The 249,061-nt window shown below is 41.6% G+C and overlaps 1 protein-coding gene and 2 long non-coding RNA genes across 20 annotated transcripts; 1 reads left to right on the top strand and 2 right to left on the bottom strand.

Moving 5' to 3' along the window:
- Positions 1-16,204: 16,204 nt before the first annotated feature.
- On the bottom strand, positions 16,205-25,818 carry LOC138746928 (uncharacterized). 2 transcript variants are annotated; one of them, XR_011347191.1, is made up of 5 exons: positions 25,580-25,818; positions 24,078-24,262; positions 18,280-18,386; positions 17,330-17,462; positions 16,205-16,577 (listed from the first exon to the last, which is right to left on the bottom strand). It is a non-coding gene; the product is annotated as an uncharacterized lncRNA (long non-coding RNA). The 2 variants fall into 2 exon arrangements; XR_011347190.1 differs by lacking the exon at positions 16,205-16,577 and having other exon boundaries at positions 16,606-17,462.
- An 82,311-nt stretch (positions 25,819-108,129) lies between these two features.
- Positions 108,130-228,574, top strand: pemt (phosphatidylethanolamine N-methyltransferase). Of its 17 annotated transcripts, none has more exons than XR_011347453.1 (10): positions 126,450-126,530; positions 150,112-150,266; positions 151,077-151,192; positions 157,686-157,729; positions 182,325-182,470; positions 208,594-208,705; positions 218,747-218,821; positions 223,202-223,254; positions 224,934-225,179; positions 227,531-227,613. XR_011347453.1 is itself a non-coding variant. In XM_069906531.1 (8 exons), the coding sequence occupies exons 2-8, from the start codon at positions 126,438-126,440 to the stop codon at positions 227,581-227,583; spliced, it is 648 nt and encodes a 215-aa protein (XP_069762632.1). In that variant the 5' UTR covers positions 108,131-108,238; positions 126,423-126,437; the 3' UTR covers positions 227,584-228,573. The 17 variants fall into 17 exon arrangements, 9 of the variants coding, with proteins under 9 accessions (XP_069762632.1, XP_069762633.1, XP_069762638.1 ...); XR_011347455.1 differs by lacking the exon at positions 126,450-126,530 and adding an exon at positions 145,367-145,997; XR_011347451.1 differs by lacking the exons at positions 150,112-150,266; positions 157,686-157,729 and adding an exon at positions 108,130-108,238 and having other exon boundaries at positions 126,423-126,530.
- Positions 196,386-215,883, bottom strand: LOC138747380 (uncharacterized). Its single transcript, XR_011347459.1, has 4 exons — positions 215,690-215,883; positions 205,123-205,292; positions 204,368-204,466; positions 196,386-196,671 (listed from the first exon to the last, which is right to left on the bottom strand). It is a non-coding gene; the product is annotated as an uncharacterized lncRNA (long non-coding RNA).
- Positions 228,575-249,061: the final 20,487 nt, after the last annotated feature.

The following is a 249,061-nucleotide window of genomic DNA, read 5'->3' on the forward strand; positions in this document are numbered from 1 at the left end:
CCCCCACCATTCAAAACAAGGCAGCAGCTGTAGGTTAATAGGGTATAATTGAGCTGCAAGGGCTCATAGGCCAAAAGGGCCTGTTACTGTGTCGTATGTAGGTCTAAATTTAAATACGTCTTCTGCCAACACAAAAGATATTTTAAAAGAAATGGTTGCTCAAATAATGTGAAATAGTTTCGGGAAATTATTGCTGAACTTTCAAAGCTTTAGGCTTTTGACAAATTGAGCCCATTGACTGGTGGATAAGGTTAATGGACATCTGTGGAGGACAGGGGGGGAGGGGGGAAGATTACCAACATCAGCACCTAAATCCATTTTCATCCCAGCAACTCCAATTGCTGCAGCAGTGGTTAACACCAGTAGCTCCATTTTCATATTGTTGAAAAATTATAGTGAAAATCTTCAAAACCAAGTAAGGGATTAAGGAAATTTATCATTAGAAAGGCAGAGCTTTCAAAGCAAGAGAAGTGCTCTAGATGTGAGCACTCAACCAACAAATTGCAACCTATATCCAAGTGAGAAAAATGTGTTTTGTGCTCAGGAGAATTGACACAAGCAGCTACATTCAGCTACATAGCCAGCCTGTGAACTACATAAGTAGTAAGTGAAGCATTTATTCCAGTATACGAATAATTTATTTGAAATATTGTTCATCTCAATCTCAGGATTCCATAAGAGAGGGAAGTACATGTCCAAGTCCTTACAACTAAACAGGTAGAGATGGACGTTTTTGTGATGGGAGACCGTGTTGGTGGTCATGTGATAGGAATTATTTGATCGATGAAGACCTGAAGCAGAACAGTGTTACGGGAAATGGAAAAACAGTTTTAAGGACAGGTGGAAGCTCCATTTAGGGTGAAGTTGTCCAGCTCAACCTCAGACAGTTTCCAGAGGAGAAGACTCGAGGTAGTAGCTGCAGAATGAAATGTATGCCATAAACCAATGGTTTTCCACTCACATAACACCTTAAGTAATCTGTATGGCATAGGTGATATATGAGTGGGAAAAGAAAAGGTTGAGAACCACTGCTCCAAACCCAATTGTTACAGAACTATTTTGCTTGAGAAAAATTGTCATTAGTCCATTTCCTTTTGATTTATGAAACCGTGCACATAACGAGTCAATTAGGTACGATTAAAACAATGGTTTTCAAACTTTTTCTTTACACTCACATTCCGCCTTAAGTAATCCCTATGCCATTAGTGCTCTCTGATTAGTAAGGGATTGCTTAAGGTGGGATGTGAGTGGGAAGGAAAAGTTTGAAAACCACTGCCAGAAACCATCAGCCAGGCGAAACTCAGTACGTTAAGCAATGTTACTTTTGTTGATGTTTCGGGTCAGAAGCTTTTCGTTAAGACTGGGAACGAAGACCAAAATAATTCATTTTAGTCTTTGTGAAATTTAATTGGGGGCACTTTCTGCTCTTCCAGTACTGAATGTAGGACAAAAAGTCTGAACAGTGAGAGAGTGAATAGATGAGACTGGATATATAATAGTGAGATAAAAGCTAGGATCATCCTTCTACAGGTGGTTTTAGATGCAGTTTCTAAAGGAGAGAATGTGGACTAGAAATTGTCTTGAAGTACTGGTAGGGAGCAAAAGCTGTGGTAGAATAGTGAGCTCAGAGAGTAGAGCTACCAGTCTCACAGATCCAGTGACCCAGGCTCAATCTGGACCATTGGCTGTGATTGTGTGAGAGTGTGCATGTTCTCACGGAACCTAGAATAAAACAGCCCAGGCACAAGCTCTTTGGTCCATCATGTCTGCACTGAATATGAAGCCCAAATTAAACTACAGTTCTGCTGCTTGCTTGTGATATATTGTCCGTCCTTCTATTCCCTGTAAAATGAGGTGTCTATCTGAAAGTCACTTACTATCTGCTTCCACTTCTTTTTTTGGCAGCCGGTTCTGTGTAAAAAAAAAAGCTCTTTTGAACTTCCCCTGCTTCCCACTGCTCACTTTTAAACATTTCCTCTAGTACATAATATTATCTGGCAAAGACATTCCATCTGTCCCATCAATAACTCTCAAAAAGATATAAACTTTGATCAGTGATTCCTTCATCCCAACACTAATGAGAAACCAAGCCCAAATTTGTCCAACATCTCCCCATAGTTCATACCCTCTCATTCAGCCAGCATCCTGACAAATCTCTTCTGTATCCTTTCCTGAGCCTTCACATCCTTCCACTAATGGGGCAACCAGAATTGCACATAATACTCTGCCCAGCCTAACAAAAGTTTTATAGCTACAGAAACTTCCTCACTCTTAATCTCAAATCCCCGACCAATGAAGTCCTCATCGTGCCTTCTTTACCATATTCTCTACTTGCCTGGCCACCTTTGAGGAGCAGATACTTCTGAGTGAAACACTAAAGTCTGCATGACAGTGTGGCCGGCTGCATCAGAGAGCGGTACGGTTGCTGCAGAGAAATGGATCTGAGATCAACCTACAGGACCATAAGAGTGGCAGAGAGGGTCACTGAAGCCTCCCTCCCCCCCCAACCTCAAACCACCAACCCCCGCTCCAACCCCATCACATGATCCACCAGGATCATTGTCTGAAGAGGGCACACAATATCACTTTGAGGATTCCTTCTACGGTGCATGCAGGATCTTTCAGCTGCTCCCTTTGTGGAAAAGATGCAGGAGTATCAGAGCCTGCATTACCAGGCTGAGGAACAGTTTCTTCTTCCCACGGCCAGTGAGAATGCTGGACAACCTAAGGAACTGCTCACATTAACCACCTGAGGCTCTCATACTCACGAAACAATATTTATTTATTTGTATAGATGAATCCTAGTCCTGCATGTATATTGTTTGTCTGTACGTATGCTATGTCTGGTTGTGTGTCTGCATAAGGACCAGAGAACACTGTTTCGTCAGGATGTACTTGTGAAATCAGATGATAATAAACTTGACTTGACTTAAACTACCCTTCAAAATTCTCTTACCTTGCCATCCCTTTCCTTCTTTCTTTATTGGGACATAAAGCTTTTGGACTCTAATTAGCTGGCCCTTAACATGGCAGTTGACGATGTGCTTCAGGCCCTGATTGCACAGATCTCCTCTGTGGTCTCCCGCTTTCTCTCACATCCCATGCAAGTGCATGTTGCTACATTAATTGGCCACAGTAAATAGTCTCGAATGTGGTAGAATTATTATCTGACAATACATAGACAACCTGACAAAACAGCATCATGGGGACATTGGTAGGAATGTGGGGAGAATGTTTGGGAAGGATGAGTGTAAAACTGGGTGCTTGAGAGTCAGGTGGGTGGGCCAGGAGGTTAGTTTCAATGCTCTGTTTCTCCAAGTGCCTATGCGATTCCATTCCAAGGGAACTAAGACTCGACACATAAGAATAGAACCCTGGAAGAAACATCCCAGCAGCGCAGCAGTGACGAGCTGCTAGAGCAAGAAGTCTCACTGTTTGGATTCAGACTTGGAATTCAATGAGCGATGCATCAGGATTATTCTTCTTCAGGAGTTTGTGGAGGTTTGATATGACACCAGAAATCCTGGCCAAGCGGTTGCATCAGGACCTGGCAAGGGGACACCAATAAAGCCTTCCAAAAGGTACAGGACACAGCCTCAGACATCAAAGGCAAAACCCTCCCCTCTATTGAGAACATCTATGCGGAACACTGCAGTCGGAGAGCAGCAGCAATCATCAAGGATCCACACCACCCAGCACACGCTCTGTTCTCGCTGCTGCCATCAGGAAAGAGGCATCGGTGCCACAAGACACTCACACCACCAGGTTCAGGGAACAGCTGCTACCCCTTCACTATCAGACTCTTCAACGACAAACTCAATCACAGACTCCTTTAAGAACACCTACTTGTGCACTTTGTTGATTTTTAAAATTCTTTGTTTTGCAGTCAGCTTGATCTATATTTGTTTACATGTATACTTTGCACTACCAATAAGTGGTAATTCAGTGAAAAAATTTCAGGGTTGTATGTGATGTCATATACGTACTCTGACAATAAATCTGAAATCTGATTATTGTTATGGGTCTGGACTATTTCTGTAAATTTGGATTTATTTACTATTTTTGTTGCTTTTCTCTCACAGTTTATTTCTTGTAATTTTTTTTAATGATCAGCTTTAAAAATAGAAGGCAATTTGACATGTAGAGAGACAACAGATTCCAAATCTCTGCACAATACCTCTTGGAGCTGACAGTCCACCTCACCAGGAGGACTGTCAATCATAACTATTAGTAAATCTTGAATTATATATATAGCAAAACTAATTGTCAGTCATCAGAAATGATAAGCAAGTCACTGCCTCTAACAAGTGGACCCATTTTGCATGATATTTTATGCGCACACGATGTATCAGGGTTGTTTTACCCAGGTTAGATCACACCAGCAATCTTTTCTTGGTGGAATCATGTCTATGCAAAACTGGCCTGAGATCATATGGACATTATGACACCAAGACACCTGATGATGTCCCAGGTCACACAGTGCTCCATTGCTCAAACCTCCATTGCTGTCACATTTTGCAGGTTTCGGCAGCAATGTTTGACCTTTGTTGATCACACACAGGAACATGAGGAGAAAAATGTCACGCGGGGAATAGGAATTAAAGCTCCTGTGTTGTGACACAGCAACAGGAATGTCAGTCTCCAATTGTCAGGAATGTAGAAAATAAATCAGTGCTTCTCCCTTCTGTGACCCCACCTTCTTGGTGCAAATCAGTTTTGTCCTGCATCACTGGTCCCCTCAATCAACCCATGCCTTGCAGTCATGTCAAATTCCTTAAGGCACAGGAAACACTGAAGGGCGTATATGTTGGTGGTGAGGTATATAAAAAGTTTGGATTTCAGATTTATTGTCAGAGCATCATGTGCAACCCTGAGACTGTTTTTCCTTTCAGGCGAAGCAGAATTACCAGTTATTGCCAGTGTAAAAAAAATCTGTATTCGATGTACACACAAAGAAATATAAACAAACTGACTGTTGTAATGGGATGGTCTTGTGAGCTCTCCTGCGAGCCTGCGATCACAAGTTACCTCACCTGCCAATCAAGGGTTAGATCTGCCCACCTGTGTCCTGCTTTGATTCTCTTCGAACTCATCGAAACTACGCTGAACATAACAACTGTGTGATTGCCCCTTGTCATTGGTCCTCCAGGTGTCAATCAACCTGCCATCAGGTGAGGCTGATGCACGATTGGATCTCCCAGGTCACAACGTTGACGGGCCCTGCGCTGAAAAAAAAAGCAGCACATGGAGCTTTTCTCTCCTTTTTTCGATGTTGCCTGAAGATGCTTGCTGAACTCCAGGCTTATCTGTAGAAGTTTGCCAAGGTTTCCAATGTCATACTGAATTTCCGCAAACCCCTGAGTTTAATAAAGTGACTAATTAGTAGTGGCATAGCTAGGGCTAGGTGACTGCTTCCCCTGAGTACATTCTTTCAAAAGTAGTGCCTTTTTGAACTGTGAGCTTACTGCTCAGTCTCCTGTGATGCCCTGGTAGTAAAAAAAAAGCAAAAATGTTAAATGTAGCAGTAAACCAAGGACAAACTGTTGAATTTGACCCCAAAGGAAACTCTTCTTTATTCTATGACTTCTGCCCCGCATGGCTTTCTTTATTTATGTGCGCAGACCAGCAGAAGCCCTAAAAGGTTAATCCTGCTCGACGGAATCCTTGGTGCCAGTCAACAGGAGATGAAGCACGGCAGGTCCTAAAGTCTATGAATTGTGCACAGGCGCAGTCCCAGCTCCCCGAACAAGGTTCACATTGGCTGCATTGACAACACTGTTACTGCCTAGGCTCACCCGTGTCCATGCTAATTTTCAAATAAAAGGTAAAACCAAGTAGAGTCACGAGAATCAACAGCTCCTATCATCCATTGCAGAACTTGTGGTGACATATAATTACACCACTAGGTCACCAGGGGTCATCCCAGTTACCTTGTAGATAAAACAGTCCGCCTTAAAAAAAATTGTTATTCCCCTCCACCCCCGTCCTCCTTCCCTTGCTTGTAAGTTCATGTCCAAAATTTTTTTGTGGCTTCCGTTGCCTTCTGGAGCTCCTCGGTAGTGATATAGGGGTGGGGAGTGTGGTCTGCCTTTCGGCCTTTCTTGGTGGAAGTGTGGGAGTGGGATGTACTAGATGGCCATGTGGGCTGGGGATCCTCTTGTATGGGATTAGGTCCTGCCATCAAGTCTAGGGTGGTGATATTTTGTGGAGTGGGCGTACCCAGGGTCCTGATTTCCGGGGTGGGTGGTCTCTGGGGTGACTCGATGGACGACTGTTCTAGTGACTGCTACTGCGCTCCTTGTTGATCTGTAGACATCTGTTTTTTCTCCGCATTGTTCACACATCCGGCCGGCGTGAGATCCCTGGTGGCTCCGAGTCTTCTCTTTCATCTGGGAATGTAACGAAGGTGTACTGAGGATTTGGGTGCCTCAACTCCACTTGATCTACCAGCGGGTCCGCTTTGTGGGATCTGCAGTGCTTCCGGAGAACAGGTCCCGGTGTCATCATCCATTAAGGCAGCACTGTACCCGTCGTGGCTTTTCTTGTGAAAAAGATACGGTCATGTGGGGTCATGTTAGAGGCAGTACACAACAAAGAACGTATAGTGTAGGGCTTCTGGCAACACTTCTTGCCATCTAGTAACAGACAGGTCTTTTGCTTTTAAGGTCAAGAGGACCGTTTTCCAGATAGTGGCATTTTCCTTTTCGACTTATCCATTCCTCCCTGGGATTGTAACTTGTAGTGCGGCTGGTAGCAATCCCTCTCTCATGCAGTTACTGCTGTACTTCTGTGCTTATGAATGCCGCTCCCCTGTCTGTGTATATGTAGTTCGGGTACCCAAATATGTTGAAGATGGTTTGGAGACATTTTATAACAGTGGCTGCTGATACATCAGAACACGGGATTGCGAAGGGGAAACGGGAATATTCATCTATTACATTTAGAAAATAGACATTTCTATTATTGGCCTTTAAAATCGAGGCTGAGATGCTCAAAAGGTTTGGTAGCTTTTATCAGGATGGCTTAGTCTGGCTGGTAAAATTGCGGTTTGCATTCTGCACAGATGGGGCAGCTCTTGTTCACTGACCTCACTTCCTCTACCGAAAATGGGAAGTTTTGGGTTTTAATGAAGTGAAACAGTCTAGCGACTCCCGGGTGGCCCAGCTCAGCTCATTGTGCAAGCTCTGCAACTGAGACGTGTGGTTAAGGATGGCACAACTGCCTCTGGAAAGAGCGCCCGAGGGCTTGTTAAGTCTCCCGGGGCGGTGCAGAATGTCGTAGTTAAATGTAAACAATTCTATCCGCCAGCGCGGGATTTTGTCGTTCTTTTTTTAATAATTTTTTTTATTTTTCACACTGTGAACCATATCAATCAAAATACATACAAACATTTCCCTCTTAAATATACACAGTGGTATTTTCTCCCCTTTTCTCCCCCCTATCTTCCCTCCCCCTTCCCACCCCTCTCCAAAACCAATAAATATTCAAGATGTACAATACAATAAAACCATTAAACAATGTCATCACACAATGAAAAATAAACAAGAAAATTGTGTCATCCACTTTTACAAACTGGATCCGGTCATTTTGTCTTCTCATCATTTTAGGGGGTGGAGGTCCGAGGCAAGCCCTTTCTGTTATGTTCCATGTACGGTTCCCAAATTTGTTCAAATAATGTGACTTTATTTTTTTTTATTATATGTTATTTTTTCTAATGGAATACATTTATTCATTTCCATGTACCATTTCTGTACTCTCAGGCTTTCTTCTGATTTCCAAGTTGATATTATACATTTTTTTGCTTCTGCTAAGGCTATCATAATAAATCATTTTTGCGCTTCACCCAGTTTGAGGCCTAATTCTTTACTTCTTATATTACTTTGAAGAAAGATTTTTTGTTATGTTATTTTTGTGATTTTATTTAATACCTGATTTAGATCTTCCCAAAACTTTTTCACTTTCTCACATGCCCAAATTGCATGTACTGCAATTTGGGCATGTACTGTTGTTCCCATTTCCTTCTTACAGTGAAAACATCTATCTAATAATGTTGGATCCCATTTTTTAAACTTTTTAAACCTGTGGAACCAATTATACTGTGTCATGCATAACCTTGTGTTTATTACATTCTTCCAGAACATAATTTTTTATCTTTATGTTTAAATCTTTTTCCCACTTTTGTTTGTGTTTATAGCTTATTTCATCATTTTCCTTCTCTTGCAGCTTGATGTACATGTTTGTTATAAATCTTTTAATTATCATTGTGTCTGTAATCACATATTCAAAGCTGCTTCCTTCTGGTAATCTCAGTCTGTTTCCCAATTTTTCCTTTAAGTAGGCTTTCAGTTGGTGGTATGCAAACATTGTACCATGAGTTATTCCATATTTGTACTTCATTTGTTCAAATGTTAATAAATTATTTTCCAAAAGATAATTTTCTATTCTTTTAATTCCTTTTCTCTCCCATTCTCTGAAGGAAAGGTTATCTATTGTAAAAGGGATTAGCTGATTTTGCGTCAATAAGTTGGTATTTGGTAATTTGTTTTTTTCCTTTCTAAGTGAATCTTCTTCCATATATTGAGTAAATGATGCAGTACTGGTGAGTTTTTATATCGTACCAGCTTTTCATCCCACTTATAAAGTATATGTTCCGGTACCTTCTCCCCTATTTTATCTAGCTCTATCTTAGTCCAATCTGGTTTTTCCCTTGTCTGATAAAAATCTGATAACTACCTTAATTGTGCTGCTCTATAATAATTTTTAAAGTTTGGTAACTGCAAACCACCTTGGTTGTACCTCTCTGTTAATTTATCTAATGCTCTCCTCGGTTTCCCCCCTTCCCGTAAAAATTTCCTTATTATTCTCTTTAGTTCATTAAAGAATTTCTCTGTTAAGGGAATTGGTAACGATTGAAATGTATTGTATCCTTGGGAAGACAATGCATTTTAATGCAATTTACCCTCCCTATCAACGTTAGTGGTAATTCTTTCCAATGTTCTAAGTCTGGATTTTGCCGTTCTTAATTCTCCCCCTGTTCTGGTTATCGAACATAAAAGCCTCGTCTGTGACGAGGTTGAAGCGTTTGCGTGCCAGATAATGTCGCCAGTGCCTTACTACTTTCACAATGGCTAGGGCCTCCTTCTCTACTGCTGAGTGTTTTACCTCTGACCCCTGTAGGGTTCGTGAGAAAAAGGCCACCAGTTATCCATCTTGGTTTAGGGTGGCTGCCAGAGCCACATCAGATGCATCCATTTCTACTTGAAACAGGATCGGCTCATCTATGGACCGCATGGTAGCTTTAGCGATATAGTCCCTAATGTCCCTGAATTCTCTGGTGGCTGCTGGGCACAGTGGGAAAACTGAGGCTTTTATAAATGGGCGGGCCCTATCGGCATAGTTGGGGACCCATTGGCCGTAGTAAGCGAACAGTCCCAAACACCTTTTTAGTGCTTTCAGTGTGTGTGGCACTGGGAGGTCTAGGAGAGGGCGCATACGGGCTGGGTCTGGGCTGATTTCCCCGTTCTGCACTATGTAGCCCAGGATTGGCAACTTCCTGGTGCTAAAGACGCATTTGTCCCTGTTGTATGTTAGGTTCCTTTCCTCGGCTGCCTGGAAGAAGCGTTTTAAATTCATCTCATGATCCTCCTGCGTGTAGCCACAGATCGTCACGTTGTCTAAGTAGGGGAACACCGCTTTCAGTTGGAACTCATCTACTATTCTGTTCATTTCTCTCTGAAACAGGGACACTCCATTGGTGACACCGAAGGGAAGTCACAGAAATTGATACAGCCTGCCGTCTGCTTCAAATGCTGTGTAAATGCAATCACTGTTTCTAATGGGCAGTTGGTGGTATGCTGCCTTCAGGTCTATGGTGGAGAACACCTTATACTGCGCAATGTTGTTGACCATGTCTGCTATGTGTGGCAGGGGGTAGGCATCTAATTGTGTAAATTTGTTGATTGTCTGGCTGTAATCCACTACCATGCGCAGTTTTTCTCCTGATTTTACTACAACCACTTGGGCTCTCCAGGGGCTGGTGCTCTGCTCGATTATGCCCTCCTGTAGTAGCCTGCAGACCTCTATCCTAATGAAGACTCTGTCCCTCAGGCTGTACCTCCTGCTCTTTGTGGCTATTGGTGTGCATTCTGGGGTCAGGTGTGTGAACAGCGGAGGGGGTTCTATGTTCAGGACAGACAGGCTGCAGTGTTGTTTCTTCGTAAGGAGTAGTGGGGGGGTGAGGCCCGTTGTGCACTATTGTACTGCTTTCTAACTGGCACTGAACATCTAATCCCAATAGTACCAGGACACAGAGGTGAGGGAGTACTAGTAATTTGAACCCTTCGTATTTTGTGCCTTGGATTTCTAGAGTAACCCTGCAAAACTCTCTTACCTCAGCTGCAAGGCTACTGGCTGCTAACAGGATCTGGCTCACTCGGGCATGTGGGGAGGGCAAGGCGGTTGACTAACCCCTGGTCAATAAAACTTTCAGTGCTTCCATTATCTATTAAGCAATTTACCCTCACATCATTAATTTTGATGCACACAGTGGCATCAGATAAATTGTGTGGACTCGCCTGATTCATGCGTAGGGAAGCAAGTCTGGCGTGTCCTTCGTGTCCTTCCATTCGATAGTATTCGGCATCATATTCATCTCCTGAAGACTGTGTCCTCTGCTTTGTAGCATTTGTCCAAGATGGCCGACTGCACATGGCATTCTTCTTCTCCTGTTTGTCTGTGGAGAAAGAAGAGCTTTCCCGCCTCTCATTAGCATGAGGATGGGCCTTGGCTGTGGCCTTGGGGCTTCTGCAGACTTTTGCATAATATCCACGTTTTCCACAGTTGGAACAGACATTTTCTCTGGCAGGGCAGAGGGCTCTGGGGTGCTTTCTTTGTCCACAGAAAAAGCACTTGGGACCCTCAAGGTGCTGCCGCTGCTGTGAATTCCTGTGAGGCAGCATACTTTTCTTTTCGTGGGGCTAGAGAGTCCAGCAATGTGACATTTGTCCCAGCCCCAGGGTCCTGTGAATACTCCTCCAATTCTTTCCTAGTGTTTTCTAAAGCTTCTGTAATAGTCTCTGTCTCATCTAGCCCCACCATTCCTTTCTCCAGCAATCGATGTCTCGACTCAGTGGACCGTATGCCCGCAACAATTCTGTCCCTAATAAGATCCTCCGCATACTCCTGGGCTGATACTGCTTTAAAGTTGCAGCCTCTCGCCAGGTCTTTCAGAGAGAGTATAAAGTCTCTGGCAGACTCCCCTACTTGTTGTGACCTGGTCATGAGTCTGTACCGGGAGTGGAGTTCACTATGCTCCTCACTCCTCTGTAAAATGCTCATTGCCTCTTGGTAGGACCTGGCATCCTGTATAAGGGAGTAAAGATGGTCTCCCAGATGCGCTAACAGTAGCATTAATAGCTCTTTATCCGATGCCTCAGCACCTCCACGTAATTCAGAAAGCATCTCTGCCAGCGGCCAAAGTGCGTGCCAGCTCCGGGATTTCTGGGGTTGAGCTCCAGGCTGTCTGGTCACAGCACATGGCTAAGCTGCAGTCTCTGGTCCCTTAGGTGTAGCAAGGGTGGACCCTAGGGTACTGGGAGAGCCTCTGTGGGCCTTGTGTCTGCTGGAGGAGTAACCTGCGTGCTTGGGGCTGTTGGCTGAGTCTCTGGCTTTGGGACATTTGCAACGGGCTTATGGGGGATCCCAGCGGTAGCGTCAGGTCTCCGTGGTACTGGGGAAACTGCTGCTGGGGGAATGACGGTAGCGGTGTCTGTTTTCCCTGGCTCTGGAGTGGTCAGGAATTCTGCACATACGTGGCGATCAGGAGCACGACGTGGAGATCCTTCCACACAGGCTTGTAGTGGCCCCTTTCTGATCGGACCAGGGTTTAGGGTTAGTGGCGCCTGTACCGGTGAACCCAAGGGCAGGCAGGGCTCTTGGCCATTTCTTACCTGCCTTATCATACTTCTGTGGTCTTCCCTGCAATCCACCACAATTCCAGTACAGTGGTCCCTCACCGTCTCTGTCTTTTGATGCACGTGCGTGCTAGTCATCCCCGGATTCCATTCCTCAGGAAGCATCTCCAGGTGGTCGGGAATGCACATTGGAGCAGAAGCAGCTTCCATTACCCTTCTGTCTTTTCCCTCACTTTCATTCTTTAAGATTTGACACTCTTTCCATTCATTTTGCTTTTCATGATCTTGTTTAAACAAATGATTCTTGTACAAAAATGCCTAGTCCTGTTTTATAAGACCAGAAGCCATAGGAGAAGAAATAGGCTTATCAGCCCCACCCTTTAACCATGAGGTGATCCATTTTCCCATTCAGCCCCACTACCCAGCCTTCTCCTCATAACCTTTGATGCCCTGGATATTCAAGAACCTATCAATCTCTGCCTTAAACACACCCAATGACCTGGCCTCTACAACCACCTGCGGCAGAAAATTGCACAGATTTACCGCCCTCCATGTCTCTGTTCTATGCGGATGCCCTTCAATCCTGAAGTTGGACCCTCTTGTCCTAGTCTCTCTCACAATGGGAAACAACCTTTCTACATTTACTCTGTCCATGCTTTTCAACATTTGAAATGTTTCAATGAGATCCCCTTCATTCCCCAAAATTCCAATGAGTACAGGCCAAGAACTGTCAACGCTTCTCATATGATTTACCTTTCATTCCCAGAATCATCGTTGCGAACATCCTCTGCACCCTCTCCAACATCAGCACATCCTTTCTTAAATGAGCTCAGAACTGCTCACAATGCTGCAAGGGAAGTCTCACCAATGCCTTATAAAGCCTCAACATCAAATCCCTGCTCTTATGTTCTACTCTTGAAATTAATGTCCTTTTATCCACGTTCAGATTATTCAAGAATCCAATTGGATGTCAATGGAATATGTTTATATGTAATATATTTGCAGTATGGTAGTCTTCAACTGATCCCAGAGGGTTTCAGTGGACGGGTCCGTGAGGCGGGTTGCATCGTCAAGCTTTGCTTTGAGGTTTAACCCGCCTCACGGACCCGTCCCCTGACACCCTCTGGGATCAGTTGAAGACTACCATACTGCAATCCACTGAAGAGATACTGGGCTTCTCCTCCAGGAAAAACAAGGACTGGTTTGATGAAAACAGCCAGGAAATCCAGGAGCTGCTGGCAAAGAAGCGAGCTGCCCACCAGGCTCACCTTACAAAGCCGTCCTGTCCAGAGAAGAAACAAGCCTTCCGTCGCGCATGCAGCCATCTTCAGCGCAAACTCCGGGAGATCCAAAATGAGTGGTGGACTAGCCTCGCCAAACGAACCCAGCTCAGCGCGGACTTTGGCGACTTCAGAGGGTTTCTACGAGGCTCTAAAGGCTGTGTACGGCCCCTCACCCCAAGTCCAAAGCCCGCTGCGCAGCTCAGACGGCAAAGTCCTCCTCAGCGACAAGATCTCCATCCTCAACCGATGGTCAGAACACTTCCAATCTCTTTTCAGTGCCAACCGCTCAGTCCAAGATTCCGCCCTGCTCCAGCTCCCTCAACAGCCCCTAAGGCTAGAGCTGGATGAGGTTCCCACCCTGGATGAGACATATAAGGCAATCGAACAACTGAAAAGTGGCAAAGCAGCAGGTATGGATGGAATCCCCCCAGAAGTCTGGAAGGCTGGCGGCAAAACTCTGCATGCCAAACTGCATGAGTTTTTCAAGCTTTGTTGGGACCAAGGTAAACTGCCTCAGGATCTTCGTGATGCCACCATCATCACCCTGTACAAAAACAAAGGCGAGAAATCAGACTGCTCAAACTACAGGGGAATCACGTTGCTCTCCATTGCAGGCAAAATCTTCGCTAGGATTCTACTAAATAGAATAATACCTAGTGTCGCCGAGAATATTCTCCCAGAATCAAAGTGCGGCTTTCGCGCAAACAGAGGAACTATTGACATGGTCTTTGCCCTCAGACAGCTCCAAGAAAAATGCAGAGAACAAAACAAAGGACTCTACATCACCTTTGTTGACCTCACCAAAGCCTTCGACACCGTGAGCAGGAAAGGGCTTTGGCAAATACTAGAGCGCATCGGATGTCCCCCAAAGTTCCTCAACATGATTATCCAACTGCACGAAAACCAACAAGGTCGGGTCAGATACAGCAATGAGCTCTCTGAACCCTTCTCCATTAACAATGGCGTGAAGCAAGGCTGTGTTCTCGCACCAACCCTCTTTTCAATCTTCTTCAGCATGATGCTGAACCAAGCCATGAAAGACCCCAACAATGAAGACGCTGTTTACATCCGGTACCGCACGGATGGCAGTCTCTTCAATCTGAGGCGCCTGCAAGCTCACACCAAGATACAAGAGAAACTTGTCCGTGAACTACTCTTTGCAGACGATGCCGCTTTAGTTGCCCATTCAGAGCCAGCTCTTCAGCGCTTGACGTCCTGCTTTGCGGAAACTGCCAAAATGTTTGGCCTGGAAGTCAGCCTGAAGAAAACTGAGGTCCTCCATCAGCCAGCTCCCCACCATGATTACCAGCCCCCCCACATCTCCATCGGGCACACAAAACTCAAAACGGTCAACCAGTTTACCTATCTCGGCTGCACCATTTCATCAGATGCAAGGATCGACAATGAGATAGACAACAGACTCGCCAAGGCAAATAGCGCCTTTGGAAGACTACACAAAAGAGTCTGGAAAAACAACCAACTGAAAAACCTCACAAAGATAAGCGTATACAGAGCCGTTGTCATACCCACACTCCTGTTCGGCTCCGAATCATGGGTCCTCTACCGGCACCACCTACGGCTCCTAGAACGCTTCCACCAGCGTTGTCTCCACTCCATCCTCATCATCCATTGGAGCGCTTACATCCCTAACGTCGAAGTACTCGAGATGGCAGAGGTCGACAGCATCGAGTCCACGCTGCTGAAGATCCAGCTGTGCTGGATGGGTCACGTCTCCAGAATGGAGGACCATCGCCTTCCCAAGATCGTGTTATATGGCGAGCTCTCCACTGGCCACCGTGACAGAGGTGCACTAAAGAAAAGGTACAAGGACTGCCTAAAGAAATCTCTTGGTGCCTGCCACATTGACCACCGCCAGTGGGCTGATAACGCCTCAAACCGTGCATATTGGCGCCTCACAGTTTGGCGGGCAGCAACCTCCTTTGAAGAAGACCGCAGAGCCCACCTCACTGACAAAAGGCAAAGGAGGAAAAACCCAACACCCAACCCCAACCAACCAATTTTCCCCTGCAACCGCTGCAATCGTGTCTGCCTGTCCCGCATCGGACTTGTCAGCCACAAACGAGCCTGCAGCTGACGTGGACTTTTTACCCCCTCCATAAATCTTCGAAGCCAAGCCAAAGAAAATATTTAGTGTGGCCATTCCAAAGGAGGACATGGTCATTGTTTACGATATATACAGTGTGTTTACATTCGTTGTTTTTGCAATAAAATTAAATAGTCTGTGTGTGTGGTAATATGGTAACCTATGACCATGTCCTCCTTTGGAATAGCCACCCTAACAAACAAATGAAGATGAATTATATCCTCGAGGCATTACTAAAGATGGGATGGTTGGTGTAGCAATTAGTGCAACACTATTACGGCACTAGTTACCTCGATTTGAATCCAGTACTGAGTGAAAATAGCTTCTATGTTCTCCTCATGACCACATGGGCTTCCCCTGAGTACTCTGGTTTCCAAATTCATTCAGGGTTAGTGGGTTAATTGGTCACATGGGTGTAATCGCGTGGGGCATGTTCAAGGGCCTGAAGAGCCTGTTGGCATGCAGTAATCTCGAGATTAAATTAAATCAAAGAACAGCAAGCTTCTTTTAATGCTTTCCAGATGTCTGCCAATAAATGTATTTTGGCTTTAAAAGCATTCTTACAAGTTCCTTGTGTTTAATCAGCAAAAAGCCAAATGCTGTGTTCTTGTCAGGTTGCAAACAGAGCTTCTTATTTGTACACTAGAGATCATAACATGATTTCCTCACATGATAGGGTTGAAAGTAATGATAAATACATTCCTCTTCCTTGAATAAAGAAGCCTTGTCTTCAAGATTCTGATGACCTGACTGCAGAATTTAAGTGCAAAATGCAAATTGTATTAGTCATAGCTTTGAAATGACCTTTTATAGTTGATCACTGGGAGTTACTTTCAACACTCATAAGGCCACATCTGTTTGTCTATCAGCAGAATGTGTCTGTTCAAATAAAATGATGACGAACATTTTGAGATTATGCAGCAATATTTACCAAACAGTAGAAAGAAGGTTCCAGCTCATTAATGTTTAGAAGAATGACCTTCAAGATTTCAATGAAGATTTTTTCTTTCACCACAAATTCAGCACAATTTCTATAGAGTGGCTTCTTGCAATAGAGTTGATTTTAGGTTGATTCTATTACCTAATATCATTCTTATTTAACAGGAACGTTTGCTCAAAAATCCCTGGAATTTCCAGTACAGTCAAGCTGGAGAATGTTGATGAGATGTTAAAGAAGTTCTGTGAAGTAAGTGTAAACATTTCCATGACATGAACAAAAATAGTAGAGAACTCTGCGGTGCTTGTATTCAATTTAAATTGCCCATGCAACTCTTCATCCTAAAGTTATTTAAAACAAAAGGTCAGCATTTCACCAGAACCAATCGGAGCTCATCAAGCATCAATTTTGATATTTTTTGGGGTATGGAGAAGACTGGCAGGGAGGTATCAATTGTCCTTTGAGGAATGCCTTGGGGGGAATCAGGGTGTAAATCTGCAGCCATATAAAGTATAGGCCCAGTGTGATTGAACATGTATTAACAAATCAACTGGGTTTCTTAGCAATGAAGATATCCTAAAAGAATGCTTTAAATCACCAGCTTTATGACATTCAGTTGCAAAATGAGCAATTATTAAATCTGAATACTTGAACTGTGAACCTAGGACCAAACTGATACGAGCCTGATTTTATTTTAGGCCTTGCAGCACCATGAATGGAGATGCAGTATTGCTATGGCATCAATCCTCTCCCTGACTTTTCCACTAAAGCGAAGCTTTATGCAGTTCCAGGCATTTATATTTCCCAGGTCCAGCAGCAAGAGATGATAAATAAATCCCAAACATTATTCCCAGTGGCTGTCATTGGCATGGTGGTTCAAATTGAAGGCATTAACTCTCAACAAAAGGCAGGGTCAATATTGTTGAACATTGATCAATTACAGGTGGTAAAATGAACTCATCGACTTCAGGAAAATTAACAGCTGGGGATGAAACCACATCAAACTGATGATGGTACCATATATGCCGTTGTATTGGATGGTCCAATCTTAAAATTTTCACAAAATTGAGGTCGCCCTGAACAAAATTCTTACTTTGACAACGAAGTTGCAACATCATCGCCATCTTCCCTCCGGCTCCCATGCAATCTTGCGCATGCCCCATTGGTAATTTGCAAAGTCTCAGCGCTCCTCCCATGGGATCCACCCAGTTCGATTGCTGTTTGCTCTGTACGGGTTTAAATCAGTCTGTTACATGAGGCCAATAGTGGTTCATTTTAAAATATCTAAATTGAAACCTTTAAATGATCGTTTCTTATTAAAATATTGTGATTTGGTTTCAACAGCATCCACCGGTTAAAGGCAAGTGCCAAACTTGGGGTGTTACTCAAAGGCCTGCTGCTCAAAACCAACACTTAGAAATTCCAGAGTTGTCCTATATAACGGCATATACAGTATGTTCATCATTAGCTGAGGATCCACCATAGATAAAAAAAATATATAATTACAGAGCAGCAGGGTGAGGAAATTAATTAATTCATACTACACATTAACAAACTAATAAACAATTAGGATAGTGGGAGCAGTTGCAATGGGAGGAATCAATGAACTGGCTTTCTCCTGCTGTGGACACTGAACAAGTACGCACAGTCTAGGATGGAGGCTGGGTGCCGTGGGTGCTCATTTCAGATTTAAGACAGACTGAGGTCTCACTTCAAGTAATCTCCTTTGCCCTTGAGGTTTTACTCCATGTGACCTCCTTCATTTTCCCCCCGCCCCACCACCATGCTTCAAGACTATAAAGAATTATTGAAGCATCGTCGTCCCTGGACTGTCCAGTTGGTTTAATGTACCCTATGCCTCACAGCTCAAAGAGAGCATGCAGGAGGAGTGATGCAATCTAACACACGACAAGGGTAGCAATCTCAATTGGCTTCATTTCAGGGACATCCCCATCCCCACAAGGAATCGTAATATGTAATTACATAATACTGAAAAGAAATCAGTGGTAGGTGATCAAGGTTGGCTGAAAGAAGGCAGCTTACCTGAATAGGTATTCAACTGATGCTCCGCAACATAACTTCTGTTCACAAGGTGGGACCAGCTTCACCGTGGACTGAGAGAATTTAGGAAGAAATTTTCTTTCTAAAGACTGATAAAAAGAAAACGTGACTTGAGATAAGGTTAGCACAAACGATAAACTTTTTAAATGCATTAAATTGATGGATAATTATGTATGTAATAGATATCAATTTAAGAAAATGGAAAAGTTGGAGGACAGAGGTAATATGATCAAGTGCGCGACTTTTGTAAACCAGCATAATACAAAACTAGAGGCAGGTTAAGTCCAACAAACTGAGTCGATTTCCCACCAACAATGAGTCATGCTACCTCTTGAACTTTAATTTCATAAAATTTCAAGGAGGCTCTTCCCCAACGCAGGAAAGCAATTAAGCCATATCAGAAAAGGCCCAATTAACTAATTTTCCTCTGACTAGATTAGATAAAGAAATTATTTCATTTGGCATTAGCTAGCATTTAAAGGTCTGGCTCATCAAGTGGTCACAGTTCAAAATCTATGATTGCAAATTTCCTGCACAATTATTCTTGGTATTAAATTACCAAGGATCATTTAGTATTAACCAAGTTGACCCAGAAACTTCTGCCATTTCCTAAAGTATGAACAGCATCTGCCAACAAGCTCATTTATTTCACACCATTAATGTTAGGTTAGTATTTTAACGCTTCAGCTTCTGACGGGCAGAGCCCAAAAAGGTGCTCTGACACAATTCTTTGATAGGGTTAATATTTTGAAGTTACAGTCAGATCAAATATTCAATTAAATGTAGAAGCCTTACTGCTGCTTCTAATTCTGGTATTAATGTGCCTTTCTGTACTCTGCTCATTAAGTTAAACAAAATCATAAATATTTTTGGCAGTAACTACTAAAGTGGACTGATATTCATTATAGAACCAGCCTGATCTTTATTTCCATTGGGAAGTGGATAAGTTCAAAATGAGAGCACAATTTAGCCTGTCAATTTACCACCCAAGAATTGAAAGCTAAAATCATAGCCAAAGTGGTGTTAGTATAAAGGAAATAGTTATTTATTCTCATTATTCATGGCATGCAATCCAACCTTGGAATGCCATCTTGTACTCAGAATCCCTTCCTCACTCCTCCCATTTTTCAAACAAAGTTTGGAAGACTTTAGGGGTGCATGTGATTTCAGATGATTTGCCAAACCTTCAGACATCTATTCACCTGGGACAAATAAACCTTAATGGGTATTAAATTTTAACTTTAGACATATAGCACGGTAACAGGCCATTTCGGCCCACAAGTCCCAATGAACCTGTAACCCTAGTGCATTTTGAATGGTGAGAGGAAACCTGAGCCCCCGGAGAAAACCCTTGCAGACACAGGGAGAACATACAAACTCCTTACAGATAGTGCAGGATTCAAACCCCACTGCTCTAACCACTACACTAACCGTTCCACCCCTATAATGTGATAATGCTTTGGGCAATTTTTGACCCTAACATTTGGAACTGATATTTCTGTAGATGACTGACAATGTAAGTATTTGTCAGTCTTGTTTCAATAACTGAAACAATATTTTGAGAGGTGTGGCATGGACCCCAGGAGAGTGCCAAAGTTCAATATCCCATGGTACCCTTCAGGAAATTTGAAACTCATTTCCCAATTGAACAATGGTGATATTTCTATCTGGCCTGAATGAGTGAGGCTACTAATTTAGTGCCCATTTGGGACAGTTAAATTCCCAAGATGAGGATCGGGAATTCCTCCTTGCACTAAAAGGACACATTAAAAATAGTGCTATTCTGATAAAGAATGTTCATGGATCTCAGATAGATTTTCCCCCTTTTAAATGCATTGGGAGTTCATTGGCAAAAACAAGCTGTGAGAGAAATTGTTTTCAAACATCAAAGAATCATAGCATAATTAATTCAACCCACAGCATTGCAATATTTTGAAAGAAAGCCAACTTTCATCTTGGTTTGTCTAAATGGCAGCAAGATGGTAATAAACTCAAAATATCTTAATAAATAAGATCTGGAAATGATAGAACTGTGTGTTCCCTTTTGACTGATGATCTTTGATGTTGGTGGCATGATGCATAAGAACATAAGGTCCTGTAAATTTAAGTTCTTATTTTTCAAGTTGTATGTTGTAACTAACAATCTGTCTGAACTTACATCAGAACACAATAATAACAACGAGAAAAAGAAAAGTGAAATTCATTTTCTTTGGGAAGCCTTCAGACCATGCAAAGGCATCAACAATTTCAATTTGTGGTCGGAATGAGCAAATGAATCTTCATCTTAAAAATGTTTGCAGTGACTCAAATTTACGGCACATCAACACTGCGGGCTCGGACTTTCAAGCTTCCTTCATGTCATCCCACGCACACTCACTGGATCTCACTCCAACACATTTAATTCTCAGTTAACTCACTCCTTTCCACCACGTCTCTTCCCTCTGTCCAGCTCTCTCACCTCTTCACTTCCCTCTGGCATCCATCTCTTCCCTTCATTCTTATGAAGCAATGCAAGAAAACTAGTTGGAACAAGGGAAAGGGGGTGGGACTATTGGATGCTGAGGAGATGTATTTAAGTTTACTGATATAACTTAGCAATGATTGGATTATGATGGAAGCAGCCTGTACAGCTAGATTTTCAGAATCAGAATCTATTGTCATGAACAAGTCATGAAATTCGCTGCTTGCAGCAGCGTCATGATGCAAACATTTATATTATGACCATCTTACAGCACTAATACTTAAAAAAAAATAGTACATGAAAAGTAAGGCAGTGTCTTTGGTTCATTGACAATTCAGGAATCTGATGGCAGTGGGGAAGAAGCTGTCCCTGTGTCACTGAGTGCTCGTCTTTTGGCTCCTGTACCTCCTTCCCGATGGTAGCAGAGTGAAGAGGGTATGTCCTGGGTGGTGGGGCGGGGGGGTCCTTTGCGGATAGAGGCTGCCTTTTTAAGACACTGCCTCATGAAGATGTCCTCAATGGAGCGGTCTGGTGCCTGTGATGTCACAGGCCAAATTAACAACCCTCTGGAGTTTTTTTCTTGTCCAGAGAGTTGGCACCTCCATACCAGGCAATGATGCAATCAGCCAGAATGCTCTCCACAGTACACCTGTAGAAGTTTTCAAGAGTATTCGGTGACGTACCGAATCTCTTCAATCACCTCACAAAGTATAGCCACTAGCAATCCTTCTTTGTGATTGCATCAACATGGAGGCTCCAGGACAGATCCTCGGAGATGTTGACATCCAGAAATTAGAAATTCTTGACACTGTCCACAACTGAGCTCCCGATGACACTGGGTCATGTTCCCCTGACTCCCATAATCATCTCCTTGGTTTTGTTAATGTTGAGCGCAAGATTGTTGATGTGACACCATTTAACGAGCTGATCTATCTCCATTCTGTTCGCTTCCTCATTGCCGTTTGTGAATCTGCTGATATCTGTGGTGTAATTGGCAAACTTGTAGATGACATTGGAATTGTGCCTGGCCACACAGTCATGGGTGGCTAAGCACCCATCCTTTGGGTCCCCCTGAGTTGATAATCAGTGAGGAGGAGATGCTGCTCCAAATTTGGTCTTCTAATGAGAAACTCAAGGATCCAATTGCAGAAAGGTGGGGGGGTGGGGGGGTAAAGAGGCCAAGTGTTTGTAACTTCTTGACAAACACAGAGGAAATAATGGTATTGAAGGCCGAGCTGTAGTCAATGAAGAGCAGCCGTAAGTATGAGTTGCCTTTTTTCAGGTGTTCCAGAGCTGAGTGGAGAGCCAGTGATATTGCATTTGCCGTGGAGCGATTGTAACTATAGGCAAATTGCAGTGGGTCTACATCTTTGTTAGGTACATGTTAATTCTGGCCATGACCAGCCTCTCAAAGCACTTCAGCATAATAGAAGCAAGAGCTACTGGGCAATAGTCGTTGAGGCAGGCCTTCTTGGGCACCGGGATGGTTGATGCCCTTTTGAAGCAGGTGGGAATCTCTGACTGCAGCAATGAGAGGTTGAAAATGTCATGAACACTCCAGCTAGTTGGTTGGCGCAAATTTTCAGTACCTTGCCAGATTACGCTGTCAGGGCCTGACACTTTGCGAGAGCTCGCCCTCGTGAATAATTCTAACATCGTTCTCAAAGAGACAGGTATCTCAGGGACCTCAGCTTTTTCAGGGATTCGAGTAAGCACTGTTTGGTTCTTCTTCTCAAAGCGGGCATTGAAGGTATTCAGCTCATCCAGTAATGAAGCATCACTGTCCTCTCTGGTGTTTGCCCTCACTTTGTAGGTTGTAATGTCCTGCACTCCCTGCCATACATGAATTTTTTCCTTAACTGGTCAGTTATCAGGTCAAGTTGTCCCTTCCTGTACCTACTTTGTTGGTGTCGGTGCTGTGCAATGGCTCAGCAAAAGGAGGTGTAAAGTGCTCCTTCTGTCCGATAGCCTACAGAGCACCCTTGGGCAAGGTGTAGGTCCTGTTTATCCTCCCAGTCAGGGTCATGTGAAGCTGTGGAATTGGAATTTATGGTTGTAAAACTAAAAACACTGGGCAGCTGAATCTGCTGATCAGTGCCAAGGTTACCCATCTAGGAAGGACACAGCAGTATTTTTCTCTTGTATAATCATGAACTCAACATCGACTACGGTCTCAGCTCAAGGACGGAGCCTTCACCGAAGGAGGTGAGGCAACAACTACAATTTGAAGGGTCAGAGATCGTGACGGATGGAGAGATATGATGGCATATCATATCTCGCACGATGGCAAGGCACCTGAATGAATGAATAAATACCTACTTTAACCTTGCAGTTTGCATGATCAATCCTTGATGCCCAACTGTCTGGTCTCCAATGACTGGTCACTTGATCACGGCAAGTCTCCTCAGTCTGTCACATCTACCTTAGTTTGACTATAATTTCCACTAACCAGGGAGTCTGTCATGTGGCCTCATCACAATTTTACACGAGAAGAAGACACAAGCTTCAGGTGAACAAAGAGATGTTAGAGGGACCCGGCACCTCAGGCACATCTATGGATAAAAATGGTTTCTCTCGAATAGGCGCCCTGACCTAAAATATTGACTAATCACAAGATATAAGAGGAGAAGTAGGCCAATCAATCCATCGGGTCTGCTCTTCCATTTAATCATGAAATGATCCTTATCACTCAGTCCCACTCCTTGGACTTCTACCCACGACCCTGGATGCCCTGACTAATCAAATACCTGTCTGTTTCTGTCTTAAATACAACCAACGATCTCACTTCCACTGCTGCCTGTGGCAAAAAGTTCCACAGACTCACGACCCTCTGGCTAAAGAAATTTCTCTGCATTTCTGTTTTAAATTGATACCGTTATCCTGAAATTGGGCCCTCTTGTCCTAGACTCCCCTGTCATGGGAAACAACTTTCTCACATCTACTCTATCCAGGTCTTTCAGCATTCAAAATGTCTCTATGAGGTCACACCCCCCCTTTCCTTCTATTCAGTCCAAGAGCCGACAAATGGTTCCTCGTATGCTAACCCTTTCATTCCTGGTAACATACTAGTAAATCTTCTTTGAATCATCTCCAATGCCAGAACATCTTTTCTCAAATAAAGGTACCCAAAACTACACTGTATGCACTTGAGGTCTCGCCACCGCCCTAAAGAATCTCATTATTACATCCCTGATACAGTGAACTGCAGGCTTAAGTATGCAAGGCCACCAGCAATCCAGAAAGAGACACTGCATCTATCTAAAAGCCCTCGGTCACCTTGGCAACCAGGGGAAATGTGGTATATGCAATGAGGATGTACCTGTGGTTACAGCAGTTGTGGTTCTCAGTCAGACACATCCTAGTCATTCCCAAATATTGCTTTTCATTTTGTCCAAGTTGTCCCTCGAAGACTCTTTTCAGTCACGGTTTTCAGTTTCTTTCTCCTACAAGGTCACTCAATCTCCCAGGCATAGCCAACTCTGAGTGAGGGGTCTGCTCCTCTACCTGTACAGAAGTAACTTGCCTTTATTCTCAAAAACACCATGCAGATCATTCCCATCAGAATATTCAAACATTCCATGAACAGATGACTGGACAGGAAAAAATATATAGCTAATCAACATAAAAATATTTGTGTTACTTGTAAAACAAAAAAAGACCTGATATTTCAGTTAGTGTATGTTCAGCTCTGCAAGCTGAAGATCTGGTGTAGAATGGAGTATGGATTTCCAAAGTGCCAAAGGCTGAGAGAAGTTAATACTACATATGGATCAGTGTGGTGGTCTGTTTGTTTCACCCGTGGAGACAATTGTCCTCACAAGTAAAATGTTTGATCACATGGGTGTATTTGGGTGGTATGGGCTCATGGGTCAGAAGTTCTGAATCAGAACTGCATGTTACTGTGCTGTATCTCTAAAGTTTAAAAAAATAAGATATTTGACCAATTTGAAAGATTGCAGGCACAAATCAACCTCACTGTGATAGCACAGATTCTAACACCAATGTGTATATGGACATATCTACAGATGGTAGTGTAGGATGACTGTGATTGGCTGTGAGTGTAGCCACACCTACTGGCAGGTCTTAAAGGATTGCTCCTAGCCAGACCAGGTCTTTCTGGACTGGTCGACCTACTTGTGATATGCTCCAGTCTTTTAGTTAATAACAGCCTTGGTTTGGATCAGCAAGTCTTTGGTTCTTTCGACGCGCACTACACTCACATTTATACGTTAGAAAACTGCTTGATGCTAAAAGAGCAGGGATTTTCATCATGGCACCTTGCATTTAGTAACTCAATGGGATGGAAGGATTGGGTATAAAAGTTGCAGGCTTGATTTTCTAGGTTCTCCCCTGTGACCCTCGATGATTTCTCCTGATGCAATGATTTCCTCCCACATTTCATAGAAGGGCTTCAGGTTATTTGGCTCCTCTAAATGGTCCAGAGTGTAGGTGAGTAACAGGTAAATCAGGGGCATGTGAGAGGACATAGGGGAAAAAGCGGAGGAATGGATGCTCTTGGACCTGGCAAAGACTCATGGGGGCTGAATGCTTTCAATACCATAAGGTAATATGAACAAAATAAATTAAACGACCCAGCAGGAATCTGTTGTTAATGTTTACCGTATATTTCGGCATATGTCAAGTCTGAAACCCTAAAAAAATTCTCAAAAAGTGGGTGAGGCAAATTTATGGGCCAGATATACTTTTGAGACCTTAAATTCACCAAAAAAAAATGCAGATTGACAATAATTCAGCATACGCTGAAAGTTCCGTGGGCCATCTCCACTGCTACCCAGTAGGCCAAGATTTTGTTTTCCTTACTTAATTTACAGCTTTGTTACTTGTGATTGGGGTGTTTAAAATTTTTTTGGGTTGTTCCTGTGAGGCCCAGACAGCTCGAAAAATGAAGGTCAACTTGTACACCAGATATACCATAAAACTCTTAAAATTAGGCTGAAAAATGGGGGGATGACTTGTACGCCAAAATATACAGAATATTCTACAATGATTTCTTGTTGGGGTGTTCCATTATGTTCAGAGTTGTTAGTAGACTTCTGTGATATCTTGGTGACGTACCAGTCCATTGTTCTCAAAGTGTGGGATGTCAGTTGCTATGGTAACACTGCAAGGATAATGACTGCAATTGAAAAAACTAAACCTTTGTCCTTGATTTAATTGTTAAAGTGATATCAATTGAGGCACAAAGTAAATGCTCCTACTCTTCTCTGGACAATACTTCAGGATCTTACAGATATCAGACAGGTCAGACCTAGTTTTACGTTACATCTGACATTACAGCAATCCCTTGGTTTGGATTATGGAATGAAATCTGGTCTCCCAACCTTTCAGCGCAAATAGGCTCCTTCTCTGAGTCAAAGCTGTATTGGTACTGGAAGGCTAAATGAAAGAAATGATAAATAATTGAAACATTAAGATGGCAGTACACAATGGTTCCCAGCCCGCTTTTGTGTTTTGACAGAGTTTGGTGTTGTGCAAGAGTTAATTTATTTTAAATTCCAGAGCACGTCCTGTAAACCTAATTCACCCACTATGACGTATCCACCGATTGCCCTTACACCATCTCACATAGGAATAGCCAGTACCCAAATTCCCACCATCCATCCTTCTCCATCCCTCCCTCAGTGCTGCCTCAACATCTGAAACATAGCGTGGATGCAAGGGTCCAATTGTTCCATAATTCCCATTCCAGAGTCAGATGTTTAGACTTCAACCAGCACACTGCCTGAACTCCACCCTGGGATAACCCTAATGGACAGGATGGCAACTCGAGCTGGAAAAGTTGCCTCCTGTCAAAATACAAGAGGCTGTGTGAGATTTTATGGGGTATCTGACATGCAGCGAGGAGCTGATGCCTAATCTCTCCAATGACCTTGGTTCAATCCTGATCTCTGTGATATCTGTTTAGAGTTTGCATATTCTCCCTCTGCCTATGTGTATGTTTTTTAAAAATTCAAATGCAGACATATAGCACAGAAACAGGCCATTTTGACCCATGAGCCCATGCCATCCAATTACACCTAAATGACCTACAACTCCCAGTTCATTTTGAACAGTGGGAGGAAACCGGAGCTCCCGGGAAAAGCCCACATAGGCACTAGGGGAGCATACAAACTCCTTATAGACAGTGCAGAATTCGAACTCCAGTCCCAATTGCTGGCACTGTAATGGCATTGCGCTAACCACTACCCTAACCATGGTGCCCTGAAGTGCTCCAGATTCTTTCTGATCTTTAAGTAATGCCGGTTCAAGAACCAAGATTTAAGATTCCTTTATTGTCGTGTTTCTTTGGCTTGGCTTCGCGGACGAAGATTTATGGAGGGGGTAAAAAGTCCACGTCAGCTGCAGGCTCGTTGTGGCTGACAAGTCCGATGCGGGACAGGCAGACACGATTGCAGCGGTTGCAAGGGAAAATTGGTTGGTTGGGGTTGGGTGTTGGGTTTTTCCTCCTTTGCCTTTTGTCAGTGAGGTGGGCTCTGCGGTCTTCTTCAAAGGAGGTTGCTGCCCGCCAAACTGTGAGGCGCCAAGATGCACGGTTTGAGGCGTTATCAGCCCACTGGCGGTGGTCAATGTGGCAGGCACCAAGAGATTTCTTTAGGCAGTCCTTGTACCTTTTCTTTGGTGCACCTCTGTCACGGTGGCCAGTGGAGAGCTCGCCATATAACACGATCTTGGGAAGGCGATGGTCCTCCATTCTGGAGACGTGACCCATCCAGCGCAGCTGGATCTTCAGCAGCGTGGACTCGATGCTGTCGACCTCTGCCATCTCGAGTACTTCGACGTTAGGGGTGTAAGCGCTCCAATGGATGTTGAGGATGGAGCGGAGACAACGCTGGTGGAAACGTTCTAGGAGCCGTAGGTGGTGCCGGTAGAGGACCCATGATTCGGAGCCGAACAGGTGTGTGGGTATGACAACGGCTCTGTATACGCTTATCTTTGTGAGGTTTTTCAGTTGGTTGTTTTTCCAGACTCTTTTGTGTAGTCTTCCAAAGGCGCTATTTGCCTTGGCGAGTCTGTTGTCTATCTCATTGTTGATCCTTGCATCTGATGCATTATTGTCGTGTAATAATACAGGAAATGTAATATTACACAAAATTTCCCTTTTCTGTGAGGCAGACAAAGAACTGCCATTAGTATTGCCTGGTACCCCTTGGAGTAGCAAAAGGCAGACCCTTCATTGTGGGTGGATTTGCCTCCAACATTCCCATAGGTGACTTTTTTGCAAAGTTAATTAGCCACTCTAAGTTGCCCTAATTAGCAGGTGAATTGTAAAATCTGGTGGGGGGTGGGGGGGAGGGGAGGAAAGCAGACTTGTTGAGGGAACACAATGAACCGAAGGATCTGTTTCTGAACTGTATCACTTTATAAGGTGATGGTTAATGTAGCAGTTAGCACAATGTCTTTACAGCGCCAGCAATTGGGACCAGGGTTCGAATCCTGCACTGTCTATAAGGAGTTTGTATGCTCCCCCACCCCCATGCCTATGTGGGGGGAAGGGGGAGGGGGAAGGGTGTTGCAGATTGCTCATCATTGTCATTCCCCAGCGCCTCATTCAATTCGCATGGGGGGTCATGTTCATCAAACAAAGGTTCAGTGTAGACCCTGATCACTGAGGCCCAGAGCTCCCCTCAAAGCAAGTGATTGATCGATTGCTCCCCGTGATGATGGGCCCTTCCCCTTGCCCTGGTGACCACCTTCTCTCCCTCCCACCCTCAGGTCTAGTGCACAGAGGGGGGGTGGGGGTGGGGGAAGCAGACTGAGCCTCAGCGTATGGTGGGCATGAGGGGCTGCTGCTGTTGGTCATGTGCAAGGAGGCTTCGGCGTCTCAGCCATGCAATGCTGGAGGGTTTTCATAAAGGTGAGTGAAGGCACACAGACAGACAGACAGACAGACAGACAGACAGACAGACACACACACACACACACACACACACACACACACACACACACACACACACACACACACACATACACACACACACACACACACACACACACACACACACTATCTACAAGGGGCCTTGCTGGAGGAACCCATTCGCCAATTTACCAGATACCCATAAATACACTAGAACAAAATTTTCCTAAATTTTCATGCTAAAAGTGGGGGAGGGTGTTATATGCACGTGAGTCCTATATGACATCACATATGGTAATTGTAAGTTAATTGGTTACTGTATGTGGTGCGCTGTAGCCAGAATCAGACACACACAAGGTAAAGACTACAACAGACTTTAATTCACAAAGATTTCCACAGAGCCAGGCTGGCTGTAGCTGCAGTAACTCTGAGTGAGACTTCGGGAGCCGGCGCAGGCTTATATCCCGGAGGGTGGTTGACACCCGACCGGGTGGGGCTTGATCTATTCAGGCCAACTGATTGACAGCCGGCCCGGTGTTGTCCTCCTGCAGGTACAGAGGTTTCCTCCTGCAGTAGGCCGGTGGTGTAACACCACACTGTAGTGTGGGTCAGAAGCAGGAGAGTTAGGGGTTGGGGGATGGGCTAGGCAGAAGGGGATGGTGGGGCAAAGGTGGTGGAGTTGACGTCAGTCAATGGGCTTGTGAGAGAGAGTAGGTGGAGGGACATAAATGAAATGTACTGAGATCCAGCACTGATTCAGTAGGTTGACTGTCCTATATGAGGAAAATATAGAAATACAAGAAAAGAACATTTCTACTTCCACAGCTTTTTTTCTAATTGTGCACACCGGTTGACCTGCCACCTTCGCTTAAATGGTCAGGTTAGATTGAAATGGCACAATATTCTTCTCTTTCTTCTCTTTGGCTTGGCTTCGCAGACGAAGATTTATGGAGGGGGTAAAAGTCCACGTCAGCTGCAGGCTCGTTTGTGGCTGACAAGTCCAATGCGGGACAGGCAGACACGGTTGCAGCGGCTGCAGGGGAAAATTGGTTGTTTGGGGTTGGGTGTTGGGTTTTTCCTCCTTTGCCTTTTGTCAGTGAAAATGTACATGAGCAAACTTACTTCAGTTCCTTCACTTTGTGGAACCTTTGCCAGAGTTAAGGTGGAGACATGACCTCGCATGCTGATATTATCTCATTGCAGTCATCAGTTCAGGTTTGATCCACTCTCCCTCAAGTGGTTGAGGTCAGGAAAACATCAATAACCCCTTGCACAAAGCTCCATGTGTTGAAGTGAATCATGAATATTTCTATTGCTCACTGATTTGCTGTATGACGCAATGATGTTATGCTAAAGATTGTATGTAAATGGAAGAATTTAACCAGAAAATTCTATTAGGACCTCTTATTACAGTATTCAATATCCGTCTCAGAAAACCTCGGCGCTCTGTGAAAATCCAAGAGTTTGATATGGGTTTAAATGCACTTCATAGATCTTCATGACACTTTCCAAAGTAATCTAAACATTGAAGTGGAAACTGTTCCCCTTCTGTAAAAGAGCCTTCATTTAAAACAGAACCATTAACAGCCTAGATTTCTGAAAACACCTCTGAGAATGAAGTGTTTCCGAGTTTGTGATCAGTATATGTCTCGAAAGCAGTGGAATTTTCTCATAATTGCTCTGGTATTATGGGTAATCACAGAGCTGCACAGGGACATTGAAAGAGATTAGGATGGGGATTAGCATTATGATGAGCTAAGGTGAAAGGGTGGAAAGAATGATGAATAATTCTAAAATAATTGAAACAGTAGGGAATAGAGTTCTGTTCAGAAATTTATGACAATCTGTGCAAAAACAAAAGATTAATGAATGATGCAGGGTCAGTGATTTTTTTTGTTTCAATGGGTCACTACATGAGAGTCACGGTCCTTTCTTGTTCCGTGCCTCTCGTTAAATGATTTTTACACTGCAAATGACCCAAAACATCACCCTTATGGAACAAGCCTGAGGTCAGAGGATGGTGGACCACGAGAAAGAGTCATCAGAGAACCAAAAGACGTCAGGGAAAAGGGGTTGCAGAGGTGATCAGGCAGTAGCAGTGGGTTAAGATTTTACAGATGATGAGAAGCCCCAGCAAGTCTTCAAAGACATTGGCAGTAATGATCTGTAAATTCTCACTGAATGTTTTGAAAATAACGGTAAGAAGCTGAAGAGGAGATTGTCAATGGTAGATATTCAGACGGAGTTTCTGTTGGCAATTGATGAAGTCTATAATAAGAGGTTGTTGGCTAAAGCCCAATTTTATATAGTACTAATAAGCTGGTTAGAAAACAGCGGGGGCAGATGATGGAGAGGAATAGTTATGGACAAGCTTGGAGTAATAACTTCCTAATAGTTGCTCCATTGTGCCCTAGTGTTTTTCACTATCTCGGTGCATGTGGTATTAAATAATTAATTTCTATTATATTGCGCTTTCCATGAATATGAATTTTTGACGTGGTCAACTCCTGTGTGGTCAACTGTAAGGATTTGACCACCTGTGTCAAATGGGTAGCAAATTTTCTTGAAGCTTTTCTCAGTGTACACAGTGGATTGGGCATGGGGAAGAGACCATAGGGGGTCGTGGGAGTAAAGGAAGAGTGGAGTGTCCGAAAGAGAGGGGAAAATATGAGAAGGAAAGAAGGAGAAAGAAGGGGCATCGTATAGAACATAGAATAGTACAGCCCTTTGGCCCTCGATGTTGTGCCAACCCATATATTCCTTCCTAAAAAAAAAGTACTAACCCCCTCCCTACCCCGTAACCCTTTATTTTTCCTTCACCCATGTGCCTGTCTAAGAGCCTCTCAAATACCCCCTATGTTTCAGCCTCAGCTAAGGCATTCCAGGCACCCACAACTCTCTGTGTAAAAAAAAACTTAGCCCTGATGTCTCTCCTAAACTTCCCTCCCTTCACTTTGTACATATGACCTCTGGTGTTTGCTGGTCCTGACCTGGGAAAAAGGCATTGGCTGTCCACCTCATCTGTGTCCTCATCCTGATAGAAAGCTTGATGTGGACACTGTCAGAACCAGCACACAGTGATACAAGCACAGGATCTCATTGTGGTGCAACCACTGTATGTACTGTATGAGCTGGCCCACCCCCTGCACCTGTGACTCCTCCCTCCCGGAAATCCCAATAAAGGCTGTTACGCCTGAACTCCTCTCTCCGAACCTGCCTTGGAACCAGGCCAGCAACATGTGAGATGTGTTGATCCTTTAAGGTGATAAAAGCCTATTAATCACAACTCCCAATCTAATGTGGTTGATCGACAGCGCAACACCATAGATTCTCAAAGTGGAGCATACGCCAGTGGGGCGTGAGAATATTTTGGGAAATAATTAAAAAGTGGGTTTGAAACAAATAAACTCATTATGTCGGTGTGAAAGATGTGACTTGCCAACACTGTCAGACCAACACAGTTGTGGTAACTTCCAAGTAAAATCACTTTGTTCTTTTTATTTTCATTCTGTTGTTTCTCTTATTTTAACTCTTGTTATCCTTGGTTAACTTTATAATTATACTTTTTCTGACTGGTCTTATGATCACCCATTCCAAATTATCTCATTGGCGACAAGGATTCCAAATTATCTCAGCAATCATGTCTCTGTCCAGACCCCTTTACTTTTGCAGTTCAGTGGTGAATGAGACCTGTCTATGCACTAGCGTACTGATGGGGAAGCGGAGGCGGGGTCCGCCCCAGCACCAGCCTGAGGGAGACGCAAAATCAGAAAATAATAGAGACCCCAGAAAGTAAAACACGAGGCTAACGCAGTTTTGATGCTCTCTCTAGGAGAGAAAAAAATGCCAGAAACTGCGCTAGTGTTTTTTTTTCCTTTTTTTAAGGTCAGTATTCTTCTTTTGATTTGATCATTACTTTTTATTACAGGGAGCTCGCTCTGTTGTATTTTCAAAATGAGCAGACCGGGCAAGCAAAAGGTTCGTCAATATCCAGTGGAGTTCTTGAAGTTTGGGTTTATACCTGCTGTACATGATGAACATGCACCTTTTTGCCTATTATGCCAACAGACTTTGACAAGTGAATCAATGAAAGCAGGCTGTCTTGAAGCTCATTTGAGGATAAAGCATCCTAACCATGTCAATTCAAAATTGGAATATTTTAAATCACTGAAAGAGAAGTTTGAAAATAGATACAAAAAAATAGATGCATTATTTGCTTCGCAAACTATAGCCCTGAATTGGGCCCTTGAAATTTTTATGCTGATAGCAAAACATGGGAAGAATCATACGATTAGGGAGGAACTGATTAAACTCATAATATCATTGTTTCTCAAAACAGTTCGGCAAAAGGATGACAAAGAGGTCCGAGCAATGCCACTGAGTAATAGTACTGTCTGCAACAGAATAGATGAGGTGGGTCAAGATGTTGAAAAACAGCTTCTTGAGAAGTTGAAATCACAAAAGTTCTCAATACAACTGTATGGGACAGTGAGGCTCTGTTATTGGACTACATGAGATATATTGATCAGGAAGAGTTTCAAGAAGAGATGTTGTTTTGTGAATCATTGGAAACAATCACTTCTGCAGTTGATATGCTTTTGGAAGATAAATTGGGGCAGATTTTTTAGCGTAAGTCACATAAAAACACTTCAAAACAGATCTCATTTACAATACTGAAGCTCTACTCAAGCCAGACAGACCAGCTCAAAGAGGCTTTGGAGAGTGCCCAAGGGACTTCACTAATGGATTGTTGTTTTGAAAAGCAATAGATGAAAGAACTCGGAGGAGTAGGTTGAGAGCTGAAGGCTGTCTGGAACTGCAGCTTTCTGTTCTAAGAGGATCATGTGGTTTTTTGCAAGCAGACAGGGAGTTAAACAAGCTTTTCTCTGAGAGAGAGAGATCAGTTCTGCAGTTTTACAGTCAACAGCAACAGCTGGGACTGGAACAGGACAAGCTGGAAAGCTTGTGGAAAAACCCCATTTGGAAGACGGGTTGTGATTGCTTAGTTCAGCCTGATCAAAGCCCGAGTGGTTTATAACAAGAGGAGAGGACTAGCTGCCTAATGTTTCACTTGAAATAAGGGAAACAAAAAGGAACTCTGTGGTGACCCAAAAGAAAGAGGTTATCATCTGGAAAACCCTGATGGGGAAGTTTTTTTGGCAAGACACTGAAGTGGCTGGTTACAAGGAATCAGTTGTGGGTGTCCAGCAAACAACAAATCTCTCTCTGAAAACTGACAAGAACCTTCCTGAGTGGTAACCATTTCTTTTTTCTTTGGCTTGGCTTCGCGGACGAAGATTTATGGAGGGGGTAAAAGTCCACGTCAGCTGCAGGCTCGTTTGTGGCTGACAAGTCCGATGCGGGACAGGCAGACACGGTTGCGGCGGCTGCAGGGGAAAATTGGTTGGTTGGGGTTGGGTGTTGGGTTTTTCCTCCTTTGCCTTTTGTCAGTGAGGTGCGCTCTGCGGTCTTCTTCAAAGGAGGTTGCTGCCCGCCAAACTGTGAGGCGCCAAGATGCACGGTTTGAGGCGTTATCAGCCCACTGGCGGTGGTCAATGTGGCAGGCACCAAGAGATTTCTTTAGGCAGTCCTTGTACCTTTTCTTTGGTGCACCTCTGTCACGGTGGCCAGTGGAGAGCTCGCCATATAATACGATCTTGGGAAGGCGATGGTCCTCCATTCTGGAGACGTGGCCCATCCAGCGCAGCTGGATCTTCAGCAGCGTGGACTCGATGCTGTCGACCTCTGCCATCTCGAGTACTTCGACGTTAGGGATGAAAGCGCTCCAATGGATGTTGAGGATGGAGCGGAGACAACGCTGGTGGAAGCGTTCTAGGAGCCATGATTCGGAGCCGAACAGGAGTGTGGGCATGACAACGGCTCTGTATACGCTTATCTTTGTGAGGTTTTTCAGTTGGTTGTTTTTCCAGACTCTTTTGTGTAGTCTTCCAAAGGCGCTATTTGCCTTGGCAAGTCTGTTGTCTATCTCATTGTCGATCCTGGCATCTGATGAAATGGTGCAGCCGAGATAGGTAAACTGGTTGACCGTTTTGAGTTTTGTGTGCCCGATGGAGATGTGGGGGGGCTGGTAGTCATGGTGGGGAGCTGGCTGATGGAGGACCTCCGTTTTCTTCAGGCTGACTTCCAGGCCAAACATTTTGGCAGTTTCCGCAAAGCAGGACGTCAAGCGCTGAAGAGCTGGCTCTGAATGGGCAACTAAAGCGGCATCGTCTGCAAAGAGTAGTTCACGGACAAGTTTCTCTTGTGTCTTGGTGTGAGCTTGCAGGCGCCTCAGATTGAAGAGACTACCATCCGTGCGGTACCGGATGTAAACAGCGTCTTCATTGTTGGGGTCTTTCATGGCTTGGTTCAGCATCATGCTGAAGAAGATTGAAAAGAGGGTTGGTGCGAGAACACAGCCTTGCTTCACGCCATTGTTAATGGAGAAGGGTTCAGAGAGCTCATTGCTGTATCTGACCCGACCTTGTTGGTTTTCGTGTAGTTGGATAATCATGTTGAGGAACTTTGGGGGACATCCGATGCACTCTAGTATTTGCCAAAGCCCTTTCCTGCTCACGGTGTCGAAGGCTTTGGTGAGGTCAACAAAGGAGTCCTTTGTTTTGTTCTCTGCACTTTTCTTGGAGCTGTCTGAGGGCAAAGACCATGTCAGTAGTTCCTCTGTTTGCGCGAAAGCCGCACTGTGATTCTGGGAGAATATTCTCGGCGACACTAGGTATTATTCTATTTAGTAGAATCCTAGCGAAGATTTTGCCTGCAATGGAGAGCAACGTGATTCCCCTGTAGTTTGAGCAGTCTGATTTCTCGCCTTTGTTTTTGTACAGGGTGATGATGGTGGCATCACGAAGATCCTGAGGCAGTTTTCCTTGGTCCCAACAAAGCTTGAAATACTCATGCAGTTTGGCATGCAGATTTTTTCCGCCAGCCTTCCAGACCTCTGGGGGGATTCCATCCATACCTGCTGCTTTGCCACTTTTCAGTTGTTCGATTGCCTTTTATGTCTCATCCAGGGTGAGGATCTCATCCAGCTCTAGCCTTAGGGGCTGTTGAGGGAGCTGGGGCAGGGCGGAATCTTGGACTGAGCGGTTGGCACTGAAAAGAGATTGGAAGTGTTCTGACCATCGGTTGAGGATGGAGATCTTGTCGCTGAGGAGGACTTTGCCGTCTGAGCTGCGCAGCGGGCTTTGGACTTAGGGTGAGGGGCCGTACACAGCCTTTAGAGCCTCGTAGAAACCCCTGAAGTCGCCAATGTCCGCGCTGAGCTGGGTTCGTTTGGCGAGGCTAGTCCACCACTCATTTTGGATCTCCCGGAGTTTGCGCTGAAGATGGCTGCATGCGCGACGGAAGGCTTGTTTCTTCTCTGGACAGGACGGCTTTGTAAGGTGAGCCTGGTGGGCAGCTCGCTTCTTTGCCAGCAGCTCCTGGATTTCCTGGCTGTTTTCGTCAAACCAGTCCTTGTTTTTCCTGGAGGAGAAGCCCAGTACCTCTTCAGTGGATTGCAGTATGGTAGTCTTCAACTGATCCCAGAGGGTTTCCAGCCCGGGTAAGAAACCTGCATAGGAGAAGGCCACTCCGATATAAAACTACGACCCAAGGACCTCGCTGCCACGTCCCAGCTTGCTTGGCCACGGCACACGAACAATGGGTGTAAAGGGTGGGGCCAGTACTGCGCACACTGCACTCCACCTAAAAGCTCCTTTGCGCAGGCCCGAGGACAGGTCCACGTCCTCCCCCTCCACGTCCTCCCCCTCAAAAGATGCTCACAAACTCAAGCTAGCATGCTGGTGGTAACCATTTATTTACCTTTCAAACACCAAAACCTGGTGAACTTCATAAATGTCAAATTTTGTGCACAGTATAAGAATTACCTGCAAGCGGTGAATTTGGAGGAATGAAAAGAGAGATTGGACTGTGAATCAAATAACTTTTCTGAACTTACACACATATTGCATACATGTGTGCTTAGAATTAGAAGGGGGTTAAGTTAGGTTAGTTAAGTTAATAGTTATAAGTTAAAGTACAATTCAGTTTTCATGTTTAAAGATAATTAAAAACAACTTTTGTTTAAGTAACCATTTGTCTTGGTGAATTTCTATTACTGTTGGGTTTTGGGGTCCCCTGGGCTTGTAACAAGATCTACAGCAAGCTCAAAAATTATTTGGATGAAAATGAAATACCAAAAGGAAGAATGCAGATGGTGCACCTGCTATGATGGGTAAAAAAAACCAGGATGTTTATAATTAATGAAGGATGAAACTCCAAACATGTTGGTTGTGCATTGTGTTATCCACCGAGAAAAAAATAGTTGCCAAAAAGGTTTCCCCTGTTCTATACAAGATACTGCATACTGTGATCAACTGTATCAATGCCATCAAAGCTCATGCGAAATATTTAAGCAGTTTTGAGTCAATAAAAATGCAAAACATGTGAGATTATTGCTTCACACTGAAGTAAGGTGGTTGCAAAGGGAAACCGCTTCAAAAGGTCTATGGAATAGTTGAATGTCAATGAGTTTTTGAAGGACAAACCTGAAATGGAGCAAATGTTATGTGATTTACTTGATGGACATTTTTAAAATAAGTACATTGAACAGGCAACTCCAAGTAGCAAATATGATGCTCGTTGATCAAAGATATTTGGATTCACGACACTTCTAGAATTATGCCAAAGGAATATTTCTGCAAGAAAAGTCAATTAATTCTATTGGTTGAATAAGTGTGAGGTAACTAATGCTGCTACAAACGTCATTGTTGACCATTTGAAAATGTTGGTTACTGACTTCAATGATAGATTTTATGATTTAAAGGCAATGGATTTTCCCTCTTGGTTAACTCAGCCATTGCTGGTGGACTTATCTGAAGTTCCAGTGCAAAGCCAAGAGGAGTTATCTGAGTTGCAACATGATGAATCTGTGAAAACTCTGTTCAGAGTGAAAGGAACCATGATGTGGCCATCTAACGAGATTGAAAAGAAGACCCCATACTCAACTACTTTAGCAAGGGAACAAGGGATACATTTTCCATCATCTTATTTAGTAGAATGGTGCTTCAATGCTGTTAGTGATTTGCTACGAGCCAAGAGAAAATGCCCAGAAATTACAAAACAGGGAGATAGAAGGTTGAAACTAACAAAATTAGTCCCTCAAATCAAAACAAATCTACAGCCAGAATCAGGAACAAGGTTCCCACTGAAGTGATGGCAAGTGATGAATGTGTGTTTGAGATGGTTGACATAATGAAGTAGCAGTTGAATGTCAAATATGTGTTCCAGTGTATTCCTGACCTTAATTGCATAGAAAAATACTTGCAGTAAAGGATTTAACTAAAACGTCTTTTGAATATATAACTTTTTTCCGCTAATGGTGGAGCGTACATTTTTTGGAAAAATTAAAGTGGGGCCTTGGGCAAACAATGTTGAGAACCACTACGCTACACTCATGCCAACACTACCTGTCCACTGGTAGCTGTTGGATGATGTCAATATCTAAGGGATATTGCCATCAGGAGACTGTCTCTGTTGGCCTGACCATTCTCTCTGGTTATCTCCATCAGCCTGGCCCCAAAGCAACAGTAACAATAGTAATCCTATTCTTACCATCGAGCATGATTCTCTTTCATAAGTCCATTCACACAACTTGTGTGCACCCTTTCTTCCTCTGCCATCTGCATCCACAATGGTTGAGCTAACAGAAGGAATGTTTTGCATGCATTCACGTGTATGGGCCACATGCACTGTGGAAGTTGGTTGACAGGGACCTTGCAGGGACCTTCCGGTAATTATTTTGAAACACAAAGAGTTTCTGGAAAACTGACCTGTCATCATTTCATTGAACCAGAAATTTTCTGTTGATAGTTTATCTCTGGTGATAGAAAGATCGAGAAAGGTTAAGTGTGTTGTCAGAGATTCTCTCCAGTAACTAAGATAAGTTTCTGACCATAACCATTGCCAATTTCTTCAGAATTATTCCTTACCTTTACTATGCCTTTCATCTGAATTCTCCTGCTGCCATAGAAAAATCAACATCGAAGGTCTCAAGGGTCCCTCAACACTTCTTGGACAGAGTACCTCAAAGACAACTCTGACCCCACAATGTCCACAGTTTCCGGACTGCTCAGATGTCCACCATTATAGATAGTGGTGGAGGGCATGACATTAGGATTAGGTCAGCCACATTCAATGGACAAAACAGAAAAATAATGTCCTTTTCAAATGATGACGTTTGAGAGGTATTAGAAATTGAAGGAAACTGAGGGCTATACTCAAATCACTCAGAATTTGTGTGCAGGTATAGCAAGAATGAGAGTAAGTGGTATATTAGGCTTTATTTTTTAAAAAAAGGACTTGAATAAAGGGGAGGACAGTTTAAAGCAATTATTTTGGGCCCTGGAATGCATCTCAACTATCATGCACAGGTCCACCTACTTAAGACATGCTTGTGTCAAGTGTAACAATTGTTCTACCAAATGAATTCCCTGGGATGTTGACTTTGGCAAAGGAGAAGTGATTAAGCAGACAGGACATATGCTCTCTAGACTAGAAGAATGAGATGTGATCTCATTAAAACATACAAAATTCTTACTGCCTCTGTCGGGGTAAATACGGTGGCGAACTTCCACTGGTTGGGACATCAAGACTAAAGAATACAGTCTCAAAGTGAAGGGTCATCACTCAGAAAGTAGCCAATCTTTGGACTTCTCTATCCAAGAGAGCTGCAGAAGCTTGGCTGCTGAGTGTATTTAAGACATAAATAGATTTTTAGAAATATAGAAAAGCAAGGGATATAATAGTAACAAGAAATTGATGCTCAAATAAACTTAGTGTGACTGAATTGTGAAGAATTTGATGACATTTTTCATCATTTTAAATCCACCAGCATAACTTTGATCAACTGAGGGGGGAAAAATGAGATTGAATATCAAACTCTGGACCAAGTGCACAGTTTATTGTGCAGAAGGGAGTCCTGGTTTCCCATGCACTTCAGCTGCATGGATTACCTACAATGGATAGTTCAAAGCACCAGAGAGACAAAATCTCTGATGTGCTATGAGTCCAGAGGACCCCAAATCCGAGCAGCAATGGATATGCACCTCAACAAGGGGTTACTTGAACAAAAGTTGCTTTTAATTATCTTTGAACATGAAAATAGAATAAAACTTTAACTTATCTCTATTAACTTACTTAACCCCCTTCTAATTCTAAGCACGCATGTGTGTAATGTGTGTGTAAGTTCAGCAAAGTTCTTTGGTTCACAGTCCAATCTCACTGGTTGCAGGCAATGCTTATACTGTGCACAGAAGTTAACATTAATAAAGTTCACCAGGCTTTGGTGCTTAACAGGTAAATGGTTACCACTCAGAGAGAGCTTTTCTTGTTCTAGGACATCCATAACTGATTCCTTTTTTATCAGCCAGTCCAGTGTCTTGCTGATGAAACTTGCCTGCCCCCTTCAGCGTTCTCCAGATGATAACTTCAGGTCACGACAGAGTTCCTTTCTGTTTCTCCTATTCCAAGGGAAACACCGGACAGCCAGTCCTCTCCTTTAACCAGGCCTTCTTCCAAAGCTTGCCAGCTTGTCCCTCTGGAACCGATATCTGTCTCTCTCTCTCTCTCTCTCTCTCTCTCTCTCTCTCTCTCTCTCTCTCTCTCTCTCACCCCCTCCTTTTTTCTGCTCTCTGCCTATAAAGATCACATGACCTTCCAGACAGTATGTTCTGTTTTCCAGACAAAGCTACCACTGCCTGTTGTTACATTTGTTGCCTTTTGCAAATGACAGTCCATGGCTCAGCCATGGCTGAGCCAAATTACAATCTGAGCCTCTTGCAAAAGCTCCTGTAAAAAATCTGTGTTTTAAAGTGTTTGTGTGTGACCTGCTCTAACAAACCTTTCCTAATTTATATCCCAAACACCTCTATATACTCTGTTACAGGTGTCTCTGCACCATTCTCAAATCCACTAGCAGGAACCATGTTCTCACCTGGGTCAACATTCTCTTTCAAACTGCAATTGCACTCCGACAGCTCCAGTTTGTGCATGGCCTGACACTTGTGGAACAGGCCAAGCTCTGTCATTACAGGAAACCTCCGGGGTGCCAGAGGAAATGTTTCATGGACATCCTCAAGCATTTTATGAAATATGCAATGTCCCCATTAACTTGTGTGAATTCATGATCCAGGACCACACACAATAATGTACCTGTGATGAAGACATGTACCTGCGATGGCCTTGAGTTACTTCAGCTGGGGCATGTCAAAGCCTATCGTAAAGGCACAAGGAAAGCACCATATCATAAGCTATCCTCCAATCAGCTTCACTAAATAATTCCTGTCCTGCTTGTAGAAGGATCCAATCCAGCCTCCTCAGAATTGGATTGGAACCAAATCATCCTCAATTCCAAGGGACTGCCTTTTAAGAAAGCAATTATTTTGGGCCCTGGATGCCCTGGCTGCGGATGGTATTAAAACAGAGATATTTTTGAGCAAGGTGGATGAAATATCAAATTGTTAAAATATATTAATTAATTAAGTGAATAAACTGAAACCAATGGCCATCGTGGGGAAGGCTGCATTTTCTAAATGGCTGAAATCTGGAAGTAGTGCATGTCCAAAAACCCAAGGTTTTTGTTCAACTATTGATACCGTGAACTTCTAAAAATGAAGTCACAAAGGCCAACAGAACACTGGCCTTCATGTCTAGATAGCCGACATGTAAAGCATTCAAAATGAAACCAAGCTCAGACCACACCTGTTCCGGGTGTGCTCCAAGGCACGATAAATTAGCATTGGGTGCATGCAACATAGATTATCAGGAGATTACATAGAATCTAAAAATTATTTTCAATGAGACTTACAAGGGCAAGTCAACTGAATTTTCGATCCATAAAGTAAACTAATAAGATAGTTAAAGATAGTACATTTCCATTAGCTGGAAGTCCACAGAGCAAGGATAAAATTTAGAACCAATCCATTCTTAAGTTGGGAAATACTTCTATTCATAGAGGTTGATGGAAAGAGGAACTCTTGAGAGTCATGTAGCATGGAAATAGATGTTTCATCTCATCCAGTCCCCATCAATCAGCCACCCATTTGCAGTAATCTCATTTTATTCTGCCCACATTCCCATCCCATCCTACCACTCACTTGCTCACCACAACGCAAGAAAACAGGAGAAGCATAGGCCATTTGGCCACTCAATCCTGCCCCTCCATTCAATGTGTTAATATCTGATCTACTCGTATGTGTCACCTCCCATAACACTCCATTCCTCGATCTTGATCTCATCTTAAATCTATGAGCGGCATGGTTGGCTTAGTGGTTAGCCCAATACTTTTACAGCCCCAGCAATCAGGACCGGCATTCAAATCCCATGTTATTTTTAAGGAGTTTGTACGTCCTCCCCGTGTCTGCGTGGGTTTTACCCAGGGTCTCTAGTTTCCTCCCACCCTTCAAAACATACTGGAGATTGTAGGTTAATGGGGTGTAAATTGGGCAGCATGGGTTTGTAGGGCCGAATTGGCCTGCTACGATGCTATATTGATTTGGCTTTCACCACTCTATGGGCAGAGGATTCCAGAAATTTACTCCCCTCTAAGAGAAGAAATTTCAGTGCACTACAGTTTGAAATGACTGGCTCTGAGTGATATGTCTTCATATCACTCCTCTTAGGAACTTGTATATTTGAATACATTCACCCCTCATTCTTCTAAATTCCAATAAATATAAATGTAAACTGTCTAACCTTTCTTGACAGGACAACCATCTCATCCCAGAAATTAGCCTGGTAAATATTCTTTTGGCTCCCCTCAACTACTTCTACTACATCCTTTTTCAGGTCAGGAGACCAAAACTGTATGAAAGTGTGCTTAATGGTTGCATCATGGTCTGGTATAGGGGCACCAATAACCCTGAGTGTAAACTCTTCAAAACGTAGTGAATGCACCCCAGGACATCACAGGAAAAATCCTCCCCACCATTGAGAACATATATAGGGAATGCTGGTGTCAGAGAGCAGGAATAATCATTAAGGATGCCTTGAATCGGTGGACTGGAATATATTCAATAACTCATCCAGAGACTTGAATGAATATGCAATAGGTGTTACCGACTTCATCAAGGCCTGCGTGGATGAGTGTGTGTCCACATGCACAAACCAGGTGTTCCCCAACCAGAAGCCCTGGAAGAATCAGAGGATTTGCAATCAGCTGAGGGTGAGAAGAAGGGCATTTAAAGCCAGGGGTCTAGATTTCTACAAGAAGACCAGGTACAACCTGCGGAAGGCCCTCTCTGAGACAAAGTGGCAATTCCGGAGAAAGCTAGAGACAGAGACAGATACACGCCAGCAATGGCAGGGAGTGCACGAAATTACAGCCTACAAAGTGAGGGCGAACACCATTGTTGGCTGTGATGGCTGAATACCTTCTAAGCCTGCTTGAGAGGAAGAACATCATTCAAGAGGGTGAACCCTCACAAAGCATCAGGCCCTGATAGTGTACCTGGCAGGGTACTGAAAATCTGTGCCAACCAACTAGCTGGAGTGTTCACAGACATTTTCACCCTCTCATGAGTCAAAGGTTCCCACCTGCTTCAAAAGGGCCAAAATCATCCCAGTGGCTGAAGAGTGTGGGAGCTGCCTCAACAACTATCGCTCCGTAGCACTAACTTCAACCATGATGAAATACTTTTAGAGGCTGGTCATGGCCAGAATGAACACGTACCTAAGCAAAGATCTGGACCCCCTGCAATTCACCTATCACTACAATCACTCTACAGCAGATGCAATATCGCTGCCTTTCCAATCAGCTCGGATCACCTTGAAAACAGCAATTCATATATACAGCTACTCTTCATCGACTACAGCTCAGCCTTCAATACCATTATTCCTCCAGTGCTGATCAAGAAGCTCCAAACTCTAGGCCTCTGTACCCCCCTCTGCAACTGGATCCTTGACTTTCTCATTGGAAGACCTCAATGAGTGGTCCTCCTCACTGATTATCAACACAGGGGCACCCCAAGGATGCGTGCTTAGCCCACTGCTCTACCCATGACTGTATGGCCAGGCACAATTCCAATGCTATCTACAAGTTTGCCGATTAACATGTGCCAGCACGATCACAAATGGCAATGAGGAAGCGTACAGGAGGGAGATAGATCAGCTCGTTGAGTGGTGTCACATCAACAACCTTACACCCAACATCAGCAAAACCAAGGAGATGATTGTGAACTTCAGGAGGGAGTCAGAGGAACCCGGCCCAGTCCTCATTGAGGGCTCAGTACTGGACAGGGTCAAGAACTTGAAATTCCTGGGTGTCAACATCTCTGAGGATCTGCCTTGGAGTCTCCATGTTGGTACAATCTTTTGAAGTACATGAAGAGATTCAGTATGTCATTGAAGACTCTCACAGGTGAACTGTGGAAAGCTTTCTGGCTGGTTGCATCACTGTTCTGGATTATCCTCTGTATTTGGATCCTTGTGTGCAACTTGCTTCCTTCTTTCATCTCAACTGACATCTTGTGAAAGCGTACGGATTCTATGTCCAGTATCTGGGTGTCGGAGTCCTCATTGTTGATTCCTTCTTCTTGTCTTTTTTCTTCACTGGTTTCCTTCATACCAGACTTGCACATCTTTGCCCAGTGGTTTGTTTTACCACAGGCTCTACATTTAGAACCATCTGCAGGCCATTTGTTTCAGTCATCGAAGGAGTGTTGTCTGCCGCACTTCCTGCAGGTGTTGGAGATTTGCACTTTTCTAATTGTGTTCTTTATAGCATCAACCTTTCCTTCTCTTTGCTGTGGGTGGGTCTGCATAGATAGGGATTTCATTTGCATTTGTGGCTTTGAAGGCTCTGGCTGTGTCTCTACCTTCGGACGACTTAAAGCTATCCTTTCCTATAAGAGACTTTTGCACTTCGGGATGGGCACTCCACCATATTAGTTGATCAACTAATCTGTATCCTTAAATCTCCATTTTGCAGCAACAATTTTTAGTCTAGTGAGGATGTTATCAACAGTTTCATCAGTTTCTTGCATTAAGCCTTGAAATTCATAGTGTTTAATTCTATGATTAGACCTGGGTTCGAGGTGAGAAGCAAACTTTGGAAATATCTGCTCTGGACCATTTTTCTGTAAGCTCCCAGCTATTAAATAAATCAAGACCTCACTCCCCTGTCCAGAGAAAATATATAACTGACCTTCTCCTCTGCTGTTGCATTTTAAAAATAGCTTTTGAATGCAAAATTGCACCAGCTGAAGCTTCTTAAATTATTCAACAATATTTTCAGCGTCTCTCTATCCCTGGGTGAACTACTGTTTTCTGCTTCCCCTTCTATTTCAGTGACCTACAATTAATGGCATGGCTTTTTTCTTGTTCTCTTATACCACTGCCACCACGTTATGGTTCTTGAGTTACTTGGGAGGCTTCTTAAATAACTTAGAGATGCAAGATTTATTTAACAGAAAAGACTTACTAATGTCTTCCACCATCAAAGAAAACTGTCTGCACACTCTCAAATACATGCGCCCCACTACAGTTACTACAGTGAGAAGGCTGTATCCTTATGCATGACAAACCGTATCACAGATGGCATCTCCTTACATGTTGCATCTCCTGCCCATCCTCTAAACGTTCCTATCTCCATCCTTCTGTTGTTCAGCTTCCCTTCTCCTGAAAACCATCATCAGAACCCACTCCTTTTGTAACGTAGTTTTTCTTTCTAGTATTTGCTTTGGTTGTTCACCTCCCAAATCTTTTCCTAAATGTTCCTTATTTGAAGTACCTTGTAATCTTTCCCTACACTATGTCAAAGGAAATGGCTGGGGAGTGAAAACAATCAGAATTTTTTTTCTTCATTGTTCTCCTGAGACTATTGCTGCAAAGTGGTCGTGATGTTCAACACCTGAAAGATCTATCTCAGTTTCCCAGCTCCCACTGCTGTGATTCCAGCAGGAAGCTTCTCATTGGAGGATCACAGCAAGATGGCTATTGTTTTAAATTTTTAATTTATGCATGCAGCAGACCCTTTTGGTCCACGAGCCTGTGCTGCCCCATCACACCCAATTGACCTACAACCCCCCGATACTTTTAGAATGGTGGAGGAAACCAGAGCCCCTGGGGAAAACCCATGCAGACATGGGGAGAATATACAAACTCTTCAAAGACAGGTGGGATTCCAACCCCAGACCCAGTCACTGGTGCAGTAACTGCTACAATAAACATATTAGTCACTAAGCCAACAGTAGAGCTACCTACGCTAACTGTGCTGCCCTCTACCCTAACCATGATCCCCCTACGCTAACCGTGCTGCCCGCTACACTAACCATGACCCCCCTACGCTAACCATGCTGCCCTCTACACCAACCATGACCCCCCTACACTAACCGTGTGGCCTCTACAATAACCATTCTGCTCGCTACACTAACCATGACCCCCTACGCTAACCGTGCTGCCTTCTACACTAACCATGATCCCCCTATGCTAATCGTGCCCCCTACACTAATCGTACCTCTCTACACTAACCGTGCCCCCTACAGTAACCATGCCCCCTACACTAACCGTGCCCCACAACACTAACCGTGTCCCCTATATTAACCATGCTGTCGCCTACTCTAACCATGCCTCCCTATACTAACAGTGCCCTCCCTATACTAACCGTGTCCCCTACAGTAACCATGCCCCCTACATTAACCTTGCCCCCCTACACTAATCATGTCACTCCTAACACTAATTTTGTCTCACCTTCATTCTTTCATTTGATTTCCCTTGGAGTTCTGCCTTGCCTGTCTTGTCTGTAGTCTTTTTGATCGGATTGACACGAAGAATGAGTACTCACAGGAGAGTAATACCTTGAGGAAGGGCTCAGGCCTACAACATCAGTTACGTATCTTTACCTTTAATGGAGACCTGCTGACTTCTCAAGCCTTTCTGTGCTTTTACTCACAGCGGTTACCAGCGAGCAGCCAGACGACATCATCAATTCTGGGAGAGGAAAGGGATATGAGAAAATAGGAGAAACGTAGCTTTTTTTTTCTGGAAGGAAATTTATTGCAACATATTTATCCGTAAGTTGTTATCGTGAATAATGTTTTCCATTTTACGGATACAAAACACCAGCTGTTAATGCATTAGAATAAGCCACATTTGAGTCTTTCCATGTGTAACCATATTTATTTGTGAAGATTCATGTTGGGGAAGAGTTTACCACACCCACACAGGCAGCTGCACTACACAGGGAGCAAGATACATGGTATGAAAACTTGATATTTTTTAATCAAAGTCGTACAAGGAGTTAATGACCATACGCCAACAGAATTCTGCTTTTTAAGACTAGTGTCCTCAGAGACCTGTGGCTAATTTCCTTTTTATCTGAAGGAAAGAATGGTATTAACTATACTGAACATTTCATTTAGAAGAAAGTAAAAGATCAAGAGGATATTAAAACAAACAGGGTTTTACCTGAAATGACATGGCCTGTTTGTTCTGGGTTAAACCAAGGTTTTAAGAGGAAGGATTTTGAAAGCTGGCTTTACCTTGATTCCCTCCAAACAATCTCCTTGTTGAAACTACGAATGTTTATGTTGTTGAAACCCTTTTGCAGCAGGGTGACTTTTAAGAATTTTGGTCACAGAGCATTTATGCGTCAGTGAATGAAAGTCAAAAATTAAGAAGGACTATATGAAAGAATTAGATCAATTGGAAAAAGAATGTTCATAGAGGAACCTCTGAGGAAAAACCTCAAAGAGTTATAAATGAGAAACTTTGGTATAATACATTATAAAAATTTAGAACAGAGAAAGCAATAATGAGAACTAAGCAGAGATATTATGTTGGGGAAATGGGCTCATAAAGACCTTTCTTGGAAGTTGAAAACAGAACGTTTCAAGAATGATTAATGCAATTAAATTAGAGTCAAGTGCGACTACCTATAAACCTCAAGAAATCAATGAATCTTTTAAGCAATTTTATTATAAGTTATATGAATTGGAGTCACAGAGAGACAATAATAAAATAATTTTTAAAAAAATTTTTGGTCACAAATAAGGTTATCTTTACAAGAACAAGCAGAGCTGGATGCCCGTTTCACTCGAATGGAAGTGAGGGAAGCATTAAGTTCACTACAAAGTAATAAATCTCTAAGAGAAGATGGATTCCCACCTGAATTTTATGAAGAATTTAAAGATTTGCTGATCTCTCATTTTATGGAAGTATTAGATCAGACAGCAGTAATGCACACTCTCCTGGAATCTTTTCTTCTGCGATAATTATGGTAAATACCAAAAAAAGACAGAGACCCATCATCTTACACACTTATTTCACTGTTAAATGTAGATTACAAGATTATTGCAAACTTTTAGCAAATAGATTGTAGATAATTTTTCCAAAGTTGATAAATACGTATCAGATAGGGTTTGTAAAAAAGATAAAATCTGCAGATAATGTAACTAGATTACTTTGTATAATATATCTAGCACAAAAAAGGAAAGATTGAAATGTGGCAGCAGCTTTGGATGCAGAAAACGCATTTGATGGATTCGAGTGGGACTTTTTGTTTAAGGTGTTTGAAAGATTTGGGATGGGACAGGTATAATGAACCTAAGGCTAAAGTTGTTACAAATGGTCAGGTTTCAGCACCATTTCCATTAACTATTTCTAATAGACATGGATGCCCATTATTTTAGCAATGGAACCATTTGCAGAATTGATCTGATGTCCACTCTCTCTGGCCTCTTCGTATTGACCATAGAAACTCTGGCAGAAATAATTCGATGGGATCCAGACATTAAGGGATTCAGAACTGTGCAAGATCAACATAAGATTAATCTTTTTGCAGATTATGTATCTTAACTTATCTGTCAGAGCCTGAAACTTCTCTACAAAGGTTGCTCTTACAACTTGTACCATTGGCCAATCAATGATCTCCTTTTATCAAAACCCGCACCCCACTGTCCAACAACCAACCAATCAGGCGCATGCCCACCCATAAGCCCGAGCACACACTGTCATTGGTTGGCCCTGGTAATTGGTCCTTGCTCTGCAGAGCAGGAAATTCAGGGACCATCATTAGAGTGGGACATATTTGAGTCTGAGCAGGTTCTTTCTCTCCCTCTTTTTTCCTTCACATGGTGATGCTCCTGCTCCCTGCCTGGATCGTGGTCGCTATGGTGGACACCATCCACGAGGACCACAAGTAACGGCGCATTGTGTTCCCCAAGGCTAGCCAGGGTATCCCAGTACACAGAGATACTGGAGCAGAACCACAGTCCTCTGTATTCTCTAGGGTGGGAGGCTGTGAAATCCCCGTGGAAGCCCTGACATAAGGGCACATTTTCCCTTGGGGTCTAACACACAGGGAATCATCCATTCTTGCCTCCCTTCCTTACCCAACAGGTCCCACAGTTGGGTACGATTCAGCGCGAGTGTGTGTATGCATGAATGGGAGAGCCATTGCACTGTTTTGTTGTTCAACAGGTTATTTAATAAAGTTCATTGGTGATTGTGATTCGAGTCTTAGAGGTTGCTTTCTGTTGCCCCCCCCCCACCCCACCCCATGAACCCTTCCATACAATACAGATTATGGGAAGGTTTCTGGCTACAAAATAAACTGGGGAAAGAATGAGATCGTATCACTAGCTGATGGGGATTATACAAACGCCAAAAGAATACATAATTTAGATGGCCTAAGAACAGGATCAAGTATTTGGCAATCAAAACAGATAATGATTTAAAGAATTTGTATAAGATGAACTACCTTCCCTTGCTTAAAAAAACTGGAAGCTTTAAATAAATGGGTGACTCTTCCAATAACATTGATCGGAAAGTGAATTGATTTAAAATGGATATATTCCCACGTATACAGTATGTCTTTCAGACTCTTCCAATACCATTACCATAGAAATTCTTTCAAAATCTGAATGTTAATTAGAAAGTTAGCCAGAATCTCCATGGAAAAATTAACTTGGAAATATTATTTGGGAGAGCTACAACTCCCAAATTTTAAACAATACTATTGGGTGGCCCAGATGAAATTTGTCACTTCCCTCTTTGACAGAAGAGACAAGCCTTCATGGGTGGAAATTGAACTGCACAAAGTCGGAGAGAGTAGCAGAAGTTTTTATATATAAATGGAACACTAAATTTATTTCTGATGGGAAGGAAGCATCATTAACAAAGCATATTTTGAATATTTGGCACAAATTGAACAATTAAATTAAATCAAAAAGGAAAATAACTCCAAAAATGCCTTTAATTCAAAATAGATTAATTCCTTTAACAACAGATAATAAAATTCTACGTGCATGGACCCATAAAGGGATCAGGTATGTGAAGATTGTTATGTTCAAGGACAACTAATGTCATTTGAACAGTTAAAACTTAAATACAACATTCATAATAATACAATTTTCTACTTTCAACTACGGGCTTTTTTTTGGAGATGAATTAGGATCAATCATGGTCCTGGTGAAATGCCGATTTTGATTCTAAAGGGGAACACAAAGAAGTTTACCTCAGTAATGTACTTTTTAACTTCAATTGAGTACTCCTAAGCAGCAGTTATATAAATCAAAACAAAGATGGGAATCATACTTGAATATTAGTATTGATAATAAAAATTGGTCTGAATGACCAGCACAATTAATATAAGATACAGACTGGTGGAATATGTTTTGCATTAGCTATATCTTACCCCACAGAAGTCACATAAATTAAATTCTAATATATCTGATATGAGGAAGAAACAGGTATGTTTTTACATTCTACCTGGTCATGCACTAAAGTGAAACCTTATTTTGGAAAATTTTAAAATTTTAAGTTTATTGGGAAACAATTGCCACAAAGTCCAGAATTGTTTCTCCTAGGAAGTATTGTGGACATAAGACTTAAAATGGGGCTGTCCAAGTACAAATTAGAATTTTTTTTAAGTTTCATTAGCTGGTGGCCAAGAAAAGTATTGTAGTTACTTGGAAGTCAGATTCCCCTTTGGAATGCGGAAATGCATTGATGTGTTCCTCTGGAGAAAATTCCTTACAATTTAAGAAAGAAATATAATATATTTTTTAAGGTACGGCAGCCTTATTTGCAGAACGCAGGGTTGAATAATTAAGATACCTATTCTGTTTTTGAGATTTTTTTTTAATGTCCCTGTTCTTTCCCATATTCAAGATCCAGGCAAGAAAAAGACAAGACTTTCTGGAGTGGATTCCAGATCCCGACATTTCCTCCTCTTGTTTTTTAAAAATTTCCTTTATTTCTTTTTCTTCATCCACTTTCTCTTCTATTTACCATTTTCCTTCCATCATGGGGTTTTATTTGGGTGGAGGAGGGATGGGGTTATTTAGAATCAAGGACAATCAGTATCAATATTTTTTTCACTTTATGTATCTGCAATGATTCATTCTTGATACTTGTTTGACCACAAAATTAAAACAAGATATTAAATAAAAAAGAATTGATCCAATTTGATCCTGATATTAAAGGATTTAAAGTTAATCAGGAGGAATATAACATTAATTTATTTGCTGATAATGTTTTGATCTATTTGAGAGAACCAATATGTTCACAACAAAAATTATATTTAAGGCTGGAGGAATATATCAGGTTATAAAATAAATTGGGACAAAAGTGAAATTATGCCCTTTACTATAGGGGATTACACTCAGTGTCAACAAGATACCAAATTCAAATGGCCGACGAATGGAATAAAATATTTATGGATACATGTAGATAATACTAGAAATGTATATAAATTGGAAAAGATTTGAACAAGTGGAAGATACTGCCAATAAAATGATTGGATAGAGTAATTATGAATATATTTCTGAGAGTACAATACTTATTTCGAACATTGCCAATAATAATGATACCACCTAAAATTTTTCAAGAATTGAATAAATATATAAGAAATTTTCTTTGGAAGGGCAAAATGTTAAGAGTTTTTTTTTAGACAAACGGACATGGAAGTTTGAGTTAGGAGGTTGACAGTTAACAAATTTTAAAAGCTACTATAAGGTTTCTGGCTTTATTTTTTTGATGAGGGAGAAAAGCTAGCATGGATTAAATAGAAACTGATAAAATAGGAGAGAAAATATTGGATGATTTTATATATAAATGGGAATCAAAATTATTATCTAGGGAGAGGAAAGCACCTTTGTTGAAACATTTAATTAATATTTGGAATAAGGGAAACAATGAGCAGGGTTGTTCTGCCTCAAATACAGAATCGACTTATTCCATTTTCAATAGATAATCAACTTTTAAACATTTGGTCTCGGAAAGGAATTAGATATAAAGAAGATTCTTATGAAGTAGGAAATGTAATGTCATTTGAACAATTAATAAATAAATATGGGATATAGACTAAAACACTTTTGTTGTTATTATGAATTAAGGGGTTATTTAAGAGATAAATTGGGTCCAACAATATCATTACCAAAATGTGATTCACAATAGACATATATAAAGAAATTTATTTTCATTTATGTGCACTTTATTGCAGATGGGAACTCCAAAATAGAAGATACATCGGTCCAAACAGCGATGGGAGACAGATTTAAATATTAATATTGATGAACAAAATTGGTCAGAGTTATGTCAAGATAGTATGACAATAAATGTTAGGTATAGATTAGTTCAATATAATTTTTACATCAGTTATATCTCATGCCACAGAAGTTAAATAGATTGAAATCAGATTGATCAGATCAGTGTTTTAGATGAGGACAGGAGATAGGTACCCTTTCTTTCACACTCCACTTAGTCCTATCCTAAAATTAGTCCCTTTTGGATAAATTTGGCAATCTTTTTAGAACAGGCTACAGGAATTAAATTTCCTCAAAACCCAATATTAATTTTGCTAAATAATATTGAAGGGAAAAGACCAAAATTGAAATTATTTATATATCAAAAAGAATTGCTACCAGTATCAAGAAAATGTATAGCAGTAACATGGAAATCGGATACCCACCTAGGTATGGAGCAATGAAATTTAGAAATGCATAGCAGCGTTCCTCTGGAGAAGATTACTCCTACTCTGAGAAAAAAACATGATGTATTTTTGAAAGTTTGGTGCCCGTATTTACAGATTGAGGGAATTAATTTATAGAAGTTTTCCCTCAGCTTCAAACCTCATTAACCTCCTTCGAAGAATAAAAAGATACAAATGGTCAGAGCCGTTTGGTGAGGGATGTTCTCTGGCAACCAAGTTTCTATTCTTGTTTTTCTTTCTTTTCCTTTTCTATGCTTTTGTTCTTATTTCTATTTATTTTTTTATTTTCTTGGGGTTTTGTTTGGGGGAGGGTTTGCATACCATCATGTATAATGGATTTGATACTAATATTTGACTACTGTATTTTGCATTTGGCTCTGATTATATGTATGGAAACTTTTTAATAAAATTTTCAAAAAAACGTGATTGAAAATCTGGAAACATAATTTCCTCGCTTTTAATTTGGATCAGTGCAAGGTGTGGCATTGTGTTAAGACAAATCAAGGCAAAACCACACAGTACAGGTACGCAATCCTTTATCCAGACACCTAAAATCTGGAAAGCTCCAAAATCCGGCAAGTGGGATGGCAGCGCAAGTCGGGCGGGCGAGGGGGAGAGACCGGCAGCACGAGTCGGGAGTGGGGGGAGATGGCAGTGTGATTGGAAGGGGGTGGGGTTGGATACAGCAGCACAATTTGGGTGGGTTTAAATCTGGCTTTCTGAAATCTGAAAAAATCCAAAATTCGGAGCACACTGTGTCCCAAGGGTTCTGGATAAAGGATTGTGTACCTATAAAGGGTAGAGCCGCAGAAGTGGCTTGGGTTAACTGTATATTGCTCTCTTCAAGTGGCAATGCAGGTGGATAAGATGGTAAAGGAGACATTTGGCATGCCTGCCTTTGGGGTATTGAATAGAGTTTGAGACCTCATGTTACAGCTGTGTAAGGACACACTTGAAATACTACGTACAGTTTAGTCACCTTGAGGAAGGATACCAGTTAACTGGAAAGGATGCAAAAAGGTTCACGAGGAGGTCACACAAGCTAAAGGGTTTGAATCATGAGGTAGGCCGGATATGCAAGGATGATTTTCCCTGGACGGCATGAGGTGCCAGTGACCTTAGAGATAGAAAATCATCAGGAGCAGAGATAAGTCACAGTCTTTTCCCCTGAGTAGGTTTCAAGTGAGGGGGGGTGGGGGTGTTTAAAAAGGGAACATGATGTGATCGTGGAAGGAGCTGACAGAGGAAATGGTAGAAGTGGGATCAATTACATATTCAAAAGACATTTTGATAGTTGCATGGATAGGAAAGGTTTAGAGAGATATGGGCCAAATGCAGGCAAATAGGATTAACTAAGGTAGGCAGGATGGATGTTGGGCAGCTCAATGACTCTGAGCTGGGCATGTGTTCCATAAGTCTGGGGGAGGACTGTGTGTAGTATTCCAAATGTTTGGATCTTTAAAAATTCAACAACACACGATGATATAAAAATGCAAAATAGTGAAGCTGCAAAAAATCTCAAAAGAAAACCAAAAAGAATGCTGAAAATATATTAGCTCCTTAAGGGAAAGAAACCAGGGTTAACACCTTAGATTGATGATGCAGCATCAGACCTGGGGATAAAAGATGTGGAAAGTGGTGAACAGAATAAAGGGGCAAGGCTGTGAATGTGTGAAAGGCAGGAAGGATCCAACAGCCCAAGTTGTGGAATATGAAGGAACATTGAACAAGTGTCCCTTCTAAACACTGGACTATCTTTACTTGGAAATCTGTCTCTATTCTTTCCTGCCAGTTGTTTAAAATCCTAGTACAATTTACTGAAATGCATTGAAGGAATAATGTCACCTGATGGGACATTTTGGTTCAAAGAGTCACCACCTTCTCCAGAATAAAGGATGGGCAAGTAGAAGTGGTCTTGCAGGTGATGTTCACCATCCTGTGCAATAAATCTGTAGAATAATTGTCTGAGGTCATCAGAAGGAAGTAAAGTGCATGCTGGAAATTTGATGCAAAATGCCTTGAATGCGGCTGGCACGGTTAGTGCAATGCTATTAAAGTGCCAGCCATCCAGTTTCCAATCCCACGCTGTCTGTAAGGAGTTTGCACGTTCTCCCCATGTCTGCATGAGTTTCCTCTTGGTGCTCTGGTTTCCACCTTCCCTTCAAAATGTGCGGGGATATATGTATTTAGGCTCATGGACCAGAAGGGCCTTTTACTGTGTTGTGTATCTGAACTTTAAAAAATCAAAAATTTAAAGCTGAAATGGTGGAAATTGCTGAGCTGATTATGATCACATTATGCCTTGTTCACAGGCCTCTTTCTGAACAGCACTTAAGAATCAGTTTCTGAGACTTCCATCAGACCTGCTTAAGAATACCATATGCACATTGTATGTATGTGTGTGATTTACCTTTACGTTTTGACAGTGCCATCAGATATGGCCTTTAATTCATTTCTGGATTAGATATTACTGTTAATTGAGAGTTAATGCCTCCACTAAAGGATGTTCTGTTTCCAGCTCTCTGTTTATTTGCTTATGCAAAGCACCAACACAAAGGAGCTCTCAGATACTCTGGTATTGAATCTGCAAATCTGTCCTGTGAGGGTGCAGCAGGACAATGAGATAATAAGGATTCTGTACGCCACAGTGTAATGATGGTGACTGGCAATGAATATGTCAGTTACATGGGTGAAATCAAGAGTACAATAGACAAAGACAACCAACATTTTGAGCTGCTGTGATGGGGTCAGTGAACAGGGAAACAAGGCTGCATATAAGAAAAGGAAGGCAATATTGTTGCTAGTAATCGAAGAGGAGGTAGATGAAGCATTAATAGATACATTAGCTCTATGGGCAACAAATGGGTTTTCATTCAAGGACCTAGTATAAATATGAAAGGAATTTTTAATCCAATACCATTGCAGATTTTGAGAACTATAATTAAAAAGTTTAAAATGCTGAAAACTCTCAACATGTCTGGCAGAATTTGTGGAGAGATAATAAACCCTGACATAGAACAGGGAAAAAGAAAAACAGTTAGCTTCAAGTTATAGAAAGGTTGGGGGTGAGATGGACTGGGCAAAGGGAATAACTCTGATGGGATAAGGTAGGGTTGGTGTTCTGATAAAGCATTGAAATTATGTGGTTGATAACACATGTCAGAGAGAGAAAGAGAGAGAGGAGGGAGGGAGAGAGAGAGAGAGAGAGAGAGAGAGAGTGAGAGAGAGAGAGAGAGAGAGAGAGAGAGAGAGATTAAACAACAGGGTTTGTAAAAACTATGACATACAGGCCAGAGCTGCAGGAAATGCCCAGTAATCAGGCAATGTCAGTGGAGAGACAAAAACTGAGCAAATACTATAGATGACTGAACTACAATCGAACTGACCAGTTCTGATACAAGCAGTAAAAGCAAGTTACCTGAAATTACTGAATTCAGTATGGAGTCTGCAACGTGCCACATGGAAAATGAAGTGCGACTCCTCCAGTTCACATTGATCTCCATTGGAATAATGTCCGAGTGGGAGAGTGAATTAATGTTTGAGGGCTGCAAGTCTGGTTCATGCAAAGGGCTAGCGGATATGTGGCTGGGCTCAAAGGCACTGGCAAGGTGGTACAATTTCCTGATCTCTTTAGGTGGATGCTGGCAAATCAAACAATTCAGACAAGTCTATCTACTACAGGGGCAGACTTAATGTTCTAGGGAGAGAGCAGCATGGAAACAATGCCTCAAAAACATGATGCTGTTTCATTTGGATGGTAGTTCCAAAATACAAGTATCAAACAGCATAAAGGAAGATAACAGTGGCATTTCTCTTTGTCCATAGGATCAGGTCATATGGTTGTAATTAATACACAAAATTGCTGTGGAGAAACTCAGTACGTCCCACAGCATCCATAGGAGGAAAAGATATATAACCAACATTTCTGGTATGAGCTTCGCTAAGTATGAGCAAACGGCAGGCCGGTGCCTGAATAAAATGGGGGGCGGAGAGGGAGAGGGAAGAGCACAGGCCAACAGCCAAGATGCCATAGGTGGATATGGGCCGGAGAGTAAACTGAGCATTGAAGTGATTACTGACACCAATTTAGGTGAGAAAATGGAGAATCACAAAAGAAGGAATTGATAGCTTGGCCCTAGTGGAAAGTGGCCACAGAAAATCTATCCACATATTGGGGGGTGCAGTTAATGCCAAGAATTAATCTCGTAGCTTGTGACAATTTTTGAATGTAACTCAGCTAACATGATCGGTAAACAGGACATGCTGAAAGTTGGTAAATGGATGGCAGAGTTTTGGTCAACTCAAGTTTACCAAGGTGGTCCATAGAGCATTGGAACAGTTCAACCTTGACAAACAGCACAGGAATGAAATTTCACAAATTAAGACTGGCCTGAGTTTTACCAAATTGGAATTGATGAATAGGATACATGGCTAGAAGCTCAACTCATGGTCAAACTGAGCACCATAGTTATCAGTCTGGTTCAACTTCAACAGCTGGTATGTCCCAGCTGTTGAGAGATTTAGTGGCAATATAGAAACATGTGACCTGGCAGATTCCCCACTCAACCATCACTACCAGGTCAGTGAACTAAACCCAATTGGGATAAGGCATTTTTTTATTGAATGCTGGAGCAAGTTCAAGGAAACACAAGCCCCACTTCCCTATTCTTTGTTCCACGAGGAAGGGTGTGTTGGTAGCAGTACAAGGTGTTCCTATAATTGAATGTGCCAACCAGGGAAGATGCAACCAAAGACGATGTACCAAATCTGGTTATGATTGATGATGGACAAAAAAACAATTATCAGGAGAAGGATGAAGGTTGAATGGTACTCCTTTATCAACCATAGTGAAAACAAGCAGGTAGATACCAAACACAGTCTGAAATGTTTTCAACCACCTTTGGATAGAAGTGCGCAGGGCATTAGATCTGTCCGCATTGGATATCCTGAGATCTTGGTGGAGGATATTTCAATTCCCAACATATTCCCTGCCCATTCCCATATGATCTGCCCATTCTTAACCTTCTCCACAGTCAGAATGAGGCCCAATGTAAACTAATAAAAATGGCACCTCATATTTTGCCTAGTTAAGTAATTCACAGTTCAAAGTATGAACATTGAATGTTCTAATTTCAGGTAACAAACCCATCTGAGCTACAACCTTTCTGCTCCTTTTCCCCACCCCTTTTTTGACCCCTTTCCCACTCATCCCCATCCAGCCCACACCCATTCTGAATCCCTTCCCTCTCTGCCACCTACTATTTCCCCCACATGATTCTTCTCTCTCTCACCATCCCTCTGCCTCCCTCCAGGTCCATCTTGCCCAGTTAGGATGGTCATACCAAAGGAGGACATGCTCATACTTTAGCCTATATTGAGTAAAGGTAAAAGGTAAAGGTTCCATTATTGTCACATTTAGAAGGTAACATACATGAAAGTCAGCATATCACCAGCTCCTTATCCGCCTAGAGGACTGCCAGTACACTGGGTTCGAGGCAGATGGCTGTCTCTACCATTTTTTGTGGGTCCCCTTTGGTGTTATGAACTGCGTCTCGGTCTTCCAATGGAAGATGGACCGCAAGGTGAACCACTACAAGTTGCAGGCCATTTTCCCATACCTTGACAACGTCACCATCTGTGGCCACGACCAGCAGGACCATGATGCTAACCTCCAGAAATTTCTCCAAACTGCCAAGTTCCTCAACTTCACATGTAATGCCAAGTGCATATTTCACACAATCTGCCTTCACCCAGATACTGACCGCAGGTGGCAGCTCCTGGAACTTCCACTCCCCCACAGCCTTAAGTCCCTGAAAAGTTGTCTTGGATTCTTATTATGCCCAATGGGCCCCTAATTATGGGTACGAGGCCTGCCCCCTCGTCAAAACTACATTCTTCCCTCTGACAGCAGAGGCTCATGCAGCCTTCAACCGCATCAAGGCAGACATTGCCAAGTCCACAATGCACACTGTGGATGAATCTGTCCCATTCCAAGTGGAAGGTGATGCATCAGACTTTGCCCTGGATGCCACCCTTAACTAGTTGCTTTCTTTTCACATACCCTACAGGGCCCAGAAATTCGACACTCCTTGGTCGAGAAAGAGGCCCAAGCCATTGTTGAAGAGTGCAGCATTGGTGCCGTTACCTATTTACCCTGCTAACTGACCTCTTTTCCCAATCAGGAGACTACGACTGTTTTAGAGGATATACTATATTCAAAATTCCCTCCAAAAGGTGTGATATCTAAATTATATAATATAATTACAAAAATAAATTCTGGGACTTTTGAAAAGTTTAAAAATGATTGGGAAAGAGAACTCAACCTTCATATTTCCAATGAAAATTGGAATAAAATTCTGCGACTGGTAAACTCTTCTTCTTTATGTGCAAAACATTCACTAATACAGTTTAAAGTTGTTCATAGAGCTCATATGTCTAAAGATAAACTCCATCGCTTTTATTCTCATATCGATCCTATATGTGATAAATGTCAATTGGAAATAGCTTCCCTTACACATATGTTTTGGTCCTGTCCCTCTTTACAGAATTATTGGAAGGAATTTTTTTCCATTATATCTTCTGTTTTGAATATTGATTTACAACCACATCCCATTACTGCAATTTTTGGATTACCTATGATAGATTTGACTTATTTATCTCTTCCTGCGGATCGTATGATTGCTTTTCTTACACTAATGGCTAGAAGATCTATACTATTGAATTGGAAAGAGGTTAATCCTCCCACTGTTTTCCAATGGTTTACCCAAACTATACTATGTTTAAATTTAGAGAAAATTAGAAACTCTGTCTATGAATCCCCTTCTAAGTTTGAGTTAACCTGGCGACCATTTATTCAATATTTTCATTTGTGGTGAGTTGATCTGGCTCTGTTTTCTTTCTATGATTATGTATGATAATTGGGCTGTAAGATGAGATCGGAGTGATCGGCGTGGTTTAGCTATATCTGTAGGGTTTTTTTAAAGTTTTTTTAATTCAGATTTGTTTTTTCTTCTTTTTTGGGGTTTTGTTTTTCTCTTTTTTCATATATTGTTATTAATTATATCTTTTTTTTTAGAGATAGTTCACACCCTAAACTGATCTAAAATTTTTTTTTATGATATATTTTTATTCTGTAATATTATCTCTGTATTAATTCATTACTTACTATGTATTTTTTATATCTCTTTGAACTGTATGTGTTTATAAATTATAATAATAATAAAAAGATTGAAAAAGAAAGAAAAAAGACAAGATACTAAGGTGGAGAATTGGACTGTCCACCTACAATTGTGATATCTTGTACCGGCCGGGGAAACTTAATGAGCCACCGGATGCCCTATCCCGTGAGGCCTGTGCCAATGTGCAGATTGACTGCTTACAATACCTCCATAATGTTCTTTGCAACCCCCGAGTTACCAGGTTCTCCCACTTCATCAAAGCCCTGAACCTGCCATACTCCATCAAAGAGATTAGATCCATGACCAAGAACTGCCAGGTCTGGGTGCAGTTGATAAAAGCCACCCGCTCTTTCGAGTGTCTCAGTGCTGACTTTAAAGGACCCCTCCCCTCCTCATATTGTAATGTGTATTTCCTCAATGTCATTGACGAATACTCCTGTTTCCTGTTTGCCATCCCCTGCTCCGATATGACCACTGCCATAATCATCAAGGTCCTGCGCAGTGTCTTCACTCTATTTGGCATCTCCAGCAACCAGAGGTCCTCTCTTATGAGTGACAAGCTGTGCCAGTACCTGTTGGCCAGGGGCAATGCCACAAGCAGGACCATTAGCTACAACCCTTGGGGAAATGGGTGAGTGGAAAGGGAGAACGCCATGGTCTGGAAGTCCATCCTCCTGGCCTTGTGATCTAGGGGCCTTCCAGTCTCCCACTGGCAAGAGGTCCTCTCGGAGACACTCCATTCCATCAGGTCCCTTCTCTGTACCGCCACAAATGCCACACCGCATAAGCGTGTGTTTTCCTTTCCCAGAAAATCTGCGACAGGGACTAAGCTGCTGGCATGGCTGACCTCTCCAGGGCCGGTCCTACTCCTGAAGCATGTGAGGAGCCATAAATCTGACCCGCTGGTCAAAAGTGTCTGTCTCCTCCATTCCAAACCCCAATATGCCTACGTGGCATCTCCTGATAGACATTAGGGATTTGGCTCCTCCAGGGGCCTTGGAGATCTTCACTGATCACCCCACACCCCCTCATCCTTAACTACACATGATGCATCTGAACCATGATACCCTGCCTCTTCCTCAACAGAGGATAAACCAGACTCATCTGCGCTTACCCACCAACACAGCACTGATGAGCACATACAGCTGCCCGAGACCATCCAAGACCTTGTCACTGCACCACAGTCACAACCAGTACTATGACGGCCCCAGAAAATGACCAGACCACCTGAAGGACTTAATTTGTGACCTTGTAAGCACCACTTCACCCCGCTGGACTCTTTCAAAAATGAGCGGTGAATGCGGTAAACCACTGTTGAATGTATTTGTCTAGTTGGGAACATCCATTGGGCAGCTGTACCTGTAGCCCCTCCCTGTATAAAGGTGACTGTTCCACAGCCCCCTCCTCAGTGCAGGACTGTCGAGCAGTATGGATGCGCCTTTGTTCTCTAGTGAATAAAAGCCTCTTGGTTTATCAACCTCGGTCTTTGAGTAATTGATGGTGCATCATCCTCATTTATATCCATCCTTTGCAACGTTAAAAATGCGGATTTTGATGATTCTTGCACAATGTTCAATTTCAGTTGCAAATGCTTCAAAAATAAGACAGCCCACACCTGCATTCAGATAGCATTCAGACATGGGACAAGTAACATTTTTGGCCAGACAAATGACCATCTTCAACGAACTAAAGCAAGCAGGTAAACTTTGACCACTTACACCCAACATTCGATATCATTGATATCATTTCGTAAATGTCTCTCCTTCCCCAGGGCTCATTATCATTATTAAGATTTTTTAAAGTAGGTTTTGTTTTTGCTCAGTCATGCTCACCTCCATCTAGCAGTTCCACAGGAAACACCAGCTTTTAATTGTTCCATCTACAATACGTTATGGATTTCTACTTAAGTGCATTGATAGTGTCCGGGTTGATCTTCAAGCTTTCATTATATATTTACTTCTCTATCTTTTCACTTTAAGAAGACTATGTTCCATAAACATGTTGACCTCCACCACTTTTACCTATTTCTATGGAATAAGTCTTTCTTCGGTATTATTTTACTCAGATAAATCTCCTTGACCTTTTAATCATAGAGAGCACATGATGTTATTCTTGTATTTCAGGTGCAGCTCAAACTTCATATTTAACACCATCAAATAGTATAATTCTACCTGTAAAATAGCAGTGACTAAAGCCAAGAATAAAGTTTCACAGCTCATTTCACAGCTGCTTTCATCAATTATATTCTTTCAAACTGGTCTCGACTGGCTTTCACCAGTTCTGGAAAGCCACGCTTCATTATTCCAGCATCAGTATTGAACCACTAGTCAATTACTGTTGGAAGTGATGTGCTATAACAAGACTATAAAAGCCAAGATAATTACTGCAAAGTAAATTGATGCGGATTTAGAGTGAGTGGGATGCTAAATTAAGCACTTGATTAATTGTCACATCGGCCCTTGCATCTTCTGATTGATCCTGAGGTGTTGCATTACTTTGTGAGAAAATAGTCCAACTCTTTAAAATGCAGTTTTTATTATTGATTATCGTAGCTTGGTTTAATAGCTTGTTGTCTGGTCAGCCTGTAAGATATTTGTTCTATTTTAATTGTGCTTGCCTAATTCCTTGAGATGATACATTTGTTGTAAGTGGAATTTACACCAAATTTCGCTGTTGTGCAGAGTGAGTTAATTCCATCCATCAGTTGTGGCAGTTATTTCCATCTTCTACTCTTAAACGTAACACTTACCATAGAGGCAATCAAATACTTACTGGAATGTGTAAGAATGAATATAGGTCCATTATTCAAAATTTCAAAGGCACATTTGTATCTGCGAGTTTAATTTTCTTTGGGATCATTTATTTCCTATACAAACCCCCAGCATGTTTAAATGCTGAATCAGACTCAAGTTCATTGTTGGACTTTCATTGCCTCACTCGCACTACTGGGTGGGAGCAATAATCAAGGACAGCTCCACCATGCACTCCTTCCTCCATGTTTCAACAATTGAATCAAATGTCTGTTAACAGTCAGGGTGCCAGCAAAGAGATAATGCGTACAATGAAGAAAAAAAGTTGCTAAAAGACATTTTCAACATGATACAAATGAGCATTGATTTGTCTTTGTTCAAGGCTTTCAAGAGGATGATGATGTATGATACCTGCAACATAAAAATTGAATTAAATGATGAGATTTATATTCAGGCAGTATTTTATCTTCTGTTTTGAAATTTGAACACATTACAGTATTAAAGAGAAATGGAGCATGTTACATTACAGATATCACTTTGGACAAGGCAAACATTAACTCCAAACTGCTGACTGCATAATATGTTCATCTGTCACCTTCAGCACCTGGCAATGAACACAATTTTCCCATTGCAACCCTTGAAATGAATTTTAACAATTAAAGAAACCCACTTTGAGTTGACACGTGATACAAGATCAACCATTCTTAACTTTTTTTTGGCTATGGCCCCTTCCCTGTGAAGCAGTCAAGTTTTGGTCTCTTCCATACTTCTCTCCCTCAATGACTACATAAAAAAAAACTATTCAAAATATTTATGTTAGGTGAAGTGAAAAGAAAACAATGCTTTTACTTAAATGTGTTGTGTTGTGGCCTCTGGGGGTGGGGTGGGATAGGAGGGCATGTTGAGAATGGCTGCACTGGATTATGGGAGATTCTTGCTTGATGTCAGTGTCATCAACAACAGGGTAATCAGTCAGAAGAAAAGGATGGATATGATAAAAGTATTGTCGAAATTATTTTGAATGATAAAAACAAGGAAAAGAATGAATTAATATTTATTGTTATCTAAGTGCTAGGGAATGATCTCCTGGAAGAGGTCATGTAGGGTCAACAGTTCTGGCAAATCTATACACAGCTGAAAAGGAATAACAGTGCCACCTCCTTGATGCACAGAGGGGAAAAAACCTTTAATCATTTCATCCATCATAAATGGTAATCAGGAATCAGGTAAGTGTCCTCTGAGGACGATCTTTTCTATCTCTGTTAATCTTTCTCTTTGGCAGATCTCTTGCCTGCCTCCATTTCCCTCTCTGTCTTCTGCTGAATTCAGCATATCACATAAAAAGCTGTCAGGAACTTGAATGAGGCAGGTGCAAATGCAACAGTTTTTTTTTACACTAATGGATTAGTCAATGGTCCTTTTGTAAATGAAAATTTGATCTGGTTCAGTTCATTGATGCCAGACAGCTCACAGAAATAATGGCGTTCATAATGAAGGCTGCTTTAATGCTTGGGAGATATTAAAATTGAAATGCTATTTATGATGAAGAAACAAATACCATTAATTGCAATCCATCAGAAATTGCTGGGAGATTTACAACATTTCGTCTACAGCGGGGGTCTCAAGCTTGCGGCCCGCGGGCCAACTGCGGCTCTCAAGACGATAGTTTGTGGCCCCGCTTTAATATGAAAGTTTAATGGTAGTGCGGCCCGCGAGTTTGATATGATTGGCATTTTTCAGTGTTGTGTGCGGGGCTGAACGAACCTACCAATCACGGTGGGGTATATTGCTCTCGGGGGCGGGACATCGGCTGGGCTTATTGCGAATATAAGCATATTTGTGTGCATTTTCTATTTGTCATTATATGCACGCGGCACATATGCAATTCCCGCTTCACGCGCTTCGGCGTCCAGTCTGAACCCGGAAGTTGTGGCTTGGCTATGCGAGAGGAAGCGCTGATCTCTAGCAGTAAGAAGTAGGCAGAAGAAGACATGTTCATAACAGTTTATGTTCAATGTTCCATTCATGTTCAGAAAGTTAAAGGTTAAAGAACTGTTAATACAGACATTTGAATCTAAATAATAATAATTACATTTCTCCAGTCAGCAACTATATGTGGTTTCTTCAGTCTTCTATATTTGTTGTATTATTATTATTTTCATTATTATTATTTTCATTTTATTTATTTATAACGGATTGATTTTATTTTTTTTCTTATGGATTGTTAATTTATTTATTTTTTCATCTTATTTTGTGTTAAAAAATAAAAATAAAGCCATTTGATAACATTGGAATGTTTTTGTAAGAGCTTTTCTTGTGGAAAATCTGATGCAGCCCAGCCTCACCCAGACTCTACGTCCAGCGGCCCCCGGATAAATTGAGTTTGAGACCCTTGGTCTACAGGCTTGAAATTGTCAAAGTTTGAATGAATCTTGTTGGAGGCACTGAGGTTTACCAATTTTTCTTTTATTTTAAATTTAGACATACAGCATGGTAACAGGCCCTTCCAGCGCATGAGCTTGTGCCACCCAAATACCCCATTTAACTGACAACCCCCTTATGTTTTGAAGGGTGGGAGGAAGCCAGAGCACCAGGAGAAAACCAACGTCGATCTGGGAGAACATACGAAATCCTCACAGGCAGCTGCGATTCAAACCTGGGTTGCTGGCGCTGTAACAGCATGGCACTAAACACTAAGCTAACCATGCTGCCCAGACAAACATGATTCTGACAGAAAACGTAGCCTCGGAGACTCAGACTGCATACAACTAAAACCTCACATCTGAACCTACAGATTCAAGGACTGTATCCTGCTCTTATCAGACTCTTAAATGGATCTCTCGGTAGCAAAAGATGATCCCCTGCATTGCCTTTTTAACTGTACTTTCCTCTCTACCTTGCACTGTGCTTTTGTACTTTTCTCTGCATCGTTCACTATTTGACATATTGTAACCCCACTGTCAATGTCTTATGAGATTGTTTATGCATTTGTTTATGTGCTATTATGTGCTATACTGAACGTCTGGAAAAAAAAAAATCAGGGGAGGTGGCGTTTGGGTCATCATCAATTCATCGTGGTGCACAGATGTGTCGGTCATGTCTGAGTCCTGCTTCCCCGACCTGGCGATCAAGTGTCACACATTGTACCTGCTGAAGGAGCTCCTGGCTGTTGTCTCTGTGTTACTTGGGAGGCTTCTTAAGTAATTTAGAGACACAAGATTCAAATAACAAAAGAGACTTCACTTATTGATGTCTTCCGCCACACACTCATTTATATGACCCTGCCATTTGCATCCACTACAGTTACAACAGTGAGAAGGATGTATTCTTAAGCGGTTACAAAATAGTTCACATTAGCCTGACTATATAACATCCCCCTTTCTCTAGATAAAGAAATATTTACTGTTCTTTATCATTTTCTTTCCAGTGCAACTTAAGTAACTGAATTTGTACACTAGTTCATTTACACGATTATTTTTAAATAGTCCTTATCAATATCGCACTGGCAGCTGTATGTTCCTTCGCCATCTTGTAGATTTGGCTGTGACCTTTGGGCTCTGTGTTGCTAGTCCACATGTAGATGATGTAGCTTGTTGTGCTTCACCTGACAACGGTTGTGTTGATGTTTCAGTATGAGTGGTTGTGGCCTCTTCACTTGATACCTCACTTGCTGTTGGTGCTGCAGGCTTTGCTGGTATTAAAGCTTTTTGCTTCATCACATCTTGTGTCGGCTGGATGTGAATTCTGTTTGTGGTGCACACAATAATCACATCGACTTGATGAAGTGATTAAATGACTTTAATTACCAAAACCCTGAGCATTATTGATACACAACTTGGCCAGGTTACAGATACAGGACAAGAGGGGGGAAAGTCCAGGCATGCCAGCTTTTATTGGGAAATTCAGGGAGGAGCCAAGGGAGGGGTTAGGGAAGGTCAGTGAAGTTCATGTAGGTTTGGACTGGCCAGTCCATATATCTATGCAAATGCCTTTTTCCACATTGTTCCTCCTCATCTGATTGCCAGAGTCTGTCTTGACAATGTATGATCTTGGTGTCTCAGCTTCTCTGACGACCTTTGCTGGGCTCCATGTTTTCAACATTAGCTCTTGAATATGACCATGCTGCCCTCTGAAGAGTTCTGGCAATGTTTATTATAATGCTGGCATCCTTCTTGCGAGTCAGCCAGTCTTCTTCTGGTTTCCTCCTGGTCTTCTGGAGGCTGTATTTTGCTTGGCAAAGTTGTTATATATCTCCTGCCATTTAGAAGTTCTGTCAGGGACTTCATGTCAGCCCTTAAAGGTGTTGCTTGTAATGATAGAGAAGAGCTAGGTCTGGGTCTTCTTTTGTTTCGAAACATTTAACTAGTGTGCGTTTCACAGTTTGCACTTGTCCTTCAATGAACCCATGACTTTTGGGGTAGAATGGGGATGATTTAGTGATAACAAACTCATACTCTGCTGCCAGCTTTCTGAATTCTTGTGACTTGAACTGTGTTCCATTGTCACATATTTCTTGCTCGGGTATTCCTTATTCAGCAAGGAGCGCTCTCATTTCAGAGGTGATAGTTGATGCTCTCAGGTCTTTCACCCTTTTGATGAATAGTAACAGGCCACTATTAAATTTCACTCTTAATTCTTGATGAACAAGTCCGCTCCCACTGTATGCCATGACCTGGCAGGTACTTCTGTGGAAATAATTTCCTCTTTTTGTAGTGTATTTCTGTACTTTTGGCATATTTTCTTCATCTGGATCTCATAAATGACTGAGATAAATTGCAACACCCGACACCTATCCAGACCTAGAATAGAACGTACAGAGGCAGCCATTGATCTTACCAGTGAATCCCAGTTCACTGCATTCACCCTTTTAGGGTCTGTGAATGAAGACAAGAACATGGGTTCAGAGAAGAAATAAAGTCAAAAAATATAGTTAATTACAAATTTACAGATTTAAACAATCTGGGGGTCTGGAGATCCTGGTGGAGCACCGGGGGGACCTTGGACTCCTTGGGTCTCCAGGTCCCCTTGTGAGGGACCCTTGTTGGATCTCTGGCTCTACAGTGAAGGGGGATGCACTTTCCTCCTGAACTGGATCCTGAACTTGAGGCAATTGACCCTCCTTTCTGGCAGGTGCCAGGTCCCTGATGGAGACGGTGTCCTCCCTGCCATTTGGGTACTCCACATAGGCACACATAGGATTAGCATGGAGCAGTTTCACCCTTTCCACCAGGGGGTCAGTCTTGTTTCTCCTCATGGGCTTCCAGAGAAGGACTGAACCAGGAGTGGTGAGCCAGGTTGGGAGTGTAGTTCCCGATGCTGATCTTCTTTTGGAATTGAATAGGAGCTCGTGAGGAGTAGTGTTGGTCACAATACATAGTAGCGACCAGATGGAATGGGTGCTATGGGGAGTACTTCCTGCCAGTGTGAGCCTGGAAGGCCTTTTGACTTCAAGGCCACTTTGACAGTCTTCCAGACCATGGCATTCTCCTTTTCAACCTGCCCATTCCCACGGGGGTTGTAGCTCATAGTCCTGCTGGATGCGATGACCCTTGCCAGCAGGTACTGATGTAGTTCATCACATAATATAGCTGGGATACCTGAACAGAGTGAAAATGGAGACTAGGTCCTTTATGACTGATGAAGTGGCGTGTCTGGACGTGGAATGGCGAACAGGAAACTGGAGTACTCATCAATGATAGAGAGGAAGAAACTGTTCCCGTTCGTGGAGGGGAGAGGCCCCTTAAAATCGACACTGAGTCATTCAAAGGGCCTTGGATGACTTGATCAGATGCACCTTTGCTGGGCAGTGAAGTGCAGCTTGCAGTCTGCGCAGACCTGGCAAGACATGGTTATTGCTCGATGTCTTCCATGGAGTAGGGCAGATTGCGCACCTTGACAAAATGAGCCATGCGGGTAACCCCTGGATGGCAGAACTCATTATGCAGAGACCAGATTTGGCCGGTGTGTGCAGGGCACAGCTTCCTCTGGATAAGGCATCTGGAGGGTCATTAAGGGCTCCTGGCCGATAGGTGATGTCATAATTGTAGGTGGAGAACTCGATCCTCCACCTAGCAATTTTGTCATTTTTGACTTTTCCTCTCTTGACATTATTGAACATGAATGCAACTGAGCACTGGTCAGTGAGGAGAATAAATTTCCTACCAGCCAGGTAGTGTCTCCAGTGCCTCACAGCTTCTACAATGGCTTGAGCCTCCTGTTCCCTAGAGCGGTTTCGGAGCTCGTGGCCTTTCAATGTCCAAGAGAAGAATACACTCGGCCTGCCCACTTGGTTGAGGGTAGCAGCCAAGGCTACGTCTGAAGCATCGCTTTCCACTTGGAAAGTTACTTTCTCATCCACCACATGCATAGCGGCTTTCGCAATGCAATTTCAGAGGTAGTTAAAAGCCATTTGTGGTTCAGCCAAGAGGGGGGATCTAGTGGCTTTGAAGAGAGGACAAATCTTATCAGTGTATTGAGGGATCCACTGGCATAATATGAGGAAAAACCCAGGCATCTCCTCAAAGCCTTCATGGTTCTAGGAATGGGGAGCTCTAACTGGGAGTGTATCCTATGGTGTTCAGGGCCAATGATGTCATTCTCCACCACGTAGCCCAGGACAGCAAGACCTTCAGTCCTAAACGTGCACTTGCTAGATTTATAAGTGAGCTTCAGGACTTACGCCACATGGAGAAAACTCTGGAGGTTGGCGTCATGATCTTCCAAGGTGTGGCCACAAATGGTGATGTTATCGAGGTTAGGGAAGGTAGCCTTCAACCCATACTCATCCACCATTCTGTCCATCTTCCTCTGGAAGATAGAAACCCCCATTAGTTTTTTTTTTGAAACTTTATTAATTACTTTTAACATATGAAGAAAGTAAATAATTCACATACAGAAAAAATACAAAATAAAGTAATACAAGTACAAAGTAACATAGTTAATACAATACCAATCTCGGCATCTCTCCTAACTACTAAAAACTAAGACTAAGAAAAACCTATTTTTAACCCCTAAACCCCCCCCCCACCCCCACGATAAAGAGTGAAGAATTAATACTATTAGTATAATTTAAAAAAATTAAAAATATATATCTTAAAAAAAAGATCGATATATATATATAAAACAAAAAAAATATTAATTAAGTATTAATTATTAATCCAAAAAATTTTTATTATATAAGAATATATATGAAGAAACAAAAACAAAAAGAACTTAAACAAAATAAAACAGCTAATAATAAAAAAACTTTAAAAAAAGAAAAAAAAAACATATATGTAGAAAAAATATATAATAAAAAAAGTTTTTTTAAAGAAAAAAAAATGATTGATTCAAACTTATTTAAATTGTATATAATCAATAAATGGGATCCTCTTTAACTCATAAAAAGACATCTTATCTTGTATAGAAAAAGATATTCTTTCCATAACCAAACAAAACTTCATCTCTGAATACCACCTATCTAAAGACAATACATTTCTATTCTTCCAAGTAATCGCTATACATTTCTTGGCCACTGCCAGCGCTAAGTAAATAAAAGAGATCTGGTAATTATCTAATTCTAAATCAATCAACGGTTGCATATTCCCTAATAAAAATATATCAGGGTCTAATACAATATGAAGATTATATAGATTATTAAATACAGATTGAATACCTTTCCAAAATTGTTGTAACCGATCACACAACCAAACAGCATGTAAAAAAGTACCGAAACCTGATCACAATGTATGTGTCCAGGAGTATGTATAGATTAATAGATTGGCTATTGTTAATTACTAGCCTGGACTTGTTTTCCCCCTCTACCATTACCACTTGCGCTCTCCAAGTCTGGTGCTAGGTTCAATAATACCTTCGTCAAGCAGACATTGTGTCTCAGACTTTATGAAATCTCGGCCTTCTGCACTGTACCTCCTGCTCTTAGTAGCAATGGGCTTGCAGTCTAGGGAGAGATTCAGGAAGAGAGGAGGGGGTTGATATTCAGTGTGGAGAGCCTGCATGTGGGTTTTGATTTTAGGGGCCCTCTGTTCTGAACCATTATGGGGGGAGAGGACCAGAATACTCCAAGGTCCTGCTTTTAAGGTGACACAGGAAGTCCAGACCAAACAACACCGGAGCATACAGTTCATCAAGAATATACAAGCAAAATTTACAGAATTCCCTCCTTCAAGCGGCAGATGTACTATACAATGTTTTTGAACACATGTAGAATGAGAATGAGCAAGAAATATGCAGTAATTAGAAGGATACATTTTTAGGTTGTATTTTTGCACAGTCCGTGTGTCTATGAAGCTTTCAGTAGACCCCGTGTCGATTAGGCGTTTAGTAGAATGTCCATTTACCTTCATAGTCACTATAGAGCTGGTGAGCTGGTGAGGTCTGTACTGATCTAGGACCATCGAGGCTAGGACCCCGGAGACTCCATGCTTCTCACTCGAGTGGCCCCCACCATCCTAGGTTGCACGGCATGGGTAACATGCCATCGACCTTGTAGTGTGGCAAGATGGCCGCCTTCCTTCTTCCTCCAACGATGATGGCACCGAGTCTGAATTTGGGTCACGGCAAGATGGCCACCGAGCCTTTTCATGCTGTTTCCTCACCGCCACACTCCATCGGAGTATCACGAGCAAGTGGATTCAGGTGAATTCAGGGCAGACGGCTTGGGGCTGGAATCCAATCCAGGAATGGTGCAGGCCGCAGACTTCCCCGGGCTTCCCCTTGGGTGGCAAACCCTCACCCAATGCAGCTGGAACACACTGAATCTTTAGCCGGGCAACGAGATTGGGGATGCTGGCTTTTGCCGCAGAAAAAACATTCCTTAACATAGGAGAGCTCTCTAGCACAGAAAGTGGCAGCCATTAGGGCAGGGGTAGCGGGAGCAGCCAGTCCTTGGAAGGGCTCACCTGGTTGGGCGAGCTCGCTGGCTTCGAGATTGTCATTCTCAAGCTTGGCCTATTCTAGCGATTTGACCAGCTTAATGTATCTAGACAGGTCCTTCTTTCCCGACACAAGTAGTCACCTAGGAGTGACTTTTCTGTGAGCACTTTGCAGAAAGGATGCTTGTAGTCAGCCTTACTCCAGCAAGACAATGGTCAAGCATTTTATGAGCCATTTCCATTGGCATCAACTTGTGAAATGTGCATAACATTTTCCAGAGATCCTGCAATGTGAATTCTTCAGTATTTCAAATAAGATCGGTTTTAAAATGTATGTATGTAACCTACTCTAAATCTTACAAATTCTCCAAAATATTACCAAATTCTCCCAAATTATTTATACTATTACAGTTTACATTCATTATCTGTTTCCAGTTCTTTATTTGTTTACATGTACAGTATATGCTGTGTACAGTTTTTTTTTACACTACCAATAAGTGGCAATGCTGCCTCGTCCGCAGGAAAGGAATCGCATGTGATGTCTTGTATGTATTCTGAGAATAAATCTGAAATCTGGTAGGGAGGTAGGTGAGGACATGGGGAATCATGTGTTTGTTGAGTCTGGGGGCAGATGAGCAAGAAATGGAGGAGATGTGGGTACGGGCTATGTTGATGGTGGTGAGGGGAAGCCACACTTGTGGAAGATCTGGACTGAAAGACCTCATCTTGGGAACAGATGTGACAGAGATGGAGAAATTGTGAGAAGGAAAGAGAATCCTTGCAGTGGACAGGGTGTGAAGAAGTGTAGTCGAGTCTAAAACATTGGTTATGTATCTTTGAATTTGATACATAAAGGACTCTGACCTGATGAGTTTCTCCAGCATCAGATTTTTACTTCAACCATGGAGTCTGCATATTTTTGTGTTTTACATCTTACTTAGTAGTGGTGATCTATGCCCTACTATGAACATGGATAACAGACAACAGGCATCTCAAGGAACTGGAAAAATATAACCAACTGAAAAACCCTTCAAGAATAAGCAAGCAAATGTCAGTTTTCTTTCCAGGCTAACATATCTAGCAGTAGAGCCAATGAGTTTCTCCCACAGATGCTATAGGGAAGCCATCTAATTGCCAATTATAGCAAAATTCCTAAAATTTGAGCTGCCTGGGGATTGGTTCAGTCTGAATTTTCAGATTTTCCAGATTCTCAGGCCTTACAGTTAAAAATCAAATTTAAGGAGAATAAAGAAGAGAAGAACAGGTTCATTTTGATTGCTTATTAACTAAACATTTTTTCATATAAAATATAAAGCACAAAAAAAAATTATTTGTTCATTTCCATGACTTCTGTGGCACTTACACACACACAGACACACACACAAGCCGGCTAAATTTAAAAGTTGGAGAGTTTTCAAGAAGTCCGGATTCTCGGGTGGTCTGAAATTTTTGGACTTTTACTGTAGAATATTGGAAGGGTACACTGGTGAAAATAAGGCCATTCGCCCTCTGAGTCTTACCAACATTCATTTACACTAATCCTTTTTAAATCTCCCTAAGACCCCATCAACGCCACCCAGATCCTGCCACTAATCTACACACCAGGTGCAATTTCGTTGCCCTATGCAACTCTTAGGATATGGGAGGAAACCCACTCGGCCAGAAGGAGAGTATGTAAGCTCCACACAAGCAAAACCATAGGTCAGGACTTGGGTTTCTGGACCTGTAATGCGGCAACTCTTCTAGGTATGCCACTGTGTCACCCTTCCCTAATTCAATATTTTTATTTTTTTACTGCTAAAACCCATCATGGACTACGTCTAGTAAAATCCCCATCATCTGGAATTCAAGCAACCAGCAGCCTCAATCAACTGGTAAAAAAAAATTTGCAGAAAATATATAGGTAAAAAATATGAAAGTTTGAAATTGGCACTCCCATTGGTCAGTTCCCCAATCCATAAAACGCGTGATCTCAAGTAATTGGCTTGTGTGGAGCTTGTGGCTGAGTGTGTTTACTCCCACATTCCCTTACCCGGCATCTACCAATCCCCATAAGTGCCAGATACCAGGCGTTTTAACTGTACATTTTTTTTAAATTATTTTGAATATTTTCTATGTATTATTAGTCTAGAATCCAAATGCTTCTGATTAAAATATGGGAGATAGTCCATGTCAGATATGTATATTGATAATACAACATATAAATTTTGTGGAAGATTTGTGGGTTTTCATATGCTCTTGGTCAGTTGAACATGAAATAAAACTTAAAATTCAACCATAGACATTTGAAGACCATCATATCCATTGCACTATGGAATTATTCACATGGGTCAAAAAATGTTACGGGAAATAAAACAATCTGATTCAAGAATAGCTTCAAACATTCTTCTCAAATCTTCTGACTTGCTCTGACTTACCACAAATTGGAAATAATTTTCCTGAAAATGTATTAGGTATTCGCAGAACCAGTCAGCCACTGTCATTAACATCAAAGGAAGAGTACACTGGAAGGTGGTCTTGACCCGCAAAGTCCCTCCATATATTCTGTTTATTTTTCCAGATTCCAGTAACTGCTATCACTTATCTTTATACTCTCATAAGCATTCTAATATCTCCATTTTAAAACTTATGAAGTGTAATCTATGGGGTGAAATGATTGTCTGCTGTAACTTGAACCTGAAATTATATGCTTTATTCATATCCTTATATAGGCCTTTCTAATCACTTTGAAAGTGAACCAAAAAATCATTTGGCAAGATGAAATCAGTTACAAATCATGTACAACAAATCAGTGCAGAAATGTTCTGTTTAGTTCCTAATTAATTCAGTTAGCATGAATCATCTGTGTAACAATATGAAATATTACTCACATCAGTAAAGTAGTTTAGTACAAATTTTATCTTTCCGAGTTTAATGGGAGCTTTCCTCCACAGCTTTCAGTTTCAAAAAAATCTCACAACAGATACTTCCTTGTTTTCATTGGGTAGAGGAGAGGGTCGTCATATCAGATGCATTTCCTTAAGATGAGCTTGTTTCTCACTTTTCCAGTCCTGATAAACGATCGTAGGCCTGAAAGATTAATTACGTTTGTCACTCCACAGATGCTACCTGACCTGCTGGCTTTTTCTGACATTTTCTTTTAATTAATACAGATTCAGTACACCATATGCCATCATTTTGGGTTTTATCAATCATTAAATGGGCAATTCATATTTCGTTTCTTTGCTTATATCAGGACCTCCAGGCATGTCAATCATTATTCACAATTCCTGCATTATTCAAATATGAGAGCTAGCAATGATTTGCACTGTATTACGTGACTTTTTATGGATATCGGTGGGAAGTGATCTAAAACTTTGATTCTAATGATCCCGAATAGTAATTTCAAATTATTTTGTCCAGCAAATTGAGGACTGTAGTAGCATTTCCACAAAACTGAATGTAGATCTCAGGCAGATTCATAATTCCCTGTTTGGTGTGGGTAAATTTGTGTCCCAATATATGTTTGGAACAAAGAACAGGACAGCGCAGGAATTGGCCCTTCGGCCCATGATGTCTGCACTGAACTAAATTAAACTAAATCTCTCCTGCTTATGGAACATTACAGCACAGGAACACAATTAAATTGAAATGAGGGAGTGAATGAACCCTCAATGAAGACACACAATGTGAACAGAGGCATTTAAGGATTAAAAGCAGGAAAAGGTCATGGGACTCATCTGCCATCCAACGTGACCATGGTTAATCTTTGACATGAGTGCTGTTTTCCTGTACCATATTTTTAAAATTTTCTTAATAACTTAAAATCTAGCAATCTGTTCTCTCAATCTATTCTGTTCTCACCTTCCACTTGGATAGAGACTCCCAAACTTTTGCTAAGTAAAAATATTTGATCCAATATTGGTCCTGATTGGCTGCCCCGTATCCTTAGTTTTAGGGATGCAGCCAAGAGGTTAAAAAAAATCATTCTTCGAAAGAGAGCCAAGACCTAGGCTGCTTAATCTCTCTCCACAGGTTGCACACTCTCCCATATAAGAAATTAACAGGAAAATTAAAGCACATTTTGAATAATGTACTGATGAAGTTAGAGTACTGGTTAGCAGTCAGGAAACAAATAGCAGGAAAGATGAAATCCTTTTCTGAAGGGCGGGTATCACAGTGGTTTTTTCCAGGTTATGACTTGACTTATCGAAATCGGACTTTACGCAAGTTCTCTCTCTATATTTTTTATAAGATTAAATCTTTAATTTATTATTTTGTCAGGGCTATTTCCATTTGCCTACTTCATAGAAAATTGGATACTTACCTTTCAGAAAGCTGCCCATTCATATCCAGAGGCGCCTCGTAGCGCCCTCCGGATCTGATGGAGGTGGGGCGATGGTGCCATAGCGCCACTTGTCATCAATACGCGGCAGAGCAATGGTTGTCTTCCCTACCCATAATCCCCCATGCAGCTGAAACCCATCTGTGTTTCCCAAAATAGTTCCAGCTGTGTGGGGGATTATGGGTAGGGAAGACAGCCATTGCTCTGATGTGTTTTGAGCTGCAGAAAGTGGCACTGAAGGCTGAAGCCACCTGGTGACAGCCCCCACTGCCCCACCAGTCCCAGTTGCCCTGCTGGTCCCTGCAGACAGGTCCCGCTGCCCCGAGATCTCCCCACTGCCCCTGACTTGGAGGGAGAGGGGTAAGTGGGGAGATGGGTCGCGGGCTGACAGTATCATCAGGCCACCTCTAAACAGCCACTTAGCGCAGCTGTACATGCAGATTGATCAGCAGAGGGCTGCGCTGTGGAGATTATCCCTCTCGGAGAGGGGTTGGAATATGTGGCTCGGAGACCACCTCCACACATTCAGAAAGGTAGGTGATTATGCATGTTGGCGGAGTTTCTCTGCCTTTACATCGCAACCTTTGGGCTATCTGACATGGCCTAAAAGCTCATTTTCCTGAAGTCCCAGCTTTGCCACTTGGCTAGTCGACCATTTATTTCCAGTTGTTCCATTAATTCAATCATCGACTAATGAATGTAGCATGGATTTAGATGAAAGAAGTCCAGTTTTGTCTTTCACCACTTTTTTTTTGTTCTAACTGAAGGCTCTTATGTTTATATGTTCCACAGCTTCCCGATAAATTATGGATGTCATTCATCATTTTGTTCCTTCTTGTGTTTCTTCATCTTCATCCTATTGCCCGTTCAAGTTGCTGTTCTTGGCATTCTGAAAGAAGAAATAAACAGGGATATATCTGCAGTGAGGCAAAAGAGATTTCGCAGTCCTTCAGTGGTCAGACTCCCAGTCAGAGAAACACCCCTTCACCCTGTGGCCATGCCAATTCTGAATCCAATCTAACAAATCTATGAGGTTGCTCCAATCCCTCTCCAATCCCTCTCTGATGTTTGCTTGTGTTTGTATCTATGGATAGATAGGTAGATAGATAGATAGATAGATATATAGACAGATAGATAGATAGATAGATAGATAGATAGATAGATAGATAGATAGATAGATACATAGATAGATAGATAGACAGATAGATAGATAGATAGATAGATAGATAGATAGATAGATAGACAGACAGATAGATAGATAGATAGATAGATAGATTAGATAGATAGATAGATAGATAGACAGATAGACAGATAGATAGATAGATTGATAGACAGACAGATAGATAGATAGATAGATAGATAGACAGATAGATAGATAGATAGACAGATAGATAGATAGATATATAGATAGATAGACAGATAGACAGATAGATAGATAGATAGATAGATAGATAGATACATAGATAGATAGATAGACAGATAGATAGATAGATAGATAGATAGATAGATAGATAGATAGATAGACAGACAGATAGATAGATAGATAGATAGATAGATAGATAGATAGATAGACAGATAGACAGATAGATTGATAGACAGATAGATAGATAGATAGATAGATAGATAGACAGATAGATAGATAGATAGACAGATAGATAGATAGATATATAGATAGATAGACAGATAGACAGATAGATAGATAGATAGATAGATAGATAGATAGATAGATAGACAGATAGACAGATAGATAGATAGATTGATAGATAGATAGATAGATAGATAGATAGATAGACAGATAGATAGTAGATAGATAGATAGATAGATAGATAGATAGATAGACAGATAGACAGATAGATAGATAGATAGATAGATAGATAGATAGATATTAAAATATGGGCTGAATATGAAGTTGTTTGTATATGACTCATCATAGGCAAGATATTTAAAGGATAGAGCACTGTATATATGAATTAGAATAAGGGGTGAAGAACTGGCAGATTGCTGCCAGCTGGTTGCTGGTCCTTCTGCTTGTGCACCACTTTGTCTTCCCAGAGATTGTGAGTGGGATCATTGAGACAGTGTGAAATACATTGGGTGAAGAGTATGTTATAGTAGAATAGCTGGCAAGTGGGAAAGCTGGAAGGTGTCAGGGACATGAGGCTTCTAGCAAAGTTTAAGTTTTCAGGGATTGGAGTAACCTGTGAAAGGATACGCATTCTGATCAGCTGATGGAGTGTGAAGGAAATAAGAGTTGAATTGAGGAGTATTGATCGCATTGAGATTAAAGATGTCATCATTAAACTTGATCATTCAGAGATGAGATGATCGTTTATTGTCATTACATAAGTATAATGTACAATGCACCACAATTTTTGCTTAATGCAACCATGCATTTACATAGGATACGGTAACTGCAATAAAGACAGAAAAATAAGATAGTAAATATAAATATAAATATGCCCAGTTGCAGTTAGTGCAAGGAAAAAAATGATGTTTCAAAGGCGCAGATCTTTTGATGGTCGCAGAGTAGATTGTGGTTAGGGTTAGGGGAGACATAGCTGTTCAGATAAAAACTGTTCTTGAATCTAGAGGTGCATCTGTACCTTTACGTGAAGGTAGCTGAAATAAGAAGATGTGACCAGGGTGATGTGATCCTCACTGACGTTGCCTATCTTCTTGAATAGCACCTCATATACCTGTAGATGTCTTCGAGGTACAGGAAGGAGGTAAGTGCCTATGATGGACTTTGCCACTTTCTGCAACCTTCCACATTCCTGGGCACTCGAGTTCTAAACCAAGGCATGATATTTTCCACATTGCACCTTTAGAAGTTCGATAGATTATTCAACAACCTGCCAAGTCTCCTGAGATTTCTGAGAAAGTAGAGCCATTGGTGTGCCTTCTTCACGGTTGCCTGGATGTGCCAGTGTGAGAAAGGTCCTCCAGTACATGGATTTCTAGGAACTTGAAGGTAATAACCAGCTCCTCTGCTGTCATCTCAATGAAGATGGATGTATGATCCCTCTGTTTCCCCTCCCTAAAGTTGGTTTTACTGATGTTGAGATTAAGTTTGTTGCTCTGGCACCACACAACCACATTCTCGACTTCTGTCTTATATTCTGACAAACAATTATCCAATAATTGGTCAACAATGTATGGAGATGAACTTGGAAATGCCATCATGAGTGTAGAGGGAATAGAACAGAGGACTAAGTATTCAACATTGAGGTGCCCCTCTGTTGATGATCAGTGAGAAGGAGGTGATGTTGCCAATCTGCCTCAACTGGGGTCCTGCTTATGAGAAAATTGAGGATCTTGTCACAAAAGGATGAACAGTCCCAGATCCCTGAATTTTATTATTAGTTTTGCTGGTAAAATAGTGTTAAATGCCAAGCTGTAGTCAATGAACAAAAGCCTCATGTAGGTGTTCTGGTGGTCCATGTGATCTAATGTAGAAAGGAGGGCCAGCAAGTTGGCATCTGCTGATAACCTGCTGTGACAACTGTAGCATATTCATGCAGTGAGGTCATTAAATCCAGATCCTCTTCAATCCTGAGCTTGATCTCAAGGACTCTTCGCTTTACAAAATTTATCCAGAATTTATCTGATGACCTTCTGAATCCCTGTAGAAGAACATGTCTCCCATCTCCTCACCTGCTCAAAACCTACAACCTTTCTCCTCTGCATCCACCTCTAAAATATGTCAGCTGGAGTCAAATTCACCATCATTTAGAACTGGCTTTGCTTTAAGCAGAGGATGTTAGCTATGGATGATTTCACATGCAATGCTGATTAGATGCTGCTTTATACAGCTCTCACAAACCTTTGCATTGATAGCATTACCTCCAGCAGTCAATGGTAACAGAACTTTGGTTTGCCACCTCTAATCAGGTCATATGTATGTGAGTTAATCATTCATCATAATTCCCACACTTGTTTTCAGGATTTATACATTTGAGATATACTTTATATGGAATGTAGCTTGACGCTAACATGATATATTAGTCTACTTAGAGATGCCCATAGTTACTAGCTAGGTAATCACAAAAGCTAAATAGACCTGGGAATTAAACAAGAAAGTCTGTAGATGCTGTGATTGCAATGCACAAAAGTGCTGGAGAAACTCAGCATGTCAAGCAACGTTCTTTAGGTTGTGGGCCTGAGCTTTTCCTCAAGGTTTCAACAAAAACCAGGCAGGCCCTTGAATAAAATGGTGAGGAAAAGGGCAGGGGGATGAGCGCAAGCCCATAGGCAAGTGATCATTTGTGGAGGGCAGAAGAGAAAAAAGCTGGGAAGTGACTGGAGGAGGGGATAGCTGTGGAGGGGTGGGGCACTGGAGGAAAGGAGATAGAGAAAGGAAGAGAGATGTGGGAGGGGCCTCACAGAAACTGGAAAAGACAATGTTAATGCCATCTTGTTGGAGAATGGCCAGACAGAATATTAGGCGTTGATCTTCCAATTTGCAGGTGGCTTTGTGTTGTGTGTGCAGGAAACATGGCCGCCCTGTCTGTCTGGAATGCATGTATTGGGATGGTCACATGCCCTCCCTGTCTGAAATTTATGCAGAGGTTACATCACTTATGCATCAAGGTTGGATTCCGGCCACCCATTAATTCACACTTTGCCATTAGCTAATTTAAATCACCTAGGGTCACTATTGGCTAGATGCACAGATTTAGCACTGTATATAACAGCACATTCTCTCTCTCTCTGTGCCTCATGGTCAAAGCCCTGGACATCACATCACGCCAGGTCACTACTATGGAAAATTGCCTGAAGTGTCGCAGGTAAGGTATGCACTACACTGAAGCTGAGCCATAGAATAGCAATAGATCAATACTTTCAAAAAGCCATTCTCCCATTTGTCTCCCATGTGTTAATTAAAGTTACATGTGATTGTAACACATGTCCAGACTCGTCTCTCTGTGAACCCACTGAACCTGATAACTCTTCCCAACACAACAATTGGTGCTGTGAGGAGGGTACATAGTGTTTCAGGCTAAACACACGTGAAGCCTAAACCACGTGGGAGTGAAAGATCGTACTGATAATGTGGGAGATCATATTAACGTGTGTGTGTGTGTGTGTGTGTGTGTGTGTGTGTGTGTGTGTGTGTGTGTGTGTGTGTGTGTGTGCACACTTGCATGCGTGCATCCTATCGGGTGCATGTGTGATTATGTACCTGCTCACCAACAGGGGCAGCAGGAGGCATCCCACAGATAGGGAAGAGACCCCAGGGTCAGATTATAAAATCTCGGGTGGACATATGACCATCAGGGCTTCAGCCATTTGGTGGCATGGTTGAGAGGTTGGACCCCCATGGAAAGAAGATAGGGCACTAGGTGGTCTCCCATCTGGAGTTACTGGGATTTCCAGAGGCTGAGGAGAGTTGTGGGGAATCCCTATGGTTACTGATATTCCCAGTAACAACATACAATGTTTGAGAAACTCAACAGGTCAAACAGTGTTCTTTATATTGCTATGGTAAAAATACACAACTGACGTTTTGGGCTTGAGCTCTTCATCAAGGTATGGAAAAATGTCAGCAGGCATGCGAGCAAAAGAGTAGGGGGTCGGTTGAAATGACAGAAGGTGATAGGTGGAGAAGGGAGGGAGTGGATAGCAGCAATTAAGGGGATGAGTGATGTCTGTGTGAAGGGAAGGGGTAAGGAGAGAGGAGATCTAGAAAGGAGAAGGGGAAAGAGGAGAACAGGTTAGCAGTTCCCAGATGGTAAATCAGGTGTTTCCTCCAATTTGCACATTGCTGTCCTGCTCTCCTCTCCCCTCCCTCATACCCTTCTCCATTACAGTTCTCCTCTGTCCCTGCCCCCTCCCTTCTCCACCTATCACCTCCTGTCTTTGCAACCACACTCCCCCTACTCTTTTGCCCCGACGCCTGCTGACATTTTTCCATACTTTGATGAAGGGCTCAAGCCTGAAACGACAGTTCTGAATTTTTACTTTTGCTATATAAAGAACACTGTTTGACCGACTGAGTTTCTCCAGCATTGTATGCTTTCACTTCAACCACGGTGTCTACAGATTTTCGTGTTTTACTACTGATATCCATACTTAGACGCCAGTGGGGTATCACACCCGAGTTAAGTAATCAGAGCACACAGAAAAATAGGGAGATAGAATCCCTGCAGCACCACTGTTGTGCCCTGCAAGAGGCAAGAGACCAACCTAGAAATTAAAATCATCGAGGCAGCTTCCAAGCTGATTGAAACACAGCAACTCTAAGCAGCTCATTGGTCTGGCTCACAGCTTGACCCAGGGAAAGTCTGAGCTGTTGTTCAGTGGGGGGAGGGGATCATCACGTGGTTGTGGATGGGTATGTGGGGATGGATGGGTATGACCATGAGGAAACTGGGTCCTATGACACATGTCCTCTGCCCTGTGTGCTTGAGCCTTTAAAAGCCTGACCAGTGACCACACGGTCCCAGGTCTGCCACAAAGGCACCCCGCCAACCCTCCAAAAGGGGGAAGTAGTTGAAAATGGGAATGTATGTTGTCACAGTGAAATAATGGAGTCCTGGGTCTACTCTTCTAAGGAGCTAACTGGGTGAGGGGACCGAGCCATGCCAGTGCTTTAGTATGGAGACAAAGGGGCCCCCAATTCTCTTCTCTTTCATCATGAAGCGAGCACCTTTGACTGTCTGCCCGACCAACAGACGATTGCCAATGCCTTGCAGGTCCCTCCAGAAAGGGCCGATGATAGCACCACCCTATGGGAATGGGTGCTGAATGTGGTCCTGGTCAGGTTCCTTGCCCTCTTAGAATGGGGCCGACAAGACCAGTCCCAGTGGCACACTGTTGGTAGTGGGACGTGGCTGTTACAGAGTGGGCACATCGTGGGTAACTATGGGGTATCTGTGAGCACCACCTCCCAGGGAGCACGAAGGGTGTATTTCCCCTCATGGGACTGGCAACTGGGTAGGGAGTATGGGAAGACATTACCCTCCTGGAGGGATCAGGGCTGAGGCAAAATTTAGGTAATGTCACCCTGCCAGTGACTTGCAGAGACATGTTTGCTTTCTGGAGAGATCATTGTGGGGTAAGCCCCATGGGGGTAGAATTTCCCATGGGTTGCCCACTCCAACATCGACCAGGCTCCCCTCCAGTCATTCCCCCACCAGAGATGGCCCCTGACTAATCTATCATGAGCTTTCCCAAACAACCCTCACACCAACCCCTGCACAGGAGAAGACTCTGGACCAACCAACTAGCCAGGGTGTTCACAGACATTTTCAACCTTTCAGTGCTGCAGTCAAAGGTTCCCACCAGCTTCAAAAGGGCATCAATCATCCCGGTACCCAAGAAAAGTAGTGTGAGCTGCCTCAACAATTACCGCCCAGTAACACTAAATTCTACTGTGATGAAATGCTTCAAGATGGTTGGTCAAGGCCAGAATTAACACGCACCAAAGCAAAGATGTGGACGCACTGCAATTTACCTATCATCGCAATTGCTGCACGGCAGATACAATATCGCTGGCTTTCTACTCAGCTCTGGATTCATACATACAGCTCCTTTTCATAGACTACAGCCCAGCCTTCAATACCATTATTCCGTCAGTCTTGGTCAACAAGCTACAAACTCTAGGCCTCTGTACCCTCCTCTGCAACTAGATCCTTGGCTTTCTCATCGGAAGACCACAGTCAGTACTTATTGGAAACAATGTCTCTTCCTCACTGATCATTAACACAGGGGCACCCCAAGGATGCATGCTTAACCCACTGCTCTACTCATTATACACCCATGACTGTGTGGCCAGGCACAATTCCAATGCTATCTACAAGTTTGCCGATGATACCACAGTTGTTGGCAGAATCATAAACGGTAATGAGGAAGTGTACAGGAGGGAAATAGATCAGCTCGTTGAGTAGTGTAATGACAGCAACCTTGTGTTCAACATCAGCAAAACCAAAGAGATGATAGTGGTCTTCTGGATGAAGTCAGGGGAACATGACCCAGTCCTCATCAAAGGCTCAGTAGTGGAGAAGCTCAAATTCCTGGGTGTCAACATCTCTGAGGATCTGTCTTGGTGCTTCCATGATGATGCAATCACAAAAAAGGCTCGCCAGTAGTTAGACTGAGGTGTCTGAGGCGATTTAGTCACTGAAGACTGGCATAAACTTCTATAGGTGTACCATGGAGAGCATTCTGGCTGGTTACATCACTATCTGGTATGGAGGCACCAACTCTCAGGACAAGAATAAACTTCAGAGGGTTGATAACTCGGCCTGTGGCATCACAGGCACCAGACTTTACACCATCGAGGACATCAACATGAGGAGGTGTCTTAAAAAAGCAGCCTCTATCCTCAAAGACCCCCTCACACAGGCCGTGCCCTCTTCACTCTGCTACTATTGAGGTAAAAAGGTACAGGAGCCTAAAGACGAGCACTCAGCGGCACAAGGACAGCTTCTCCCCCGCTGCCATCAGATTTCTGAATAATCAATGAACCAAAGACACTGCCTGACTTGTTCATGACAATATATCCTGATTCTGATTCAATCTGCTCCTCTTCTCGAAGTTAGGGTATACAAAACGCTCATCTGAACAGAATGCTGCGAGCCCATCACTGATTTCAGCTAGCACCATTCCAATAATGCGCAAGAAACAGCTTTTGTCACCTATTAGGCAAAGAACTCTCAGTAAGATGGTCAAGAGCTGTTGCCATGGAAACCTAAACCCCATCATTGAACATTTGATCACATCTCTTACTGTATGCATTTCAGGTGCAGATTTTGTAATGGGTCTTTTTTTTTGTTTTTCTTATTTTAAATCTCGTTGAGCTGTAGTAATAATGTACTTAAGTACACTCTGGGAATTGGAGTTACAGTTCAATGTTTCAAAGTTACAATGTATAAGTAGAGTGTCACAGATTCAAAGTTACAGTTTATAAATAAGAGTGGTCATAGATCAAACACTGGTAAGAAATGTATATTTTTGTTTTCACTCCACAATTACAGAATTAACAGAATCAAGTTCCTCATGGGGTTGGTGGGGGCTTCAAGATTTAATTTAATTTAAAATCATAAATTGGCTAATTTTCAGTCCCGACTCCTCCTGGCTACCATTACAGGGATCCAACACAAACACTTGTGGCACATGTTTAAAGAGAATGCTAGCAGGAATGGCATCCTGGTGTTGGATGATAGTTCAGGAAAACAGGGAACCCTGGGTACACCCTGGATATACGTCTGACGGCCTGCTCCCACCTCACCACTGGATAACATGGCGACGGCCATCTGGGCCAAGTGTGAGGCTAAGGTGCAGGATGTACAAGCCAAGAGAACTCTGGCACCTAATGGATGATCTTGCACTGCCTGCTTGCAGACATTGGTGATAAGGGTGGCCACATTTAACAGCCAAGCCGGAGAAACCAGGCATGCGAGTCAGTGACCAGACAATTTTCTTTCTCTACCCTCCCCCTGACACTGGGGAGCAGCTCCCACAGCACCCTGCTCCATCAGTAACACAGCGACCCTGTTTGGTTGGGGGAGCTAGTGAGGCATTATTATTGAATTTGATTATGTGCCTTGTTCAGCAGACAGAAGGCAGTTGTGTATATTGATCCATTTGCTTGGTATTGTTTTTATTTATCATGTCCTTTTTTCCTTACCTTTTATTATAGTTAGAGTGCAACATGTACATCGAGTTATTGATTATCTTCACAGTGATTGCAGAGTAATGTGACTTCTAAAGAGTGGAATGTTGTGTGTGGAGGAAATGTGGCCTCCCTGCTTATGTGTAAAATGGGTGGTCATGTGTCCTGCCTCTCTGAGAACTGATTCAGGAGACACATCACCTATCAATCAAGGTTGGGCTCTGGCCACCCATTAGTGCACACCTTGCCATTGGCTAATTTAAATCACCGAGGGCCATTATTAGCTAGAAGCATAGATTAGCACTGTACTTAACACCAATGCACAGCATTTTTTTTCTCTCTGCCTCATGGTCCAACCCCTGGACATGCCAGGTCACTACTGTGGACAATGCTGGAAGAGTCGCGGGTAGCATATGCACTACACTGAAGCTGAGTCATAGTATTGAGATAGATCGACACTTGCAGAGAGCTGTATCCCCATTGGTACAGGAAGCTGGTTGTGTATAAGAGTCCCTGTTTGTATTGTGTGAGTGTGTTGAATATAGGTTCACTATTGTTGGAGTCTAACCTAGGTCCAAGGTGAATGTCTATGTTGTTGCTTGAGTGAAATAGTTATCAAGTACCATTTGACCTTCTCTCCTGTTTGTCTCTGGTGTGTTAATTAAAGTTTTGTGTGATTGTAACACTTGTGTCCAGACTCATCTTTCTGTGAACCCACCAAACCTGATACTCTTCCCAACTCGACCCCTTGGTTCAGCAGGACATGAGGCGTGGGAATGGGGTGCGGAATTGAAATGGTTGGCCACTGGGAGATCCACAGTATTGTAGTGGACTCAGGCCCAGTTAATACGAGGAAATGTACGCTCACTGGGAGAAGAGATAAGTGTCACCAGAATTATTTACAATACATCTATTGTTCAAAGTTCAAAGATCAGATTTTTTGCAGACTACATACATGACATCACATACAACCTGGAGATTCTTTTTCCTGTAGCCAAGGTAGAATTACCACTTAGTGGTAAGGCTAAAACTGTACACAAGATGTATGGTGTCTAAATGGTTGTAGAAAGCTTAGAGTTTAGCTTTTCAATATGTAACAGATTGTAATTGGAATAATTTCAGTTTGTTTACTTCACCAAAGCCATGAATATTCATGATCCAAATCTTAAAAATTGTTAAATCTGTGGTTTTTATTTAGTTCAGTTCATGTTTCATATAGAAACATGGGTTCCTGTTGCCTGCAATATCTTGGCACACATGCAAGATCCTAATTAAAATCAGGGAACTATGAGATTTGTAATGTACCAGGCATGTAGGTTAATTGGGCGTAAGCCGGGCGGCATGGACTAGTGGGCTGAAATTGCCTGTTACTGTGCTGTACATCTAAATTTAAAACATTTAATTTAAAATTAAAATTTAAAAAAATCAGATATTACATCCAATGTGTACAAACCTGGCTTCCACTCAAATCAAGGGAAAGATTTCATGGGTAATTGAAAAGAATCGTGATGGAACCATACTTTGTGTACACTGAGTTGTTTTATTTTGTATTTAAAGAAGGATTGATATGGTACTTGGAAAGGACACAAAAAAAATCGACAGGCTGAGAGTAGAGCAGGAAACCTATAATAATAATTGTCAATAAATACTAAACATCACAAAGATGGTTTTCCTGGACATCATGACAATTGGAGACTTTGTGCAGTGTATGTATGAAATACCCACTTGTTGGAGAGCTCAGAACCAACAGTCATGCTACACCAAAGTGCTGGGGAAACTCAGCAAGTCCTGCAGCACCCATAGGAAGCAAAGATATATAACCAATATTTCAGGCCTGAGTACTTTGTCAAGGTAACTTCTCTTGATGAAGGGCTCATGCTGAAAACATTGTTTGAATATAATTATATTCACGGTGTATGGAGACTTTTGATCGCTCCAGTGGTCATATTTACAAGATAACCATTAATTTGCCCAATAGGGAATTCAGGAGTAAAGTGTTTGCCAAAGGATTGAGTAACAACCTCTGACCTACATCCAGAATGTAAATCTTCTTTGTTTCTATGATTTTAAGGAGTTGCAAAACTTGCTGTCCCAGGGAACTATCAAAGCATATGAGGAAAAGCTGGCTAAGTACACGTGGGAGAATCTAACATTAAATTATGCTTATAGGATAAGATCCAAGTCCAGCCTCTCTAACACATGTTCTTATCGAATGAAATGGTTCAGACACAGATTGATAGAGCTTAATAGCCTACTTAACTGTTGTAAATTCTGTATAATTCAGAATAAACTACATGAGCTCTGGTTGGAGAGCTCCTGTAAACTTCATTGTTGGTGAATGACAATCTAAACCAGCTGATCGGGACTTGTTCGTCCAAATATAGAAAATGCTGAAAAAAGTTTAGGCAGCATCGGTGGAAAGAGAACCGAGAAGACAGTGGGTTTCCTTCTAATCACCAATTTGGGAGTGGTGAACTGGATGGGTCTCATTTCAGCCCACTAGTCCATGCCGCCCGGCTTACGCCCAATTAACCTACATGCCTGGTACATTACAAATCTCATAGTTCCCTGATTTAAATTAGGATCTTACATGTGTGCCAAGATGTTGACATGTGAGAGGAGGTCTGAAAATAAATATCCAATGCTTACTATCATTTCAACTGCTTCATGACCATATCTTTTGTAGTTTAATTATTCTACAGGCCTGAATGAAGCATAAAAAGACATTTACAACATTTGTCAGAAATACTATTTTTAAACGTTGCTTGAAAGCTAATATGTATTAAAACATCTTAGAAAACTCCATAAGTCTTTTTTAAAAATATAGATGCAATTGGTGAAATGTTCTTTCTAAAACTTTAGGTCCAAAGAATAACAATTTCAAAGTGATTACTCACACAATGAGTCATGCTGGGTTCAATTGGTTGCCACCATTTCCCAACAGAACCTCTTCAAGAATATTACTGAAAATGTCAGATGCTGTAGCATGTTATAGTGTTACGAGTTATAATATTCAGAAATAGTTTCATTCTAAATTTAGAACGTCTTCATATATGTTTCAATTTACTCAGTAAATTGCCTTGATCTTTCAAATGAAATCTTGTTTTAAAAAATTCTAATCACATAAACACTTGGTTTGGAATAAATAATGGAACTTTATTCAACAGTTTGTAAACATCTAGCAATTAATGACTGATTTGCGGAGCATAAAGCACATTGAGTTATGAAGGTCCCAGTCACGTATCCAACATGCAGCCTCATAGCTTTTCTGCAGTTTATGTTTTTTTATCTGACTTGCATTTTGGTAATTTTGCATGCCACCCTCTTACATTTTAATTCATAATCGTGCTTCAGGGAGTCTTTGATACCATTATTTATTTGTTCCATGTCCTGAAAATCCAGAAAAAAATTAGAGTAAGTTTAAAAAAAAGCACATTCAGAGGGACAGCTGATTATCTGCAAGTGAGACTCAGGAAAATGAGATTTAAAGAAGGGCTATTTTGAAACCAGGGCTACTTTCTCACATATTTTTGCCAGTCAAGGTTCAAGGTTACTTTATTGTAAGAACCATAGAACTCTACAGCACAGAAAACAGGCCATTCGCCTGAAACAACATTCTGCTAGTCCCACTGACTTGCACCCATTCATAACCCTCCAGACCTCTCCCATCCATGTATCTATCCAATTTATTCTTAAAATTTAAGAGTGAGCCCACAGTTACCTGGTCTGATGGCAGCTCGTTCCACATGCCCAGCACTCTATGAGTGAAAAAGTTCCCCCTAAATCTTTCCGTGTTCATCCTAAAGCCTTGTCTTCTTGTATTAATCTCTCCGAATCTAAGTAGAAAAAGCCTACTTGCATCCAATCTATCTATACCCCACATAATCTTGTAAACACCTATCAAATTTCCCCTCATTCTTCTTTGCTCCAAGGAATAAAGTCTTAACCTGTTTAATCTTTCTCTGTACCTCCACTCCTGAAGATCCGGCAACATCCTAGTAAATCTTCTCTACACTCTTTCAATCTTATTGATATCCTTCCTGTAGTTTGGTGACCAGAACTGCACATAATGTTCCAAATTTGGCCTCTCCAATGTCTTAAACAAGTTCAGCATAACATCCCAACTCCTATATTCAATACTTTGATTTATAAAGGCTAAGATGACAAATGATTTCTTTTCAACTCTGTCCACCAGCAACGCCAGATCTCTTTGTTTTTCTGCACTCCTCAGTACTCTACCATTTATTGTGTCTGTCCTACCTTGGTTCGCCCTTCAAAAATGCATTACTCTCCCAGTTGGTCCAGATCCCTCTGCAAGCTTCAAAAATCTTCCTCACTGTCCACAACGCCCATTATCTTTGTGTCATCGGCGAACTTGCTGATCCAATTTACCACATTATCATCCAGATCATTGATTTAGACAACAAACAACAATGGTCCCAGCACAGATCCCTGAGGCACACCACTAGTCACAGGCCTCCAGTCTGAGAAGCCACCATCCACTACCACTCTCTGTTTACTCCTAAACAGCCAATTTTAAATCCAGTTTACAACCTCTTCATAGATACCTAGTGTCATACCCTTCTGAACTAACCTCCCATGTGGGACCTTGTTAAAGCCTTTACTAATGACCATGCATACAACATCCACAGCCTTTTCTTCCTCTACCTTCTTGGTAATCTCCTAAAAAAAAACTCTACAAGATTTGTTAAATATGAAATACCACACAGAAATCCAAGCTGACTGTCCTTAATCACTCCATGACTGTCCAAATCCTATGTCTCAGAACCCCCTCCAACAATTTATCCATCACTAAAATTAGGCTCATCAGCCTATAGTTACATACTTTATTTTAGAGCCTTTTTTAAACAACAGGACAACATGAGCTACCCTCCAATCCTCTGGCACTTTACCCATGGTTAAGGACATTTTGAATATATCTGCCAGGGCCCCTGAAATTTCTACATTAGTCTCCCTCAAGGTCAGAGTGAAATATATAGCTCAGAGGATTTATTTACCTTTACTCACTGTAAGGCAGCAAGCACCTCCTACTCCTTCACATTATCTGTCAAAGCACCCTCATGTCTTCTTTTTGTTTTCCTGATTTTGTTCTTGAGTATTTTCTTGCATTTTCTGTGCTCTTCAAGTACCTCATTAGCTCTTTGTTGTCTATACTTGCTATACACCTCCCTCTTCTTCTTAACCAGATCACCAATATCCCTTGAAAACCAGGGTTCCCTATGCCTGTTAACTTTGCCTTTAATCCTAACAGGAACATGCAAACTCTGCACTCTCAAAGTTTCTCTTTTGAAGGCCATCCACTTACTTGACACATCCTTGCCAGAAAACAACACATCCTAATCCACTCTTCCTAGATCCTTTCTCGTTTCCACAAAATTGGCCTTCCTCCAATTTAGAATCCCAACGTGAGGACCAGACTTATCCTTTTCCATAGTTAACTTGAAGCTAATGACATTATGGTCACTGGACTCAAAATGTTCGCATACACATAAATTTGTCACCTGACCTGTTCTGTTCCCTAACAGGATATCATACTGCATCCTCTCTCATTGGTACCTCGATATACTAATTTAGAAAATTTTCCTAAACATATTTCACAAACTCCAAGCCATCCAGCCCTTTCACAGTATGGGAGTCACAGTCAATATTTGGAAAGTTAAAATCTCCTACGATCACAACTTTCTGCTTCTTACACTGATCTGTTATCTCTCTACAGATTTGCTCCAATTCTCTCTGACTTTTGGGTGGTCTGTAATGCAACCCTATCAGTGTGTTCACACTTTTCCCATTCCTCATCTCCACCCCACTCCAATGGCCTCTGTAGACAAACCCTCATGGTTGTCCTGACTTTACGCAGCTGAGATATTTTCCCTTACTACCAATCCCATTCCTCCCCCTCTATCATGTCTGAAGCAACGGAACCCTGGAACATTAAAGCTCTCAGTCTTGCACCTCCTGCAACCAAATCTCATAATAGTACACAAAATGCACAAAATTTGTGTCAGTGGTCATTTTCTGTGATTTTATTCAAAGGTCATGGAGAGAATATAATTTGGACCTGTATTTATTGCTGTTTCTGGAATAACTTTGAAAATAATTTTAAATTAATACTGTTGGAAGGTCTTCAACATGTTAATCCTTCCACAGATATTGAATTTCTGCAATAAAAACAGGATTTGCAGAGTACTTCAAGCATTTTTTGTTTCATTTCTTTTTTTTTAATATTTTTTTATTTTTCACACTGTGAACCATATCAACCAAAATATGTATAAACGTATCTCATTAAATTTACACAGTGGTCTTTTCTCCCCTTTTCCCTCCCCACTTTCCCTCCCTCCCCTCTACCCACCCCCCTCCAAAACCCATAAATATTCAACATATATAATACAATAAAACCATAAAATACACAAAGGAAAATAAACAAGAAAAATGTGTCATCTTTTTACTACACAGTGAATCTAGTCGTTTTGTCTTCTTATCATTTTCATTCTCATTTTAGGGGATGGAGGACATAAGCAAGCTCTCTCTGATATGTTCCATGTATGGTTCCCAAATTTGTTCAAACATTGTGACTTTATTTTTTAAATTATATGTTATTTTTTCCAATGGAATACATTTATTCATTTCCATGTACCATTGCTGTATTCTCATGCTCTCTTCCATTTTCCAAGTTGACATTATACATTTTTTTTGCTATCGCTAAGGCTATCATAATAAATCTTTTTTGCACTTCATCCAATTTGAGGCCTAATTCTCTACTTATGTTACTTAAAAGAAATATCTCTGGTTTTTTTGGTATGTTATTTTTTGTAATTTTTTTTAGTATTTGATTTAATTTTTCCCAAAACGTATTAACTTTCGTACATGCCCAAGTTGCATGTAATGTGGTTCCCATTTCCTTCTTACAGCAAAAACATCTATCCGATAATGTTGAATCCCATTGTTTTAATTTTTGAGGAGTAAATATATACCCTGTGTAACCAATTATACTGTATCATGTGTAACTTTGTGTTTATTGTATTCTTCATAGTTCCAGAACATAACTTTTCCCATACTTCATTTTTTATCTTTATGTTTAGATCCTTTTCCCACTTCTGTTTAGGTTTATAGTTTATTTCATTTTCCTTATCTTGCAGCTTAATGTACATGTTGGTTATAAATCTTTTGATTATCATTGTGTCTGTAATCACATATTCAAACCTGCTTCCTTCAGGTAATCTCAGTCTGTTTCCCAATTTATCCTTTAAATAAGATTGCAAACATTGTACCATGAATTATTCCATATTTGTACTTCATCTGTTCAAATGTTATTTCCCCAAAAAACAGTTTTCTATTCTTTTGATTCCTTTTCCCTCCCATTCTCTAAAGGAAAGGTTGTCTATAGTAAAAGGGATTAGCGGATTTTGCGTCAATAGTAATTTTGGTATTTGATAATTTGTTTTTTTCCTTTCTAAGTGGATCTTCTTCATGTATTAAGTAAATGATGCAGTACTGGTGAGTTTTTATATTGCACCAGCTTTTCATTCCACTTATAAAGTATATGTTCCGGTACCTTCTCCCCTATTTTATCTAGTTCTATCTTAGTCCAGGCTGGTTTTTCCCTTGTCTGGTTAAAATCTGATAAATAACTCAATTGTGCAGCTCTATAATAATTTCTAACATTTGGTAACTGTAAACCACCTTGATTATACCTCTCTGTTAACTAATCTAACTCTACCCTTGGATTCCTCCCTTTCCACAAGAATTTCCTTATTATTCTCTTTAGTTCTTTAAAGAATTTTTCTGTTAAGGGAATTGGTAATGTTTGAAATAAGTATTGTATCTTTGGGAACACGTTCATTTTAATGCAGTTTACCCTCCCTATCAACGTTAGCAGTAATTCTTTCCATTGTTCAAAGTCTTCCTGCAATTTCTTTATTAGTGGCTGATAATTTAGTTTGTACAAGTGGCTTAAGTTATTATCTAACTTGATCCCTAGGTATCAGATTGCTTGTGTTTGCCATTTAAATGGTGATTCTTTTTAAAATTCTGTATAGTCTGCATTACTCATTGGCATCACTTCACTTTTATTTGCATTGATCTTGTATCCTGATATTTCTCCATATTCCTTCAATTTTTTATGTAATTCTTTTACTGATACCTGGTTCTGTTAAGAATACTATGATGCCATCTGCAAATAAGCCCTTTTTTTATACTCCTTCTCCTTTATTTTTATCCCTTTTATTTTATTTTCTATTCTTATCAGTTCTGCCAAAGGTTCTATTGCTAAGGCGAACAGTGGATATCCCTGTCTAGTTGACCTACTTAATTTAAAGTGACTCGATACATATCCATTTACTGATACCTTCGCCAATGGTCCATTATACAATGTTTTAATCCAATTTATATATTTTTCTGGTAGATTGAACTTCTGTAATTCCACTCAACTCTGTCAAAGGCTTTTTCAGCATCTAGAGCAACAGCCACTGTTGGTTTCTTATTTCCTTGAACTGCATGGATTAGATTAATAAGTTTGCAGACATTGTCCGCTGTTCGTCTTTGTTTCATTTTTGACTTCCAAACAGATACAACTTTTAGAAAATTAAAGACCTGCACATGCTGCAAATGTGAAATAACAACACAAAAAAAGTGATGGTAAGTTAGTAGGTCAGGCAGCATCCATGGAAAGAGAAGCAGACTGAAGACTCTTCGACCAATATTCAAGATCATTATCATCACTACATTTTACACTCTCAATATCCTGGAGCCACCATGACCAGACAAATATCAAAATTCCGTTTCTTTCTCTTCAGATGCTGTCTGACATGGTGAGTATTTTCAACATTTCCTCTTTTAATGATTAAAGGCTTCTATTTTTTTTTAAATGTTGGAAACATTTTTCCTACCTAGTAAGAAACAACCTACCTTTTCAGAGAAGACCTGCTTCTGCCACTTACTCCATCTGTAGCTCAACTGCTGACAAGATCTGACCTAACACTAGTTATATGTTGTTCAGCATGCATCAAGCCACGGTTTATCCTTGTATTGCATTGAAGGCTGTTTCTAGGATGGTCCAGGTGGTGGAAACATGGCTTCAGAGCAGCCATTTCCTTCTCAAATATTTTTGGTGTTCAACAAGCCTTTCAATTTATGAGCTCTTATTTCTTGTAAGAATGCACGAATTCAGCGGGTGGCATGGTTGGCATAGCAGTTCACACAACGCTGTTCCAGCACCAGCAATCGGGACTGAGGTTTGCATCCCGCACTGTCTGTGAGGAGTCTGTGCATTCTCCCCGTGTCTGCCTGGGTTTCCTCCAGGAGCTCCGATTTTCTCCCACTATTCGAAATGTACCTGGGATTATAGGTCAATTGGGCGGCATGGGCAGAAAGGGACTATTACCATGCTGTATGTCTAAATTTAAATTATACTGAGATTCAGCAACCAAACAAGGAGAGAATTTACCATGAAAGTTCAACATTCAAGGACATAGTGAGTGCTCTTTGAAAAAGACATCAAGCTATTCTTATTCTTGGCTATTTTAAATAAACCAGCAGTTTTCTTCACTGGGAATGGATCAGTTTCAAATTAACAATGTAGAACTTCTGCCAATTAATATAGATCATTGTGTTCTGTTGTGATATTCTCAGGAGGATGTTAATGTAGTTGATGGCTCTTTTCAAAACTGGGAAGCTCATTAATATCACTTGCTGCACGCCTTGGTTATCCAATGTCTCTGTCCAACAGCTGAAAATTCAGCCACCTTCATCTGACCTTTGTCATCACTGAACCCCCTCATCAACAACAACATCTTGAGGGTGCCATTTCCGTCCCATTAATGCGGAGAGGTGTGTTGTTCTCAGCCTCTCCTTTCTAAAACCAACAATCAGCATGGTCTTGCTGACATTAATTTAATTTTAATTTAGACATACAAAATAGTAACGGGCCCTTTCAGCCCATGAGCCCGTGCTGCTAAATTACACCCAATTGACCTACAACCCCAGTCTGTTTTGGAGGCTGGGAGGAAACCAAGGCACCCAGAGGAAACCTATGCAGACGTGGGGAGATCATACAGACAGCACAGTATTTGACCCCCGGTTACTGGCACTGTAACAGTGCTGCGCTAACCGTGCTACCGTGGAGAAAAATTATTGTTCTGACACGCAGCTCTGTGTTCGTGCTCAGTGCGGAGGATGGGATCTGCACTGACTGGGGTCTGCTAATAAGGAAATCAAGGGTCCAGTTGCAGAGGGGCAGGATCCCTCAGTTTGCTCATTGATTTTTCTGGTATGATGGTGTTCAACACAGAGCTGTGGACAATGCACAACAGAGCGATAGATATTCTTGGGGTCCAGGTGATCTTACACAGAGTGGAGGGACAGCGAGGTGACATATTTCATTCATATATTATGACGATAGGTGACTTGAAGTGAACCATGAAACTCTCAATGTTTTGCGACAGCATCATAGTCCAAACATGCATATTACAACAATAATATAAAAATAAAAATAGAGCTCGAAAAGTAAGGCAGGGTCTTTGGTCCATTGATTATTCAGGAATCTGATGGCAGTGGGGAAGAAGCTGTCCTTGTGTCGTTGAGTGCTCATTTTTAGGCTCCAGTACATTTTTCCTGATGGTAGCAGAGTGAAGAGGGGTGGCCTGGGTGGTGGGGTCTTTGAGGATAGAGGCAGCTTTTCTAAGACACCGTCTCATGTGGATGCCCTCAATGGAGTTGAGTCTGATGCCTATGATGTCACAGGCTGAGTTAACAACCCGCTGGAGTTTTTCCTGTCCTGAGGTTTTGCGCCACCATGTAATCAGCCAATATGCTCTCCATGGTACATATGTAGAAGTTTTCAAGAGTCTTTGGTGACTTACTGAATCTCCTCAAACACCTCACAAAGCACAGCCTCTAGCAGGCCTTCTTCATGGTGACATCAACATGGAGGCTCCAGGGCAGATCCTCAGAGATGTTGACACCCAGGAATTTAAAGTTCTTGACCCTCTCCACTACTGAGCCCTCAACGAGGTCAGGGGTCATATTCCTCTGTCTCCCTTCTGAAGTCCCTGATCATCTCCTTGGTTTTGCTAAAGTGGAGTGCAAGATTGTTGTTGTGACACCACTCAAAGAGCTGCTCTATCTCCCTCCTGTACACTCTCTATTTCACTTCTCCATTGGGTGTCTGGATGTTTCATCTGCATATCTGCACCTTGATGCTCAAGGGGCATCCCCTCCCAAATGCACCAATTCTCCTGCTGAGAAGGAAAAGAGCAATTTGTACATGGGCACAGCACCTGCAAATTGCCCTTTGAGCTCTTCACCACCTCATATTAGAAATAGTTTGGCAACCCTAAATCATCACTGGGTCAAAGCTTTGGAACTCCCCATCTAACTTGCATTACTCCAAGAGCTTGTGAAGAGCTTTCAGGGATGGGCAATAAAGATTAGTTAGCCCCCACCAAAATGAGACCCATGTCGGAGAGAAGAATGAAAATGTCAGTAAAATTGGAACCTATCCCCAGTACAGTGGTCTGCTGAAGTTAGTGATAGGTTCCAATTTTACTGACAGGCATTATGACATTCAAGTGAACCACCGGCAAACAATGATTTAGCTTCCACTTGATGTCTCTTCTCCCTTTGAGTTTGCCTTGCTTTCCTCTCCTGTTCATCTGCAGTTCATTTCTCTTTTGCTACTTCGCTGCCTGTAGCTCGAGTTCCATGGACTGTGATGCTGTGTGGGATGTTGGAAGCCACATTCCCATTACAAACACTGAGCATGGTTCTCCTTTTGCACTCTCACCTATCAATTCAGTCCAACCCAAATTTCTTTTAAAAGTTGACCTTGTCCTTAATTTTCTTTGCACTTCCAAAATGATAACACAGAATCAAAAATATATAAAGAACATTAACTTGAATTTGTGCAACTGAAACTATAGTAATAATAATGATAAAGGAAATCATTAAAGCAATGTTGGATTCTGCAATTTCAGGTGGTTGTGACAGAGTGAACCTACTGTATCATTTACATTTTTTTTGCTGCCAGATGCAGCATTTTATTTTATTTAAGAGTATTTAAGATTCCTGTCAGGCATTATACTCTGTATCTGACAGTTCCCACGAGCACTTTCTTTTCTCTCTCAAAATAAGACAGCGCTCCCAGACCTGCTGCAACAGCAGTCCTGCCGATGGTGTGGACCCAAGAAGAGTGACAGAGAGATAGTGCTCCTCCGTGGGGTCCCACCACACAGTGCAGCTGATCACTCCATACAGGCCTTAGACTGCTTGTTAAGGGAGCCAACGATGTTTTATTTAAAATCCTGCAATTGCAGGGTCTGGGCTCAAGGTGGCAGTGCCTGTGTAAGGCGGCAGCCTCGTAGGGTTGCAGATTCCAAGGAGCACCACTGGTCTGATGCAGGGCACGAGTAACGAGGAGAATACTCCGCCCTTTGAGAAGGTGAAGCAGAGGAGATGAACCGAAGTTCTGCGACTGAAGGACACACACACACACGCACACACACACACACACACCAGAACCAGGCATCGCAACTGGGATTTGAGAGGATGCTAAGGGCAAAGAGGGCACTGAAGGCTTCCTCATCATGTTGGAGGTTTGGACCGAGGCTTGGGTTGCCGATGGTTTGTACTGAATTGGTGTCTTGTGCAGCTGCAGAGGCTGTGAGAGCATTGAAGGTGAATCGATGTACACTTGATGATTCTGTGGGATCTCTCTTTCGCTTCCCTTTCTCAGGGCGCTGGACAATGCTAATACTAATGGCAATCTTTGTCTGCCTTTGGCAAACGAAAGGCAATTTCATGTAATGTTACTTTTCTGTTTTATTACATGATAATAAATAGTATCCATAATTCTATTTGGACAATTTTGGTCTTCATCCTATCATAGGCACTCCCTCCTACTCTACCTACCTCTCCAACATTCTGCAACTTAAAACGCACTTGTTGTCTCACTTTCCAGTTATGATGGAGTCTCTCCACAGAAGCTGCCTGATCTAGTGAATACTCCTGGCAGTTTGTTCCATTTTTGTATTTTCAGTAGAGTGGCAAGATATCTTAATGAATTTTACTGTTGTGGGTCCATTTTGAGGCAGGATAAAATGGAAGATGAAGAACAGAGACCGATGGTGCCTAAACATTTATTTTACTTAATAATCAGATTTATTCTGAGTTTTGTACGGCAAAACCTCTGTTATCTGGAATTGAAGTAACCGGCAGCCTCAAGCAATCAGTAAAAAAATTGTGGAAAAAAAGTTTAAAAATACGCAAGTTTAAAATTGGCTTGCCTCGCCGTTAGTTCGCCAGTCATGCAAAAAGAAATCTCAAGCAACCGGAAGATTCACTTATTCTGCATCCACCAATTCCCGTAGGTGCTGGACACCAGGAGTTTTACTCTATTTACATCTTTTAGACACTTTTCTTGCCTTTCACAATGTTTTCAAACTTACTTTATAAATGTGTATTCAGCATGCATTCAACTTTTATATTTGGAAAAATAAACATTACTTGATTTCCAATTTCAAGACAAGACTTATGCATCACCAACTGAAGACTATTTGATACATGCTATTGAACCTCGAAGATTAATATGGTTTTATCATTTCGGATTATTCTTCCAGGTCTGGACTCAAGCAGTGTCTATCTCTTTAACCCCCATCTTTAAATATAAACAGAATAATTCGGTGTGGCTGAAATTCTATGGTGTCCTTCCCCCGACCCCAGCATTTTAAGATTTTTTTCTGCTTTATGATTTTGAGCCTTTTTTGCTGTCCAAAGACCACCATTGAAAACCATTATATTTGTTTGATTAGAGGTAGAACTCAGTCAAATTTCAATGTGTTCTCATTCCTCATACAGTCAGTTTTGATTTTGATATAAACATTCATTATCATGTTAATATCTCGTTAGGAATGCTAACATGTGGCTGCTGGTCCTATTGTTTTCCTTACAACAAATAGTTTTGTTAAAACAGCAAAGGACACAAGATGCAATGGGACATATCATGCAGTTTAGAGAGTTCCATAGAGTGCACGCACTATTATTTGCTTGGGTTACCCCTGGTATCCGGCACCTATAGGGATTGGTAGGTGCTAAGTAAGTGAATTTTCTGGTTGCTTGAGATTGTGTGTTGCGTGATTGGTGAACTAATGGCATGGCAACCGAATTTTAAACTCCCGTACTTTTTATCTCTTTATTTTCCGTGATTTTTTTTTGCCCATTGCTTGAGGCTGCCGGTTGTGTGAATTCCGGATAACAGGGGTTTTACTGTAAATCTTCATCAAGGACACATTGGGATATCAAAGCACTTTGGGTGCTCATGTTGAAAGAGCGCTGTGTTCAATTCTCATTTTGCACAATTGCCGAAAGCAGATGTGTACACATTGAGATGCAGCTAATTATTTCTGTTTTCCATGGTTTCAGTTCAGAAATAATGTTATGTGTGAGATAATTTTTCATCATATTGTTTTATAAAAGAGGCAATCAACTCAATCCTGCATTCAGATGCGATTACAAAAAGACTGAAATATATTTAGTCAGAGCATGATAATATACCATTACTTGGACTTTTAAGGTGATACAAATTTGAGATAATTCTTCTTTTTTGTTTTCCATCATGCCTACTCTGCTTTCGTCTGTGTTCCTGACACAGTAATTTGCCATCATTGTTTTCATAAGATCACCATGGTAGTTTATCACTAATTAGAAGTCACCTTAGTAACATAAGGTCATTTCCCCAAGTTTCAAGTTACTGGTCAATAAACAACATTCAACTCAACATTATCTGATCTATCCCATTCCAGCAACAGCCACTGTGATTGGTGAGCCACATGGGATCTGAGGAAAACATATCAATAGATTTCCATTAATTAATGCCTTTAATGCCTTCTTTCTCTTCTGTTGTGAATGTTTATATGTGTATATAGTTAGCTATTTATGGTTGTTTTTAATGCATTGATATTTCACCCCTTCCTTCCACTTTTAAATTGGTCTATCGATGTGTGTGTGTGTGTGTGTGTGTGTGTGTGTGTGTGTGTGTGTGTGTGTGTGTGTGTGTGTGTGTGTGTGTGTGTGTGTGTGTGTGTGTGTGTGGTCTGTTTACTTTCAGATGTGCTCAATATAAATGGATGGGAAGAGAGGAGTCGCAGTGGGAGTACAAGGGAAATGGACACAATTTTGTCAATGGGACATTTGTTGGAGAGAATTTAATGCAGCTGCTCAATTAATGCTGGGTTCCAGGTTTCCTCACCAATGGGTGAAGAGTGGGCATACTGTAAAGCCTGCACAAATCAATTGCAGCTTTGATACTCAAATGTATCTGGGAGCAGACCAATCTGTTAGTGTGACCAGTGTTCCATCTGCAGGGCTGTTGAAGATATGGGACAACTTGGCATCGTTTACTGTTTCACTGAAGAATCTGGATATGGAATCCTGCTTTCGGTTGGCTCTGCTAAATTGTCCGGTTGCATTAAAATTTCAGTTGATGTCACTGCTGAGAATGATCTGCTGGTCTCTGAGTAGCAGCAGAGGCAGGATCTGGTGCTAGATGGCTTGCCTTTCATGCTCCTGAGTTCAAGGCGCACAGCCAGAATATCCTGACGAAAGAAGAAGCAATCGTTGCCTCCTGACCAGCTATTATCAATGGCCGCTTATGTGTAGTAGTCTGCACATCTGCAAAGACTATGTCTCCCTTAACCTCAGTGACATACCAAACTTTGAAATGAAATCACTGAAGATCAAAACAGATTCTTCAGCCCATCTACACACCACCCATCAACCAACCATATATTAATTGTATATTAATCCAGATATTTATTCTTCCAACATTCTCATTAGAAAGATATGTGTCTTTAAAGAGGTACAAGGACTGCCTAAAGAAATCTCTTGGTGCCTGCCACATTGGCCACCGCCAGTGGGCTGATATCGCCTCAAACCGCGTATCTTGGTGCCTCACAGTTCGGCGGGCAGCAACCTCCTTTGAAGAAGACCGCAGAGCCCACCTCACTGACAAAAGACAAACGAGGAAAAACCCAACACCCAACCTCAACCCACCAATTTTCCCTTGCAACCGCTGCAACTGTGTCTGTCTGTCCCGCATCTGACTTGTCAGCCACAAACGAGTCTGCAGCTGACGTGGACATTACCCCTCCATTAATCTTCGTCCGCGAAGCCAAGCCAAAGAAATATTGTAAATATGAGGGCTACATTCATATAATAACAGACAGTTACTCTGTCTGAGCATGGTCATGCTATGCATGCATTGAGGCAGTGGCTATGAGCCCTGATTTCCTTGGGGAATGAGTTTTTCACGAGTGAAACCAATAGAATTGTTGATGGCATACTTCATTCCCGACCTGAGCTGCCATCTTCAAGATGGCTGCTCCCAAGTTTCCCAGAGCCTGGCTGATTGCAACAGCACTTCCAATTTTTAAATGGATTTCCTAATATCTCCAATCAAAAAGCAAAATTCTGATGCTGGAAGTCGGAAACAATGCAGAAATGCTGGAGAAAGTCAAGTAATGTCTGTGGAGAGAGAAAGTTAGCATTTTAGGTGTCCAGTAAAAAGTGTAGCATAGCTATTCAACAATATCCTCTAGTCCCACCTCTTGGAAGGATCAATATTTTATTTCGAAGTAATTTGAAGTCAGCTCAGAATGTACTGACGAAGTTCTGGCCCAAATCATGTGAGCATGTCAATGCAATTATTAGATACCAGAATATTGGTACCTGATCCATTACAGCTTGCTATTCTGTCATCAAGCACTGACCAAATCAAAATTACAAATTCCTCCTCCATGTCTTGTGTCCGTATCATCATCATTCAGGTGCCTTCCTGGCGCGAGCAATTATGTCTCTCTATCTGTCATGACCTCTGACCCCCTGAATTGTAGTTGTGCCTCCCCTGTTCTCCTTCAGTGAAGGGTCCATCTTTGAGCTGAGACTGTAGTCAATGTTGAGTTCATGAGTATACAAGGGAAAAATACTGAAGTGGTTTCCTGTTGCCTTCTTCAGTTGCAATGTCCACACTGGATGGGTAACCCTGGTCCTTGATCATCAGATTCATCTGCCCAGCGTTTTTATTTTTACAATCGTAAATTCCCATTTGTAGAATCTGCCTGTAAAAACCATCCACCATCTGCAATCCATGGCTTCACGTGACCCTGAGTGGGAGGCTAAACAGGTACTACTTCTTGCCCAAGGGTGGCATGTAGGCAATTGGACAGAAGGAGTGCCTTATACTTCCTTTTGGTGAGCAATAGCCCAGCACCAACATCAAATCATCTTCATACTCCTCAGTTTCACCATTTAATTCCCCCCAGAGTGTGCATCAAATACAGTACTGCCAGGGTAATGAGTATGATCTGATCCATCATGAATTTGACCAATTATGTTGATGGTGGTCCTTTATTCCTCAGAAAATACAATAGAGAAATCCTACCATGAACCTCCACCACCTAAAATGACAGAAGGAGAAGACAACAAAATGAACTGACTCAGTATATAAAAGTAAAAAATAAAAATTTCCTGTTTATTTTATTAAGTGACAACATTGTTTAACGGATTTAATGTATCTTATAGATTGAACTTTGAATAAGTGGGAAGGGGGGAGAGGGAGGGAGGGAAGGGAGGGGGGAAAAAGGCGAGAAAATGACACTATATATTCAAGAGAAAAATGTCTGTATGTATTTTGGTCAATATGGTTTATTGTGTAAAAAATAAAAAATTTAAAAAAAAACAAAAAAAAACACATTTCAATGCAAATATAGATTGACTTTTTTTGTGATGTTACATTCAGTGAGCAAGAACCTCCATTGATAAGCAGAGAAAAACAATCACGTTTGAGAAATTAGGCTTGAAAAATAGAGACATATAAAGTAGGAGTAGGCCATTCAGCCCGTCAAGTCTGCTCTGCCATTCACCATCATGCCTGATCAACTATCCAATACACATTTCATACATGTCTTTATGATGAGTAATTAATTGGCAAGTTTAAGTGTACTGTGACCTTACCTTAGCTTGACAATTTTCTCACATCTATCCAAAGGGTTTAAGGAGGCAGAATTTCCTTCTGATCTTGCTGCATCAAGCACTAAAAGAAGAATGTGGCAAATACTCTTTCTCACTCCCTCATAAAGTACTTCTTTGGCCTCGAAACCTCATCTCTAAGAGGAAATTACAGAGTGTGGACTTTGGGCTCCTCTATTACTAAACATGATGATTAATGATTTTGTTCCATTGGACATGTGGATCTGGAAGATTCATGTGCAATTTTTATTTCAGGTCTTGAAACCAATAAAATTGCTGAGCATCTTGCTTAATTACGCGCAGAAATATTGAAGACCGCTTGATAGCATGCAGACTGTGAGATCTGTGTTTATAGAACCATCAAATGGCTTACAGAACCATAAAATGCTCGTAAAACCATAGGGGCGGCATGTTTTGTGTAGTGGTTAGCACAACACTGTTGCAGCACCAGCGGCCACAGTTCAAATCTGCCGCTGTCGGTTAAGGAGTTTGTATGTTCTCCCCGTGTCTGTGTGGGTTACGCATGGGGGGCTCCAGTTTCCTCCCACCCTTCAAAAGCGTAGCGCAGGTGTAGGTCAATTGGGTGTAATTGGTTTAGCTCGCACTCTTGGGCTGAAAGGGCCTGTTACCATACTGTAAATCTAAATTTAAGTTTAAATACGGCAGAGTGGATATTTGTTCTGTCATTGCCCTATGCCATTTCTGATGTAGAAATATTAAATTAGTTTTCTTTCCCACTCTTTAGTTTTCCTCCTTGTGTATTTCTTTATGGAATTTCAATTTCTTTATGGAAATTAGTATTGAATATTCTTCTATTATTTTTTTTAGCTCAGTGCATTAAAAACAATAAATTTATGGTTAAACCTCTCATTCTTTTGGAAATTATTGATACTTGTGTCACTGGAAATAATTTCTCTTTATTTAAGTCACCAAAATTATTTACTTCTTTTATGCCTTACCAGCAGCAATTGAGAGACGCATAAACAGAAGCGTCAAATTTAACTCAAAATGTATTAGCAATTGTCTCAATAAACGTAACACCCAAACACAAGCCTTTATGGCAACTATATACTAACAACAGATATTTATAACATGTATGTGGTTAAAAAAAACCCAGACCATTATAGCCCAAGCCCAAAATGCCCCACAAGAAAATTCCTAAATCAAAACCTCAAGTCAGTCTCATTAAGTCCGTCAGTCAAAAAGGAACAGCTCCCAGAGTCTGGTCTCCAGTCTTGGGATTCTTGGTTTAGTTGCACACTGGACTTTTAGTTTAACGTGGAGACAGATGGCCATGATCACAGTAGACCTATGACTTTCAAATGTGGCAATGACCACTTTTAATTTCTTCACACGGGAGTTTTCACCCAGTGACCTTCTAGTCACTACATGAGGTTCACACCTCCGAAGCCCACCTTAGGGTTAAAAAATGACCTTCTGTCATGCAAGTCTTCCCCTCTAAACACCCTGGCTTGGCTTGTCAAGAGTGCTAGCACCCATGAACAAAGCAACTCTGCCTCTTGTTTGCTGAAGTTGCCAGGTGAGCACCTACACATACACAGACCATCTGACTATCCCATCGACCGACCGACTAACCTGCTCAAAACTCAGCACACTGGGCTCTTCAACTGCCCCAGCACGTGCCTTCATCTCTCCTGATTGGTGCAGAGGTTGACAACAGTGGGCGGGCTCTGCACGCCCAGTGGCTTCCAGTGCGTGGCTCTCATGCTTCTGGCAACTGTCAATTCTCCCAGTGCTGCTTCAGCTCTTCCCACACAGCTGTCAGTTTTCCCAGCGCTACTTCAGTGCTTCACAGCAGCGCACAATCCTCTCTCTCCCGTTGTAGATTTAGACCTGTCCCTGATCTGAAAATAAAATTATCCAGGGTCCATAACACTTCTATCAAATCCTGCACCAACCTTGAAGTCGCTGGAAAATGCAGATGTGAAAAAAATCCCAAGCTGTTGGAGGAACTCAGCGGGTCAGGTGGCATCTGGGGAGACAAAAGGATATTTGATGTTTTGGGTCGAACCCCAGCATCAGGAGTGAGAGTGGAAAGGGAGAAAAGGCAATAGAGAGAAGTGAGGAGGACAGGCAAGGCAGGCACTGGCAAGCAATAAGTGTATACTGGGGAGGAAGGGTTGAAGGGCAGGTGGAGTCAGGTTGGGAAGGGAAGACCTTTTCTTTTGTGCCTTTAAGTTAAGGACTTTGGTTAGTTGGTGCTGGAAAATGGACAGCACAATCAGGACTCAAATGTAGACCATGCACGGAATTTTGATTTTCTTGTTCGATCAATGATTTTCCTGTGCAGCCAGCATCAACTGCCGATTACCTTGGTGCATCTGCAAAAGTCATAACAATGCAAATGGGTTAGCACAAGGTCAAAGGATTTTGAGCTACTTAAAACTGCCCTGATTTCTGAAAGTGGATGTGTATTTTGACTTCAGTCAGTGGTGGATTAACTACCTCCTGGGCCCCTAAGCTGAGCTTTAGTAAGGCTCCCCCTGACTTTGCCCCCCCACCCTACCCTGTGATGCTACATTAAATAACTTACATTAGGAGTCCCCAAAGTGGTTGATATCGATCCCTGGGGGGGGGGTGGGGAGAGGGGGGGTTGATGGGACTATCCAAGTGGTCAAAAATGCCAGGGGGTCAAAAGGGGGGGATCAACTGAAACTGAGGTTGAAAGAATTGTAGAGTCTGAAGTCCCCACTCCTTCCCGGAAGCCTGAGGTCCCCACTCCTGCCAGGAGCCTGACGTCCCTGCTCCTGCTAGGTTGCCAACGTCCCTACTTCTGCCGGGATCCCGAGGTTACCACTTCTGCTGGGTGTCCAACGTCCCAGCTCCTGCCGGGCCCCCCTCCCTTCCAGGCCCCTAGGCTTAAGCCTACTCAATCTAATAGTTAATTTGCCACTGACTGCAGTAGATGCTGCGGATCATTTTCCAGTTTGCCACTTACTGCAGAAGATGGCAAAGCACAATTGAGAGCAGACTTCATGACGTGGCAGTGCAGAAATGATAGCTTTGCCTGAGGAAGGGGGAATATACCTTTTTTTCTTGGGGTCCCAGGAATCTATGCACTTACTTCTAGCTGGTACTGTTGGGGACTGATGCCTGCATGTTTCAATAATCTCTTGAAGAGAAAATAAAATGTTTGCTTCTTTCACATTATTTCCTGTAGACTACTTAAATAGTTTGTAAGCAGCAGGCCAAAGGTTGGCTCTAACCAATACATTCCACAAACCAATCATCAACCAAACAGTAAGCTGAAGGATGCTTGTATTAAAAATACAGGGTGGTCAACTGCTATGGTTTCAAAATGTCTCTGGTTCAGTAATGTATTTCTCTGAAATGTCATGTGTTATCATTTCTATCTTTGAAATTCATGTCTTCTTCAAAAGTATGAAGAACTGGTCTGCACAGAATTTGCTTATTTGAACAGCTGCCATCTCTCAACACACTATTGTCTTAGTTTCAATTCTAGAAACATAGGAAATCAACAGATAAGTATTTCATTTGACCAGCAATCCTTCTTGAGTACTTCAGTATTATGGCTGTTTACCTAGCTTCCAGATTTATAGACAAACACTCTCTCAGATCTGCCAGCTTCCATTTCAAAGGATTCTCTGAGTATAATTGTGTGTTTGTAAAATGTAAATGTGTGAAATGATCATCCAGCTCACTTATTCCTTTACTAAGAGATATAATACAGAATGTTATATACCTAAAGATTAATATTTGTCAGCCACAAACGAACCTGCAGCTGACATGGACATTACCCCTCCATTAATCTTCATCAGCGAAGCCAAGCCAAAGAATATTAGCACAAATCTGTTGCACCCACCAACATTTATTATAAACAAACTGACCTCCAACTACCTTGTCTAAAACTCTTCTTTCCATGTCTCTTGTAAGGAAGCCACCCCTTTCTCCCAGTTTCTCCATCTCCATCCCAACACTGGGCACAATACCGGACCTTCTTTTAAGGAACAAGACAGGCAAATGACTGAAATGACAGTGAAGAGAGAAATTTGAGTTCTATTGAACAATTGAACGTCCCAATACTACCCTAACCTTAAACCAGTGTTATTTCAAACTGTCCCCCAAACTCACATTCCACCTTAACTCATCCCTATGCCATAAGTGCTCTGTTAATAGTTAGGGATGGCTTAAGAGGGTGGGGGTGAGTGAGAAGGGAAGGTTGAGAATTACTGCTCCAGACCCAATTGTTACTGAAATATTTTGCTTGAGAAAAATTGTCACTGGCCCATTTCCTTTGGAGTTATGAAACCGTGCACATAACAAGTCAATAAGGTACAATTGAAACAGTGGTTTTCAAACTTTTTCTTTTCACTCACAGACCATCTTAAGCAATCCCTTACTCATCACAGAGCATTTATGGGACATGGAACATGGCACAAAGCACATGGGATGGGAATGTGAGTTTGGGTGGGGGCAGTTTGAAGATCACTGCCTTAAACTACTCCAGGACTTTTTTTTTAACCTGCACTCATTTATATTGTGGAAGCTTAATTCTTTTACTTTTCTAGATGCACCTGCTTGGCTACAGAAATTAATTATTTCTGTTCATTATCCTGCTGGACACGACAACGACGTCACGAATGACGCTGACGTCTCCATCGAGCGGAAACTCCACATCCCAGATGGCGTCGCTGAAAACGCATGCGCAGCCCGCTCGGTGTGCGGAGGCGGCAGGCTCGTGTGTGCGCGCGCGCGCGCGTCGCCGCGTCGCGTCGTGACGTGGAGGGATTGTGGCGGGTGAGAGGCATTTGGAAGCCGGGTGCTGTGGAGGCTTGGCGAGTCTGGATTACAGCAAGGTATATTTGCCTGTTCATGTGAGGCGAGCAGGCGGCATGCTGCCTCGCCCGTGCGTGCTGGGCCTGAGGGGGGGCGAAGGCACCTCCCGACCCCTCCCTCCCCCTTCCCCTTCTTCCCCTTCTCCCCCTCCCCCTCCCCTTCTTCCCCTTCTCCCCCTCCCTCCCTCCCCTCCCCCTCCCTCCCCTCCCCCTCCCTCCCCTCCCCCTCCCTCCCCTCCCCCCTCCCTCCCCTCCCCCTCCCTCCCCTCCCCCTCCCTCCCCTCCCCCTCCCTCCCCCTCCCTCCCCCTTCCCCTCCCCCTCCCTCCCCCTTCCCCTCCCCTCCCTCCCCCTCCCCTTCCCCTCCCCTCCCTTCCCCTCCCCTTCCCCTCCCCTCCCTCTCTCTCTCCCCCCCTCTCCCCCCCCTTTCCCCCCTCTCCCCCCCCTCCCCCTTCCCTCCCCCTTCCCCTCCCAACCACTTGTCCATCCCCTTTTTCATCCTTCTGCCCCTTCATGTGGGGGGGGGGGATGTCACTGATTCTGTAGGCAATTGAGACCCTTACATCATTAAAGTTATTCCCCCTCTTAAATCAAAGCCTATGAAGTGTAACTGTTCTGAAGATTAAAGTATTGTGTGATTCTTTATCTCTCTCCTTATTGCCCCACATTTCAACGGATTTGTCAGGGAATGCCCAAGCAGCCCTTAAAGAGTAGAAACAAAAAAAATAAATAATAATTTAAAAAAAAAATATATATATATAGGCTTGGCTTCGTGGACAAAGATTTATAGAGGGGGCAAATGTCCACGTCAGCTGCAGGCTCATTTGTGGCTGACAAGTCCGATGCGGGACAGGCAGACACGGTTGCAGGGGAAAATTGGTTGGTTGGGTTTGGGTGTTGGGTTTTTCCTCCTTTGTCTTTTGTCAGTGAGGTGGGCACTGTGGTCTTCTTCAAAGGAGGTTGTTGCCCGCCGAACTGTGAGGCGCCAAGATGCACGGTTTGAGGTGATATCAGCCCACTGGCGGTGGTCAATGTGGCAGGCACCAAGAGATTTCTTTAGGCAGTCCTTGTACCTCTTCCTTGGTGCGCCTCTGTCCGGTGACCAGTGGAGAGCTCGCCATTTAACACGATCTTGGGAAGGCGATGGTCCTCCATTCTGGAGACGTGACCCACCCAACGCAGCTGGATCTTCAGCAGCGTGGACTCGATGCTGTCGGCCTCTGCCATCTCGAGTACTACGATGTTAGGGATGAAGGCGCTCCAATGAATGTTGAGGATGGAGCGGAGACAACGCTGGTGGAAGCGTTCTAGGAGCCGTAGGTGATGCCAGTAGAGGACCCATGATTCGGAGCCGAACAGGAGTGTGGGTATGACAACGGCTCTGTATACGCTTATCTTTGTGAGGTTTTTCAGTTGGTTGTTTTTCCAGACTCTTTTGTGTAGTCTTCCAAAGGCACTATTTGCCTTGGCGAGTCTGTTGTCTATCTCGTTGTCGATCCTTGCATCTGATGAAATGGTGTAGCCGAGATAGGTAAACTGGTTGACCGTTTTGAGTTTTGTGTGCCCGATGGCTGGTAGTCATGGTGGGGAGCTGGCTGATGGAGGACCTCAGTTTTCTTCAGGCTGACTTCCAGGCCAAACATTTTGGCAGTTTCCGCAAAACAGGACGTCAAGCGCTGAAGTGCTGGCTCTGAATGGGCAACTAAAGCAGCATCGTCTGCAAAGAGTAGTTCACGGACAAGTTTCTCTTGTGTCTTGGTGTGAGCTTGCAGGCGCCTCAGATTGAAGAGACTGCTATCCGTGCGGTACCGGATGTAAACAGCGTCTTCATTGTTGAGGTCTTTCATGGCTTGGTTCAGCATCATGCTGAAGAAAATTGAAAAGAGGGTTGGTGCGAGAACACAGCCTTGCTTCACGCCACTGTTAATGGAGAAGGGTTCAGAGAGCTCATTGCTGTATCTGACCCGACCTTGTTGGTTTTCGTGCAGTTGGATAACCATGTTGAGGAACTTTGGGGGGCATCCGATGCGCTCTAGTATTTGCCAAAGCCCTCTCCTGCTCACGGTGTCGAAGGCTTTGTTGAGGTCAACAAAGGTGATGTAGAGTCCTTTGTTTTGTTCTCTGCACTTTTCTTGGAGCTGTCTGAGGGCAAAGACCATGTCAGTAGTTCCTCTGTTTGCGCGAAAGCCGCACTGTGATTCTGGGAGAATATTCTCGGCGACTCTAGGTATTATTCTATTTAGTAGAATCCTAGCGAAGATTTTGCCTGCAATGGAGAGCAGCATGATTCCCCTGTAGTTTGAGCAGTCTGATTTCTCGCCTTTGTTTTTGTACAGGGTGATGATGGACCAAGGAAAACTGCCTCAGGACCTTCGTGATGCCATCATCATCACCCTGTACAAAAACAAAGGCGAGAAATCATATATATATATGGCCACCGTGACAGAGGTGCACCAAAGAAAAGGTACAAGGACTGCCTAAAGAAATCTCTTGGTGCCTGCCACATTGACCACCGCCAGTAGGCTGATATCGCCTCAAACCGTGCATCTTGGCACCTCACAGCAGTTTGGCGGGCAGCAACCTCCTTTGAAGAAGACCGCAGAGCCCACCTCACTGACAAAAGACAAAGGAGGAAAAACCCAACACCCAACCCCAACCAACCAATTTTCCCCTGCAGCCGCTGCAACCGTGTCTACCTGTCCCGCATCGGACTTGTCAGCCACAAACGAGCCTGCAGCTGACGTGGACTTTTACCCCCTCCATAAATCTTCGTCCGCGAAGCCAAGCCAAAGATATATATATATATTATATATATATATATGCAGGAACATCTCAGCAGCATTGTTGGGGGAAAAAGGAACCCTTTTCTAGTTTTGAATTGCAGAAGGATTGCAGGCCTGCTCTGTGGGTGTGCTGCCCTGACCCCTGAGATGGGGATGCATCCACTCCCAAACCAAGACCCATGTCGCCTGTCTGCATGAGGATGCGCTCTGAGGATTGGGAACTTTGCTTCAAGTTTTAATATAATTTGAGCCTTGTGGTTCTGTAAAGAAGGTTTTTAAAAAAAAAAATCATTTTTTTAATGCAGCAGTAGTTTGCTAGTATAGTTTTATATAAATGTCATTTATTACCTTGATGAACTAATATCAAAATGTTATATTATGTTCGTAGTCCTTTGGTTCGGAGAAGAAACATTGCTGTGCAGTTCATCCGTGGACACGAAGGTGACTTTGCAGTCCCAGTTTGGAAGTGCAGAGTTAGCACAATGAGGGCACTGGAAGTTTGTATTTTTGTAATAACTGTGGCTGCTGCTTTATGTCGCCATTCACGGCCTTACACCAGGCAGCGCCTGTCTTCAAAGCCTGTATAGGCTTCATAGCACAGGGGTTGCCAATGCGATCTGTCAGCAGCTGCAGCTTCTAGTTCTCTTGGCTGGGTGTCACAGAAGCGTAGGGTTCCTTCACAGCTCTTTATAGCGCTTGCGTGGAATACCAGTATTATAATGATCATATAATTTTGATATCGATATCTATATTATAACTAATTAGTCCTACTTTGTTGTTGAGATCCAATTTTTGCTTTTTGAGAGCTGCCTTTGAGATTATGAGAATTGTCATATACTTAAGTACAATATACATAGCCACTGAAATTTTTAACAGCCTTCGTAACTGCAGCAAGTAAGACACCAACATGAAATAGGAAAAATAATAACAAGGACAGATAAATATTCACGATTGCAATTAGTGCAAAAGAAATGATATTTCAATAGTGCAGACAAATCCCAGTTAGGCCTTTAAAATATAAATACTTATCCTTAACATGAAATATTTTCAATGTACTGAATGTAAAACCGGTAACATTAAAATTCCTCACTTTTAATCTTCTGAGTGAGTCATCCTTTAATTTTCTGAGTTCCCTTAACTTTCTAAAACCAAAGAATGTAACTGTAATTATGTCATCTCTTCTGATAATTGAACCATTGGAGGGCATCTGTCCTTCAGATAAACTTTTACTGCATTTGTTTCTTTGATTTGAAAATGAATAGGTTACATAAAAGTGAAAGGAGAATAACTAATTAGCCCAACATCTTGGTTAGATAAGTGTTAGCCTTTTAGTTGAAATGAATAAGCACAACTAAAATAATGAATTAAAGGATATATTTGGGTATTGCAAGGATCCTTTTAAAAATGTTACTCATACTGTAAGTAAAGCTTGTCCAATTGATGACAAATTATTGACTTAGTTTTGTGATTGGTTGCATAGCAGTACTGAGCAAAGGTAACCATGGGGAGTGGGTTTAATAAAGAGAAACTTTCATTGATGTCCTGCCAATATTGGGGCTTCAGCAACACACTGTTTATATTAACTATTCATGTTTGCTTATGGGGATGAGTTCCTGAAAGAAGAATGTAGGGAGTTGGGGAAGAAGTTAAAAAGCAGGATCTCAAGAGTGGTAATCTTGAGATTGCTGCCTGTGCGATGTGCAAGAGAGGGTGGGGATAGGAAGATGTGGTGGATGACTATGTGGCTAAAGAGTTGGGGCAGGGGTTCAGATTTGTGGATCATTGGGAACTCTTCTGGGGAAGGTCTGACCTCTACAAAAAGGATGGGCTGCACCTGAACTGAGCGAGGCAGGTTTGCTGGATCTGTTGGGGAGGGTTTAAACTAGTTTGGCAGGGCGGTGTAAATCAGAATGAGAGGGTGGAGATTAGGGTATGAGGTCATCTAGATTTGAAGGGAGAGAGGTATCAGATTGTTAAAATTAATGAAGGACGGGTTTGTAAAAATAGATTGTAATCAAAGGAGTGAATGTGGGGGATATTCTCTCGTGTATATATTTCAATGTAAGGAGCATGGTAAGTGGATGAGCTTAGTGCATGGATTAACTCATGGAAATATGATATTGTAGCCATCAGTGAAACTTGGTTGTAGGAAGGGCATGGTTGGCAGCTAAATGTTCCAGGATTCCATTGCTTTAGGCGTGATAGAACAGGGATGTCAGGTGACAGAGTCGGACTGCTTGTTAGAGAAAACATTACTGCAGTGCTATGGCAGAATAGATTGGAAGCCTCACCCAGTGAAATCCATTTGGGTGGAAATAAGGAATGGGAAAGGGATGAAAACACTAATGGGGGTCTATTATAGACCTCCTAATGGATAGAGGTAATTAGAGGAGCAAATTTGTAAGGACATAGCATATATGTGTCGTAAGTTTAGGATGGTGATTGTCGGAGATTTTAACTTTTCACACATTGACTTGGGATGTCCATACTGTAGAAGTGCTGGATGGGTTGGAGTTTGTCAAATGCATTCAGGAAAGTTTTCTAAATCAATACATAGAAGAACCGACTAGAGAGGGGACAGTATTGGATCTCTTATTAGGAAATAATAGGTCAGGTAACAGGATAGTGTTGGGGAACACTTTGGGTCTAGTGGTCATAATACTATTAGTTTTAGGTTAATTATGGAGAAGGATAGGGCTGGGCCTAACGTTGGAACAAGGCAAGTTTTGAGGTGATGCAAAAGGATTTAGAAAGTGTGGATTGGAATTATTTATTTTCTGGAAAGGATGCAACAGATAAATGGAGGATATTCAAAGGGGAAATTTTTGAGAGTACAGAGTTGGTATGTGAAGTGCCAGTTAATGAAGAAGATGAAGGCTATGTAGTTAACCAGTAATCATGGCTTTTATTAGCAGAAACTAGTGGTACAATAATGAAAGACAATGAGTGCATACACAGTTATACCCAAGGGGAGTGTCTTTAGTGGTAGAGATAATACACGTCCAATGTCAGTAAAGCAGGCTAAGCACAGAGACTGACAGCACAGATTAACCAATGTGAGGATTAAAGGTTAGAAAATGTAGGGAGCTATGGTTTACAAGGGATATTGGGAATTTGGTTTGGAGGAAGAGGGATGTGTACAATAGATATAGACAGCAGGAAATAAATGAGGTTCTTGAGAAATGTAGAGTGCAAAATAAAATTAAATAAGGCTGCTTTGACAGGCAGGGTAAAAATAAATCCAAAGGGTTTCTACAGGTACTTTAAAAGGATAGTGAAGGATAAAATTGGGCCCCTTGAGGTTCAGAGTGGTAGGCTCTGTGAAGAGTCAGAAGAGATGGGGGAAATTTTAAATGATTTTTTTCTTCAGTATTCACTAAGGAAAGGAATATTGAGTCAGGTGAGGTAAGCAAAACTAGTAGTGAGGTCATGGAAAATATACAGATTAATGAGGAGGTAATACTGGCTAGCTTAAAGAGAAGAAAGATGGATAAATCTCTGGGTCCTGACAAGATATTCCCTAGGACCTTGAGGGAAGTTAGTGTAGAAATAGCAGGGGTCTGACAGAAATATTTAAAATGCCATTAGCTGCAGGGGAGGTGCTGGAGGATTGGAAAGTAGCTCCAATGTTGTTTTTAAAAAAAAAGGACTAAAAAGTAAACTGGGTATTTATAGGCCTGTGAGTCTGATGTCAGTGGTAGGTAAATTAATGGAAAGTGTTCTTAGAGATGGAATATACAATTATTTAGATAGACAAGGACTGATTAGGAATAGTCAACATGGTTTTGTGCATGGTAGATAGTGTTTAACACATAGAATTTTTCAAGGAAGTTACTAAGAAGGTCGATGAAGGGAACTTGTGGATGTTGTCTATATGGATATGTAAAGCCTTTGACAAGGTTCCGCATAAGAGGTTACTTAGGAAGCTTCAATCATTAGGTATTAATGTTGAAGTAGTGAATGGATTCAACAATGGTTGGATGGGAGATGCCAAAGAGTAGTGGAGGAAAATGTTTGTCAAATTGGAGGCCATTGATTAGTGGAGTGCCTCAGGGATCAGTACTGGGTCCATTGTTATTTGTCATGTATATTAATGATCTCAGTGATTGGGTGTTAGATTATAAATTATAAAGTATGCAGATGATATTAATATTGGTGGTGATGTCAGTGAGGAAGGTTTTCAAGCTTACAGTGGGATATAGGCCAGTTAGAAGATGGCAGATGGAATATGAGATGATACATTTTGGTAGGACTAATCAGCAAATGTCGTACATATTAAATGGTTGACAATTGAAGAGAGCAGTAGAACAAAGGGATTGAGGAATTCTGGTACATAATTCCCTGAAAATGGAGTCACATGTAGATAGGGTGGTGAAGAAAGCTTTTGGTATGTTTGCCTTCATAAATCAGAGTATTGAGTACAGGAGTTGGGGTGTCATGTTGAAGTTGTATAAGATATTAGTAAAGCCAAATTTGGAATACTGTGTGCAGTTTTGGTTGCCGAATTATAGGAAGGATATCATCAAAATCGAGAAAATGCAGAGAAGATTTACAAGAATATTGCCAGAGTTTCAGGGTTTGAGTTACAAGGAAAGGTTAAACAGGCTAGGCCTTTATTCCCTGGAGTGTAGAAGGTTGAAGGATGATTTGATAGAGGTATTTAAAATGATGAGGGGGACAGATAGAATCAATGTGGACAGGCTTTTCCCATTGAGAGTGGAGAAGATTCAAACAAGAGCACATGGGTTGAGATTGAAAGGAGAAAAGTATAGGGAAAACATGAGGGGAAATTTCTTCACTGGTGGGAGTGTGGAATAAGCTTCTGGCCAAAGTGGTAGATGCGGGCTCACTTTTAATATTTAAGGAAAAGTTGGATAGGTATGGAAGGTTATGGGCTGGGTGTGGGTCAGTGGGACTTGGTGAGAGAAGGTGTTCAGCATGGACTCGAAGGGCCAAATTGGCCTGTTTCTGTGCTGTAATTGTTATATGGTTATAAATGTCATAAAGAATGAACAGAAGGATTAGGAACAGCAAGGTCACTTGGCTCCTTGTGCTTTACTCTGCCATTCAATAAAATTGTGGCTGATTTTTCAATTTTATGCCGCTTCCTGCATTAACTTCAGATCATGTGATTTCAGGAATAGATTGTTGGATGGAAATAATTTTTCCCTGGCTTTCTTACACTTCAGTGCCACTCACCATTTCTATTATTTTGGTTGTTAATATTGTTGAATCTCTGTCACTGATTCATCACTGCAAGAGTATATTTTGAAAGATCTTTGACCAGAAACGTTAATTAATTTCTTTTAGATGCTGTCTGATTTGCTGAAAATTTCCAGATTCTCTGCTTTAACTGAAATATTATTAGCAATGGAATGAATGTATGCATGTTTTAAGATTAAGTACCCCAGTACATTTAACATTAGTACACTCGTGTTGACAATTAGCTTGGTTACAATCATTCAGATAATGAGTTTATTGTCATATATATTGTACAATATCTTCTTTGGCTTGGCTTCGCGGATGAAGATTTATGGAGGGGGTAAATGTCCACGTCAGCGGCAGGCTCGTTTGTGGCTGACAAGTCCGATGCGGGACAGGCAGACACGGTTGCAGCGGTTGCAGGGGAAAATTGGTTGGTTGGGGTTGGGTGTTGGGTTTTTTCTCCTTTGTCTTTTGTCAGTGAGGTGGGCTCTGCGGTCTTCTTCAAAGGAGGTTGCTGCCCGCCGAACTGTGAGGCGCCAAGATGCACGGTTTGAGGCGATATCAGCCCACTGGCGGCGGTCAATGTGGCAGGCACCAAGAGATTTCTTTAGGCAGTCCTTGTACCTTTTCTTTGGTGCACCTCTGTCACGGTGGCCAGTGGAGAGCTCGCCATATAACACGATCTTGGGAAGGCGATGGTCCTCCATTCTGGAGACGTGACCTACCCAGCGCAGTTGGATCTTCAGCAGCGTGGATTCGATGCTGTCGGCCTCTGCCATCTCGAGTACTTCGATGTTAGGGATGAAGTCGCTCCAATGAATGTTGAGGATGGAGCGGAGACAACGCTGGTGGAAGCGTTCTAGGAGCCGTAGGTGATGCCGGTAGAGGACCCATGATTTGGAGCCGAACAGGAGTGTGGGTATGACAATGGCTCTGTATACGCTTATCATTGTGAGGTTTTTCAGTTGGTTGTTTTTCCAGACTCTTTTGTGTAGTCTTCCAAAGGCGCTATTTGCCTTGGCGAGTCTGTTGTCTATCTCGTTGTCGATCCTTGCATCTGATGAAATGGTGCAGCCGAGATAGTTAAACTGGTTGACCGTTTTGAGTTTTGTGTGCCCGATGGAGATGTGGGGGGGCTGGTAGTCATGGTGGGGAGCTGGCTGATGGAGGACCTCAGTTTTCTTCAGGCTGACTTCCAGGCCAAACATTTTGGCAGTTTCCGTAAAACAGGACATCAAGCGCTGAAGAGCTGGCTCTGAGTGGGCAACTAAAGCGGCAACATCTGCAAAGAGTAGTTCACGGACAAGTTGCTCTTGTGTCTTGGTGTGAGCTTGCAGGCGCCTCAGATTGAAGAGACTGCTATCCGTGCAGTACCGGATGTAAACAGCGTCTTCATTGTTGAGGTCTTTCATGGCTTGGTTCAGCATCATGCTGAAGAAGATTGAAAAGAGTGTTGGTGCGAGAACGCAGCCTTGCTTCACGCCATTGTTAATGGAGAAGGGTTCAGAGAGCTCATTGCTGTATCTGACCCGACCTTGTTGGTTTTCGTGCAGTTGGATAACCATGTTGAGGAACTTTGGGGGACATCCGATGCGCTCTAGTATTTGCCAAAGCCCTTTCCTTCTCACGGTGTCGAAGGCTTTGGTGAGGTCAACAAAGGTGATGTAGAGTCTTGTTTTGTTCTCTGCACTTTTCTTGGAGCTGTCTGAGGGCAAAGACCATGTCAGTAGTTCCTCTGTTTGCGCGAAAGCCGCACTGTGATTCTGGGAGAACATTCTCAGCGACACTAGGTATTATTCTATTTAGGAGAATCCTAGCGAAGATTTTGCCTGCAATGGAGAGCAGCGTGATTCCCCTGTAGTTTGAGCAGTCTGATTTCTCGCCTTTGTTTTTATACAGGGTGATGATGATGGCATTACGAAGGTCCTGAGGCAGTTTTCCTTGGTCCCAACAAAGGTTGAAAAACTCATGCAGTTTGACATGCAGAGTTTTGCCGCCAGCCTTCCAGACCTCTGGGGGGATTCCATCCATACCTGCTGCTTTGCCACTTTTCAGTTGTTCAATTGCGCAGGGCATATACACACCAGCGATCAAGACTGGGGTTCAAATCCCATGTTGTCTGTAAGGAGTTTGTACGTTCTCCCCATGTATGTGTGGATTTCCCTGGGGGCTCCCATTTCCTCTCACCATTCGAAACGTACCGGGGATGTAGGTTAATTGGGTGGCACGAGCTTCTAGGCCAAAATGGTCTGTTATCATGCTGTATGTCTAAATTTAAAAAATATATATATTTAATTGAATCAATTGAGACAATAGATACTAAAGATAGATAATAAATGTTCACAGTTTTTACAATGGGTAAAAAAAGTGACTGGAATACTGCAGATAGGTGCAGTTCATGATTAGTGTAATAAAGGGAAGTTTAAGAGCCTAATAGATTGAAAAGAGGGTTGGTGCGAGAACACAGCCTTGCTTCACGCCATTGTTAATGGAGAAGGGTTCAGAGAGCTCATTGCTGTATCTGACCCGACCTTGTTGGTTTTCGTGCAGTTGGATAATCATGTTGAGGAACTTTGGGGGACATCCGATGCGCTCTAGTATTTGCCAAAGCCCTTTCCTGCTCACGGTGTCGAAGGCTTTGGTGAGGTCAACAAAGGTGATGTAGAGTCCTTTGTTTTGTTCTCTACATTTTTCTTGGAGCTGTCTGAGGGCAAAGACCATGTCAGTGGTTCCTCTGTTAGCGCGAAAGCCGCACTGTGATTCTGGGAGAATATTCTCAGCGACACTAGGTATTATTCTATTTAGTAGAATCCTAGCGAAGATTTTGCCTGCAATGGAGAGCAACGTGATTCCCCTGTAGTTTGAGCAGTCTGATTTCTCGCCTTTGTTTTTGTACAGGGTGATGATGGTGGCATCACGAAGATCCTGAGGCAGTTTACCTTGGTCCCAACAAAGCTTGAAAAACTCATAAGCGTATACAGAGCCGTTGTCATACCCACACTCCTGTTCGGCTCCGAATCATGGGTCCTCTACCGGCACCACCTACGGCTCCTAGAACGCTTCCACCAGCGTTGTCTCCGCTCCATCCTCAACATCCATTGGAGCGCTCACACCCCTAACGTCGAGGTACTCGAGATGGCAGAGGTCGACAGCATCGAGTCCACGCTGCTGAAGATCCAGCTGCGCTGGATGGGTCACGTCTCCAAAATGGAGGACCATCGCCTTCCCTAGATCGTATTATATGGCGAGCTCTCCACTGGCCACCGTGACAGAGGTGCACCAAAGAAAAGGTACAAGGACTGCCTAAAGAAATCTCTTGGTGCCTGCCACATTGACCACCGCCAGTGGGCTGATAACGCCTCAAACCGTGCATCTTGGCGCCTCACAGTTTGGCGGGCAGCAGCCTCCTTTGAAGAAGACCGCAGAGCCCACCTCACTGACAAAAGGCAAAGGAGGAAAAACCCAACACCCAACCCCAACCAACCAATTTTCCCTTGCAACCGCTGCAATCGTGTCTGCCTGTCCCGCATCGGACTGGTCAGCCACAAACGAGCCTGCAGCTGACGTGGACTTTTTACCCCCTCCATAAATCTTCGTCCGCGAAGCCAAGCCAAAGAGAAGAAGAGCCTAATAGCTGTTGTAAAGAAACTATTCTTGAAATTAGAGTTACTGGACTTCAGGCATCTGAACCTTCTACCTGAAGGCAACAGAAGAGGTTATGACCAGTGTGATGGTGGCCCTTTTGCTCTTGCTTGCCACCTTGAGGCAGCGCCTTCCATAAGTGCATCAAATGGATGGGAGGTTGGAGCATTTGATGGGCCTGGCTGTCTTCATTCATGAGCATTCAAGTTTCCCAACAAGGTTGCAATGCAACCAGTCAGTATAGTTTCCACAGTGCAGATGCATAAATTTGATAGGGTATTCAAATGCATGCCAAATCTCATACTCTGTAGAAAGTAGAGGTGTTGATGTGCCTTCCTTACAGTTGCCTCAGTGTGCTGGCTCCAGGAGAGGTCTTCTGAAATATGGACTGCCAGGAACTCAAAAGTTATATCACTTCCACCTCTGTCCCATCAATGTGGATAGGTATGTTGTCCCTCAATCTCTCCTTTGTAAAATCAACAATAAGCTCTTTGGTCTTGATGTTGAGAGCAAGGTTGTTAATCTGGCACCACACAACCAGATTCTCAATCTCTATTCTATATTCTGACTCATCATTTCAAGTAATTCAGCCAATAATGGTGGTGTCATCAGATTGCGTTGCAGCTGAACCTGACTACACAGTCACAAGTGCCCAGGGAATAGAATAGGGGACAAAACACACTGCCCTGGGGGGCCTGTGTGGATGGTCAACTTAGAGGAGATAATGTCATTTCGCACTGATTGGGGTCTGCCAGTGGATCCAGTTGCAGAGGGATGAACAGAGTCCCAGATCCTTGAGTTTGGTCATTAATTTTGTTGGTATGATGGTGTTGAATGAACAACAAGCTAATACAAGTGTTCCTGTGATATGGGTCATCTAATGCAGAGTGGAGGGCCCATGAGATTGTATCTTAGAACTTATTGTCATGAACAGGTCAGGAAATTAGTTGTTTTGTGTTAACATCACAGTGTGAACATTCATATAAACAACCTTACAAAAATATATAAAAATAGTGCAAAAAAAGTCAAAGTTGGCCACGCCTTTTTTTCCATTGATCTTTCCATTGATCTGATGGTAGCAGGGAAGAAGCTGTCCTTGTGCCGCTAGGTGCTCGTCTTCAGGTTCTTGTACCTTTTTCCCGATGGTAGCAGAGTGAAGAGAGCATGGCCTGGGTGGTGTGGGTCCTTGAGGATAGAGGTTGCTTTCTTAAGACACTTCCTCTTGTAGATGTCCTTGATGAAGTGAAGGCTGGTGCCCTTCATGTCGCAGGCTAAGTTAAGAACCCTCACAAAATATAGCCGCTGGTGAGCCTTCCTTGTGATTGTATCAATTTAGAGGCTCCAGGACAGATCCTCAGAGATGTTGATAGTTAGGAATTTGAAGTTGTTGGCCCTTTCCACTACTGAGCCCTTGAAAAGGACTGGATCGTGTTCTCCTGACTTCCTCCCGAAGTTCACAATCATCTCCTTGGTTTTTCCTAAAGTGAGTGTAAGGTTGTTGTTATGACACCTCTCAATGAACTGATCTCGCTCCCTCCTCCATGCTTCCTCATTGCCATCTGTGATTCTGCCGACAACCATAGTGTCATCAGTAAATTTGTGGATAGCATTGGAATTGTGCCTGGTCGCACAGTCATGGGTGCATCTGGCATTGACCTCCTGTAACAATGGGCGAATTGAAGTGGGTTGAGATCCTTCCAGAGATAGGAGTTGATTTGCTCCATCACCAGCCTCTCAAAGCACTTCATCGTGGTAGATGTCATTGTCAAAGTCAAGTTTATTTGATTTCACAAATCCAACCCAACAAAACTGTTCTCCAGTCGTTGGTGCAAAACATGAACACCCTCAACCAGACATAATTCACATACAGACAAACAATGCATATGCAGGACAAGTATTCATATGTATAAATAAATATTATTTAATGAATATGAGACTCTCAGATGGTTAGTATGAGCATTCTGACTGCCCATGGGAAGAAGCTGCTTCAGCCTGGCCCTAATACTCTTTCAGGAGTAGCTGAAAGATGCTATGTGCAGGTTGGTGGAACATGACCACCATCGCTCTGAGCATAGGTGCCCCTTAGGGCACGCTTTTGTTCACGCCACTGGCCCATGATTGCATCGCCTGATCCAGATGAAGTGACTGTGGTTGGCCTCAGCAGCAATAAATGATGAATTGCACGACAGAGAAGAGGTGAAAAATCTCTTGATAAGGTGAGAGAGTATCAACCCAAGTCTGAATGTCAGAAAGGAATGGGGTAGGGGGAAATAATTACAGAAGCAGGTAAAGAAGAGATGGAAACAGTAGAACCAGTTGGAGGTTACCTAAAATTAGAAAAAAAATGTTCCTGCAGTTACTTCTTTTACAATCAGTAGATCATTGGAAGTTTAGACCCAAATGAATCATGCTTTTGTATATTACATTGTATTTATAAACAGAATACAATTATGGCCATGTACAGATCCACTATCAAAGGTAATATATGTTTTCATTGTGAATTTATTGACCCTGTATAAATTGTTCTGTAGTAAAAAAGGGTGCTCTGCAATCCTTGATCTGAATAATTGCTTTGTATAGTGTAAATAATAAACTGCCCTTGGTTATTTCCATTATCATATCTCTGTTCACATTTTAATTGTACCTAGAGAACTCCACAGTACTTTGTTTTCACTTTTATGATTTTTTTTCACACTTTGTGTTTCTACAAATTATGTTCTATAACTGTGCACCTTTTCAAAAACTAATCTTTGTAAACTCAGTGTAGCCTACACTGAGTGTCATCTTATTGTCAAGAGACATAAATGGAAATAAATCCTGGAGAGTGCTTTATAACGTTACCAAAGATAGCATTAAGCCTGAGGCTTGGATGCATTTTAGAACATTTAAGGTTAAGAGGACCAAAAAGTAGATGGATAAGGCCAAAGGTAGATTATGGGAGCTAAAACCGTGTGAAAGATTCTTTAGGTAAATGTTCAGGATTCTTTACTGTTATTTACATCTAATATATAAGTAAGCATGTATGTCTGTTTGTCTATCCTCCATGCAAATCAATATGGAGCACTCTAGAGATGTCCAAGGTGGTTCAGGAGGGGTAACATTTGATGCTGAATGTCATGACCACATTGAATTTAACCTTTAAGGTCATATGAAGTTCAAAAGTTAAAAACATTTGAACTTACACCATGGACACCTCAATTAGTTACAGTGCTGTGCATCAATGTACATTCAGAATAAAAAGCAAGTGGCCAAAGCAACACCAGGCCTGCCTCAGTACTCAGGCCTCCAGACAAAGAAGGAGCAGGCAGCAGGAAACTGAGGAACAATGCCAAGCCTGCCTCAGTTCTGATTGTCGCTGGGCATTCCACGAGCAGACAACAAAAGTCGAGGAAGAACAAGCAATGCGAACAAAAGCCACCAGCTGAGGGCAGCACTATTTACTACAGCCAACCTGCTAAATGCTGCATTCAGTTACTCAGTTGATATTGAGTATCCTTCCATTAATGTATGTAACTGGTTCCATGTCAGAGGTTGTGGAGTTGTGGAGCAAAGAAGTGGAAAGGTAAAACGGCATTGATATGTGGTTCCAATGGAAAACGTAGCATACCTCTACTGGCCGAGCTTCCACAGCCATTGAAAATGCTGCTGCTCGCCACCACAGCAGAGTCCAAGCATTTCCTAAAAATGATCAGAGCCTACAGCTCAGCATTTCAGATGACATTTTTTGGAGCCAACAACTGAGTTTTATTTCCCAGGCAATGTTGGGTATCCAGCTAGTAATACATAAAAATTACTTCCTTTTGTTTGCTGTAAAGTAGTGGTTCCCAACCTTTTACTTTCCACTCACATACCACTTTAAGTATTCACCATGCCATAAGTGTTCTGTGATTAATAAGGGATTGCTTAAGGTGGTATGTGGGTGAAAAGAAAAAGTTTGAAAACCACTGTTTTAATCATACCTCATTGACTCGTTATCTGCACGGTTTCATAACTCCAAAGGAAATGGGCCAAAGACAATTTTTCTCAAGCAAAATATTTCAGTAATAATTGGGTCTAGAGCTGTGATTCTCAACCTTCCCTTCCCACTCACATACCACCTTAAGCAATCACTTACTAATCACAGAACACTTATGGTATAGGGAACACTTATGGCATAGGGAATGGTATGTGAGTGGAAAGTAAAAGGTTGGGAACCACTGCTGTAAAGGCACACAAAGAAATTCCACTAGTCTAGCACCCCTAATGAGAGGAGAAAGAGAAGCAAAACAGTCCAAAATTTCCAAACTGAAGGTGTTAACACCTAAGGGCCTTCAGCAATCAAGGATATGTAACAATGAAACATTAAGAACAAATGTGGGCCCCTTACAGATTGACAGGAGAACTTGTGTTGTTCCACATTGATACTAACATTATTGGTTTAAAAAAAGAGGTGATTGCTTGCATTATGAAGTTAGACAGCTAGATTATTGATGAAAAACAGGACCTCTAAGGATGTAATCTCTGCAATAGCAAATCACGTAACAACATTTAAACAACAAGGGAAGGCTTTTAAAGCATGGAATAATGTTTCATTCTCACCAAAAAAACAACCTGAACAAAATAAGATAAATCCAACACCAAAAACTCAAAATTCTTTTCAACCTGTGATGTCAGTTCAGCTCCTTTTAAAAAAAAAATGTATAATTGAAGATTTCTGATTTTTACAAAAACCTCAATTATTTGAAAAAAAATATTTAGAGTTGAACTGACGTCACTTACAGGTCCAAAAAATTTAGTGTAAGTGAGGATTTTGGATAATCTGATTTCAGATAATCAGAGTTCCGCTGTATACACCAAAACTTTTCCTAGCTGGAGTTGAGAAACTACAAAAACATCTGTTAAATTAAATTAAAAAGAGGTAATGTATTCAAATATGGATAGTAATTATAGCTATTATAGTGAAAGGGGGAAAAAGTGTTGTTACAGTAGGGCAGACAGTCATTTGTGATGTTGAAGCAGTGTTATGAGGGGAGGTTCAAGTGTGATAGCTGTGGGAGAGTTACTGTTCTGCATCTAGTGTGCTGGAGTAAGACTATCTCTGCAGTAAAGAGGGAGGATGTCCTTGAAGGGTTTTCACTGAGATCCAATGGAAATTTAAAAAGAAATTACTTTGCTGGGGTCTCCGTCGGCTTCCTGACAGTCAATGGGAGATGCACCAGATACGTTAGCAAGTATAGCGAGGTGTAAAAGTAATGGAATTAAGGTAGTAGGAATTTCACTTTCCCCAATACTAACTGGAATTGCTTTGGTGTAAATAGGCTTAGAAGGGAGGTCATTTTAAAAGTGGTTTCCAGGAGAGCTTTATGAGCTGTATGTAGATTAGGGAGAGCATTAAACTTGGTTTTGTGCTGGGCATGAATAGTTTGGGGCTGGTGGCCACAAGTTGATTTCACGATAGTAAGAAATTGAAATTAAATCATGAATTGGGATAAAGCAAATTTCAATACCACAATATCGGATCTGGCAAAAAGAGCATCTATTAATCGATAAATCTACATCTAACGTGACATTTTTTTTTAAAGTGAAGTTGAGTTCAGGGTCCATGTAATCCTGTAATGAATGAAATGCTAGGCTAGATAAAGGAACATAAAGAAGCATATGACAGTCATAAAGAATTGTAAACAGGTGAGGTACTTCAGGAGAATAGAGCTTTCTAACAAAAAAATTGGAGGGCAGAGAAGGGCTGCAAAATATTGTTGGCAGACAAAGATTAAGGAAAATCCAGAGGTATTTTATGAGCAAGATATTTAGGAAAAGAGTCGAGCCTCAGCGAAGCACAAAAGCTGCACATGCTGGTGTCCTGACTCTGTCTGCATCAGTTCCTCCAGGTTCTTATAGCATCCAAGGGAAGAAATAGATTGTCAACATTTCGGATCAGGATCCTTCATCAAGAGAATAACCACTAACCACTTGAAACACTGCTCAAAGTAACCATCTGAGACTCTGATTTGCACACAACAATATTTATTTATTTTTATAGATAAACTACTTGTCTTGCATATGTATTATTTGTGCATGTGCGTTGTGTCTGGTTGGGTGTCTGCATGTTTTGCACCGAGGACCACTGTTTTGTCGGGTTGTACTTGTACAATCAGATGACGAGAAACTTGGATAGAATCAGGCTTGTAGGGTCCAAAGAATATAGGGAAAGAGCAGAGTCTCCAAGGGGCCAACATATGCATGGAACCAGAGAAGAAAACTGGAGGAACTCAGCGAATTGAGCGGAAATTTTGTTGATGTTTCAGTTCCGAGTTCTTCATCCTTGCCTCCCTTGATATTTGCACCTCTGGTAAGAGCAGCCAAATCAGCAGCGAGAATTATTACTTTATTTTTCAAGCAAACTTTCTCTTTCTTGGCAAAGATGAACTAACTTGTCACAGCCAAGGAATCATGACTGCAGCATTTCTCATCTCTGTAGCAGTGATGCCCATTGGTTTTGCACACTTCATTGTTAAGGAAATCTTTAGGCCCCCTTGAAATGTGAAATAATTGTATTTTTTTTACTGCAAATAGAAATTTAAAAATTTTTATCTTTCAGGTCGATCTTTCCATAATGGCAGATATCTTCAGCTACTGCAATTGGACTGACTTGAAGTTTAAAATAGCTGTCCTGGCTGTTGCTTTCAATCCATTGTTCTGGAATATTGTGAGTATTATTTTACTTGTATGTTTTTGTATTTTCATTTGATTTGTGCCATCCATTTAATCAAGACTGTATGCTTTTCTGGTGCATGGACAATTAAAATCATTAAACTAATTAATCAGCTCACTGAAAATTCTTTTGAAATCATTAAAGAGTCCATATTTGTTGATCATTAACCAATGTATACCCCTGAAGATGCAGTTTATTTTTGTGATTATGATAGGTTACCAATGCTGCTTTTGCAAAGTCCTCCAATCCATTGGTGGAATAAGCAAATGACTATCCACCTCCATCCCAGTCTGAGTATTGAGACCCTAAATGAGAGGCAACAGCATTAATGTAGCAGTTGGTGCAATGCTATTACAGTGCCAGTGTTTTGGGTTTGAATCCAGCGCTGTCTGTAAGGAGCCTGTATGATCTTCCCATGTCTGTGGGTTTCCTCCGGGAGCTCCGGTTTCCTCCCACCCTTCAAAACGTACAGAGGTTGTATGTTAATTGGGGTATTTGGGCAGCATGGGTTCGTGGGTCAATGTTCAGTATGCCTAAATTTAATTTAAAATAATTCAATTCATGCTGCTCTGTTTGAATTCTTAACAATAGCCTCTCCAGTGAATTGTTCTGTGTTCTGTCACTGGAAGAGATTCCCAAGCGGACAGAGGAAAACAATCAAAGTTCTTTTCAAAAACGTATAATAGCTGAATGAATTAGTTGATTGCCATATAAGTAAGTACAATGTACAGTTGCCAATGGAAGTCTTGCTTGCTGTAGCCTCCCAGACACATGAAACAGCCAATAGCAATTTGAGAATAGTTAGCACAAAAAAGAGAAAAAAAATAGAGAAAAGAAAAATAAATACATAATTAATGTTCACAAAATGTGCAAGTCACTTTTGTTGTCTTGAAGTAGTGTTATGTTTACGATGGAATGGGGAGAGTCATTAACCCTGATAGGTATTAGAGAAAAAAAAGATAGTTCTGAACATAGAGATGCCAGACTTCAGGCTCCTGTATATTCTGCCTGAATATATAGTGGAGAACATATTTCATTTATGATGGCTGCATTCTTGAGGCACCATCTCGTGTAGATATCTTCAATGGACAGGAGGTCAGTGAATGTGATGGACTTGGCACTCTGCTATTTTCTGTGCCCTTCTAGGTTTCTGGGTGTTGAATGTTCCAAACCAGGCCATGAGCTAACCAGCAAGTCAACTTTACACAGTACACCTGAACATGTTTTTTGAAAACATGCCAAATTCCTACCTCCTGAGAAAGTAGGGGCATTGGTGTGCCTTCTTCAAGGACTGCTTCAGTGTACTGATGATCAGAGCTTGAAGCTACCATTCCACCCCCCCCCCCCACCCCCACCACTCCTCTGTCAATGGAGGCAGGTGCATAGCAACTCAGCTTCCCCTTCCAAAGGTTCACAATCAAGTCCTTGGTCATAATGATGCTGAAAACAATATTGTTTTTCTGGCCCCCACAGCCAGATTCTCTATATTCTGACCCATAATTGCCTGTTACTCAGCCATCAACAGTGGTGTCATCAACAAATTTGTAAATTTTGTTGGAGCCAAATGACTGATCCTTTGAAATCCCTGACCCAAAGTGGAAAAGGAGCATTTGGATTGGTAGCCAGAATCTTACCAACATCCCAGGTGAAAAACTACCCAATGGCCTGCCTCACCAGGTGCCATCTGTTTTACCAGAGGCAGTCTGCAGATACCTCAGTAGTCATCGCAGAACCCAAAAAGATGCAGTGAAATTAAGTCATCTTCATTCCCAAGGAGCTGCCTGGTGGAAAAGAGAATTGGACTGTGAATATCTTGTTCTCAATTGATCTTGTATGAAGAACTTGAAAGAGTACAAGACCATCCATAGAAGAATTTAAACAACAATCTGAAAATCAATTCATATCTGTTCTAAGGAACTCCAGCATAACAGAACTTGCTAGCAATCTTTGGCAGGATTGTCATGCAATAATTTCAAGCAGAATTGTCAGAAACTTCTCCATACTGTTCGTGAAAGTTGTTGTAAAACAAACTGTCCAACTTTCCATGCCAATAGTTTTGCCAGTTCAGACTCTCAGCCATAGATAGATTTGTGACATCATTGTTGGGAATAATATGTTAACTGGGGACTTGGATAGGAATTTATTTGTCAGATTTCTGGTTCAAGAGTCTTGAGGATAATGACTTAAGATATACATTCCTTTTTCAAACTAAGAGGATGATACACATTTGAAAATCTTTACATGGCTGCATATAACACGACATGACTTGTTGGTTTGTTCACAGAAGAGACCTTCTTGTTACACTTGGTATTTTGTGACAAATAAACTTAAAACTCAAACAAAATTTGACCTTTGGCTGAAACATTAAACAGAGACCCTGTCTTTCATCTGAACAGAATGTGAAAGAGCCCAGATCACTGTTTTGAAGAAGTATAGGAGAATAGGGCAGTGTTCTGGCAAATGTTTGTCCCTCAATCGAGATACCGTATTTGATGGCATATAGGATCCCCGTATTAAGAATATTAAGAATTTTTTTAAGTGTATTTACAGATAAGTATGTAATGTTATTGAAGTCTGTGGCTACAATATAGCAGAGAAAAAAAAACTTGGACAAAACATGCAACTAGGACAACAGGAACAACCTTTTTAATAATCACCCCTGCTATAAAACATAAACAGTTAGCTATAGTAGAAAACATTTTATAAAAACAAGCTACCAGTGGAGATAAAAGCCCTCACAATAATTTCATTTCTTACATTTTCTTAAGACTTCTTCACCCACTCACACACCTGTGAAATGGCAGAACATTTCACTCTTCCTCTTGTCTTCATAATCCACTGGCATTTTCTGTACAATGGATGTTTTTGTACGCATTGATAAACTCTGCTTTTTCATGAACTAGTGACACCAACCTTTTGTTTCTGCAAAACCCTGATTCCCTTGTTTTTCTCCTAATTTCCTGGCCTCATTAATTATTATTTTGGTAGAAACTCATTTCCCTGAATTCTTCTCATTTATCACCCAGTTTTTTTTTTAAAAACACCTCCTTAAGTTCTGGCCAATGTGGGGCTGGACAACGAAGGATACATTTATATTTTTCCCCATTTTCAGTCTGAATTTCATGATATATTGGGCGTACAAGATGACCTGCCAATTTTCTGCCAGAAGCCTCAGCAGCTGCAAGGACCGTGCTGGAGACTGGTGTCCGGGCCTCTCAGCAACAACCCAAACATTATCCCCTTTTCCATTGGAATCCCAGATAATTGGCTGTGCAGTGTTCCAGGATAGGAAGCCCTTTGTGCCATTTCCATTGGGCCACCCTTAACTGGGACACACTGAACACACTCATCTCTGGGGATCGGAGTGTTCTACTTTCAACTGGAAATGGGTGACTTTCTGCTGTCCCTTTTCCACTGGTTTTATCAGCATGCTGGCATCTGTAAACACCAGGGATATGAGTAGAGGTGGTTAATCTCTGGCATGAAATGATATCACTTAACATTGGCATTCAGACAATGTTCTTTTTCCACTGGACCCTGTCCTAGTAAATTCCCAGTTGATTCCTGGAACAGAGTGCCAGTTGAAAAGGGGCTTTTGTTACAACACCCCAATCACCAAGTTGTAAATTAAGTAAGCAATTGATTCCAATAACAGTTTAAAATAAAACCTTTGCTTTTGGCCGAGAAGATGCTAAATGGTGCTGAGTTTAAGTCTTTAGCATCGACTGCAGTTGGAGTCGGCAATTCCATTCTCAACATCGGGTGCAGTGCTGCCCACATCGAAGAAGTCGCGTCGCTGCCCATAAGTGCCCAGTTCAGGAACCACCACTACGTGTCGGCTTGGGGGAGCACTGGCTCCCGGGCAGGAGTGGAGATCTTGGGCTCATGGGCAGGAGCAGGGACCTCAGGCTCTACAATTGTAAAATTCCTGGGTAGGTTATGGCAGTGGTGGGTAGTTGTTGGGACCAGTGTGCTTTTCCGGCATGCTTTTTGGATGCTTCAAGGGTTGTTTTAGAAGCTGGATATATGTCGCATTGTTTTTTGAGTACATTTTAACGTCTACATTTTGTATCTGGCTGACAAGACGATCCTTGTTTTTTGGCATTTTTTGGGGTGTTTCAAGGGTCGTCTTATACACTGAAATATACAGTATTTTGGCCTCATCAAAAATATTCCATGCACTTATAGAACCATAGAACACTAGAGCACAGAAATAGATCCCTTTGGCCCTTATAGTCTAAACTGAACCATTTTTTCCCTAGTCCCACTGACCTGCACTCAGTCCATAGCCCTTCATTACCTCCTCCTCCATGTACCTCTCCAAATTCTTCTTAAATGTTAAAATTGAGCCTTCATTCACCATTTCAGCTGGCAGCCACACTCCTACCACTCTGTGTGGAGAAGTTCCCCCTAAACTTTTCCCCTTTCACTTTTAACTTGTGTCCTCTGGTTTGTATCTCATCTAACCTTAGTGGAAAAAGCCTATCCATATTTACTCTGTCTATCCCCCTCATAATTTTAAATACCTGCATCAAATCTCCCCTCATTTTTTTTAATGCTCCATGAAATAATGTATAGCCATACTTTGCAGGAAGGATGTGGTTAAAAATCTTGCTTTGGTTGGAAATACTTTTGGAAATGGAATGAAATAACATTTAAGTGCGTTTGAGACTTGGAGGAATGCTATTTTTTTTAAAAATAAGGAAAAGTGTAATGGGATCTTTATTGTCCACTGAAGAGAGCTCACTCAAAAATGAAGATGAAACTCACAAATTGTTATCAACATGGATTAATGTGGCTTGACATTAATATCGTTTGACCCAGAGGTTGAAATCCCACACTCATTGTGGTATTTTGTGCCCACAAACCTATTTCATTGGAAATGAGGAGAAAAATAGAATTGATTTGTTCAGATGATTTATGTGTAAAATAATAATGATAAACTGTGATTAAGATGTCATTGTCATTTAGAAAAGCTTTATCATGAAACAGAAAGTGGTGATTATTATTGATAAATTCAAGGTTTGAGAAATTTATGAAGAGATAAAAATGTAAACAGATATAGTGAAAATGCTACTTTCAGAAGTGTTTTTCTGTTTTGAAAAAATGCTTTGCAAATTTGTAAAATTTGCAAAATTGTTTATACAATGAATAGAATACATTTTTTAAAAATTTGCTTTCTCTTTAGTAGATAATAAAGTACAGTACCAGTAATAAAATTTGTGAATTGTAAATTGGGGTGACCTGAATTTATAGTTTATAAAATTATGAGAGGCATTGATAGGATTGTCCAGCCATTCTCAACGGGAGCCTTATGGTACACTACCCCCCCCCCCACCCCCCCACTCACCCAATTTGAGAACCACAACACATTTAAGAAAAGGCTGGTTTTCTTTTCACCTGGGGGGAGGGGCGCGCGGGGGGGGGGGTGGGTGTGCGAGGAAAGGTTGAGAATGACTGGGATAGACAGAATCTTTTACCCCAGAGGACTTGTATTAAAGATGGGGGAGGGGGAGTGGGAGTTTAAAGAAGATGTACGGGTTCTTTCTTTTTGGTGTGGAAGGTGCCTGGAATTGCTACTAGGAGTAGAGGTGGAAGCAGATAGAATCTCAATGTTTAAGGGATTTCTAAACAGGCATGAATATGCAAGCAATGGAGGGATATGTATCTGGAGCAAGTAGCAAAGATATACAGTGCTCTCCATAATGTTTGGGACAAAGACGCGTTTTTCCTTTATTTGCCCGTGTTCCACTGTTTTAAATTTGTAATCAAACAATTCACATGTGATTAAAGTACACATTCCAGATTTTATTTTATTCAAGATTATTTGTTTACATTTTGGTTTGACCATGTAGAAATTCCATCACTTTTTATACATAGTTCCCCCATATCAGGGCACCATAACGTTTGGGACATTTGATTCACAGGTGTTTGTGGTTACTCGGTATGTTTAATTGCTTCATTGGTGCAGGTATAAGAGAGCTAGGCTTGCTTCTAAGCTTTTGATCACCTTTTGAAGTCTGTAGTTGCTGATTTTCAACTTAAGGACTAGAGTTTTAAGTTTCAAAATTTAAACATACATACAGCACGGTAACAGGTCTTTTTGGCCCACGAGCCAGTGCCGGCCAATTAACCTACGCCCTGGTACAATTCAAATGGTGAGAGAAAACTGGAGAACCCGGGGAAAACCCACGGAGATACAGGGAGAAAGTACAAAATCCTTACAGACCACACGGGATTTGAACGCAAGTCCCGATCGCTATCTGTGCCCACGAAAGTCAAAGAAGCCATTATGAAGCTGAAAAACAAGAATAAAACAGTAAGAGACATCTTCCAAACCTTAGGATCCCAAAATCAACTGTTTGGAGCATCATTAAGAAGAAAGAGCGAACTGGTGAGCTCAGTAATCACAAAGGGACCGATCGACCAAGGAAGACCTCCTCTACTGATGATGGAATAATTCTCATAATGAAGAAAAAGAAACACCTGACTGACAGATGAAAAACATTCTTCAGGAAGCAGGTGTGGATGTGTCAATGACCACTGTCCGCAGAAGATTTCATAAACAGAAATATAAAGGCTGCACTGCAAGATGCAAACCACTAGTTAACTGCAGAAACAGGATGGTCAAATTTCAGTTTGCCAAGAAATATCGAAAAGAGCATGCAAAATTCTGGAAAAAAGGGTCTTGTGACAGATGAGACCAAGATTAACCGATAATCAGAGAGATGGCAAGAACAAAGTGTGGAGACAGAAAGGAACAGCCTAAGATCCAAAGTATACCACCTCATCTGGGAAACTTGGGGTTGTTATGGCTTAGGCATGTATGGCTACCACAGATACTGGCACACATATCTTCATTGAATATGTAACTGTTCATGCCAGTAGCAAAATTAATTCTGAGATCTAGAAACATCAGCTCAAGTTTGAGCAAATGTCTCCAAACTCATTGGACCCTGCTTCATCCTATAGCAAGACAGTGATCTCAACCATACTTGTAAAGCAATAAAGGAGTTTTTCCAAAGCTAAAAACTCTATTCTAAATTCAAGCTAAATTTTGAATGGCCAAGTCAGTCACCCCATCTAAATCCAACTGAGCATGCCTTCCATGTGCTGAAGAGAAAACTTAAAGGGACAAGACCCCGAAACAAGGAGGAGCTGAAAATGGCTGCAGCGGAGGCCTGGCAGAGCATCACCAGAAAGGACACTCAGCACCTGGCATTGTCTACGAATCACAGACTTCAAGCAGTCATTGCATGCAAGAGATATACAACAAAGTACAGGTATACCTCGTTTTATGAATACTCGGTTTGTGAAAATTCACTTTTACGAAGAAACCTGTGTTTGTTTTTACGAAAGAATTTGAAAGCGTTTTTGGTTTTATGAAAATAGCGTTCAATAGTAGTGAATGGGTCTTCGCTTTACGCCATTTCGGCTATCGAAAGGTTTCATATTTTTGTAAGGCAGGGTATACTTGTACTAAACATGACTACTTTAATATACATTCCAAATGTTATGGTGTCTTGAAATGAGGGGACTATGCATATAAAGTGCTGTAATTTCTACATGGTCAACCAAAATATTACACCCTTTAATAAAATCTGGAATGTGCACTTTGATCACATGTGAATTGTTTGATTGCAAATTTAAGACTGGAGTACAGGGGCAAATAAAGGAAACAAATGTCTTTGTCCCAAATATTATGGAGGGCACTGTAGTTTAAATTGGGCATCATGTTCAGAGCAGTCATGGGCCAGAGGGCCCGTTCCTGTGCTCCACTCTTCTATGTAATACTATTGATTTAAAATGAAGAAACTTACCCCATCAGGGTTCTCCAGATGATAACCTCTTTCTTTCAGGTCATCATAGTGTTCCTTTTTGTTTCCTTTATTTCAAGTGAAACATTAGGCAGCCAGTCCTCTCCTCCTGTATGAACCACAAGGATTTGATTAGGATGAAAAAGAACTCACAACCCATCTTCAAAATGGTTTTTCCACAAGCTTGCCAGCTTGTCCTGTTCCAGTCCCAGCTGCTGCTGATGATCTCTAGTACTTCAGAAATCTCTCTCTCACACTCACTCAGAGAAAAGCCTGTTTGACTCTTTCTGCTTGCAAAACCACATGATCCTCTTAGAACAGCCACCTCCACTCAGACAGACTGTGGCTCCGAACCTAATCCTCCGAGTTCTTTCATCTGTTGCTTTTCAAAACAACAATCCATTAGTGAAGTCACTTGGACACTCCCCAAAGCTTTTGCAAAGGCTCGGAGCCGGCCTGTCTAGCTTGAGCAGAGCTCTAATATTTTAAATGAAATCTGTTTTGAAGTGTTTGTATGTGAACTACACTAAAAAAAATCTGCCACACTTTATCTCCCCAAATCAAATCTTCTTCTTTTCTTTGGCTTGGCTTCGCGGACGAAGATTTATGGAGGGGGTAAATGTCCACGTCAGCCGCAGGCTCGTTTGCGGCTGACAAATCCAATGCGGGACAGGCAGACACGGTTGCAGTGGTTGCAGGGGAAAATTGGTTGGTTGGGGTTGGGTGTTGGGTTTTTCCTCCTTTGCCTTTTGTCAGTGAGGTGGGCTCTGCGGTCTTCTTCAAAGGAGGTTGCTGCCCGCCGAACTGTGAGGCGCCAAGATGCACTGTTTGAGGCGATATCAGCCCACTGGCGGTGGTCAATGTGGCAGGCACCAAGAGATTTCTTTAGGCAGTCCTTGTACCTCTTCTTTGGTGCACCTCTGTCACGGTGGCCAGTGGAGAGCTCGCCATATAACACGATCTTGGGAAGGCGATGGTCCTCCATTCTGGAGACGTGACTCACCCAGCGCAGCTGGATCTTCAGCAGCGTGGACTCGATGCTGTCGACCTCTGCCATCTCGAGTACTTCGACATTAGGGATGAAAGCGCTCCAATGAATGTTGAGGATGGAGCGGAGACAATGCTGGTGGAAGCGTTCTAGGAGCTGTAGGTGATGCCGATAGCGGACCCATGATTCGGAGCCGAACAGGAGTGTGGGTATGACAACGGCAATCAAATCTATATACAATATAAAACAACATATTCTGTCTCACAAGCCAAAGCCCTCTTAGGATGGATGACTTCTCTGTATGGCTAAAACAATGAAAGCGTTAACTGTTATTGTTGATAATTAAGACTGATAACTGTGACTGTAATACTGAGAAATAAATACAGTGAAACTTCATTAAAACACGATTCGTTAATCCAAAGAATCACTTATAGCACAGGATAAACATTTGGATCCCAAACATTGATTTTAAGATGCCAGGCTAACAATGGCTAGCAGCCACAAACTCAAAAATGGAGTCTGATGAAGGGCGAGGGCGGGAGACCGGCAGCACGAGTCAGGCGGGTGGGGGGGGGGGGGAGACAGCAGCGCGACTGGAAGAGGGTGAGGATGGATACAGCAGCACAATTTGGGTGGGCTTAAATTCTGTTTTCCTGCTTCCTGAATTATGGTATATATGCATCTATTCCGCGACTTGACTGTAATGTGGTATGAAATCTTGGACCCTAGCTACCACATTCTAACGAGGTTTTAACTGTAACTGTTTCTGTACAATCCCTTTTGAAGTGACTACTTGTATAAGTGTGAACATTATCTCTACAGTTTGAAATTATGTTTGTCCTGTAGATAGATTTACAGGTTGTATGTCATGGCATTCTCTTTGATCTTTAAATGTTGACTTTAAAACAATCACATGGCTAATTTTTTGTCGCATATTACTTCCACTTCACTTGGAAGTTAAAAACATCTGGGCTAATTTAAAGACTCCATAAATATTTTGCATATTTTTCCTGACAGACCAGGTTATAAGATTTTTTCAAAAGTTTGTCTTATTTTTAAATCCATTTAATATTGGAACAAACCAGACTTTTTTTATTGCAAGCCAGTAAATCTTTCTGTATTTCTTCTTGGTTAAATTTACTTCTTAAGAGATAGGTTTACGAGTTATCCCTGGGTTACAAATGGATTCCACTTTTACTAATGTCAATATGAGTCAATTTTGTCCATAAATTGGAAATACACAAAAATAACTTCATATAGTAACATTACCTCCACAATATTGTAATGAATAGAATAAAATGCACAAGACTGTTAAGAAAGAATTATTACTAAATGCGGCAGGAGTGAAGAAACCAATTTTGCTATTCAGTGGAACAAATGTATTGGACTTTCAAATTAAATAATATGTTGGGAGGTTACTTGTGTTCATAATTCAGGTGCTTTTAACCTAGGGATGGCCTTTAATAGTTTAAAATGTAGGATACAGTATCTGTAAGTATAGTTTCCAGCCTCAAAGTTCACATATTAAGTGTTTAGCAGAAAACAATTGCACAAGGAACCTACAGCCTCATTCACACTGGCACTTTATTTCAGTAGTTAACCGCCAGTGTGAATGCTTAGGAATGGCACACCTGTGAGGATTACCACGGGGATGGACCACCTAGGGAGGGTGTATCATCACCGGAGCAATCTGACGCCTGCATGCCAGTTAGCATAGTGTGAAAGCGACATGGGGTATCCTGGGACAAATTAGTGATGTATTGATGACGTATTTGTATGCGTGCAGGAACATGAAGGAAACAAAGATTAAAAAGGAAGGTATAAACTTTGTATTCAATTAACTAAATTCTGATCAATGTATTATGATCTTGTATTTAAATAAAATTATTCATGATTAATTAAAACATAATTATGCATTTTGTACAGCACAATATGAGCCCTTCAGCTGACCTAAATAAACCTACTCCAATATCAGAAAATTGTAACAGGAATAAAAGACACCCAAATAAGAGCATGGGAAAATACATGCATAATTTATTAAAACATACACGCACAATTTATAAAGGACTGTGGGAAAGTGGTAGTGGCAATAAAACGTGCACAATTTATAGCGAGCATGGAAAAGTTGTAGTGGGGATGAAATACATATGCACACTTATATAAAACAAAATGGGTACATACAACACTCAATAGTTAGATATGTTTGCAAGAGACGGAGGAAAGGGAGAGAGAGAGAGAGAGAGATCAACGGGTAGGCAAGGAACTAGCCATCTTTTCCTTTAAAGGCTTGTCATAATGAAAGGGCTGCTTGCGTGGAACACTCATGCAGGGGTTTCTCTGACGCATAGAATTCTGTGAGGGCAGGTCCGCCATCACTCGATGCATCACTCAGGGCATCACCAGTGGTGGATAGGTACCTCTTTCTTTGGGAGGCCAGGTGGTGAATGTGAAAAGGCGCAGAGAACCGGTTAACAGTGGTTCAGTGTGAACGGAAAAAATGGCTTCTTGAACTGGTCCATTGAACAGCCAATTTACTGGCGAGTCAATGCGAAAAGGGATTTTATTATTGATGATAAGCTCTGGAGAGGTAATTTGAGATGGAGTGCTTTCATTAGGCCCTTTTATTGTGTTTTTTTAAAAGTGATTGTAAAGACAGATATTCTCTGTCTTTAAATCACTTCACTTACCTCCATAAAAAAGGTTCAAAGGAGGATTAACTGGTCGAACTCGCTCCACCTTCCATCCTTTTGCCTGGGGGGTAGACTCAGAGGTGGAGTGAAGTTGCTCCACCTCCTCCGTAAAACGAATGCCGCTGAATGTGACTCCAAAGGGGAGGGCTGATGATGCCACGACGATGCCGTCAGCCCACGACCCAGGAGCGCAAATTTTAAGAAAAACTTGTATGGTTAATCGAACCTATTACATTGCGCAGGAGATCTGCCTGAGTCCAAAGACTGCTTGTACAGATCTCCACTAGTGCTCTTATCTGCTCTTCAGTTGCCATTTTCAAGTATAGGCTGCTTTCCCTTCTTGGCATGTATGTTTGAGGTCATGGTGGCAGTGTTACTACACCACTTGCCCAGCCTCCTTCAGCTCTGGAAGCTGGCTCCTGATTTAGCTCTGCATAAAGCCACTGTGGGATTTATGGGTCGTCACCATAAAAGGTAGTAAATTTGGCTGTTTTTGAACTTGATCCAGCTTTAATGTGGGGTTTCAGGATAAATAGGATATTGTCAACTCTTAATTCAAATTCGCAATATATCTTGGTTTGTCAGGATAATGTTTCCAGCGACTAAGGCCAACGAAGGGCCCTTTTATAGTGAAAATTAGCAATTTGTAAAGACAGGTTTCCTCTGCCTTTAAATCGCTCCATTTACCTCCATAAAAATTCCAAGGGAGGATTGGCTGGTCCAACTTGCTCCATGTTTCCTCTGCCTATAGGATATAATGTCAGAGATGAGGTAAAGTCACTCCACCTCCTCCACGAAAGGAATGCGGCTCCAAAGGGGAGCGCTTGTACGTGCTCTTCAATCGCCATTTTGAGTATAGGCGCCTTTCCCTTCCTGGCGCGTATGTTTACCATCACGGTAGCGGGCAGCACTACTGCACTACTCGGCCCGCCTCCTTCAGCTTCAGAAGCCGGCTTGCGTATCACCCCTGCATAAAAGCACCGTGCGATCCACATTTTCTGTCTTCAGCATAAAAGGTAAATTCAATTTTTAAAAAAAACTTGCGCAGGCGATTACGTGGGTTTTGAGCATAAAAACCCCTTAAGACTGCAAAATAATGCCTTAATTTACCTGTAGGAATGGTGAATTCACACCTTTTAACTGTTTAATCGGAAGAAAATTAAGTCAATCAGGAGGCAGAAGTGACAATATAAAATCTGGTACAATCCAAAATCAAGAAAGGAAAAAGAGGTCAAAGAAAGAAGAGCCAGTTACTGTTATTTTTTTAAACAGTGAAATATGATTTGAGCAAAAGCAAATGAGATTTATAATATTTCTCAGCTGGATGGGGATTTTGCTGTACCAATTGCTTCTGATAACTGATTCTCATTTAGATGTTGTTTTAATAGAATGGAGTTTATTGTATTGTTTTTGGGCATTAACAAGCATTTAGCAGGTTTTACTGCTATTAACTCAAATGATCTCATTGCTATTCAGTTTAGCAATATGCATTAGGGTGGAATTTCAAAATTAATAGTCAAAACACTAGTCTTCAATCTTTTTCAAAGTTGCAGTATGCATTTGTTAACTGTATAAATGTCAAAATCTTTGATTACATTTGTTCAACGTTATCATTAAAGCTAATGATAAATGGTTATGGTTTGAATAACTCGAATGAATTTGTGCAGAATTTCCTGATTTGTTGCCTTCAATCTGTGTGTTTCAAGTCTTCCTAATCTAAATATTCATGGTAGGAAGGCGTGCCATTGATACTGTTGGATGTTATATTTTTGTTTATTTGAAAGGATCCATCTGTTCTGCATTTAATGCTATTAATTTTTACTTCTTCAGTAAGTGCACATCTCACTTTTTCAAGGTGAATAATCCGGTCAGTCCATTGATTCTATGCTATGTGGGTTGAACGTGAGGAATAATTCCTGTTGCAGATTACCACATGCCACCTTCTTAGCTATTGAATTAATAGTATTGAAAACCATTAGCCAGAAGTACCATGTGTAGCAAGATTAATGGGAATCTTCACTGTTCACTGAGCTTAAATTGCTCATACCACCGCTGAGCTTGCACTAGGTAAAGTGTGAATTAACACAGTGGGAAAATCAACTTGACCTCATCTAGCTAATTTACGATACATAAATGGGCTGGAGAAACACAGCAGGTAACGCAGCAACCATAGGAAGTAAAGGGTAACCAATGTTTTGGGCCTGAGCCTTTAGTCAGGAACTGCTGAGTTTATCCAATGCATTTGTGTATTTCACTTGACCCCAGCATCTGCAGATTTTCTTGTTTAACTCATTGATTTAAAGATGGTGGTTGTATGAGTCGTAATAACGTCCTGTGCATCTCCTCTGTACTCACCCTCGTCCCAGTACATATTTCTAGTAGAAGAATACAGTAATCATGCTTTGTTTTCATCAGTAATTTGACCTCCTTGATCTTGTATTTTGAGTGTTTGATGATTTAAAGGCATTTTCTAAACAATTTTGGTACCATTACAAGTTCCCAATGAAGCGACTTTACTCACTTATTTTTCTTGACAATAATAAAGCAGTTGATCAGTCTTCATGAATAGTTACAGAAGGAGGCAAGGCATTAATATAAAAACACAATTCTAGAGAAAGTCAACAGGTCAACAGTGTCCTTTATATAGGAATGATAAAGATACATAACCAATGTTTCTAGCTTGAGCTCTTCATCAAGGTATGAGCAACATGTAGACAGGTGCCCGAACAAAATGATGGGAGGAGGGGCACAGTCTCACAAGTAGGAAGTAATAGGTGGATAAGGAAGGAGGGCACATCAGCAAACAAGGGAATGGGTCTATGAATGGAGAGGGAAGGGGATGGAGAGCTAGAGGAAGGAAGACAGAGGGTTAGGGAAGAGTGGGAAAACAGGAAGTGGGATAGCAGAAACCGGAGTAGTCGATGTTAATCCCATCTGGTTGGAGAGCACCAAGACTCTCCTCCGATTTATGGGTGGTTTTGTTTGATATTACGAGGCCATGATCAGATATGTGAGCACCGGATGACTCCCGCAGATTCACAAGTGAAGTGTTGCTTCTTGTGCAAGGTCTATTTGGGTCCTCGAATGGTGGTGAGGGAGAAAGTGTAGGTGCAAGTGTTGTACTTCCTGTGGCCAGAGGGAAGATGCCAAGGGATGAGTGGACAAGGGAGTCATGGAGGAAACAATCCCTCTGTAAAGCAGAGAGGGGAGAAGGGGGGAAGATGTGTCTGCTGGAACTTGTTGGTACAAGACTTGTGGCATGGCAGCAGTGAGAACAGCGGTGTGGATCTTTGATGATTGCTGCTGCTGTCCGACAGCAGCTTTCCTTGCAGATAATCTCGGTGGTGGGGAGAGTTTTGTCTGTGATGTACTGGCTATGTCCACTACCTTTTGCAGGGCTTTCTGCTCAGAGTTATTGGTGCCCCATTATCACACCGTGTTGTAGCCAGTCAGCACATTTTCTACTACACATCTAGTGAAGTTCACTGAAGTTTTCGATGTTATACCAAGTTTCCTCAAACTTCTGAGAAAGTAGAGGTGCTGAGGTGCTTTTTTCATGATTACATTCTTGTGTTGGTGTGGTGCACTGTTAGCCAGAATCAGACACACATAAAGATAAAGACTGTACAACAGGCTTAAATCCACAAAGACTTCCACAGAGCCAGGCTGGCTTTGGCTGCAGCAACTCTGAGTGAGGCCTCGGGAGACCGACGCAGGCTCATATCCCGGAGGGTGTTTGACACCCGAATGGGTGGGGCTTGATCCATTCAGGCCGACTGATGGACAGCCGGCTAGGTGCTGTCCTTTCCCCTTACACTTCTGCAGGTACAGAGGTTGCCCCCTTCAGTAGGCCAGTGGTGTACCACCACATTCACCCTCTTCTTTAAAATTGTCCCGGGGGGGGCAGTAACAAGGAATTGCACCCACTATGTACACATAATATTTACAGGTTGAGATGATCAGGCGGCTGCCGGGATCTCTATGACCGTCGTAGGACTCTCTCCTGGTCACTGGTCAGAGGGGAAGTGAGGGGGCTGGCAGCAGGGGTGTGTGTGGGTGGTGTGGTGCTGCGCGGAGGGGTGGGCGGGGTCAATGTATGTGGGTCATATTGCATGGGTGGGGGGGTGGATTTGTCTTCTAAGGCTGAAGCAGGCCCCTGGTTGTCAAGGAGGTCCTGCATGCCCCATAGCTGCCTGGGGACGGGAATGTATGCCTGGTCAGCGTCGTCCTTGGTTGGAGGGTAGCATGGTGTGGTGGGTGCTCCTGCTGGTGTCAGGTCCCTGGTTGAGATGGTGTCCTCCCTGCGACTGCCGAACCTAACGTAAATGTAGTTATGGTTTGCATGTAGGAGGAAGACCTGCTCCACCAGGGGTTCGGCCTTGTTTGTCCGTACATGCTTATGCAGAAGCACCAGTCCCGGGGACGTGAGCCATGCTGGGAGTGACATTCCAGTCATCAACCTCCTGGGGAATGAGAATAGCCGTTCGTGAGGGGTCTCGTTGGTAGCTGTGCACAGCAGTGACCGAATGGCATGGAGCACCTTGGACATGGCATCCTGCCAGAACTCAACGGCCCACCCTTTTGACCTGAGAGCCAGGAGGACTGCCTTCCAGACCACCCCATTCTCACGTTCCAATTGACCGTTGCTTCTTGGGTTATAGCTCGTCATGCAACTGGTTGCGATGCCCCTCGCCGTCAGGTACTGGTGCAGCTCGTCGCTCATGAAACTAGAACCCCGGTTGCTGTGGATGAAGGCGGGGTAGCCAAACAGGGTGAAAATCTGCCCCAAGGCCCTGATGATGGTGGCCATGGAGGTGTCCGGACAAGGGATGGCAAAAGGGAAGTGTGAGTACCCGTCCACTACCGTGAGGAAGTAGACATTTCAGTTCGTGGAAGGCAGGGGCCCTTTGAACTCCATGGCAAGACACTCAAAAGGCCGAGTAGTCTGGTCTGGGGGTGTGGGGGGTGGAAGAAGGGGGATTTACCCTCTGCACAGACCCGACAGGCCTCGGGTCATTTCCCTGATGGTGTACGGCAGATTTTGGGACTTAACGAAATGGTACAACCGGTTGATGCCCGGATGGCAGAGGGACTCATGCAATGCCTGAAACCAGTCGTCATGCATAGACACGGAGGTGCGAGAGAGGGCAACAGGGGAGTCGTTAAACTTCCCGGGGCGGTACCGGATGTCATAGCTGTAGGTTGCCAGCTCGACTCTCCAGCGCAGGATCTTGTCGTTCTTGATCTTGTGGGTAGTGTTAAACACGAACGCTACAGCAAGCTGGTCTGTGAGGAGCGTGAATCTCCATCCGACCATGTAGTGGCGCCAGTGGCGGACTGCTTCCACAATCGCCAGGTCCTTCTTTTCAATGGCGGAATGCCCTAGCTCAGAGCCTTGGAGGATCCTGGAGAAGAAGGCGACGTGGCGCTCCCCCACCCCCCCCCCCCCCTTGGTTGAGGGTAGCAGCGAGCGCCACCTCGGAGGCATCGCTCTCCACCTGGAAGAGGGAGTCCTCATCCACAGCCTGCATCGTGGCATCCGCGATGTCTTGCCGGATGCGGGTGAAGGCTGCCTGCGCCTCAGGTGGGAGGGGAAAAGTTGTGGCTTGGGCCAGTAGGTGGACCTTGTCCGAGTAGCGAAGGACCTACTGCGAGTAATAAGAGAACAGGCCCAGGCACCTGCGGAGGGCCTTTAGTGTGGGGGGCAGGGGTAACTCCATTAATGGGCACATGCTTTCTGGATCTAGGCCGATGACTCCATGGGCCACGATGTACCCCAGAATGGCGAGGCGGGAGGTGCTAAACACGCACTTTTCCTTGTAAGTGAGGTTCAGCTCCGCGGCCGACTGGAGGAATTTTTCCAGGTTAGCATCGTGGTCCTGCTGGTCACGGCCGCAGATAGTCACGTTATCCAGATATGGGAGATGGAAGACGGAGACTCCGTTCGTGACCCCAAAAAGAATCCGGCAGAACTGGTACAGGTGCCCATCTGCCTCAAAGCTGGTGTAGGGCTTGTCCTTCGGGTGGATAGGAATTTGTGATACTCTGACTTCAGGTCAATTGTGGAGAAAATCTGGTAGCGCGCGATATCATTGATGATGTCGGCGATCCTCGGCAAGGGGTAGGCATCCAGCTGGGTGTACCAATTAATGGTCTGGCTGTAATCCACAACCATCCTCTGCTTACTTCCCCCTTTGACCATCAGGACTTGGGCTCTCCAAGGGCTGTTACTGGGCTCTATAACGCCTTCCGCCAGGAGTCGCCGCACCTGCACCTTGATGAAGTCCCTGTCTCCGGCGCAATAGCACCTACTTCTGGCGGCGATCGGCTTGCAGCCTAGCGCAAGATGTGGGAAGAGCACCGGTGGGGTGATGCGCAGTGTGGAAAGGCCGCAGGTTAGCCGGGGCTGGTAGGTTGGCATGCTGTGAAAAATGTGAGTGGAGGTTGGGGCTACCCAAAGGCAAGGGTGATACTCTGCAGGTGGCAGTGGAAATCCAGGTCCAGGTGGAGTGGTGTGCAGAGTTTGGGCATGACCAGGAGCCTGAATCCTGTGTGTCTCCCCTCCCACCATTATATTGACCGAGCAGCACCTGAGGGTACCAACAGTCTTGTCCTTGGCGGCGAGAGCGATCGAGCAGGTGGTGAGGTAGACCTTTAACCTTAAGGAGTGGGCCATGCTCGGGTGGATGAAGCTCTCAGTGCTGCCACTGTCAAACAGGCACTTTGTTACATGCCCGTTGACTAGCACATCCATCATCGAGGGCCTGAGGTCATGGGGGATGTCCCTGGTCAGCGTGGTGGCGGCCAGGACTGTCTCAGATTCTGAGTCGTCGTTATCCGGAGGGATGGGGAGCGTCGATAGGGCAGCCTGGTCATTGTCTGTGTTGACCACGTCGATATTGGTTGTGAGGTGCAGCGTGCGGTAACTGATGGCCTCCGGAGGCATGGGGAGCGTTGGTAGGGTGGCCTGGTCATTGCCCATGTTGACCACGTTGCCGTCGGTCGCTGGGTGTGGCGTGCGGCAGCTGATGGCACCCAGAGGTGTGGGGAACGTTGGTTGGGCGGCCTGGTCATCGTCCATGTTGACTACGTCGTTCTCAGCATCGTCGGGAGCCCTCTGTGTTGGGCGCTGCCTGGCCCAAGATGGTGGCAGCATGTGGGGGGCCACTACGTGGTTGGCCTCCTTCCCCAGCCATGTCCGTTGCGCCGGGGAAAGTGACGTCATAACGGCCGGCGGCAGTGACGTTGTTACGTCAGCCGGAAGTGACGTCATGCCGTGAGCCGGAAATCACTGTAGTTGTCAGTGAGCGGTGAGGGCGGGGGCTGGTGCAGATGCTCGAAGTACACGCTGCAACGGGTCACTGGTGGGGCCGGATGTTGCACGGTCGAAGTCGGGGAAGGCAGAAGTCGCGGAGACAATGGCGCCACCCGGCATGTGCACGTGGGGGTTTGTCTGCGGGGCAGGTGGGGAGATCATAGATAGCCGCTTAGCTGCCAGCAGGTTTAGAGAGTCACACTTTTGCTAAGTGACCTTTCTTGCCACATCGGGAACAATATTGGTTCCTAGCTGGGCAGTTTTGGCGCGATCGCCGATCTGACCCACATCAGGACCCACAGTACTTACAGGGGTGCCGGGCACCTGCAGCAACGACATTTTCCTCCCCAGCTCGGCCTGGGACTGCAGCTTCTGTGTGAGTCCTCATCCACAGCCTGCAACATGGCATCCTGGGGGAGCCTGGGGGAACCTGGAATTGAAGGCTTCGATGTGCAGGGCTGCTGCTTCCAGGGTTTGGACCACTTCCACAGTCCTGGTTAGGGCATAGATGTGGTCTTCCAGCAGCTTCTGCCAGATGGCCCTCGAGCATAGCCCTCGGATGAAGGTGTCCCGGATCAGCCCCTCAACCTCCTCTGCATCTACCCCGGGTTCAGCCAGATACGGTCGGACCAACTCTCGCAAGTGTCCCAGGTAAGACTCAGCCATCTCTCCGGGTTGCTGGGCTCGGGTGTTGAGGAGGTACCTTGCACAGACCACATTCATGGGGGGCTTGTACAAATTCTCGAGAATGTCCGTTGTGCTCTTGTACGTGGACAAGCCTTTGGTTACCTGGAAGGTGTGGGGACCCAGCTTTGACCGGAGTAGGACCAACGTCTTCCAGGATGTCGCCTTTGTGTGCCTCGATGATTGCCTCGACTGCGTGCTGCCAGATCTTGAAACGTGTCTGGGCTTCCGGGTGGTGTGGGTCGACCTCGAATTTCCCTGCGCACAGGAGTTTTTCCATAGCCGCCATGGGAAAAATTTGTGGATTAAATTGTGGTGCACTGTTCGCCAGAATCAGACACACACAAAGATAAAGACTGTACAACAGGCTTTAATCCACAAAGTCTTCCACAGAGCCAGGCTGGCTGTGGCTGCAGCAACTCTGAGTGAGGCCTCGGGAGGCCGCCGCAGTCATATATCCCACAGGGTGATTGATAGCAGTCAGGTGTTGTCCTGTCCCCTTACACTCCTGCAGGTACAGAGGTTGCCCCCTGCAGTAGGGCACTGGTGTACCACCACATTTGGGTCCAGGAAATTCTTGTGAGATAGAGACTCCCCAGGAATTTAGATGACTATCAACCAATGGTCCTGACAACATGAAGTGCTTTGTGAGGCTATTCATGGTTCACATCAACTCTACCCTACCAGTCATATTGACCCACTTAGATTTTCCTGCCATCCAAACAGATCCATGGTAGACGCCATCTCCTTGGCTCTCTGCTCAGCCATGAAATACCTCGATGCCAAGGACATCCAGGTCAGATTACTGTTAATAGACGTGAGATCTACTGTCAATACCATAATTCCAAGCAAACATTCAAATGACTAATGAAAAACAGTCCAACCTGTGGTGACTAGACCACAGAACCAACTTAGCTTTAACCTCAGTAACCAAGCTGCTCTTGTAGATGATGCGTGAATATCAGATGAATGCAGATGATGTGTGATTTCAAATGTGTTTGACACTGAGCTCCAGTGTTACAAGATCAAACCAGCAACCACAAAGAAGGCATATCACACAGGGGTAAAGATGAACAATTACTTTATTAATAAAAATTCACCTTCAAACTTTAATTCAAAATGCCCCCCTTTTATAACAATGCCCACTGGTTACTATGCAAATTTCTATAACAGTGTAAAACTAATAAATTTTCCAGCCTAAATATAACATACTTAATTAAAGTCTAAGTTATATTTCCAACCAGCTCACAGAAAAACTTAGACACAAAACAAACACAAAAACACACAAGACTCACAAAACTTCGATCTCAACTGAAACAAAGATCATAAACAAAATTCAGTTTGTTTGGTAAACTGAAGCCAAAAGATCTTTGAGAGAGGGAGCACAAAATTCGAAGTTACCTTGTGTTACTTGCAGAGAGAGGAATAACGGCTTGGTCCGGATCCTTCTGGTTGCCTTTGGAATGGTCATCCCTTTTGAAATCCCAACATTCGAAACTGTCCTCCAGACCATTACTCATGCTCTGGGCCGCCTTCCACTCCACAGCACCACCCAGTGGTGGTTTATCGTCCAAGTCCAAAAATTTTTACATCATTTTCTGCACATGCTCAGTCCATCTCCCACTCTCTCAGCAGTCCACCTTCACCTTGGTTCTCTAAGGCAAATTGTCACTTTTTAACATAAAATCACACAGCGCATAGGCCAATACACAACACATAACTCCGTAGCACAAGCCATGTTGATTCCTTCTTGAAAATCTACGAGAGTATAATCAATATCAATAAAGGCACTCTATCTCCCAAATACTCCTCAAACAATAAAAATTCCTGGAGTGACTCTAGCAATGTGGACTACTTCCCATATCTCTTGATGAAGGAAGAATTTGATCAAATTCCCTTTCACCTTTAAAGGACTGTGCCTGACACCAGGCTATCTATGTTGCATGGAGATGAAAGGATGTATTCAAAGCCATCTTCGAAAAATGTAGCATTCCCACTGGCTCTTGGGGAATCCCTGGGCCATAATCAAAATGGAAAATGAGTATTTGAGATGATATTGTGAACTAGGGGTGGAGTGGGGGGGGGGGGGGGATTGCTTAAATGGCAGAAGGAGCATACCACAACTTCTCACTTGCCAAGCCCTTCAGGTACCTCCTGCCCACTCTGTAGTTGAGTCTGTCTAACTCATCTTTGTCTTGTGAGTCACAAACCTATTCTTGATTCATTCTTGATTCCAGGGATCCTTCTAAGAGAAGCAGTATTCCAGGGTTTTCTTTTTGCTTTGAGATTGAAGATTGGCAAAGACTCCAAGACACCTTTTCCAATTAAGGGTCGGCCAAATAGAAAGATGGGCCCATTGTTAATATTTCATGAAATGCAATCAGTGCTCCTAAAAAGGTATATTAGTTATGAACTTTATTCTAAATTAGGGGCTTGAGTAATGAAACTCAAAAGAGAATAGTGGTGGCATGGTTGCGTAGCGGTTAGCGCAATGCCTTTACAGCGCCAGCGATTGGGTCCAGGGTTCAAATCCTGCACTGTCTGTAAGGAGTTCCTACATTGTTCCTGTCTCTGTGTGGGTTTTCCCCCCGTTCAAAACATACGAGGGTGTAGGTTAGTTGGGTGGCACGAACTCATGGGCTGAAATCGTGCTGTATGTCTCAATTTTAAAAAAAATAATTTAGATGATAACTTTATATACATTCTGGCATTGAACTTGCTGACTAAATTTTGTCAGTTGTGGCACAGATAGTCCTTGAAATCCAAGGAAATCGATGTGAATTTCATCCAAGTAAATGTTTCTTTTAGTAAGATTTTAAATGTCAACAAAGAGTACATTGAACACTGAGTTTTCACCTCAAGAACTCAGACCAAAAGTGAGTGGCAATAAAGTTTATTTTATCTGCTTGTGTGTTGTGGAAATAAACCAATGCGAACCTGGTACTAAATTGGCATATTCATTTGAAGGTTAATATGGAAAATGAAAAATGTATATGGGTGCTCTTTTCAAATTGGTTTTGAGATATGTATATGGGGGCAGAGAAAAGAAAGCTTCCCTTTGTCTGAATGCTCAGCCTAACCCAGGAGTTACTGAGGTGAATGCAGAATGACAAAACAGAAGTTATTCTAACTTCATTGTCAACAATGCAGGGTGATGGTGTGCATCTGAGCAAATTTGGAGGAGGACACTTTTTTTCAAAGTAACATTTCATTGAATTCTCAATACACAATAAGGTTTTAACAAGGTGATTTATAAGTCGTATTTTTATTCTTGCTGTAGGAAGTAGTAAATTGCTTTGCTTATTCATAATGCTTCATATACTCAGGCCCACCACTGCAAGTGGCATTCTTCAACTGTTTTAAAGTATGACCCTCCTTTTTTTAATAAACTGAGCCTACATGCAAAATAATATACAATCTCAATTTGATGTAATAAAAAGCTTTTTACCTTTGGTGATCATTTCCTTTTTATTGTGTACAATTTTTATGAAAATTAATTGTGATGTTGCGGAACTATTTTTTAAAATATTGTTTATTGATCTGCATTATTTTCATTAAGCAAACATTTCCTGGTATTTAGAGACTTAAATGATCTGCAGGAATCATGAGTCCGTGCTGCCCAATTTACATCCAATTAACCATACGTTTTGAACGGTGGGAGGAAACTGGCGCCTCCAGGGAAAACCCATGCAGACACTGGAGAATGTATCAACTCCTTATAGACAGCGTGGGATTCAAAGCCCAGACCCAATCGCTGGCGCTATAAAGACATTGTGCTAACCACTGTGCCCTCCATGCTGCCCCATGTGTTTACATTTCTAGTCTTATAAATACCTTAAATCTCAACAGACTAATTTTTCCTCAGATTGAGGCATACTGAGTACAGGCAACCTCTGCATTCTGGTGAGGAGGGATGAGTTGTTTTTAGAAAATGGTCCATATCCTGATTCCATATCTCAAAACCATGTCATTTGCACATAAATCAAGAAGTGCAAGATGGAAAAAATAAATTCTGTATTTAATTACCATTTTTTACATAAATTCTGTGAAAGCAAAGTTTATTTCTTTTCTCAATTTTTAGGTAGTGATTTGTGAATTCAATAAGAGCAAATTTCTGTTGTCCATCCAACTGTAACACGTGTCGCCTATTTGTTTTAATTTGGACAACACCAAGAAGTCTGCAGATGCTAAGGACAAGCTCAGCAGGTCCAGCAGCGTATCCACGGAAAGGAAAAGGTAGTTGACCTTTCGGGCCTGAACCAGATGTGTCGAAAATCAGGCATTACCGTGGTAGATGGAATCAGGGGTTTGGGGAGAGGGGAGAAAGAGGAACACAGGCCAGCAGGTAATAGGTAACAGGTGGGAGGGGGAAAAAAAGGAAGGGCTGAGAGATGAAGGAGGAGGGGGCAGAGGGCATTTTGATATGGAGAAGAAAAAGAAGAGCTTGGGGAGCTGGAGAAAGGTATCAGAGGGATGAGGGAAAGTGAGATACAGGGAGGAGGTGCATAGTAAATGATGAGTGAATGGAATTTGGTCTGAGACAGGTTAGGTCTATGAGCTGAACCTGGTGGAAAAAGTCCAGAGTTGACAAAATGTTATCGGTATTTAATAAAGCTCAAGATATACAACAAGTTGAAATGAATGAAGATGTGTCCAGCCACAGTGACTGGAAGCAGAAGATGAATGGATGAACATTGGAATTAAAGAGAATCCTTAGCGTACCTATTGCCTCATGCGGCATCAATATTGCTCTTTTTAAAACTCCTGTTTTACATAATATAAGCTAAGAATGCATCAATTGAAATTGGAATCTATATGAATCCTGAACAAATAAAATGGACATATCTTTAGGTTGAGGGGTCATTTTGCAGTATCACTAAAGTTGAATATTATCCTTTTGATTTAGATCAGTATTTAATGCTAGTGTCTAAAATATACACTGATGAAAACAAATCTATTCCTCTTTCAACTTCCCATTTGTTATGGACATACATCAAGAGTTTTATGTGTTTCTAATGTTTTGTCCTTTCTGTTTTAAATTGACAGGTAGGCCGTTGGGAGCACAGAACGAGGTCTCTCACTAAATTGTTTGGTTCCCCTTTCACTGCATGTTATTCTGTAGCAGCTACTATCCTACTGCTGAATGTCTACAGGAGTCACAGGTGAGATAGTAAATACACAGTTAATGTAAAAATGTGAATGGCACGATTACCATAAAAATAATGTTGTAATGCAAATAATGTGGAAGGTAGATGGTTGGAATGGTAACAAGCTATAGAATTCATAACAAACGACACTGGTTTCATTTGTAAATACCAATGTATTTAATATTAAATACCATTTCATTGTCACAAATAGGATTTTTTTCCAATACAGTAATTTTTTCTTTCCATTATTTTCTTGATGGGCCTTGGCTTGTCTTCCCATCTCTTTCTGGAAGGAGTTTTAGGCAGAATGACTTGCCATTCCATAGGGTATCATTCCTGAGAACTGAGACAGCACTTTCTAGCAAGTTGGCCTCGTTAGAATTATGTGCTATTGTTTTCCATCATTCCTGTCCTTGGATTACTTTCTATTCAAATTATGGAGATGTTCAAGTTTATTGTGCTTTATGTGCAAGTGGATAGGGAGACCTCAGTAGCCTGCTGGCTTCAAATAACTACATTGAGAAAATATGTTTGAAAACTGCAGATGCTCATTAAGCAAAGATGGGAAGGTGTATGATTGGTCATTAAGGCAGTGAAACAGGAAATTAGTAGTTCCTCCACAGTGCTGAGCTGGAAATCTGCTTTATGCTAAAGAACATCGGTCAGATTTTTACCGGGATTGAAAGGTGTGTTTGGTGGTTGATACAAAATAGGCAACATGTTGAAAAATCAGTCAGGTAGGGAAGGAGACACTTGACAGGAATCTCGTTTGGGTAGTTTGCACGGTGGTGAGATCCTTTTGCCGTTTAAGATGGGCTTCGGTGTGCTCCCAAAGAAGAGACTCAAGGTTCCAAATGTCTCAACTCTATTTTGAGGAAGATGTGCCACAAATTCACAAGAGTTTGCAAATTTGTGTGGTTTGGTGTAAAATGCGGTACGTCTGAATTGTCATTTTTTGATAAAAAGCTGTAAAGTTATTTAATCTGCACTGAAAATTTGAATGTCACTGACATATACTGGAAAGAGAAGTTTATTGAGTCAAACAGCATCTGATTCAGCCTGATCTAAATTTTTGCAGCAGCCCATTTTTGCCAGTAAACAAATGGAATTAGTTTATATATTAGATCATATACACCTCACTTATATGTAATTGAAAATCCTCAGGTCCTGGGTACTGTGTCAAGACTGCCACTAGAACCAAGTGCAAAAATACCTGCCAACAAAAGCATATAAACATTTCACCTTAAGCAGTCATGAACTAATCATACTTTTTTTCTTTTTTCCTTCCTCGTCTTAAGATTACCAGTAGGCACAGTTAGTGTAGTAGTTAACGCAATACTATTATAGCGCAAGCAATCCGGGTTCAAAACTGGTGCTGTCTCTGAGGAGTTTGTACGTTCTCCCCATGACCTGCATGGGTTTTCCCTAATTGCTCTGATCTCCTCCCACCCTCCAAAATAACATATGGTGTTGTAGGTTAATGAACGTAATTGGATGACACGGGTTCTATGGTCGAAATCGGCTTCTACCATGATGTAAATAAAATTGGGAAAAAAAATTGTCTCTTTAATGCAGCAATGTGGTGAACGGTGATCTCGGTCTTCCCTGCCTGATCTGATTGGAGATGTAGCTTTTGAGAGTGTATCACTGAGACCAGCAGTGTGAATAGTCATGTAGAAATTGCATATTGTTTCCCCAAAAGTCAAATTCCTATGCAGAATTAAGAATTTATTCAGAATTGGCTGTTAAATTACAGTTTATTTTTTATCTAACCAAACTGATTAGCAGTTAGGATTACAACAGCATGCTAGATAAATAAATGAATCTCATCCAAATTAATCTCTGGTGGCATCACAATGACATCAACATACTAAGATTACGAAAATCCTACTTGTCAATAAATATTATGCTAATTTTATTGACTTAATTACTAATTAATTGCAGCAGTTGCTGATTAATCAGAAGTGTAAAGGTTAAATTCATGTTATTAGAATGTTTGAGGAATGATTAAGCTTCCTGAATTATCAAGGTGGCTGGACCACTAGCTGAAGATATCTAGAATCAGAGAGTATAACTTAAAAGTTTTTTTTAGTATCAAATTGAGAGGGCAGAAAGCAGCAGGAATGATAATTTTGGCAATGCCAAATAACTGCAGTATTATTGGAGGGAAGAACAGATTAAAAGAAAAGCTATCAGGGATAATCTGTTCTTATTCTTTTCAGTGGATATTATAGTCTTGTATCGCTCTCCCAATAATTATCAGCACTTAGACATTCAGAAATCTAAAAGAGAAACAAGCTTGTTGCTAATATGAAAAATATAGTTATCAGGAAGAAGCTTTCAGGGAATTAGAATGGAAGTCATCAAGTAAGTAAGTAGAGTCTGGTGCCAGCAGGAGTTGTATTTATCTAACTTTGTTATTTAATGAAACTCAGGAAAGTTTATAATGTCTTATAATTGCGATAACACATTTCCACAATTTTTTGTAAGAACACACCAATGGCATCATGAAGAAAGCCTCTACTTCCTCAGGAGTTTGCGGAGGAGTTGGTGGAGTTGTTCAAGTAAACCGGTACGGACTTGAAGGGCCAACATGGCCTGTTTCCGTGCTGTAAACGGTTTTATGGTTATATGGTAATATGCATCAAGGTAAAGCCACACTCTGAAATAACCAGTGTGACAAAGTATATATAGATATGTTTTTTGGAGATAAATTGGGAAAGGTTCATTAGAGTGGGTTACATACAAACACTTTAAAACAAATCTTATTTAAAATACCGGAGCTCTGCCCCATGCTAGACATATCAGGGCCTCGGAGCTTTTGCAAGAGCTTTGAAGCGTGCTCAAGAGACTTCACTAATGGATTGTTACTTACAAAAGGCAACTGATGAAAGATTTTGCTGGAGCTGCAGATTATCTGGAAAAGAACTTGTTCTAGGAGTGTCGTGTGGTTTTGCAAGCAGAGAGAGTCAAACAGGCTTTCTTTCGGAGAGAGGGAAACACAGATCATTTATGCAGAAGCAGCTGGGCCTGGGACAGGACAAGCTGGCAAGCTTATGGAAAGCCCCCTTTTGGAAAATGGTCTGGTCAAAGCCCTTGTGGTTCATGCAAGAATAGAGGACTGGCTGCATAATGATTCACTTGGAATAAGTGAAATAAATAGGAACTCTGTGGTGACCTGAAAGAAAAGAAGTTATAATCTGGAGAACCCTGAAGGGGCAAGTTTCTTCAGCAAGACACTGAGGTGACTGATGGAAGTGCATCATTTGTGGATGTCCTGGAACAACAAATCTCTCTCTGAAAACTGACAAGAACCTTCCTGAGTGGTCACCATTTACCTTTCAAGCACCAAAGCCTGGTGAACTTTATAAATGTTAACTTCTTTGCACAGTATAAGAATTGCCTGCAACCAGTGAACTTGGAAGAATGATAAGTGAGATTGGACTGTGAACCAAAGAGTGGAGCAGTTTGAGGAGCTAGTACTTATATTTTTCCATTTTATTTGTTATTTAATGAAACTCAGGAAAGTTTATAATGTCACATTACACACGTGCGCTTAGAATTAGGAGGGGGGTTAAGTTAGGTTAAGAAAATTAATAGTGATAAGTTAAAGTTTGATTCTATTTTCATGTTTAAAGATGATTAAAAGCAACTTTTGTTTAAGTAACCCTTTGTCTTGGTGAATATCTTTTGCTGCTGGGTTTTGGGGTTCTCTGGGCTCATAACACCAGAGATATAGGAGCAGCAAACCATCCAGTAGGCATGTAACATTGAAGATCTTTGAAGTGGATAATGAAAATGGCTCATGTAGCTGAGATTATATGAAGATTGGACAAGATTAGACAATGAGGAGGTGCTTTTAGATAAGCATGACGATGCTTTATTTTGGAGAGATCAACGAAATAGAATGTTGTAATCTTGATAGGATGAGCCATGGAAATTCTCAACAGAAATGCTTGAATTATATTTAAGATCCAACACAATAGATTGAAAGAAATAGATGCTAGGTTGAACAAGGGGATCTCAGGGTGTTTCTTGTATTCTGGTAGGGGGAGGGGCAATGATAGGATCAGGCTGTCAGATTAGTCATAGTTTTGCGACAAGAATGGCATCTGATGGGATAGAAACAGAAACCTATTTTGAAAATATTACCAAAGGAAATGGGGAAAGAAAAGTTGAGATAATGATTTTGTTTGAAGTTGAAAATATTAAATAATTTATTGTAATTGCAATGACTGCTGTAAAATAAACTACTTTAAACCAGAGTTGACCAAACTTCGGTGAACTGTTGATCACTCCACTTTTCAGAAGGTTGGAGAAATGGACATGATGGCACATTTAAGATTATAACATGGGGATCATAGCATAATTGGTTTCATAGGCCTGGATTTTACTGGTGAATATGAGTAGTTCTGCACGGAACTAATGAGGAAATCCTTTCAGGGATTCTGCACCCAAATGATCCTTGATCTGGATCCACAAATCCATTGATCTTCTGGTTTGGAGGGTTTTCTTGAAGAAAAGTAGTAATAATGATGGTGGTCAAGATTTTGATGGGTTTTGCTAACTGTCAAAGACTGCCAGATGTGTTTTGTGCCTGGACTTTGTTTTGGCCCCATGTAGGCCTTTCAGGCTAACTGGGAAAACAATATCTGACTTACATACTCAGTGACGTTTGGGTGAATTCAAGTGTAATTCCCATATAAGTAAAATTTAGAAACTGCAAATGTATCTATCACCTTTTATAATTACCTTTTAAAAATGTGAGGTAAATATGCAACACAAATCTTATCTAGTTTAACTCATTATATTGTTGCATTAGAAGAAAAAATGGAAAAATATAAGTACTAGCTCCTCAAACTGCTCCACTTTTTGAAATTGATATTCAGTGAATTTATTATTAAAGAATTACAACTGTTAATGGTGGATTTTTTTTGGTTTGCATGGAATTAATCAACATTTATCAATCTACGCCAGTTTAAAAATTGTGTTCTTTCAGAAGTGCTTGTAGGATAGGGTATGATAAACTCCTGAGAAACTCATATAATTGACCAAGTCATGAGAATCATATGTGAAATTATGAACATATGTAATTAAATACAATAATAAAGAAAAAATAATGCAGTTATCTGTATGTGTTGAAGTGGAATAAGAATGAATGGGATGAGCTGACCTAAATTGAGGCATTACATATAAAAACCTTCAAAAAATTACACCCAGAGTTAGATGGATATATTTGTAAAATTAGAAAATGGGTGCATCAGGGATCAACTTGCATTTAAATAGATTAAACTCTAAACTGTATCCATTTAATAAAACTAGGGCGAGTAAAACCAAGTTAATTAACCGGTAAATAGAATGTAAAGAGAATCTATAAATTAAATTAGGTTTTGAGACTTTCTTTATGAGCTTGTTATTAATGCATTCAAGATTGGAAGGTAAATTTAGTTATGGAGGATGATAGTATAATAGAGATGCAAAATAAAAATTTTGTCAGATTTTACAAATGATGATGGAGGTCATAATAAGGTCATAATACCTTCGAAAGACATTGTAAGAAATAACTGAACTCAAGTCAGATTGCTTATTTGACTTGCCCTGATTTTCAACTGCTATTAAAAGTCAGTGGTGTAAATCTCTACCTTTGATAATTCCTTCACAAATTCTAAATTTTAAAAAAAATTATACTCTCTTTATGGATTTTTGCGTTTTTAACTACTGGTTACTTCTAACTATCCACAGTGACCCAGTAACATTTTCTAATTTATTTATTCCTGTGTAAAGTGACTTAGTATGCTTAATATTTAAAAAGTCCCTTGTAAATGGAAATTGGGCCTTTGACTGTGTCACTATTTCAGGGAAATGACTAATATTGGTCCAGTTATCAATCAGATGTGCAGATGGAATTTTCAGTAACCTTACCACCTCTTAATCGCTCCTGACCTATTTTTCTAAGTTTCCATTGCAAAAATCCATTTTCAAAAAGTAATCTTTGTTCCCCGTGAACCAAAACATAATCTTGTGCACAAAATAATTGGCCTTATTATAAAATGAGAAACTAGATATTGTTTAGTGTTTCAGAATTTGCTCATGCTCACTCTAAAGCCAACACAAAATTACACAAAACTGAAGAATAAAAACAAAGTGGATTGATTCGAGATGTAGTTAGGTAATTGTCTATTTCTCAATAATACTTTAACCTCTTTCAAAACACAAAGGCCTCAAAGTCATTAATTCACTTGGCCTTCGCTTGAAAAGTGTAACACTGGCGCTTTTCATTGACCACCAGCCTGTAATAATGAAAGGAATTCATGATCAAGTTGACCTTCAAGTAGGCTTTGATTGGAGTGCCACCAAAATGAAAAGATTTCAAAATAACTCAGCATGGTCATTTCAGAGCTCACCTGTTCAATACAAATTAATTTCGATTGCCATAGAGAAAGAAAATGAAAAATAAAAGACTCCCACAAAAATGCTATGAATGTATGAATTTCTTCTTTGATTCTAGATTTTTACTGAATATTCACATCCCTATGATGAAAGAAATGCAGAGTAAGTATTGCCACCACCAAGTCATCAGTGTATCCGCAAATAAATTGGAAGCAGGATAAGGGGGCAGCACGGTGAGCATAGCAGCCTATCGCAATGCCGTTACAGCTCCAGCCACAGGACCAGGGTTGTAAAAGTGCCAATTATTAAATATCTTTTTTAAAAATTCTCAATTCCAAAAAAATGTAGGGCAGCACCCGTTGGCATAGTGGTTAGTGCAACGCTATTACAGTGCCAGCCACCTGAGTTCAAAACTGGCACTGCCTATGAGAAGTTTGAACGTGTCTGCATGGGTTTCCTCTGGGGGGCTCCGTTTTCCTCCCACCGTTCGAAACTTACTGAGGGTTGTAGGTCAATTGGGTGTGATTAGATGGCACAGCCTCGTGGGCTGAAAGAGCCTGTTACCTTACTGTATGTCTAAATTAAATAAAAACAGCTAGATAATTTGTGTTTATGATGTAAATTTGGGCAGCCTCCAACCACATGGCATGAACATTGACATAACTGCTTTCCATTAAACCTGCTTTCTTTTCTTTCCCCTCTCCATTTTTCTTGTCTTTCCAGTTCTTTCACCCACACAGCCCTTTCATCCCCCCTCTCCCTCATTGCTGCTGTCCCCTCCCTCCTTTCTCCACCTATGATCTCCTGCCTTCCCATTTCTCCCTCCCCAAGCCTTTTGTTCGGACACTTGCTGGCTGATATGCCAGATAATGAAGAGATCAAAGGCAGTGCAGTTAAACACATATCATGGCTTTTATTAGTAGAAACTCAGTAGTACAATAATAAATGATAATGGGTGCATACACAGTTATAGTCAAGAGGAGTGCCCTTGGTGGTAGAGATAATCCACGTCCAATGCCAGTAGTATAGACTAAGCATAGTGCGAGATTGACAGCATGACACATTTACCACACTAGCATTTTCTCATACTTTGATGAAGGGCTCAAGCCCGAATCATCAGTTCTGTATCTTTGCCTTTGCTACATAGAGGACACTGTTTGAACTGCTGAGCTTCTCCAGCATTTTGTGTTTTACTTCAACCATGGTCCCTACAGAATTTTGTGATTTACTACAAAAAAATAGAGGCAACTACCTGCTCATCTTCAAAGTTGTAATCCTGAGAGATCAGGTGTGTTTAATGCTTCACCCAAAGGCAGCATTTCCAACTATGTTGCATTCCTTCCCTTCTACTCTGGAGCGCAACTTGACCTGGCAACCTTATGTTTTAAAAAGTGACCAGCTAAGCCATGGCCCAATAAAATTCAAAACTAATCATCACAGATTTTTTTTAAATTACCAAAAAAAGCAAGCAAGGAGTTAGAAGAAGATTCTTGTTATGTTGGAAGGTTTTTAAAAAATTTCTTTGTGACGGGGCTCTTTGTCCTTGAGCTGAAGAGGTAATTAAGAGTCAATCCTAGTTGTCTAGTCATAGACAGGTCAGATCAGGTGATTTAACAGAGTTCATCTTCTGAAGATCTCTCAAAAAACAGATGGAGTTTTACAGAAAGGCATAACTTAATATGTTACTTATTAATTCAAATGTTAATTAATTTGAATTTAAATCCCCCAGCTGATGCTCCAGAGAACTCTCTGCTAATTCAGTAACTTTATAAAGGCGACTGATTCTCCAATGTAAAGCTACCTTGAGAAGAACTTCCTCATGGTGGCAGCACGGTTGACGTAGTGGTTAAGAGCAATGCCTTTACAGCGCCAGCTATTGGGACCGGACCAGGTTTCAAATCCTGCACCTGGGCTGTAGGTTAATGGGGTGTAAATTGGGCGGCATGAACTTGTGGATCGAAAGGGCCTGTTACCGTGCTGTATGTCTAAATTTAAAAATCAATGCATGAGTTCCTAGTAAACAGCCTTTTAATCATGCAAAGCAGTGTCATTTCTGCATCATCTGTGTCAAGAAACACAATTTGAAAAGAAAAAAAATAGTATTTATTTAATAATTTTTTCCAGGCCTCAAATATTTGAGTTGTGATTTGTGAATTCTGAAAGGGTACTGTCACTTTTGTAGTTCAGACTCTGCAATGACATGAGTTTAGAAGGACAAACAAATTATTAACTTTTTGTGATTTGTCCAGCATGCAGCAAGTGCAATAGGGCACCACCATTATAAAAACCAAGAGATCATCAGACACACGCTGGGAGAAAAAAAATCAGATTCCTCAAGATTGGATTCCAGTTTAGAGGAATCTTGTAGTATTCCTAAAGATTTTTCATATCTTGTGATTGCCTGACTGCTTGAACACTATCAGACGGCTCAGTCCTTGTCTGAGACTCTCCTGTCCAACCTTCCTTGGTGCAGCATCTGATTAATGTGCACAGAATTATGAGGGGTAGATAGATAATCAACTGCAAGAAGAATTTGGGCAGGTGCATGGATTGGAATGGAATGGGGTGTGCAGGTCAATGGGACTAGGGAGAATAATAGTTTGGCAGAGACTAGAAGCACTAAAGGCCCTTTTTCTGTGCTGTAATGCACTATGGGTCTAAGAGTAGTTTAGATTTCAAATTTTGGTTTGACTGTCAGTACATACATGACATCACATACAATCTGAGATTCTTTTTCCTGTGGGCAGGGCAGAATTACCACTTATAGGGAGTGCAAAAAAATACTACTCATGTAAAGAAATAAAGAATGTAAACAACAGACTGTGAAATACAGAGGAGAAAGAGAAACAAAAAAAGGGCAAAAGTCCTCAAATGAGTCCCTGACTGAGTTTGTCATTGAGGAGTCTGATGGCGGAAGAGTAGCAGCTGTTCCTGAACCTGGCGTTGCAAGTCCTGTGACACCTAGTCCTCTTTCCTGTTGGCAGCAGTGAGAACAGAGCGTGGGGGGGGGTGTGGGTCTTGATGATTGCTGTTGTCCTGCGATGGCAGCTTTCCCTGTAGATGTATTCAATAGTGGGGAGGGTTTTGCCTGTGATGTTCTGGGCTATGTCCATTACTCTTTGCAGGGTTTTACGCTTGGGCTATTGGTGTTCCTATTCCAGACTCTGATTCTTCTGGTCAGCACACTTTCCATCACAGAAATTTGCCATGGTTTCTGGTGTCATACCAAACCTCCACAAGCTTCTGAGAAATGAGAAAGTAGAGGCGCTGATGGGCTTTCTTCATGATGCCATCGGTGTGTTAGGTTCAGGGAAGATCCTCCGAGACAGTGAGTCCCAAGAACTTAAATTTGCTCACCCACTCCACCTCTGATCCCCCAATGATCTCTGGATTCTACGCCTCTGGCTTCCCTTTGCGAATCAACAATCAGCTACTTAGTTTTGGTGATGGATAGAAGTCAACAATTTTCTTGCAGCCCACCCCATTAGACATAATTTCATTTCATACAATACATTATTTAATGCCATCAAATCATCGACAGGTTGTACATTTGCTCTCCAATCTGTCGCCCTATTGACCACCAACTTTTGGGGTACAGCAGTCAGCTTCCAAAAACCTGCAGTTGGCTGCTATTTGTCAGCCCTATGCTCGGAAAAGTGCAATTTTCTTTTGTGACAGTTTTTGACATATTTGGATGATGTGGCAAGCTCCAAGATTCAAGATTCCTTTATAGTCATGTAATAGAACAGAAAATGCGACACTACATAAAATTTTCCTTTGTCTGCTGTAAGGCAGATAGAGTCAAAATTACTATTGCCAAATTTCCTTTCCAGTAAGAGAAAGAGAAACAAAAGAGGGTCCCTTCAGAGACACTGAGTGTCCATGGATTCTCCTCAAGTGCTCCTACAGCCTCTCTAGTCGCACAGAGCTCCGGATCTAAACCTCCGATACATTCGGGAACCCTTCAGCGCCCATAGCCCTTCGGAAGCCCTTCTTGCCCTTAGTAGCTTCATGATTCTGATAACAGGTTCCCATGAGCCTGTCTCCAGCAGCCTGCAGCCCATGTGGATCTTTCAACCTCTGAGCCCCTCACTTGTCTGCTGCTGCGGGTACTATCCTGTAGGGTAGTGTTCTCATTGTGGTACCCTGCACTAGTCTGCTTCTCCCCTGGAGTCTGCAACCCTTCATGGCCGCTGTCGACACATCTTAGGCACAGACCACACAGTTACAGGATTTTAATTAAAAACACATTTAATTAAAAGCACTTCCCACTATTCCAGGTCCGCACCAATGGCAGTGTTGCTGTTTTTATGTGCAAGTTCATCAACCTTTGTACACATACTGCACCATCAAAGCACATGGAGCCATGTTGATGTGCATCCTCTCCTGTTAAAGGTGACTGCCTTGACTTTTTTGCTTCCCTCATCCACTCAACCTTACCCCTCCCTCCAAATGTATTGCACTACGCTCACTTCATGCCAAACATCACAAAGCCATTCACTTTAGCACACTGACCTCTATCTTGCAGAGATCAGGCACCTGCTTACCTGCCTATTGACTGGGACCTCACTGATGAATACCAGACTGCTATCTCCTAGAACTAGATCATTGCATATGAGGCAGGTACTGTTAGTATAGCAGTTGGTGCCACGCTATTACAACACCAGTGTCTTAGGTTCGAATCCAGCACTGTCTGTAAGGAGCTTGCACATTCTCCTTGTGTCTGCATGGGTTTCCTCCATCCCTCGAGACTTGTCGTCATTTGGTGTCTTTGGGTGGCATGGGCTCGTGGCCGTAAGGCCTGTAACAGTGCTGTATGCCTAAATTTAAAACATTTTATTTTAAAAATATCTCATCATATCAGCAAAGAATCTTCCTGCTCCTCCTTCAGCTCCATCCGATCAGTAATGGTTCTTCAGATCTTCGATTCCTTCTTCACATTTGCTGCTTGACTGGTAAAGTGATAACTGCACATTTTGTTGGGTTTCAGATTTCCCACATCTGTAGTACTTTATTTGGATGATGACAAGGTTGTTGACGTTGTGGTCCTCTGTTCCTGAGCTCCTCTCTTTGCTATTTTCTTGTATCGTCCACTGGATTCTGTTGAGAGTGACCCTTTAGGCAAGAAAATCCTGCTGTGGTTTTAGCCTAGGAAATAGAAGCAAGTGGGCTAAATTCATTGTCCCAAACAATGATGCTGTTTTTTAGGCTAGGAATGTGATCCATGCTGTGAATTCGTGTGCAGAGCTGAATTAGTTCAAGAGTCATTGATTTCTTAGACATTTGTATTTATCTGTAACTAGCAGAATTTGTGCCATCCACATAATATTTGGGGAGGAACCTAACATCAATTTTCTGCATTCAGTCACAGACGTCAGAGATGATATTTCAAATCCGCAGGAATAAGACGCACACTGTCTATAAAATAACCTAAAACCCACGAGACAAGCCATATTGTTGAAAGCTTGTGGAAAATCCACTGATAATACTTGAGGAAATGTTAAGTTTTTGTTTTCTTTTGTATTGCATTTTTTCTTGCCAATTATCTCTCCTCTTGCTTGACATTTTTGATGCTTGTCGATGCATCATATGGGCACTTAAGCTCTTGCTAGCACCTCATGGGGTTTTAACAGTGAGTCTCAATAACCATGGTGAGTTTTTGTAGTCCCCTGCTTATTTCCCATGGTTCATTTTGCAGTCATCACAGCTAAAACTCAGGCCACTGTTTTTGTTATTATTCCAGGAGCATTTTAAATTAAAAAAAAAATTATTTTTTCAATTTTCAATTTAAATTTAAATTGAAGTTGATTGTATTACGGGGGCGGGGGGTGGCATGGCATAGGGAGAAGACGTGGGAAGACACTCTCTTCCTGGCAGAACTACTCAAAATCCATTTTAAAGTTTTAAAAATATTTTTAGAAACTTTTGATTATACTGTTGAAGTACTTTAGAAGCAGTCATGAAGAAAACTTAAGCTCAACCAGCAAAGAAAACAGCTATTAAACAGTTATCAACTACTGAAGAATCTGGGCCTACCTTGCAAGTGGAGCTTCCGGACTCTATTTCTTCTCATTCTCGTCCACAACGCCAGCCCTCTTGTAGGATTCATACTACACCAGCGCCAACTTCATGCATTGCTGCGGAAGATTTCACTGGCGCCCGACATTGACCTCCTCCTGATCAAGATGAGCAATCGCTTGCTTGAAACTTTGCGTATGCACGTTACACCTGGTATGGCGCAGGCTGCGGTAGTGGGGGGGGGGGGGGAACCTGACCTCCCTCGGTCCAGTGATCCTGGACGGTGGGGGGGGGTGTCCATACCCATAGTCAAGTCAAAGCAACCTCTGTATCAACGGAGGAGGAAGAAGTGGACATCACTGGACTGGAAGAAGAGGAAGAACAAGTTAAGGAGGAGGAGAATACAGTTATATATAAGGGTAGGCCCATGGTGAAGCCAACTTTAAAGTTTGTCTGATCCTCACCATTCAGAGTCAACTTTATCTATTGATTTATCCAAGCAGATGGAGAACTTGGCTATGTAAATGAGTCAGGGATTTTCAGTTATGAAGGAACCATTTTCTGATATGAAGGGGAAAATATCTTCTATTAAATTCGACATGACAAAATGTTTGAAAGCAGTGGACAAGGTTCAGGATAAATTTAAGAAGATTGAAGAAAAATTTGTTGATGATGTGGATCAATGTAAAGAAAGGATGGGGCGGATGGAGGACTGGGAAATTTAGAAAAAATGATTTATTGAAGAAGGTTGATGCCTTGGAGAATCAAAGTCTGAGTAACAATGTTAAACGGTCTTCCCGAAGATTTTAAATGTCCGGATCTGGTTCAGTTTTTTCAGAAGTGGATTCCTGAGGTTTTTGGAACAGCATATTTTCCGAATGGTCTGCAACTGGACAGAGCTCACTGAGCAATAAGAAGAAAACCGCTTTCTGGCCAAGCTCCATGTTCTATTTTGATTAGATGTTTGCATTACCAAGACATAGTTGATTTTAAGACTTGCTGTTCAAAATGCGAGAAGTAACCTAGGCCCTTTAGTGGTTAAAAATAATAGAGTATTCTTTTATTCTGATTTGAATCAAGTTGTAATTAAATGCCGTAAAGAATTTAATTCAGCTAAGGTTGTTTTGTGGAAGAAAGGATACAAATTTGCTTTTCGTTATCCTGCTATGCTTCAAGTTTATTATGGCGATTACCAATCTCAGTTTTTCACTGATGATGCTGAAGCTCTTACATTTGCTAATTCTTTACCTGATAATAAGCAGGTGCAAAGCCAAGAAAGGTTTTCTCAACAGCTTCTTTTCCTTCCAAAAGGTAAGAATGGGAAGCGAGAGATGGAATCTCAACGGTTGAATGATGATGACCAGGTCAATCGACCATTTCATACTTGAAATGGTTTTTACATATTTTTGCTGTTCTGCTCGCGGGAGGTGGTTTGGCTAATGATCCTTCCAAAGTCGTTGGCCACCTTGTGGCATTGGTCACTCCCATATAATTGAGGGTGGTAATACTATATAGCATTCTTTTTTTTTTTGTTTTTTTTTAATGGGGCTTTTTTTTCTCTTTTTCTTTTTTCTTTAAGGAGATCTTTGATTTTGTTTGTGCTCTAGCCATGGGAAGGTGCTTCGCCATTTCTGGTGGGGTGTTTATAGATATGTCCTAATGGCTAATTTAAATTTTGCTACTTTTAATGTCAATGAGCTTAATAATCTGATTAAGAGAAAAAGGTATTGGCATATATTAAAATATTGAAGGTTGACATCGATTTTTTTGCAAGAGATTCATTTGGACTGAAAAGGAACATCAGAAATTAAAAAGAGATTGGGTTAGGCAAGTTATAGAGCCCTTTATAAAATTTCAAAACAAGAGGAGTTACTATTTTGATTAATAAAAAGTTATCTTTTAAATTGGAATCCGTTTTTGAGTCAGTTGGTAGGCTCTTGTGGTTAATTGTAAAGTTCTTTCTGAATGTTGGACTTTAATGAATATTTGACTTGTCAGCCACAAACGAGCCTGCAGCTGACGTGGACTTTTACCCCCTCCATAAATCTTCGTCCGCGAAGCCAAGCCAAAGAGAGAGAAAGAGAAGATATAGACAATGAGCAATTCATATTAGACTCTTTTAATTTAAATCAGGCATATGATAAAAAATATGGTAGGGTGTGATTTTAATTGTTGTTTAGATCCATTATTAGATAAATTTCCAAAACTGGTAATTAGAACCAAAATGGCAAAACAGTTACTGGTGTTAATGAAATATAAGAATTTGGTAGATATATGGAGAAAGTTAAATCCTAAGGAGAAAGATTTTTCATTTTATTCATTCTGTCATGATTCTTATTCTAGAATAGATATTTAATATATCTATATTAAAATATAGATATATTTTTAGTATCAGCACAAGGTTGAATTTTGAAGGCTGAATATGAGTAGGATTTTGTCTGATCATTCTTTGTTATTAATTACGTGTACGGGTTTGGAGAGAATTGAGTATGTTTATCGTTGGAGATTTAATTCTTTATTGTTGAAAAATCCTAAATTTTGTAAATTTATAAGGGATCAAATGCAGCTTTTTTTGAAAGTAAATATATGTTCAGTTGATAGTAAATTTGTTTTATGGGATGCCTTAAAAACTTACTTACGAGGACAAATTAGTTATACTGCTAAAGTTAAGAAACAACATATGGCTGAAGTTAGTAAATTGGAGAAGGAGATAGAAATTTTGGAAAACGATTTACAAGATTTACAATGAAATTCCATGCAAGTTAACAAAGCATGCTTAGTTAATATGAAATTACGGTATAATTCGTTACAAACATAAATTTGAGAAATTATTACAGTGAGCTAAATAGCGATATGAGTTGGGTGAAAGAGCTCATAAAGTCTTAGCTCTGCAGTTAAAAATGGAGCAAACTTCTAGAACAATAAATGCTCTTTAACATGGTTCAATTATGACAGAAACCTCAGGAAATTAATGATGTTTTGTAAATTTTATGAAAAATTGTATACTTCTGAGGTGTTGGAAGATGAAGCTAAAATTGATAATTTTAAAAATCTGATTTAGCTTTACTTTTTTTGAAGGATAAGGATATCAAGGATTTAGATGCTTCCTTTACTGTTAAAGTGATGGATGCACTTTGATTTGTGCCTAGTGGGAAGTCTGGAGATGATGGTTTTACTTCTGTATTTTATTAAGAATTTCAGGACTTATTAATTCCTTTAATGATGGATGTATTGAAACAGGTGACAGAGATTTGTTCTTGTCCAGATTCCTTTTCTGAAGCAATTATTACAGTTCTTCTTAAGAAGGTTAGGGACCTATTTAAAGCAGTGTCTTATGGACCTATTTCCTTATTGAATGTAGATTATAAAATTGTTGCCAAGGTTCTAGCTAATAGATTAGCTAAATATTTACCAGATTTAATTTGTGTAGATCAAGTGGGTTTTATTAAAAATAGATATTCAGCAGACAATATTGTAAAGTTGATTTCTTTAATTAATGATTCTCAGAAGCAATCTGACCAATCAGTGGTAATTTCTCTCAATGTAGAGAAGGCCTTTGATGGAGTGGAATGCAGCTTTATTTAAAGTTTTGGAGAAATTTAATTTTGGGCTTTTTTTTTATTGGTTGAATTAAGGCTTTATATAGAAGAACTACTTCTAGAGTTGTGACAAATGGACAGGTATCTTCACCTTTTCTGTTATCCAGGTCGACTAGCCACTGCTGCCCTTTGTCGCAAGCTCTATTTGCATTGGTTATTGAACCTTTGGCTCAAATGATTAGTCAAGATAATAATATTAAAAGTATTAAAGTGAAAGCTGATGAATATAAAATAAATTAGTTTGCAGATGATGTTTTGATATATGTAACACAACCTTTGAAATCTTTGGGGAGACTGCATGATAGACTGGAGTGGTACGGTGAAGTATCGGGTTATTAAATCAACTGGGAAAAGAATGAGATTATGCCTTTAGCTGAAATGGATTAATCTCTGTGCAGGCATATTGTCAAATTTAAGTGATCGGATTGGTATAAGTATTTATGTAATAAGATAGATAGTAATTATAATCATTTATAGGAACTGAATTACCTACCTTTACTGCCTAAAATTAAATATGATTTGAATCGTGGGAAAGATTTGCCTATAACATTAAAAGGATGTGTTAATTAGTATTAAAATGAATATCTTTCTTCGAATTCAATATTTTTTTCAATCTATTCCTTGCAAGATTCCTCAAATTTTTTAAAAGATCTGAATGCTTTGTTGAGGAGGATTTTGTGGAAGGGTAAAATGGCGAGGGTGCCATTACAGAAATGAACTTGGAAGTATGCATTAGGAGGGTTTGCAACTTCCTCATTTTCAGAATTATTATGAAAATTAGTTGAAATTTATTAAGAGGATGTTTGAAGTGGATAAATCTTTGATATGGGTTAATACTGAATTATCTCAGATTGGTGAGAAGAAGATGGATCAGTTTATTTAGAGATGGAATTCTCAGTTATTGTAATTTCCTGTGTTGAAACATTTGATGGAATTTATGGAATGAAAAAAATGAAATTATAGGTGCTCAAGGTAAAATTTCAGGTAAAACTTTCAAAAATAAGCTTTTCCTTCTATATTTAATAATCAACTTTTGAAGTTGTGGTATCAGAAAGGTATTAAATTAGTAGAAGATGTTATGAAGCAGGATATTTTATTTCATTCCAAAGAATATATCTTCGAATACTCTTTTTTTCTTATTATCAAATTAAAGCCCTTTTGTTGGACAATTTGGGGCATACGTTATGACTACCCAGGCGGTCTAAATTTGAAATTTTACTTAAAGTGGCAAGAAAGGATTTATATCCGAGATGTATGCTTTATTGCAGAATAAAATGCTTAAGCCGGATGTTTATAAATCTAAATTAAAATGGGAAAAAGATTTGTCTATATCTATCTCTCAGGGCGATTGGATGAATCTATGCAAAGATAGTATGACTAAAATTGTAAATGTAAGGTACAGATTGGTTCATTATAATTGTCTTCATCAATTATATTTAACCCCAGAGAAATTAAGGAAATATAAATTTATTTCTTCTGATTTATGTTTTAGATGTCATAAGGAAGTTGGTTCTTTTTTACATTCTACTTGGTTATGTGAGACGGTGAAAGCTTTTTGGGGTATATTTAAGGAACTCTTAGAAGCTATTTTTTAATTGAAAATTCCAGTTGATCCTTTAGTATTTTTATTGGGTATATTAAATTAAGTTTAGAGTTAAAAATGAATAAATTTCAAATTGCTTTTTTGAGATTGGCTTTAGTTGTAGCTTGAAAATGTTTGGCAATTATTTGGAAAAATTAGACTAATTTGAGTATTCATCAATGGCATTTGGAAATGAGATCTTGTATTCCGTTGGAGAAGATAACATAAATTACGTAATAATTTTTTTGTTAAAACTTGGAGCCCGTATTTGGAATATATGGGGTTGAATTATTAATCTTTATCCCACACATTGATGGTGTTGCTCCAAACCATGGCAAATAACTGAAGAGTTTCACGTTATGTGATTTTTTTTTTCTTTTTAGGGTAGTTTAGAAGGGGGTGGGTGGGTTACGATAGGAGGTGGGGGGTTGTTAGGGGTATTATATACAAAAACATCATGTATGTATTATGTTTTTATTTGTATTGTTTATTGTATGGCTTATCATGATTAATAAATATTTTTTTAAAGTTGATCGTATTACACCTTTTCTCCCCTTACCTGAGCTCAGTAAACTCTTATGTTGTTTTGATTTATCGTTGTTAATCTTCATTTTGCATTTGTCAAATCCTGGGATATTAGATAGGCAAATGCTTAATTTTCAGGATGTTGAAAATTGGCAAGAAGGTGGCAGTGCTGCCAGGGCTGCCGTAACAGAGGTGCTGCTGCTCGTGTGAACCCATGGGGAACTGAGACGCAGCGCTCCCATGAGGTCCAACCACCCAGTCCTACTGCTGTCAGATCCACACAGGCTTTAAACGGCCCATTAATGGAGCTGACGGTGGTTTTATTTAAAAATTCTCCGACTGTGGGATCTGCACCCAAGATGGCGGAGCCTATGATCAGCAGCACCCACGAGGGGTTGCAGACTCCAGGGGAGTGGAGGACTAATACAGGGCACCACAAAACGGGGAGAACGTGCCCTGTTTGAGAAGAAGAAGCAGAGATTACCCATGGCACGGTGATCATGGTGACTGATTAGTGAGGGATTCTGAGGCTGAAGGACGCTCAGATGGTGGGCAGTTGGTGGTTTGAGGCGAGGAACCCACACAGGCTACGGGCTGCTGTGATTGCAGTCGAGGGATTCACACCATGCTGCAGACTGCTGGGGACTGGCTCTGGACTGGCTGAGGGGGTTACCAGGTATTGGACTGGGATGCGAGGGGGTGCTGAGGGTTTCCTGATTGCATCAGAAGTTTGGATCTGGATTTCGGGCTGCTGGTGGTTTGGACTGGACTCTATATTGCTCTAGGGGCTGCAACAGCAGCACTGGAGGCGAATCCATGGACACTCAATGACTGTGGGGAGAACTTTCTTTTGCTTTTCTTTCTCTATGAAAGGCGCTTCAGGCAATTTCTGCCGATGGTGAAATGTCTGCATTACGGGAATTTTCAGGGACTTGCTACAGCAAAAAGAACTGAATTGGAACGCAAAAGTTTCTCTATGATATAGCAGAATAAATCTTAAACTAACATCGGCATAGTATCCACGTGTATAGTACTGTTCTTTTTCTCTTTCCATTGTGTCAATGCTCTTAAGATACTGCTAAATGATGAAGACATTTTGTTGTGACCACATGGCAAAAAGAATTGGATACGGATTATTCAGCCCTTTATAGTTGTGCTTATTTTTCACTTTTATGGAGACAGGAATAACAGGTGCTTTAAACAATCTCAGTGGGTTGAAATTATTCATGATGGATAAGATTGGTTCAATATTTTCTGTTGTAAAGTATTACATCTGAATTCTTACATTTCAACCAGAATATATTCTGAAAATTCTCAGCGAATAACACAGCATTTTGAGAAAAGGTGCAAGCAATTTAAAGACAAATAATGGTGCGTCAAAATAAGATGATAGGATGGGTCCAGAGGACATTCAAATGGTTACAGATAATAGTGAAGTGGAAAAATCTGACAAAAAAGGAAGCTTCCATGGTTCAGGAAACTGATGGATAAAATATGGTAAGAGTGTGGGCTGAGTGCCGGCCTCATTGATAATCCAAAGTTGTAGGGTTAAGTATCCTAGAGGCTCAGCTGGTCGGGTTATCTCTTTGCCTCTGTAATAATGTTAGCTCCATCGCTGGTCATGTGTCCTAAGGCTGGGGAGAGAGGGCTGGCTCCGACAGAGGTGGGGGTTGGTTGTATGTGGGGACATTCGTGATGGACGGAGCAGCTGGAGCAGGGTCAAGGGTGGGTGGGGGTGGGTCGCTGACCTGCATCGAGTCCCTGATGGGGGCAGTATGGATGTAGGTAGGACCTGGGTTGAAAGGAGTGGGGAGTGGGCAGGGATCTCCGGCTTGTGCCCGGTCCCAGACGTCCGGATACACCACATAGGCATAACGAGGGTTGGCGTGCCGGATTTGCACTTCTTCGACCAACGGATCAGATTTGTGACCCCTTGCTTGTATCCACAGCAAGACGAGACCCGGGGTTAAGAGGCAGTGTGGTTCCAGTCGCCTACTTCCCGTGGATCTCGGTAGATTAGTCCTTTACGGCCATTGATATCATGGTGCTCATTGGTCTGACGGGGAGAAAGACAGGATAGGGAGAGGGAGTTTGACCTTTATTCCAGGGTCACAAGGTGAAGACATCAGGGAGTGAGTCACCAGTGGGGGATGGGCCAGATATATATTCGTATCTTCACAGTGGGTATGTCGGGGCCGATGGAAGTCGAGGTTTATAGAGGTTCCCTTTGATAGATCTCTGCTCTTATTAATGTTCCAGCCCCCCATATTACATAGAGAACATTGAACAGGACAGCTCAGGAATAGGCCTATGTGTTTGTGCCGAACATGGTGTTCTGTTCAAATCAAACTAAAAATCTGCTGCTTGCACCTGATAGGTATCAGATTCATGTTATAACCATCTTACAACATTACCATGAATAAAAAATAAATAAAAATAGTACTGCACGAAAAGTCAGGCCGCGTCTTTGGTTCATTGATTATTCAGGAATGCGATGGCAGCGGGGAAGAAGCTGTCCTTGTGCCGTTGAGTCTTTAGACTCCTTCATCTTTTTCCTGATGGTAGCAGAGTGAAGGGGGCGTGGCCTGGGTGGTGGGGGTCTTTGAGGATAGAACCTGCTTTATGAAGACATCGCCTCTTATAGATATCCTCAAAGCAGTGAAGTCTGGTACCTGTGATATAGCAGGCTGAGTTAATAACCCTCTGAAGTTTATTCTTGCCCGGAGAGTTGGCGCCTCCATACCAGGCAGTGATGAGACCAGGCAGTGATGAAACAAGGCAGAATGCTCACCACGGTACAAGTTTTTGAGAGTTTTCCCTCCATTCTCTTCATATTCATGTGTCTAAAAGCCACTACTATCATACTGCATCCATCACAACTCTTGGCAGCCCATTCCAGGCACCCATCATTCACTTTTCCCCACACATCTCCCCTAAACTTTCTCCCCCCCCCTTGCATGATTTCTATCAAATTTTCCCTCATCCTCCTTTGCTCCAACCCAAGTTTGTCCAATCTCTCCCCATAACTCATACTTTCCAAACCAGGCAACTTGCTGGTAAACCTGTACCCTCACTTTAACCCTGACAGTAGTCTGGTGTGAAAGTTCCATTGCTAATATCTTCTAGTTCTGCAGAAAGATTACTGATCTCAACTGCAAATTTTGTTTACACAAATTCATAATTCTGCAGTATTTTACTTTTTGCTTGAGCAGTTCCATGAGATTAATTGATTTTTAAAAAATGTTTTGCACCAATAGGCAGAATTAACCTATAGGGAAAAAAAAAATCCCCTGCATGCGCCTCTCAAGTCCTGTAAGAACTTTGTAAGTTACAATCAGATCTCATTCTTCCAAACTCCAAAGATTACAGGCATTATCTATTTTTATCTCTCTTAAGGAGATCTATGGAGTTGCGCAGGTCCTTTGCCCAACTCGAACATGCAACCAAGATCTGTGTCCATATCCCTGCAAATTTTTCCTAACCAACTGTCTTCATACAGCAAACCCACTATCCCTGGGGCCAATCCTATGAATTTTTATTTCACTTCCTCTGTGACATGGGTATCCTGTTTTAAGTAAGGAGCCGTAACAGCACAATATTCTGGATGCATCTCATCAAATCCCTATATAATAGAGTAATAAAGGTGTAATACTATTTGCCTCTCTAAATACCTGTTACAATTGTATGGTTTAGTGAATTGTGTACAAGAACATTTGGCTTCCTCTGAATATAACATTACTCAAGCTTTCACTGTTTAAAAAAACTGCTGTTTTTCCTTATACACCAAAGTGATGGCTTCATATTTTTTCCACATAATATTTTATCTGCCACATTCTTGCCCATTTCACTCTTTGACACCTCTTTTATCTTCTTCCCTTCTCATAATCAAACCTGGAGCTGTGTCATCAACAAACTTGGCTAATTGATTACATCCTGCCAACATCAGAAAGATCCATACATTCTCACCTTTTACATTCTCTCCAATTAACAATTCTTATGTGTTAATACATTATCTCCAGCTCTGGTTGATTAATCTCTAGTATAAAACCTTACCAGAAGCCTTCTCAAAATCTACATGTACCACATCAATGTGTTCCTCCAAATCTATTCTCCTTCATATTCTCAAACAACTCCAGTAGATATGTCAAACACGACTGTTTTCATAAATCCATACTGAATCTACTCAGTCCTATTAATCTTTTTGCAGTTCTGCTTTACAGCCTTAATTACATACTTCTATCATGTGCTCCCAGTTCATTTTAATTTGAGTGGGACTGTCACTTTAAGAGAATAAATGAAACTGTAAGCTTTGGAGACTGACTACAGCTGACAGGCTGGGGATAGTGTGTACTCAAATTCACTACTTCTCAAGAGAGAGAGAAATGCCTTGGAATACTGGGGCAGAGATCATGTGATCAACATTTTAAAGAAACAGTACACTGTTTAATCAGGTGCCATTTTAAGGAAGCAGCATCTCTTTGAAGAAATACTGTGCTGAAGTGCCTCGTGTGGTAATGAACAATTTGATTTCTCCCTGTAAGGGAGATGAGTGTCCCCTTCGTGGCCAAAAAGGATGATGAATTCCATTGTGGAAAAAGGGGATGTTGAATCCCACTGTGTCAAAGGAAAAGTCACTTCTGAAAGGAATTGTTGAACCCCACCACAGCTGAAAGAACAGGTCACTTGAACTGACCCGTATTTGGGGTCTGAAAGTGGAAGAAATACTGCGTTTGGATCATGACCGTTGTGAAGATCACTTTGGACTGACCCATGAAAGGGTTCCGGAAGCTTTGTGAAAGCCACTCGCTTCATTTCCCCGAGAAAAGGAAAAGAGTTTTGACTACCGCTCATCTGAAACGACATTTCTCTGGAAGCAACTCAACAAGGATTTTGTGAGTTTACAACAGTCTGTCATCCCAGATTCTCCCATCTCATTCATGAACACTCTTTGCATCAATTTAAGAGTCTTCGTGTCAACACTGGGTTTCTGAGACTAGTTTTCGAACTGATGTTCCAGAATTGGGCTTGAACTGTAATAGTTTTGGATAGTTTACACAGAAACACACACGCCCACATAGTTGGGGTTAAGTTTAGATAAAATGTTCTATATTTGGTGATTAATAAAGTAAAATATTTTAAATATAAGACTGTCTCGGCTAATTTCTGTTGCTGCTGTCTGAGTACATTACACCTCAGCACATTACATTCCCTATTACTACACATTGGTGGTTCCCTGTTTTTATTGCTCAGTTAAATAGTGACATCATATTTTTACTTTCCAATACACAAGAACTATTCCAAAATCTATAGAATATTAGAAGATGATAATCAGAGTACATATATTTTGCTATCCTTTTCAAAATTCTGTGATGGAAATTATCTGATACTTGGGATTTATCGATTCATTGCCTCGTCAATTTCTACAGTGCTATATTTGTTTACCAATTCTTACTTCCTTCAGTTTCTTGACCTCACTAGATTGTTGATTTCAGACAGGCTTTCTTTGTTTTCTAAGAAGATAGAGGGAGTCTCCAGGTGGCGCTCATGGAGTGAACACGTTTTGGTTTTTGCTCCATAAAATATACTATTTTTAACCTGTATCCACCTTTGAACTAACTTCACAGAAGTCAGAAAGATCTTTATTATTTCTCTAATTATACTTGAGTCTGAAAATTTTGAAGAAATGACTGAAGGAAAAGCTACACGAGCTAAAACCCGGGCAGAAGAAGGTAACGGCCGAGAGAAGAAACAACCAGACATTAAACTAAGTGAGATGACCTTCACTGACTTTTTAAAATTCTTTCGTGATGAATTCAAAGATGTTTGTCGCAAAAAAGACCTAGCTGAACTTCGTACAGCTTTAATTGCCTCAGAAGCTGAAACCAAAAAACAACATACCTTAATTGCAGCTCTTCAAACTGAAGTTCAGCAAAAAGAGATTAGACTGACTGAGGTCGAACAGAAACTTTCCAAAGCAATTAAACAACTAGAAGCACTCCAGCTGAAAAGCATTGATTCAGAGAACCGTTCCAGAAGACAAAATATTCGTTTGGTTGGAATTCCTGAAGGCATTGAGAAAGGAGATCTCCTGACGTTTTTTGCCGAGCTTTTAAAAGAAGCATACCCATCCGAATTCCCTGCTGATCCACCGCTACTTGATAGAGTACATCGTATCTGGAACCGAAATGCTGAAACTTCCAAACCCAGAGTGGTGATGGTCCGTATGCATTACGTGAGTACAAAGGATAGATTGATTCGTACAGCCAGAAGACTTGGAAATGTGACTGTTCGTGGCTTTAGTCTAAGAGCCTATGAAGATTTTAGTCCGGAGGTAGTACGCGCTCGAAGACTGTTTAAAGATCTGATGTCCGAATGTTTTGAGAAGAAACTGAAACCTGCGCTCTTGTATCCTGCGAGGCTCAGGATTTCTCCGGAGAACCAAGCTCGTCAAATATTCGACTCCGTGTCTGCAGCACGGAACTACCTGTCGGCTAATTTCCCGTCTAGCGCGACCTCTCAGCCCGTGTGACCGATAAAAAATGCGGTAGATATTGGTCTTTTTCAGGTTAATAGTCAGATTCTGATTTCTGACCATTCGAAAAGTAATAGATCATTATAGCTCTAATTATCCTGTTCATCTTTAACACATTTTTATATATTTTCTTTCTCCTCTGTGAGAAATTTTTTTTTAAATATATAAGTGTATGTTTAATTTTATATTAATCTATACTAATAATATGATTATATTCTTTACTATTTTATTTCTGAATTACTGAAAATGGCGATTTTTTTATCTTTTGTTTATTAAAACTTTTCATGTTTTTTTTTACATTTGCCATTTTCTCTTTGTCTTTCTTCATAAACTAATTTTAAAATGATTTAACTCTTTATGACTTTGTTTTATCAGTAGGTACTACACAATTACGATTTTTCTTTTATTTCTTTTTAAATATTTTTCTTTCAATATTTAGTATTTGATTTTAGCTTGAGTTATCCTTTTTATAAGTTTAGGTGGTGGATCTTATCTTAATATTAGGAGCTGCCGTCTGAAGACATGGGGGTAGGTTTAGTATTATCTCTTCTTTTTTCTCTGATCACTCTCTGGTCAGATGGGGGGCTTTGTGGGTGGGGGGTGGGTTTTGTTTTTCCTTCAGGGGTTCTTATGTTTCATTTTCTTTTGTTTTTTCTTGATTTTTCTTTTAGAACTACAGATATGGCTGACACATCGTCATTTCCGGTCCTTCCTTATATCTTAATTCTTCTTCCGGGCACATGGGTCCCTGCTTTGGTTAACCCTTTATATACTGGAGGGTTGACCTAAGTAATGGATCAAAACATTAATTTTGTCTCTTGGAATGCTAATGGTCTAAACAACATGTTTAAAAGGAGGAAGGTCTTTAAAGTATTCCAGAGACTGAAAGCACAGATTATTTTTTTACAGGAGACTCATGTGAGGAAGGAGGATAATCTGCGTTTTTTTAAATCTTGGAAAGGCCCACAATTTCATGCCAACTTATGCTCTAAGACTCGAGGTGTATCTATTTTTATTGATCCCTCTATTACATTTGTTCAACATGACATCACTGTAGACCCTAACGGCAGATTTTTATTGGTTACTGGGTTATTATTCAATATTAAGGTTGTCATGGTTAATGTTTATGCCCTGAATGTAGATCACCCTGAGTTTTTTAGATCTTTGTTTACTATTTTACCCAATCTAAATGAATATCATTTAATAATAGGTGGGGATTCTAACTGTTGTCTGAATCCCCTGCTAGATAGGTCGAAACCTTCACAGCTCCTACCGAATAAATCGGCTACATATATTAACTCTTTCCTTACTAACTCTGGAGCTGTTGATATTTGGAGATTTCTTCACCCGACAGATAAAGAGTTTTCCTTTTTTTCTCATGTATACCATTCATACTCGAGAATTGATCACTTTTTTATTGATTCACGTTTTATTCCACTTGTAACTGCTTGTAAGTATGACATTATAGCCATTTCGGATCACTCTCCATTACAACTCTCTCTTAAATTCAAAGACTCTGTTTCTACTATTAAGCACTGGCATTTTGATGTTACATTATTGCAAGATTTAGACTTTGTTAAATTTATGAAAGAACAAATTAACTTTTTCTTTTCAACAAATTACACTACGGAAATTTCTTATGGAATATTGTGGGATACATTCAAGGCTTATATTCGTGGTCAAATTATTTCTTACTCAGTAGCTTTGAAGAAATGCATCAAAAACAAGATTCATCTATTGGTTGAGAAGATTAAAGACATTGATAAGAAATATGTGACTGATCCTACTGAAGAACTTTACAAACAAAGAATTGAACTGCAGATGGAATATAATTTGTTACTTACATCTTCGATTGAAAACCAGCTAATTAGATCTAAATCTGATTTTTATGTGCATAGTGAGAAATCGGGTAAACTGTTGGCTAATCATCTGAAGAATATTTCAGCAAGACGCCAAATTGTGGAGATTCGCAAACAGAATGGAGAACTGACTGTTAACCAGGAAGAGATAAATCAATCTTTCCAAAATTTTTATACATCCTTATATAGTACAGAATCCCCTCAAGACCTTAGTAATATGTTTAATTTTTTAGAACATTTGAAATTCCCAAAAGTATTACCTCAAGATAACTTAGAATTAAGTAAACCCATTACAGATTCGGAGATCAATAATACTATTTTCTCACTGAACTCGGGGAAAGCACCAGGTCCCGATGGATATTCTGTGGAATTTTATAAAGCTTTTTCTTCTACTCTCTCTCCCTGGCTGATTAAGATGTTTGATGAATCTATCACATTGGGTAAACTACCACAATCATTTTACAGAGCTACGATTTCTCTAATCTTGAAAAAAAATAAAGACCCGACCGAATGTTCTTCTTATAGACCTATTTCTTTGTTGAATGTTGATTCTAAGATCTTCTCTAAAATTCTAGCGACAAGGCTAGAGAAGATATTACCATATATTATCTCTGAAGACCAGACTGGATTCATTAAAAATCATTATTCCTCCTTTAATATTAGAAGATTGATGAATATTATTTACACTCCTTCACATAAGTCTTCAGAATGTGTTATTTCACTAGATGCTGAGAAGGCCTTCGATAGAGTAGAATGGCCTTATTTATTTACAGTTCTTGAAAAATTTAATTTTAGTCCGATATTTATATCTTGGATTAAACTTCTTTATAATTCCCCAGTTGCCTCGGTTTTTACTAATACCCAAAGATCGCCATATTTTCGATTATTTCGGGGCACCAGGCAAGGGTGCCCCCTTAGCCCTTTATTATTTAACTTAGCTTTAGAATCTTTGGCAATTGCTATCAGAGAAGCACCCAATATTACTGGTATTATTCGTTGCAGGGATATTCATAAAGTATCACTATATGCAGATGATTTATTGTTATATATTTCCAATCCTGAAAATTCTATTCCTGCAGTTTTATCTTTATTAGCCCAATTTAGTAATTTTTCGGGATATAAACTGAATTTAAATAAAAGTGAATTATTCCCTTTTAATGGATGGGTCCCTATTTATGATAGTTTACCTTTTAAAATAGCTAGAGACCATTTTATATATTTAGGGATTAAGATTACTAAAAAAATAAAGATTTGTTTAGGACTAATTTTTTCCCTCTATTGGACCTGATCGGCAGTTTACTTACCAATTGGTCACCATTATCCCTATCCATGATAGGCCGAATTAATGCTATTAAGATGATGATCTTACCTAAATTTTTATATATATTCCAAGCTATACCTATTTTTGTTCCTAAATCTTTTTTTGATAAGGTCGATTCTAAATTGTCCTCGTATATCTGGCAAAACAAGAATCCTAGATTGGGGAAAAAATATTTACAGAAATTTAAACTAGAGGGAGGGTTGGCATGACCCAACTTTAGAATTTATTACTGGGCAATTAATATTAGTTACTTAAGGTATTGGTTGAATTATTCAGAATTATCTCTAAATCCCCATTGGGTAAATTTAGAAATTAAACCGATACAAAATTTTTCAATTAGCTCTATTTTGGGAGCTGCTCTCCCTTTTACTCTTACTAAATTATATAAACAAATTGATAATCCAATGGCTAAACATACACTACGTATATGGTTTCAATTCCGGAGATTTTTTGGCCTAAGTCATTTTATCTTGGAAACTCCTATTGTACTAAATTTCCTTTTTCATCCCTCTCTAATTGATCAAGCTTATTTACTCTGGAAAGTTAAAGGTATAACATGCTTTTCGGATTTATTCTTGGATAACTCTTTCATGTCATTTGAACAATTATCCATGAAATATGATTTACCTTGATCTCATTTCTTTCGATATTTGCAGATTAGGAGTTTCTTAGTTTCGACTTTACCCTCTTTTCCCAATCGGGAGACTACGACTGTTTTAGAGGATATACTATATTCAAAATTCCCTCCAAAAGGTGCGATATCTAAATTATATAATATAATTACAAAAATAAATTCTGGGACTTTTGAAAAGTTTAAAAATGATTGGGAAAGAGAACTCAACCTTCATATTTCTAATGAAAATTGGAATAAAATTCTGTGACTGGTAAACTCTTCTTCTCTATGTGCAAAACATTCACTAATACAGTTTAAAGTTGTTCATAGAGCTCATATGTCTAAAGATAAACTCCATCGCTTTTATTCTCATATCGATCCTATATGTGATAAATGTCAATTGGAAATAGCTTCCCTTACACATATGTTTTGGTCCTGTCCCTCTTTACAGAATTATTGGAAGGAAATTTTTTCCATTATATCTACTGTTTTGAATATTGATTTACAACCACATCCCATTACTGCAATTTTTGGATTACCTATGATAGATTTGACTTATTTATCTCTTCCTGCGGATCGTATGATTGCTTTTCTTACACTAATGGCTAGAAGATCTATACTATTAAATTGGAAAGAGGTAAATCCTCCCACTGTTTTCCAATGGTTTACCCAAACCATACTATGTTTAAATTTAGAGAAAATTAGAAACTCTGTCTATGAATCCCCTTCTAAGTTTGAGTTAACCTGGCGACCATTTATTCAATATTTTCATTTGTGGTGAGTTGATCTGGCTCTGTTTTCTTTTTATGATTATGTATGATAATTGGGCTGTAAGATGAGATCGGAGTGATCGGCGTGGTTTAGCTATATCTGTAGGTTTTTTTTAAAGTTTTTTTTAAAGTTTTTTTTTAATTCAGATTTGTTTTTTCTTCTTTTTTGGGTTTTTTTTTCTCTTTTTTCATATATTGTTATTAAAATTATATCTTTTTTTTAGAGATAGTTCACACCCTAAACTGATCAAAAAATTTTTTTATGATATATTTTTATTCTGTAATATTATTGTTTAATATCTCTGTATTAATTCATTACTTACTATGTATTTTTTTTATCTCTTTGAACTGTATGTGTTTATAAATTATAATAATAATAAAAAGATTGAAAAAGAAAGAAGATAGAAAAAGTGATACAGTAAAACTTCCCTGGTATCCGCCACCTATGAGGATTGGTAGATGCTAGATAAGTTAATTTTTCAGCTGCTTGAGATTGCGTGTTGCATGATATGCAATTCTATGCAATAACTGACCGCTAGGTGCCCCACTTTTAAACTTTTCATATTTTTTACCCATTTTTATTCTGCAATTTTTTTTGGCCAGATGCTTGAGGCTGCCAATTGCTTGGATAACAGGAGTTTTACTGTAATTGTTTAAATCCTCTGCTCTTTCCCCTTTCCCAAATTATAAATTCTGCCACATCTGTCTGTAAGGGATTCACATTTGCCTTTGCCAGCCTTGCTCTTTTTCCAAATCTTTATAAGATCTTTGGATTTACTTTTATATTTCTTGCCAGTTTACAATCATATCCAATTGTTCCATTCTTTATCAGTGTCTTAGATCTCATTTGCTAAGTTCTAGAATGCTGCTCATCCTTGGGCCGACTTTTCTCGTAAGCCTGTTTCTTCAACTTCTCCATTCAACTACTGAAGGACCACATTTTCTTTTGGGATTTTCATGCCTTAAAGGACTATATTTCTGTAAATTATGCATCATTTCTTTATATGCCTCACAGCTTTACAGTTCATCTGCAGCTACACTAGGGCTGCCAACATCTGCTTCAACAACAGTGCATCTAAGCCTTTGACAGGAACCAGCTAACTTTAAGCATTGCATTCAGATTTAAATGTTTTGAGTCACTCAAAATATTGGTCCCTTCTAATGGATTCAATTAGCACTCATTGGCAAAATAAAACAAAACTGCAGGTAGCAGAAATTTGATTACACAAAATATTGGGAATATTCGGCAATTCAGGCAGTTTCTGTGGAGAGGGAAAAGCAGAGTTAATGCTTCAGATCAATGATCATTCATCAGCTAAATGAATTACCCTGATGAAAGATCACTGACCAGAAACATTATTTCCATTTCTCTCTCCACAGATGCTGCCTGGCCTGTGGAATAGTTTAAGCATCTTCTGGTTTTACACTGATGTTCTTGTTGATGATGGTGAACTGGTGATTGCTGCTTTACATGAAATACCTAAAATATACAGAAGCCATACGCTACTCCCGACTGCTACTAAATGTCTGTTTTAGTTTTGAAGTTAGTTTTTAATATAACCTGAATTAGAATCTTCAATACACTATCTAAAAAAAGTGCAATATGCACACAATAAATTAATTCCCTAAAGAATAAATATTAAGATTATATGATTCAGTGTATTAATATTTTTAATTTTAAAAACTGCTCAATTTTTCATATTAATATATAGAAAGGCTTATTATGAGTTATAGATTTAGTTGGAATTGAAATTGTACCATTAATTAAATCTTACTGGTACTCCACTTGTTAAATCATTCTTTGATGTCCAGGTTTTGAACAGATTGGGCAGTTGATAAAAGAATCCAAACTTAAAAAAATAGTGTATTTTCCAAGCAATAAATTTGATTCACATTTAACTTGTTATTTAACAAATGCTGTCTGTATTTTTCCTGCAGCTTCACAGAAGCAATGAAGATTCAGCCAAAGCTTCAACTGTTTGAGAGTCCTGCAGCTTTTTACGTAGGCTTTGGCCTTTTACTAGTAGGCACTCTCTTTGTCCTGAGCAGCTTCTTTGCACTGGGATTCATTGGGACATTTTTAGGTGAGACAATTACATTTTACTTTTGCTGTGATAATCACCAAGCAAGTACTGAAGTGATTTAATATTAAGTTCAGCTTCTCTGCTTTAAACTTGCCCTGCTTTTGCAGTTTGGTTGGTGAGTAATTGGCACGATCTCAAACATCAGTTGTGTTGCAGGAGTTACGATCTTTTCAGGAATATCAATTGACCATTATTTGTTCATTCTTTATTTAATAATATATTTGTCTCTGAGTCAGTGGACATTGGACACTTGATCATTAGCCAGGAATTTGCAATAATCAGGACCACTGTCTTTGTGAGCTAGTGAGGGTCTGCTGTAGTTTCAGAAGGGTCCTTATGATAGAGATAGGTCTAGACTTTGCTGCAAAGTCAGACATTTTATGGTGCTTGCTGCTGAGGCCCAGAAGAATGATCGCTGATGCAAGGTGGGTGCTGATGGAAATGAAACCCAACAATGAATCAGTATTTTTTCTTTTGAATCGAGAAACTGGTGAGACTGCTTTACTTTTGTTTGTGCTTGGTTACTGGTGTGTCTGCCATGAACATTTGAGGAAGTTAAATTAACTCTTAGGTTTCTTTTTCAGTGAGCTGCTCAAAAGTGACAGTTTTCCAAATGCAAATTGCCCATCAACAGTATCTGTCAAAGAAAAAACATCCTATAAATCGACCTCATCACTAATTTTAATGCTGTGTTGAAGAGATCACTTGTTTGAGATTTTGTAGCATTTAATGTAATTACTATTCCTTTGTATATTCTTTCATTCATAAGTTATGCATGCTAGTAATTGAAAAAATTATATTGATAAACCATCTTTTAATACTGTTTGTTACCAGCAGCTTGCAGATGAGGTCTCAGTATTAAGCTCACCTAACAATCATGGTGCAAAAAAAGGAGGGTGGTTTTGTGTGTGTGTGTGTGTGTGTGTGTGTGTGTGTGTGTGTGTGTGTGTGTGTGTGTGTGTGTGTGTGGGAGGATGTGATAAATTTCATACCTTTTGTCTTTGTGTTGTTATTTCAATCTCATCCTTCTTCCATTTTGTTTCTCCTTTTCACTTCTCTCGAGTTCATTGCTGGGGCTCTTTATAAACTGTTGTGCTTTTGAGCATACTTCATAATTGTCTGAAGCAGGGAATCTGAAGGCATACCTTATTTCTAAGACTTTATTTTGCGCCCTTAAGTTCACAAAAATGTTATCCAATAAACTAGTGGAAGTGCCATCTGCAGCAATCAAGTTGTCCAATAACTTTGAGGCAGTGAGCAATTCCTCGGTTATTTCTTTCCATCTGAATATTGTCAATCAACTAATTGTGACATTGTTCTATCAACAACTTTATTCAGCACTTGAGACTTTTATAAACATAAATATAACATACATTCAATTTTTTTTCTAGGATATCTGGGATAAATTTCTCAGTGCTCTGTTGGCCTTCTATGTTTGACCACTCCCAGTCTAAATGTTGGTTCCGATGTCAACCTCATCCCTCAAACCCCAACCACGTGCAATCTGGTATGGCCTGAGATGTAGACAAGTATTTTAATTGCATCACAAGTTAATTCTGTTGATTAAGGCCATATTGTCTCAGTAGTTCTCAATGATACTCTGAAAAAATATGATCCAAAATCTTCAATAATTCATCCCTGATGCAGAAAACATGCTGGAGTTGCAAGGGTGAATTGAGACTGAAAATGGTTTTGCCACATTTCACAATTGGCAAAGGAAAAGGAGGAAAATCCCACTCTCGGTAAAGTTGATTTTCAAACATTTGGGGCTGAATTTGTGATCTCCAGTAGACATACAACATAAATTGATTTAAATTGACATTTTTTTAAATTTCCTGCACGTGAACTCACTGATAAGGCTCGGCATTCATTGTACATCCCTGGTTATCTAGCCAAGGCGATTTTTATCTTCTTGAATGCATAAGTTCTTCTAGGTCAGAGCTCTTTTCTCCTTTATACTTGTTTAGTTTAACCTTTGCTAACTAACTGCCATGTCGCTCCAGATTTTGTAGCCTCCAGCAGATACACAGTCACTGCCAAAACACCACTGTGAAATGTTGGTACATTGAATAGCCCCCTGCAGTGCACAACAGCTCTTTGCTGAGGAAATAGAAACCACAAAAGACCATACTAATGTTGTGTTTACTAACGGCACCAGATATGGGCCAGGAGCTCCAAGGTAATGCTTATAATTCACATGAGTCGTCTCTTAACAGCTTCATCTAATACCCATCACCATACCTTCAAAAATCTCTTTCTCTCGTGTGCTAATTTAGCTGCCCCTTAAATAGACTGATGAAAAAAAATCAAAAGGCCATTAATGGCATTCTGTGTCAAACTTAAAAGACCCACGAGATCCCATAACCTTAAAATAACAGTGCAGTGAAACCTGCTTCTCTCCCTCACACCCACTGTCTTCATTTCCTGAACTATCTGCTTACATTTTTTAACCTGTTGAATGTAGCAGATTTCTCATAGGCTTTTATCTAATAAAAGTATTTTTGAAATGCAGTCACTGAGCAGGAATCATGGTGGCATTTTGTATGTGACACCATTCCACAAACAGTAATGAACCCAAAACCTAGAACAGGAACTAGAAATTCTCCATGATGGAAAATGCATATTAAAATAGAGTCAAAACAGGCTCTTCAGCCCACTCTGTCCACGTTGGCCGCGGGTCCATCCATACTGATCCCACCTACCGCTACTTGTAAAGGAGCCCATGCCAGTTTTATGTTATGCAAAGTGGCACAAATTCTATCCCACATAGCCAAAAATATGTAGTGGATAGGCTTTGAACCTGTTGTGGGGATTTTGGGGGGTGGATGGGGGTGAGGTTAGGGATTGGAAGAATAAGGCATAGAGTCAGGAGGAGCGAGTAGTAGTGTAGTGGGCAGGACAGGAAACAAGAGTACCAAAGTTAGAAAGTATTGCCCCATGGTGGGGGTTTGGGGGCAGGTTATGCACTTGGGGGGTTTGTATAGGCTCAAAGATATTGGAAGTGGAAGCAAACTCCAAGGAAAATACTTTAGATAAGTAAAACAATCAGCTTGAACTTAATGTCAGGATCCAGATAATTCTGGGCCCCTAGTCCTGCTTTTGGTGTGGGCAGTAGTCTTGATTATACCAATAACTCTTCTAGTGACATCTAAACAGATTATGTAATGTTCAGCGCAGCCATTTTGATACACCCAGGTCACATTCACGGAAGTGCATATGGCACACACAAAAGACCCAAATGGACTTTGTAATCTGATTTTAAATAAAATTCACTGATGTAACACTAAAACTTTGCTCTTTACAGATGTCGCACTGTTTTGGGTCATGGTTAACCATTTGTGTCAAACCTTGAGCCTAATGTATTTACAAGAGCATTCCTCTCCTTCAAGAATGTATCCAATGCTTAAATTTAGTTAAGAGTGGAAAGCAACTATGACTGTAATCATCTATATTGTGAAATATTATTTTGCCACTTTATGGTCACAGTTTATCAATAATAACATGGGTTTAATTTAGATCAGTGAACTCCTCGTCTTGTTCCAGCGGTGCCAAGCAAAGTGATCAAGTTTTCCTAGAAAATATTTTATCATGCGGAATGCATGGGTACACACAAGAGACTGCAGAATCCTGGAAGTCTGCAATTAGCAATGAAAAAGGTCAAAAGGGGGTAAAAGACCCAAAGTGGGTGTCAAAGAGGAAGTGGAGTCTAAAGGGGAGATTTTATTGGAGAGAGAAAAAAGCAGTTAACATTTCAGTTGAGTGACATTTTAGAATAAGAAAAGTTGCAAAGAAGCACGTTGAGTTTCAGAGAAGGGTGGAGAAAGCAAAGGGAATACCTGCGACAGGATAGAGACCGAGAGAAACTCAATGATATGATAGTAGTGGCTACAAAAATATAAACCTGCAAAATATGATGCAAAAGTAACTATATGATTGAACACAAAGTCACTACAGTATCTGACCCTCATTGAAACATGCAATGAGTTTGCATGATCCTTTATGAAATCTGGTTTAATCTAGACTGGGACCCTTGCCCTTTGTGATTTTTATAAATGACGGACAAAGAAGTGGAGTGGTGGGTCAGTAAGCTTGCAGATGACACAAGGGTTGGAAGTGGTGTGGGCTGTGTTGTTGCCGCAAGCTGCACCAGAATTATAGAGAGGATTCAGAGTTGGGCAGAGAAAGGGCATTCTGGATGTGTGAAGTGATGTACTTTGGAAGGTTAGACTTGAAGGTGAAGTACATAGTTAAGAGTAGGCTTCTTAACTGTGTGGAAGATCAAAGGATTCTTGGAGTCCAAGTCCCTAGATCCCTCATGTTTGCAGCACAGGTTGATAGGGTCGTTAAGAAGGCATATAGTGTTTGGGTCGATCTGAGTTCAAGACCGTGGTTCTCAAACTTTTTCTTTCCACTCACTCGGTGCTCTGTGATGAGTAAGGGATTGCTTAAGGTGGTATGTGGGTGGAAAGAAAAAGTTTGAAAACCACTGTTTTAATCGCACCTAATTGACAGTTTCATAACTCCAGAGGAAATGGGCCAATGACAATTTTTCTCAAGCAAAATATTTCAGTAACAATTGGGTCTAGAGCAGTGGTTCTCAACCTTCCCTTCCCACCCTCAACCCACCTTAACGAATCCCTTACTCATCACAGAGCACCGATGGCATAGGGATTACTTAAAGTGGTGTGCGAGTTGAAAGAAAAAGGTTGAAAACCACTGGTGTATTGTGTTCAGTTCTGATCACCTTATTAAAGGAAGGATGTGAAAACTTTAGCGAGAATGCAGAGATTTATCAAAATGTTGCCTGGACTGGACAGCAAATACCAGAGGGCATCATTTCAGATGAATGGAAGAAAGTTTATGGGAGATGTCAGAGGTAAGTTTTTATGTAACAGAGAGAGTGGTGGATGCTTGGAATGCATTGTTGAAGGTGGTGTTACAGGCTGGTACAATAGGGATATCTAAAAGATTTACGTTGGCACATGAATATAAGAAAAATAGAGGGTTAAAGGTGAGAAGTAGGGAAGAATTCGATGGTTGTGTAGTAGGTTGGCACAACATTGTGGACTGAAGGTTTGAATGTTGTGCTGTATTGTTCTATGTTCTAATTGTACACTATTATTTGTAATGAAATTAAATGAGGGTAAGGCACTTGGTCGTGATTGTCATTCTGCATGGACACCATGACTTAAAGTTCTATGCACAGCTTCAACCCTAGAATGAGGAGCAGCCCACACACTGCCTCTGCTTCGACTGATGTTATTTAAAAACTTTCCAGCCTCTGGTAATGTTTGAGCAAGGCTCAACTGGGGTCAGCCTTTGAGCTGTCACTCAGTTCAATGGCAAGGATAACAGATTGCCATGGAAACAGCAGAGCGACAGAAGGGACAATATGAACAGAAGCTCTTGGTGTCCAGTCTTCCCCTAGGTTCATGAGAGACTGGCATTTGCAGTAAGATGTTAGAACGTTTTTAAAAAAAAATTTACAGGTAATCCATAAGAGTGTGGCTTAGATATGTGTTGGCCAGAACACCATTAAAATATCTTGTTTCACATTGCATGCTGTTGTCCTCGAGAAGACAGCCTTGCTTTAGCTTCTTGTCAATAAATCCAGCGATGGAGAAAAGTGAACTCACTTGCTGTTGCACAAGAAAGCCAGCCTATAGTTCATCTCTGGAATGGGTTTTCATGACAACAGACTCTTTTATTAGGTTGTGAGCTCATAAGCTTCTGATATCCTAAAATCTGCAACCTACAAACCAAGCAAGACAATTGCAGGAGGCCCAGCTTTTGGAATGCAACTGCAGAGGAGCTAGCTAATTTGACCCAATTTTTGTTAAGCTTTAAGTCTAGGGAAAAAAGTAACTCTTTTTGGTGTGGGTACAATTGATCAGAATGCTGTGAATTCCTCTTTATTTCTCTGAAGTAGACTTGTCAGCTGCTCAGTTCATGGGCAATTAACAATGTCCAAGAAAAATTGGCCTTGCCATTAGTGCCCCGCATCTTTTGTAAGATATTTCATAAAGGTTTTAGGCAGACATGTCTTCAGTTATCATTTTATATAAAGGCTGTCAATACACTTGCAAGGGTTTCTTACACTGGATCTAAAATTGCAGCAGTAAATAGGAGATTTTGCACAGTGGGTGCTCAATCGACAAGAAAGGCATGACTAATGGTAAAGCAAGGAAAAACATCTCTACTTCAGATTATTACAAAAGACTATAAATAATATTAACTATACAGCTATATTAAATGCCAATTTTTTTTACGATTAGCACTCTGGTAGAATTAAACAATTAAGTATTTTGAACTCAATATTCAATGCTTCATTATAGAGTAACCAGTCCCCTTGTATTTATCTCTCCAGGCTCTTTCCACTTAGAATAGGAGAGATAAGTACAAGAGGACATGGCTTTGGGATGAAAGAGGAAAGATTTAGGGGGAACATCATGGGAAATTTTTCACTCAGAGAGTGGTGGGAGTGTGGAACGAGTTGCCATCTGACATGGTAACTGCGGGCTCACTCTTAAGTTTTAAAAATAAACTGGATAGATACATGGATGGGAGAGGTCTGGAGGGTTATGGAATGGGTGCAGGTCAATGGGACTAGCTGTATGGTGTTTTCAGCACAGACTGGAAGGGCCGAATGGCCTGTAGTATTCTGTGATTTTAGAAAGTATGACTGGTGAGATGGCAGTGGGCTTTGAAAATTCAAAGAATCAAATTCTAATTATAGGCATTGCCCTCTGATTCTTTTCCCTTTATTAGTGTGGCAAGGGCCAATCACAAGGCTGTTCAGTACCAGGTAAATGGATGTTTCCATTACCCCATAATCATAAATACCAAGGCCAAATACCATTTATTTGACTGAGAACATCCAATGCTGGCATTGAGTGATTAGCCTGAGGACCTCATATCCATAGTAGGTGATAATATGTTTCTGAAATAACATTGCAAGTGGCTCAAAATGTTGGGAAGTAATTGATTATGCTTCCATTGATTTACAGATATAAAGCAATTCTGAATTATATCATCAATTGTTCTCTATTTGTTTTCACTTCTGTTTAGACTATAAGAAATAAGTCACAATACCTTTCTTGAGCTAAATACTATGATCTAAGACAGCTGTGAAAAAAACCCAGAACATTTAGCTTCTCTGAGCTCAACCTGCTCTGGCCAGGTTAGTCTCTGTCTGCACAACCTGACCTACTCTTGTTTGCTCTCTCTGCCCATGCTGACCTCATCGAGGCTAACCTGGATGTCACAGACATCCCAGCTCACAGCCCAGGTTGCCTTCTCTGACCAACCCTGACATTTACCAGGGTTAATGTCTCTGTGACCAACACCAACATGAACTGATTTTTAATTTTATACACACAGTAGGAAAAGAGAAATATATTGTACCTAAGGCCTTGTGGGGAATAGAATTTAATTGCTTTGATCAGCAACTGTTTTACTGGTAACACTAACAGAGTCCCAGCGCAGTACCTCTTCAATGCTACTATTCAGGCAGAGTACTGTTTCTAGTCCTTTATTATCACTCTTGTTTTTTAAAACAGTTCTATCTGTTGATTACTTGGCCCTTCTGATAACGTAGATATTTAATGTAATCTGTAAAGAGGGTTTTATTTCATTTATAAGAACAATGTTTAAATGCACCAAAGATCTTACTTGTTGCAGTCAAAGATATATGGCACTAATCACAATAGCATTCATTAAATTGCCACAGTATGACTGCAAAATAGAAAAAAAATAGACCGATAAATATTCACAGTTGCCGTTAGTACAAAGTCAACAGATTTTTGGCTAGTTGTGGACTAGTTTATGGTCAGGGTAGGGAAGCATGGGAACATTTGCTCCCTTTTTCACCATCAAATCTCATCAATATTATTAATACATATCTCTCTTATCTTTAACAGTCTCTGCACATACTAACTCTTAATAGTTTTCATCTTCACCATCTTGAGAATCATGAATTGAATGGATGATCAAGGATCCAATTTTTTTTTAACAACTTAGTTTTATTTCAGCTGTAGACTTGGTTGGTTTATTGAAAAAAATGTACACTGAATTGAATATTTCTGAAAGCCACTTGCTATGCAGTTTTTATAATAATATCAGGTCCCAATAAACCACTGCTTGGTTCACAAGATGTTATCGTTGAAGTGGTCTCGATGTTTAATGTTCCCTTTTACTTGAATAGGCATCAGTATTATCCAAAATGTTTGAATACCTTTATTATTATATTGGGCCCAGTTGATCTTGTCATATGCACTACAGCCACTGAAAATAATGATTTGGAAAAGAAAAGAAAATCTACATTTCCCTAACCTTGCTGTTACAACTATAGCTACAGGCCAATGCAGCTGAAGAGCAAGGACAACTAGCCAATGGTTCTGTCTAGATCTAGTTACCAAGCAAATATTTGTTTCTTAAAGTTGGCCAAATTGCTCTAAGCAAATTCAGATATTTCTAAATTAATTAGAAATTTTTTATCCTTTTGGTATTAGTGGAAACAATGAATTGGTGTGTTATAAGGAATATTTATAATTCAGGAATTACATTAAGCCCTTTCCTTATTTTCTTTCCTCTTTCATCTATATTTACAATAGATTACTATATTCATTTGGGTGTAAATTTTTATGAATTATTATGAAAGAACATACGTTTCAAATTCATTAAACTTTATTCTGAAATCTGTTCTCTTGACAGATGATCGGAGCAGAATACAATGGTATTAATGTAGGGAGTTTCATGATTGGTGTGGACTCAATGGGATGAAGGGACTATTTCCATGCAATATGACTCCATGACGCTATGATCAGTGAATAATGGTGCAGACTAATTTTCTCTGATTTTCTAATCATTTGAAAATATTGTAAACAGAATCAGATTTCAAAATTATTCTGAGATTCTCCCAAACTTCATTGTTGCAAATGTAGGTAGTGGTCCTCATTTAGTTACTATAATGGGCAGGCTTTTCTTGTAGAAAATATCTTCTTGTAGAAATGTACCTCTAACATTTGCACAGTGTGCTTAACAATATAGGAAGAGGATTAAGCCTTTTAGCCCCTTAAAGGTACTCCTGCTGACCCTTAGATCACAGCTAATTAGTATTTCAGATCCAAAAGCAGTGCACTATCAAAGAAAAATTGTCAATTATTTTAGCATTCACAGAGTTTAAATTCCAATTTTAATAGCATTTGTGTGGAAAAAGTGCTGACATATTTTACTACTCTCATCATTTAGGTGCCTTACCGTTCAGTGCGGGTGATCATGTCTCTCCATCTGTCACGCTGAATTATAGTTGTTGCCTCCCTTATTCTCCTTCAGTGAAGGCTCCATCTTTGAGCTGAGTTCATGATTATACAAGGGAAAAATGCGGAAGTGGTTTCCCATTGCCTTCTTCGGTTTCAGTGTCCATACTGGACAGGTAATCCTGGGCATTCATCGGCAGATTCATCTGCTCAGCATTTTTAATTTCACAACCATAAACTCCAATTTGTAGAATCTACTTGTAAAACCATCCACCAACAGCAATCCATGGCTTCACGGCTGATTGGGAAGCTAAACAGGTACTACACCTTCCCCACTGTACATACTCATTTAATCGTCAATACCCTGTAATATTGACCACCACCCCCCCCCCCCCCCACTTTATTGGCCCAAAAATTGTGTGTTTTTGTTTGACGTGTAAAAGTTGAACCCCCCCCCCACATTTGGCTCCAACCACCCACCCATCCAAGCTCCCGACATTCCGACAGCGGACCCTTGCCCCAGCCACCCGCCCATCTGAGCTCCTGAAACCCCAGCCACCTACTCACCACAACTCCCAACGCCCTGGCTGCCTGCCCATTAAAGCTGTGGTGCTTTGAGTCACGCAGGTACCTACAGAGGTCAAAAGTTTGACCCATGTAAAAGTCAACCCCCCACTTTTGTGGCCCAAAAAATTGGTCCAAAAAATATTCAACACAGTAATTGGTGGCATATCTCTATTTTGTGACGATGTCCTCTTTTTCTAATTATCTTACTTGAGAAATTTTTCTTTCTCTATCATGTCAAATGCTTTAAACCTTTCAGTCAGACATGTTTCACGGAATAGAATAAAAACCTAGCTTGTCTTCATGTGAAGAGTTAGATAAATGTTTATACGTGCATTGTATTAAAAGTAGCACAAAACAATATGTTACAAAAGACATTCAATAACATAAGAACTGTGGTAATGAAAATGGTTGGGAGGTATTTGAACACACAACAGTTCATATTGCATGTAAACATCAAATAATGAAAATACCAATTCATTGCCAAAATCTTCAAGTTCCTCACTTGCTCAAACGTAGGTGGAAGTTTAAAGTACCAAAATAACAAAAAAATTAATACAAATATTTTCAAATGTAATGAAGAAATGTGTAACTGTAATGTGCACGTAATTAAACCTAAGCAGAATGGAACCTCCCATTAATGTATGAATAAAGTTGCCTGAAGTGAAGATATAATTACAAAAAAAAAGTCCAAACCACAAGAGTTGGATTTAGATATATGTTATCATTTTTGTTGTTAATCAAAAGAAGATTAAAATATACAAATTGAATTCAAACAGCTACAATATGGTTAATTAACAGATCAAAAATTAAATAAAAATTTGCCCTGAAGATGCTTCAAGTGCATGTTCTTTATGAAAAATTTCAGAAGCTAGGAATTAGCGCTAAATCGGAGGTGTGAGGTGAAGCTGTTCTTCTTCATGGCCCTGACACATGGTTTTCACCTGTATAATTGCATTGGAAGATGTATGTTTGTGTTCGGGCTATTATTGCAATAAACTCACCCATTGTGGATTTTGGGTGCCAGCATTCAAATCTTGCCACTGAACTACAACGTCTTGTAGTAGGTGGTGGAAAAGGGGGAAGCATGTTGTGGATTTGGGAAGCAACCAGTATCAGCTTTAGGGAAATTTGAGACGGGAGAAAGTATCTGGGGTACTGAGAGTAATGGAGCATTACTAAACTGCATTACATGGTCAAGGATAGGATTCATTTTCTCTCTCTCTCACTCTCACACACACTCTCACAGACGCACACACACCCTCTCCCTCTCTCTCTCTCTCTCTCTCTCTCACACATACAATTACAACCAATATGTTACAACCCATTGATTTTCCTTTTGTCTTACAGGATTAAGTTGTGAGAAACCAATTACAAAGACTGAGTAGACAGGAGGAGGATTAGACATGGTAGAGATGGGAGATACCTAGTGAGTTATCCTTTTATGAGCAGAGAATATCTCAGGGGAACAAGCAAGTATTTAACCTGTTCTTTTCAAATGTCTCTTGCACCTTAGGGCTGAATGTTCTTTCTGTGAATTTGCTAGGCAGTCGACTTAACCTTGACGTCACTAATACATTTCCCTTTTTATAACCTTGTCAGAGTGTAGAAGTACAGCAGATTACCAAGCTCAGATACAGGGTACCTTAAGTATTAAGCAACCAAGGTTAGAAATATTTCACATTGGATAACATCAGCTGCCAGCAGGCTGACTTTAGGCAGGGCAACTAGAGGTCAAGAGTTATCAGGAGGGTATCCACTGGAGGACTCGCTTAGAGACCATAATAAGGCTCATGGAAATACTCTCACTACCCTTGACCTTGAGAGGAGTGGGAGTTGGGAACTTATATTGAAGCTGTTTGGAAATAAATTGTGAATTTTGTTGATGCTACAGATGTGCTCTAGTCACGGGTAGAGGGAGTGAATGTTTAATGTGATGAGATACGAGTAACAAAAATGGGTTGCAATGACTTGAATGGTATTAAGCTTCTTGCGTGTTGTCCACAGCATTCATTCTTTTGCCTTGTAGGTGGTAGAAAGCTCTGTACAGAAGTGACTCACGGTGCAGGATATCCAACCTTTGTGGTGTTATTGACCCTAAAACATTGATATCGGTGGCCCATTTATATTTCACATCAAAGTTTACCCCCCAGGATATCAATGGAGGATGGTGGAGACTCAGTAATTACAAAAGTAATATTAAATTTTAAGAGTAGATATTTACACTCTCTTGTTGGATATGGTCACTGCTGGGGTTTTTGAAAGGAATATTGTATAACATTCTTTCTTCTTCTTTCTTTGGCTTGGCTTCGCGGAAGAAGATTTATGGAGGGGTAATGTCCACGTCAGCTGCAGGCTCATTTGTGGCTGACAAGTCCGATGCGGGACAGGCAGACACGGTTGCAAGGGAAAATTAGTTGGTTGGGGTTGGGTGTTGGGTTTTCCTCCTTTGTCTTTTGTCAGTGAGGTGGGCTCTGCGGTCTTCTTCCAAGGAGGTTACTGCCCGCCGAACTGTGAGGCGCCAAGATGCACGGTTTGAGGCGATATCAGCCCACTGGCGGTGGTCAATGTGGCAGGCACCAAGAGATTTCTTTAGGCAGTCCTTGTACCTCTTCTTTGGTGCACCTCTGTCAAGGTGGCCAGTGGAGAGCTTGCCATATAACACGATCTTGGGAAGGCGATGGTCCTCCATTCTGCAGACGTGACCTACCCAGCGCAGTTGGATCTTCAGCAGCGTAGATTTGATGCTGTCGGCCTCTGCCATCTCGAGTTCTTCGATGTTAGGGATGAAGTCGCTCCAATGAATGTTGAGGATAGAGCGGAGACAACGCTGGTGGAAGCATTCTAGGAGCCGTAGGTAATGCCGGTAGAGGACCCATGATTCGGAGCCGAACAGGAGTGTGGGTATGACAACGGCTCTGTATATGCTAATCTTTATGAGATTTTTCAGTTGTTTGTTTTTCCAGACTCTTTTGTGTGGTCTTCCAAAGGCGCTATTTGCCTTGGCGAGTCTGTTGTCTATCTCGTTGTCGATCCTTGCATCTGATGAAATGGTGTAGCCGAGATAGGTAAACTGGTTGACCGTTTTGAGTTTTGTGTGCCCGATGGCTGGTAGTCATGGTGGGGAGCTGGCTGATGGAGGACCTCCGTTTTCTTCAGGCTGACTTCCAGGCCAAACATTTTGGCAGTTTCTCCAAAACAGGACATCAAGCGCTGAAGAGTGGGCTCTGAATGAGCAACTAAAGCAGCATCGTCTGCAAAGAGTAGTTGCCAGCACATATTGCCCATCCTCAATTGCCTTTAAGAAGATGGTGATGTGCTGCTTTAATGAACCATGGCAGTCTTCTTCATGATGGTTTTGCCACAGTGCTGTCGACAAGAGAACTTCAGGTGTTAGACTGTGGTGATGAAGCTCGAGCAATTTGTTTTGCCAACTTAGGACTGTGTAAACTTGGAGAGAAACCTGCAAGTGGCATTATGGTGATATGTGGCAGGAAGGTCATGGATGAAAATGGTTGGGTTGGGGACACTACCCTGAGAAGCACCTATTGCCAAAACCTGGGACTGGGGTAATTGACCAGTTATCACGCCCATCACGGTTGTCTTGTGCAATGTGACTTTTGCCAGAGAAGAGATTCTTAAATATAAATAAAGATCAAAAAGTGATTTTTGTTTAAAAACTGCAATTAAGATTCTGTGACCTGAATTGTAAACTCTTTCTCTCTCCACAAATGTTGCCTGAGTTTTTCAGGCATTTGTGATTGATTGAGAGTTCCAGCATTTGCAGGATTTTATTACTTTTCATTCACAAGAAAGTTCCAGATATTCAATCATACAATTTCAAGTTTATTATCATCATCATTCAGTTGTTTAAGTACAACCGAACTAAACAATGTTCTTCGTTCCTCAGTATAAAAACGTGCAAACATATTTAGACTCATAGCATATATTTTTTCAAGCAATTTACTGTAAATGCACTACATACAGTGCGATCCATAATGTTTGGGACAAAGACACTCATTTCCTCTATTTGCCCCTGTGCTCTGCAGTTTTAAATTTGTAATTAAACAATTCACATGTGATTAGAGTGCCCAGTCCAGATTTTATTCAAGGTTATTTGTTTACATTTTGGATTGACCATGTAGAAGTTAACAGCACTTTTTATACATAGCCCCCTCATTTCAGGGCATCATAATGTTTGGGACATTTAGCCTCACAGGTGTTTGTGAGTACTCAGGAATGTTTAATTGCCTCCTTGGTGCAGGAATAAGAAAGCTAGGCTTGCTTCTAAGTTTTTGATCAACTTTGGAATCTGTAATTTCCATTTTTCAATATGAGGACCAGAGTTGTACCAGTGAAAGTAAAAAATCCATTATGAGGCTGAAAAACAGGAATAAAGCACTCAGACACATCACCAAAACCTTAGGATTACCAAAATCAACAGTTTGGAACATCAGTAAGAAGAAAGGGTGTACGGGTGAGCTCAGTAATCACAAAGAGACTGGTATCCAAGGAAGATCTCCACGACTGATGACAGGAGGGTTCTCATCATAATGAAGAAAAATCCCAACTGTGTGTCTGACAGATCAGTAACACTCTTAAGGAGATGGCCGCTCTTATGGTCCTCTAGATTGACCTCCGATCCAGTGTTCTATAGCAACTGTACCACATTGTGATGCAGTCAGCCAGGATGCTCTTGATAGAGGTCCTGTAGAAAGTTGACAGGATGGTGGCCGGTAGCCTTGCCTCTATGTTCTCAGGGAGTGCAGTAATTGTTGTGTCTTTTTGACAAGTGAGGAGATGTGCATCCAGGATAGGTTACTACTTAAGTGAACTCCAAGGAACTTGGTGTTCTCTATTCTCTGCACTGCAGAGTTATGGATGTGAAACAAGAAGTCTGCAGATGCTGGAACCACACACAGAAAGGTGATGGAGAAACTGAGCAGGTCAGCCAGCATCAATGGAAAGCAATTGGCAGTTGACATTTTAGGTCTTAGGCTCCCTGCTCATCACTACACCTTTTTCCCTCTGACTCTCTACCTCCTTCCCTTCCTATCTTATATCACTGAACATCTTGCTCAGCTTTCTGCCCTCTTCCCCCATCATCCCTTAGCTCCTATCTGTTTTTGCCCCTCCCACCAGAATTCCCCTATCACCTGCAACCCTCTGTTCCTCCCCCTTCCTCCTGCTCCACCTTATTTGGACGTTTGGCCAATTTTGGAAGCCCTGAAGAAGGGAATGAAACACGCTATGATTGTAGTAAAAACATAGAAATGCTGGAGGATCTCAAATGCTTTTCCAGTATCCATAGGAGACAAAGATATATTACCGACGTTTCAGGCCTGAGTTATTCTTCAAGGAATAAATAAAGAACAAGTAAAAGATAGAAAAGGTCAGAATAGAGACAGTGCTGGCTGGGGAAGGAGTCCACACCAACAAAAGGTATTAATTAAATATTATGAGGAGAAGTGAGAATTGATTTTGGCTGTGTGAAAGGAGACAGATAGAAAAGGGAGAGAGAGACATAGTTGGGAAAAGGAAATGGGGGAAGAAGTGGAGGGGGTGGGGTTTTAAGAAAGCCAGAGAAGTTGATGATAATGCCATCTGATTGGAGGGTGCCCAGATGGAAGATGAGGTATTGTTTCTCCAATTTGCGGTTGGTCTCAGTCTGGGGTGTGCCCCAGCTGTGCCGGCCATTTTATTGGCTATGTGGAACAATCCATGCTATGAGGCTACACAACTCTTCCACCGCTACATCGACAACTACTTTGATGCTGCCTCAGGCACCCATGATGAGCTTGTTCACTTCATCTTCTTTGCAGCCAACTTCCACCCCATCCTCAAACTTCCACCCCGACCTTCAGGAGAGTGAATCCGAGGAAAACATCTTGTCCAGACAGAGTACCTGGCCGAGTATTAAAAACCTGTGCTGACCAACTTACCAACAAATTCATGAGTATCTTCAACATCTCACTCCAGCAGGGAGTGGTACACATCTGTTTCAAACATGCGTCTTTCGTACCGGTGCCCAAGAAGAGAGTGACAACCTGCCAAAATGACCATTGGCCGTGGCACTCAAATCAAAAGTGATGAAGTGTTTTGAAAGGCTAGTGTTGAAGCATATCAGCTCCTCTCTGAGTGGCGATATGGATATGTTAGAGTTTGCCTGTCGAAGCAAAAGGAGGATGCCATCTCACTGGCTCTGGAACACTCAGCAAAAATGCATACAGCAGGATTCTCTTTATCGACTACAGTTAGGCATTTAACACCATCATGCTTTCAAAACTGATCAGTAAACTTCAAGACCTGGCACTCAACACCCTACTGTGTAATTGGATCCTTGATTTCCTGACCTGCAGACCACAATCAGTGAGGTTTTGTAAGAACATCTCCTCCACAAACTCCATCAGCACCAGAGCATCACAGGGCTGCGTTCTTAGCCCCCTGCTCTACTTGCTTTACACCTATGACTGTGTGGCACAATACGACAACAACACCAGCTACAAATTTGGTAATAATGCTATGGAAGTGGGTTTTATAAATTGGGGTAATTGGTCAGCATTCAGGAGGGAGATTGAAAACTTGGCTGAATGGTGCACTAACAAAAACCTTGCACTCAATGTCATCAATCCAAGGAGATGATTGTAGACTTCAGGAAAGGAAAACCAGATGTGTATGATCCAGTAATCTTTGGGGAATCAGAAATGGAGAGTGTGTGTAAATTTAAGTTCTTGGGAGGCACTATCCAGGAGGATCTTTCCAGGAACCAACACAGTAATAGTATAGTGAAGAAAGCACTAATCAGCACCTCTACTTCGTCATTGCGGAGGTTTGGCATGACATCGGAAAACCTGGGAAATTTCTACAGATATGTGGTGCAAACTGTGCTGACCGACTGCATCACGGTCTGGTATGAGGACACCAATATCTCTGAGCATAAAACCATGCTAAAAGTAGTGGACACAGCCCAGGACATCACATGCAAAACCCTCCCCATCATCGAGAACATCTACAGGGAACCCTGCCATTGGAAAGCAGCAACAATCATCAAGGATTCCTACCACCCAGCATGTGCTCTGATCTCGCTGCTAGCATCAGGAAAGAGGTATAGGTACCATGAGACTCACGCCACCAGATTTAGGAATAGCTGCTCCCCCTCCACCATCAGACACTTCAACAACAAACTCAATCAGGGACTCATTTAAGGACTTTTACTTTTGCAATTTTTTTGTTTATTTTTCTCCTCTGTATTTCACGGTCATTTGTTTACATTGTTTATTTCTTGTGTACAGTTTTTTTTTGTTGCAGTCCCTATAAATGGTAATTATTGCAGGAAAAAGAATCTCAGGATTGTATGTGATGTCATGTATGTACTCTGACAATGAATCTAAAGTTCACTTAGTCCATCTCTAACAACAGTGTCCCTTTCCTTAATTTCTTTGCCTCCATTTCAGGAGACAAACTCTCAACAGACATCTTCTACAAACCCACCCACTCCCACAGCTTCCTGACTACACCTCTTCACACCCTGTCCCATATAAGGATTCCATTCTCTCAATTCCCCTGTCTCTGTTGCATCTGCACCCAGGATGAGGACCTCCATTCCAGATCATCAGATACGTCCTCCTCCTCCAAACAACGTGGCTTTCCTTCTTCCACCATTAACTCAGCCCTCACCAGCATAATCCTCCATTACCCTCACTTCTGCCCTGGCCCCCTCCACCCCCATGTGCAACAAGGATAGGATTCCTCGTCCTCATTTAGCCTATGCATCCACCATATTCTCCTCCACCATTTTCCCACCTACTACCTGATCCCAGCACTAGACACATATTCCTCTCTCCTCCCCTCTCTGCCTTTTGCAGGGGCCGCTCCCTCCATGACTCCCTTGTCTACTCCTCTCTCCTTCCTTTGGTACCTACCCCTGTGACTGCAGGAGATGCTCCATTTGCACCCTCAGCTCCTCCCTTACCACCATTCAAAGCCCCAAACAGTCCTTCTAAGTGAAGCCACATTTCACTCGTGAATCTGTGGTAGTCATGAACTACACCTGTTGTCTCCTCTACATCGGAGAGACTGGGCATAGATTGCGAAATTGCTTTGTTGAGCACCTCAGCTCTGGATCCATTTTAATTTCCAATCCCGTTCCTTTGCTCCGTAGGGTCTCATGAATTGCCAGACTGATAACAACCGGAAATTGGAGGAACAACACCTCATCTTCCGTCTGGGCTCCTCAATTAGATGGCATTGACATAGTCTTCACTGGCTTTTGTTAACCTCGGCCACTTCTTCTCCCCCTCCACTTGTTCCACCTACCCCTGCCACATCACCTTTATATCCAGTTTGTCGGTCTGGACTTCTCCCCCAGCCAGCATTGCCTCTATTCTGATCTTCCCTGGTTTTTTTTCTTTATCCTTTGCTTATTCCTTGAAGAAAGGCTCAGGCCTGAAATGTTGGGAATATATCTTTATCTTCTATGGACGCTGCAAGATTTCCTGCAGCATTTCAGTGTGTCTTTATCCCTGTAGAAGGGCTCAGGCCCGAAATATTACCTGCCTTTTGTTTTCCATGGATGCTGTGTGGCTGCTGGATTCTTCTGGCACTTCTTTGTGTATTGTTTGATATCCTTTTAGCAGGATTTCTTGGTTCCAGACTTGGTGCAATGCTGCCCCATTATCAGGACAGTCTTTTCCAAATTACATCTGGAATCAGCTTTCTCAATTGCATTTGGACTAGAGCGGCTTTCAGGTGCTCAGATGCAGATAATGTGCCGGATGGGGGAATGCAGCTGGGATGTTCACGTGGCCGCAGAGAAGACGCCTTTCTGTCACCTGAACGTGCCGGCTGAAGGAGAGCTGCATCCCGAGCGAACGCCGGCTCCTGTGGACTGTGGCCGTAGTCCCACTGCTGCTTTCAGGTGCAATGGGGGATTCTCGGAGCCAGAGAATATACCTACAGGAGGAGGGTTAGGTAAGTGCTCCTCCTGGCCGGGTTCTCCACTTTCAAGTGGCCACCCAACAGCCGCATTGGGATAGAATAGGCAGCTTTACAGTCAGGTATTCTGGCCACCTGAAAGTGACTTAAGACTGTGAAAAGTGTGCAGCCAAATGGACATGGAAGTACCCAAACTGGGTAGGTTGTTCATGAGCAAGCACCACTTCATAGCTTTGTGAATTAAATTTTAGATTCAGATTTATTATCACGGTACATACATGACATCACAAACAACCCTGAGATTCCTTTTCCTGCAGGCGAAGCAGAATTATCACTTAGTGCAAAAAAACTACACAATGTACACATGTAAACAAATAAAGAAATGTAAACACTGACTGTACAAAAGTAATTGTCCTTAAATGAGTCCCTGATTGAATTTATTGTTGAGGAATCTGTTCTTGTCACTTAATTAATGAATGGTATTAAATTGACTGATCATTTAAGCCCTTTTATGATGTTGGATAGTTTATTGTTCCCCTAATACCCATTGTTGGGCTGTACTAGCTTGACTGTACAGTTTGACTAGACACAATTAGTTCTGAAATTTGTATGTACAGTGATGTAGCCAGATTGATGTCTGATCCCATAGCCAGACATCAACCAGCCAGGCAGCAATGCTCTCAGCCATGTTTGGATATCATGGAGAGGAATTAAATTAGCTGGCTGCCTGCTGATGGAGACCTCAGAGAAAACTGACTTGCTTAATTCACTTGGTACTTTTGATCATAGATGGTTACAGATGCTTCAGATTTGTCTGCATACTTTTGAGATTTTGCAGACTTTGTGAATCAAACAAAGGGACCAACATATGCTACATTTCTAAAACTATGAAAAATGGACAATAACTAATTAGCAGCTGTTGTGTAAATTTTCTGCAGCTATATATTTCATGGCCTGTGCTTCTGGTCTCTCATTTCCTTAAATAAGCTTTGTTCACGAGTCACAATTTCCATTCCTTTTTTCCAGGCATCTCTCTGAACCGAATCACGCTCTGACATGTACTAGACCCGAATCCATTCAATCGCCTATTTCCATTTTTTGCACCATTGCCCAATTCCAACCCTGCCTCTGCTTTGTGTCCTTTAGTCGCAGACAGCCTTTGTTACTTTGATTTTTCCTGTGGACTTTCTGACAGACCTCCATTGTTCTGCCCTTTGAAGGATTTTGAAGAGTGGGTGGAAACCCTAAAAGGCACTTGGAGAATGGGCAAACTCCTTACAGACAGTGCCGGATTGGAACCCAAGTCACTGCTGCTGTAATAATGTTGCACTAACTGCTATACTAACCGTGCCACCCTGTGATAAACATTGGAAATAGAAGTAAAGCACCCCCCCCACAAAAAAAATGATCAGGTAGCATCTATAGGGAGAAACACATTCAGAGCACCTTAGGTTGATCACCTTCAGAAGCTGCCTGAGTGGCAGATTAATTCTAATATTTCTTAGACTTCAAATGCACTATTAACTGATGAATTTTATCCTGCTTCTCTTCTGAGATGCTGATTTCTGTAAGAATCTTTCTTGCTTGTATAGATTATCGTCAGAAAGGGGGATTTTGCAATGGGGTTTCGTTCCGGCACTACCATCATGTCGAAAATGGGCAGTGGGATCAGTGTAGGGACTGACATAGGGGTGACGGGAGAGAATGGGATCAGTGTGGGGACTGACATAGGGGTGTCGGGAGAGAGTGGGATCAGTGTGGGGACTGACATAGGGGTGTCGGGAGAGAGTGGGATCAGTGTGGGGACTGACATAGGGGTGTCGGGAGAGAGTGGGATCAGTGTGGGGACTGACATAGGGGTGTCGGGAGAGAGTGGGATCAGTGTGGGGACTGACATAGGGGTGTCGGGAGAGAGTGGGATCAGTGTGGGGACTGACATAGGGGTGTCGGGAGAGAGTGGGATCAGTGTGGGGACTGACATAGGGGTGTCGGGAGAGAGTGGGATCAGTGTGGGGACTGACATAGGGGTGTCGGGAGAGAGTGGAATCAGTGTGGGGACTGACATAGGGGTGTCGAGAGAGTGGGATCAGTGTGGGGACTGACATAGGGGTGTCGGGAGAGAGTGGGATCAGTGTGGGGACTGACATAGGGGTGTCGGGAGAGAGTGGGATCAGTGTGGGGACTGACATAGGGGTGTCGGGAGAGAGTGGGATCAGTGTGGGGACTGACATAGGGGTGTCGGGAGAGAGTGGGATCAGTGTGGGGACTGATGCTGTACTTTCAGGAAACACTAAACATCATAGACAAAATTCAAAGCACAGTATGAATTCGAAACATCATAACTTTGAAAAATCGTAAGTTGGACCATCATAAGTCGGGACTATCTGTATTGTTTTTTAATTAAAACTTAGCATTGTGAGAGACTATGATAACAATTGTCACCTCAGAAACAGTACAGATTAGCGACTATGCGAGTTACTCTCCACAGCACGCATGAAAGACGAATGTGATGGAGAGCAAGTATAAAGATCATTTGATCAATTGTGGTGATACAACCACAGGACTGTCTGTGACTGCCTGTGCCTGTCTGCGCTCCTGCAGGGGACAACCTATTGTACCTGCTGGGAGGTAACCTGGAAGACTGGCTCCACCTACACCCTGCCAATTACCGGCCCCATATAAAGACTCAAGCTGGCCCTTGGGCAGAAGCAGAGCACATGGAGCCAGAAGGGATATAGAAATTGTGTGCAGGTTTTAAGCTAATTAAAGCCTGAGGTTCATGTTTGCTTGGTTCACACTGCAGTGCACCACAATTTAATTAGCTTAATTTTAAAGAACCATAGAGAAGTTTCACAGCATAGAAAAGCTGGATATCGACCCCCAGCACCCAGAAGCTCCAGCCCACTTCGCGGTCTGGAAGCATGTGATCGGGGCAATCATCCGCACTCAGGCTGAGGTCATCAACTCAGACCAAAAGAAACTCATGGTACTGCACACAAAACTGGGCCCATTCTCATTCCAGGTGATCTGTGACTGCACCGAGTACAAACCGGCGATGGCCATCCTGGAAAACATCTTTCAGCCTCCAGCGAACATACTCTACACTAGGCTACAACAACTGGGTGAGACAGTAGAGGCTTACCTTGGGGCACTGCCTGAGCTGGCGTGCCCGTGCATGGCCGAGACCAGGGTGACCACTGGGGAAGTGAAGTGACTCATCCGGGATGCATGTGTGTGAGGCCTGCAATGGAGGACAACCCATCAGAGACTGCTGGAAGAAAGCAATGCTTCCCTCACGAGGGTCATCAATGTGGTCTGCTCCCTGGAAGCTGCAGCCAACCATGCAGAAGCCTTCGATGCTTGCCTGCCACCCCTCTTGGGTTGGCTGACACAGATGACTGCTGCTGCCAAGGGCCCCTTCTCTGGAGAAGCCAATGCATCGCGCCACTGTAAATACTGCGGGACCTGATGTGGGTCCAACAGATGCTCCCAGAAGAACTGCCCCACGAGGAGCTCGCATTGCTCCCAATGCCATAAGGAAGGCCACTTTATCAAAATGTGCCTCTCCAAACCCACCAGGAGTGCTGCGGCCCTCCACGACCAGTCGGAAGCCTCCCCTTGACCCTCCAGACCCCCTCCACGTGTGAGTATCGGGCAGCGCCATTGCTCTGCCCATCATTTCCACCCGCACTGGTGATGTCACTTCTGACCCAGCCATCGAACCACGCTGCCATCATGTCCTCACCACGGGCTCCGCCATCTTGGACCGCCCGACTTCCACCCACACCAGACACGTCGCATCCGTCCCACCGACCTAACAATGCGGTCAACATGTATGCATACAGCCAGTCCAAGATTGCACACTCGTCCCAGCCCCCGTCAGCACATGCTACATACCAAAACCACCACGCTGCACAGATGATGATTCCTCCACCCTCCTGGTTAATCGAGACTGCACCAACAAATGGCTACTTGCCGCCACCTGCTTGGAGCACCGACTTGGGTTGCAGGTCGGTCCTAGCGTCCACCACACTGTCAGACAACATCCTCCAGAGACTCGGGGTTCGCTGCCAACAGGAAGGTAATAAAATACTAGTTCAATAATGGTAGTACTGAGGGCTTTGTGCACCCTCACGTGGTCTCTACACTGCCGCTCAAGTTACACCCAGCGAACTTTTCCATCGCCTTTGTGGCCCAGGACCACTCCATCACAGCACTGGTGTACTGATCTGTAAATTTGACTGTGAGAGGGGAAACGTATAAAGGGTTCAGGCTCATAGTCATACCAGAGCACTGTGCCCTGATTATCCTAGGTCTTGATTTCCACTGCCATCTCCACAGTGTCACACTGGGCTTTGGTGGGCCACTCACCATCCACAACGCCAAACCTAGTGACTGCCCCCGCTCCACCTGCGGACTGTCCATCCTACGGATATCCCCTCACTCCCTCTTCAATCACCTGACACCAGACTGCAAGCCCATTGCGGCCAAGAGCAGGCACTACTGTGCAGCCGACGGGGCCTTCATCAAGGCCGAGGTGCAATGGCTTTTGGCAGAAGGAGTAATAGAGCCCAGCACTAGACCCTGGCAAGCTCACGTCGTGGTGGTCAAGGGGGCCATTAAACTGAGGATGGTCATCGATTATAGTCAAACCACCAACTGGTACACCTAGATGAATGCCTACCCTCTACCCCATATGCTGATGTAGTCAATAAGATATCCAGCACTGGGTTTTCTCCACCAGTGACCTAAAGTAGGCCTATCATCAGCTCCCATCCATGCCCAGGATAAGTCCTATGTCACCTTCGAGGCTGGCAGGCGACTTTACCAGTTCCACCGGGTCCTTTTGGGGTCACAAATGGAGTCTCTGTTCCAGTGGGAGATAGATCGTATGGTAGACCGATGTAATCTAAGAGTGACCTTCCCACACCTGGACAATTTCACCATCTGTGGACATGGCCAGCAGGACCACGATGCTAACCTGGAGAAGTTCCTCTGGACAGCAGAGCCATTAAATTTCACCTACAATAGGGAGAAGTGCGTGTTCAGTACCACCCACCTCGTCATCTTTGGGTGCATTGTGGAGCATGGTGTCATTGGACCCAACCCCGAACGCTTGTGTCCCTGATGGAACTTCCCCTCCCCTACACACTCAAGGCCCTGTGCAGTTGCCGGGCTGTTTTCTTACTATTCCCAGTGGGTCCATCGGTTCTCAGATAAGATCTGCCCACTGGCCCAAGCCACCACATTCCCCCTCCAGACGAGGTGCAAGCAGCCTTTGCCTGCATCAGAAAGGATATCATCAATGCCACAATGCATGCCATGCACGAAAACACCCCATTCCAGGTGGACTGTGATGCCTCTGACTGCCATCCTCCATCCTCCATCAAGGGGGCAGACCTGTGCACTTTTTCTCCCAAACCCTCCACGCCTTAGAGCTCATGCACTCCTTCATCGAAAAGGAGGCACAGGCGATCGTGGAAGCAGTCCGCCATTGGCACCACTATCTGACAGGCAGGAGGTTCACCCTCCTCACAGACTAGCGCACGGTAGTATTCATGTTCAGCACCACCCAAAGAAGTAAGATCAAAAACGACAAGATTTTGTGCTGGAGAGTCGAGCTGGCCATGTTGAGCTACAACATTCAGTATAGGACAGGGTCTGTGTAGAATGTAAATTGCACTTCATCCGTTCAGCACAGGCCCACGTATAATGGCCACTCAGCCCTTCGAGCGACTCAGCATCGACTTTAAGGAGCCGCCTCCCACAAACAAGAACGTCTATTTCCTCTCGGTTATAGACGAATACTTTTGTTTCCCATTTGTCATCCTTGCCCCGATACCTCCACTGCCTCCATTATAAAGGTACTTGTGCAGATCTTCACCGTGTTCGGAAACCCAGCGTTCATCCACTGTGACTGGGGGTCCAGCTTCATTTGTGAGGAGCTGCACCAGTACCTGGTGATGCGGGGCATTGCATATAGTCGCACGACTCGCTGCAACCCAAGGGGGCAACGGGCAGGTAGAATTGAGAACGGGGTAATTTGGAAAGCAGTCCTCCTGGCTCTTGGGTCGAAAGGATGGTCCACTACTAACTACTGGCAGGAGGCCCTTCCTGAGGCGCTCCATGACATACGGCTACCAACCAGACCATTCCCCAGGAAATCGGCTACAGTAGTCTCACTGCCAGCATGGCTGGCATCTCCGGGACCAGTCCTCCTCCGTGCCAACGCACATTATGCCTATTTGGCGTACCCCAATGAATGTGAGGACACTATCTCGACTCAGGACCTGGCACCAGTGGGAGCCCATCCCCCCATCCAAGGCAACCCTGCCATCTCCAGAACCGATTGGAGCCAACATCATCCTCCCCAGCCCACCATCAACCACTGAATCCCACTCCCACGGAATCACCCCTGACCTACACCCCCTCATTGTCATGCATCATGCCGCCTGCACCAACGATCGCCCCCAACCATTCCTGTCCCAGCCAACCTTCAGGCAACCCCGTCTCCACCGACCATAGACCAGAAGCCTGTCCTGCAATGGTCCCAGAGGCAATGGCGACCACCAGATCACCAAAGTTTGTAAACTTGTAAATATGTTTTTTTTCTCTCTCAACCACCCAGTATCTAGCAGACACTGGATGCCCCAGGACTCATTTTAAGGGGGTGAATGTGGTGTAACAACCACTGGACTATCTGCACCTGTCTGCACTTCTGCACTGCCTACTACTGGGGACAACCCATTGTACCTGCAGGGAGGTAACATGGGAGACTGGCTTCACCGGCCCCATATAAAGGCTCTTGCCGGCCCTTAGGCAGGAGCAGAGCACACGGAGCCAGAAGGGATACAAAACCTTGTGTGCAAGTTTTAAGCTAATTGAAGTCTGTAGAACAGCCTTCGTAGTTTATGTTTGCTTTGCTCACACTGCAGCGCACCACACTCTTCCTCATGGGCCCTGCAGAGATAGCTCAAGAATTGGATTATTTGGTCTCTTACTTTATTTTCTTTCTGTTTGTGGGGGATTGTACACAAACTAATTGTCATGCTTCCCTGTATTACAATCATGATGAAAAAGGCCCCAAACGATCATTCGTTTTCTCCCACTGATGCCGCTCGACTTGCTGGGTTTCTCCAACAGAGTATTTTTAGCGTCAGAATCCAGACTCTCGAATGTCTTCTGCCTTGCATCTCTCACTTTATTTCTGTGAGTTTTGTTTTTAATCATAATGAAAGTATAGTATAGTGATAATTGTTTTTCTCACTGGCACATGTTTCCTTACAATAGACTTAGATTGTGTTGTGGTGCAGAAGTAAATTGCACTGATTGAACAGACTTTCTATAATTAGAATATGCTTTTCACAGGAGACTACTTTGGAGTTTTGATGGAGGCCAAGGTGCTGACATTTCCTTTCAATATTATGGAGAATCCTATGTACTGGGGGAGTACATTAAATTACTTGGGCTTGGCTATTATGTAAGTACATAAGTGTAAAATCACCAAATTTACCCTTCTGCTTCTTGCTTCTGCCTCCCAACCAATTTCATGTTTATTTCTCCATGTATCAGCCTGAAAATTACTTTGAGATGAGTCTTGAATGCTGATGAACTGCTTTAAGTTGCTTTGTCAATTCGATCATAATGACCACAAGTTCCTGAAGGATATTGATAAAGGAATTTTAGTGAGTAAAAAACAAATTGTGTGTGAGCACCATCATGGAAGAATATTGGTTAAAGGGTAAAAATGAATCTTCTCAAATGAAAGAGGGATATCCAGCAGCTAAACTATTTAGTTAATTACATAGCATTTTATTACATCTAACCACAATCTACTGGAGGAACTCAGCAGGTCAAGTAACATCAATGGGAGAAAAAGAATGGTTGATAATTCAGGCTGAAACCCTTCATCGAAACTCGGGATGTGGAGATGAGAAGCCAGTGTAAAGAGCAGAGAGTGGAAAGGATGGGACAAGGTCCATGTGGTATTGGTGAAGCAAGACACTCGGAGGCAGCAGATTGGCAAGGGGATAGAGAGGCAAGACAGACAAAGGGATCAGGTGGAGGAAGATGTCACACCGGGCGGAGTGAGTGATTAGAAGACAAAGGCTTCCAATACTGGAATCGGAGAATAAGGGAAGGTGACAATGGTGGAATAAAGAGAGACCAGATAAAACTGAAGCATGGAGGGGGTGGGAAGGAGAGGAAAGTGTAAGAATCGAGTGGGTAAATGGAGCTGGAGGGTGGGAACCAAGGACAGATGAGAATGGGTGGGAAATGAGAGAAAAAAAGAGTAAGGTAAAGGAGGAAGAGTCCTCTTTTTCATGTCCCCTCTCCCACCCACCCTAATCCAACAGAGAACCAGGCTCCCCCATCTGGCTGACTTCTGGGTATGTTTTTTTAAATCAAAAACTTCCATTGCATTCACGCAGAGCTCCTATACTTAGATGGGAAAACAGTTCATGGAAATTATGCCAAGTGTTCAAATGGGGGAAAGGCCAATTAAGAGGGGATGAGGCAGGAACTAGGGAGAGTAAATTGGGAACAGATGTTAACAGGAGAAAGCACAGAAGTAATGTGGAGAATGTTTAAGAACCACTTGCACTAGGTTCAAGATAGATTTGTACCACTGAGACAGGGAAAAGATGGTGGGAAAATGGAACGGTGGTTTACAAAAAAGGTGAAGCAGCTAGTTCAGAGGAAGAAGGAAGCATTCATTAGATTTAAGAAGCAGGAAACAGGAAGGGCTGATGAAAAGTATATGGTAGCCTGGAAAGAACTTAAAGAAAGGACTTATGAAAGCTTGAAGAGGACATGAGAAGGCCCTGGCAAGTAGGATTAAGGAGAACCCCAAGGTGTTCTATGCTTATGTGAAGGACAGAAGTTGGGGCCACTTAAGGATAAGGAGGCAACGTGTACCTGGAAGCAGACGAGGTTGGGGAGGTCCTAAATGAATACTTTGCTTCATCAGTATTCACCAGAGAAAAGGACCTTGATCCGGTGAGGTTGGAATCGAACAGGCTTGTGTGCTGGACATTGTTGAGATTAAGTAAAAGGAAGTGATGGATCTTGTTTAAAACATTAAGTCCCTGGGGCTCGACACAATTATACCCCAGGTTGCAGTAGGAAGGGAGGGAAATGATTACTGGGGCATTGGCTATGATGCTTGAGTCCTCCTTGAACACAGGGGAGGCCCCAGAGGATTGGACAATGGCAAATATGGCCCCTTTGTTTAAAAAAAGTTAATAGGAAGAATCCTGAGAATTATAGACTGGTGAGTCTTACGACAGTGCAAGCTATTGGAGAGAATTCTTAAGGATAGGATTTATGGGCCTTTGGAAATATATAGTCTATTCAAGGGTAGTCAGCATGGCTTTGTGAAGGGAAGGTCAAGCTTCACAAGCCTAATTGAATTTTTTGAGGAGGTAACAAAAGAAATTGATGATGAGAGGGGAGTAGATGTGATCTGTATGGATTTTAATAAAGCATTTGACAAGGTCCCCCATGAGAGACTCATTCAGAAAGTCATGAGGCATGGGATCCATGGAACCTTGGCTTAGTGGAATAAAAACTAGCTTGCATGCCAAAGAAGAGAGTAGTAGTGGATGGAAAGAATTCTCCCTGGAAGTCTGTGACTTGTGGTGTTCCACAAGGATCTGTTCTGGGATCCCTACTCCCAGATTTTTATAAATGACCAAGATGAAGATACAGAAGGATGGGTCAGAAAGTTTGTGGGTGATACGAAGGTTGGAGAAGTTGTGAATAGTGCTGAATGTTGTTGAAGACTATAAAAGGATGCAGAGCTGGGCAGAAAAGTGGCAGATGGAGTTCAGTCTGGATGTGTGAAGTGATGCATTTTGGAAGGTCAAAGCAGAAGGCTGAGTACAGGGTTAATGGTTGTATACTTAACAATGTGGAGGAACAGACGGACCTTGGGCTCCATTTCTCAAGCTTGCTATGCAGATTGATAGGATAGTTAAGAATACCTCTGGGATGTTGGGCTTCATTAGTAGGAGGATTGAGTTCAAGAGTAGAGAGGTCAGGTTACAACTCTAAAAATCTCTGAGTATTGTGTTCATTTCTGATCACCTCATTATAGGAAGGTTGTGGTAGCTATGGAGAGGGTGCAGAGGAGATTTGTAATGGGACTGATTTACTGCAACTTACAAACAAACACTCATTTCTTTCAGCACTCCATGAGGATGACTTTCTTTTATTATTCACTAGACACAACATTGCACTCTTCAACCCCCCAAACACCACCCAGGTAAACTCCTCTGACCTTCCCATTGGTCCACTGCCACACAAGTGATCCTGACCCTCTCACTCTCTTCGTCCTGCATCTGAGATTCATCACCCGTCTACTGACACAGAACACACCCATGCAAGCGCACTATTACTCCCGCGTGTCGCATCAGTTACATCATCAGCGGCCCCTGGCACTGATCCCAACGAAGGTAAGTACACAACCATGTCAGGATGTTGCCTGGATTGGAAAATAAGTCTCATGAGGCAAGGTTAGCAGAGCTGGGACTTTTCTCTGTGGAGCGAAGAAGGATGAGAAGAGACTTAATAGAGGTATCCAAGATTCTGAAATGCATAGGTGGACAGCCAGCACCTTTTTCCCAGGATGGGAATAGCAAAGACCAGGGGGACACCTCTACAAAGTGAAGGGAGGGAAGTTTGGAGGAGACATCAGAGGTAAGTTTTTTTTTTAATCAGTGGGAGTTGTTGGTGCCTGAAATACCTTGGTGGTGGATGCTGAAACATTTGGGCCATTTCAGATATCTTAGGCATATGGCTGAAAGAAAAATAGAGGGTTACAAGGTAGGAAGGTTTGAGATTTTTTTTGTAGGAATATGTAGGTCAGCACAACATCAAGGGCCAAAGGGCCTGTAGTGTGCTGTTATGTTCTATGTACACAGAACAATTCAGTTAATACAGGAGAACTTTATCCAGCTGTAGGATGAGATGTCTTCATTAACATGAGATGTGAGTGCTGTTTTCTGCAATATTTTGATAGTTGTGGAAAGCAGCATTCAAAATTATGGGCATATTTTATAAAAAGAATTTTCTTCCATCCATCTTTACAACCACTCACTGGAGGACACCACTTTACCATAATCACCAAAGTGCTTAGATTTTAAAAAAAAGTAGAACACATTTCCAATAAAGTGCTGGAGTTGGGATCTAATACAGGATATTTTTGGAGTGGGAAAGTAAGATATGATGTCAATTGGCTGTGAAGTGGACTGGCATGAGGGCCAAGAACGTGTAAAGCCATCGCTACACAGGCAACCTCACAAGCAGACCTTTTTAAAACAAAGATCTATCCCCTAACTGGAAAGAGTATGGATATTCCAGAGCACAAATCCGTAGCCTCTAGCTTCTGCGGGCTCTGAGTGAATGATGAAGCCACTGTTGGATCCTCAGTCTTGGCAGAAGCTAGTTGATGAGGTGGGAAGTTGGTCACTTGGAGAGTTGATATGTGCCTTCTGCCATCTGAGCTGGGATTTTTTTGAGTTCCCAAAAAGGAAATTGAATATTTTCAGAGCCATTATTATTTTGAGTAATGTGGGTCAGAGGAGAGGAAATGGGCTATGACAGGACTCATTTAAATGTGGATGTCTGATAGTTAGCACGGGTTTAGGCTGAATGGCCCTTTTCTGCCCTGTCGCTTGTTATCGCTATATGATTCTATTTTTTTTATTTTAAAAGCGGTAGAAAGTTGGTTCTTTAGCATTATTTAACCAAAAATACTGAGGCAGAGTTGTAATGGAGTAAAGAAATTTAACCACTAGAATTAATCATTTGCAATTTAGTTTCCTATGTTTTGTTCACTGCTGTTAATTATATTTTGTGAGTTTTCTAATTGTGATTTAATCCTGGTTGGTGGGCTTTGATGTCTAGTATATTTCTTATTTTTACTGGCTACTTTAAGTTCTCTTTAAAGATAATGAAATTGTAAAGAATGCGCATTATTATTCTGTTCTTCAGCTCTGATCAAATTGATAGTTTAATTTTGCTCATTTTTTAATGAAAATTGTCTGTTTCAACCTGGTAATCATATAGAATATGCCTATGTGTTCCTGGGGTTTATGGTCTAGCTATCATAGCCATCAAACCATGATAGATAGAAATTTGTACAAATCACTTTGTAAGAACTGTCCCCTGTAAGGGTTCCATTAACCCACCACAGCTACCTCTTCACACCCTGTCCCCTGTAAGGGTTCCATTAACCCACCACAGCTACCTCTTCACACCCTGTCCCCTGTAAGGGTTCCATTAACCCACCACAACTACCTCTTCACACGTCCCCTGTAAGGGTTCCATTAACCCACCACAGCTACCTCTTCACACCCTGTCCCCTGTAAGGATTCCATTCCTTTCTCACAATTCCACTGTGTCCGAAACATCTGCTCCCAGGACGAAGACTTCCATGAGAGATCATCCGAGATGTCATCCTCCTTTTTAAAAACAAATGTTGCTTCCCCTTTGCTGCAATCATCTCGGTCCTCACGTGCATGTCATCCTTGCCTTTGGATCTGCCATGGACCCCTCTGCCCCCAAGCGCTCCACTAGCCTCTGCAGCCAACGTATTATCCTCCACCATTTCCGCTGCCTACTGTGTAGTCCCACCACCAACCACATCTTCCCCTCTCCTCCCCTCTCAGTCTTCACCAGAGACTGCTCCCTCCAAGACTCACTCTTCCACCTTGCCCTTTCCATCAATCACCACCTTGACACCAGTGGAACTGTACGCACCCACCATTCAGGGCCCCTTACAGTTCTTCCAAGTAAAGCATCACTTCAATCAACTGAGGTCATCTACCACAACCAGTGCTCCCATTGTGGCCCTCTCTACATCAGAGAGATTGGATGCAGACTAGGAAATTGCTTCATTTAGCATTTTACCTCTATGTGTTGCAATAGCGGAGATATCCCAGTGCCCATCCATTTCATTTCCCCACCCCATTCCCACCCTGACATGTCCGTCCATGGGCTCATCCACTGCCAGGCTGGGGTCGCCCACAAATTGGAGGAACAACACCTCATGTTCCGTATGTGTACCCTCCAACTAGATGGCATTAACATCGACTTCTCTGGCCTGCATTACCCTCTTCCCCAGTCTCTCTCCTTCCCTTTCCGTATTTCTATTTTCATCTAGCTCTCTCTCTCTGTCCCTCACTCCTCCTCTGTCTCCTTTCTTCCAGCTCTGCATTCACAGAGACACCCCCTTCCTCCAATCAATTTTCACTTTTCCTCTCTCCTGGCCACCTATCCATGTCCAATCAATTCTCATCTTTCCTCTCTCCTGGCCACCTATCCATGTCCAATCAATTCTCATCTTTCCTCTCTCCTGGCCACCTATCCATGTCCAATCAATTCTCACCTTTCCTCTCTCCTGGCCACCTATCCATGTCCAATCAATTCTCACCTTTCCTCTCTCCTGGCCACCTATCCGTGTCCAATCAATTCTCACCTTTCCTCTCTCCTGGCCACCTATCTATCCATGTCCAATCAATTCTCACCTTTCCTCTCTCCTGGCCACCTATCCATGTCCAATCAATTCTCACCTTTCCTCTCTCCTGGCCACTTATCCATGTCCAATCAATTATCACCTTTCCTCTCTCCTGGCCACCTATCCATGTCCAATTAAGACCTTTTGCCTGTTGGCCTCTGCTCCTGCCCCTGCCCTTTCTACCCTTCTCCCTAGCTTTTTTGTTCAAGTATCTGCCTGCTTTATACCTTGAAGAAGGGCTCAGACGGAAACTTTGGTTTGATATCTTTTCCTCCTTTGGATGCTGAGTTTCTCCAGCATTTTTGTGCTTTTATTAAAGGAACAAGCTGTAATGAAAGTGGAATTAATATACACATTGTATATCAGTATCGTACGTTGAATATTCACTGATCTTCCTCAAATTTCCTGAGGTTAATATTTGAAAAGCAATCTCATTAAAGCAATTGGAATTGTATGATAACAATCCTCAAAATCAGGTAATATATGTTGCATTTTCTGAGACATTCATTATTATTCCTTGGACCACTTAAAGTATATATTGTATGACATTTTCAATGAAGAATAATTTCATTTCTCCTCCAAGTTTGTGGTCATTTGTCAACTAATTGTATTGCTTCATTGAACATTTATCTTAAACTAGTAACAGTTAAAATGTAGAAATTCATTAGCTGGTGTCAGTTTCCCATTTCTATGTCAACCAGGAGAAAATAACAATAACCAGCTAAGAATTAATTACTCCATGAACAGTGATTAATTCAGCAATGGGAGAGTTTGCACACAGTGTTAGAATAAAATGATTCAAAATTAATCGGATTAATTAACAACTGTAATGTGGCAGAGCTCGGAAGAGTGAAATAACAAAGATATTCAAGTGGCAACAAATTACTGGCCTCAAACTTCATGAGGCAACAAAAAACTTCCAAATGCCAAAGAATACATTACCTAAGACAGTGGATTTGCAGGAAATAGTTTGGCCTCTGTAATGTTTAAAATCCACAAAATATATTTTGAATTCTACGGAAGAGTATCTCATAGCAAGACTCCAGTGGCAATCCAAGAGGGCTCTGCAAGCTTGAGAGGGAAAGTGAAGGCCTATTGGGCAATTCCTGCTGCTGATGTAAGAGTTGATTACTTCCATCGATGTCCTTCTACTTTACGATCTTATTGTAACTATTTAATTGCAGTTATTCCACTTGTGGATCATTAGTCCAGCTGATCTCATGCCCCAATTTATCATCGAGGTTTCTCTTGTTGTTAATGCATCTGTTTCCTCTTATCTCTGTTTTGCATAATGGCTAGCTCTGCTATCTATATCTTGCACTCACTTACTTTCAAGAATTCTGATCTTTTCTGAGTCGATATCTGTCTTCCTTGTATCACTAACTCACAAAAATCCATAGACTGACCTAACTTGAATATCTCTTTTGCTCATTATCATTTGACTGTACATACACAACCAGACAAAATAGCATTTCCCCCAACCAAAATGCACATGCATGCACCCATAATGTACAGTACATAATAATCACCTATATGCACATATAATTTGAAATAAAGATATATAAATACTTTGGACTCAGTTATAGAATACCATTCATCAATCTCACAGCGGGAAGAAGCTATTTTCCAACCGGGCAGTTCTGATTTTGATGCTCCTGTACCACCTCCTTATGATATTGGTTTAAAGATTGTAAATCCATGATAGATTGTTATATGTACACCAAGGAACTTTGTGCTTTCCACTCCATTCACCACAGAACCAGTGATGTGTAGTAGAGAATGGTGGACCTTTGCTCTCCTAAAATCCACAATCATCTCCTTTGTCTTGTCCATGTTGAGACTCAGCTTGTCGTTTTAAGAGCCTTCCATCCTCTGTAAGCTGACTCATCATTGTTACCAGTCAGCAGCATGAACAGTAGCAGGCTGAGCACACAGCCCTGAGGTGCACCAGTGCTCAGCGTACTTGTTACAATGGATGTATTTCAAATTTTCCTTCAAATTTAGGCGTACAATAGAGTAACAGGCCCTCCAGCCCATAAGCACCTGGCCCCAAAATATACCATTTAACCTACAATCCCCACACATTTTGAAGGGTGAGTAGAAACCAGAGCACTTGGAGGAAACCCACGCCAAAACGGGTCACTGGCACTGAAATAGCGTTGTGCTAACTGCTAACAAAATTTCTCTATTCTTTTGCTTCAGTTTTCATTGGTTTTTTGTGATCCATTTGGTAGTTTAGTATATTACATGTAAGTCATTAAAAAAAAGATGAACTTTGGTGAGTTCCTGAGACTCTATATTCCTTAAATTCAGGTAAAGAATGAATGGTGGCCTGATTTAAGATTCTTGTTTTTAATCAACCACTAAATCTCTGATCATGATTATTTTATTCTTAAAGTTTATAGTTTCAGTATTCTAAACACACTTTAACAAACCTTTGGAATGCATTTATCCAGCAAGTAAAATTTGATGTTTCTCACCGATTGGGGTACCCCTCTGGATATAAAATGAAGTCAGTGAGATCCTGATGACCTTGTCCCTGATTCTTTTACCTCAATTATACACTTTTATCATGGAAGTCTTAATGTTCCTGTTAAGCTAAATTATAATTACTTTGCACATCAGCAATAAAACATCAATTCCTTCATCAGCACCTTGTTGCCTGAGGACCTCCCACATTATTCAGTGCAGGAAACACAGCTGGCTGCCTCATTGCACCTCGAGTCAACCCTGACTTATGGTGCGATGTGCACATGTGGAATTTACAAGTTTCCCTGTGACTGCGTGCATTTTCTCCAGCTTCTCTGGTTTCCTCCCACATCCCATTGGCATGCTGGTTGGTGGATAGAGTGATTGACCACCATAAGTTCCTCCTAGATTGTAGGTAAATCGTAGGACTTGGTGAACTAGATGGAAATGTGGGGAGAATAAAATAGGATTGGTGTAAATGAGGGCACGATGGTCCAGGAAACCTGACCCCATGCTGTGTGAATCTCTTATCACTTTTGTTTCTTTTAGAACTCAACTGTTTTATTTATATAAAAAAATAAATTTAGACATACAGCATGGTAACAGTCCCTTCCGGCCCACAAGCCCTTGCTGCACAAATACAGTAAAAACCCTGTTTGTTTATGGAGGGTGAGGGAAAACCGGAGCACCCAGAGGAAATCTTGCAGGTCACAGGAAGAAGGTACAAACTCTTTACAGACAGTGCCAGTTTCGAACCCAGGTCCCTGGCACTGTAATAGCATTGTGCTAACCACGCCATACTATAATAATAGTATTTAAAAGGCTAGAAAGTATAATTTGAGGCTCCAGATATTCAAGATGTTGTATTTTTAATTACAGGTCAAATACTTAAAGTAGATTGGCTGAGTGGAATGAATTCAATCAAAATGCCAATAGACTTTTATGGGCGGATCGACCGGGCTGTTTTAAATAATTAACTTTTATAACACTACTGGTTATGTTTGCATGTTTCATACTTCTAGAGTATAACGATTTGATTAATTTCAACCATATGCCTTTCATTGCTGAGAAGGAGAATTTTTATTGTGTAGTTTGAGGATAGAAGAATAGGATAAGATAAGTCATGTTTGCAGGAAGAGAAATTTTGACTGAATTTGGGAGGTGTGAAAGTTTGGGATTTGGAAGTCTATAAAATTAATAAATCAGGCCAATTTTCCCATTTTTGGTGCAATCTAATTTTAAAGGTATCAGTAGTTTTGATAGAAAACTTGATGACAGTGTGACAATGTAAGTGGATAAAACAGCGAAAGTGGATGAACTGTTTCCTAATTAATGCTTATTTGGTGATATTCAATCATTTTACCCTTCAGCACGCCGAAGTGAAAAAGATGATACTGCCTTTGCAAATGGTGGATGGCTAAGCTCTTTTAGAATACTGTTTTCATTGCGTACCTGTTGTGTTTATAATTATGATTAACTTACCACTAATATCTTTTTAAACTTCTTCTCTTCCCTTCTGCAAATCAACAGGAATGCTAGTCCAACAGGAATTGTTCTCACTGCTTGGGTAGCAGCCGTGTACAAAGTTGCAATCCTGTTTGAAAGGTATGCGTTGCAATGTCTGTGATGGATTAATCTTTATGGCTTTACATCCCAAGAGACTTTCTAAAAGTATGGAAGAGTGGCAGAGGAATACAGGTGCAGGTTTTTCTGGACGTGGTTGGGTGGGTGGTAAAGAAAGCTTTGGAATGATTGTCTTCATTGGGTGTGGTATTGAGGTTGGACCATTGCTGAGACCATGCTTGGAATACCATGTGCAGTTCTGGTCACTCAGCAATTGGAAGGATGCCATTAAATTGGAAAGGGTGCAGAAAATGATGTTGCCGGCACTGGAGACCTTCAATTCAGGAAGAGGTTAAAGAGTTGTAGGTTGGCTATGCTCTGGAGCGTAGGAGAGTGTGGAGTGAATAAAATGATTCCTCACTGTTTTTTTCCCCCAGGGTAGATGGTTCTACAGCTAAATGACATTGGTTTAAGGTGAGGGGGAAGAGATTTAATAAAGACCTGAAGGACCAACTTTTTTTTACTCTTGTGAATATCAACAGCATGTTGTTTTCTTTTCTGGTAAAGGCATGAGATTTAGTGCTATTGAGCAGTAGTTTTAGTTGATATATGCTTTATTCTACCAGTGTGCGATTGTTACTCCATTGAATCTTGATTTGTGAAACCTATCTCTTTCTTGTAATATCAGACCATTCACAGAGGAAATATATCGACAAAAAGAAAAGTCCCTGAAGGATAACTGAACAACTGTGAGGTACACGAGATGCTGGAATCTGGAGTTAAATAAAAAAACACAATCTGCTGGAGGAATGCTGTGGGTTATGAAGCATCAGTAGGAGAAAAGGAATGGTTGATGTTTCAGGTTGGAACCCTTTGACAAAACTCAGTGGATATGAGATCAAGGTGGAAGGGGTTGGACGGGAGCCAGTATGGAATTGATGAACCAGGGAGGGGGTGAAGGATGATGGACAGATTGGGAGGCGGAGGCAGTTGATTAGTAGGTGCCAGACAAGAGGGAGAGATAGAGGTGAGGAAAAAGGGAGAGGGAGCCGATCAGGTAAAAGAAGATGAATCATACAGAATGGAGCAGTAGATGACTGGACTGAGATGTGGTGTGGAGACAAAGTCTACCAATACTGGAATTGTAGAGAAAGTGACAATGATGGTATAACAGAGCCTGTTAGGGGGAGAGATGGAGGACAGATGGAAGCAAAGGAGGTGGAGGGCACGTAAACTAGAAAAACAACACATTTTCCTCCTGGGCAGTCTATAGCCTAATGTGATGAGCATAGAATTTTTCAATTTTAGGAAATGAGGTAATAAGTACCCCCCCCCCCCCAATCGCCCCACCACCACTTTCAAGCCACTATCATTTTTCACTTTTCCCTGTCCATATTTTTACCCTTTCTCCCCCTCCTCCCTCTTCTGCTTACATTTTCTTCCAGCCACATTTCACTTGCAAGATTCCCTCACCTCCTTAGGTTCCATTTGGTACCATCTGTCCCCGCTCCCCCCCTTCAATATTGGTGGTCTTTGTCTCCACTCGCCTTCCCCACCAAGCCGAATCCGACTGCGCCTTGTGTGACTCGTCTTCCTTCACCTGACCCTCTTCATTCTTTTATTTCTTTCTCTCTCTTTTGCTATTTGTCTGACTGCTGCTCATCAACTGCCTTGACCTCCCTATCTGTCTGTCATCCTTCATCCCTCGCTAGTTCACCAATCCTTCCTGGCCCTTGTCGAAGTTCTCCTACCCTGTCATCACGTTGAGAATTCTTCCACTGATGCTGCTTGACCCATTGAGTTCCTCTGGCAGTTTAACAGCTGTGACATTGCATCCAGTCGACATTATCTTCTACAGCCATTGGACTCTTTGTGTTGATTCAATTTGGAATCTATGCAATAATAATACTTTTGAATGTATCCTGATAATAAATAGCCATTAATTATTTGAGATGTGGTTCTCCACAAGTTCCTCCTCTTTGGTGATCAACATTCCACTGTCAGTATTGAAAACTACTTTTCTTCTCAGAAGAGAATTAGAAGGGTGAGAAAATAATGATGGGCTTTTCATGAGACAATGAGAAAAATGGCACATTGTTCAGAATCACATGGTTGTCAAATGCAGATATAGAACAGATTACCAAGTGTTGGTCATACGAGGCATGACTGGGTTATTAAACGAAAATTATCAAATCACGTCATTTGTGTTTACTAAACCAGTACTTTCAAAGTAGGTCAGTTGGTGTTACGAATGTGTTAGATTTATCCAACCAATTCTTCCTGCTATGCCAATCAAGTCATTAATTTCTTTGAAATATGGTCCTCCTGTCTTCACACCTGATAGTGGAATACCTTTGTAAGTCTAAGGTTTTTTAAGTTTATTTGTCAGCCGTGAATTTGTGATCCCTTAATGAAATTGAATTTATCATTTTCATTAATCCATTGACCATTGTTCTGAGGGCTGCAGTGTGAATTCTGAGTGGATGCAGTAAAATATACCAAGGTTCCCTTTATTCTCTGTTATTTTGTTTGGTAGAAAAGGAGAAAATATCTAGCATTGTTAATATTTTATTTGCATTCTCTTGCATTCTTAATGCTAAATGTTGTGCATGCAAAAGAGTTTTGTCAGGAAAGATCCATTATAAGCAATATTTCCTTCATGGATGAGAAGTACAGGTACATGATCCTTTATCTGGACATCTAAAATCCAGAAAGCTCCAAAATCCGGCAAGTGGGGACCGGCGTCGGGGGAGACAGCCGAGGGACCATGGTTGAGGGAGACAGCCGAGGGACAGTCAGTCGGGGGAGATGTCCGGGCGGCTGAGCGACCACGGTTGTGGGTGACGGCAGGGCGACTTGAAGAAGATGGGGGTGGATACGGCAGAACAATTCGGATGGGCTTTCCAAAATCCGGAAAAATCTGAAATTCTGAACACTGTCCCCAAGGATTCTGGATAAAGGATTGTGTACCTGTATTGCATGATGGATATGGCTTCAGTGTGTTAGACATTTCAAAAGCATTTCGCGCTTTTACAGATTGGAAAACTCAAGTTCCATTCCTACCCTTCAGATAATCTCAGTTGGCTTGGGAACAGGAAGTTAGACCTGACTTCTGAGTAACTAAGAAAAGGAGAGGGAAGAAAAATGCCAAGGACTCCTATGGATACATCCTACAGTGATACGAGTAACAGCTCTGATTCCAATTCTGTCTCCTCCATAATGCTGAGGAGTTCAGTACTTTCCAGTATTTTTAAAGGCCCATCACTGCCAGCCATTGATTTTCTTGCCTCATTCTCAAAAAGACAAGAGTTAACGAGATCTTCTCATTGAAAGTACTGCATATAAAACAAGTTCATTAAATCATCTAGCGAATCCTTCAAAATACAGCACAACTCCGATTATCCGAAGTGGTCGGAACCAGACCTATTTCAGATAAACTTTTTTTTTCGAGAAAACTGGTCATTTTTTTTTAAAAAAACAGCCCAGTAGCAACAGAAAATCACTTGTAACATTGTTTAAACAACAATAAACAACAAGGGAAGGCTTTTTAAGCATTAAAATAATGTTTTATTCTCACCAAAAAATGCTGGCAGCAGCCCGAGAGCCCCGCTCCAGCTGCCAGCCCGAGGGCCCCATCTTGCCCGGGAGCCTGAGGACCCAGCTCCAGCCCACCAGTCCGAGGTCCCCGGTCAGTTTGGCTCTGAAAAAAATTCAGATAAATGAAGATTTTGATTTGTTTTGGATATCCTCATCCAAATTTCTTTTAAAATTTCAGATAATTGAGGATTTCGGAGAATCGGATTTTGGACAATCAGAGTTGTACTGTATATGAATAATTCAATTGAAAGTATAATTCATGCCAAAGTATTTTGTCTGTATGAGGTTTTATTGATACAAATCTTTAATAAACCTGTCATTGGGAAATAATTCACAATCTATAAATCCAAACCCTTAAATTAATTCCTCCACGCACCAGATAGCAATGCTAATAAATGCAGATTTTGCTCATTAGTTTATCAATTATCTGTGATGCAAACCCAAGATAAGCAAATCAAATAATTAGGATTAAAATATGTCACTTGGCTTTTCAAATATTGGCAACAAGTATGAAGAAACAAAAATTTTCATGATATGAAACAAAATAAATCTTATCCACATAATCTCTCTGAAATGTGGTGGAAAGTACTCGTTCTCAGAAATAAAGGGTTCTCTCTAGAATGTATGTTTTTTCTAATTGTAAGTTTGAAACAAGGTATAATAAAATGTTTTTATTTGTCTTATAAATGCCATTGTTTGTGATTTGTTACATCAAACTATGTATGACATTATTTTTAATATTGGAAGAATTGTACAATTAAACATTGGATTCCACTCTTGTGATTTTATTTTCTATGTTCCATCGCCTTTTACAAAATGAAATAGCAGTTCCCGTGACTGGATTTCAGAGCAAGGAGTTTTATTTGTTGACTCTCTGGGTAATTATGCATTTCATATCAGTTTCAAAATGTTATTTCAAGATTCCTTTATTGTCCTGTAATAATACAGAAAATGTAATATTACACCAAATGTTTTTATGCCTGCCATAAGGCAGACAAAGAGTTACCTTTAGTATTGCCCGGTGCCTCTTACAGTTAGTGAATGAGAAGAAAAACAGAGTCCCTTCAGAGAGACACTGAGTGTCAGTGGATTTGCCTCCAGCGTTCCCGTAGCCTTTGCAGCCACACAGACCCCTTATTTTATCTGTTGGCAACCCGAGCTCCAGATCCATATTTCTGATATGATCAGGAAGCTTGCACCGCCAAAGGTCCTTTATCCTCAGCACCCTTTCAAATCCCAGTTCCAGTACCTGGTTCCCATGAAGCAGCCTCCAGCAGCCCACAGCCTATTTGGGTCCTTTAGCCTTTGGTGGTCTGCTGCCATGGTCACTGCCCTGTAGGACTGACTCGTATACTTCTTCTCAGTGAGGGTTGTTCTCTCCATTTATAGTGCCATGCACCCCTCGTGGCTGCTGCTAAGCACGGGTGCCGCCATTTTGGCCACCGATCCCGCAGTTGCAGGATTTTAATTAAAAACACAGTCCTTTTACCAGCCATTTGAAGCCTGTATGGATCCGACTGTATTTAGACTGGGCAGTTGAACCCTTCAGAATAGCGCTGTGTCTCCGCTTCCCGCTCTCCTCGGTCAAGACCAACGGCAGCGCTGCCATAGCTGCTCAAACAGCAGCACCGCCATTTAGTTTATATATGGTTTAAGGGAAGTTTTAACGTATAATTTACTTAAAACATTTTAGTAGTAACTTTTTTAAGCCTCCAGTAGTTAAATAATGAAGTTACATCATGTGAATATAAGCATTTCACAGCATCTTGTATTCCTTGAAATTCATATATTTACTGTTGCAGCAGGCAAAGTCTAAGCTCAGAAGCTCCGATAGGATTTTCAGCCATTGCGATTCCTGATTTGAACTTCCCTTCTCATCCTTTCTTCTCTCCCCTCAAGCACACCCTACTGTAACTGCAAGAGGTACAAAAGTAGACCCTACATCTCCCTTCACACCTCCACCCAGTGCCACAAATAGACCTTCCAGGTGAGGCAGAGTTTCACATGCAGCTCGTCTACCGTTAGACACTGCATTCAGTCCCATTTTTTTAAAAAAAATTTAAACATACAGCACAGTAACAGGCCATCTTGGCCCACGAGCCCATGCTGCCCAGCCACACCAAAATAACCTACAACCCTCAGTACATTTTTGAATGTTGGGGGAGAAAACCCACACAGACACAGGGAGAATGTACAAACTCCTTACAGACAGCATGGGATTTGAACTCTGATCCCGATCCCTGGGACTGTAACAACATTGCACTAATCACTATGCCAACACTGGTGCCCTACATTTGGTAAGACCAAACTTAGATTGGGTGACCGCCGAGAACTTGCAATCTGTAGGTTTAGGCTGGACCTCTCAATTCCCAGTTAATTTCATTCCCCTCAATATTTTCGCACAGATCTATTCTTCTTTGGACTCATCCATTGTCAGAGTGAGGCTAAACTCAAAGAATGCCAGCCATCAATGGCGGCTTTCTGTGGGCTGCAGAAATCTCGATAACCTTCCCTTTTAAGTATTCACCTTCTGACCTGCTTTCACTGCAATCAGCAGGCCTTCTCCCCAAGGACGAGCTGCTGAACTACTTTAGTGAACTGATCTCCCAGGCAACAGCTGAGTCAGAGTGGCTGGAATGCAGAGCCCTGGCATGGCTAAGCCACCACCAAGATCAAGGACAGAAATGTGGCATGTGGGCTGGAATCTAAACTGGAGTGAAGCACAGGAGACTGAGTCCTCCCCTACCATCTAAACTACTGCAAATATCCAGTCATCCGAAAATAAAATTGACAACAGAGACAGGTGAGACAATTCTTAGTTGTTTACTGCACCAAAGACCTGGGTAACAGAGAACACACCATACATCGCAATCTAACCAGACGGTTTCACCATCCACAGACTGGATCGGAACTCAAATTCTGGCAAAGAGAGAGGATGAGTGTTCTTTGTAGTTAATACCAGGTGGTGTATGGACATTGGGGTTATGTCAATTTCCTGCTTCACTGCCTTAGAGCAAACTTCGTTTAATGCAGACCCTTCTATCTATCCTGAGAGTTCTCATCAGTGATTCTCACTGGAGTTCATATCCCCACACCCTCTCCTGCCAGTTACAAACAGGCACTTAGGGAGCTGCATGACATGGTCAGTAAATGCAGTACAAATCATAGTCGGTGACTAACCAGGCCTGTCACAAGAAAACCCTTCCCAATTATAACATGTTCTTCCAGGGGTTCCAGCACACTGGATCACTGTTACTCTAAGGTAAGGAAGGCCTATTGTTTGCTCTTGCGACCGCATTTTGGCAAATCAGATCACCTGGCTGTGTTCTTTCTGCCTGCATATGGAAAGTGCCTAACGAGAGCGATTCCAGAGATCAAGACAGCCAGAAGATGGATGCAGGAGGCTGAAGAACCACAAGACTGTCTGGAGTCAGTGGATTGAACAGTGTACAAGAACTCAACTGAGGATCTGAATAATTACACCAGGGCCATTACAGACTTTATCAAAACAGCTGTGGGCAGGTGAACCCCCACCAAATCATTCAGGGCTTTCCCCAACCAGAAACCCTGGATGAACAATGAAATCTGGAACTTGCTGAGAGCTGGAGCAGAGGTAGTTAAGTCTGGAGATCCAGAACACTACATAAGAAGCAGGTATAACCTACGAAAAGTCATCTCCCAGTGAAGTGGAGACTCCAGATGTGAATGGAAACAATGAAGGATACCCAACAGCAAGGTATAACCTGCTACAGGTACACAATCCTTTATCCAAAACCCTTGGGGGAGAATGTGTTCAAAATTTCAGATTTTCCCTGATTTCAGAATGCCAGATTTAAGCCCACCCTCTTCCAGTCGCACTGCCGCCCCCCTCGCCCGCCCGACTTGTGCTGCCGGTCTCTCACCCGCCTGACTCGCGCTGCTGTCTCTCTCTCCCCACTTGCCGGATTTTAAATGTCTGGATAAAGGATTGTGTACCTGAATAAAACCAAATCTGGTTTAGTAGGAAATGGCAAAGCTTCACTCACAGATGAGCTCAATGCCTTCTATGCCCAATTTGATCAGCAGAACAAGGAAGAACCGCTGTATGACCTTCATGTCCCCTCATGATCCTCCACTGTCAGTATCTGAAGGTAATGTATGGGCTGCATTCACAGGAGAGTGAATCCAAGGAAAGTGTAGCAGACTTCAACAGGGATCTTATCTGAAGGCTGCACCTGACAATTGGTCTCAGGCAGATGGATTGCAAAAGCTCAGGTCAGCAGGAAGCTGATGTGGGCATAGAGATCAAGTCATCTTGTGTCTCAGGGTGGTATGAATTCACTTCAACTCAGCGGTCTAGAGAGATGGTACTATTGACCAACGTTTTACACAGTCTAGGCAGCAGTGAATAGGAAATTTAAAACTAACTAGTTTTCTTTCAACAAAAGGATCTGGTCTGGATGCAATACCTGGCAGAGTACTAAAAACATGTGCTGACCAACTGGCCAAAACCTCACTCCAACAGGACATGAAACCCACCTGTTTCAAACAGGTCACCATCGTACTGGTGCCCAAGAAGAGTGTGGTAACATGCCTGTGACTACCAATCAGTGGCACTCACATCCACAGTGGTGACGTATTTTGAGAGGCTGATGTTGAAGCATATCCTGTCTGAGTGGCGACATCAATCCATTCCAATCTTACTGGCTCTACTCAAAACCCTGGAACACCTGGACAGTCAAGATGCATACATCAGGATGCTCTTTATTGGCTACACATTGGCATTTAACACCATCATGCCCTCAAAACTGATCAGCAAGCTCCAAGACCTGGGCCTCAATACCCCATTGGATCCTGGATTTCCTCACCTCTAGACCACAATCAGTGAGGATTGGCAAGAAAAAATGTCTATTAACACCAGAGCACCACAGGACTGTATACTAAACCCATTTTACAACTCTACTCATTTTACAACTATGACTGCATGGCTCAGTATGACATGAATGTTATTTTAAAATTTGCTGACAATACCACAGTAATGGGCTGTATAAAAAGGGACGATGAGTCAGCACACAAGAGAGAGATGTTGGCTGAATGGTGCACCAATAACAATCTCACCATGTCACCAATGACCCAATAACTAACATACGAATGTCTTTGTCTCTACTTCCTTAGGAGTTTGTAGAGAACTGGAATGCGAGTCACCGAGGCTGAGATCCCAAGTCTGAAAATGCTTCGGATTATGGTATTGAAAGTGGATCTCTTTTGATCCCAACCATTCTGACTGAATTTAAGATGAGTAAATTATTATAAATACATGCTATTAATCCACCATGAAAATAAAATTGTATATTAAAAAACAAATCAAGAGTCTTAGTGTTAGAATATAACATTTTCAGATGAAGATTGGTTCTCTCAGCTTGATGAATAATTCCTCATTTTGTGCAAGATGATGCTTATTACAATTTAAGGTGATGCACAGAACTCATGTCTAAAGGTAGATCATCCCATTTTTATGCAGATTTTGATCCTTTTTGTGAGAAAATTAACTTTTTCAAAGCCTCTCTGATTCATATAATCTGGGAATGCCCAAATTTAAGAGAGATTTTGGAAATAATTTTTTCAAAATCTATCAACAATTTTCAAGATTAACTTGGAACCCTGTCTGTTAATTCCTCTGTTTCATTTTTCTCACAACTCAGATCAACCTCTGACGGCATCTCAGGAAAAGAAATCGTAGCTTTTACTACATTGATAGTCAGACAAGCTATTTTATTGAAAAGGAAAGGAGATTCACCCCCTACTTATATGCAGTGGTTACATGATGTAATGTCCTATTTAAGTTTAAAGAAAACCAAATATTATATTAAAGATGACAAGTTTCAATTTATGAAATTATGGCACCCAATCTTAGAATTTTTTATAATTGGAAGAATCAATAATTATTATACGTTCCAGTAATGCTTCATCTGTTCTCCGGGGATCACCAGTAATCACATCATTGTTGATTTTTTTTTCTCTTTATTAAAAAAGGTAATCTTGATTAAAGAGAGGGGATTCGTTTAGTCCATTCATTTTTAGGGTTTTCTTTATTTTTTATCTTTATTATTTTAATATAACAGTCTAATAAACAGGTCTGATGTGGTTGCATAAATTGTTTATTACTAGATTGAATTATAAGTAATGTAGTTATGCATATTTTCTTATTTACCCTTTTTTCTGTTCTGTATGTATTTACTTGGTATACAATTGATTCATTAAGTAATCGTCATTTATTATGTTTGTATATTAAACTCAATAAAAATATTTTAAAAAGAAAGTGAATCTCGAGCTATTAACAGTAATGTGGCCTAGATGTCCTTGGCATCCAGGTATTCCATGGCCGAGGAGATGGAATCTGCCACAGATCTTTTTGGATGGCAGGCAAATTGAAGTGGATCGAGGATGGCCGGTAGGGTAGAGTTGATGTGGGCCATGACCAGCCTCTCAAAGCACTTAATGATGTCAAAGTCACTGGTTCATAGTCATTTAAATTCCTGGGAGTCTCTTTCTCAGAGGACCTTTCCTGGATCCAACATACGAATGTCATTGTAAAAAAAACCACCTCAGCGCCTCTACTTTCTCACGAGTCTGCGGAGATTTGGTGTAACTTCAAAAACTTCGGCAAACTTCAACAAATGTGTAGTGGAAAGTGTGCCTACCGGCTGCATCACAGTCTGTTGTGGGAGCACCAGTACTCTGAGTGGAAAGCCCTGCAAAAGGTAGTGGACGCAGTCCAGTACATCACAGACAAAACTTTCCCACCATCATGCAAGTCTATATAGATCGCTGCCGTCAAAGAGTAGCAGCAATTATCAAAGATCTCCGCCACCCAGGACAGACTCTGTTCTCGTTGACGACATCAGGAAAGAAGTATTGGTGCCACAAGACTCGCAGGAACAGCTGCTATCCCTCCACAATCAGATTCCTCAACAACAAACTCAGCAGAGACTCGTTTAAGGACACTTACTTTGCGCATTACTCATTACGGAATATTTTTATTTTAAACAGTTTATTTACATTCCTTTCTTTGTTTGCATTTCTCTCTTTTGTATATGTTTCTTTTTATCAAGAGCAGTTTCAGATAGATAAGTAGAAATTCTGCCTGGCCTGCAGGGAAAATAAACTAGGGGTTGTATGGGATGCCGTGTAGGTACTCTGGCAATAAATTTGAACTTGAAAGTTTGAACGAGCACATCATATTCCTCCTGATAAACCCTAGCCCCTATGGTGTGAACATTGAATTTTCCAAATTTAGGTAACCCACTACATCTCTCTCGTACCTGACTCCATTCCCACTTTTCCCTTCAACCTTCCCCCTCCCCTACCTATCTTTCTGTCTCTCCCACCTTCTTCTGTCATGTACTCTTGGCCCCTCCCCAGTCACTATCCCAATACATATATCCTCCCCATTTTATTCTTAATTAAGGGCCAGGACTGAAACATTGACCATTTCTCTCCATGGATGCTGCCTGGCCTGATGAGTTCCCCCAGTGGTTTTTTTTTCCGCACTAGATTCCAGCCTTTGAAGTTTATTGTGTCTCTAGGTACCTGCCTTGGTTTCATTCACCTTAATATCCTTACTTAACTGTACTACCTATCAATCTCTATAAAGTGTCAGCACGGCTTGTATGTTGCTGGCCAGGTTCTGAGGCAGGTACTGAGAGAGGGGTTTGGACATAACGACCTTTATTGGGATACCTGGGAGGGAGGAGTCACAGGGTCAGGGAGTGGGACAGCCATACAGCACATATATACATATACGTAGTGGAAGCACCATGTTAATCCCTCCTATTCAAACAAAGTCCAGTGGTTTTAGTGTTCATTGCAGTTCCAAGGTCCCTTACAGGCTCAGCCTGGTGGTCTCATCTGTCACTGGGACCGTTGAATGGTCTGCTGTGGTGCACCTGTCATTTCCCGGGCAGTGAGTTCCCCAACAGGCGGTGCCTCTGGTGGTTGAGGGGGTGTTGGTACCATGGTGCTATTCGGGTAGGTTGAAGTTTGGGGCACAAAATCAGGTGGGTTAGGGTTACCGGGGAAGGGGATTGGCTGGTCGGTTGGGGGTGGTTTCCTGCATATGCCAGATCCAGGTTGACTAACCTGATACTCCACGTAGGTGTATTGGGGGTTGGCGTGGGGGAGGTGGACCTTCTCAACCAGAGGGTCAGTTTTGTGGTGTTTGATGTGCCTTTGGAGCAGCACTGGCTGAGGGTTCATCAGCCAGGATGGTAGTGTAGTTCCAGATGCCGACTTCCTGGGGAAGGTAAAGAGGTTTTCATGCACCGTTGCATTCATGGCCATACAGAGAAGGGACCTGGTAGCATGGAGTGTGTCAGGGAGGGTGTCTTGCCACCAGGAGGTGGATAGTCTTGATTTAATGGCTCAGAGAACTTCCCTCCAAATGGTGGTGTTTTCTCTCTACCTGTCAGATTCCCTGGGGTTATAGCCCATTGCCCTGCTCATGGCTATGTCCTTGGCCAACAGGCATTGGCACAGCTCCTCACTCATAAATGAGGGCCCCCTGGTCACTATGGATATAGCAGGGATACCCGAACAGAATGAAGATGCCGCATAGTAATTTTATGACCTGGGCAGGGGATGGCGAAGGCAAAACAGGAGTATTCGTCCACAATGTTTATAAAGTATATATTCCTGTTGGTGGATGGGAGGGGTCCTTTAAAGTCCCCACTCAGCCACTTGAAGGGGAGGGTGACCTTGACAAGGTGGGTTTTGTCCAGCCAGTAGAACTGGGGTTTGTCCTCGGCTCCAACCGGGCAGTTGCATGTCCACTCCCTGATGTCTTTGACTGAGTAGGGGAGGTTGTGGGCTCGAACAGAGCCTGGTGACCCTGGGGTGGCAGAGGTTGTTGTGGAGGACTTGGAGATGATCCAGCTGTGCATTGGCACGTCCCCCTGGTCACGGTATCAGGAGGCTCATTGAGCTGCCTTGTAGTTGTTGATGGACAGTTCAATTCTCCACCTCAGGCTCCTGTAGTTCTTAATTTTACCCCACTGTTGTTAAACATTAAACCAACTGCACGTTGGTCAGTCAGCAGGGTGAACAGCTTTCCGGCCAGATAGTACCTCCAATGGCGCACAGCTTCCACTATGGCTTGGGTCTCCATATCAACAGCTGAATGCCGGAGCTCAGGGCCCTGGAGGGTTTTGGAAAAGAATGCCATGGACCTGCCCACCTAGTTGAGTGTGGTGGGCAAGGTGAAGTCAGAAACATCACTCTCCACCTGGAAGGGGATGGATTCATCTACAACATGCATTGCCACCTTGGTGAAGTCACCCTTGATGCATGTGAATGCCATTTGTGCTTCTGCTGACAAGAAACCTGGTCGATTTCACCAGGGGGTGGGCTTTGTCTGCTTAATTGAGGGCCTACTGGGCATAGTAGGAGAAGAGGCCCAAGCACCTTTTCAGGGCTTTGAGGATCTGGGGTAATGGGGTAACAGGGGGGCACGTGCGGTCTGGGTCTGGCCCAATGATGCCAATCTCCACCACACAGCTCAGGGTGGCCAGCCGTGAAGTGCTAAAGACCCATTTCCTTTGGTTACAGGTCAGGTTGAGGTTTTTGGCTGCCTGGAGAAATTTGTGGAGGTTGGCATCATGGTCCTGCTGATCATGACTGTAGATCATCCCATTGTCCAGATGATGTAGAGAATACTTAAGGTAGATTGTGTATTTTTTTAAAAAGTTGCCCAACCCCTGCTCTATCTCATCCCCATTCTTCTCTCTTACTTCCCCCCCCCCCCCTTCCCCCACGTGGCTTGTTTTTACTGCTACTTGATAAAGAGACCAGGCCTGAAATATTGCTTTCCCTTTACTTCCTAGAGATGCTATGTGATCTGCTGAGTTTCTCCAGCACGTTCATGTATTCCTCTCACACACCCCCCACCAGACTCTTTTTTTAATCTCAATTTCCTACCCTCTGATCAATTTCCTCTCGAAATCTGCGTTGTCTCTAGTTTTGCGTAATCTCATTCATGTCCAGTTGCCACCTAAGATATTGTTAATAAATATTTTCAAGAATTCCATGTGGTCTCCTAGATATCATTTACTTCCCTTAAAACTTCAACCTGATTTATTAAACATTCCTGTTACAAATCTGTGGTGGTTACATTTGTTCTCCTCATCTCGTCTGCACATTCTTTCCTCAGAAGAACATCCTGTCTACTCTTTTTCAGGTAATTAAATTCAGCAATTTTTAAAACTCTGTTGGAAAAGCTCTACATCCTCTGGAAGACGAATTAATTAGTGGCGCCTGAGAGTAAGGAAACACGTGAAGCAAAAGAGTAATTGAATTGGGGAAGTTGTATTCGCATGAGAATACCAAGCAATCAAGTATCTCCAGAGGAAGTTGGGGGCCAGGCTTCAGATTAGGCCTTGCTTTTTGTGGTGATTGTAGGTCAAAGAATATGCTCCATGTTATGTTTCGAATTTCCTCCATCATCCTTTCTCAAATATACTTTCCAAAACAAGTGTATAAATAAAATTTCATGGCCTTTATAAATGAAGGGAGATGAATAAAATTCTAAACAGATGATCCATTCTGGATAACAACATAAAAATTGATAGAGAACTGTATGTAAAAAAAAAAGCATTCCTATTTGTGAACAATTTTATCTGGTTTGCTGATTGAAGTGAAAAAGAACATTACAGCTCAGTGCAGCCACTTCCACTCCACAATGTTCTGCCAACCTGTATAAATTTTTACATTTGGACCCATGGCACGGTAACAGGCCATTTCGGCCCGCAAGTTCATGCCATCCAATTTACATCCAATTGGCCTACATCCCTACTCAACGATCTAAAAACTACTTAACAATCTAAACCTTCCCTCCTCACACCCATAACCCTCTATTTTTCTTGAGTCATGCGCCTGTCCTGGAAATGAATTCCAGGCACTCACTACTCTCTGTGTAATAAACTTAGCCCTGTCATTCCCTCTCCCCCTCCCCACCTAAACTTTCCTCCCATCCCTTTGTACAGAAACAGATTTCTTCTGGGGATATAAATGTTGCCATAAATTGGAACATCAAATAATTAGCCACTAATGCTTGAAAGCTGAAGAATTCATCTACTCAATTCACCAGGTCATCAGACACTCCACATTTAAATCGCCTTCACAGTCTTGCTCGTGTTTTCTTCCCTTTCAAAGCCTTGAAAAGGTCGGTGTCTATTTTGGGGATCTGCTGCAATGACAATTGCTTCAGATTTTGAGCTGCAGAGATTCACCTTCATGAATTTCTTGCTCAGAGAACACGCCTAGCACGAGCAGTAATTTCCACAGTGTGAAAGCTGCTTTTGATTCCAATTGAAAATACCTCTTTCTGATGTTGCAGTTTAAATAAGTTGCTAAAATGCCAATACAGGTACTCAATCCTTTATCCGGAATCCTTGGGGTACAGTATGTTCCGAATTTCGGATTTTTCCGGATTTCAGAAAACCAGATTTAAGCCCACCCGAATTGTGCTGCCGTATCCACCTCACCCCCTTCCAGTCGCGCTGCCGTCTCCTCCCCCCTAGCCTGCCTGACTTGTGCTGCCGCTCTCCCCCCTCGCCTGCCTGACTAGCACTGCCGGTCCCCCCCCCCCCACCCCCTCGCCTGCCCTACTCGCACTGCCGTTTCTCTCCCCACTTATTGGTTTTTGGAGCTTTCCAGATTTTAGGTGTCCGGATAAAGGATTGTGTAACTATTATATTTACTTGCTTGTTGCTTTGAACAAAGTTATTAACACCATAAAACAGTGTAGCTGAAATGTAGATCTTTAGAGTTGATCAAATCTTTCACTCTTTCATTTTGTCAACCCAAAAAAAATCATCCAGAAATTGAATGCACTCTATCCCTTCATTAATTCCACTGATGTTCATGTAATGTAGTTGCAATCACTTTTAATTTTACTGAGTGTAATATCAATCTGCAAACAATTGAATCATATTTCCTCGGGAACCTATTTTTTTTACTTGCATTGAAAGTGTTAACTGGGTAAAGAGACCATGGGATCAAGACAAGTAATCTGACCTCGAGGAATGAAGTTTTCTAGGCAACTTTCCAATAGGAACAGATAGCAAAAGTACACATTGGCCCATCAGTGATTTTACAGGTTCAGCATCACGCATTTTTATAAAAACACTTTCTCTGTCTGCGCAATGAACAGACATCATCTTGGATCGAATTAGTCACAGATCAGAGAAGTGCTTTATATTGACGTTTTCTTGGTACAAAACCAATTTTTTTTTTAAAGTGAGGCTGTGGGAGAAGGAGAGCGTCACCCTTGTACAGGGAGAGTGATCAGTGGGTATTGGAAGTGGTAGCAATTTGCTAGATGAGTGTATAAAATAAGCTCAATCTGCACAAAACCTAGGTGATGCGAAGGCTCAGAAAGTAGGAACACTTTCCATTCTATTGCAGAAATATTTCTCATGATAAGCACAAATTCTACAATAGTTCAAACAAATCTTTATCAAAATGTACTGTGATTTAGAGGCATGTCATGACAACTTTACAATTAACAAGTTTCTGAATTTAGCTAAAATTTGATGTGAAGCTATAAATGGCACCCAAGGGTATCTGAATTGGTGCATTAATGCCAAATCTAATCATATCCAGAATAATAACTTAAAACGTAGCAATTCAAATAAATATAATTTTACCTGAATTCCATCTCTGAAGATTGTTGATCTAGAAAATAAATAGAAAGTTTGCATCTTAATCAAACAATCAAATGAAGAACAAAGGGTGACACGGTTAGAGTAGCGGTCAGTGCAATGCCTTTATGGCGCCAGCGATCGGAACCGGGGTTCGAATCCCGCACCGTCTCTAAGGAGTGTGTACGTTATCTCCGTGTGTGCATGGTTTTCCCCGGGGGCTCCAGTTTCCTCCCACCATTCAAAAAATGTACCGGGTGTGTAGATTAAATTGGGTGGCACAGACTTGGGGGCTGAAATGGCCTGTTACTGTGCTCTGTCTAAATTAAAATTTATTTAAAAAAATTTCCAATACCACTTATTTCCTGTTACCGTGCTCTGTCTAAATTAAAATTTATTAAAAAAAATTTCCAATACCACTTATTTCCTGTTACCGTGTTCTGTCTAAATTAAAATTTATTAAAAAAAAATTCCAATACCACTTATTTCTTTCAAGTTTTATTGAACATGGCTGAATTCGGCTGATTTTGCACCACTTGATTTTATTAGAGGAAATTTAGAGATAAATCAATGGTACTTGTGTTACTCGAGCTGCTAATCTGTCAAAGAACTGGTCCATAGTCATGAAAATGTCTTTAATCCAGTAAAATAAAACTTTATGGATTTGGGACTGTACCATAATTGAAAATCCATTGCACAACAAGGTTAGGGAGGCCTTGTCCTGTGTAAATCATGTACATATGCATCAAAATTGAATTGCATCCAAGTTTTGTGCTCTAAAGGATTCTTGCAGATTTTTTCCCCTCCTCCCCCTCCCCTCAAAGGATCAAGAAGTGTGCAATAGTATTCGTACGTGATGTTCCCAGAGGGAAGCACATGGATGGGATCTATATGGCTCTTGACAGAGTCCACCACCTTGCTTTATTGCAACCAGGAAAAGGTGTCAGCCTTAAACTCACTCTGTCAAAGGCACACAGACAGCCACAATTCACTCTGTGGCTGCCGGGAGGAAGAGAGAGGCTGAAGAGGAGGGATTGAGAGAGATCCCACATTATCTGAAAGGGACGTTAGAGACGTGGTGAATGAAATACATGTCAGGAGGAAAATCTTGTGCAGTAGAGATTCAGGAGACTTGCCAGGCCCACCCTTGGAAGAGCCAAGCAGGAGAAGGCTCAGGTTATCTTCACAGGAATGAGAATCCTCACACAATGGAGCAGCATTTGAAGCAATTCTTGATTTGGAGCAATGTATTGATGGGAGGAACGGACGCTTAAAAAGTCTGCTCTCTCTCTCTCTCATACACACACACACCCCCCCCCCCCCCCACTAATACTTCTGCCACCGTACACAATATCAAGTTTCCAGTGATGGAAAGGGGCTGCTATATATTTCCTCTCCATTTAGGCTCAGACACTGGGAGTAGGAGGGGTACTTGCTTGAGTGAGATCATTCTCGTCATGAGCAGAAGGGCGACCGTCTCTCTGTAGACCACACAGAGGTGGGACCGTGTCTGTGAGGTATATTTATTAGCAATGTATTATTTTGATCATTGTACCTTCTGGTTGATCGTCAGTAGACACCTTTAGCACCAATTATAAGGTGCTGCATCACCCTACAAGGTTCTAGTGCAGCTTGTATGTATATTCTCAGCCAATGGAGATGGTGGGTGTGGGAATGCTGCTAACAGGCACATCCCAGGCTGCAGGAGTACAGGCTGAAGGACCCACTAAGGCTTGGTGCAGTCAAGGCGAAGGTGCTGTGGGGAAAGACCATAGTCTAGATTCTGCCCATTACTGGGCACTGAGGGGCTGAGATCAAGAGGAAGACTGAACCAAGTGAGGGGGGAGTAACGACAAGGTGCAAGAGTGATGGTAGTAGTGTAACAAGGCACAGTGATGGGGATGTATGGATATAAGAACAAAGAAATAGGAGCAGGAGTAGATCATCTGCCCGTTATGGTTGGTCTGATGATTGGCTCATCTCCACCTACCTGCCTTTCCCCCATATCCCTTAATTCCACTACTATATAGAAATCTATCCAACTTTATGTGATATACATATATATATATATATATATATATATGAAAGTAAGAGTTGGAATAGACTGTATGGTTTCCCCTTCGTAAATGATTGATTGTGAATTAAGTGTATTTTGGTTAACAGAAGTTGCGCAAGGTCATCTGGTTCAGATGGTTGTTGAGACCCAGACAGAGGCCTCAAAAAGGCTCTGTGAAGTCATACTAGAGTCCAGCTGGAGGTCTGGTCACCACCCCACAGGGACGCCTCAAGTTCTGAAGGAAATGCAATTCCGTTTCCAGCGATCAGACTGAGGTCCTCATTGTGAAGAGAGCACATTACTGCCACAGTGTACACAGTGCTGGAAGCTTTCTGTTCCCCTTGAACAGAAACATTCTATGTGAGCAGATGTGTCACCTTCTCAAGTGGAGATGTGTCATACATGGACTTTTTTTTCCCCCTGTAGGGGCAATGATAGGCAGCCACCACATCCTCTGAACTCTGCATCATGCCTTCTACATTTAGCCAGTCAAACCTGACAGCTCACTGACCACCTTGCGGTGTATCTCAATGTCGTGAAATCATCCAAGCTATCCAGTGCATCGAAAGGCACCAGATTCTCTCCTCATACCACACAACCACATCACTCACCACATCTCTTTATTGTGAGTCAAGTCAGCTGGTGCACGGAGCTAACTCTGGGAAGATGACAGGAACCAAACATAGAGTAAGTGATGTGGAACAAAATGGTTAGCGGCCAGCAGTGCACCATTTTCTCCCCTGTCCTCCCTCCCAATGCCAGTGATTCATCTCCCACCCTCACCAGGGCCTGACTGCTAACTGGCACAGATTGGTCCTTCAGATGGCTTGGGCCAGCAGTCTGCAGCCTCACCAGACTTGGTGAGGGGAGCACCCAGACTGCAGCCAAAGATGGGATGCTGCAACGTGGACACCAAAACCAAGCTGCAAGATTGCCAAATGGAAATGTCAAACATTTTGTTATAAGTATTTCTCCAAAGGCTGGCAGAATTCAAATTTATTTTTGAATAGGGAGAGAAAATGGTGCATTGCACACAGGTTTGCCCTCTTGCCATGATAGCTACATCTCTGTCATGTAACCTAGAAGAATTGCAACTCATGGTGAACTTTGAATGTCATTAGACAGTGAGACTTTTCCATTAAAATACTTTGCTCACAGAATAGAGCACATGAATTTTAAATAACTCGATTAACATATTTTTCTGGTAAAAGTTCAATGTGATCTTCAATGTGAAGTTGATTCCTATATCATATTCCATTCTCCTCCTGGCTTTTGTTGTTTAAATAATTGTGAAGGCAATCTCTGAAGGAGGGGGTCCTAAACAAGGATGTAAAGATTCACAGTGAAGTGAAACATGTCCTCTATGTGCCCGTATGCGGTAAATTCACCAACATGTCAATTCATCCCCAAAAAGTTCACCGAGGAGAAAAAAAATCTGACAATTTAATTAACCGACGGACCAATCACGGAAGAAATATCCACCGATGAAATAAATCACTGAAGATTAAATTCACCAACTTCAAAATTCATTAAAATTTTCATCTGTCGTTTGTTCAACACACTCCATAGAGTCGGAGTTGAGATGGATGCCGGTTCCCAACTGCAGAGCACTGGATATTTAGACACCAGGTCCGCAGGAAATGTGAACTAGTGCACCCTCTCACCCCAGCAACATTTCACCTGTCAGCTGGGATGTAGAAGGAGGGAGGTGAAGTGTGGTAAATGGCCTTCCCTTGGCTCAAACCATCGTCAACAGTTCATGTCTGACCAACCATCTCCGGAGTTGAGAGATCCGTGCTCACCCCCACCCAACAGATTTAGGTTGGTTGGAGGTGAGGCGGAGGGGAAGCGGGGGGAGTGCTTGTGGCCCCTGGGGATGCGTGCCAGCTCTACCCTCTGTTCAGCACAACCTCTCAGCACCACATCTCCAGGAGGTGATGTTGATTTTGTGCTCCTCCACAGGCTTGACTTCCATTTCTTCCTCTGACCCCCGACTGCAGAGAATAGGGGGAGGGGGAATTGTTGGAGACCAGGGTTGCAGCATGAACTCAGTCCGAAACTGGCATCAGCTGCGCATTCCCGAGAGGAGAGGAATGGGAACAGCGAATTCTCCCAAGTGAGGGGATATAACTAGCATGAGTAATGACCTAAGCACCCCTAATTTAATTAACGGACAGTTCACAATAACTTCAATAATGTATATTAAATCGGTGAATTTGATGGTTGGTGATTTTTCTGTCGGTGAATTTGATAGTCGGTTAATTTTCTTGGAGCAAATTTGAAACTCGGTGACTTTTCCGTCGGTGAATTATACTGTCAGTGAAATTACGTCAGTAAATTTCTCGTCCGTGAACTGATTTCAGTGAATTTACCGGTAATCGTCTGTAAGGAGTTTATACCTTCTCCCCATGTCTAAGTGGGTTTCCTCCAGGTGTTCTGGTTCCTTCCCACCCATCAAAAGCATTCCGGGGGCTGTAGGTCCTTTGAGTGGCAGGGGCTTGTGAGCCGAAAAGACCTGTTAACATGCACAATTTTAAATTTAATTTTAAATCTTAAAATAACTGGGCTTCCTCGTAATCTTCTGAATTAAATGCAAGAGGAATGGACAAAAATGGAGATCCCATGTTCGGGAGAAGGTTGATCACATCCAGTGGTGGTGGAGCTGAATGAAATGTCTGAGACTTGCTCAACTTTGTCCACTGTGTTCCCTGAAATAAACAGTTAGCACAATGGCCTAAAATGAGCCTCACCAAACCCTTGTGGGGTTTTTTTTCATTATGGACTGAACATGCTCTTCATTACCTTGAAATGCTTTTCCTTGCCCATTATATGGCAATTTGTTTCAAATATTCGGCAGCCCATTGGTCTCTGCTTCATTTCTGACATTGGCCATGTAAGAAGGTGGACCAAGGCATCAATTACTGATGTGTTATAATCCGTGCAGGTGGATCTGCCCAACAGGATGCGAGGAAATATTTTACACGACGTGGGCTCTATCAACCAATGGTTATGATAATGTTTGGACAATGCATTGGTTTGTGTTGGGGACTATAACTTTGCAGGCTATTTAGTGGGTCTGTCATGCAAATTGCCAGTGCAGGCATCACCTCTCTTCTCTGCTGTGCTGGAAAATGAAATGGTGTTAAGTCGGGTCATGACCTTGCCATCCTGCTCTTCGGGTCAAGCGCCACAATATTACCCTCGGGTTTCCGGACTCCTACCTACTCTTCTTTCTCCACTGGTAGATGTGTGCAGTTTGCAAAGTTTTGCAGCTTGATACATATCCAAGATCCTTGAACTTATCTCATGGCCGGAACATATTGTATTTATTTTCTGTGTAGAGAAAAGCTGGGTCAGTAATTGAAGCCCTTGCAGATACTTCTGTGCAGATTTTCATTGCCTTTTATTCCTGGAAAGCTGGCAATGATATCAAACCTTAAAGGGCGTTTAAAAATATGGCTGCAAGTTCTTTAATCTTTCCTTGAATAGCTTTTCTTCAGAACATCTAAAACCTGTCTTTTATGAATACAAACCTTTCTCATGCTGTAGTGAATAGGAAATTGAGAAATACAGTCTAAATCGACTGCAGAATGATCTGCTGACCTGGAAACTGAAGATCCCCTCGTCTTCTGTGGAGAGGCTGATCCAGACAGTAGATCATGGTGCGAAACATGAAAGTCTGCAGGTGCTGTGACTGTGGTAGAAACACAGAAGCTGGAGCAACTCACCCAACCTCGTGGCCACCATCATGGCCACCATCCTTCCTGCAGAATTTCAAATATTTCTGACGACAAACATAAAACATGTTCGTTAGTTAGACCAGTAGGATCGGCTTAAGTAGGCGGCTCACAAATGAATGAGTGTTTGCCTTTTGCTTCAAGGTCTTTATTAATGGCCTGCCACATCTTTTACCAAAGTTTCTCATTGTGTAATGTTTCCATTGGTGTCCATCGAATGAGTTGCTCAGCTGCTGAACAGTGCAAAAATATTCCCTGCCAAGCATTCTCTGGGATGCAGTTTTCCATCAGTTATGAAGCCTCCCAGTCAAGTCTCCTCAAATCAGAAGGAATATTTTAAATAACAAATAAAGCAAGAGCCTCGCATAAGTAGCCCCTGTTTTACTACAGCTGCAGCCATGACAATTGTAACATGGAGCTTTGATTTCAAAATTACATTGGTACAGGGTTAAACCTTCATTATACAATGACTGATAGCTGTAGATTTGAGCTTGGCCCTGGAAAATCAAAATGTTTACTAATAGGCATCGCTTCTGGAAATCCTTCTCTAATTTTGTGACTGGCATAATTTCACAAGGGTAAAATTGATCTAGATTTCTGAGCACTGGAAGGAAAATGTTTCTGCTGTTCTATTAATTCATGGAAAGTCTGTATTCTGGCTCCATTCATTAGCTTTGACTCCTTATCCCATTGTAATCTTGGTCTGTCAAATGGGCAAGCATCCATTGCTACTTATGTTGAGGCAGAGCCATTACTGCAATCGTTTTTCTGGACACTTTACTCCTCTCCTGAACAGCTTGTCTCTGACCCTAAGGTAATATCTTCTTGCCCTGGTTTCCATCACCTAGTGTAAGAAAGAAAAGATAATGAGGTATTACATTACAAGGATTATATCAGTAGTATCAGAGACCTTAGAAATGTGAGGGAAACTTAATGTTTTCACATCTCATATTCCTGCTGCTGCTGTGGAACTGTGCTGTGATGTTGGAGTGGCTGAAGAAGCCATTGGTGACCTTGTGCAATCTCAGGAACAGGGCCTGAATAGTTAGAAAAATACAGGTCGAAAACAGTTCACCAAATGCACATCCATTGCCTGTCTAAGATCTGTCTGAGGGATTCCTTTTATCTATCTCTCCTCCTCTCCAATCCTCTGTCTAATACTCTTTTGGTTCCTTCCATGTTTCTTTTCCCCTTCATATACACTCCCTCTTTACATGTCACATTAAAGGTCTCAACCCAAAACTTTGTCTGGCCATTTCTACCCACGGATGCTGCCTGGTCCGCTGAGTGTCCCCAGCAGCTCATTGCTTGGCTCAAGATTCCCGCATTGCAACTTTTGTATCTTTCTTGTCTGAGACATTTAATTCTGTCAGGTTTTCAGGTGGCAAAGATGGAATGAAAATAGACAAGTGGTGTAGACTCTCAAGGTGCTCTGTGGGACTGGTAATCAAGTATTCAGCAGAAAGAGTAATGTAATGGCCCCATTTGAAAATTCCCTGGGTGAATCAAAGACAACTTTTTTTTTGGCATGGATTTCTTGCATGTTGATTCAGCAAGGCCTTTATGACCAAATATTTAAATTAGCAAGAAATGATATCATATGAAAGACTTTAATTTAAAAAAAATTAGACATAGAGCCCTGTAACAGGCTAATTTGGCCCTACGAGTCCATGTTACCCAAATTACACCCCATTGACCCAAGTATGTTTTTTTTGGAAGGGTGGGAGGAAACCGGAGTCCCCAGATAAAACCCATGCAGACATGGCGAGAACGTACAAACTCCAGATCCAAACCCAGAAGGATTCTTACAAACTCCTTACGAACTCCTTACAGACGGATTCGAACCCAGAATGATTCTTTCAAACTCCTTACAGATGGATCCGAACCCAGGTCTGGTCCCAATTGCTGGTGCTGTAAAGGTGTGGTGCTAACCGCTATGCCAACGGTGCCGCCCTCCCTCAGTTGTTCGCCTTCATCTTGCTTCATTCTGGCAGGGTACCATCTCTGCATCTCAGTTGAAAAGGAGAAGCATAGGTGATGATGCTACAGGGTGGTGACCATGGCAGCAGACAAGCTCAGTGGCTGAAGGACCCATACAGGCTGTGGGCTGATGGGAACTTGCCATCAAAGGACCCACACGGGCTGCGGGCTGCTTGGGTCTGCCTCATGGGAACTAGGTATTGGAAGTGGGATTCGAAAGGATACTGAAGCCAAAAAGTGCTCCCGAAAGTCCTTCCTGATCGTATCGGAGGTGTGGACCTGGAGTTTGGGTTGCCAATGGAGAAAACAGGTCTTTGTGGCTGCAAAGGATGCGGGAGCACTGGAGAGGAATCCATGGACATTCTGTGATGCTGAAGGGGCTCTCTTTTGCTTCTCTTTCTCTCTTACTGTAAGGGGAATTGAGCGATCAAATAAAATTTTGTATAATATTACATTTTACTGCTTTATTACAGGACAATAAGTGAATCTTGAGGTTAGAAAACTCAAGAGAACTGGCTTGAGGACTATTGTCTCCATTTCCTGAGAGATTCCAAGGCACTTGAACCAGAATTGTGGAGCGTGAATGGTAAGGGTGTGTTCTCGCATTTTAGTATCTACCCCAAGATATCTGTGGTAACCTTATTGCAAACGTTGACCTTTTGCATCCTTGTGTTCTCTGTGAGGGAAAGATTTTAATTTCCATCTCAGTGGTAAAATGAAGTTACCCTTACTGACACTTTCGTTAAAATGTCTTCTGTTAGTTTTGCTCATTTAATTTCATCCAAAATAGGCAAAGACAAAGCACTCAAGAAGGGTTTGTTAATTATTATGTCCTAAGCAACATATCCATATTTTCTGTGGGCTTATATATAAATGAAATCTTCCAGTCAGATAACATCTTCCATGAAATTCAACTCCCACTGTCAGCACTACGGAGCACTCATGACCCATACAAATGTACTTTCTCTATAGTTCATTGTAATCAAATTAATTTTATTCTTGACTTCTCTAATGACATGAACTAATGCATTTATTTAGTGCCTTTAACTTTCCTAAATGACTTAACACACTTCACAGCAGTTTTAGTGAAATAAAGTTGACAATTTCACAAGGATAGATCTTCATTAAGGAAGAAATTTTAAGAAAGTTCTCAAAAGGATAATTTGATGCAGAGATTGAGGAAGAGAATTCCAGAGTTTAATGTGCTGTTAGCTGAAAGCATGACTTTCAGAGCTATAATGATTATATCAAGGATCCTCAGCAGGCACAATTGGAGGAATGTCGATATTGCAGTGGTTTTGGACTGAAGGAAATAACAGAGATAAGGAGGAGCAAACCCAGGGCAGGTTTGGTAAACAAGAACTAGATTTATAAAATAAAGGCACTGTTTAAAGAAAGTGAGCAAGGACAATGATAATGTGACTTCATGCACGACAACAGAGCTCAAATTTATCTAGGGTGGAAAATGGGAGTCAATTGTATATTAGTATATTCATTGTATCATTTTTTTAATGTTTACATTTTATTTACAACACAGTAGAAGGTGAGATCGGCCATTGAGTCCAATTAACTGACAACCCCATACATTTTGGAGGGTGGGAGGAAACTGAAGCACCTAGGGAAAACCCTCGCAGGCCATGGGCAGAACATACCAACTCCTTACAGATAGTCCTGGATTCGCAACCAGGTTGCTGATACTGTAATCGCATCGCGCTAACCATGACACAAACCGTGCCCAATGCATCAATGAGAATACATTGAGCAGACAATCATTTGAATACAACCCATGTGTGATATATTGCAAGTAATATATGTCGTGATAGATTGCGAACAACGATTATCCTGTTCTGGCACGTAAATAACACTCAATTTTATACTATTAAAAAATAGTTATAAATCAAATGTTTAATTAAATGCACTGATTGAAACTAGATTTATTTTTATTCTTTTACAAAGAATTAAACCTATATTTATATTTTAAATAAACATTAATGAGCCATCTATTGAACTGTAGAATATTTATGATTCATTAAATAAAACTGCAAAAGATTACATTTAGGAAATATGAGTTTCACTAGATGATATATTCTATATTTGTTAGAGTGGCATGGTTGCTGTAGCGTTTAGCACAATGCTGTTACAGCGCCAGTGACTGGAGTTCGAATCTTGTGCTGTCTGTTAGGAGTTGGGACCTTATCCCCACGTCTGCGTGGGTTTTCCCCAAGGTCCCCAGTTTTCTCCCACAGTTCAAAGCATACCAGAGTTTGCAGGTCAATTGGGTGCAAATTGGGTGGCCCAGATTTGTGGTCTGAAGCGGCTTATTACCATGCTGTATGTCTAAATTTAAATAATTTAAAATTTAAATTAAAAAAAAACGTATGGGTAGGGTGAATGATTTTGCCACAGCAGTCTCCTTGATGAGCTTGGCGTGAGAGCTAAAGGAGATGAATAATCAAATCTGCACTGAGGCTTTCAGCTCTCTTCAATAATTGCTTTTGAACGTTTGCATGCAGAGTAGCTGAATAAATGTTTTTGCGCCTCCATCGACTAATATATTGAGGACGAGAGCAGCTAATGCAACTTTATCTTTGATTAAAGATTTTAAATTAATGGATGCTTGGAGAAGATTTCATCCAAGGGAAAGAGATTGCTCATTTTAATCAAGGCAACATGATTCTTACTCTAGGATTGATTTATTTTTGCTATTTGCACAGTTTCAGGGTAGAATCCAACAAGCAGAATATAAAGCAAGAATTTCATCTAATAATTCTCCTCTAATGATGGCACTAATAATGGTTGGATAGAGAAGAATCAGTTTATAGATGGAGGTTTAATTCTATGTTATAAAAATTGAAAGATTTTTGTGAATTTATTAGAAGACAGATAAGAATTTTCTATGAAACTAATTCTAACTCAATTACAAATAAATTTATCTATTGCATGCAATTAAAGTGTATTTACATGGTCAAATAATAAGTTATACTTCAAAAATTAAGAAAGATTATATGAAGGAAATAGAACAATTAGTGATGGGTATTACGTTTTGAAAAGGAGTTAGAGGCAAGTTAGTCAGGATAAATGAAGAACCCTTGTTAATAAAAAAAAGTCAATATAATACTTTACAAACATATAGAACAGAGAAAGCAATAGTGAGAACAAAACCGATATGAATTGGGTGAAAGGGCACATAAAGTTCTCACTTGAGAACAGGTATTAAGAACAATTATCACAAGTAAGAATGACTCTAATGTGCTTTTTTATCAACCTCAAGAAATTAATTAAAATTTTAAACAATTTTATATAAAATTATGCCAGATAGAGAATTGGATGCTCTCTTCACCTTGATAGAGTTTTGGGAAGCATTAAATTCTTTACAAAGTAATAAATCTCCAGGAGAGGATGGCTTCTCATCTGAATTTTACTAAGAGTTTAAAGATTTATCGATTCCTCAATTTATGGAAGTGTCAGGACAAGCAGAGGAAACACATACTTTACCTGAATCTTTTAAAATAGTAATAATAATGGTGATTCCAAAAAAAAGATAGAGATTGGTGAACCAATTGTCAAAATATTTACCTAAGCTAATAAATATGGATCAAACTGGTTTTGTTTAGAAACAAAATCAGCAGACAATGTTAATAGATTATTAAGTATCATCCATTTAGCACAGAAAAGAAGGGATTTAAGTGTAGCAACGGCTTTAGATGCAGAAAATGTGTTTGATAGATTAGAATGGATTTCTTATTTAAAGTTCATGAAAAATACAGTTGGGGACAAATATGTATAAATTGGATTAAAGCGTTGTATAATGGACCGAGGGCTAAAATAATAACAAATAATTTCTGATTCTTTTCAGTTAACTAGATCTAGTAGACAAGGATGTTCATTGTCCTAGCTTTGTTTATTTTAATAATAGGACCATTAACGGAATTGTTTAGGTCAGACGTTGAAATTAAAGGGTTATTAATTGGTGAAGAAGAATGCAAAATTAATTTATTTGAAGATAATATAATAATTTATTTGATCAAGCTGGAAAACTCATGGCAAAAATTATACTCTAGCTTGAAAGAATATGTCATAGCATCTGACTATAAAATGAATTGGGATGAAAATGAGATTATGCCTCTTGCTAGGGGCGATTATACACAGTGTAAAAGAAATACCCAAATTGAAATAGCCAAAGAATGGAATAAAATATTTAGGGATTTGAATAGATAATAATTTAAATAATATATTTAATTTGAATTATAATCCTTAATAAAATTGATGAGGATCTAAAAGAAGAGGGATGGACTTACCTATAACTTTATTAGGTAGAATTAATTGTATTAAGATGAATATTTTTCCAACATTACAATATCTCTTTCAATCATTGCCTGTGTTTGGAAGGGTAAAATGGCAAGGGTTTCATTAGAAATATTAACATGGAAATCTGAATTGGGAGGGCAAAGCCTGAATGTCTGGCTTCAGCAAAGCTCTTGCATTTCAAATGAGATGCGAAGTGTTACTCAGTTTGTGAATCACCTACACTAAACCTCCATACATATTTATCCATAACCATAATAATATAACCGTAACACTGTCTGATGTTCCTTTGTTTTGATAATGAGTTTATTGTCATAAGCGTTGTAAAGTATACATATGCACCAACATTCTTACTTGCTGCAGCCAAATAAGTACTTTGTAAAACAATAGTATACATTACAATAAATTTAAAACATAATAAAGACAAAAGATAGCTCATATATATTCATATTTACAGCAAGGCAATTTTTTCTTCCCTTAAGATGCACATAACGTACTATTTTATAACTGAATGAAATATTTTTTAGAATCTTGATATACATAAATGCATCTCCTTTTCAACTGTTCAATGGGGAAATGTACTGCAGTCACATTTGTCTGACAATTTCTGGATCAGATGTCCTTCAGGTAAATCCAGCCCAAATCAGACCTGTCTCCCTCCATAATACCCTGGACAAGGTCAGCATATTTTACATCGCACCTCCTGGAGTCTGCTTCTCAGGTTCCTCTAGCGGAGATTGCGGTAGAGATGAGGGGGTTGTGTGTGGGTTTTTTTTTGGAGGGGAGGCAGGGGTTAGGGATTGGCTTGCAATTCAACAGCCGCTTCTATATCCCTGACTTTGCATGGCACAATTTATTTCCTGGGTTGTATTAAAAAAAAATGAATGCAGAAAACAGAATGTCCTCAGGTAGCATGAAGTCACTTCATTTGGGAGGGGGTGGGGTGGGGTTTTTTACTGACTTAAAGTTAGCTTTAATCACCATGCCTGCTCCCTGATAAGCAAAGACTTTACAACTTTTCCTGTTTCAGTTCAAATTTCCAGCAACTACTTGTACCATGATCTGTCGGATTTATTTAGCATTTCAGTTAATCAACAGCTATTAAAATTCATTAGGTGATTCTGTGGCTGAAAGCAGAACATTTTATTTTGTATCTTAATAAAGTAATTATAATATTACCTGATTTAATTCACGAATCATTATTGACAAGCCTTTCATTATTTAATAAATCTCATGTTCATCTGATCCACTTAAAGTTGTCCCTTGTACACAATATCACAAACCTTATGAACTACCCAAATATTTAAAATATCTTTACTTCGACATATATTTCTGTAGCAGTTAAATTACAGCTAACAAACTCAATTTGGTCAATTCAGTGAGATGTGAAGAATAGAATGCAATTTGTATCGCTCCGTACGCCAGTGACATACTCTGTCCTTGTGCAGAAGATGGACATCACAAGAGACACGCTGGCCCCATTTCTTATCTGTAGTTTCGTGCTTCAAGTTCATAAAGTAGCTCATGACAACTTTGTGTCTAGGGTCAAGGAATGGGGACATGACAGTGTATTCAATGACACTGAGGAAAGAGAGTTTGAGATGGATGAGTAGTGTGCAAGGGCAGAGGGATCAAGGGGTTAGGTTTGGGCCAGTGGTAAGTTTAAAGGAGACGGTGATAGTGGTAGCTGAGAGAGGACCGTTAACATGAGTACCAGGAAAAAGGGACTGAATAGTCAGTATTTTAGTAGGAATAGGAGCAAGGATGAGCAAAATGACTCAGGTCCACTTCCACTCTGCCCACAGCACGTTTCAGCTTCTCCCAGTGGGAAAGAGATACAGGAACATCAGAGCCAGCACCATCCGGCTGACAAACACGGGCAGTGAGAAGGGTGAACGACCAAAGGAACTGCTCAGACTAACCCTCCGAGACA

This window comes from Narcine bancroftii, chromosome 12, assembly GCF_036971445.1.
Source record: "Narcine bancroftii isolate sNarBan1 chromosome 12, sNarBan1.hap1, whole genome shotgun sequence".
NCBI classification, from domain to species: Eukaryota; Metazoa; Chordata; class Chondrichthyes; order Torpediniformes; family Narcinidae; genus Narcine; species Narcine bancroftii.

Excerpts from the sequence above, each read along its gene's own strand:
- pemt (XM_069906531.1), top strand. The coding sequence starts at position 126,438 with ATGGCAGATATCTTCAGCTACTGCAATTGGACTGACTTGAAGTTTAAA. Across the intron at positions 151,193-182,324 it reads AATGTCTACAGGAGTCACAG|CTTCACAGAAGCAATGAAGA; the intron begins GTGAGATAGTAA and ends TTTTTCCTGCAG. Across the intron at positions 223,255-227,530 it reads TTTATTTGTTGACTCTCTGG|GAGTTTGTAGAGAACTGGAA; the intron begins GTAATTATGCAT and ends CTACTTCCTTAG.